General features: G+C 36.1%; 8 protein-coding genes across 23 annotated transcripts in view; 3 read left to right on the top strand and 5 right to left on the bottom strand.

Moving 5' to 3' along the window:
* The window catches only part of LOC115440528 (protein Jumonji), a 40,561-nt gene extending 14,450 nt beyond the window's left edge, over positions 1–26,111 (top strand). Inside the window, exons 1-14 of one of the 3 annotated variants that reach the window (XM_037443837.1) lie at positions 2,991–3,339; positions 13,317–13,489; positions 14,595–15,041; positions 15,942–15,983; positions 16,494–18,091; positions 18,166–18,402; positions 18,780–18,975; positions 19,366–19,595; positions 20,016–20,219; positions 20,590–20,756; positions 20,836–21,127; positions 21,311–21,499; positions 21,713–21,811; positions 22,918–26,111. In XM_037443837.1, the coding sequence (XP_037299734.1) occupies positions 3,137–3,339; positions 13,317–13,489; positions 14,595–15,041; positions 15,942–15,983; positions 16,494–18,091; positions 18,166–18,402; positions 18,780–18,975; positions 19,366–19,595; positions 20,016–20,219; positions 20,590–20,756; positions 20,836–21,127; positions 21,311–21,499; positions 21,713–21,811; positions 22,918–23,085 (4,245 nt within the window). In that variant the 5' untranslated portion in view covers positions 2,991–3,136 and the 3' untranslated portion in view covers positions 23,086–26,111. Of the gene's footprint in view, positions 1–2,990; positions 3,340–13,316; positions 13,490–14,594; positions 15,042–15,941; positions 15,984–16,493; positions 18,092–18,165; positions 18,403–18,779; positions 18,976–19,365; positions 19,596–20,015; positions 20,220–20,589; positions 20,757–20,835; positions 21,128–21,310; positions 21,500–21,712; positions 21,812–22,917 lie in introns of those variants that run through there. The other 2 variants (XM_037443838.1, XM_030164873.2) reach the window with 2 other exon arrangements.
* Positions 26,112–50,682: 24,571 nt separating this feature from the next.
* On the bottom strand, positions 50,683–61,067 carry LOC115440548 (zinc-type alcohol dehydrogenase-like protein C1773.06c). Of its 6 annotated transcripts, none has more exons than XM_030164908.2 (5): positions 60,878–61,067; positions 54,087–54,830; positions 53,729–53,876; positions 53,156–53,308; positions 50,683–50,926 (listed from the first exon to the last, which is right to left on the bottom strand). In XM_030164908.2, the coding sequence occupies exons 2-5, from the start codon at positions 54,812–54,814 to the stop codon at positions 50,810–50,812; spliced, it is 1,146 nt and encodes a 381-aa protein (XP_030020768.1). In that variant the 5' UTR covers positions 54,815–54,830; positions 60,878–61,067; the 3' UTR covers positions 50,683–50,809. The 6 variants fall into 6 exon arrangements, with proteins under 6 accessions (XP_030020768.1, XP_030020771.1, XP_030020769.1 ...); XM_030164911.2 differs by lacking the exon at positions 60,878–61,067 and adding an exon at positions 60,338–60,702; XM_030164909.2 differs by lacking the exon at positions 60,878–61,067 and adding an exon at positions 60,293–60,701.
* A 1,077-nt stretch (positions 61,068–62,144) lies between these two features.
* On the top strand, positions 62,145–101,222 carry LOC115440539 (protein bric-a-brac 2). Of its 9 annotated transcripts, XM_037443827.1 has the most exons (11): positions 62,145–62,351; positions 65,566–65,608; positions 66,813–66,996; positions 80,539–80,670; positions 81,372–81,550; positions 82,006–82,183; positions 84,004–84,073; positions 92,805–92,986; positions 93,466–93,686; positions 94,321–94,463; positions 94,959–101,222. In XM_037443827.1, the coding sequence occupies exons 3-10, from the start codon at positions 66,829–66,831 to the stop codon at positions 94,424–94,426; spliced, it is 1,236 nt and encodes a 411-aa protein (XP_037299724.1). In that variant the 5' UTR covers positions 62,145–62,351; positions 65,566–65,608; positions 66,813–66,828; the 3' UTR covers positions 94,427–94,463; positions 94,959–101,222. The 9 variants fall into 9 exon arrangements, with proteins under 9 accessions (XP_037299724.1, XP_030020753.2, XP_030020749.1 ...); XM_030164893.2 differs by having other exon boundaries at positions 94,321–101,222; XM_030164889.2 differs by lacking the exons at positions 92,805–92,986; positions 93,466–93,686; positions 94,321–94,463; positions 94,959–101,222 and adding an exon at positions 85,260–90,482.
* Positions 100,444–102,231, bottom strand: LOC115440527. Its single transcript, XM_037443829.1, has one exon. It carries the CDS (start codon positions 101,820–101,822, stop codon positions 101,349–101,351), a length of 474 nt encoding a protein of 157 aa, XP_037299726.1. The 5' UTR covers positions 101,823–102,231; the 3' UTR covers positions 100,444–101,348.
* A 2,750-nt stretch (positions 102,232–104,981) lies between these two features.
* On the bottom strand, positions 104,982–158,493 carry LOC115440538 (plexin domain-containing protein 2). The gene is made up of 12 exons (XM_030164888.2): positions 158,290–158,493; positions 141,670–141,921; positions 119,760–119,867; positions 117,221–117,291; positions 115,691–115,819; positions 114,665–114,857; positions 113,592–113,798; positions 112,993–113,144; positions 111,204–111,276; positions 109,945–110,082; positions 106,998–107,182; positions 104,982–106,555 (listed from the first exon to the last, which is right to left on the bottom strand). Exons 1-12 carry the CDS (start codon positions 158,372–158,374, stop codon positions 106,487–106,489), a joined length of 1,662 nt encoding a protein of 553 aa, XP_030020748.2. The 5' UTR covers positions 158,375–158,493; the 3' UTR covers positions 104,982–106,486.
* A 1,050-nt stretch (positions 158,494–159,543) lies between these two features.
* Positions 159,544–235,229, top strand: LOC115440537 (biogenesis of lysosome-related organelles complex 1 subunit 2). The gene is made up of 4 exons (XM_030164887.2): positions 159,544–159,801; positions 166,116–166,246; positions 193,566–193,677; positions 232,378–235,229. The coding sequence occupies exons 1-4, from the start codon at positions 159,753–159,755 to the stop codon at positions 232,515–232,517; spliced, it is 432 nt and encodes a 143-aa protein (XP_030020747.1). The 5' UTR covers positions 159,544–159,752; the 3' UTR covers positions 232,518–235,229.
* Positions 235,230–246,054: 10,825 nt separating this feature from the next.
* LOC115440568 (glucose transporter type 1) lies at positions 246,055–274,578 on the bottom strand. Its single transcript, XM_037444116.1, has 15 exons — positions 274,316–274,578; positions 265,903–265,999; positions 264,961–265,126; positions 261,992–262,129; positions 261,135–261,230; positions 260,616–260,776; positions 259,485–259,609; positions 258,512–258,682; positions 258,175–258,311; positions 257,816–257,974; positions 257,515–257,727; positions 256,203–256,427; positions 255,976–256,115; positions 255,701–255,816; positions 246,055–249,383 (listed from the first exon to the last, which is right to left on the bottom strand). Exons 1-15 carry the CDS (start codon positions 274,362–274,364, stop codon positions 249,295–249,297), a joined length of 2,082 nt encoding a protein of 693 aa, XP_037300013.1. The 5' UTR covers positions 274,365–274,578; the 3' UTR covers positions 246,055–249,294.
* A 3,254-nt stretch (positions 274,579–277,832) lies between these two features.
* LOC115446824 (insecticyanin-A-like) lies at positions 277,833–286,632 on the bottom strand. The gene is made up of 5 exons (XM_037444177.1): positions 286,228–286,632; positions 285,795–285,945; positions 282,874–283,087; positions 282,412–282,510; positions 277,833–279,403 (listed from the first exon to the last, which is right to left on the bottom strand). Exons 2-5 carry the CDS (start codon positions 285,900–285,902, stop codon positions 279,186–279,188), a joined length of 639 nt encoding a protein of 212 aa, XP_037300074.1. The 5' UTR covers positions 285,903–285,945; positions 286,228–286,632; the 3' UTR covers positions 277,833–279,185.
* Between the last annotated feature and the right edge of the window lie 1,726 nt (positions 286,633–288,358).

The raw sequence follows: 288,358 nt of genomic DNA on the forward strand, positions 1-288,358 counted from the left end.
TAAAATTTTTGTCTGTCTGTCTGTATAACCGTTATAGAAACAAAAACTACTCGACGGATTTTAACGAAACTTGGTACAATTATTTGTCATACTCCTGTGCTGGTTATAGTATACTTTTCATCACGCTACAATTAATAGGAGCAGAGTAGTGAAGGGAAATGTTGGGAAAACGGGAGAAGTTACTCCATTTTTTAATCTTCCATCGCGTGTGCAACCTTAATGGTTAAAGCTACACAGAAATCATGTATGACGGAAATGTTCTCCTTAAAATTATGTAAAAAATATCCCACGACAGCATATGTCTATCTTTTATGGTTGACTCACAATAAGATGTGTAACTCCCGATAGCTTAGCAGTTCGAAGCTTTCTCATTATATTTGTCTACTCTTACGTTTACAACACTCTCAGTCATCCCTAATTAAAAAAGTTAACATTAAATATTCCATAAAAAATAATCATAGAAATCGATATAGAAACACCAAAGTTATACATGAAATACGCTAATAATAAGCCATCATGCGTGAATACTGAATCATGCTATAAGGATTATTTTTGTATACATATAAGGTCGCGAACGCACAGGCAGGCGGCTTGCTTGGCACCTAGAGGCTAGCGAATCACCTAGCGAGTAGCTTCGTAAAACGAACATTCTCGAACGTTCGCGAACGGCTCCATTTTTGAAGTCCGAAATCCACGCGGGCGAAGCTGTGGGCGGAAGCTATTAAGTAATAAAACACTCTAAAATCACATCTAAACTGAGTCGGAGCAGCATCGAATTTCAGTGTAACAATCCAATCATATCAATATTATTACGTTTCGATTGTTTAGAGGGCGCTACTCTATATAACGTACTTGCGCGCTGTATCAAAGGGGATCAGACCAGACACATAGGGAGAGTAGGGGGTACGCGGGCTCTGAGCCTGGGGGCATGGGGACGGCGCGTGTGTGCGTGGCGTGATTTTCGGCTGTTATACGGTCATATAACTAGCTGAGTATCTATGTGACTGGATATTTACGTACAGGTAAAGTGTTTTGTATATTTATATTAGTGAGTTATTTATCATATAGCTAGTTGAGTATGATTTCATATTTAGTTATAGGTAAAGGTTCATTTTTCATTTAGTATAGTTTTATTTGTTGGGTAATTGTGTATTGTTATTAGTGTTGTTATAAGTTTCCACATCTGGTTTCGTTAAAGTGATTGTGGTGTGCGTTTTCGCAAATATTTTAATATATGTAAGCTTTTTGGAATTCCGTCGCGCTCACAATATATTAATGAATAACGAGCTGTATATTCTAACTGAAAAACAATGTTTTGTACTATCTTTCGTCCAAGAATACACGAATATCTAAACACCATTGAATTTTTTTAGGGTTCCATATCCTAAATGTAATCCTCGTAAAATCACTTGTTGCCTCTGTTTGCGTCTGTGAAGATCGTTTTTCTTAATAACCCGTGGAGGTATTAAGTTAATATTTATATCAAATTCTTGGGTCTTTTGTCTCTTTCAGTTCTTAAAATCTAACTTGTAAGTCAACGAAATGAAAAAATATGACCGATTTGATGATATCATGAGTGGTCTGAGAAGCTACTTCCTTCCTGTCGATCTTATTATCATGAAATGTGGCATAAAGCAATATCTTACAGCACATGAAAACCGTAAATATAACTTACTTTAATAGCAAAAAGCGAATGTACCATTACAAGCTTATTTGTGATTGCTACAATAACCGTGTCTAGAGATGGAATTGTAAAGTTAATTTCGTCAAATCTGAACTTAAATATACAAAAGTCATTTTAACATTGCGTTACTAAATGCAACCACATACTTATATTAGAAATAACAATTTACAATAAGTTTTTTGAGCTGTAGATGTGAAAAAAAATGGTTTCTAACAAAATCAATATTAATAAGAAGTAATTTTATTTTTTCTCATCCAAATGCCACTGCTACTACTACTCTTAGCGGATTCGTCGCAGTGACATCATACTTTCAGCCAGAAAAACACTCATGCACACGTCATATTCGCATTGAACTACAAAATGATCAAAAAATCAGAAAACTAAAACCAGGATTTTTTATGAAAATATTCGTTATTAATGGATGATTTTTTAGCACAATGTTAGCAAAGGTGAAGACGAGTATGTGGTTTCATTCAGTAACGCAATGTCAAAATGACCTGTATACTTAGTTACCTTGCCTACAAGTTTGTACGGAACCCTCGGAGCGCGAGTCCAAATCCCATTACGTTTTATTTATGTGACCTCCTGCTTTGTTGTGTCCGTCTGTTAGTCTAAATAGTCATAGTTAAGAATTTTAATAATAGATGATATAATAATTTACACCATTTTATTTCCCTTAACCGTGTTTAGAAGAGGTATAGTTATTTTTGAGTGATTTTTGTACATGGTGTTTTAAACAAAAATGTATACAAAAAACTTAAATTTTTCGTTTTAGTTTAATATAAAAATGCATTGATAAGATTATAAATTTACTGATAAAACCTAAATCAGTTGTGACGACCAAACCATTTGTATTGAAAGATCGTATGTCGACTTGAACGGGTTAGAGTTTTCTTGCCTTTTTCTCCGTGAAACGTTCATGACGTACATTTGCCGACTTGTTGCTGCCTTAGTTACTAGGCAACGATATTTTTGTTATTCATTATTCATACCCTTTGGAGTTTCCAAAGGACCTTACAAATCGTCCATTCAATTTCTTTAACTCGTTCATCTTAATTGTACTTCGTACTGTTATTGTGCAATAATACTACAATATTGCAACTACTTTTATTGTTAAAAAAAAAATTAAATTCACCGTGTAATAAATCACTCTGGCGGTTCGCAGTATTATGTAAATACATAAGTGATGACGTTCGATCGGTATATTTTTAGTTCAGTTCGATAGCGTACCTAGGAAATAAGTTCTGCGCAGCTCGGACGCACCCTCGGGCGGCGTGCACCGCGGGCGCGGGGCGCGCTCGTGCCACCCGCCACCAGTGCACTCCGAACGGCCGCGGTAGCCACACGCGAAACACATCACCGCCCTTACTACCATCATGGTCATAGTGTACATACTATTTTTGGCATAAAACGACTTTAAACATACTTACTAACGAATCACATATTGCACAAATGAAACTAGATGTACATTATGGCCACCGTATGGTAGGGAGGCGCGTCGCCGCTAAATCATGTTTGGTTCGGATTCGTAAGTGGTTGGACGGCTCTAGAAAAAAATCACGAAATGCTCTTCCCCTGTCTACCAACAAGAAGAAGGCGCAAGCAACTGCCGGTTCCAACGCTAGTATCCTAGGCAGCCCACCGAACTCAGGACGGTAAGTATTAGTGTTAAGGATTTTTTTCAACCCAGGGCTAACTGTGGCGATGGCGATTGTATTACCTTGGCTGTGTTGCGGCGGCTGCGAATTAATATTAAGATATTTTATTTTTTAAAACGTATGTACTGTATGAAAACAAAAGAAATGCTTGCTAATGTTAACCAACGAAACAAGCGGGTTTTAATAATACTGCGTTAATTCTCATGGAACGTAAAGACAATAATTATAAAAAAAATTATATCCATATTATAAATTAAGATATAAATATTATAAAAACTTATAGCAAAATATTGAGAAAAGGGTTCCTTTAAAAAACACATGATTTATTTTATTTAAAACTTTTAATGTGTTTAGCCATTCTGCCAAACGAATTGGAAACAAATAAAAATGTTCTTGAGCGGGTCGATTCGCGCCAACCACCGGTTGAGTGTGTTTAGTATGAATCATTTAGTTTGTGCCGCCCCGCGTATTCTGTGTGCGGGTGCTTACTTCGCGGGGCCAAAAAAGGTATCCAATAAGTAACTAAAATAAATATATACAAATAGATAAAGTAAAAATCTAATTACATAATTATTATATTATCTACATAAGTAAATCTTGCGACAAGCTTTTTTCTAAGTAGCATTAAAAAGAAATATTAAATTTAGAGGTTATTTTTTTCATTTTTGCGCCTTCATTTTCAACCGAATCAGAATAAATTTTGCATACACGTTTAGTTTGGATGACAAGGACGTCATTCAAAATCCAATATTGCGAACGACCTAAGATGTGGGACTGGAGTATCAAATTTAAGGATTTGCTGACAAAAGTATGAATAGTAAATTGTCGGGTGCGTTCAACCCTTCGAGGAGATGGTGTACTACTGCCTGGCTAAATGGTAGGACTTAGCGGGGTCGTTTCTTAATTAATTTCAACCCTATATCTTAGGAAAATCCTAGTGGTGGTGCAAAAAACGTCCATATCGTAGGAAACAAGATGCTCGCCGAAATAGTTGGGTGGTGATCAAACAATTGAAGGGACAAAAACGTAGTTGGTCTAATAGATCTGACATTTTTTATTTTGAAACTCGCGGATTATAATTTTGAGGTCGAATTGTTCGATTAAAATTTTGATGATTATAGTTTCGATTTTAAATTCAATGATTTTTATGCTCATTGCCCAAGTCTTAAAGTTTTAAAAACTTCGCTCACACCATTTCCACTATAAGTTTCCGAGAAAACGCTAAGAACTTTTATCTGATCTCCGTCGTAACAATAGTTATCAGATCACCTTTTAATTTTTCCCCATTACTGCGTAATATAGATGGGAACAGTCTGCTACCATGGTAACTAATCCCATATCGCCAGGCGCTCCCTATCTACCCAGACGGGTGATCGATACTATTTTAATTGACGCATGCACAGATTGTCTACCTGTCTGCCGCGAGGTGTAACATTGAGCTATGCATCTATGTCCCGAAACTCTTAGGATCGAACGCGATGCATTAGTATTCATTTGTTAGAAGTTGGCACGCGTGCCCTTTTCCGATGGGCAGTGGTGTTAAATTAATCTCAGATAACGCAGTCACCTTTCAGTCGACATTTTATTATTAATAAACAATTAAATTATATTAGTAGACCCTAGGTCCCCAACATCATTGTCAACATATCTTACAGGGGTAGCATAATCTCATATCAAGAACACTCCAAAGGGTCAAAGTAGTTATAAAGGCAAAAAAAATTACATATCAAAATCCTCACACTATGCCAGTGGCGAAATATGAGTACCTACTAATTTGCATAACTGTGGTCTGCAAATCGTAATGATAATTAGATTTTATATATAAGTTACAAAAGAGAAGCTGACAAGAATCAGGTTATGTGGATCCTTCGCCACTGCACTATACATACCGGTCTTGTGTAACTGCAAGATAATTTCTTCCCAATTATATTGTTTATATCATGGGGTTAAAACCTTTAAAAGGATAACCTACCCACAAAGATATTCTGAGGAAGTTTTATTCATACACACACATGCCTTTATAAAGATTTTTTTAAATGAGCCATCAGCTGTGACCCTGTGTCTCGAAAATTCCTTTTTTACCGATGCAAACCTTTGTCTAATTATGCGTGATTCGGAGCCGCGACGGATCTGTTTAGCGTTTACTATGTACAAACTTTTGCTGGCGTTTTCCTCCTTGTGAAAATTCTTTCGAGAGGAATGACAGTTCTACGTTTCAAGAAAAAATTTAGGATTTTGAGATAATATATATATTCGAGATAATATTGAATATATTACTTCTTGTCTAGTGTATTATGCGCCACAAAACATCTGTGACGGCTCAGTTGTTTTTGAATTTTTTATATCTTCAGATACTTATTTTGTATATGTACGTATATATCTTATATAAGTAGTAAGGTAACAATATAGCATTAAAATTCATTCAGAAACTCCCGTTTGATGTTGAGGAAAAATTTACGTAATAAAGTAATTCTAACAAAGCAGTAGCAGTAAGGCTACCATAAACAAGGATGTTATCGGATGGAGAGAGTTAGCGGGGTGAGAAATCTTGTTGATCAGATCATACTAGTAGTCTAATGATTGTGGTCGTCAATTAAAAAAGTTAATTTTTTCGCTATTATTTATTACTAGATGTTCCTTCCGGGTTTGTCTGCGAATCTTGTGGCGATCAACTGCGACATCTGGACGACGCCAGCACCATTTTTGATTTTACTCTGAATATTATTATTGAGGGATATGTGATCGTGCACACAGTTCCGGATGAAAAGTTTATGTCTGGTCGAACAAAAAGGCTTAACAAATAATACAGTCATTCATTTTCATTCATTAAAGGGAGCTCGTCTTTGTACTTTCGCACATGTGCTTTTTGTATGTAAAACAGTTCGATAATGCGGTTCGTTTTAATAAAATCTCGTTTGACCCGTTCGTGCTTACAGTCCGTATCTCGTACGAGCATGATTGCGTCATTTGATTGAAGGATTATCCGTCATCTCATGTGTCCGTCGCATCTCCGTGTTCATCAGACTGGCCGACCCTTATGTGTCTAGGTATATAGGCTTGTCAAAGGCTATTCGGATCGGAGGGGTGATTCACATAGGTCCAGATTCAATGTGCACTAATGGATGTGCTGTGTTGCCCAATAATCCCATAGGGTGGTTGGCGAGGGAGCGGAAACAAAGACTAAGGGGTAGACCGCGTAATGGGTGACAGTTTGAAATATATTTAAATTCGCATTCGGTGGACGTGTTCATTTCAGTGTGTTGAGATTAGTACTGAGAAATTATGTGGTTGAGCTTTTTTAAGTCTTGCAGTATTAAGACATTTTGAAACAGTCTAAAAAAGTCAATTCGCAATTCAAATTAATGTATGTATCTAAATTCTTTTGTCATGCTTATCACGAATTGAATTAAATAACAGTGGTCACATGAACTGAAGTCACATTGATTAGATTGTGGTAGATACCAATGGATATTTAATTTTGAAATTATTTCTTACAATAGATCATAAATCATCTCAGATGAAGAGGTGTGGTAAGGACGCGGTACTTCTTAATCTATCGATCGTCAAATGGTCCAGACGGAGCCAGGGCGCAATGACCCGAGGTTTCGGCTCGTCTCTAGACATACCGGCGACTGCCCGTCAGACAAGCCCCCTCCGCCCCCGAGCCCACCTGTATAGACTGTTTTTATTTCTAATTCCTTCTATGTGTCTCTTGAGAGTTTAATTTAAAATTTATCTTAAAACCATGTCTTCGTTATAAATTTTTTTTTAGTGGTTTTAAAATGCTTTAATATATTTTAGTATGTAGTTGTTTAAACGAGATTTTATTTGTTATTAGGACGGCACTAAGTTAGTTAGAATTTTACAATTTAAATCCACGCTGGGATTGAAGTTTATGACTATCATTTTTTACTCTTAATCAGTCACGCACTATTGCTTCCTACCCTACCCGTTCCTACCCGGTTCCTACGTGATTTTATGGTTCCTACATTGTTCTGTAATATTTACGTTGTGGTATGCATCGTCGCCTGCGTGTGACTTGCCTATAGCAAGACAATTGTTCCAGTGACAACGACAGTTGCTGGCTATTTATAATTTCGCTCATCTATCGTTTTGCGCAGTTATAATTTTAAGTATAATTCTAATAGAAAAATTTAGACGAAATTACCCTCGGCGTACAAAATATCATTTCGAGACCTAACTGACAATAGCTGTTGAACAGAAAATTAGCTAAATGCCGGCTGGAACATTACAGCCGTTTTTAAGACAGTTACACACAATTAAAGACAGTTATATTTTTTAGGGACTAGTAGATGACTACGGAGGGGTCAGATGTTTGGAACTTCAGGCCACCTATCAAAAAACAATCACACTGAGTATCTAGTTTTTGCATTCTCCATTCTATTCGCGTCTGTTGCATCAAGCTCCTTAAACTGTGTAAATATTGGAATGAACAGATATGACCATAGGCGCTGCAATCTTCCGCCGTCTAGCTGCTCATATTCCATATCATGAACGCGAATGCCGTATTGTTTGCGACAATGTTAACAACCATGCGATTTAATAACGTTCCGTGTGTTGTTTCCAATGTGTAGTCATGTATAAAAACCATTTATAATAAATATATTGGTAATTGTTTGCATTTTGGATTTGTGTTTAAAATTTCAATGTGCGTTACCAATCATAAGAAATGCGAATGGCTACTGTTTGATACGTTTATTTTGAGAAGTAGCCAATTTAAATGAGCCTTCGTCAGAATAAAAAACTATCTTACATGCTAGTCGCTGTCGTATTAGGATTCCGTTATGAAACAGTAAATCTTTATTAATATAATTCTGTACACCGCTAACGGGGTACAAGGACTACATCCAACATTTGCCCTGAGGGCTTGCTTAAAGTGTGTTTTGTGAAGAAAACACATTCACATGGTCAACTTAAGAGCTTAAAATGTATTTATTTTATACCGTTACTCGTACTGGCAGCAATAGTCTTCACAAAGAGCCGTATTTATTAACATCCCCAGTCTGGCAAACAGGAATCCAGACATAATAATAATTTGGCGACATCAAAGCAACCCTCTGAAATCAATCGGCGTATATTAATCCTACCGGCGCAGGGGGGATGTGCAACGGGGGGCGGAGGGGGGCTTTTACTGAGTAGTTATTCCAGTACACGTCAAAGAGTGGGTGGTTTGATATCTGATATTGACACTTCAATTAAAAGCTTTGCCCGGGCTGCAGCGAGCGGCGGGCGGCTGTGGGAGGCATCTTTAATACCTGCATTCGGGGGCAGCTCTGTGGCCGTACCGAATGCTCGTGGACATGCCTGCCACCGAGGGTGGTACACAACCCTTTGATATGTGGAATGGACAGTTCAATTAACTAGCTATGCCCGGGCCGCCGGGTGGTGGGTGGTTGGCGGTGGGAGGTAATACCGTGCAACGTTTGTGTACTGGATACCTGCCGTTTTCGACTAATAAATTACGTCTGTCAGTATTGCGTCAGGCTTCGGGGCTATTTGCAAACACTGATATTTATTCGAATAGCTATTCAGTGTCCAACAGCGATTTCATTATAACATAGTATGCCATGTTGCACTTTTAAGATTCATTCCTTCATACCGCCAGGCGTTAATGTTTGGATCGGTATTTTTCTTGGTGGTTAATAGGTGTGACTTCACTCCCCCTAACTAAATTTGTTGCCACAAAAAGGCACTTCCCATCGCCCGTAATGTAAAGCACCGGACATGATTTATTCATAAGAAAAAAGAAAATATTTCCATCTTCGATGATACCGAAGATTGCGTTATAAGTATTGGTATAGTATGAACTATTGAACTATTGATTACTTGACTTTTTATATTGGTACTGCAAGCATTGCATGTGAATATAAGTGGAGTGGGATACATATGTCGACTTCTAATACGTTTGTACTTTTTGTAACTCACGGCTTCGGTGTCGCAGCCTGCTCGGCGTCTCACAAGTCTGTATTCGTTTCAACCACCTATGTGGAATCGAAGTAACATGTGTGTATACGTGTTGCTTCGAGTTAGGTTAATCACACCACTCGTTTGAGGCAGTACTGTGTAGTTTGTAGGATCGCAGGGCGAGCAGGGAGGGACTGTCCTTTCATCGAGGCGAGGGCAACACGGGTATTTGGCTTCTCGTTATCCTAGACGTCAAGCGTGTTCCGGAATTCGGCAGCTCTTTTAGTCCCCCCGATTAGTGAGACGGGCCATAAGACGCATCCGCGCAGAAACACCTCCGCGTAGCTATCTTTGTGCAACAGCATACTCCGCGGCCGTCTTGAATGCGCCTCGAAAAGCCACCTCAGGTTTTGGTCGATATGTCGGCGTGTGTAGTGTTAAGGACTTGCCCAATTCTCGCTCGGACGATCCTATACTCCCGAGCGTAGACATTAAGTAGTAATAAGGCAATCTTAAGAAAAAGATATCTTATTAGGATTTTATAGTCAGGTTATAATTAATATTATTTTACGGTAAGTGCACCCGTAAAAAGAACATTTTCTATGTATGGTTAATATTTTTTTACCGTATTATGGTTTTCATGTTTGGCGTACTAATATACTCGTAGTTATTTCAGATACGAGGTGTTCATTTAAAATTGTACATCGAATTACATCCTCTTTACGTCAATTATTTTTTAAAAAGTTTACTACATTAAACCATTGTGATAAAAGGAGATCCACTAAAGTATTAACTACCATAGACCTAACCCATGTATACGATACACATGCACATGTATTGAATTTACTAAATCACGACGTATTACGACGACAATATCCTGTCTTAGAAAATGTATCAAAGATTTACTTTTTAATCTATCTTCTTCTATACTTATAATAAATCTGTACGGAGGTCAATTCTGTACATGAAATATATTTCCAAAATAACTATCAAGCCGTGATTAGGGATCGATACTGATGCCAAAAATGCAATTAGTAAAATTTTTGTCTGTCTGTCTGTCTGTCTGTAGAAACAAAAACTACTCGATGGATTTTAACGAAACTTGGTACAATTGTTTGTCATACTCCTGTGCTGGTTATAGTATACTTTTCATCACGCTACAATTAATAGGAGCAGAGCAGTGATGGTAAATGTTGGGAAGACGGGAGAAGTTACTCCATTTTTAGCTTCCGTCGCGTGTGCAACCTTAATGGTTAAAGCTACACAGAAATCATGTATGACGAAAATGTTCTCCTTAAAATTATGTAAAAAATATCCCACGACAGCATATGTCTATCTTTTATGGTTGACTTACAATAACACGTGTAACTCCCGATAGCTTAGCAGTTCGAAGCTTTCTCATTATATTTGTCTACTCTTAACATAATCATAGAAATTGGTATAGAAACACCAAAGTTATACATGAAATACGCTAATAATAAGCCATCACGCGTGAATACTGAGTCATGCTATAACGATTATTTTTGTATATATATAAGGTCGCGAACGCACAGGCAGGCGGCTTGCTTGGCACCTAGAGGCTAGCGAATCACCTAGCGAGGAGCTTCGTAAAACGAACATTCTCGAACGTTCGCGACCGGCTCCATTGTTGAAGTCCGAAATCCACGCTGGCGAAGCTGCGGGCGGAAGCTAGTTTACAATAATCCGACAAAGTATCATGTTACATATCTCTTGTGATGCGAAGCAAACAAATTACATATCCTATACGTTATTCAACGCAAATGAAAAGCTCCCGCGGCGCTTTTTTAACGTAAAATCCCCTTTGACAGGCGGACAGACTTCCCTTTGTGCGCTAGATAAGTACACTACGACAAAATGAATGTATAAAATTGAAAAGTCCACGCAATATGGCCTTTATAAAAAACCCTTTGACGGTACAACGTTGGGTATGTTTGTGATGAAACATATCGGTTTTCCGGTTACAGTCGCGAATTTAATTATCTCTGTCTGGATTGTTGGGCGGCAGTGAGGGCACTTCCCCCACCGTGTCTAGCCTATGGTTAATTTACATGTCTGCATTATTGTATATATATTATTTTAGGTATGAATCAACATGGGGTGGATATTCGAATTTCGAATATTGAGTTTGGATGTAATTAATTAAGCTTTGTCCGGGCTAGGACTGCACTAGGGGGCGGCGCGGCGGTGGATGGCGGTGGAGTTTCCGTGCGATACCTAAAGTGGCAAAACGACAGCCGAAACAAACCTTTTACTCGATATTAAACCTAATCGTACATATGTATTAAAATAATTTGATCTTTTTTGATTCAATTTTCATTGAAGGAAAAAAATCTTTCGTCAAATTTGAATATCGGTATATGAGTTTGCCTTTGTTGAATATTTCAATGTTTTGTATTTGCGTCGCACTTGAGCGCCGTTTTATAATTAGATGCGTTAACATAAACTATAGATATCATTTTAGCTATAATTTCTAAAATAATTTATCTAAATTATATAAATGGCATCACTATTTGAAAGCGTTTGTTTAGCAACGTAAAATTTTAAACTCTTAGTACAGCTTTTCTGTGCACTGCGCCGCGATGTCATCTTGTGACAATTGTAGTATACATGACACACAAGACTTATGACAATGATCCATACATTCGGCGCATACCTACATGCGACAATGCTTCCCCGGCTCGTATCGCGGGATGAGAAGTTTGCCCCGGCGGTGGGTGGCAGCGGTGCGATTTAGTTTCATGTGTGTTCATGTGTACGTAGAATACCAATTACTGGTTAATTACTGACTGATAGGTATTTTATTATATGCGTATTATCTGTTATGAGCAATTGCTTTGAGTTTATACATGGCGCGCTATGATCGGATATTGGAAATGTGAAAAATTTTGTTTTATGGCTACTATACTATGGTGTATAGTGTAACTGTGAACTGGTGACGGATATTATGTTCACGCGACATTTCGTCGGATTTATTGTTTGTCGTCGTCTATTCTAATGTTCTGATATGTCTATATTGTATATATAAAAATGAATCCCTATTTCCCTTGGTCACGCCGCGCCGTCATGCGTGAACGGCTGGACCGATTTCACTAATTTTTTTTGTTGTGTTTGTGATTGTCAGGAGAAGGTTCTTATGAAAGAAAAAAATCAAAAAATTGCGCGGAAAATTTTAGAAAACTTAACGAAAATATTAATTTTATATAACTATCAGTTGTTTAAAATAACTGTCAGCGATTGACAATGAGCGCTGCAAATTCATAATTAAGACGGGACAAAGTCTGTCGGGTCAACTAGTTATTAATAATACAAAGGTTCTAAAAGTATTTTTTTGTCATACAATGACGCACTAATGGGTAAATTATTATTATTTCATGAAATTTGGCACACAGACTGTTCTTTTTTCATTAGTACTGGCCAACCGCCGCGAGGGCGACTGGACGGTTACATCAATCCACAGTTAACTAGCTACACAGCACACTGCACAGTTAGTTAGCTCAGTTAACTAATAGGCAATTTTTACTAAATGCACAGTTTAACTTTCTCGAATCTTCACAAGCTGAATGGCAGCCAAAGTAAATATATACTAGGTAAAGTATATGTAAATAGTGCGAAGGCCACAATTCCATCTTTCGGTGCTATAGAACTTTAGTTTGGGGGCAGCGGACAAGGTTTCTTGACTTCATTTGACGGGGGGGGGGGGGGGGGTGCGATCCACAATCAGAAATAATTAGTCATTTGTCTGCAAGATACGGTTGCTAAGTCTTGGTGAGATAAGAACCGTAAAATCTCATAGACATACTAATACTTAAAATATATTCGTTATCTTTTGTCACCATAGCGTATTAACATCTAGAGCTCTGTGCACTGAGGTCAGGACTTTTATATCCTCATTTGACAGCGTTATGTTTGATAGGAATCTTAAAAAGCAAAATGTATACAACGCGTGTAAATAAATAATGCCCTGACCCCAGGTTGGAGTCGTATATTTCTCGGTTTACAGAAATACTTGAAACGACCGTTGTCCACAGCAAGGTGCAAGCTCAGCGCAAGTTCGCGCAGGGAGCCATCGTGCCGCACTCGAACAATGTGCCGGATCGCAGGCGTGACGTTACGCCCAGAGAAGACCAGGGCCATCGATTGGGTCAGAACACCATGGTCAAGATGCACGCCAAGAACCTTCTCGACGTGGTTGCGTTTAAAAGTAAGTCAGTGTGGACCTTTACACTTTTACTGGCCGCCATAAAATTACCACATCCGTCCTGTTTTCAATTAACGTGGCAAAGTGACTTCATTGCGCCTGGTGTAGGCGGCAAGTCTAAAAGTGTAATTTAAACACAAAGAAAATGCTGACCGGTAAGCAATGAAAACATCTCTTGACGGTTATTTTCAAGCTCCGGTTGAAGGGTTTACACTTCGCCTCTAAGCCTTTAAACTTTTGTACACATTTTATTTCAAGACATACTTTGTTATTGAAGTAATTACGTTATTTTCCAACTAAACGAGTATGTGTAGCCTGCAGTTGACAACGTCACCAGCACGGGGGCAAAACGCTCGTCATGCATTTCAGTACTTTTAAAAAACGGGCCTAAAATATTGAGGATAAGTTTAAAAACTGGTGTTCCTCGTCCCGCCCCGCCCCGCCCCTTTTTTTCCTCTCCATGTATCAGAAGAGCGATCGCGGACGCAAGTATTGACGAAGGCATCAACGCGAACAGACGTGTTCATTAATTTCGTACTACATCTAAGGTTAATGTTTAAAAAGTATGTTTGTTTAAATTCGTGATTTAAGTTTACTAGAGTTTTAAATATGTTTTCATCTTGCATCGGTTTGGGTATAATAATTTTCCATTGATATTCTTATTAGTGACTGGTTATATACATAATAATGTTAATTTTAAATTGGATTTTTTTGGCGCTTGGTTTTTGATTAAAGGGAAATACATTATTTGTAATTTATGGGATTTATTCTTTATAATTTTTTTATTGTGAATATTTCCTACAAAATTTTTGGAATTTTACAAAAAAATAAAAAGAAAATAAACTCCGAATAGGAGTGATTTGTAAAAACTGAAACGAAATGAGATCAAAGGTAGGCATACTTTTGTATTTATTTATTACAGCAATAGGGTATTTGACTTTTTACATACAAAAATATGAATAAAATCAAATGTAGGCAAATACCATATTACAATTATTAGGTATATTATCAATCTTATAGTAAATTGTCGACCTCTGTTAAATAAAAGTGCTTTTTAAATGCTACTATACACGAATTCAAGCACACATAACCAAAGCATTGTTTGCAGACATGCATAGTCACTTGCAACCGTTTGTACTACTAAAACGACTTCCCGAATCTTCCGTCGAGAACGGGAATCAGTCAGCCGAGAAGGAGAGGGGTCCAGAAAGCAGTAACAGCGCTACAATGACGCCCGGCTTGTACAAACGGCTTGCGCGGACCAAACAGTTGGCCAATATGAAAACTAAACAAATGCACACGATGAAACTAAGGTCACGCCAAGTACAACAGCCGAAGAATGTGATTAAGAACAACAAGAGGAAGCTAGAACCACCGCCGCCGACAAGGGCAAAGCGCCGGCGCGTCATGCAGCCCTCTATCTCGGAGTACAGCGTGGACGACTACAAGCCGCTCACGTACTTCACCACAAGACAGACACCGCCCGTGACGCGCTCTAAGCCGAGGCCGCCATTGCCTGGACGAGCTGGGGCCACTGTCAAGACTAAGGTTAAAGGTAATGTTTACGTTGTATCCCACTTTTGTCATGATACCAATTTATATTTCCAATAAATATTGTCCGTAGAAATATGAATTGTTCTAAGAGCCAAACCGGAATTTTAGGAGAGCTGAAAACTAAATTGGCATCCAAAAAGAGTTGTAACTATTAACACAGTTATGCTGTCCATTATCTGAGAGATTCCTCATGGAGCATGCTATAATATTTTCAAAGATAGCGTGATGCGACGTTATTTTTTTTTTTAATTGAATCCTGTTACTTTAACACGCTTTAATTAAATTATTATCAATAAAAGAAATTCGTTAACGTTATTCACAACACATACTGCAGGTCAACAAACAAAAAGTAAAATATATGTGACAAATGTAATAATATTTTGTGACTTAAGGCATAGTTTTCAAGTAAGTTATGTTATAAGTTTATAGCAGGACGTAAAAGCCGGTTTTCAAATCGTGCCCGCCTTAGAGTTGTTTGACGCCCACAGGATGTTAGAGTAGTCTAGTACTTTTAATTTACGGGCAAAATTACAAAATTTTCAAATTTGCAACTATAAGGGCATGGAAATAGTCTCTGTGGTATGCTCCTCCCCCCTTTCGAAACGAGTTATGACAATGCCGATGGTTAAGTGTCGCCTTAAAAACATTGAGTAAGTAAACTCAATGTTTTTAAGGCGACACTTAACTGAATGAATAAAAAAAATACGTTATTTTTGCTGTTACAGCAATTCATATTTCAACTGATGATGTGTTCATGATTCCGCAGCGGAGTCAGCAGTCACAAGTCTTGGCTGAAAAAGTAGCCTAGATTTACTTTCTTTGGCCAATAAACAATAAGTTGTTTCTATGCGGATTCTTATAAAGAATGAAGGCTGATGAGGCTCTGATATCTTGTTTGCAGATAACAGTAAGTCGAAGACGCCTGCTCCGGTACCTTCCACAGGTAAGTTATATTTTTTTTTTCGTAAGTTTTTTTTTATTACATTTTATTGGTGACACTATTGTACCGAATCCTATGATACTGGGTACTAGCGTTGCAAGTTGAACCTATAGTAAGAATTAATTTTATCATTAGTTTACAATTTTGGTGGATTCTACGTTCAACTTTGACTTTAAAGCTGTGTATCAACTTTGCTTAAATGAGTTGGCGTCGTTCAGATCCTTTCAAGAATGAAAAACATCTGGTTTGTGAATGAATTATATTAATCTGAACTGTAATGTATACAACATCTCAACTCGCCATTTTTATCAAGAAATTTTATTTATAGTTTTATAACCGAATTTTAAAATACTCAATTCGTAAATTTTTTTATTACTTTTCTATAGTAAATGAAAAATAATTTAAATCAGAACAACCCATTGTCTATGAAATGAATTAGTTTATATTTTAATTTTATTTATGTTAAATATATTTACAAAGTTAAATTAGTAATGTCAATATTATGCCATTTAGTAACGTCGTGCGATATGTCTCACTCGGAGGAGCTGCTAGCCAACATATCATTAGCGATGGACCGGCGCGTCATCTGCCACGCGGACCTCTTCAACTTCAGCAGTGGAATGCCGAGCGACCTCAACGAGAAGCTCATTGCTAACGGCCTGAAGCCAATAGACAGGGCACAGGCTTCACGCTTATTCGTTAAGCTGGACGGGCCGTACTATAGCAGCTCACAGATCGCGCGCTGGGTCGACACCTGCACCCAGACCGCGGCTCCTTCCGGCGACAGCTCCTCCGAAATATTCAAAACGCCGCTGCCCCCACCGCCGATGACGAGGCAGATCAGAGAGCCGAGCTTGGATATCATAACAAAATGCGAAGAAGACACCTTATCCACCGTCTCGCATTTCACCCATTCCACTTCTCTCACCCCCTGCCCCAAATCTCCCGTCCCTATTCCCGCTATATACGACTGCCCCTCCAATAAGTACATGACCGTGACAGACGTTCTGCGCGCTTCCCAAGCAGAGAAGGAATCTAGATGTAACGAGTGCACGGGGTGCAACAGAGTGGAGAAAGTGCACAAGATAGAGGCTCTCGTGACCTCGCCACTCGGTGGTAAAAACGAATTGATTGAAGATATATATGAATTCAAACCCTCTGACGATTTAGATTCCTCGGAAGTGCATTTGGGTCGGTACAGGGGGAGGCGATCGAACAGGGAAGGCGACGCGAAATCTTGTTTGCCTTCAACAAGTACTTCGACCGATGAACATTACAACCTTAATATTCTTCCCGAAAACAGCACCCATATTATTCAAATTATATGTGTGAAAGATAGTAAAACTATCTTACGCGCCAGCTTCGTTCCAAAGTCTCTAGCGAATTCCGCTAAAGAGCTATTGTTGATCGAAGACGAGAGCTTGCTCGACCAACTAGTAACAAATCTTACAGCTACCAAGCATAATGAAAAAATGGTGACAACGGATGGTGACAACGTGATGATAGCTGACGAATATACTGAAACAGAGCCAGTTACACTGGAGGCACCGGTTACCCAAGCTGACTTGGAGCCGAACACCAACTCTAGCCGAAAGAAGCCAACACCAAGAGCTGTTAGACTGGAGCAACGAAAAATACCAAAAAGAAGTTCAAGCGGTCCCGGCCCCTCAGTATCCAAGAATACACCAATTGGCCACACAGATGCACAGTCTAATTTAGTCGTCATGTCAGACGTCAGCATGCCATCGACAAACGGCACTACTATGCCACGACTACACGAAACCGATAACTATCGTCCTGAAAGTGTCATTTCTAATGCAACCGATACGCAGGCAGGAGAGAGTACATCGTTTCAGGAAGACTGTGTTACAGATCTTGACGCTCAATCTAGCCGCGCCTCAACTTCCAACAGACCATTCGCTAATAGTATCGAAAATGTTGTCTCTCTCCAATCAGAAGTGATACCTGATACACCAGAACCGCCTAAAGAACGGGAAACAAGAAGCTCCGAAGCGACAAAGACAAACAATAAAACCACATTTCCAAGGAGTTTGGAAGGCGCTAAGTGTGTGGACGCGCCTGTCTTTTATCCGACCGAAGAGGAATTCCAAGTAAGCATTGATTTGTAGTAATTATATCGTAACAAAGACGTGACCAAGTCCCTACAAACCTTTGCATTTTACAGGATCCGATAGCCTACTTCGATAAAATAATGCCGGCCGCTGCCAAATTTGGACTGTGCAAAATAGTCGCTCCAGCCGGGTTCAAACCCACATGCGTCAGCAACGACAACATCCGGTTCAATGTGATGAATCAATATGTGGCGCGGATGTACAGCCGCTGGGGGCCAGCACAGCGGGAGATGTCCGCCATTAAGGCTTACCTCGCGTCACAGAGCGTCCGCTTCATCAGGGCGCCGCTGGTCAGTATTGAAAGTTCACTTTGTTACAATGCCATGTCGAATGCGGTCAGGGTCTCCAAGCGACTTTAAAGTACACCTTTAATAGTTTTGAGAGAAGATGCTGCTTCCAGGGGTGCAGCTACCGTAGGTTTAGGCGGTGTAGTACACCGGGGCCTCCGAGGCCAGGCCCTCCGGACCCTGCTTAGTAAAACTTTCACTGAAATTACGCTAAAGGACTTTTTATGTCATTACCCCGTAAAAAAGTTTTTGCTTTCGCGCGGGTCTTCGAATCAATCGGTTCATGTCCATCAGTAGTGATTGCCTTCCCCCAATCTACTATTATTTAATAATCTTGGCCATTGTCACTTCACAATGTCCTAAACGCTCAAACCCAACAGCTGGACTGCATGGAGGTTGACCTGCCGAAGCTATACCACATGGTACAGCACAACGGCGGTCTGAAGAAGGTAATTGAGAAGAAGCGATGGGCGCGCGTCGCCAGCGAAATGCGCAATAGCAGGAACCTCTCGCCAGGCAAGAAGCTCGACTACATATATGTCAAGTATATCCTGCCGTACGGGACGCTCTCGCACGGTGAGTGGTCTCAACACACTTATGCTCCATATTTTGATATAGATCACTTATTCGTAAGAATAAGACGGAAAAAAACTCTTGTAAAAACGGTATTTAAATTGGTTGAAGGGTAGAATTTCAAATGTTTCAATGAGTATGTGTTGCAATGGTTTAGTGATAATGGTGTCTCGTACTTTTTCTCACAACTGCACCGTAACGTACAGTGATGTTAAATCTTGATAGTTGTATTTTTTCTCGATATGAAACGAGTATATTTTTTTTATTTTTGAATAATTTTTATTATTTAATTGTATTACTTTATGATGTTTCCCTTCATCAGCCCTTATCAATAGTGTGAAGGATGCGTAACATGCCTAATAATTATATTTTAATATTATGTGTTCATAACAGCGGAACGTCAAGACATGATGCGTAAAGTGGACCATTGCTGGTACAAAAAGAACCAAAAAATGCTCGACCGGGCATTGAACCCGTTGCACAGACAGAAGAAGATGCTCGGCGAATCGGACTCGTCAGCCGATGAGGAGGAGGATGATGACGAGGAAGTGAACTTCGCTCTGCTGGAGTCCGAGGACTGCGTCGTTCTCGGACGGAACATGAACCTCGCCATGTTCAAGAGGGTAAGTGTCATTACACTTGTTGATCCTCTCTTGATCACAAATGTATTCCATTTATGCATCAGAGATCTTACCTTCATAATAAAATGTTTACGCATACCGCACCTAACATTTGTGTGTGAATCCGTTTGGGAGTCAAGCTAATTATGAGCTGAATGGAATCTTGTGATACAACTAGTCTCTGGTGGTATAACTGTATAAGATTTTACAAATTATTTACTAATAATTCTTTCTCAGCGGTTACTTTTCTCAAAGATATGCAAAAACATTTCATATTCCAGCTGTTTGTAAAACTAATTTCGTTATATTAATAAAAAAAACTTTTATTCTTCTATGTTCTGCACTTTTTCTAAAGTACTGTAAAGTTGGAGCTAAACAAATAATATGGTACACAAGAGCTCGTTATATGTTGTATGGTGATAGACGGCAGCGAATGTGAAGATGGTGCAGTTCCCGCGTACACCGAAGCCCAAGGCCGGAGACATAGAGTCGAAGTATTGGAAGACCGTGCTGCTTGGCACCGACCACGTATGTGTGAACTCCGCCTCGATCGACACCGGCAACGAGGGCTACGGATTCACCAAAAACAAGAACGACCCCTATGGCAAGCACCCGTGGAATCTGAAGGTATAATTGTGCAACCACTGCACATCCTATAATTCCTTATTTTAACAACATGACAATATCTCTCGGTCTATCCGAAATGATCGGTATTAATTTATTTATTATGTTGAAATTTATTTTTAATTTGTGTGACCTGCTGCAAGCGGATTTTATATGCCTGCATTTTTATTTTAAGTCGTGCAATGCTCAAGCTATATCGTAAGCGAAATCATAATAGCGAATGCTATGCGAATTGAACGTACGCGAGTTCGGCATTGACTTCATGTTTGGCGTGTTTTGCAAATTTAGCTTTTTGTACTTTGTTTTGTTTGATAATATGTGTGGTCCTACCTTCATCAAAAATGTATGAAAACATAGCGTTCCTTTGGTGTAGATGGTGAGCCAGAACCCGGGCAATGTGTTGCGGTCGTTGGGACCGGTGATGGGTGTGACATCGCCTACGCTGCATCTCGGCATGTTATACTCCACCAGCTGCTGGCATAGAGACCCTCACGGACTGCCCTGGGTTGAATACATGCATACGGGACCCAGGAAGATATGGTAGCTATTACGATTCGAACCATAAGTCAAATAGATTTTGAATACATATTTGCCTAAAATACGTATTATTGCGTGCCAGGTACGGCATACCGGGCGAGCAAAGCGAGAACTTCCGCAGCGCGGTAGAGAAGTTGTGCCCCACATCGTGCCAGAACAAGTCGATATGGCTGCCCTCTGACATCACCATGATCCCGCCTAACTTACTTTGCGAACACAACGTGTCTCTGTCTCGGGTCACGCAGGAGCCCGGCACGTTCATCATAGTGTTCCCGAAGGCGTACTCCTGCTCGATAGCAACGGGATACACGCAGTCCGAGAGTGTGTACTTCGCCACTAGCTCCTGGTTGGATAGTGTTCATCATATATTCCAGGTTTGTACAATCGATTGTTCCTAAGTAACTACTGGATCGAACCTATTGGAATAGAGATGAATGTTCTTCACTTACAAAAAAATTACGATTTTTTTAACGATCGAGTTATAACAGATTAGAGTAATATTGAAGAGTGATTGGAATCGGTTATGATAACAAGATGGTACATCAATATGATGACAGGAGCTGCGACAGAGCTGCGAGCCGACGATGTTCTCGCTGGAGCAGCTGCTTATGAGCGTCGCCAAGGACTCGCGCGTTTCGCTCAGGATCCTGCAGAAGGTTCACTCGCATCTCAGCCCGATAGTGAATGAGGAGCTGGCCAACCGGCGCACTCTCGCCGAAAGGGGGGTCAAGTTCACCAACACTGAGGTAATTATACGTAGGACCAATAGTTGTTGAACATAAGCAAATTATGCAAATTCATTTGTAGACGTAAATAGGGCCTTTTTATGATTACATATTAACCAATTTAAATTTTAGTCCCAACTTACAAGAATTCCTTGGTTATGTCATACTGAATTTAACCTAGTGCAATTAATTTAGAAATGAAAATAACATATTTCATGATGGTTTTGGTAACAGAGCCGCAACCGCAAACCGAACACGTGCCGCCGCCCCAGGTGGAACTCTCGCGGGCAGGACGAGTGCGAAATTTGCCGCACCACGCTCTACTTCTCAATGGTAATGTAACTTTTTTGCTGTATTGACTCATCGGTGGCGTAGTTGTAGTGTGACACCAATCAGGTCCCGTGTTCGAATCCCGGGTCAGGCAAATTGGTATTGGGTTTTTCCGCTCAGTATCAGGCCGGAGTCTAAAATTTGTGTGCGATATGGCTCGCCCCTATTCCACCACATTATGTGACGGAAAGCAAGTGGCGAAATTGATGGCTCCTACGTAAACGTATCTAAAAATAGTTATTTTCACTTTTTAACGTTTTATTATCTATGTACTGTTTACTACCAAACCCATTATAAAAGTGTTCATTTATTAACTTTTTTTTGTGGGTTTAGAACTTAGTAAATAGAGAAAGCCGAAAGGTGCATATTACAGTACATATCTAACGAAATGCTATAAAGTGTAAATCGCATTCTTTTGGGATATGATAGTTTACTTAGGGGCCATCGTCTACGTACTTGCCGTCTGGAATATTTGCCCGATATGGCGATAGCCATGCCGCCTATCACGTCATGGGACTGAACACCTTTGTCTGTGGCGGTTTAATATTATATAACTCACGCGTGGGTCTGTCGACAATTCACAAGTATTGTCAAATAACACGCGCCATCGTATCGTGTTAACGGCACATTCAGGACTGAATAGCGTTCTACACAAAAGAAATTTATGTTACTTAAAATAAAAAATATTTATATTGTATCAGACTTGTGCGTAGTGTCGTCGCGGATTGTCTGAGTGATGCAGATGTGTGTGGTTAATGTGGTTTTTATATAGTGGAACTGTGCGTTTCATCATTTCTACCACGCCCATATTCAATCTGTAATGAACTTGCTCCCACGATGTTTAGTCGGCAATAAACACCGGCTTTCTTTAAACGGTACTAAAATTGTTTTTCTGGTTTGGCCGAGCCCCTGACTTTGCCGGCGTCTATAGGCGACGGTGGTCACCGTACATACCATTAGGTGGGACGTGAGTTCGTCTGTCTTTGGAGGCAAAATATATATCATGAAATCTCAATCAAATGCATTATAATATACAATCGACATTATGATAATTTGGGCAATATGACTAGGATTAAGTGACTAAAGACACTCCACCCCTTCCCACTCAGGTGACGAACACGGCCGGCAAGCGTATATGCTTGTGCCTGCAGCATGCCCTGCAGCTGATGGATGCGCCGAAACAAGACTCTACTACGGTGTACGAGGTGGTTACCGTCATCAGCGATGCCGAGCTGCAGACCACCCTCGCCAACGTGCAGAAGCGATTGTCGCTATAAACTGCAACAGGTGGAAGTAACGAACGTAATTCTAAATTTGTCGCCCTGAGATGCCGGCCGAGACAATAAAAAGACATTTTGAACAACACGATTGTAGAACGGCATCTTCTCAGCGGCTTTACTTTCTCATTAAGGTTTTTTACTTGGTATTGGTAAAATGTTGTCGGGGCTGGCCGTCGCGTATCTTGTTTTGTTGGATTTGCTGACTGTTTTGGATATGTGGATACAGCCCATTGGGCTGGTGTCTAGGTGACCCGATTGTGTCACATAGGGCTGTCACTAATCCCCCTAGGCACCGTAGAAAATGCCGCCCCATCACCAAATTTAACATTAGTTTTTTTTTTTTATTTATACGCCGAATTCCCCGCCTTAAAAAATTTGCTACCTTATACACTAGCCCCTAGTTCTTTTAGTATAATTTCAACGTTGATTTTTAAGTCAAACTGTGTTCTATTGAATTATAGTTTTAGGATCAGGATTGATTTGTAAAATGTTTGCTGGTCAAAGCCAGCCTTAGCTGCATAATATCCTTTATGTTTTGTGGGATTACTTGCCCATTTCATGGTATTTGACGGTTGATCAATCAGGCATCTTATAACTGATTGTATCTAGGTTTTTACTTGTTACTTAAACTTTTAGATCTTCATTATCATTTTTTTAACCATTAACAATGTTAATGGATAAAAAAAAATTAGAGAATTTATTTATTTTGACAATGGAGTAATTTCGTTTCTCTGGAATTTTGAACGAATTTGACAATCTCAGGGATATACGAGCTAAGTGCACTCTGTTGAAAGCAGCACTGATTTTCTTTAAGACTGCGATTAATTTCACCATTAAGGATTGTTAGTAGGTAAGAAAATACGTAACTATTTGATTATTAATTACCATAAAAGATATTAGTCTCTATTTTAAGTTCTAAACGAATTAATGTCAACATAATTTGAACTTAGTTTTCGCCCGTCTTAATCAAATGGGTGTGAAATTAAAAAATAATATTATCGCGATAATAAAGTCCGGCAAAGATGCATTTGTGATTATTGATTTTAATGCAGTATAATTATTAAGTCATCCGTAACTTAGGTCAGCAAGTTAAATAGCTTCCAGAAAATGAATAGCAATCTTAAATGGACAAGTATTATACTAGGTGGTAGGTCTTATATGCAAGGGGCCGCCTGGGTAGGTACCACCACAGTGTCTAATTCTATCGCTAAACAGCAGAGTGCAAGCAGTGTTGTGTTACGGTTTGAAGGGCACTGTAGCCAGATTAATTACTGGGCATTGTGAGACTTAACGTCTAATGTCTCAGTGACGTGTGATACTTCACGCGTGTACACCACAATCAAGTTTAAAGTATTCAGTGTGATTGCTATTCTTTTTGCGCAGGCGCCTTGTCGAACGTCGGATGACTAGCTCATCTTATCCCCATAGGGTTTTAAAATATACAACACTGTCAGGTCTACTACTAAATGAAAAAAATACATTTTAGGCATACAATGTTACTTCTGTAGGCATCCTGATATATGGAACCTTTCCCCTAAGAAGTCATACTTAATAATGTTTCCTTTTTAGTGACGTAGCTTACACACTTCTCCCAATATGTTTTTTAGCATTTTCTGAAAAAAATAATTGAAATACATTCCAACCAAATAATGGTAAATATATTTTAATCACCCCTGTCTGATTGTTGACGTTCTTTGACCAAATGGATGATAGTGACAGCACAAGGTTCTGAATTATCATAACAAAAATTGACATATCTGTCGAATAACTATATTATTTTTATTTAACCGTATGGCTTAATGGTTCTACCAACACCGACTCTCCAAGGTAAATATAGTCGTACTTCTCTATCTTAACTAGTCGATATACTAAAGTATTATAATATATACCTGAAATATAATTTCAATCTTTATCTTCACTAGCCGAGAAGAAAATTCGGCTCATGTCGAACACACGTTGTCTAAGTCCCTCAATTAATTCGCTCTCGATTCGCCGTTCCTGTGATTGTATGTAGAATACTTTACCAAAGCAGTATACCACTTATAAGAGGTCGCTGGGCACATATACATTTTTTTAACAAAGCCCCATTGTAAATGGCACTTTATATGAGATTACTCCAAATGGTATTGGTCTTCTTTCAAGATCTATAATTACTCATCAATTGCAGATTTAAATAAGTGTCATATCTAGATGTCATTCCAACAGTAACTACCAACATACATATCGATCTCTAACTAACTGTGATATAAAACACAAGCTTAACCGTTGTTAAACTCAGTGAAACATACATACCATTCCGATTGTTTTATAAAATGATTATAAAAACAATGAACAGCATGATAGTGACTTTTGAATGCATTTAAGGTGCCCAAAGACAGAATTAGATGAAAAATAAAATAGTTATAAATCGGTTTTAATTTAAACCCTTGTGAACTACACAACAATATTTAGGCTGTTCACAAGAAGAAACGAAATTACTTTACATAATCATAACATGAAAACATTGAAAAATTAATTGTTTTTGTTGTGAATTAAATTAATTTTAACATTGGACGCAAAATTACTACCGACCGGATTTGTTAAGGTACAAGGTATTCGGAATTATTAACATATGTAATCATAGAGGTAGTGGATATGCTCGCGGTCAAAACCTGCCTAACCCTCCAGTTTTCATTGTCTTGTAGTGTTATAATTACTTTATAGTAATTATGTACTTATGTACAGCCTATGTTGAAATTTAAATAATAATTTATTCCTGCCGATTTTTCTTATAATGTACCTAACTGCAATAACATAGGAAGCGTTGATGCCACGTACATTTCCCGTAAGTATTGATAGTATTATTTTTGATGCAGTACGTCCGTGCAGTTTCTGATCACGAGCATGCATTAGAGACTTAGCTAGTCCTCTACAATTGGACGGTTTTGATTTGCCACATTCCCTTGAGTTCTCTGCGTTCAGATTATCATTGAGTGTGTAAATATTTTACAATGGGGTAAACAGTTTAGATAAATGCTGTTTTCTACTCTTAACTGAGCCAAGGCAACAACGGGGACTCGCAAATCAAATCGGTTTTAGTTTTGCATTTAACACAAAAGACGGAATAAAATTGACTTAATTTACAAATTTTAGGTTTATGTTAGTTAGAAAAATTGAGTTTATATTTAAAAAATGGCCTCGACGCGATGTTGCGGCTAGGGAGGAGTCTTTTAGGGAACAACCTTACTTAACTTAACTGACCAATCACAATGTACTACACCGTATTGCCATCATGCATATCTCGAATAACATTGTAGCTACGGCCCTGTGTGACTTTTTATAAAATTTTTGTAAATATTTTGAGATCTCGTTTTTAGGATATAAGTAAAAAAAATACTCGTATTTTCCTGAGCACTTGTTCCATAGGTGCACGTAAGTTCCGAGTAGAAAAAAGCTTTATTTCATGCTGACCTCATGGAATGAGCCACCTCGAGTATTCACTAGTTTTAAGAATTACATTAATCTTACTTCATGTGTCTCATTGTATTACAATAAGATATGTAAAACAGTACGGTGCTCTATGTCGTATTAATGTCAATTAGTTACTAAGAAACAAAAAAATATGGTGTGAGAAAAATATATATGCGTAGTAACGAAAATGCATTTGGGGACGCGGTGTGACTGGGCCTTAGTTTAAGTATTTCAAAAATACTAAAAAAAATTACTTGGCCGTTTATGATAAAAATAAGTTTAGAAATGGATGCACTACGTTATTTAATGGTAATTTTTCCAACGAAAAAAGACAATAAGTATGTCTCAGGCGTTTTTCTGCATAATATTCTTTAAATGGGTAATCCTATTTACTGGTAGTTAGTAGATGATCTCCCGATAGAGATCTCTTATATTTGGGTAAGTGTGTGCGTGTGATTTTTTTTTTTACTATTTTTCTTTACGGCTTTACATCCTCTGGTGTAGATTTTCGATAATTCTTTTATAACGCCTTAATTCCTTGTATTTTTTATTTTTAATTAAAATTACTTATCTTTGTGACTTAGGTGAGTGGTGTGTAATTTCATTATAGGGTTTTGTTTATACCTCTTGAGTTTTTTTTTTACTTTTGTTCTACTTTAGGATAATGGGTGTCTGGTTACAATATGTTTGTTTATTATATTGTCACTTCAACGTCCCCAAGTGTACTAGACTACGCTTCAAAATGGCTGTTTCGGTAATGATTACATCTTGATAAGATATAGTTATAGGAAGCACCTCGCTGACCCTTTCAGAATGCTTATTGCTTAGGTTATTTTTTGTTACCATTTTGTCATAAAACATTGATACAAAAACTCAAATTACAAGTTATTTTACTTTTAAAGTTGTTTTAAAGCTGCGTGTATTAGTTTTTCCTTTAGAGCAAAAATGTATACTTTTCAAACAACATATCGTATATTTTGTAAGAATTTCCACTGTTTATTTAATCAGAGTTCTTTAAAGTTTCGTATCCATTGATACATTACACACGTTTATATCCCGGGTGGGTGAGAGAAACAACTGACGCTCGCGCCCACATCCAGAATTGAACTGGAATGTCTGGTGGTAGGGCTACTACATCTGCCCGACTGGCTAGCGACCACCCTTCTGCTGGAGTCCATTGCTGGCATTCTTGTGCTGCCGAGTTTTGACACCACTGCAGAAGAGCCAGTGTGTGAAGCTGCGATTGCTTCTACAGGCGGTGGGGGCTGGCGATGAAATTGATCACTAGTCAGTCCCCGCTTCCCCAGACTACTCTAAACTCACCGCTTTGCTTAGAGTAACTGTTGGTCTTAAATTTGTTTTGTGTTGTTAAATAAATCCTTTACTTTTTATTTTTAATACATAAGGATGCTAACACACTTCTAGCTGCTCTGCGCTACTACTCTAAGCGCAGAACTTAAGGTGTTACGGATTTCCTTTTTCTACTTAATCTTAATTTTTTTGATTGCCGCTATGCGGGCTATCGACCCGAAGTGGTGTGTCGACGAGACCTGCCTATGACTTCTATTGGAATGGGACGCTAATTGCGGTTGGTGGCCAGTGAAGAAGCGCCTGCGATGCGACTCTGCGTCGGCGCGGGTTGATGTGGCATATGTCAATCATCCCCGTTTGCCCCACTCTAAACTTGCGGCTGAGTGTAGAGTAGTATTTTTTGTTTTTCTATGTTTATTTGGTTAATATAGAAATGTTGTCATCCTAAATTGAACCTTACGTTATATATGTTTATTGCTCCATTATTTTTCCGTTAGAATAACCTGAACTCGTTACAGAGCTCGGGATGGTGGATTATTTTTTATTAATTTATTCGGTTCCGTAACTTTGCGTTACAAAGTTAACATGTATTTTGTATTAGTTATTTTAAATATTGATTTAAGCTCAGGGTTATTATGTTTATTTCTTGAGTTTGGAGTGTTTTTAGTTTACAATAGTCCTGGCGGTGTATATTTTTGAACACGTCGTCACGACTGTATTGAATCTTCTGAAAGGGTCGAAAGGTATTCAGTAATCTCCGCCAAAGAGAGGAATGGAAGATTCATTTGTATTTATTATATTATTGGCTTTTATAAATGTTTAAAGTGTACGATGGGTACATTACTGTGTTAGAAGTAAGTTAGGTTATTTACTTATAGGTGAACAAGAAGGTTGACCGACCGCAATTAATATAACGTTAGTAATGTGTTGCAAATGCAATGCGTAAACCGTATGATAAATATGTGTTGTAATACGAATAGCATAAGACATTTATTAGATTACATTTATATACCATAATACAATATGCTCTAGTAATGTAGTTAACGGCAAAAACGTGGACATTGAGCGAAAATCTTACATTTTAAATGACAGTTTGGAAATGTCATGTCCATTTTAATTTTAGAAATTTAGATATAGATGAGACCAAAAAACCCGTTTTAAACTATTGGCTATGAATGTGGACTGTCGAATAATTTTTAAGCTAAAGAATATTTGATATAATTAAGTAAACAGCTTAATTGATTCACGTTGTTTCCATAGCTGATGATATGATGACAAATTGGACCCGAAATGGTAATATGTTATTTTCTTCCTTATTTATGGAGGGGGGAAAGGGGAGACTTTTGTGATATTAAGGTATATTTGGATTTAGTGTCTGCTGATTTGAAACATAAACAGGGTTGACTTTCGAATTGGGGCAGGAGGTATCTCTATGAGGAAACCCAAATTTTTTAAAGGCATTAATATGTGCATTTAAACATTTTGATAAATATTTACAATGAGCATCCGGTTACTAAAGACTCTATGGTACCATTTTAGGTTGGAGCAGTTTTGAGATCACAAATTGCAAAAATAATTCACCTTATATTTTGTTGGAAATGTAAGTCCAACTCTCATTTAAACATAACAAATTTGTATTTAGGGTGAATTAATCTACAGAACTCGTTTGGAATGTATGGAGAAACTGGAAACACACACAAAATAATAATTATTGAATAATTCAAAAATTATATCCACGGGAAGTGACATTTTGGGACCCCCTTTATATATGGCTCAATGACGCCGCTTAAGCCAATAAGCCTTTCACCCGTCATAAGTGAATAAATAATTCAAATTCAAATGATTCCAATGCGGGGGTGCAATTGTTTTCTTAAATCATTAAAATTATAACGTCGTGTAATGTGTTTATTTATTAGTTCATACATTTAGACGACTTAGCAATTAGGAAGTAATAAATACAAGGCTTAGTGTCCACTTTGAGTATACTATAATCAGTAGGAAAACGCGCAAGATTATAATCGTTTGTATAGTACACGAGTGTGACCACTTAATTATAGTCAGTGAAAAAATATGATTAGTAATTTGTACATCTGAAACACAGCCGATTGTAATCAAATATTTAGCATTTGTAAAGAGCGTGTAGATTATTTCAATTTTAAATTTTTGATGATTTAGTATTTGCTTTTTTGGTTCAGAGTCTAAATTATTTTTTTGGATGTCGCATACGATATCCTTGTTTGGCATTGCGGCTCAAGACCATGTTAACGTGGTGAATGTTTTTTTTAATTTTCTTATTATAGTGTTATTTTTAAGCGTAAGGCCCAAAAATTCAAATCCTCACCATCGGTGTTTTCAACTCCCGACACAAACATAGGGACATTTAGACCATTTATCATTGATTTCAAAATGGTATATTAACACAATCATAATGTCTATAACTTACTAAAGGGCTCTTTCTTTTTTGTTATGTAATATTATTTCACACTAGTTTATTTTTTGAAAAAAAAATTGTAGATACCAGTTTTGGCGGAGTGGTCAGAACTGTACGATTTATTAAACATAATTCGTAATATTTGATACGTCACAATAATATATACTATTTGTAGAACATTAGTCGTAAGCGCCACGTGGCATTCCATCTGGCCTTATGTGTATTAAACACTAATAATGGAGTTATTAGTTATTCATAAGTCGTATTTAGTGTTATATGTAGGTAATAGCCAAATGGCATTCAGTCTGACCTTATTCTATATATAATTAGATATGGATATATAGGGACTATCCACGTCACTAAGATATTAATAATCTTATATTAATGTGGACAACTAAGGATAGGTAAAATGTTTGCAGAACATTATTTGTTTTTTTATTTCTATACATAGTCACGAGTAAAGACGACATTATTATATTATGCTTTAGGATAGCGATTAACATAACTATAGATAACATTTTTTTTTATCTCAAAGATAAAGAACAGAGATCGGTGTTTTCTGTCTGGTCTTATGATTAGGGATACTCGATGTTTACATTTGATTTCTCCAAAATATAATAAAAATACAATTTCAAATTACTTCATTTGCCACTTTAACGTGTAGCAAATAAAAAATAGACCCATATGTTAATCTGTTAAGGAATAAAAGTTTGATCCTACGGTTTGTGGGAAATTATTATGTTTTATTATCGTGGACGGACCTACCATAACGCCGACATTTTATTCAAGTCCAAGTACGCATCGCTTTAACAATATAGGATCGCGCAATGTGACCCGCTTAGCAAGAACCACCTGACGAAACATCAAGCCGCCCCTTAGTTGTCCATCACGGTACGTTTTAAATAATTAGTATACGCTTGTATTTCTCATTAATCTGCTATTAATCAACGTTGATTTAAGACTTTTGTTTGAAGGAATATACATTTGATTCTCGTTTTCTATTTATAAAGCATATATTTGTACCAGTTTAAACTTTTTAGTTATTTTATTCCACGCGGTTTCTTACTTTTGTATTTTTAATGTTATAATTATTTTCGATAATATATTACGTAAATTGAAACACTATTTCCTCATTCATTTCGATTTTGTTTACTGGAATCTTCTATTTAGACAATTAGGTAATGTAAATATTTAATGAAAAAAAAAAGTATTGGCAAGTTTTGCAACAATTTTATTTAGTGACAAATTTTACAATAGATTTCATTATCATTTTATTTATTCATGTAAAAAATATTCGTCTAAAAATTCAAGTAGCACATTATATTAGTTTTAATAATTTCGTAATAAATTTGTCTAAGTGGTAGAGCCATGCTGTAGATTTTGTCTACAGCACGAATGGGCTCGCTCGACCGGGGTGGTACCACTGTCTCACAGAAGACCGACGTGAAGTGACTGCTGCCGCGTTTCGTTCGGTGAGTGAGATTGCCGGTGGCCCGATCCCTTTCCCTTCCCCAATTCCTGTATCCCCTCCGTAAAGATGGGCAATGCATACACGTTCCTGTGCCATGGTTATCACTTACCATCAGGTGACCCATCTGTTTTTTTGTGACTTAATTTCGCTTACGAAATTAAATTTTTGGTTAAACATTATTTTGTGTCATATGAATTATTATACAGAATTGACTTATTCAGGTTTAGACATGCCGTTATTGTTAATTTATTGTTCTCATTGTCTAGAAAAATAGTTGCTGAAATTGGTACGTTTTTTTTTCATAAAATATTATTGGTATAATCATTTAGAAATGTAAGAATATATACTCTAATTAATTTATGCTTTTTAGAGAAATGTTAGATTTTTTGCATTCCGTATTTACCGTAAACGATACATTTGTAGTTTATTCACAGATTTGTAGAAAGTAAGCGGATATGCATTCAATAGCCTTAGCGTTTATAAAGTGATTACGAGTGGTAATATTATAAAGAAAACATTGTAGGTTATTCTGGTACGACATAAGGACTGTTAAGATTATATAAGGAATTGTTTATTTGATATGTTTTCCGTATTTCTGACTAAAAAGTCGCTACCACGTAAGATAGTTATAATTAGAATACGACCCCGTTCAAATGAGAACCATTAACAACTACACGAAATTGTACATCTAATTTGCGTCAAGCACGTCGGCATCAACATTCCGATCCAACTGAGTTAACGTGCGTGTTACGTTTATCATTTGAACGCGGTCTAAGGGCTATTGAAATTATTTATACAGACTGTTGCAAAAGGGGCTTGAGTGTTGGTACGTCTGGTATGTTATAAGAATTTTATGGCGGATTATGAAATCCAGTTACTCGGAAAGCGTTATTATCAAGCTCCTTTGTCAGGCTTTGTCATAACCCCTTTTCACAACAGACTGTGTGAGACTGAAGATATTTTCGCAGAGTGTTGGACGTATTTTTGGATCAAAACTCGTATGGCTAATGTTTTCTTACCGTAAGTCACCAGTTTCCACGCACTTCCCACTATAGTTTTAAGTTATGTGTAATTCTCGCCTTCAAACTTGGTTCCTATTTCAACGATATGTGAACAACGATGTCTAGCAAAATTCACCACCGTCTAATTAGAGTTTAGTCTTACCAAATAGTATATCTACACGTAACAGAATACTAGAACCACGAAAACACGTTAGCTTTATTTTTTCCCTAAGTAATTAATTTTAATCATATTGATTTATTTAAGTTTTTTCTAACTTTACTAACAATTAGTAAAGAATCCATTCTCTTCCAATTGTAGATCAAAATTAAGCGTTTTGCGAAATAGCCAATATTTCTTGCAAATTAATTGGAAAGCCCTTAGTATTAGTTTTAGCATTAGTACACGTTAGCTGTAGAGTAACCAGTCTAAAATATACAGGATGAGGAAACTCGGTATTGTCCCGGGATCATTGGATCTAAAAACTGTTTAGTATCGCACAAATAGAAATAGTAAATTAGTCATTCAAGATCTGTAGCATTACACATTCCTTCAATATCTCAAGGTTCCTTTAAACTACCTCTTTATCAATACCAAATGGATTAATTTAATATATTGTACTCATATTAGTGGATTTAGTTTAAGCCTGCAAGGCTTATATTTAAGAAAAGTTTTTTTAGTTGGTTTGCACAAAGTCGGTCTGCATGCCAGCCTTAGTTTCTAAATTCTTAATATTTATTTAGAAATAGACTTAATATATTTCCTGACAAAATAAAATGAATATATGTTTGGAATCTAAATCTACAGTCCGCGCACGAGCTCCAAGGAATCTTATGGAATGTTGAGGTAATGATATAGTGCAGTGATTGTGACGATATCAAATTATCGATGCAATAAATTTGGATTTGACACTTTCACTGCATTAGATGATTACAACAAAGTTACATTCGATTCCTAGGAGCTGTCTCATGGACTATATCTGAACGCCCAGCGCCTGTCCGACGTACACACGCGGATTTTTCAATATTTCTGACCAATTTTTTTTGTTTCTTTTTTTTAACTATAATTTTAAAAATACAAAAATAGATTTAAAAGCGGCAAAGGTATTTTTATAGTTTGAGATAATTGGCCTTGAAATTAATTTAACCAAAATGAAAAGCTATAGGAAATACATAAATATATTCCTCCAAATTCTAAAGCTATGATAAAATTTCACTATGCTTTTTAAACTTAAATTTTTAAATCTAGGACTACTGTTGGTGAGAAGACAATGTTTTGTTGATAGAGTAATTACTATCATATTTAATGTGGCATATTATTAGATAGAGAGATAAACATAAAAAAAAACACTTCCTAGCGTTATTGGTAACAACGTTAATTGTAGTTTCGACCATGAATATAAAAAAATCCGTCTGTGTACGCCGGCGTCCTCACGCCTGTATAAGTTAGCACGACCTAGTAAACAAGCTTTACCGACTAGATATAGAATTCTGTAGATTAAGCTGGTGGGAAAATACGCTCAATAATTTTAGCTCTCTGTCATAATCAAATATATATATCCAAACATAATTGTGGATTTAACCAGCACGTTACCTTAATTGTTGAGTTTTAACCAATATGCAATAATTGTGTTCTGTCTCTAGTTCAGTGAAATTATTATTCCAAATTGTTGAGCTTATAATTTATATATGAAAACAATTAGTCACAGATTCAACTAAATTCTAAAATAATCGATGTTTGTAATTGATGTATGTCTGTAATGTCGATTTGGTCCCAGTCTAACCCGTGAAGTGACGGCATACTTGCTTTAATTTGCTCCCAAGAACCAACCCGAGCAAGCAACAACCGCTCTGTTGGAGGTAGTGGAGAATACTGGATAGCGACCATCGTTCATGACACATTGCGGATCAGCATATATCCAGTATATAAATTTTATATTCCGTTTTATTGTTGCTCAAAATAGGTATCGCGTTTTTATATCAGCTCCTCGATTTTTACTAAGACCCCGATACCATGACAAGAGTAAGACGCGCGTTTTCAACTACACGTATTTTGATCACAAATGACATGTAATTGTTAACGCGCTTTGCCAATAGGGTCCTAGATATAATCACGATGTTATCAATCATTCAGATTTTTACGTAAGACTTTTCGATTAATTCCAAAATGAAAGACGTCTGAGACTGGAATTGAATCGATAGTGTAGATTATATGTGTCTAAAGAATATTAATTATAAGAAAATGCACCACTTGTGTTCAGCGTACCTAGATAGGTATATTCGGCCTGAACATAGACTGTTAGGTTTACAATGTTTAGGATTTTAGATGTTAACATTTACACGTAACATGAGACATAAGTGAAGGGAAGGAGACAATCTACCGATGCTGTTCCTTCAAGTGACAGTTAATTTAATACCTAAAGGCGCCCACCTCAATGCGTTCTCTCTGGCTCTTCTGATGTGTGACGGTCTTTTTGGACCCCTGATATAGGAGACGGTAGGTGGGAATTGATCCGAAAATCGGAATTTTGAAAAAAAAAATTGAAATATTTTATTAATACAGTAATGAGATTCATAAAGAATTAAATCTTTTACTATTATATCAAGCTGAAGAGTTTGTTTGTAGACGCTAATCATAAATATTTGCCAATAAAAAATAAACAATATTATAAGAATTTGTTTATTGACATGGATTTTTCAAAATTAATTACGTTTGTGGAATGAACTGCAATCTTATCTAAGAATAATCTAGAAGATTGTTCTAGAAGTGGCAGTATTTTTCATTTTCTCTTCTATAATTTTTTATTATTGTCGTTTAAAAATTTAAGTCCTTCGCCTGCCTTTTGTCTCATGACTACGGTTATATCATATAAAATTACTATATAAGGTAGGATAACTGGCATATTGTTTAAAACTTACAAGCCGTGTGTGATGATTACATTGACAATTGCTTATATAATATACATGTATTATATTTAGCCGTGGCATTCCACATGGGACGGCGATGGGTTCCTGAAGTAGAGTGTTGCACAGTGTAACAAAACACTGACTGAGTTTCTTGATGCTTCTTCTCAGAACAGTGGGCATTCCGAAGCATCGGTAGAGTCGCTTCATACTTCACTATAAAGAAATGTATTAAGCGCCACTAGTGGCCAGTGTAATTTGTAATATTTATATTCCCATAAGTCCTGTATATTGCCGGTACGGTGTGCAACACGCTGCTCTCGGGTGCCCGGCGGCAACATCTGGTACGTGTGGTCTGACACTAGAGTGACAGCTTGACCGCGTGACTGCGTGCGTGGGCGAGCTAATTGTTTAACTAGATAATAGTGGTCCGTTCTAGTAGACCTGGGCTGCTGCAGCCACGCCCGTGTATTTGTATGCACACACAGGCGTCGGTCATACACTGATGGATATGTTTAAAACCATTCTTTACCATCCCTATCGCTCTGATGCGTCCACTACCAACTGAGGCAGAAGATACACCAGTGGTTCTAGAAGAGCTGTCATATTGTAATGAATTGTATATATTCAGCCCATGTAGGGCGCAGGCCACTTGTAATCTGTGTAATGTGTAAGCAGTATCTACAGCGTATAGTAGTTTTTAAATGTAAATGCTTCTTCCGTTCCTCTCTAAAACTATTTGAAAAATATTGGCCAAAGAAAACATTGGAGACTGAAATGTAGTTTAAGGTTATTTATCACTCTTGTGTGTGTTATCTTCGAGCCGGTATTAGTAATTAATCATTATTTTTTTGTAGTTTTTAGAGAACAGTGCCAGGTTTATAAGCTAACCAATTGTGAATTTTCGTGTATATTTCAGTTCAGTTGCATAATTCACTTCCTAATGTTGAGTTGTATCAGGTATATGTAATTTATTGTTTACAGCGATTAAAGTAAATGTCCGACTGTTAAGCCAAACCTCCCCAAATAATGCAACGGGGACAGTTTGGACCACGACCAACCACATAGGTCCAATGCGAGATATTTCCAATTAATGGAAATATTCATACATGCTACGCAGTTCGCGATTTGCGACCAGGTATGAAAATTTACCTTAGCTATCCTAGCTAAGCTTATTTTACTTAGCTACCTGTTAGTCTACAACCGGCCTTAAACTGATTAAAATTCATTTTATGTTGTGGTTAAAAACAAAATACTTTTGTTATAATTTCAAATATACGTAGCTTTATTTAATATTAAGGATACTTTAGTGCACTCACCAAAAAGAGTGCATTGAAAATTTGAGGCTTTAATATTATAGTCCTTATTTTCCTAAAAAATAATCAAAAAAGGGTACAATTAACGGTACGTACAATTTCTTATTCCGGGTACAGTGTTTGGACTCGTCTAACGTTTATTTTCTAAGTGTCTATATATCTGTGATTTGTAACGATATATTATAAATGTCGTAGAGGATCTCAAGGGCGGCGACTAGCGCAAGCCCGCGGTGGAACGATTCTCGCGTCTTCGACATTACGAGTTGAAAGGAGATTACAAAATTCGCTCGCAAATTACTTATTGAATAAATCGGGTTAAGTCTAAAAGACACCGACCATTAAATGATTTGGCCATTTGGCTTCATATTAATGTCGAATATGCTACAATCGCGAAGCTAGGCCGATTTCAAATCGACGTTAGGTTAAGTCTTCTTATCATTGTTATTAAGGTGCATTTTTGCTAAGCGCCTTAGGCGCTCGACATTGTCGCCGCTTGCTTGACCCGAGGTGGTCGTAGGTTAAGTAAAATGTTGTGTGCTTAAAAGTCACTTAAAGGTAAGTAATGTACTGAATGGTTACTTTCCGCTCATTGTATCTTGGGGCGAGACCTTTCTCAAATATCTTACCGCCTAATATACTATTTCTATTTCTCAGTATTTTGTGTGTATGTATACGAATACATATTAGAATAAGGTGCGTTTTTTTTATTTTCCTTCCATCCTTATCCATTTGCCTAATGAATTCTAACAGGAATCATTTACTACTACCATATTAGATTCAGACACCTAAATGGTAACACCAGAATATTCTCTTTGTTGAAATTACATAAAAATATATCTACTTTCTCAACAAATATCCTCATACAGTCTTAAAAATTCCTAAGCGACATTTTTTTTACATTAATTTCGAGGAAGCGTAGCCGCAAGCCATATTTAACTTGCTAAGTATAACGTCTACTTCGTTGTTTACGTTTTACAGAATACATCTTAGAACTCTTGCAGACTACACCACACGCGCCACAAGTGCTGGTAAAGGCTACATTTTCTAAACTTAATGATTCCAAAACGTTGCGTAACACTTTTCACTGAGTCTTCTTTTTCATTCTATATATTGTTGGTGTGAAAACCAATATATTAATAGCGTTTTGGATGCGCCCTAATTTACTATGTCTAACTTTCGAGCGACTAACAGCTAGCATTTTGGGAAATCTTGAATCCATGCACCCGCTATCGGACTATTTGTCTAATGTACGTGCTGCCGCTACTATTAAATTGATAGTATATAGGGTCCCCTGTTATGCATCTCGAATAATATTTATTTAAAAAACATTTTCTGCAACAGTCTTTGTTTTTATGCACCTACTGGTTACATAAAGGAGTTGTAAGTAAATATAAAGAAATAAAGGTCTCATTCGGACGTGTTTAGCAACCAACTTATTGCATTTTACTGTCGAAAAAAGTTATTATCTATTATTAAGTAATATTTAATTGTTTATCATTTTTTCCTTTTGTAAATAAATAAAACAAACATATAGGTGATTATGCTAATAGTATTTAAAAACCAGACACGTATATGCTTTTGGCGCCTGTCATATCACTAACAGTGAAACGACCCAAAGGAAAACCAGCGCTGACTTTATTGACAGCTTTATAAGCCGAATGCTTTTGTAGCAAACATAGTTTTAAGTATAATAATTTTAGCCCTGTATTATATACTGTCCCACTGTAGGGCACGGTCCTCCTCTACTACTAAGAGGGGTTAGGCCTTAGTCCGCCACGCTGGCCTAGGGCGGATTGGTAGACTTCACACACCCTCGAAATTCCTATAGGGAACTTCTCAGGTATGCAGGTTTCCTCACGATGTTTTCCTTCACCGTTAAAGCAAGCTGTAATTCACAAGTAAAACACACATAATTTTTTTAGAATAAATCAGACGTGTGTGCCCTTGTGATACCTATGAACCAGCGGACATTCGTCTCTTCAGTCCGTTCCACTACCAACTGGGCTATCGCCGAATTTTAAGTACATTTAATTTTTGTTTTTATTTCGTTTTACATATATTACATACATTGTGTTTGATTGATACAAATATATGATTTCGTACGCTTTTTCTTTTTCATTTCCTCTATGGAATGTAGAAAAATATGTTTAGCGTAACTCCTCCATAACATGAATTATAATACTATAAAATAAGGTGGGTAATTCCGATAACTTCAAACTACAAACAATGAATTTAAGTGAGATATTTCTACGTTGTTGAGGTAATTTTCATTTCCTGGCAAGCCCTTTTAATTTTGAATAATTTACTCTGATTTTATTATTGGTCGCGATATTCTAAAAACACATTCCTCGCTAGAAAGAATTTTGGGGTCACAAGGGCCATTACAAATTTGTAATGTCATGGAGACATTACCATCTGTATCCTTATTTTCCTACCTAATATAAAACCCTCAGAACAATGACAAGCAGACAGATCTAACGAGGATCTAAAATTAACTATGAATTTGCAGCGCGCATTCTGTCAATCGCTGTCAGTTATTTCAAACCTGACAGCTGTGTAAAATAATATTTACGTTCAATTTTCTAATGTTCCGCTCAACTTTCTTAATTTTTGTTTCATAAGAAGCCTTTGACAATAATCAACAACAAAAACAGAATTAGCGATGTGCAAGCACACAACAGGGGTGAGGGTGATCGGCGCCCGAGGAGACAGCGATCGGGACCGACAGCGGTATTGACTGGCAAACTCGTGTCGCAGGCTTACATTTATTAATTATACATTGTAAATCAACCAAATACATCTATTATATTCTAACAAAAGAGTAACGTTTTAATCTACCGCTCATACAGGTGGTCCTTCGAGCCGGATTGTTTCATCCGTTCACGCGTGATGCGATGACCAAGGGAAATAGAGATAATTATTTATATATATATATAGATAGGTACTGGCTATCGGATATAGCCACCAGATTAGGTGGTCCCTTTAAATCACGTCTGGGTCAGTACTTTAGGAAGTGCTATGTATTAATACATTTATTGATTGACTTGATTAGTCAGCAGGATTAGTTAGGCAATTTGCGGCTTTCTAAATGTTAGGCTTTCTGTTACTCTCTGTCTTGCAGTTTCAGTTTTTGGTTTTAATATTTATTGCTTGTTTTATCCTTACCGCATGCAAGAAAAAATATTATTTCGTATGAATTTGAACGGTTTCACCGGTGTATCGAATTCATAAATATAAAATCAGATATACAAAACATGTCAAAAGTATTACGCTTCGAGTTGTGACTTGTGAAGCTTTGGGAAGGACGCCATGACCGCATACGTTATTGATTGTATAATGTACGCATGCGCGATTTATGGTTGTGCACCTAACAAAATGGCGTTTTCCTAGATAGGTACCTGCAAGAGAAACTTAATATTATTTTATGAAATTGTGCTGGTTACACTGAAGTAACGCAATTCATAAATCTAAAAAAGGAAAACGAAACAAGTTAACGCCGACGCCTAATAGGGCTTCGAGTTGCGACACTTTTGAAGGACGCCACAAGTTGTGACCAAACAAGTTTTTTTTCCTTCATGGCTTCGCACGTCTTGTGCTTTTACCCAAAGGCAAATTAATATGAGTTTTCAAAACTGACTTGGTTGAGATTGCATTGTTATATAAAGTATACTTTAGGTTGATTGTTCTTGTAGCGGACAAAGGTAGAGAAACAATTTGAGTAATATTAAGATTGATACGGAAATTTAAAAAAGGCCTATCATTAGGGTTTAAGAAAAAAGAGAAACATTATTTTAACAAATCTCAATATATAAGCAGACATACACAAAAAGGGCAAATATAATTTACACAGGACATAGCAATAATGATGGTTGAGAATGAAGTATCTACAATTTTACATCGTCCGTAATGAAAAATGATGCAATTCATTTATACACAAAAACAAAATATTCATTTATTTAGGCATAAAGACGGTCCAGATGATACACAAGGAATACCCAAGTCTAGAATAGGGAGAATCGAAGATGTACGATCAAGTTGAGAGCAAGAAAACAATATTATAATGATTTCTTATGATTACGTGAATGTTAGACGTACATTCGAACGTTAATTATCTTATTTAGAGAGTAGCAGGAAAAATATTGTTATATTTAAAAGGAACTTTAAAGATAGCTCGAAGCGAACTTAGTGAATCAGCAAGATAACAGTTTTTTTTTAATTTAAGTACCACCACTGGTGGTAGGTCTCTCATATATGGGAGTCCGCATGGGTAGGTACAACTGAAATGTCTATTTCTGCGGCCAAGCAACAGTTTGTGGTCACTGTTGTGTTCCGGATTGAAGAACATTGTAGCCAATGTAACTACTGGACATGATAAGACTTAACACCTCACATCTCCGGATGAGCGCAGTGGAATAACAAATAATATAATAATAATTGGATGGTGTTTCTACTGTTTATGTGCGGTCGTATCGCTTACCATCAGGCGAACGGCAAGCTCGTCTCGTCATTCAAAGAAATAAAATAATAATAATATTCTAACCCTTGAGTATACCAAAACATTAGTCAGTAAAAATGAATGATTCCAGAAGTAGCAAAAATTTTCGTTCAATCTTGTATTATGAGTGTACACTGTACAGGTGTTGTACATCAGTTGTACAGGTGTTGAAAGCCCTTAATATGTGCATCAATAAACGCGTTTGATGCATATTTTGCGAGCAAATTAATGAGTTGTACTGTCGAAGAGTGGAAATTTATTAAAACGGTAAGTGGGGACAGGGATGGGAATTTTTTTCTGATAATTTGTAATTACCTACGCATGGAAGATTGTGAGAACGGGGATCAGGTAAAGTGGGATAGTATTAAGACAGAGCTTCAAGTAACGGAGAAAGAGGTAGGACGAAAATTGTAAAAATTTTAACAAATATTTATCGGCAAGAAACTGCCTTCATCGACGTAGTGAAGGTGCACAACTCCTGCACTCCACGGCACTTGCATTGCATTAATATGACTCGATATCATTGCTCCTGTAATTATGTGTAAGGATTTAGCTCAAAGGTTATCTATTTTTTTAAAGAATTAGTCGTGCCTGGTTACAGCATTAAAATGCTTCTAATCATAGTATTGTAAATAAGTTTTAAAGACTAGGGGTGAACACGCCACCACACACTAGATAATTATTTAAGCAGTTCATTTTTTTTAATAGCATATAGGCTTGCTTGCGTTTGACCACTATCTCGCCTGATAGTAAGTGATGATGTGGTCTATGTTGGAGCATGCTTGCCGTAGACATTATTGTTATCTCTACATATACGAATCACTTCGTACTTATATGTAGAGATCAAAATTCTAAAACTGTTGTGGTCATTCGAAACGTAAACTATTATTCATATTTGAGTAAAAAAATTTCGACTGTAGACCCAATAGTTTTGCTTTACAAGGTTTAATGGTAAAGTCGACTTTCACTAAAAAAATATACAAATCTAAACAACTTCTAACTACGCAGTTTTGGGCAAAATAATTGAGGATTAATACGACGCATACTCAGAATAAGAACAAGCAGACGCATATTTGAAATGAGACATAAAACGATCTTAAATATAAATTAATATAAAACCACTTAATACTAGTATATGTCATTTCATCCATGAAGAGGCGGCCTCCACTTTTTGAGCGGGGGTGTAGCGGAGCGTCGCGGGGTAAGGGGACTGATCGATGCACACGAGTTGCATGATCCACGTTGCGCATACCTTTTGAAACGTTATGAAAGTTACTCTATTACTACATTTTTTTTATTATTTATTATAATTTTTAAACGACTTCAAATAGTAGGGCTTTCTAAGTTCTATGATCAGCTATTTGTATGAAGAAATCAGTACCATTTTAACTCCATGACTATGGGATCTTGAATTCTAAAGTATAGAATAATGATGATTTTTTGAAAAGGAAAAAATAAATCTTTTCGAATAAAACAGAAAAACGCTTTATAAACCACCAAATACAAAAAAAAAATCGTATTACATTTGTAGCGAAGCTACTTTTATTCAGCGAGATTAAAATTACAATAGAAAATCTTAGTCTAAATTTTTTCGGAACTTATATCTAAATTTATCTTAACTTATAAATAAATTATATCTAGTCTTATACTAAATTGATAATTAAAAATCATATGTACAAACCTTAATATTTAATAACAATAATCATAGTGAAATAATATTTGTAATCTCGCATTTTACAATTATAAAATGCACAATTCAAACGAATAAGTTGAGGTAGAGCATCTCTCCAACCGTATTATTACGCTCTCTCGTGATTTGCCTATCATCGCGGAAAGTGCAAAACAGCCTAAGTGACGAAAATGTCACAATTAAAATTGATACTTATGCTACACTTTTAATTGATAATCCTATATTCTTTATCCTGAAACTTAAGCGGTATTGCACTTTCCCTGACGCTCTTCTCTACTCTCTCTCTGTATGCGTGTGCACTCATAGTCCCTACGCATATTGTGTGCGACTAGGGAAAGTAGTGGGGCGCGCCTCGATGAAATTATCTATATTTCCAGAGGTGCCCAAACTAGGCACAGCCTGTATCTTAGGCCATCATGGACAGAGTAAGTTTTAACTGAATGTCAGGAAGAAAGTAAGAAAATAAAGGTTACAGAATGCCAAAACTTATCCTTTATACTTCATAGGTACAATTGGCGGGTATTTACCAGAGAGACTACTACGTAAGTGGTGCAAGCTCTTAAGTGGGGCGGGCCACGTCTAAGGGACGGCAGAACCATCTAAAATAAACAGCAAGTAATGACAAAGTTTCTCTGAATAGTATTAAAGACCTATTTGAGTGTGTCTAATGCTGCACTGACGTCACTGATAACGTATTATCTGCCTTTCACGGATCAGTGGGTTGGTGCCTCGCAAGGTCGGAGCTAGGACACAATAACATTATGTAAATATTTGTGTAACCACCCAGTAGGTCTACGTCATATATTTGTGCAATTAATAAAATTGCAGACATTTCAAATAAGTCTTTAGGGATCTTATTCTCTGACAGTGTAAACTGTAACCGTGTTCCCGTATTTTGTGAAATTAGCATAGAATGTTATTCTGTATGCCAATTTCTATTGTCTTGGTGTGATGCGGAGTGTTACGTGATTGTTAGATACTTACAAAATAACGGGGACGGAGAATAAGGCTTCAGAGTTCGGATGAAATCAACGTTAGGTTAATGGTAAAAGATAACAAAGTAGAATCAAAACCCAAAATTAAATTTCTTTACACTTTTGGCAACCAATCAATTGCGGCACGGCAGCAGTAACCCAGCCCTGAGGCATTTAGCACTTTAGGTATATGGTCTTCGATGGGAAAAGACTGGGAAAAGTTATTAGTCATACTTCTTATTCGACTTTTACTTTAGCGATATGTTTATAGTCTGTTTAGAACGAGAACTGTCGTAGGATATGAGGTCGCTACTGTGCTTAATTACCTCTTGTTCAGTTTCGGTATGTTTCTATACAAAAATCCCTAAAAACAACACGCAAGATCATTTATAGCAAAGCAATACATGACATTTACCATTTAACAAATAGCGGGGAAAGGTTGCTATGTAAAAATCGTAAAGTTCAATTCGAATGTTAGTTCATTTTGCGGCCACGACGGTTCTCTTTCTGAACACACTATAACAATGGCGAAATAGAATAGCAGTCGTTACTAGTAGCGTTGGACCCCAGTATACGACAAACGACGTAATAAATACGAATCTCCTGATGTGATCTTCACTGCATCCATATAGGATTCCTTTGGTTTGTGGGTAAACAAGAAGTTATGCGAACGATGCGCTGCTTTAAAAGAAATGAACAGGAATTTTGTACAGCACGCATCTACAAAGAATAATAAGCTCTAAAAACAAATATCAACAAACATATCTCTTTATTTAAAATACATTAACAGTACTGTGATACATTTAGCAGACGTATATATATGTGACTAAATACTATTATTTGACTTGAACTTGACTAGACACCGATACGATTTCAAAATTAACCCGCGTTGTCGAACGTAGCGGAAGCGGATCGAGAGCGCGGTGATATGCAATGCGCGTGCGCAAACCAGCCGAGTTGATGATAGCGACGTTGGTCGTAGGCGCACAGGTTCTGTAATTTGAAATATTATGTCAGCTATAATGCTGACTTACTTAAGATGCAGCCAACCAGGATTTTTTCCATCTCATTTTTGGAAACTGGGAACTGTGATTATCTTGGTGTAACAGTCCAGAAAGGATCCCCACACCCTTGGCCATTGCAAGCTTCATTAAAGGGTACATATCGTTCCTCCAACAAGCCTAACCCGCCGCGCTCACTCCGCGTCCGCTTTATCGTAAACGTGGATTTATTGTTACACATAAGAACTACTGCAACTATAATATATAATTATTTATTTATTGTATAAAATGACAGATTTTAGTGACTTACCCCACGCGCAGCACAACATTAGTGCAGCCTTGTATGCGTTTGCGGTAAATTCGTACATTTTCGTATAAAGGCGAACATCTATGGCGTACGATGTCCCGTGCTCTATCTTATTTTATACTTTAACACTAAACTACTCTAATGCTGATTAAACGCTACTAAAAGGGTTATTCTTATAAACTACCTACTTAATCTTGTTTCATGTGTTTAATATATAGGTAATATTTAATATGTTTAGTAACACTGCGAAAATTGGCCACAGGTTCGAAATAAGGAATCCAAGAACGGATTAGTCCTGAACTAATATTTGACGATTTATTAACTTGGTTAGAACAATGTCGTGTGAAATCTGTTTCACATTACACTATTTGTAAAACAGTATGAAGTTCTACAAATAAAATTACAAAAACAATTACATAGTATCAAAATGAACTACTTTTTGGTCTTAAATAGGCAGTATCGTTATCCTCGGTCTAAATATTTGTCAGTCTACATAATATATCGTTTTAGGCCTAAATTCTGTAGGTATTCCATTCCACGTTGTTTCAAATAAGGAATCTCTAGTCAAAGACAGCCATGGTTGGTAGTTTGACGATTAACTAAATCAGTTAACAGTCAATATGCGGGTTTGTGCAATTGTGTCAATTAGAATTGAAGCCTAATTTCAAGGATGTTGATGTACACAAGGTTCAGATTTGCTTGATTATGCACTACAAGAGAGTCGAGACTAGCGAGTGCTCAGCAGTAACAGATCAACTTAAGAGATAATATGTATTTATATCCATTGTAATGAATTGGCATCTCTATTGCACTGGAATAGGAAATTTGTCTCAAGTCTCAACTCTCGTGAGAAAACGTGCGCAGTCATAGACAGTCGCCTTTACCAATTTATACATAATATTCATATACAGTGAAAATGGCATGTTGTGTAAAAATATTTAGGCGCACAACATTTATTTAAAGTTGAATATATTTTTCCAGCAATTTTGTGGGTGTTTGACAGAATAAAACAAGTATATTTTCTATAACAATACGGTTATATTCGATTGTTTAGTAACAAAACCTTTTTTCATTCTACGCGGGAATCAATTTTCCCGCAACTATACTATATCTCCACAACATTATAATCTCAATAATAATTGGTAACTAATGAGGTTCATAATTCTATCACTACAATATGTTTTCGTTATAAATCCACTGTACTCTACTCGTGTCAGAAGCTCGCACAATTTACTAGCACAAATAGATCATAACTAGTTTAAAATCATATATTTTCTTCATGTAACAATACTATTACAACGCTCGTGGGCATATATCTTGAAGTTAACATTAGCTGATTACAGCATACATTACGTAAGGCATAAGGTCATGAGACAGAGCAAATAGGTGCTCAATGCAACGTGACGTATGCAGCGACAAGGTACAGAATGGAATTGCAACCTATTCATGGATAAACAACTGAGGATGTCCCGAAGATTTGAACCGTTGCTTACAAAAAGAATATTAGCATTTTCCACCGAACTACTATGCTGGCAACGCGATGCTATTTCGATTGAAAATAATTGTGTTTTATCCTTTGTGAAATGATATTTTTAATAGTTGCACATCAGACAATAAACAGTAGTGCAAACAGACATTGCACCGTCAGAACTATGCCGGCCGGAGCTAACGTGCGGAACAGACGGCACCGAGCGCGGCCATACCGCGACATGTTTACAGCGCATTCAACGGTATCTTATTTAAACAAGGTTATTATTAGAATTGCTTTGCCAACCGACGCACGATAAAGATCATCATATATCGACAGCAGCTATGCGAAGCTATATAGTATAATATTTTTGTGGCACAAATTATAGATTCAATATAGTAACTTTATTGCGAAACTTTATTTTTTGTGATGCGGACAAGATAATCTATATTGAGAAAAAAAAAACCTTTACAAATGTATTAACTTGAAGCAACTTTCCTTGTAATAGCAAAATGAACTGAATTACAAGACAAGTATAACGAATTACTGACGTGTTGATTTACAATTGTGGCAAAACTTGGTCACAAAAAGACAGCTCCGCATTCGATAACAAAATAATAATCAGTGTTTAAATATGAATATTTTATCTTCGCTCGCGCAATAACTAGAAAGTGCAACGTCAATCAATCGCAACTGATAACTGATACGATATATAACTTACATAACAATCATATAACTAATAAACTGACAGTTTGAAAGACCTTTAACAATTCAAGTATTGTCATCACAAACTCTAACAAGGCCTAAAGCAAAAGTATAAGTTTTTACAAAACATAATTTCCTCGAGTATTTTTTTTCATTTTTACTTTAATGAAGTGTTTTGGGGTACAATTACTATTTAATGTCTAATTAAGTGACTGATTATCTTGTATAACAAATCTAAACAATGTGTCATGCGTATTTAACTGTTTATTATTTTTATAATTTTTTCATGTTGCTATAATAATATTATAGCATTGTATGGGCAATGGAAGCGTAGATTTATTTGTGCGAGCTGTCTTCACATTACGTAAATCTGGATACTTACTAAAATTATATAAAAGACATACAAATATAAAATCCTTTAAAACGTGATTTACATATACATAATTAAAACTGATGGTGTTTGATACAAACCGATTATAAATGTAATAAGAGTGTTTAAAAGTACCTCAAAAGTATTTGTTTTTTATAAAAAAAACTATTTTATCAATACTAAATCTATCACTTATTAAATAAAATATATATTTTTTTTAATATGCGCGACACATAACAATAAGCCCCTAGTGAGGGGAGAATGGGGATCAAATTGACCCAATAAATAATCACCTTATATGTAACATCTGTTTTTGGACCATTAGGTACTTGTGGTATCATCAACGCATTTACGAACGATCGTGCCTTCGGACCAATAAAGTTTAACTTTTTCTTATGGTATATATAATAAGAGTATGAAATTCTCTGAAAAGCATTAATTTTATAAGGTAGATGATAATAACCAGCTATAAGATAAAACCAAAAAATAAGTCAAAAAGCCAAAAAATATGTTGAAAATATCACTATGTTGAAAAAAATTAACTTTCTCGAACGATTTCTTACATAAAATTGGCAAACATGTGTGCCAGTGCAAATAAAAAGAAAATAATACAGAAATCACAACGCGTTATATAAAAGAGAGAGCGTAAAACGCGTTTACCCTAATCTCCTTTTTAATAAAAAATATGCCGAATCAGGCAATGTGACGTAGCAACATTAACTTATACATAAAAAAACGTGATGTTTTTCTGGCAATAGTGCTGTGAGCACTAAACAGACGAAAAGTAAATATATTAGCAGATTTAATCTACGAAAGTATATAAACAAATTTCATCCTATCAGCTATTCTTACATAATATTTTATCACGAACGGACCAAGGCAACATTCAAAAATAATTACAAAAAATACGCGATACCTAAAATTTAAAAAATCTTGAAGCGGTACATTTTATTCAATATTTATCGGCAGTTCTCGCCATAGTTACAATAATTTCGTTAACATTAATTTTAGTTGCTTTATGACCATTTTGTGACATTAAAACCTGTACATGCGCCAAATACCAAAAGTTCTTGAAAGTTAAAAAAGTGTAACAAAGTAAATCAGCACACACTTAACATAGACGGCAAATAAAGATATATCACATAAAATACTCAAAATCTTTTGGTACAATGGCTTACAGGTGAGTATATTGTGCACTTCGTAATATTCGGCTCTTCTAGAAGTCAGCTCAGACTCATCGCTTCGAGCGAATGGCGCTAAAAAAATAAATAACGTACAAAAATTACATTGTTAAAACGAAATTAGGATTTTTGAATCAGTACGTCATTACTATACAGTATAAAATGTAGTGCACGCATAGCTTTATTCTGTTAAATAGGTACTGCATTTTAGGACGATAAGTTTGCGCCAACACCTATTCCTAAATTTATATTGCATAAAGAAATAGACATTCGGGTGACTAACAACTAACAAAATAATACAAGATATTAAAATAATACTACTTTTAAAAATAGAAGCTAACTGCTTTCCTTTCTCGGCGACCCAAAATAACAATTCAATCATAAATTCTTTTTAAATGAAACTACATATATATAATTTACTAACGTAAACAAATACATTGGTATTATAATATAAAAGGCCAATGGAAATTACTTTGTGTATGTCCGCTTTTCCCTTATCCTCCCTTTAATTACATGCGAAATATCCACTTAAATTCTGAACAAATTATTCCGTTGTACGTTAAAAAATCCGAAAGCCTTCATTAGACACTTGAGAAACTCATACGACTCGTTTTTTATGACACCAGCCAAGTTACTCCGACATGACCCATTAGAAGAACATCTACTTCATGAGAATTCTTCCTTTCATCCTGTGATATCCCATTTCTAACTTCACACAAATAATAAATAAATAAATAATAATATTTTTTATTGTAAATAACCGAATTTGTTTACAATTTCAATATTATAATTTGTTTGCTAGGTGAGCACTAACAGTAAATAAAATTAAATAAATAACAAAATTGAGTGAGGTAAGAACTTCTTTAAAACATAATAAGGTAAAAAGGTAGCAAAATAATAATAATTTATAATTTATTTATGATGTTACATAACAATAATTCTATTTCTTCATAATTCAAATTAAATAGCTAGCTAACAATTGTATTTTTTATTTTAATAGGGCAATCGTTCTTGATGTTACAGTGTTTTGAGACATTGTTATAGATAAACGAATGTGAGTAATTATAACACAATAAGATAGAGACTTAACAAATGTGTGTAATATTACACACTGTAATCAATCCTTAGTCAGTGCCAGGCTACTGATAATGTGAACTATTCGACTTGTCAAGGTAATGTAAAACGATATCTCGTTATAAATGGCAGCAGGGGGCTTAGCTCTTAGGGCATTCACATTTATTATTTAGGTCATATACAGGCTTTGGTTTTTGAAATTACAAGCTCTTTGTGAGATTTGTCTGTTTTGACAAAATACATTTTTGTCATCAGTTTTTAATATTTTTACTTATTATTACAGCCTATTAATACTCATAAAACTTTAGGCAATAAAAAATAAATAAAAACTCATATACCGCCAGCACAGCCATAACGAACAGTATCCTCAATACTTATTTTCGTATCTACAATTTAGACTAACATAATACTAGAAGCCAATAAAAACTATAATACAATTTCCGTTAAAAACGAACAATTCAAATAAAGCTATCCCATTTGTCGTAGTCACCCGAACGTTACCGAAGTAATTCGAACTCACCAATCGTAAGCCGCGAAAATGGTCGAAGATTGCCGAAGCGCACCGAGTAATTTATTTAATCGATATTTTGAAATTTGAGTATGGCGCGACCTTTGATTTCGGAATTGCACAGTTTTCTCACCACTTCTTGTGCTTCTTCTGCTGGGAATACTGAGTGAGGAGGCGGCTCGATCTGAAAAAATAAATGTGTATAATAAAAACCTACTGCTTGGAACGTAAGGCAGACTAATTATCCTAACGAAATTTCATTTAATTTCCTTATAGTACTTGATAATTGATACCCATAATATGTGACTACCAAGACGTAATAACGTAGGAAAATGTGCTAATTCCAAATTATATGTATAAAAATGTCATTATGTTAGTATTACGTCCTAACAACTGGGCTCGTAAGAAATTTATTTATATTAGTAATACCAATGACTTTAAGTACCAGCCATGAAAAATTTGCAGAACAAATATTTATTTCGTTCTATTTGAGGAATCACACTTCCTGATTCACACTTCCGCGTCGGCTAAGGCCAAAAACATTCTTCCATAATTCCTAAGGCCGCGTATTAAATATAGATGTCATAGTTGTAGGTATTGTTATACCCACGTGCCGAGTTAGCGGAGGTAGGACGGAGCACCAACAGTGATAAATAAGCCGTTTAGAGAAAAAAAATGCAAACAAATATATGATAATGTAGTACTCCTGTTCATCTGTCATCAAATCTAATACCATAAAGATAACTGGATATCGTTTCATTACTTTTATTTCAGCATAAGTCAACTATTTGTGAAGTGTAATCAAAGATGATTTTTCTATCACCTTGCAATCGAAGATATTTACTTATTTAAATAAATACATAATATATTTAACAATCTAATACACCTTATTTAGACTTAATAATTGGTGTAATTAAAATTATATAATTAAATATATACACAAATTAAGAAAAATATATACTATTGAACTAAATTAATTCAATGTATTTGTCAACAAACGGAACGTATACCCCGCCCCGTTCCCCCGCACATCCCTCGAGGATCCCCTATAACACATGTCGCTAAAAACATAATAATTAGTATCCTCACACGTTCGCATCACGTCTACAGCGCAATTGTATCAATTGGTCTGTTGTCGCGTGATAGATATAACTGATACTGATTGATAGCACTTTGATTTTTATCGTTCTTTATCTAGTGGTGATTGTTTCAGTGGTGTGTTTTTATTGACGTCAATATACAGAGTAGATGTTTGCGATGGAACAGTATGTCAACGAATTTTCTATTCGTATATGTCGGTGTTATTGTGTTTGTTGGTTGGGTTCATGACGTAACCACGATTCAAATACCAATTAAATACGGTTTTGTTACTAGTCTGGAATTTGTGCTCGATATAGCGATAGGCTCGCGCCCTATCACATCATGGAACGGAACACACTTGGCGAAAAGTGGGTGCCCTGGTTGCGCCTCTGCATGCCCTTTCGGGGATAAATGCTTGATGTGTGTTCTTCTTTGTTTTTCATAATATTACATTATCTTACATACAACAAAATTTGTATTTTAATAATTGATAAAAAACGAATTATTTGTGCCTTTTGCGACGGTACCGACAATGGCATGATTTTAGAATTAAATAGGTATATGAATATAAAATAAATACATTTTTATATCATTTTACGCCCACGTGTACATAGTTTTTTGTTGTTCTGGTACAGTAAACTGACATACATTTGACCTTATCTGACCTTAAATAAGTAATACCTATAATACTTATGCGTAAGTAAGTAGTCAGAACAAAACTAATCAGTATAAGATACGTCCCTCGCCACTTTCTGGAAGCATGGTGGCCTTTTCTTTTTTTTTTGGTTTCGCGGAGAAAGTCCCTTATTACTACCGCCCAGCCTTCGTGGGGGGCGACTGAGCGGTTATGCTGGGGTAACCGTTCCTTACGGCCCGGCGTTGAGCCGCCCGGATTTGATGACGACCTTCGGGCGACCGCCGGGCCGAGTCCCTAACCCGAGTACAACTAACCTATGCACGGCCTACCAGCTAAAACTCCGCGGTGGCCCTCTTCGGCGCATTAGGGACGACTGCGGGCTTCCTCTGACGGAAGTGTCTAAGTATTCGTCCGCAACCGCCCCTGCGCGGTGCCGCCTTGCGGCCCGTCTCCTATGGGGGAAGCATGGTGGCCTGCGAGGCCTTTTTTGGATGTAGGATGAGTCGAAAATTCATTGAAACGAGCGACTACTGCAGGCTATAATTGCATGTGTACGCTGTCCAAAGGGTGTCAGGATGACGAGCGCAGTGTAATCCCACGCAGTACTTTATAATTCAAAGTTCTGTATGGTGCCGCTACTGCTTATTGGCGATCGGCATTCAACTGCAAAACAAGTAGTCAATAGTAAATTCTCACCTCCCCGCGCGCCACCAGTCCCACCAGCTCCTTGAGCTGCTCGATGGAACCGTTGGGCACCACCACCACGTTCACGTTCATCTGCTCCGCCTTCTTCGAGAACTTCGGCAGAAGCTTCTCGCCCACGTCCTCTGTCACAAGAGCCACACCACCCTGCCGAAGATAATTAATGTTAGGCTTTAAGAATCAAACACTAAAATATACGCCTACAACATTATCAAAGTTTCAACAGAAATATTAAGGTGCGCTGAAATATGACAAAAGCAATGCGTATGCGCATATTTTTATCAGTAAGTCTCATTATGTAAAGTAACCTTACGTGTTGATGTTCAAGAAGTAAACTAAATAGATTGTATAGAAGCTGCATCAGCCTTATCCAAGCCATCACGTAAAGAAGTGTGCTAAAGTGAAATAGGAGCACGTAAGCGAGGCGCGTGGGGCTTTCGCCTTGTTATTTAGATGCACCCTTAGAATATATTACAGTCCTCCGAACTGTCCAGCCAATGAACACCGGTCCTTAATTTTTAGGGTCTAAGGGCAGATGATTTGTATTAAGATTGTAAGGTGACCGACCGTAGCGAGACACTGCAGCGAGCGGTGCAGCGAGCGCGAGGTGGTGCCGAAGTTGAGCACCACGTCGACGGGCCCGCCACACGCGTCCGTCGTGCGCTCGATCAACTGCTTCTCGTACAGGTCCTCCGTCCACTGCACCACGTTCACCCTGGACACCGGGAGTGAGCTTAGAGCTAGTCATTTAAGGCATCAGTATATTCTTAAAATTAAAACATTATAGGGGTCTGGCATACCATACCAATAAATAAAATATGATACTATTAAGTATAATAGATCATCCGAGCGAAACTTGGACACCCAGATATTTAGTATAAATGTTCTTTCTTATGTTCACAGTAAAAGGGAAAACAATACTCACTCCTCGCACTCCCTGGCGAGCACGAAGCCTTCATCCTTGAGCGTTGCCACGGATATACTGATCCGCTCGTGGTACTTGCCGTGCTTGAAGTAGTGCGTGGCGATGCGAAGCGCCCACAGTGCCAGCCCGCCCGTGCCCACGATCAACACCTTCGCCTTGTCCTTGTGGTCGGGACCCTCTAGGACTCTCTTAAGGCACTCGCTGGCGGTATACACTGTGTTCATGGCAAGCAGCGCGCCAGTTGGCAGCATGGCGGCGACGCTCAGCGGCAGCTCGTCCGGTACTCTCACCAAGCATTTGAAGTCCGGTACCACGATGTACTCTGCATAACCGTGTGGAACACCCTCGTACGGGTACAGCACGATCCTCGTACCCTCCTTGATATCATCTGTACGTTCCGCGGCCTTTCCCACGGCATCCACCACTCCAGCAACCTCGTATCCTGGAAACAGCGCGCCGTCTCGGATGCCGATGTGTGCAGGTGTGGAGGAATGTATGCCGAAGGTCTCTAGCTCGCCGGTGATGCTGCCGATGCTGCCCACGGAGGAGGTGCTGCATACGGAGGCCGAGCGGGTCCGATTGGCGCGGTAGCAAGCGCCCGCGTACACCACGCGAATACGCGCGCCGTACATGGGCACGTCCGGCACAGGCACATCAAAGCTAAACACGCACTCCTTCAGGGTCGGCCCGGGCGACTCGATCGACACTTGTCTGCACAGCTTACTCATCTTGCCGACTTCTCAACTGTTAGACAAGAGATCGATTATTTAACAAGAAAGTTGTCATCCAGAATGTAGATTTACAAATCCCTGTATAACAATTCGCTGAGCATGACAGCGTAAAATATCAATATTAAGTCAATTTTTATGCATAATTGCCGACTGCACGCAGGGTGACTCTGGAGTATAGTTATTAATATTTTACCACAGGCTGAAGATAGTCACTAACGACGAGTAAGCTTCAGTCTGATAAAAAAATATTATGCGTACATGAACCCAGAGTGACAACGATCATAATTTATAACTACATCGTGTCAATTAGCGCATGGTGGCGGCAGTCTGCTCTCATTCAGAGATACACCTTCAAAACGCTCAGCAACATTTATTTCGAACATTTAGGATTACATAGATTCGTCAATCAACAGAGTTTAAAATAGACAAGGACAGCCGCAAGCGATATTGTACCGTAACACCGAGCGCTTAGCAACTATTATCTATTGAAGGGCAAACAATCATCAAAAACGACCTTCGATCCTCCTCTCACGTCACAACCGTCGAAGGTCGTATTCCTCTGGAATCATGGCATTTCATTTCCTACGTTTTGTCACAAAAAGGATAAAAACGTTGCACGATTCACTATAGTACAATACCAAAATAAATATTGTACTTAAAGCCACTTAAATTCAAGGAATTTTCCTCAACAGTGCACAGTAAAGAAGAAAAAATATTAAGTGCAGCGCTATGCCTTGAGATTCTAGAATTAACTACGAAACATCGCAAAGCGTTTGTGGAAAGTAAAGTAGACGTCAATTTGTTTAATTACATAAAATATGTACAACGTTTATTTTACATTAATGATTTACTTGGGTATGTTTACATTTCGAAATACACATACGATTTAAAGTAAATCAAATTAAATAGAAATGCATAAAGCAGGAATTTAATGTATGAGATACAAGGTTTGTATCAAAGATTGCGTCTTGAGTGATAGATTTGTTTACATATTCAGTCTTACTTATAAACTTTCTTTAACGTTAAGAGGTAGTTAAAGACTAACTTAAATAGCTGTCAAAAACATCACCGGTTTAAACCTAATTAAGAGGCAAGATGGCGGATTTGACTAACAGCTGATCGAGTAAATTTGTGTTTTAACTAAGCATAGCTTTGCGAATTTTTTATAAGTGAGACTGTATAAGTCTACTAAAATTTTACGTGTTATTAATATGTTAGTTGTTCCATCATCATTAAATTTAATCATAATGATGAATACATCAAAGAATCACTATTTGTATTCATTTAGAGACAATAACATAGTTATAACAAGCGCTGTAAACAGTAGCAGTGATCTGATAAGTTAATTATAGCGTTGTCACTTATCAGTGTTATCACATGCTCTTCAAACATTAAATGTTAGGTAATATTAAACGGAGGCCGACCTGTGGAACGTATATTTATATGTAAATACTACATAATTCTTTATACACGAATAAAACATGGGAACAAAAGTTTGCTTAACACATTTCGCCTTTTTGAAATAATGTAAAGATTTAAACCAATTATAGTATTTCTCCTTGATTATCAAACTAGGAAAATAGTTTTGGGATTGTTTTAAAAGCTTGCGAACACAAACACAATCATAGATTTTTGAAAATATAATGTTATCATTCGGAACTTAATCCCAGCTTTCCCAAATGGAAATCTCTTCGTTACGTTTGAAGCGTTACAGAAATCTATTTACTTTTTTTATCAGACTTACATCCAGCCTCACTTCACCACTCTCTTCCTTATGGCCGCGGGATGCGCATGCGCACGAAACTTCCGTCGAACGGCAGAGCTAATGGCGGTCTGAATGATATGAACAAGAGACGCACGCACAAGTACCAATCAATTATCACCAGTTCACTTGAGAATGTCGGTGACTTAAATTAATATTTGCACGGAACGCAACGTACATTATATCAATCGTGCGCTTCATTATATTTTGCAAAAAACACAATTTCGTGAAAACGACAGTGCGATTGTACCGACAAAAATGTTAATGTCAATATTTGCTTTGAGGCATTGTAAGGCTGCGACAACAAGTCAAGTGTCAAATCAGTGCAAGTCATAAGATTATATCAACAGGTTTCCTGCTAAAATGCCTTTGACTGCTGACACCATAAAAAGGGATGTCGTCCATCGAGTGATGGTAAAAAAAACCAAACGGCAAACCTACTACACTGTCAAGGGCAGCATAATGTTTAATCGATGGCATCTCCCTGGCTGAAACAGCTTACCCATGCTGATGATAAAACTATCAACAAATCTGCTCGCACAAAGATTACTTAATATTTTACGCCCCTGAGCCAAACCCCAACGATGTCCTATCCCACATTTGCATACTTATTAGGTCTTCCAAAAACGGGCCAGCGCATTCCATACACGTCCCCAATTAATCAAGCCTCTACCTTCTTATAGCAACCATCGTGGACACCCGGCCAAATGACGAAGACAATACGTCTCGCGCGAATTGTTTGAACACAGATGTTTTTTTTACACAGCACCATACCCGACGAGCGATTTATTTCCGTCGATGATCACAAATGGCCAGCCGGCGCCGCGCCGTGAGCTTCGCCCACTGACAAGCGATTTACGATTGCGAACAATTTAGGTTATTACTGTGACACATTACTATCAGATTTTTTTTATATATGCGTCCCGTTTATTTGTAAATATTGATAGAAATAGTTTGTAGTCCATTTACAACTATTTCTGCTGCTAGCTTGCTAACATTATTGGGTTCCAGTTTGACGGCCAATATAATCACTGAATCAGTGTAATATTAAATTCTGATATTCCAGAGTAAGAACAGCGCAACGCTAAATACACTAGCCTGTGTCCTATGAACCGGCTTGTTCTCTTATTTATTGTTTAAAAACAAAAGAATCTTCGTATAATAGTCAAGGTAATTACGAACGTTCAGAAGAGTAATATTCAAAATTAATTCATATTTTATCAGAGGACGCTGTGACATCTTGACACACGGACATTTCAAATACGACAGCGACTTATATCCAATTGGTAATAACTTTTGGAGCACAAATTTGGTTCTGATGTCTAGTCTATAACTAATAATACTGTTTAATGTTTTTGTATTTTCTAAATATTACCGAACCGTGTAAACGCACGCATCAAGCTTCCTGTGCCAATAACAAAACATGTTTATAAACAATTAGCCAATCGCTCCAATTTAACCGTTCCGAGAAGCCAATTATAATAAATGAGTTAGGAAAATGAATATCAAATCACATGAAGCATTCGTGACCAACGAACTACAACCGAAAAGTGGCGAAGCAAACACACCTTTAGAACGAAATGACCTATCTCAAAATTTATGTATGTATTTCTGGTTTTGCTTTACCCAAATTAGTATTGTTAGATAATTTGTTCATCATCGTCATCAACTGTAGAATACTTACACTGAAGTGAAGTGTAAAAGTCAGTCAAAGACTAATAAACCCACAAAGTTTTCCACAAATAGATATTTTATGAATTAGGTATCTTAGTTCTGATGAACATTTTGTGCGATTGCTCGATGCGCTCCGGTGGACAGGCAGCCTCGACACCGCTCCCTTCTATTGGCCTAAGGTTTAAAATGGCCGCAAGAGACTAGCTCCTTTGCTGTTGGTAGGATACATTTTACATCCACCCGGATAGTGACAACCGTCTAAAAGGTGTTAAAACCCGCCATGGTGGTCCCCAAAATGTGTCGCGTTCCGGGATCAGCCTGTGTATTCGGTTTCAACATGCCGGCATAATTGTTTCGAGTGCCGAGGGGTAATCATCTCTCGTCACTCAACATTCTATTGGAGCCCACTACATTTACTATATAAGGTGCTGTGGGATCAGTCTGCCATGCGCGTAAAAAAATAATCGAGCGTATCAGCAACTGTATGTAATAATTTCATTGTTATTTATGCAAATTACCGGACTTATGTTCCAGCAGCCGACAATGTTTTTTATGGTAACTTAATGTCTACAAGACTTGTATTGTATGATTGTGCGCATATTGTGGCGACTTATTGACATCAGAACACCGTAATAGAATTGACCGGGGCCGAGACGGAATATTGGCAGCGAAAGTTACGTTGGAATAGTACAACTTAAACACTTGAAGATAAACATAGATTGTAAAAATTAAAACAAATTGGTATTGGACATACCAATTTGCGAGAATATTAATGACGTCACGTGCAGTTAGACCGAGAATCGAAAGCCTCTAACACGCAATATTCACCTAGAACCTAACGCTATGACATCAAGACAACCTTCAGAATATCCAGTCATTGTATTTTAATGGGCTTGTGCATTAATAATTTTATGTAGTCAAGTTGTTATCGATGTTTCGAGTTCAATGACCTCAACAATTATAGTACAACTCTTGGCTGTTATTTCGCGACATCTAAATATATTTCTTGTTATAAAGCTTAAAATTGTTTACGAAATATTTCGCATATTTTACAAACGAAATTTTTTAAAGAGAAATTAAATTTTATATTGTTTACAAAATCAACTTTGCCATTATTTGGAAGCACTGGTGATTCATTATGAGAATGCAAACAAATCATTTAATTACAATTATACAGCCTTGCAAATGGTATTATGAAATCTTGTAGTTATTTACATATCATCAAGTAATTAATACAATATGTTTATAATTTATAATCTGAGATAAAAAAAACATTATCTATACTGCACATTACTTATACTTTTATGTTGTTACTTACCTCTAGTTACCAATGTAAAAAAAATAATCCTTTCCAATTCAAATAAAAAATAAAAATAAAAATATTTAACAAGCTGTAAATATTTATACAAATTCATTTAGTTCTTAGATAAATATTTTTATGATTTTAATTAGAAACAATAAATACTATAATCATTGTTATATCCACCTTCTTTTACAAAAAAGTAAAAAAATATTGATATAATAACACGACATTTTGTCCACAATATTTTAATACCTAATGTACTTCTAAGTTTGTTGTATCTAGGTCAAACATTATAATACACAGCTGGCACAACTTTAATGTTTCCAGTCATTTACATAAAGTTGTTTTACCCTTGCAAATATAATCAACTCAATTTATCTTAGTAGGAAAATTATACTTAAATTGAATCAAATAATAAAACATAATACTGGCTACACAACTGATTCATTATTTAAATATTTTTTTGTCATCATTCATATTATATTTATTACAAAATTTATTAATTGTTAATAAATTTATATTTTAATATAAGTAATATTATATTGCAAAACTATTATTTTATTCTCACTGAATATTTTACCTAATTTTTTACAATTAAATTAAAAATAATAAAATTATATATGTACTTAATAAATTCTGCAAAAACCACAACACAATTTATATCCTCTGATCAACACGACACGCGAATGAGGGCGACACAAAACACGAGAACACACAAATAAACAAAGACACCTACCTCCAACACAAAGAACAAAGAGTGCCCTAAAAAACAGCTACCCACCAACTGTTCCAATGTTTTGAACTGAAAAATCACGCGTGTCCAACATGCGCCCGCATTCGTACTAAAGTCCAGTTTCAATTTCTATACATCTATAAATAGTTCACGAGCAGCATAGTGTGATAACGCATAAAACATCGTGTTTTCAACGTCGCCGTAAACATCTCCGAGGATGCACGCAGCGGTCGCGGCTCCCCCTCGGCCGCCGACCATACGCGCCGTTTCTACCACCGACACCCGGACCCAGTCTAACGCGCATCCATCGCATTATTTTATTATATAAACGACCTCACTACAATGACCTTCCTTTGCCGCGAAGGTCATCCAAAAAAATAAAAAACAATCCCCGCAAAGGACCACCGAACGGGGACAGCAGACAGGTAAGGCGCACTAAAAATACGCAAACCGCAACTGCGGTGTTAAATTGAAAATCTTATCGTGAGCACAATTACATAAAAGATGCTCTATATCTTACGAATGTTTACATTTTCTGGCGCAATGGCTTAACAACGGTTTCAAAAGTAATAGAACTAAATTACCTACCTGTTTTTAATTTAATTCCCTGGAGATCTCTCAGCGTTCGCTCTCTCCGCGATAAATTTTCAAATTCACGTTTTTATTTACAAGGAAAAGACAGACCAATGACGTCACTGACGTTTCTTATAACGTTCCGTACGCATAAAAAATCACTTTGTTTGCATCTTGTTTAACGCGTCGTAGTACAAAGAAGTCTGACGCACGTATTATTAAATCTTTACGCACAAAAATGCGTAGAATGGAATACTAGCAAAATTATGAATCCTGGCAACACTAATGTTTTAATGATACCATTTACCATTCTGAGATTTACCATGACTTGAAAATACACTATAGGCACAACAAAGTAATGTTATTAGCATTACGATCCTTTATAAATGATTTGGATATTGATTATTATATTTGACTTATTTTGACTAAAACGCAGTTACAGAATCCAATATAATTATCATAGTGAAACAATAATATTCACCTACTACCTATAACACAATAAACTAAAATAGATGTGATGGTTTGTTTTGGTGCCGACTATCATTCAAACCGTTAAGTGCTGCATTTTATTTTAAGTATAAACTAACTTTTATCCATGGTTATAGCTTGTATGATGGAAGACACACATTCTGAATAATAGTGCCTCTTTCGCTATTTCTGTTATTGTTCTGAGGACAAAATACAAAAATCACACTCCAATCTACGGTCCCAAATAAATGATAATCACATGAATAGGTAATATCTACATTAAGTATCAATGAAATAAAATGTAATTGAAACTGTGAAATATTAATTTACATACTTATTATTAAAATTGTACTTAAGACATATTTATGTATTTTGTTCTATGCTGATAAATAAATAATAATATTTACACGCGAACCACACAAACATATTTCTACCTAACAACTATTGTGTACAGACAACCATAAGAAGGAAATAAGAAGGGCAATCTATGGTGTAGGTAGATAATATAAGATTCAATAAAATATGCAATATAAGTTTATATATTTTACAACATGCTCAGCTATACATCCAAGAACACACATACATACAAATATATATTCAATATTCATAGTCGCAAGGCTCGGGGCAATAAAATTGATTACTACTCTCATTTTTAAAATGTTTAGTAAAATAATACTTAGCACTGGGGTAAAAGCTAAAAATATTTTCATGATGTAAATATAAAGATCTTTTATATTACAATATCCCAGCTAGTTTTAAAAAATAATTAATTAATGTTATTTTAGGCAGTTAGCATTACCATTGAACTCGAACACAAAATCCAGGCATTCTTAGTCGTGTTGGATGCACGATTCACGATTGCGCGAGCCGCGAGTATTATTTCCGCTGGCAACCCAGGTCGGCGTGGGTCTCGGTGCATAATAGTTAGCGTGGGTCGAATGTTTTATTTTAAGTATTTACATGAATCTTCATCGAAAATTATTGTAAGAGAGGTGTCACAAAATAAGTAATCGCAGTATGGGTGAGTATTTTCAGTGTTATAACGGTGTCGTAGCGCATCGCGCACAAGTCTATTGTTATTGATTGATGTCATCTCGGCAGCGGGGTGGTTCCATCCGCCGTCCCTGCGTATATTTCTTTATTTGTGCAGGTGATATAAATTCAAGTGTTGTGATCGCGATGCGAGGTTTATCGAGCTCAATGAACTAATTAGTGAATTAGAATTTGTGGTTAATTGCGTACCGAGCGCCGCGCGTGTTGTGCAAGTAAATTGCATTGGGTTGCATTGTTTGAAGCGGCGCCGGAGGGACGGTGCGAGCGAGTCCGCGCCCGTAATGGCTGTCCTATAGTACTGTACCCTTTTATAATATTATCAACGCACGTAGCACGATTACAGGTTTAGATATAGTTTTCGCGATGTTTACACGGACGCGAGTAATTCGCGATCGTGCAGTTTGGCGGGGTGTCGCGGGGTGCGGGGTTAATCAATAACATCAAATAGCGTACAAGATGGATGTCAAAGGTACACCGTTTATTGTGCACCGGGGCGGGGGATAAAGGGGGTGTCCGTGGGGGAGGTAGAGGGCCCCCTGCCCACAATGGTCTGGGGAGGGCTGGTCAGAACTTTTCCAAGTCCATAGGAAGTTGTGTTCAAGTGGCTGATGATCAGTTTCAACTAAAATAGTCAATATTAACAAGTCAGATGAATATTTTAGCACAAAATAACATTGTATATATTTTTGGTTATATTTTTTGTGCATAAACAATACCTATTATATTTGAAACACAAAACTTTAATTTGAATAAGTTTGATATTTTGATTTTATGTTTGTAATATAAGATAATTTATTATTAGTAACTCATAGTCATATCTTAATAATTTCACTTATTCGGTATTTTTAAAAACACAATTTTTTTTTTTTTTTCTTTAGGGCTTTGCACGATTTTATTTTTCATTTTTATATATAAATTAATAAATTGCAAATGCCACTATATTATCTGCCACGGAGTCAACAAGGAGTTCAGACTGAAAAAAGAAACATAGAAAAAATTACATTTACATATTATAACTTTTTAGATGGGTAATTCAGACATAATTCTTAGAAAAATTCAATTCACTACTTTTAAGCCCTAAAAAGTACTAAGAAATCATCAAATTTCTTCCAAACAGTACAGTTGTTTTGTTTTTAACATTAACTCATATAAAAATAAGTACATATATCCACACTTGTTTATTTGTATTGCTTATATGTTATAATTTTAACACAAAATACATATTATGAACTTGGCATTAATCATATTTTCAAAAATATATTAAAAATGACATTATAATATGGTACTGTCTTCGCCTGTTTGTGAGAGCTAATAATGTAAAAAAGAGCAATGTCTAAACAATGCTGTTTTTATTATTATTGTAGGGTTAAAATCTATCTGAGAGTAATTCTGTAATTTTATCCTTTGAGACAGTCAAAATATCATAATTATGCCCAAGAAAATTTTTTTTTAAAAAAAAAAAAGACTTTATTTTAAGATAAATTGAGTAAAATACCATAACTCTTAACAAATCCACTTGTTTTAAATAAATTTTAGGGATAAAACCTACAATAATAGATTCTGTCTAGAGAATCAACCCTAAGTTAATAAAAAATTTACCAAATTAGTAAATTACCAATAATAATATCAAATAAACATTGCAATTTAGATCAGTATACATTAACAAGTATGAACTGAAATATTATTTTCTAAATGCAAATTTGTCCTACCATGTTGATGTTACCGCAAGCCATCTTACATGTATAAAAGAGCTGAATGCAAAAGCGAATGTACCAAATAAATGTCAAGTCAAGTATTGTTATATTGTTGGTATCATTTTAAAGCCCTGAGATAGGTTACCCAATTAATATATATATTTTTTTATTTGTGAACATGGTTTCTTAGATTGTGTTTGTACAATTCTGTACCAAGCTTTCCATTGTTATGAGATGGAACTATTGCTTACGAACTGTGGTTGTATTAGTCTCTGCCTACCTCATTAATAGAAATGTTACAATGTGATGAATACTAAATGGTGATGGTACTGAGCTTTATTTCCTATTGATTTGCAGTATACTTTTATCTTATGGATATGAATCACAGGTTCGATTCCTGTGTATTGGTTGGTTCATTTGGTTAGACTTTCTTTACTTACAGTTTAAGAACCAGCAGGATTACTTTATATTATTTTATACAACTTATAAATACTTATATTTTTTATTATTAAGTAACTTAATATGAAAATCTTTTATCATTTGATATTATTCTCAATACTATTTCCCCATAAAATATATATCTTTTATATTAAGATTATTTGTATGTAACTTTCTATGCCAAATAAGCAACTTAATATTTGACCACTGAATCAACTATTTATTAAGTTATGAATTATATAACTGGTCATTATGCTGGCTAAAAAACAAATATGCCATGAAATAAAATTTAGTATCACTTAATTCAATCTCCAGTTTGTATTTGTGCTGTATATTTTACTTGAGCTTTGCATGCAAAAAAATGTATTCCTACTTTGTTAGGAGATTCTAGCCCTAAAGGTTTACTATAACTTATTACTAAGCGAATTAAAAATTATTGCCTATCGCACCTGCTTGCTTTTTTTGTTATAATACCTTCAGTTACACAGGAATGTTTTGAGAAACTTGGTATATATTTTTAAATGTTCATCAATTGAACTATAAGTAATCAAATTGATACAGATATGATACAGATATTACCCATAAACTAATTAATTGATTTTTTTTAAATATGTTAATACTTTCAAACCATTCCACAATTGTAGGCTTTTGAGTTCTTAAATATGTTGTGTGGACCCTGTTGGTTTGCTTGCCATATCTCATTCTCAATTACCTTTGTCTATTTGTATGCTGTCACTTTTTAAGTATTAAAATACCTGTTGCATATGTGATGTCACAGGTCATCAGGTTCATAGATTATTAATTTTCCCATAAACATTATAGGAAACAATGTAATGTCAAAATTACAGTGACAAGTAGTTTTAGCTAAGCGAATGCATCATTTTTGTGACCACCAAAATTATTTTAAATTTATAAAGTATGTAAAAGTTAGTCTCCTGTTGTTAATTCTTAACAGCCAAAGCGGTGTTTGATAAAGGCTGCTTATAGCGAAATATGATAATAATTGACTAAGAATGAAAACTCTACATAAAAACTCTTATGTTGTTTCAGTAAGCGGTTGGTCTAGGCGGCTGTATTCAGTTTAAACGTACGGGTGAGTTTTACTACATTATGCATTACAACTCATAAATAATACTGTAATACAATGTATTCATAGCACACCATAATATCTTGGTTGTAATATTTACGTGTATGTCCATTTACATGGGGCGATAATGGTCATTTCATAATCAATCAATATTTTATTGGGATGCTACTTCACTTACTATAAGTACAGTAGAGTCACATTGCCATGACAAAAATGCTCACCAAACCTTATTGCTGATGGAGGCAATAATGCAATTGTTGAGTAATGCAATCTGCTAATTAATTTTGACCTGTGAAATAAATCAAATTAATTTATGAGAAGTATATAAGCACAAACTAGTCTGAGAATCATTTGTTCTAACAGGATTAATATTTTTTTAAGACCAAACGCGATGTTATGTTTGTATTTAAATTTCGATTGAGTTAGGCTAATCAAATATTTATAAATTGTAAGTTTTCATAAAAAGTCATAATTTGCAAATATATAATATTATATGTATTTTTTTTTACTTTTGCCCAGACATTCTATTATAAATTTATTTTAATAATTATTTATACGATATACAAAGTATAGTTAGAAAAAATAAGTGTAAGTTTGTTTTTTAAAACTAGTCACAGGAAAGTTTGGTGTAACTCAAAACTGTTTTTGGTTGTGCCTCTGACTTTACATGATTGCTTTCTGCGTCATAAAAGGAACATTATTAAATACGCCAGCCTCTCGGGGTAGTGGGATTTTAATGCATTATGCATTGTTTTGTATAAAAATCTATTGAAATGAGTCAAAATGCATCGCATGTTCAGTCCAAATCATGTTCACGCGCAGGTACGACGAATGTGCTATTAGTAATAAACGCTACACACGACGGCGCTAGATCCGCCGGTGGCTCCGTGCGTCATTTTATATGAACAATGACTGACAACTCGCAAATCGAAGCACAATTTATATTCCTCGTCTCTAATAGAGTAATTTCGGGGAGGGTTAAAGGCTCAGTGTTCTTGGAGACCTGCTGGGCTGCATAGGTCTGTTTTATACAATATCTCACTGCCGGTCTTAGCTTGCGGGATCAGTGGTGGGACTGAAACCCTTCGACTCTGTAATGTTCATATGAAATGTTTGCACGATTATTAAATGTTCTTGCCAGTGCACAAACACTATAACAGTATCTAAAACAAGCTTTCATTTAAGACTAATAAAGTTCTGTATCCCACAGCATACACACTTTGAAAATGTCGCAGCAGTACAGTTTGCGCTGGAACAATCACCAGCCGAACTTTATATCGATGTTCACGACTCTGCTAAACACCCAGACCCTGGTAGACGTGACCCTCGCTGCGGAAGGAAAGCATCTTCAAGCCCACAAAGTTGTCCTGTCAGCTTGCAGCACATATTTTCAGGTGAGTATTCTTAAAACATTTAGACTGTCGCACATCCTTTAAAAACTAGTTATAACACACAGTCAAAAAGTATAGGGTTTTTCTGTATATATCACCAGCAATGTGTATAGTTTAGACATTCTACACAATAGCTAAGCAATGTATAAAATGCCTGGTGTGTCTAACTTGTGTACCAAAATATAACGAATATTATTGTCCATTACATTCTTTACCCAGACAATGCATACAATACACAGAGACTGAATACAATACCTGTTAGTTCACCAGCAATGTGTAAAGTAACTAGATTTTGACCTGAATTTATTAATTTTATGTAAGTTTGTACTTATCTTTAAAATGGCAAACAATTAATTATAATTATAATAGTTTCACAATGTAATTGGCTGACTCTTGTTAGAGAAATCCACAAGCTCGGTTAGGCTAGAACAGTATAAATAAATATTTAAGCATAAAATTGCTTCTCACACATTTATTTATTGCATATTTGGTATTATATAAAATGCCTTAGCAAAGTAGAAAATAAATATTTTTTATCCATCACTTGAATGATTCTGGGATATGCTGTCTAGGCAATGTAATAGAATATCGGACTAAACAGATTACTGGTAACATTTAGAAACACAGTCATAATTGCTTAGGTTTTCATTTGAATTTGCTATATTTTATTCAGGAATCTCAGCCTTTTTTGTTTTTAGAGGATGTGCAATTTTCAGGGAAATTGTTTCTTTTATAAAACAACAAGAACCAATAACCATAGTAACATAGTCCTAAGTCCATGTTATAAGTCGTGTGCCGTGGATGTCTGGTGCTACGAGGAACTTCAGTCCCACAAAGGTTTCTGGAACAAATAATAAGCATACAAATATTTGGCTCAGTGTGGAGATTATCCCGCTGCCTCTTTCTAGTGATGCTCGTAAAAGGCACTATATAATCTCCTCTTGACAAGACACATTTATTTATTATTTACTTCAAAAAAGATGTTTCACTCTGAGCTATCGTGCTCTTAACAAACTATTGAAAAATAAATAATTTTGAGGATAAATGTTATTTGGTTGTACCAAAAAAATCTGTCAGATAAGAAACGAAGAAAAGACGAACTTTGGTTTTAACTCTACTATCAAATTACTTCGGATCCGTCACCGTTATGCCGTTATGTAGCTTAACTTACTGGTAGGATCAATTGCCCGTATTTTTGTTTTCGGAGAAAGTAGTAGAACTTTATCCTCTTAGATGGTTTTAAAAAAGGATGACGGAACCATATATGTTCTTACAAATTCCATGTCTACAATATTGCGATGAACAGATCGAATCCGTCATCGGATCCGTAACATTTCGTAGTAACAAAACATGCGATTCGTCCTCCGAAACTACGGATTTTGTTTTTCGAAGTAGACTCTCTGTTATGACCATATGGCCATTCGAAGATCAGCAGTTGTTATCCAAAGATTTATCAGTATCTTTACTTATCATTTCAGTATGTATAATTTAATTATCATTGCACTCAAATTATGTTCAAGCTAATTCATCATAGTTTGAATTTTGGTGTTTATGAAGAATTTCAGTTTGCCTAAGAAAATTAGGTTTTAGACGAGGCTATTGCGTTCGATACGGGGGGAGGGAAGGAGGTTGAAGGAGAGGGGATGCCCCAAGGCCTGTGTCGCCTCTGATGCATAGTAAATGTGAAATTCGCTTGCTTGCCACCGAGGAGGTATAAATATTTAATATCGTATGGAATAAGGGTAAAAAGCAACATGGTGCATGAGAAATTTATTGTTATCGATCAACGATTTTCGCAGTAACCATAGAAGTTGCTATGGACTATCGCTTTGTTTCTTGTAACTCGGTACTTACGTCCACGATTTAATTATTATAGTGTTACGTTAGTTACAAGCGGAGTCGTATTCAACGGTAGGACGTCTACGAATTGTTATGAATTAAATATAGCGCCATCTGTTGTTAATAATTTGAAACTTGTATTACATATAAAATGCGGTTGACTTTAAGACTATTGCATAGGTTAAAAGAAAAAAAACTTCAAATATTATTTTCATAATATATTATAGAAAGAAAATACGATCTATAATTTATTTTTAAAAATAAGGCATAAAAACTAACGTTGCCTAAAATCTATATCGAAAAGAATTTTATGAATTTAGTCAAAAATAGACCAAGTTATACGCATTTATAATCTTCTGTAATGGCCAATATACAAATAACACGGGGTACGTCACAAAGGTAGCAAGATAATCCTATAACTCACTATTCTAACTCATCAAAATATTTAAAATTCAACACATTACGATCATGCAAGGTATTAATTATTTTCTAATTCGTGATGGAAGGTGCTTTTCATAACATTAACTTTTACTTATAAAATTATTAATTAAAAAAGAACTCTATCCATATCCAAGTTGCTGTCGATTTGTTCCCAAGTACGAGATTATCTTTTCGGAAAAGACTTATTGCTTGTCGTATATAACGTAGATGCGTATGGCGAATATTATATCACAATATGGAATGGAAATAAGCTTTGTCAAAAGTCGCGCCGTTACGGTAATAGCATTATGGGTGGAAGTCAGCCAGCGATTACTTGACGATGCGATACTGTGGTCATGCCAATGGCGTTTCTCCCTATTTTTTTTATGCCGGCATTGCAAAGTGATCTCATTGCACCTTATTGTTAGTGGAGTGGCGTTCAATAGAACGTCAATTGACGAGAGATGATTACCCCTCGACAGTCGACACATTTATGCCGGCCTGTTGGTACCGCCTCGGTGGCGTAGTTGTGTTGTAAATATGGTATATGTTCTTAGTAATTAAATAAAGTTAGTAAAAAGATGTTATTGACATGAGTGTTTATTTCGGACTAAAGAGAAGTAACTATGGCAAACAAAATACAATTAGTTCTAAAAATAGAACATATAAAAAATAATAAGTCACGACGAAGGTTACAATCTCCAACAGCCGCCCTTAATCGCAGTTGTGACAGAAACAAAACAAATAAAATAATTAAGTTTCTAAACCTAAGTTAACTACACATCGTTTGTGTGCTAGAGGTCCGAGGGCCTTCGTTAGTACATCAGCAGGCATATCGTTACTTTTTATATATTCTAACTTAACAATATTATTAGATACCTTTTCCCTAATAAAGTGAAACCTAGTATCTATATGCTTCGTCCTGCTGTGGTGTACAGGATTTCGAACAAGATTAATGGCACTTTGGCTGTCAGAAGCTAAGTTAACTGAACAAAGTATACCTGTTATCTCGTATATAAACCGACGTAAGTAACACGCTTCCTTCGTGGCAGACGCTAATGCCATATATTCTGACTCGGCCGAACTTAACGCAACAGTAGGTTGCTTCTTGGATTCCCATGATACTGGACCTCCACTTAACTTGTAAACATAACCGGTGTATGACCTTCTGTCGATTGGACAGTTTGCCCAGTCTGCGTCACTAAAAATCCTTTAAATGGTTCTTCATTCTTATGACTTGACCATCCGTTCTTCTTGCCATATTATTTTAAACTAATGGAGTATCCACGGTCTTACACTCCTTCATATTAAACTTTTCTAATATAGAAAGAATATAATTCAGAGATCTTTTAATGAAAAATATCTCGACAAATCTTCTCAAAAATTCAAATTCTTGACAGTGTCAAATGTCAAATTAGATTTAAAGAAGACTATTATGTCATCAACAAAATTCCCATTATCATAAGTTCTTTACCATAGAGTTTGGTAGTTTAATTTTGTAAATCCATTTACATGGCATAACCTTTTTTTTTTAGGCTTATTTACTAAATTCCATGTATGGAGTTTCATTAAAGAACTATACTCACCAGCCATATTATGGTGCCACTTATCAGCATCATCGGCATGAGTAGCTTCGTAATATGTCGTAGGTTCATTAGAATCTACCATTGACGTATTGTAAGCTTTATAAAAATTTGTTGTTTTTCTGTCTCTGGAAGGGTATCTGCGCTCAGGGTGCGATTCCTGTTCCAAATTCGCTGTCACTTCTTCCACACTAGACAGCTTTAAGTCACTGAGAGACTCTCGCTCTTCCAGAGTCACTGACTCTTTTGCACTTTCTAGATTTACTGGTAAAGTTGCTTCAGCCGCCGGGCTGATATTCTCATCACAGTCATAGAATTGACAGTCATGATCAAACTCAGACTCAATCTCTTTTGCTCATCAAATAACAATATAGATTCTGACTGTGCGACAGATTGCTTCTGCTTTAGCGCTGTAAAGCAATTTTCAAAAAGGTTGCATCTCTGGATATAATAACTTTTCGTGGGTTAGCAGGATCCCTAAAAATATAAGTGCCTGGATTTTCAGAATAACCGACGAAAATTGCTTCCTGTGCCTTGACATCTAATTTCTTCCTGTGACAAGAAGGTATATGGACTAGAGCTCTACAACCAAATACTTTTAGATGGCTAAGATCACCTTTTCGTCCATACCATTTGTCATAAGGAATTTGTCCACCTAAGGCTCGATGAGGAGACCTATTCTTAAGGTAAATGGCAACTTGGAATGCATCTTCCCAGAATGCTTTCGGTAGTGAACTTTCAGCTAGCAACGTTCTTGCCTTTTCAGTAACCGAACGATGGGTGCGTTCCGCTACTCCAACTTGCTGAGGACTATAAGGCGTCGTTGTTTGATGTTCAATACCTTTTGAAGCAAGATAATCAACAAACTCTTTATTCACGAACTCCTTACCTCCATCAGTCCTAATTGCTTTAATTGTTTTATCTAACTGCTTTTCAACAAAACATTGAAACACACAAAATATATCTTTGACTTCTGTTTTAGAAGAAATAAAATAAGCAAACACTTTTCGCGTATAATCGTCTACTATTGTCAACATATATCTATTTCCTTGAAAAGAAGTTGTAGACACCGGTCCCATCAAATCCATATGGATCAGTTCCAAGGGGGAAGTAGCCCTATTAAACGCTAACCTTTTGAAAGGTTTTCTTGCTTGTTTACCTTCTACGCACGCGATACAACTAGTTTTATCTACTCCTGTATACTTTATACCTACCTTGTGATTTTTCAGTTGGTTCATGCCTATACGACACAAATGTCCTAACCTCTTATGCCAAATTTGATAACTATCCTGACAACCAGAGTGCACATCTTGTGTCAAAAATTATCCGCCACATTCTCGGAAACATTTACAGTACCATCTAAAACGTACAGTCCACCACAGGGCGACGCATGAGCAACAGATTCACCTGTAAAATTAAAAGTATCAGATTTATAAAAGTTACATCCATTTTTATCAAAAACACAAATAAAACCCTTTTCAACAATTTTATATACAGATAACAAACTAGCTTTCAAATCTGGTATATAAGCAACATCACTAATATTGTTGACCACGTTCTCGGGCGTGTTTATTGAAATATTTCCAATTCCGCAGCACTTAATCTGTTCTCCATTTGCGACAGTAACAGAACCTTGATTCTGTATCGAGATATTCTGAAACCAGTCCCGTCTAGAAGTCATGTGTCTAGTACAACCTGAATCTACATAAAATATGTCCTCTCTTGGGTTTCCAGAAGTATTAAGAGTTGTAAATATCGTATCATTGGTATTTACCGCATTGCCTTTCTCCTTCTTGTTTCTCTGTGGACAGTCTGGTCTCTTATGTCCAGGTGTCTTGCACTCATAACAAACTATATTCTTCTTCATTGACTTAGGCTTCTTCTTCGCATGAAAAACAGAGTCTAATGACGTAGCCACATCTTTGGACATTTCATTAAGCAGTTTTGTTTTCACCAACTCTGTAGTCACGTCTACATTGCAATTTTCTAAAGCCATAATGAGAGGTTCATACCTTGGAGTTAGACCTCCCAAAAGTATTGCAGCAATAGACTTGTCCTCTATGACTACATCAATATCCGCAAGATCCTGTGCGGTTGACATAACTGCGTTAATATATAGTTCAATATTTTTGAACTCTGATAGACTCAACCTGTACAGTCTACGCTCCAAAAATAATCTTCGTCCTATTCCCTTATCTTCAAAGGCTTTTTGCAAACAAGTCCATGCCTCAGATGCAGTTTTCGCACATCTTATATGGGTTATCGCTGCACCTTCTACTGATAAGCATATCTTTGCTAATGCCTTTGCGTCTTTGCGTACCTTTGTAGAGGCAGGGGTTGTGTCTCCATCTCGGTATCCACTAATTGTTTCCCATAAATCCTCATGGATAAGGTAATTTCGCATCTTGAACTTCCAAGTCGGATATCCATCTTTTATCCTCAAACAAGGAAATGGAAAAGATGTGATCGACGCAGGGGAATTTTTCATACTCAAAACATCTCCAGATTCATGTGACATTTTCAGACTATTACTATTTCCTAGTCACACAAAGAATATATTCAACTTTATTTTACTAAATAACGTGAAAAAAAAATAAGAACTAAGCGTTCGTGCTGATAACGTGTTGTAAATATGGTATATGTTCTTAGTAATTAAATAAAGTTAGTAAAAAGATGTTATTGACATGAGTGTTTATTTCGGACTAAAGAGAAGTAACTATGGCAAACAAAATACAATTAGTTCTAAAAATAGAACATATAAAAAATAATAAGTCACGACGAAGGTTACAATCTCCAACAAGTTGTATTGCATGTCCGGTACAATAGCGCTCTGAGGTCCTGGGTTCGAATACCGGGTCGGGCAAAGTGATATTTAGGTTTTTCTGCTCAGTATCAGCCCGGAGTCTGGAATTTGTGCCCGATATGGCGATAGGCTCGCCCCCTGTCACATCATAGGACGGAACATACTTGGCGAAAAGTGGGTGCCTTAGTTGCACCTCTGCATACCCCTTCGGGGATAAATGCGTGATGTTATGTATGTTATGTATGTTGGTACCGGATATACGGAGGGTGATCCTGGAACGTGACACACTTATGTACGTGGGTAACTATGGCCGGTTTTAATACCTTGTGTACGGTAGTCGCTATCCAGGCGGATATATAATTTATATCCTACCACCAGCAAATCATTTATGAACATAAAGGATTTGAGCTGTGTGGTTGCGCATTTCAAGTCAGATAGTAATTAATCTGAAATTTAATTGTGATTATCTTTGATAGAATTAAATTCTTTGAACCACGGGGCTTAAAAATATGCCTTCGTTAATAGAAAATATAAAAATAATAGAAAAAAAACATTTTAAAAAACTAGTTTTTAAATTGACTTAATCTTTGTTTTATACTATGTAGGGATAAAGGCTTGTTGCGAGATTCACTTTTGTCAAGATTAAGTTATATAAGTATTATATTATTTTGCATCTACATAAGGAACACTGCGACAAGCTTATATCAATACACAGTTAAATACAACTATTGATTCAATTGAAACTTGCATTTAAATATAAGTTTTTATTTATTCCTATTATTTGTTTTCAGCAAATTCTTTAATTAGATACTCATATTATATAGCAATGTAAAAAATAATTAGTTCGACATATTGAATTTTATTTGAAATCATTTCATTTTTTGGATTTTTTTCAGTAAACCCTTCAGTTTTTTACCCACGTCATGGGCATGCACAAATAATAATTAGTCCACCATATTGGGTCGTCCGCCATATTGAATTTAGAATGAGGTCATTTAGCTAACCATGCATTGTCGTCCTCACTAAGCGTGTGTAAAATTTCATCTTATCAAAAACATACATCGAATATTACGAATAGGAATACAATATCCTATCGCTAAATTTATCGTTATTTCTTATTAGCATTAACGACTGTAATTCCATCTTGTCTGAAGCCTAACTTGCGTACATCCCTTGTTAGGAAACTTTAGCGCGAGTTCTTTTACCATCAGAATACCTCTGCGCTGCAAGTCAAAGCAATACGACAAACTTCGGAAACATAGACACTGACGTAGAGTGTGGTACGTGTAGAATAGCCAATAAATAAATTACTATTACTGTGATAAGACCACATGACATAACCATCTTTACTGCTTACTTCATTTTTGGGTCGGCACTGGGCTTATTTATACTCGGGAAAGTTTATTTTTAATCTGTCCTTAGAGGTGTTTGTGTAAGTTTGTAATTGTTAAAATGATCTATAGAGGTTTTGGAGCAAATCGGTCATAAAATTGTTTCTGCATTTTTAGAACCACATTTCTTGAGATAGTAATTTGACAGGTTACTTTTTATACACGCTTCCCAAGGACAGCATCCAAGTAATAGTTATTTTTATCTTCTTAAGATGGTAGCTCAAGGTCCATTTTCATACATTTTGTTTCGGCTTTAATCTGGGTAACTAAACAAGTATTGGCAAGTAAAGAATTTAAATTCACGTCTAGTTAGTGATTAGTTCTCGCAGTTGAAAGAAAAATGTAAAAATAATTAATAATCATGGATATTTCTGCCTTTAAAATTTCGTCATATTAAATTTTAAAGGCCAAAATATCCATGATTATTAATTATTTTTACATTTTTCTTCAACTGCGAGAACTAATCACTAACTAGACGTGAATTTAAATTCTTTACTTGCCAATACTTGTTTAGTTACCCAGATTAAAGCCGAAACAAAATGTATGAAAATGGACCTTGAGCTACCACCTTAATATTTTTTCTTACGACTCACTAAACGCAACTGGACGATGGCCTTAAAAACAAGATGTACACAATAACCCCCCTTATTCATAGACGTTATTTATCTAAAGACGGAGCATTGCTGTGATAACAAATCTATTTCTCAGCTTTGTTTATCTGACAGCTTGCGTTTTGTTTAGCTTTGTTTGTCTGACAGCCAACTAAATTCAAGTTGTATCTCAATATTAGCCAATCACCACGGCCCTATGTCTACGCACTGCGAAGGCTGCCATGCCGTCAGCACTGAAAAACAGACTTGTTATCACATCAAAGACACAGCTGAGATAAATAACGTCTATGAATAAGGGGGTAAGTAGATACAATATCTTAAATAAGCACTGTATAAGTTTATTGAAAATCGAACCCCAATGGTAGTTAAACCAAGTCTTGTAACACGGATTATTATGCATAATAAATGTGGCCGTTCTATACGATACTTAGCTCTGTATTTCTGTACTCCGCTGCTTCATATCGATTTTTCGCTAGTAGCTTCTCAGTGCTATCTACGATGCAGCGACGTTGAAGACTTATTCTGATGCCAATTATATGAAATCTATGTAACTCGATTCATCACATTATTCCTCTAGTGGCATTGGATTGAGATCAGAATAGTGTTGAGATCCTGGATTGTCTTCCCGAGTAGCTAAAAAAATGTTTTTTTTTTATTCGATAAATAATAAACATCTATACGTAGTACAGAATGTGGCGGGTGCTGGGACAGATTATTTGCCCTGTGTTATAATAATATGGTCATAAAATGGGCTTCAAACAGATTTATTAGTTTCACCTTTATCTATGTAGGGAGACTTTAGTTCTCTGGGCCAAAAACAAGGAGTGTGATGTTACAACCTGTTAATTTCATTTACAACGTTGAAGGTCTCTGGTGTACGAGGGTTAATGAGGGTAGCTGTTGAGGTACCTAGGCAATATTTGATTGTCTCCACGCACAAGTTTTTAAACGGTGCTGTCGTTAATAAAATTGCATTGTACTTGGTAGTAAGAACACTAGTTCAAATAATATTTCGATCCATTTTAGACTTGTTCCTCGATGTCGCAGCGTAAAACATAAACTCTAGGTGCCGGCGAAACGTCGTAGATTTTTGAAACATGTTCCCAGTTTAACATGAGGTGACCTTCTCAAAAAAAAAATAACTCATTGGGGTTCCTTTGTCTCGCGAATGTATGTTAAACGATTCGTAACACAGACGGGGTCCACTTTATTTGATAGTCAAATTGGTGAGCACATCTTCGCGCGGCGGCCGAGAACGCACGGGACGTCTGTCGCCTGACGTCAATCTCTCTTGAAATGTGGGCCACGACAATTATGGAAGTTATTGTGTAAGCACTTTCGCGGGATGTTGTGGACAGTGTGTAGGGGATATCTTTGTAGAGTTGGTTGCAATTTACCTTGTAATATTTCAGTTTGTAAATACTCAGATAATTCAGATCTGATGGTGACGATGGTTAATTGACATGCAATTTTGAGTCTTTGTTTTTTACAATGCATGCCTTCCTATGTTGGCATTGAAGGTAATGAAGTTGTCGATAACTTAGCTAGCTAAAGAGGCAATAAAAGTTTAATACGGAAGTTCATTATAAAATTAAGAAGTGTTGTTTCCAAATGTGTAAAGAATATTTTAATGAACGAAGTATAAGTATGTAGGTATATGGTACTCAACAATACAGCCTAGCGCCTTTAAATTGTCATGGATTGACAAAGCCAACTTGGAGAGACATGCCATCATAACACCTCCGCGACTTCGCTCCAGAGGGTCTACTTCGAAAAAGGAACGTGTAAACGTTAGTCCGAAACGAAGAAACGACAAACTTCGGATTTAACTTTACTACTAAATTACTTCGGATCCGTCACCGTTCTGTAGCTGACCTTAGTGGTAAGATCAATTTCCCGTAGTTTTTTTTAGAAAGCAGTGGAAATTTATCCTCTTAGATGGTTTTAAAAAAGGATGACGGAACCATATATGTTCTTACAAATTCCATGTCTACAATATTGCGATGAACAGATCGAATCCGTCATCGGATCCGTAACATTTCGTAGTAACAAAACATGCGATTCGTCATCCGAAACTACGGATTTTGTTTTTCGGGGTAGACCCTATTGTCTCCTACCGTTCAATAGATTTCAATGCGTAGACTCTGAATTGTACAGCAATAGTATTAAGGATGTATACCACATCATTATGCAGTGTCGCAGGAATGGGCCACAGAGACACGAATTGTCGATGACTCATAGCAAAATTTTGTGTCAGGATTGTAACAGTGTTAATATAACAGAAAATAATATTTCGGAAATCGCCAGGACACTGTACAAACTTGTAAATTTATATTGTTTGACAATCAACAGTTGGCCCATTAGTATGTCTGACATTGCCTTTCTTATCTTAGCGCTGAGATTTCTTTGTTATATACTTTTTGTTTCATGAATTTCTTCATAATCTTTATGTATGGGTAAAACTTATATCTATGCAACTGCATCATAGGTACCTGGAGGAGTTATACAACGTAGATAATTCGTCCTCTACATAGGAACTCTGGCCGGGTACATCTCAACTGCGCAGACGTGCCATCGATCGCGGTCGACGCGTGCCGTACGCATGTGCAACGGCCCAGCTAACAGATTCATCTCAATAGCTGGCAATCGCAATACCGCTCACTAACAGCTCGTGCATAAATTTTGCACAATTTATTGCAGTCCCCCAGAAGTGTTTTAATACAGTCTAATATTCAATTATACGTGGTGTATTGTTGTGGCCGATTGTCTGCGTGTGTGGAGTTGGGGGATACGTTCGGGTGAGTGTTTTCGAATAATTTTGTGAATAAATTGCGCGGCCTCCTTTGTCGCGGTCTGACGGTGGTAGATACGGGCAGGTATGTGTATAGCTTTTGCCGGCGCACATTTTAAGCCCTATACTTTATTGTTGTATTACCGAGGCCTGCGTTTGTTTCAAAAAGTGCTTAAGCGAAAATTGTAATTTTGTAGAAAATATATTGATTGATTCACGTATGGTGTTTTATTTCGACTTTTAGAGTATAACTTTGATTTATTGACCCTTAATTATAGTGGATTGTGATAATTATTGTCAGAAGGTGTATTTCGTGTTCAATAAAATTGAAATTTGACGGTGCATACCTGGTTGAAGAGGTCGTCATAAAAGGTATACCCGTGTCGCTATAACCGATGTGATCGACTTGTCGGCCTGGAACTAGGTCATAGCTATATTTTGTAATGGCGTACATGGATTTTAGGGATGTTTTAAATTGTGTAACGCTGATTTAGCTGACGTGTAACTGTGCTATAGTTGATCTATAATGTTACAGCTGGTATGTTTCAGTGTTTAGCTAGTACATATCTGCATAAAAGCTGATGTATCTTCGCGTTATAGGTGTGTAACAGTATTGCAACAGATAAATGACGTTGTTACAGCTCGGTCCGAATGACGTCATAACTGGTGTCTTGCAATATTATAGTTGGGGAATAATGACGTCACAGCTCATTATCACAAAGACATAACTGTGCATAAGAACGTTATAGCTAGTGGCTGACAGTGCTTTAGCTGGTTTAAAATATTATAGTTCTTTTAACAATAATCTCACGGCTGGTACATAAAATGTTATAGCTGGTTTCTACCAATGCTACAGTTGGTTCATAACAATGTTACAGTTTGTTCATAATAATGTTACAGTTGGATCATAACAATGTTACAGTTGGATCATAACAATGTTACAGTTAGTTCACACAATGTTATAGTTGGTTCACACAATATTACAGTGGTTCGTAACAATGTTACAGTGGGTTTCCACAATATTACATTGGTTCGTAACAATGTTACAGTTAGGTGGTAACAATGTTACAGTTGGTTCACACAATGTTACAGCTGGTTCGTAGAAATGTTACAGTTGGTTCGTAACAATGTGACAGTTGGTTCACACAATATTACAGTGGTTCGTAACAATGCTACAGTTGGTTCTTAACATTGTTACAGTTGGTTCACAACAATGGACCAGTTGGTTCATAACTATCTTACAGTTGTTTCGTAACAAAAGGACAGTTAATTCATAACAGTGTTACTGCTATTTCACAACAATGTTACAGTTGGTTCACATAAATGTTACAGATCGTTCATAACAATGTTACAATCGGTTCGTAACAATGTTACAGTTGGTTCGTAACACTTTTACACTTAGTTCATAACCATGTTACAGAAGTTTTGTAACAATCTTACAGTTGGTTCATAACAATGTTATAGTTGGTTCATAACAATCTTACAGCTCGTTCATAACAATGTTATAATTGGTGCATTGAATAGTTAAAGCTGGATCTAAACAATATTTTTGTTAGTGCAAAACAATTTTATGGCTAGTTCATGACAGTATTATTCCTCGTGTACAGCGTTTTAATTTAAACCTAATGAAAAATCTATTTTATACCACGTGCATAACGTTATAACTGGTTTAAAATGATGCAGTAAATTGATATATTCCATATTATGGAATATAAAACTTTTTCGAAAATAAGTTGACTAAAAAACTTATTTATTAAATTACATATACAGATTACTGTTGTGTGCGAATGATATATCTATAAAGGATATTTTAATAAGAATAAAATACATTGGTACTTTGTGTTAAAACTCTTATAACACAAAGTACTGGACTTTGTGTTAAAACTCTTATAATTTTCATTTACTGATAGGTCGATTCAATCGTTTGTTTTACTTGCAACCAGTTATTGAGATTTGAAAATATTTATCTTGTATGCCTGAATCTCTAACACGTCAACTAAGATATCCACGATCTCACTATCCCTTTATAAGGGCGTTTATAATTTATCCAATCAACACTATCACTATCTAAAGAAGAGTTTAACTGACGTTTCCTTTCATTTTTCAGTCACTGTTCGTGGAGAATCCGTCGCGCCATCCGATCGTGATCCTCAAAGATGTTACCTTCGCCGACCTGCGTACTATGGTAGATTTTATGTACTATGGTGAAGTCAATGTAACTGAGGAACAGTTGCCACAGGTTGGTTGACAAGTTTTTTTTATTCCGGTCTTTTTTATTTAGATACATTAGCAAACAGTGTAATCAGTTTTTATTATACGGGAAAACTATGATAATAGTCTACAAATTACAACGTTTCATTTAAATTCAAAATGTATTTTTTTTATATTTCTAACAGTATGTGCGTACGGGATAACTTAAATATTCAGACGTAAAGTTAGTTATTTCATTCCTTTGAATTGGACTACCTGATATTATTAACTTAAATATTATACAGGAGATTGTTTCTTGTTTATTCCCAATATTTGTTCTAAGTAGAGGTACGGATTTAGGACCGCTTATTTATCCACTGAATTATCAATTCTAACTTGCTAACAAAAAGAATTATATTGCGGTGGACGGGGCAGTCATTAGACGGGGCGTTATAACACGCTGAACTGATTAGTTCATCACACAATCAAATATTCTGTTGACTTGAGCAAATACACACCCGTTCAAACCAAATGTCTGCTCAACATCCGCGCCTCAGACTATGTAGCTCTAAGAGTTAACGGACTCCAACAAATCATGTAGTATAGAACGTACAAGACGGCTATAATAATAATAAAGAACATGTGCTGTGTTTTATTTACCCTTTCGTAACAACTCGAAACCATTAAAAGAGCGAGTAAACCCCAGCAAAAGTTTCAGCTAGTCTTTTATGAAGTTGTTGCATTTTCTAGGTGCTGGACACCGCGAAGCTGCTTAAAATTAAGGGTCTGACTGAGATGCCAGATTCGACATCGCTGACAAGATCACAGGGTACATCTGCTGATTTCCAGTCGCCAGGAGAGTCCGTCGATTCGCAGAGGCACTCCGCCTCTCCCACCACATCGCCGTCTAATAAAAGGAAACGTTTCGTGTAAGGGATATCTGGAGGGAATGGTTTTAAAAATATATAAATCGCAGGCTTGTTGTCCCACTGACGACACGAGCCTCGGATGAGATGTCGTTTTGTAAAGTACCTTGATTCGAGCAACTGAATTTATGCTCTTCAAGTATGAATTAATAGACCTATTTTTGACCAGTAAGGACTTAAAATAATATCATTTGAGAATAAGTAATTATGATAAATATAAACAAAAATATAATTTTGATTACATTAAACAATGCCACCATTGCAGACCGAGTCGTGTTTTTGCCCAGTCTTATTATACAAAAAAGGGAGTCGGTTTATATAAAGTTCCAATGCTCGCAACTCATCTGTTATGTATAGTGGCTGAAATAAATTAAATTTACTTGATCTTATAATCAGACACGTATTCACAGTACTCAATACTTTACGTGCCGTTTTAATTTCCAATGATACAATTGCAGGCGCAGGAAGAGTTCGACCGGCTCCACGTCGCTCAACATGGTGATCGGCGAGGACGCGCGGCCCGAGGACGTGCACAACTTGGAGATGATGCGCGCCGGCGAGAGCATCACGCTCAGCAGCGTGCCGCAACAGCGCCGCCGCGACTTCGACGACAGGCCGCTAGATGGCGGACAACCGGTATACAAACTATATACTTTAGCCTCATAAATTTAGCTCTCAAAGTACGCTAGAGATTTTGGCTGCTACTCGAATTATATATTGATACCTCTAGCTGGTAGTCAAAGTGCTCAATAAGGCAAACGCACTTTTCAGTTGATAGGTAAAGTACGCACGCAATATTAACATTTGCAGCTGCTATAAATGATATTCACAGCTTTGAGTTTACTGTTACAAAAGTACACGATAAAATAGTTGCACTGCTCTTAGATGATAGCCAAAGTACGTAACGGCTACGAATCACTTTAACTGCAAGCCGAAGTATACAATTTAACAGATTCAATTCACTTTAGCAGCTATGTCTCAGTTGTAGATCTATAATAAAAATTATAGACTGTCTTATATAAATTACAATAACAGAATCGCTAGAATTGCTCCTGCATCGGTAGAGACGATACAACTACCCTGATATCAGTAATTTAGTAGAGTGATGGTGCCTGTGCAAAAATGCAGATGGCATAAAATTTGTGAAACTTAAGGAGCACCTAGATTTAGAATTAGATTTGTAACAAAGGGACATAACATAGCTGCTGGAAGGGAATGAGATGCTTCAAAATCAAAATCCAAACGATACATTTGGAGTAAATTTGAACAAACTGAATCGAATCAGCTATTTAGTGCTAGAGATTTGAGTTAGCTCACGGCCTGGTCATGGAATTCGGTGATAGCTCAGAACAAAAAATACACATGTCGTCGGGGACCGTGTGAGTGACAAACAAAAAGTTTAGTACGGTAAGGAGACGGCGATATTCATCTGCAGATATCACCGAAATTCATGGGTGGGTCAAATTACACCAATGATAAATATTTGTCCGTGTGATGTGTTGTTAACTGAATGCTGTATAGTTTATGATGAAGTTTGTGTGAAAGAACGATGTGCCAGAGCGAGAAAGGAGATTGCCCATACGTCATAATTGTAACCTGTGTCTTTATTGATTTCAACATTTGAGATTATACCAGAGGCACGGCTCAGAGATGCGTGAGCCGCAGCGCCCCGGGTTCGACCGCCGCCGGGGGCACACGAGTGTCGTGATAGTTTCTGAACGTATTTAAAGTTATTGATGTGAACATTATTATCAATAAAGATTTTAGTTTATTTTTAGTTTAAAGTTTTAGCATACTGTATGTAAAGTTTTACCATCCTGGCAAGACTAAGGAAATGAGGTTGGAGTTCCGAGTAGGAAGAGACACTGGCAGACGACCGACGGCCCTCGGGAGGCGGCTGACTGCTGCACGTGGTGTCCTCGACGTTGACTGTGCCTTTATCTGTTACATAATGTCTAATCGATGTTCAATGTAGTAGTATGTAACAATAATACACATGAAAACAACCTGTTTGTGTCTCACTTCTTTTAAGAATGTTACAGTTTTGTAAGCGTACTAATAGGCCGATTTATGATTACATTTCGATTAAGTTACCAAGTGCCGTGGGCATTCTCCTTTGTCACAGTGTTGCGTTTTGTTGTTGGCAAAACTCGCGTCACGCAGAGAAATGTTTGCACCGAACCTTATTAGTGTTAACAAGCAATGTGTGAGTTTACTCGTCGACATAATGCAGTGTTCACACGAACAGCACCTATGAAGGGCTTTACTCACAGCGGCACAGGTTTGTGTGATAATGTATGAACGTACTGCCACACGCAGCGGGATTGCATGACGCGTCAAGAGTATGAAGAAATTGCACTGATATGAAAGGAAGAAGTGATGCTAATCGATCCGTTCGAATAAGGCGAATGTATGGAACATGTGTGCGGTCTAACGTATGGTACGTTTTTCGACAGAATGCCGAAGCTCAGAACTTGAACGTGGAACCGGTGGGAATGGAACCGAATGCGTCCGGTATGCCCCAAGGTAGGCCTCGCACCACGTCTATCACCAACCTATATTGTCCATATGGTGTAGTTGTTTCAAGACCCCGCCCCCGTCCACTCCAACCCTCTTCCAGGTTCACGGGCCTAAAGCCTAACTCAAGATTGTAGAGTATTTGAAGAGTAGTCAGATATTGCTGTGTGTGTCGTAGAATAATTACAACGTGCCTTATCATTTTACGTGGACTCTTAATCACATTTTAATTGAATTCAGACACTGTATCGATAATTTAATTATTGGTGAGTTTGAAAGACATTTAGTTGAAGTAGTTACATCATGCTTAGTCCAGTCAAAATAATATTTAATAAATAAAAACAGAATAAGACATAACATGTGAACCATCCCTGAATGAACCCACTTTCCGCCATCCGTGTGTGGCGTGGTGCCGCGCCTCGCGCCCCACGCCCGCGCTTCACACGTTCGTGTACATGCCGGGCCCGCCCCGCCACGCACCGCGTTCGTAACGACTAACATCTCACTAAACAACGGGGGGTGATAGATGCTTACATTTATTTTTATTTTTTTTTATTAATTTTCATTTATATTTAGAAGCGCATCCATTTTGTTTTCATTCTGTGACGTTTTATTGATCTTCCCTCCGGCGGGGCTGTCCCGCCACTCCCTGGATATGCATTTAACGTAGACACCTAGATATATTCAATGTTATTATTTTACTGCTTCCTTTTGTTCTATGCCTAACAAATACGAATCCATCGCATGAGTTCATACCACTTTACGTTTATTTGTATGCATAGTACAATTTTATGTTGGACTTTGTATGATGTTTTTGTATTTTATTTTTTTATTTGAATGGGATATTTGTTTACACACAAATATATTTTGTTATCCGAAATGCGCACCCACCCGCGGAGTGTCGCCGAACGAGTTCGCGTATCGCGTCGTCGCGTTTTCCGCTTTCCAGGGAAGGGAGATCAATGATACTAGATAAAGTCAATAAAAAAAGAAAGTAAATCTTGTTGCGTAGAGAATCTTATGACAAAACCATTTATCTCTCTTCCCAGGAGCACAGTGGAGTATGATGGAGCATGCTTATCCACGGTATACGAACGCGTGCATCGGCGGCGCGGGCCTGCAGCCTGATTCCGGCATGTACATGAACAACGTGATGGACCCAAATATGGACCCTGATATGAGCGATTACGGGCAGGGTATGGGCGTCGCCGGCCCCTCGCCGGGGCCCAGCTGCCTCGCGGAGAGCCAAGCGGCCCAGGAGCCGGCGCCGCCCGCGCAGACCAAGCGCCGCCGCGCCACCAACCCCCAATCCGAAGAGAATTTCCAGCGGGCACTCGAGGCTGTCCGCTTTGGTGGTATCGGGTTCTGCAAGGCTGCAAGAATGTTTGGCGTCAACAACCGTACTCTGTGGCTAGAGTACAAGAAGAAGGGGTACCCGAACAACAGGCCCAGTATCAAGAGCAGGATCAAGCGGGAGCATACTACCCCCCCACCGGAACAGAAAGAGGAGACGGCGCCGCCCGAGAGACAAATGGCTTTGATCTGTCCGCCACATTCCGTACCAGTAGGATTTATCGACAGTCGGCCTATCGACTTCCCTTTGCAAGGAGTCACCCATACTTCACCACTGAACATTTTGGGTGTGAATTTCAACGCGATACAATAGAACACGGCTTGCGCACCGTCAGCAGTCAGCGACACATATTCCTTGTGACCCGACTGGTCCGGCGCGCAGATGCCCATGCCAATGGCCGTGGTGCCGGTGCCGCTGCCGGTGCCGCTGTCGTTGGCGCCCTCGGGGCCGCCGACGCAGGCGGGCTCCCGCTGCGGGCCCGCGCCGGCGCCGCACACAGGCCAGAGTATCTATATGCACGGTTCGCTATGAACGTGGGCGGCTCCAACTGGTGCACCATGCGCTCGGCCCTGTTCACCGTCAGGAACAACGTCCTCGTGCAGCTCAAGTAAGCGGTGCGCGTGCAAGTGCGAATCGTCTCTTTGACTTTTGACTTCTCTTCATGTATCGACTTGTATGGACAGTGTCGTAGTTTTTGATCGTGGTAGTGGCCGCTCCCCGCGCCCTCTGCACGGGGCTGCGAAGTTGGATGTTTAGCCGTTAAGGTGTATGAAGCAATACGCTGTTGGTGCGATTTTTATTAATTTCGTAATTATTAAGATTTACTGTACGGCAGGCGTCGTTAGGCGACGTACATACTACTGCGAAGAGTTGCTCCGCATTTCGCTCACGTTAAGGCATTGTAAGCACGGGCGATTTGGTTAAGCGTGCTTGTTGAAGGCTGATTGACGGCAATCGTGGAACTTAAGGTTCCAAAGACTTGCTGATCAGTAAGTATGTATCAAATCTACTAGCACTAGTGTAAGCGCGCTGGTTCGGATGCGCCTGCGACGCGAGCGTCGGGCAATGCGTCACAATGCCATGAGTTAATTAAAATATTGTATTTTTGTAGATCTCAATAGAACGGTTAAGTTATCGAACGATATGTATTCGGTTATTATTCGCTTTAAAATGTGCACAATTTTTTTACCGTGAGTTGGAGAGTGCGATTCTCTAGACTATTCCCCAAATGCAATTTTGTTTTTCCAACGATTACTCTTTAATTAAGAGGTAAAAAGGTCTTTCTTATAATTTGCTTTATCTTCTAATTGACAACGGACAGTATTAGATGTTACCATAGCAAAAATATTTTTATAGGGTTACCTATTTTTTATCGACGCATATTACTATCTCACTATACCGTACATTTCGTTTATTTTTTCCTTAATTTACTTTTATTAAGGTTGAAATCGCGGTTCAAATTTTAAATAAAATCGTGACAGCTAGCGCGCTTTACTAACATACAAGCGATATGTTTGTAGCAATGATGATGAAGAATGAAGTGGATTTGTGCCCACAAAATCTTTCATATGTGGACATATGCTTCATGTTGCATAGGGAGTGCTATGGGCCGCACGCACCGTGGCAATACACTCGTACGATATCACGTGTTTGGAGAATAGTTCGGTGTCGCTTCGACATCTCACGGGGAATCGCAAGTGATACTATTGACATACAAATTGTATGTTACTGATTTTTGCAATGGATTAGTTTTAAGTGCCGCGTCTCTACTGCCAAGTTTAGTACAACCCCAATAATTTTTTACAAAAAATAATGAGAAAGAAGGCCCTAAGTATGATTTTATGCATATTTGCATGTCCGGTTTTTTTATATTTTTAAATATATTTTTTTTCGTACTTAGCGTACGTACCTAGCTCTGCCTATTCGAGTTTAGGTCTAAGAACACACACATTTGGTATTCTGAGTGTAAACTTGGCAGTGGAGACGGTAACTCTGCGTCAGGGCCTCCACGCGGCCTCACGTACCGATGGCAGGTTACAAACAGCTACCTCTATTTGTAAGTATTCAAATCTACATTATTTCCTTTTATAAAATGTTTTACGCGTTTTTTTTTGCCACCAAAAATGAATGAAGTATTATTTTTTACTTATACACATATCCAGTAGGTAGTTGTGACGTTTTGAGGTCTGTGTCTTGGGGGTGTATGATTTTAAATATATTTTTTTATATGCGTTTTAAGAATATTCTTACGTATATAATAGTTATTATGGATTGACAAAAAAAATTTTTTTGACGTTCTTTGTAAAAAGATATTTTGAATTATTATGATTAAAGATGTCTTTTTAACACGTGGATGTAATAAATATTATTTCGGTTCATACGCCTCTTTGATGCAGATTTTATTCATGCGAGATATATACTGGAGATTTAGTGTACTCGTTCGATTTTCTCCTCAACAGATTAGAAAACGGGGTGTGCACACAATACCTTAGACACAACAGCTCAAGTTTGATATTAGGTAATAAACCAGACAAGTCCAAGTTGGACTCGCGCACCGAGGGCTCCTTACAAACTAACTATTTTTTGTTATTTAAGTACATATTAGATTTTTTCTTTACATGTAAGACATTGCTTCTTGCCAAATTTCATGATTCTAGGTCAATTAGAAGTAACCTAGCGGTTTTGGTTCACTCGTGAAATCATAAATTATGCAACATAAACGTTGATTTACTAGTTTAATTTTTTTTTACAACTGAAAGAGAACCCACAGCCGAGATTTTGATATAATTTTTAACATGATATCTTTATTCGTTTCTTGGATAAGGGTCATGATCCTATAAAAGTTCCTTTTGATTTACGGAACTCCAAAAACATATCGCTTTTTAAAGGGTTTTTATTTCATGAAAATTAACTTGGGAAGTTGTCCCAGTATGTCAATTGTATAGACTGAAATTGTGCATTTGTACGTTTCTTAATCTGTGCGGGAAAACGAACGCCAATCATTGCTATTTCAAATGGCGGTGTACGAGCATGGCCGTAAGATACAGTATACATAATTATTATTGGATAAATAAATCATGGATTATATTATTGGTTGAAAAGTATGAAATTTTAATCATGGTTTGTCAATATATTGTGTTTTTATACATACTTATGTACGTGCGTGAAAACATTTGTGAATATAGTGCGCTTTGTACAGCATTCAGCATGTACGCCGCCATGAGACACTTCTCGTTTCTTCACTTAACATATTTTATCATATTGAAATAATTGCATTTATTAATTATATACGGGAATCGCCTAATGAGATATATTTAATCCAATAGCTTTAAAATATAAACATGCTCGTTCGCTTAAAACCGTGTACTTACTGTTTACGTTCGGTTATAATCACAATTTACTTTAACATCGTAATTCGTATACGTTTATTTTTTACAATTACTTTTTTTTTATACTATTTTACATTTCGTTGTAAAGAATTAAATTAAGTTGGTATAAGTTACCTACGAATCACATCACAAGCCCAGTGAGTTATGTTTGGTATGTATGTAATTGGTTGCTCTAGGTTCGTTGCGTAGGTTTGGCGGCCGGCGTCGGTCGGTCGCTCTAAGTCGGTAAAAATAATTTTCAATATATCATTAAAATATAATAGATCTCGTCTATGTATAGAATGTAGTTGCTAAGGCATTAATTGGTAATTATATGATGCATTTATAGTGTAGGCGATAAGGCCGTGTGTGCACAGGCGCGACTTAGGGGATCACAGAACGCCCTCCTCCCCCCCAGATTTTTCCGGCAGGATACTTAAATTTATAATTGGTTTTGTTGCTATATTACATTTTTTTATTTATCTTTATTCATTAAATCGTATTTGGTTTTGCTCTAAATCTGGGTCATTAAAAGAGTTTAATTAATTTTATTATCGTAATATTTCTTAAAATTACTATACAACATTTTCCATTCTCATAATATATATATAATTTAATTACATTGTAGACATAATAATGTATTCATCACAAGGCAATGTTTTAACATCACTATTAATTATGGATCTCTTCGGTCCCGCGGTGGAGTCCCGCGACGCCCCGCCGTCGGTGTGCACGCGGCCCTGTGTAACATAACATTACGGTGCCAGTATTGGTATTCTTATCCTAGCGTAAGTGTTACTTGGTCCGTGCGCGAGCGACAATCTTCTTTAGTGCGTCATATCTTCCACTCTCGTTGAAGCCCCTTGTATTCGGGCGTAAGTAGATATATCTATCAAAGAGACGATTGTTCATTAAATTGATGTGCCGAGGCGGCCCATTCTATTTTCTCTGTCGGGCCGCCGAGGTGCAGTGTCTGTACACATTTCATTCTCGGGGGGGGGGGGGGGTGTGGTTTTGGAAAGGTTTGTTTCGGGTGTGCACCGCGTCGGCTCTGTAGGGCGCCACTAGCGCCGCTGTCTCGCTCGCGCCGGACTGCCTTGTGATTGATAGACCCTGTCTGTAACAATGTATAAGTATTAATTTTCGTTTTATTCATTCGTCTAACGTAAGGAGTATTATATTTTTCTATTCGTCTAGAGTTTTACAACGATAAGTTTTTTCGTGTACGATCTCTGTATGTTTTTTTTGTCGACTGATTTTTTCCCCCCATGTATACTTAAAATTTTAACTGTAGTGTTAGTGTTAGACGCTGCGAAGCATGTTTTATGTAAATAAATGTATGTATATACACAGTAGGAGATCACTCTAGTACGCCGGGGCCGCGGCGCCCGCAGCGTGCGCGGCCTCCGTTCGCTATTATATCCAATGTCAGTGGTTCGATGTGCCATTACTCAATATCGTATGTGTTTTCTCTCATAATGTAAACTCGATCGGAACATGTTACCATGCAAAGTATTTCCGTGTCGTATAATCAATTGTGAAACATAGTGATGTGTATTCGATGTCGCGTACGCCGTTGTAATAGAACGCAATATTAATATTTTGGTATGATCCGCTCTGTAACTGGATGTAGACGTGCGTAGCACTACAATGTTCTATACCAAAATAATTTCAATAAATACTTCATTATTTTGTAGTTGTTTTGTTTCATTAACCCGTTTTGTTTGGAGTTAGTTTACACACGGTTCAGTTGACTGAAACCAAACTAACCTCTAGTAGTTTTTATTAGTATTTACATTTTTTGGTTGTAATTCACGTTGTGGGGCGCAACGTAGTTCGATAAAGACAATAGATAGAAATACCTTAGAAGCTGCTTACACCATCGACAAAGCATTCACAAATGTTCGCTTTAAATTTCATTCACAATAAACCATTGAAGTTAGTAGTCGCCTAAATAGCTAGTGCCGTACAAGACGTCTTTACACAATCGTTAACGCAAATTGAAAACAGAATCTATGAATTTATGATGACAACGGAGTCAGGCCCATTCATAACGTTAACGTTAACGATTATATAAGGGCATCTTGGTTACGGCAGTTGAGACCTAAATGTATACATGAAGTAAATACATTTGTACCTTAATTAAACCTGTGCAAATGAAATGAAAATGTTACTAATGTTTTTATTCATAAGATTCAATTTCAAAGGATTTATAGTTCACGAATCTTATTTTTACTAACATGAAATGTGTTACTAATGAATTGGACCTAATGTCAAAATGTTCCAAACCCACAAAGTACCCTAAATAAGTTAGTAATATCACGCAATTATTCCCAATGTGATATTATACTGTTCAGTAATACACGCCTTTCTATTTATATCTGACACAAAACGTATGTGTTAATCAAGTCATACATATCATAAATCTTTTTTATTTAGAAAAATTCAGCTGTAATAGATGCACAAAGGTTTAAAAGTAGTTTGTATTTGGCATAGCTCGGTCCAATCGCAGTATCGTAAGTAAATTAAACAAAAAACATCAAGTCTGTTTCAACCACATATCTTCGCAAACCAAATGTTTACCAAACAATGTTTATTTTCAAGTTGGTATACTCAACTTGTGTAGACATATCAAAATTCATTTCCAATAAAATTGACTAAAAACATCAAAATATGTATAGTTCACATTTTACTCACAACTAGCGCCATTGTCGTTATGAGACATTACCTCAACTACAACTGTACACTGACAACGCGCAAAATCATAAATTGTATCATTCATTTTATAGATGAGGGAAAAGCCTTAACGCCTACAAATATAATGATGCTCTAGATTCTGATCGGTTGGTTTTACTAGCCAGGGCACGTTGTGCATTCGTGAATATCTATAAAATATCTACGAAAAGGGCAGAGAAATTAAATAGGTACTATGTGTAATTATCGACATTCAAAAGTACCCAGACAGTAGAACTTATTATATACCTCTAAAGGAATCAGTTCATCTTGAGAAATAATTGATTTTATGTAAATCATTAGAGCCCCTTTGCAACATTGTAATACCAATACCTAGTACAAAAATATAGAAATCTGGGAAAGTTGCTTAATATTTCACTACATAAATAACTAATAATTAAAGTTAAACGGTTTATACACATAATAAAAATGTTTATTCTATAATGCATCTCTTGGGATCATGTCGAGGTAATTCTCTATAAAACCTGTGATACACAAGCCTAATAGTTGTATACAAGACTGAAAAGTCGGCCAGCCAATTACTGGCACATGTCATCTCTAATCACATAATGCCTCTTAAAAATTTGGATAGTAAGCAATAAACTTTAATGTTAGTAATAGAAATATTAAGAGAGCTATTTGCTTGCATTTGCTAGTTGCTAACACACTAACTGTAGGCATGTGTATCATGGGTTTGTACCAATTTTTCATTCAATTTAAATATTTATTATTATGTGACCTAAGGTGGAAAGTGGGTGATATCAATTTTGGAATATTTATTTCTATATATATTTTTTCATTAATAATACTTTCTGAGAGTTCATTTTGATTGGACAATAATTGTTTGTTTTGTCATACACACTCATCCAAATTTGCATGCGGTTATATTGCTATTTGTTATTGTGGGATTGTAACATGTATTTATTATCTCCTTACTTATGTAACCTAAAGCCTGGTTTACTCACATAAGAGGCGCGGGTAGAGAATATGGTGAAAAAACAATTATACGTCACTTATAACTATACAAGTTTAAGCGAAATTCCGAACAAGTTCCAATTAGTTATTTTCGCTTGTGCTACGTGAGAATGTAATGTAAGCCAGGCTTGGTTACTTCAAAAAACACCTGTTACCGATTAAAATACGTAAAATATTCGTTAATACAAAAATTATAATCTTGCACCCCGGAGCCAAACATTTACAAATACGTCCTTTATTGGGCGTCGAAGCTCCACCTCCCAGCTTTTTCACCTCCTGATCAGCAAGGTTTATTTATCCATTCCGATAGTGTCAGCAGAGTGCGGCGCGCCGTCTGGCCTGAAGATTCGGCGGTCGAAACACTTCAAGCGTCAGAACCGCGTGCCGGACGAGCGCGAGGTGCGCAAGCAGTGCTCCGAGCCGTCCGCGCCGCACGCGCCGCCGCCCACGCTGCAGAAACACGAGTCCTACCCGCAGTACGCCGCTGCCAAGGTACCGCACAATTTATACTAGGGACTTTCCTGCCCTCACATCCATCACTACAACTCCTGTAAGCCAGGATCAGCAGTGGCACGCATTATCACCGAGCGGTGAAGCTCTGCGAGTCTCAGGGAAAACATACGTCATTATCATGAAACGAAATCAATCAAATAGAAAGATAGGGAGGAGTTGGAAATGTTAATTGTCCACTTCCCACCATAGCCAAGCGGGTGACAAAATAATGAATTAAGGAGGCGTTTTAACCTCAAGGATAGGGACGTTTACAACTAGATAAGCTAGTTATAAAGCACCACGGATAGTATTAAAAGAAAGGGACCTACCACATGAGCTGTTATATTTGATCACTATAGGCATGTCAGAAACGCCGGAAAGCACGAAAATTCCGTCTAGTGTACAATTTATACTAGCTGTACAACGGTCATTAGCTGCATAAATGTACAAATCCAGAGTTATCATAGTGTCGTTTACAGAGTCGCCGACCGAAGCTCCCTGACCGGGAAGTGGGTTCGTTGTTGATCCGCGCGGTGACTGTGATCGACCGGCAGGCGTCGGCCGCGTCGACGGCGTCGTTCGACAGCGACACGACGGCGACACAGCGCGCGAGCCACACGCCCGCCGTGCGCTCCGGCCCGCCACTCAGCTGCAACTTCTGCTGGAACACGGTTGATGAGTGCGGCAGGATATTGCGCAGGTGACTCAATGTTCGCTTATTTTGTACCTATTCATATCTTAAAATTACTTTAATAATAATTGTACATTTTATAGTATTGTAGCCAGTGTGATTAATGGACATAATGAGACTTAACATCTCATGTCTCAGGATGGAATACTAAACAATACTTTGTAATCCAAGGTGTTGGATGGTGTTTCTACAGTTTATTTATGGTCAGTCGTATCGCTTACCATCAGGCGACCGGCAAGCTCGTCTCGTCATTTAAAGCGATAAAAAATAACTTATGGCCGAATTCAATAAATAATTTCAATCTAAATCTTCGAAAATAAATTATAATATTGTATAAGCGTGTCAATTTTATTCTGATTGGTGTATTTTTTGACTGATCGAAAACAGCATTTAAAATTGTTTATTGAAACCTTTCTTCTAAAAGTAGAAGGGTTGATACATAATATTGTAAATTAACAAAATTACTGAACACATATATGACGAGACATAGTTTTATTGAACGAATGAATAAATTCTTCATACTTGGTTCTATTTTATCTAATCGCATGCGTTTTGGTACTGTTACACCAATATCACCCGTCAGCTAAACATAATAAGATTGTCTTTTATTCACCTTTGGGTGTAATCCCATATTTCTCCACAGGAAGACCCAGTACCACTGCCCGGAGTGCCGCACGAATCTGTGCATCGTGCCATGCTTCCACGAGTACCACGAGGGCCCCGAGGACGCCGCCGCCAACGCGAGGTGAACCGCACGCCAGGGACCATGTGTTAGTTAAATAGCAGGTTAGTTGCGTTCCACTGTTCGTGTCTGCATAGACGGAATAAGATGACGATTCGGGATGTTTGGGTGATATATATTATGTCTTGGAATTATAAGTGATTGGAGGTTGATTAGGTAATTTATCTATATTGTAGAGTTTTCTAGCAACCAAATAAATTTACATTGACGCGTTTGTGATTCTGAGATGGGTTAACACGAGAAAGGCTTTATCGATTTCATTTTGAAGGGATAAACTCCTGTTAATTTGTTTTTGTGTGAACTTGCGATATGCTGATAGTGTTAAAATTGTTTTGAAGATAAATAATAAAAATATATATGGTTTTGGTTATTATTGTTGCTTAATTGCGCCTTAAAGTAAAAGTAAGATTATATAAATGTGTATTGTATTTTGTGATATTTTTTATCATATTGACCAGGAAGCGTATATACCTTATATTATACCTTATATTAGAAAGCGAATTTATATCCAGACGTATAATTACATTAATATGTTGCAGTGAAATGTCGATGCACGTGTAATCGGGTTGAGTAGCCGAGGCGCGTGGAATATCTTTAGTTTTATGTGAAAGCCAACATCTCCGTTATCGCCCGCTATGTCCGCACGGATGGGACTGAACGCAGCTAACTGCACGTTTATTTATCGTGATATCAAATTTATATTAAGGTTTCCGTGGCCATGGATGTTTATTAAAATTGTTTTATCTCTCGTGTCAAAGCCTAGGGGCGTTCTTGCATTTCATGTGGTGCGAACGACATTATGTCGAAATATCATATCGAATGACGATAGTAGCTTGAGCAATATTGTCGAAGTTTAACGTGTTTGTACACGTTTTTTTATTATTAATATACTATCTAATTGTCTGTGTGTTGTAAATAATATGTAAATAGTTGTCTCGAACTTCAATGAAATTGATGTTCGGCTTGGTCCATGATTTTGTATAGAGATATATTTTTGTATATTTAAGCTAATGATCTATTATAATGTCTACGCATTTCTGGCGCAATTGGTGTTTTTTGACAACGTCCATTTACGTTTCTCAGTGGACGTCATAACACGTCACAGGAGTAAAAAGTATCGTGAACATTTTTTTTATTTTGTTTAATTATATAAAAAGAAGTTATGTTGTGGCGTTTTTAATTTTATTTATAAGTGTTGACATAATCATTTGATTTAGATTCTGTGTTGAAATTTATTCAGAAGTTATTTTTTTTTAACATGAATGGACATGTCATGATAATTTAAAGATATGTATAGCCGCGATTGTCTATTTTAAAACAAAACGTCTACTATATATTACTAATATCAATCTATTATCCTACTTATACATATGTAGTTACCTATGTGAGTGATAACATGACTTCGAGATAGGGTTGCCATCAGAGAGAAAATGTATATAATAATACAAAATGTACACTTGTAGTATTTTAAGACTGTTCGAATTTAGGACGTATTTACTACAGAGTTGGGGAGAAGGAGACACATTGGTACACATAACATATATATTTAAAAATCATAAAAAATGTCCGCTCTATATTTTTTCTCTTATAGCTGACCCGACAGACGTTGTCCTGTCTCAACTATGTATGCATGCGCGCATTCTGCCGATCACTGACAGTTCTTTCAAACCACTGACAGTTATGTAAAATTAATATTGTCGTTAAGTTTTCTTAAATTTTCTAATTTTCCGCATAATTTTTTTAAATTTTTTCTTTCATAAGAACCTTCTCCTGACAAACACAACAAAAAAAATTTTGTAAAACGGTCCAGCTGTTCACGCGTGATGGCGTGACTAAGGGAAATAGGGATTCATATTTATATATATAGATTCACATATGCCACATGTTTATGAATGATTTTTATTAATAATCCAATGTGCCCCCATCTCCCTTATATTATTCTTAAATTCGGCCATGCGTTGACTGTTTCTCTAATGTTAATTATAGACATGGATTATCAATCGTCCGGTACTATCGGTTAAATGATAATTGATCATTTGCCCCTCATTGGTACGCTACTGTTTCACTGATATAACAAATCTGGAATATACATGCTGCTAATAATCAAGCTTATGTACTTATTAATAAAATACATTTTCATTGGCAATTTCTACCGAGCCTTGTCGAATTTAAAAGCTAAAGTGATTCAAACGAACTGTGGAGCATAGGCTATTTATGGATTAAAAGTTTATTAGCGAGAAATAAAACGTGCATTTAAATTAATTGAGACATCTTAAAGTAAGAATTTGAACATTAAACTAAACGATTTTTTTTCTGTTTAGCAACATCGCGATCATCTCCTCCCTCAGGGATTAAAACCTTGGCAAACAAAAATATATATTTGATCATTTAGGATTTTATAAAAAAATAATTATATGTTATTAGAAAAATAGCCTTGTGTCCTATGTCACAAAATTATTTTAAAAAGTAGATTCTTGTGCTTGGTAGCATGTGTTTCCAGACATTATATATACTTTTGATGACAGTCGTTATATTTCAATAGTTTAATTACCAAAATTAGTCCAATCAGTCCAAAAATGTGTTTATAAGTAATTGAAAGCAATCAAATAAGTATTTTTATGGAAACCATTTACTATAGTTTTTCACGATTTTCTACTCGCTTCATTAGAATCACTCCGGGTCAAACCCATAAGGCACGTTCTACAGCTTTATCTAAAAGAGCGAGTCTGTGTGCCTTTCGCTCAACTGTATAGATCTATATATATGCAAGTTTTTACTGGCCGTTAACGGCTTTGTTACCTATAGTGCCCTTTAGATATCCTTAGTGTCCCTCGATTGGGACCATTCCCCTAATAAGGAGCTATTTAATCCATTATATTATGTAAGATATAATATGGATGGAAATTTTAATGATGAAACAAGAAAAGGGACGTTTTCCATAAAAGCGTCAACTTTAATCGTTGAAATATATTTTACATGTTATAGTGTTAACGAAATTATGAATTTCTTGATTGAAATGTACTTTTAAAGTACCCAGGATTGTCCTCATGAAATTATAAAAAATTATCCATCTTTGAAATTTAACAATTATTAAAAGTTTCATATTCTATTAGGGAATGGGTATGTGAGATTAAATTGGCCATACCTAAAACAAACCTTGGGTTTAAAATATTGTTGATCAAAATTATACAGGGTGTTAATTATTTTTGTACATTAAAAATCTATATATGGTACAATCAATATTTAAAAATCATAGTTTTCAAAAGTCTATCTACTTCCTAAAATATAATAGATTATACTTTCTGAAAAACATTAGGCCATAAGATTCAAGATACTGTTACTATGATGATAAAAGTTTAAATTCCTATTTGTACCAGGCTGTGCCAATTTGATTCTTATATCCGTTGTAAGCGAAATAATATATCAGATTTGTCTTTGTTATATAGATATTACATTTCTACATAAATGAGTGTAAGCAATAGGTTCAACTAGGTTTATTTAAACTGTTTTCTCAGTGACTAATTCTGATGCAGTCGCTGGGAAATGAGCTTACGTTAAAATATAAAGGGTACCTATAGCGAATTATTGACTATCGGGAATAAAAATGTTATAACAATTATACCTTTGGCTAATGCACATATATATAATGTTGACATATCATATACATGGTTACATTTAAATGTATTTACATTTTTTACTTGTGGGTAGAGTCGTAGCTTCGGGTATTCTATTATAGTCCAGTGAAATAGGATTTACCCTCGGAATGAAGACTGATGGGGGGAAAAGCGTTGACTCCGTCGATAATATAACAAAATATTGCTCAAAAAATAAATTAGAAATTTTTATGCTCAATTTCATAGTAATTAATCTTTTTGATGCATAAGCAAGATTTTGGTCAAGTTAAGGGCCCTTTGGACATTATTCCGTCGAGTGACTTTTGACCCGATGCTCGGGCCAAAAAGATCTACGCTAATTACCCTGTTGTTGTTCATTTCGAGTCTTGTTTTCAACCTTATTTCACTGTTATTAAATATTATTATATTATTAAATTGTAGTGATTTTAAAGTCACGTCTCGTCTATCAGATAGTCGACTTATTGTGCTATCGAACTTTGTACATAGGCCTTTTGGACTCAGTCAGTCAATATTGAAGATTTTATATATAATTAGTAGGTTGTTGTGTTAGCTTTTCGCGATTTGCCACAACTTGCTGTCTGCCACAATCTTCGTATTCAGTTAAATAGAATGTGTATATTTGTGACCGAAAGGCTAGAATTCGTGGCTGTACCACTTTTTATAGTTTTCTTTAGTAGATTAGACGAGGACAAATGTAGATAATGCCATCTTTAGAGATTTTCATATAATGTCATAGTTAAGATCTCTGTATAAATAAACGGTGTTTTAAGAAACTGTGTCGAAGAATCGATAAATGAGAGATATGTGTATGAATATTTTATAAAGTTGACGGTGATGCAGCTAAGCGTAAGGCGCAATGGGCAGGGAATTTGCTGTGGTCGTTAAGGACTATATTCACTAGACATCGCTGAACGCCTAAGAAAATTTGATAACCATGATTGTAAGGTTTGATGCCCATTTTATGTTGGATCATGTTTTACAGTTTAAATTTCTGTAGCTTCAATTCATCCATTAAATTCAGATACTTTAGAATTCTCAAACAATCCCTTATATTTCAGGGCCCGTTGCGCCTTCGTTTCTTCTCTAGCCGCGGTGCTGATTATTGTACAGTTTTCTAGTGGGATTTTTCAGTGGAGAAGCTCAGATATTAGTAGTTTATATCGACGTGATATTTAGTAACGTAGTATGGTTCTAGGACGTGCAATAACGTTCAAATATATAGTTAAGTGAAGAATTTTCTGACTATATGTAATTTGTGTAAACGATTCAAAGTTATTGTCGTTTCTGTGTTAATAGTTTATGAATTCTCTTTATAGCTTAACCATGTGTTGTAAAAATTACTTGAATATGGACTCAATGAAATATACTATAAAGAAATACATCCATTAGTCGACGCCTAGGTACGTCTTGTGTCGTGGGTATCACGTTCCCACTACGTCTAAATGCCAACCTAATAATATATTCATGTGAACCAATATTTTATTTGGCTATGAGGAACGAATTCGCAGTATATTTCATACAAACGATTTGTGTTTTTGTAACGTTTAAGCCATGTGCCAACAAGCGATGTAATTTTCATTTTGTTTCGCTTTTCCGCACTGCACTCGCGTAATGTAATCAATAGGTACAGTCAGTGTAACATGTTATTTCTTCAAATTGTGTCATTACGCTTAAGAAGCAGTGGTATACCATTATAATGCAGTAGATATTGTATAATAAAACACTTATAGATGTTGTAAGACTTAATGGACGTGGAAAAATGTTTACGTTTTGAGACTGCAGATGAAGTGACGAATAGGATCTTAAAAAGGCCCTTATTTGTGAAAATTTTACTATAATTTTTATCAGAAAAGAAATTTTCTTTAATTTCTGTCTACGTCCAAACAATGCATATTAATATATTAACGGAAGCACCTTTTTTAAAAAAAAACAATAGTGCCTATGACGTATTATAATATATTGACGCCGTGATACATATGCGCTCACCTTGGTTTACAATAGGTGCATAAAAGATGAACGTAAACGTTGTACTTCATTATAGCGGAAGACTGGTTTATATATCTCGCGTTAGAAAAAAATCGTCAATGTGCATGCACCCTTATATAAACTAAACATTTTTTGGCAACGCTCAGTTATTAGTGATGTCATCGTCACTGACTGTAAGAGGTTACTGTCTTATGTACTATTTTTATGAGACCAATAATGACGCTGGTTAGTAAGGCAAGCCACTAACATTTTTGTATGCAATTAAATAAGATGATTGGTGCAAATGGCTTTACCAAGCACCACTTATCAGTCATTTTATTCAAATGGGCTTCATGACACCGCACTCCTCTAGTCGCCGCGAGATGTTAGTTGTGGATATCAAAATGAACAGAAAAATACAGTGGAATTTACCAAAACATTTATGTGGCTGCTTACTTAGCCAAACACACTTGAACATACAAAAACATGTCAGACTATCATCTAAGGCTCCATTTTAACAATGTTTGAGTAAACGCTTATCGTCATGGATAATATAGTGCGCCTAAATACAAAAGTCGAACTCCCAAATCAATGGTGAACAAAATAGTATATGCATTAATTGTCGGATAAAACTTACTAGAACATATAAAACAGTCTCTTAGACAAATAGTAAAGTTTTCCAAGAAACATCATAAAATGGTATATTGTCAATCAATTCTTTCAATTTTTTTTATATTGGCATTGTGTAAATGGTTCTCAATTTAAGGTGGGTATTACATTTGTAAATTTTTCTCACAAAAGTCGCGAAAATTGAACGTTTTTCGCTTATATGGTTGGGAAGTTTTAGTAAATATATATTTTTTCGTAACTTACACTTCTAAAACTAATAAATGTAATGCCCGCCAAAGTGAAAGCTATAGCTCTGTATTCATATGAACAGCAAGCGTGAGAATCTGTCTCACCCGAGGCTGCTCAATCGGTCGCATGGCAAGTCGTATTGGTCGTTTACCTTAAGCCGAGGCTCGCCTGGATATAAAGCTTGTGTTGGTGCTGAGGCTGCTCCTCTGAATACTAGCGACGCTGGCTGTGTTGTGGTCGCTCTTTGTAGTTTATACGGGATACTCGAAGTGATAGATTTGAAAGGAAATTGAAGTTATCGATATGGAAACATTTTTATCGTTTAAATAAATCTCTCATTTTGTATGCAATTGTTTTATTTTTTTCACATGAATTTGGTTAATAAAAGTATAAAAGCTTGTATTCTCACATATTGATCGTTTAAGCTGTGTACACTAACATAGATATCAAATAGTATTCCACACCTCGGAGCTAAAATCCCTTATTATGGTTCACCGCCCTAAGATCTTTGAACAGATAGAGCGAGGTCAGATTTTTTGTTTCCTCAGTATCTAGCGGCTGTCTGGTGACCTTCATCTTCATGCCAGGTCTCTTCTCTCCCCAAATATCAATTATAGACCTTATCTCCTGATTGGTGTCGGCGTGTAAAACTATCAAAACTGTTTGTGAGCCTATCCCGCCGTCCCTGATGGTGGCGCTCGCTCCACAAGACCTGGTCGCCAGGTTGTCCACGTGAATGTATCTGATGATGTACCCTGGAAAGTAATTTTCGTAGACGTAGACCTGGCCTTCGCTGATGGAGACAGGCGTGTTCTCTACGACGGCGGAGTCCATGTGTCTGAGATTGCTTTTCCACATGCCGACTTCGAGAGGCATTTTGTTCACTTCGCAGAATATTCTGGATTCAACCGCCAGTATCGAAGCGAGGAGGACTATCAACATCATGTTGCTGGTGAGACTAAACCACTAATGCGAATGAATTGTGCAACAACGCACCTGCGGCCATTGTGCAAACACAATACAAAGATAAGTACGTCGCTTGTAATCGGAATGAGGGACATGGAATTATGATCTTTTTTTAAATGGCACTTCAGTCGTTATGGTGCATTAACGTGATTTTCTACTAGTTCAATATATCGAGCGTGTTCAATGTATCAGACGTAGTTAGCAGAAGAAAATATTGCCAGTAGAGCACTTACCGGGTAGGGGCCTTGTGAGTAACCAGGGCCAAGTAGAACTAAAAGTATTCTATTATATTTTTATAAGTATGCTCTTTGATTTTATTAAACACTAGCTTTTGCCCGCGGCTCCGCCCGCGTGTTAAAGTTTTTCGGGCTAAAGTTTTCCGTTATAAAAGTCACGCTATATATTTTCCCGGGAGCCTATGTTCTTCCCAGGGTCTCAAACTGTCTCCATACCAAATTTTATCCTAATACGTTGGGTAGTTTTTGAGTTTAACACGTTCGGGCAGACCGATGCAGCGGGGGACTTTGTTTTATGATATATTTTTGTAGAACTTTTTAAGAGGAACAATCCCGTCATACATTATTGTTGCATAACTTTAACTGTTTACTCAGCGCACGCAACAGAAGCTCCCAAAACTAATAAATTACTAATAAATTGTCCCCGTTTTTGCATCATTTTTTGTTTCATTATTGCTCCGCTCCTATTGGTCATAGCGTGACGATATATAACCTATAGCACTCCAGGAACAAAGGGCTATCCAACACAAAAATATTTTTTCAGTTTGAACCGGTAGTTCCTGAGATTAGCCATTACTGCTCTGCTCCTATTGGTCATAGCGTGATGATATATAGCCTATAGCACTTCACAAACAAAGGGCTATCCAATACAAAATGATTTTTTTAGTTGAACCGGTAGTTCCTGAGATTAGCCATTATTGCTCTGCTCCTATTGGGTATAGCGTGATGATATATAGCCTATAGCACTCCACGAACAAAAGGCTATCCAACGCAAAAAGAATTTTTCAGTTTGGACCGGTAGTTCCTGAGATTAGCCATTACTGCTCCGCTCCTGTTGGGTATAGCGTGATGATATATAGCCTATAGCACTCCACGAACAAAGGGCTATCCAACGCAAAAATAATTTTTCAGTTTGGACCGGTAGTTCCTGAGATTAGCGCGTTCAAACAAACAAACAAACAAACTCTTCAGCTTTATATAATAGTATAGAAGTATAGATTACTATAATGTTATTTACGAAAATCAAACTGCAATAGAAGCCCAACATAGCCCTGGTAAACACATCATAAAGAAAGAAATAAAAACATAATATAATTTCATATATTTATACAATGAATATCACTAACATTAAACCTAGTGTAGGACCGCGGCGGCGCTCGCGAGCGTGCACTCATACGTTAGAGTTCCGCAAGACCTTATAATTTACACAATTTAAAAACATCCTAAAACGAAACAAATTTAAACATTTCGCCGTATTATATAATCAAGCACCTTTTAGTTAATTTAACGCCAATTGTTAACAATTAAGTCGCACGTCACCACAGTATGTCAATAGACGAGTCGTAAAGTTCATTAGAAAAGATATGTAAAATTGTTTGTTTCTTATTTTACTAAAAGTTACGTACAAACCGACACAAGTGTACAAATTTAATACAAAAGTGCTGTAAATATTAAATTGAAGTGTTTCGTACATCGAAATTGGACAATATCAACTTGTGAGATCCGCGAAGAGATTCAATATTTGACAAGTGTAATAAAACAGTGTATGAAAATTGGTAAGCTCGAGTAATTTGAAAGATACGTATATAATAGAAGACTCACGATTACACTCCAGAACAGCAACTCGTATAGGAATTAGATGCCGCATGGATCTGAACACATGGTCATGAGAGAACGCGAGGACAATAACGGCCTAACAGACTGTTACTCATGTCTACATCGGAAGAATATCACACTGCAAAAATGACCTTAATTCATTTTGTATAAAGACGATAATCAAATAAATAAAACGCAATGTGAAATGTAACCTATTGCCAATAAATTTGCAGAAAATATCCATTAAATATAACTGATTAAATAAATTTTATAGGTAAGCCGTTCTTGCTATCGCGTTGCTCACATTAAATACCTACAGAAATTTGATCGATTCTGCTGCAGCTCCATCTAGCAGCAATAAAATATATTAAGATATAACAAAAAAAAATACATAGTATAATTATGAAAATAACAATTCGTTAATCTAACTATATCCAAAAGAAATATCTTAATATTCTAATATTTTTTAATCAGACATTGTAATTATATATATTCAATACAAATGTAAAATGGAGTCACATGTAAGGGGACACCTCAACACTTTTAATGTGTTACTAAACTCAGAGACAATAAATATACATGGCTAATATTTAATACAGAGATAATAAAAATTGATCAGTGAAAATTATTATTGTGTGCATGCCTTTGTAAGGTCCACAGCATACGCGTACTTTTTTTTAGCCCGAGCGTTTTACTCGCTTTTCGGAGGCTCGATATTTAACGCCATTTGAGGCTGTCCAACAATGGCAGTCGGTAACCGGCGCGGTCACTTATACTGTAGACGTGATGCCGACTGACAAAGAACTGTCAGCGCCGCCTCACCGAATAGATGATTCCAAATTGTTTTGTCTCATCCACTCCTAGGCATGTTAGTAATAAGATACATTAAGTATGATTCGTTATTTTACACAATATAGAAGGTCATTTTGACATTGCGTTACTAAATCAAACCACATACTCGTCTTGACCTTTGTTGAGATTGTGCCAAAAATCATCCATTAATAACAAATATTTTCACCAAAAATCCTGGTTTTAGTTTTCAGATTTTTTGTTGTTTAATGCGAATATGACGTGTGCCTAGGTGTATTTCTGACTGTAAGTATGATGTTGTCGCTGCAACGAATTCTCTTAGAGTAGTATTAGTGGTTTTAGGGCGCGTAAAATTAAAATTACTCTATTAATATTTATTTTGATCGAAACTTACACTTTGTTATTTTACATCAAGCGATGTCAAAATGACCATTATTAAATTAATAATTATTCACTACAGAATATAGATTAGAACTTGCAGATTGACAAACACATGTGGTGATTAATGGTGTTAATGCAATACGTATTCAAAGACAATTAATAGAAAACTTAGATTATTATAATAGCAGATATTTGAACCAATATATAAAACTTAAAGACGTATAAATTACGTATAGTGTTTGATGCGAGACGTTAAAGAGTTTATATAAAACACACAACCCAATATACAAATTCGTTTTTTTTCCGTAGGGCGAAGACAAAACAATCGACAATCTTATAAAGTAAGATACGGTGCTCGCAAACGGCAATAACAATGTTATATAACACGATAACACTAGACATGTTTACACTGCTAACTTGACACCGGGATTTTAGTATTTAAGTCTTCCATAAGCCGAACCTCAACATATTATTGTCTAATATATTTATACTAGTGTTTATATAAGGTATAATATACAATTTCATTAAGATAACAACCTCCGAGATGTCAAGTTAGTTGCGTCCGCCATTTTTATCTTCAATATGTTGTCATTTGTAAATATTATAAAACATGTTATCCGGTGTGGAAGCACCTTTAGAAGCTAGGGTGGCGATTCATGGGACGGATACGACACTTACGGAACTCTGAAGGCACTCGTTACCAGTGATATGGCCCCGACCGAGCGACTGTCTCGCACTACTGTTCTCGCTTCTCCTCTACAAATTGTCTTCAATAGACACCGTAGTAAAATGGCCAATAAAATTGTAGATTCTATGGCCTTACTTGCAATCAAAGACAAGGTTTTAACAATAGTTTAAATACGTTTTACTAGTCCAATAGAAAAATATGTTTTAACATTGCATTATTTTAGAACAACGCGGTGTGATACTCACAAGTTCAGCTATGTATTTAAATAACAGCAAAACGGTATCTATTGAAGGCAACTTATGACGTACACTCTGAACAACGACGCAACATGGATAGTGTTCCGGAGTAGGCAGGGAGGGATGGTGCTTGGGAAGAGGGCTGAGCGTTTACATTTACTATGCATACAATAGGTACATTCAAAAAGGACCTCTCTCGCCTATAACACGTCATAAGGGAATTATCCCAAGTCCTGTGACACGGCGAGGAAGACGCCCTCCCACCACTAATTCTAAACTACAAATGTTAGTCTGATGCAGTCTAGATATAATATCGACACCTCGGATGCAAAGTGTGGTAAGTCTAAAACTGTCAACAATATTATATTAATAATATGCATATTTACCCTTAAATAGTCTCTTAACATTATAACATTACTTCTACAACATCAATAGATATTAAAAATACATAGAAAATATCTAGACTTGAGTAAAGAGTTGGTGTACAGTAAATACATATAAAACTTGTTAATATTTGTGGTTAACACTTTGCAGCACAAGTATCGATATTTAGTAGTCGACAACACCATCGATATGCGGGGGGTCACTGCCCCCCGGTCACGCCCTGTATCGGGAGCACGTTGCACTGTCCGCCGCACAGACTAGCCGCTCAGCGGTGTTGCAGCGCGCGCGTTGTGTTGCGCGTTGCACGATGCTTTACATGTGGATGGTGGCGGCGGTGTAGCGCGCCTCGCCGCGTCGCCAGTTCCATTGAGATGGTCGGTACTGTATACAGAAGCACATATATCAATATACAATCTGACACGGTCCCTATTGAATATTCACATTTTGTACTTGCATACTTTTATTTTATATAATATAACAAACCGCTAGTGACATGATTCTTGACTTTAATTATTTTTTATTAGATCAGATTACTTTCCTTACACTTTAAATGACAGTTAACTGAATCCGGCACGTTAGTCATACGGGTACAATTTTAGATAGTTCATTACAAAAAACATTTTATCATAATTAATTGTAATAATACATGATGCAAACAAAACATTACGCCAAATTTTTTTTACTTTGTTAAAATGCTTTATATTGCGTAGTCATGACAACTGACGTATGTTTATTCATTGACAACACGCGCAACTTTTGAACGTTGTACGCGCCAGCTTTAGATAATCTATGAATCAAACATGGACTTGTAATTTCCCCATACCTTGATAAGCAACTGTCCACTGCGCGTGTGCGGGTTCTTGAACGCGTACAGTACCCACGCGGCGAGGCTGCACACGAGCGCGACCGCTACGAAGGCCGCCACAGCGCCGCCGACTGGCGACCGTTGCTGCGCCGTCGCCTCCAGCGACGGACTCGCCGTGGCAGCTCCCAGTGTGGTGTTTACATCTGCACAATATGTCATCAGTTGAATATTACGTACAGGTAGTGGAGGCCTTAACCCGAGCTAGGCTCTAGGTCAGCCATACTCAACCTTTTTTTTAAAGGGGCCACAAAAACGTTTCAGTCTTGATACGAAGGCCGCAAATTTTTTTTAGTTGTTAATAAAAAACATAATTCAAAATTGGAGTTATTGAAAAAAGAAAAACTGGTCACAATAAAGCCAGCTATACAATACATGATTTTCTGATGGGTGCGAAATTTATAAACTTTGCCTGTAACTCAAGATGGGCCAATCACAAAGGTCCGGCGGGCCGCAGATTGAGTATAGCTGCTCTAGGTTCCTTATTATATAAAAAGGTTCCCAAAATCCACAATTTATAGGTAAGGTGTAATGCTGTCGGTCGAAGAAAAATGTTTCAGATGGAGCAACGCCCGAAGTCCTCACGTAACTGGTCCCTTTTTTCAGTACGCTCCCACCCCCCAAGACCGCTATTGGTTATAGGCTCACCCTGGTCGCAATAGGTTTGACAATGTTTTTAATTAATTGCAATTCTATCGCTTCATCGACGCAATTAATGCTTGATGCCTAACGCCCGAAATTAATAACCAATCCTAATCCAATGTATGCTATCTAAGACTGATAATTCATTCGTTTCTATGGATAAAGCATGCCAATAACCAATCCATAGATTGAGTAAGCTATCTCTAACAATAATCAATCTTTGAGAGGACGGATTACAGTTCATAGATTACCCTCTGTTTGAAAATGACAGTTTACGCTTGCCAATACTCTATCTACCCGTTTTGACATTTGATTTGATTGTTGTAAACAATCACATTTTCCAATCGGACCAATTCCTCAGTTTACTCCATATGTTTTGAATATCGCTTACACTGATTTTAAGGGAAACGAAAAGGCAATGGAAATATCCATATTCTCTAGTGACAGTGACGACAGTGATTTGGAGGGACTAGCGATACTGATAGCGAAACTGAAAGTCGCGCTTCATCACGGGTAATGAAAAGAGTTAACTACATGCAGACCCTGGATCAGTTTCATTTCACGTTTAGATTAGGCTTTCGAAATCTGCTTGCCAATCATTGTTAATTAAACTGACGCCGTGTTACTTCTATGTACAAGGTAAATAATTTTTGACATTATTTAGAAAAAATATTGTACCTACCGAACTATTAGATAGGTACTAACTAACAAGGGGCAATTGCATCGTTTTTTCAGGAACTATGGTGTTTCTCCATTCCATCAACTTTTGCTGAGGAATAGGAAATATTTATATTATCTTTTTCAGGACATTTGGTACATGGAAGCGTCGCTTCCCTGTGATTGCATTGACATTGCGTTTATCTTTACCTAAAGTTCAAGCAATAATAATTTCAACTGCAGTTTTGCACAATATTTGTCGGAATCACAGGTTTGAGGAAATTCCAACCGAAGTGGAGTTATCAACTGCTGATATTATTAATTATGAGAACAATATAGAGAATCAAGATGTTGGAGAAAGAACAGCATTAATAAATAACTTCTTTACTTAGTAAAATAAAATACCTTTGTAATCACTGCTATTTAGTTTTATTGATTATCTACATTTGTAATTAAAAGTAACAATTATTACAAATTAACATAGTTTTATTAGTTAAAAGTTAATATCATAGAAACAGGCAACATTTCTATACATTATTTATACTATAATTATATAAAGCTGAAGAGTATGTTTGTTTATTTGTTTGTGTGAACGCGCTGATCTCAGGAACTTCCGGTTTGAATTGAAAAATTCTTTTAGTGTTGGATAGCCCATTTATTGAGGATGGCTATTATATATCATCACACCATGACCAATGGGACCAAAAACGGGTAAAATTGATTACTTTTGAGAGCTTCCGTTTCGTGCGCTGCATAAACGGTTAAAGTTATGCAACAATTATGTATAACGGAATTGTAATTTGTTCCATAACACTGGATAATGTGTACAGAGTCCAATTATTATTATATGGCACCGAGTTTACTGCGTACTTCATACTTAAAATCTAAATCCTTTAAAGATTTATTAATATATTATGAACAATGTTATTAAACTTCAGTGTCAAAATATGTCAGCAACCACATTACTCACGTTCCATTTCAACTCATTAAATAGTTTGTACCTTAAATATGACATGTACTAATTATTAATTATTTCTTTTGAGGGCTAAAATGCATAAAATATTTTTTTATTACTTCAAGTCTTATTTTTAGCAATTGGGAAAATATTTAAACGAATAGTTTGTATGGAAAATACAAAAAGTATTTTTTTACGAATGGAATATTCTGCATAAAATGGAATGGTCAGGAGGGAACGCATCTGGAAAGGATTGCCGGCGATCTATCGTTGAAGGTAAGCAAGGATAGGCGAGTTAAGATATTGGCATGCCGGTAGGAGAGCAATCGAAAGATAGTCGGCAATCTAAGATAGGTTTCAGTCTTGGATAGCAGATACATTATTAATTTCGGGCGTAAGTCAATAGAGTTGGTATATTGAGAGGTTTCTCCACAAATAACAGATCACGTTTTGAATACCCCTTTTATATTTTAAGCAGTTTATATCAACTGTGATGAAATCAAAAAAGAGCGTAAATGACTAGCGCTCTAAAATCCGCTAGTAAATATCTAGTAGGCCAGCAAAATTTCAGCGACCAACGACCAAGCCATATATCATTAGTTGATTGTTAAGTGGAGACCTAGAATATTTATATTTTGTAGTTGATTGTAGTACCTTTGCTGTGTCCCGCGTCGGGCTTGGCGTCGTCGGTGGTGTACACGGTGGTGTCGGAGAGCGTGCGCGTGCCGCCCGCGTCCACGCCCGTCACCGGCGGGCACGCGCTCGCCTCCGTCACCGACGTCTCCGGACACTCTGTACAATAAAATTATATATTCAAATCGAGTTTTAGCAGACTTAATAGTAAAATAACGCTGTATGAAAATATATTGATACATATATAATAAGCGGCGATAGCCTAGTTGGGTGTGGAACGGACTGCCAAGACGAATGTCCGCAGGTTCAAATCCCAAGGGCACACACCTCTGACTTTTCTAAAAAAAATCATGTGTGTATTCTTTGTGAATTTATCGTTCGATTTAACGGTGAAGGAAAACATCGTGAGTCTCTCTCAACAAAAATCTGCACATCTGTGAAGTTCTCTATAGGAATTTCGTAGGTGTGTGAAGTCTACCAATCCGCACTAGGCCAGCGTAGTGGACTAAGGCCTAATCCCTTTCAGTAGTAGAGGAGGCCCGTGCTCAGCAGTGGGCACTTGCCCACTGCTGAGCACGGGCTCATACAGGGCTGATATTATTATTATTATATATAATAAGCCAGTTTGCCTACCGATATATTTAAATAGAGTTCTAACACACTTCATAGTAAAAATGACGTTGTATATCGATGCATATACGACAAGCTAGTTTTCTTACCATTTATTAGAGGTTAACTTAACCAATCTACGGTGTATTCACGAACACATTCTTGACATCTAAATGTCATTTTACATATCAAAATTGTACATTCATACGTAGACGTTTTACTCGTTTTCATATCAAAGGTAGTCAACTATTCCCCTATAATATGAAGCCAGTTTAGTACATTCACTGAGCACAATTCCATGAATAACTTAGCATCACACAATATCACCTTCACCTTCAGTTATCAACTCCCAACCAGGTATCAAACCTGAGACATCCATACGACAGTCGAACAAAATACAACTCCACATTCACCATCATATAGTTGTCGTATCTACTATACTTGACTTTATAGAAAGTTTTAAGCAACTCTCCGTAGAAACCTTAATGACAAACCTTTGTAGCCTTAGACAACTCTTACTCTTCTCTTAGCTCTGTATTATATACTGTCCCATTGTTGGGCATGGGCCTCATCTACTACTGAGAGAGATTAGGCCTTACTCCACCACGCGGACCTAGTTCAGTGGGGGAAAACCTTACATCACAAAAGAAAATAAGCAGTATACAACTCACGTCTAAGTTTCCAGTTCTGTTTGTTTATGTCAGTGCCGCTGGAACATTTGTTCGCTTGGGGACACCACGTACACTGCAACAAAATAAACCATATTATATTAGTATTTGAGGTGATAGCGTTCAGACAGGCAGACAAATGCGATGGGTTTGATAATAAAATATTTTTTTGAAAATTTTAAATAAACAATTCCGCCATATTATTTTGTTGCGTAACTTTAACCGGTTATTCGACGCATGCAACGAAGTTTTCAAAGGGAATTTTTCATGGCTTTACAACATTTTTCATTGATGCTTCTCTCTCATTGGTCCTAGCATGATGTTATATAGCCTTCCTCGATAAATGGGCTGTTCACAAAAATAATTTTTCAATTGGAACCAGTAGTTCCTGAGATTAGCGCGTTGAAACAAACTTTTCAGCTTTATATTATAATACAAATATATACTTGCATGTTTAACCCCCTAAGGAGAGCTATGGCCAGTATTTTACCATACAGTGGTATATAAAACAAAGACCTCTCTCGTCTGTCTGTCTGAACGCGACAAACTCAAAAACTACCGAACGGATTTCGATAAGTATCGTATAGAGTAAATTTGAGATCCTGGCCAAAACATAGGCTACTTTTATCCAGGGAAAATATGTACGGGGACTTTTATCCCGGCAAATTCTTGCACGTGGTCGAAGCCGCGAGCAAACCTATTATAACTGAAACGTCTTTACTCCGCGTATGAATATCCTTAGAGTGTAGCTTGAGTTAAAAAAAAGACAATGCCATGAGTTTAGTTTTAGTCTCTGATAAACTATTGAGTATTGTAGAGTTATTGTTTACGCCTCGGCGGATGTTATCTGTTTGTTTTATTTAATCCTGTTTATCAGAGCAGTGGAATGTACTTTCATTGTAATATCAAAAGAGGCATTGAGCCTGTTTCACAATTTCCGTCTTAATGCTATTCGTCACTTATTTATAAGCGATCCAATATAAAAGTCACACTCCGCTCAAGACTCCTAAACAATTAGTAATAAATGAGTATTACATTACCTGTTTTATATTATAAAAGTTAAATAAAATTCATTTTAAACTTCTAAAAGGCCCTTAAATTTAATTTAACTTAAAGCAAAGACATACAACTATATAGTTAGTTATAGAATAGACATCAAGGCCAAATTTTTCCACCAAAAGATTACCAATTGGTAATAAGTCGTTGTGTTATTTGAAATGTTCGTATGACAAGATGTCGGCGTCCTTGGATATTAATACAAAAATAATATATTTACAGAAAATATGCTAATAATATTCACATTAAAAAAGTGCAAATCATGATATGGAGAAAATATGCAGTATTTTACATTGAAGTTTTGCTGTTTCACAGTAGATTAACCATCACATAAGCGCAATTTTTCTGTATGACAATCTTCCCAATGTCCGCTCTATATAATCTTAGAACCTAAGATGTTTTTACTACATAGATACGTTGTCCGAGCTCAATACTGGCAAGACGAAGTAAGGTAATTGCCCAACTCGACGGCCAATGAGCGTGCGGCACTAACGTTGTTACGTAACTATCGATGTATATATATCCTTGTCTAACGAATGTATGCTGCATCTTTTTATTCCTTCTTCGAGCCAATTTGTAATTATATGGACAGGTACGTGACTATAGCAAATAATGCGCCGTTTTTATGTGCCATTTTTTTATGACGCGTCTATTTGTAAAACGTCATTGCTTAGAACTCTTTGATTTCAAATATCACGGTTGATGGTGGTCACCGCTGTCACTCGGTTATACTCACGTTAAAGCCAGTGTTGTGGTTGAGGCAGGAGTCGCACGCGTTGTACTGTATGCAGGTAGGCAGCGCGGTCAGTCGCAGTATCGTGTTGTTCGCAATCGCGTGGTTCTTGAACGACACGCGGTGATACTCGTATATCGTTTTACTTCTCAGGTCTGAAAGAACAGAATCAAATACAATCAGAAGATAGTTTAGAATAGAGAATATTATATTTAATATTATTAGGTACCGCACCAAAATATAAAAAAACAATCAAGGTATAACATTTTTCACGCCTGTTGCCGAAATCAAATTTAAAAAGTCCACATCTTAGAAAATATAAATCTTGCAATCAACAGGAGATAATTGATAATTAACATGTTATGCAGAGGTGCAACCACAGCACCCACTTTTCGTCAAGTGTGTTCCGTCCCATGATGTGATAGGGGGCGAGCCTATCGCCATATCGGGCACAAATTCCAGACTCCGGGCTAAAAACACAAATATCACTGCCCGACCTAGAGTTCGAACCCAGGACCTGAGAGCGCTGACGTATCGCGCATGGAGTACAACTACGCCACCGAAGCAATTCGTACTATAAATATATAAACCCGTATACTCACTGAACAAGTTCTTCTCGCCGACGTACGCGTCGCTGATGCCCACCTTCACCGGATGGTTCTGATCGTTGATGGCCTGCACCTCCATCGGCATAGATTTGTACGCGAACACTATGTCCCCGTTCTTGTACAGGGTGCTCGCGAATGTGAACTTCTTCGTCTGATCCTCGCGCAGTGTCACATTCTCCCAGAACACGGTGAATTTCTCACCTGGTGGATGATATGAGGTTATTTTGTTGGTGGTAGGATATATTTTATATCAGCCTGGATAGCGACGAACATACACAAAGTGTTAAAACCTGCCATAGTGGCCCACAAGTTTTTCGCGTTTTGGGATCAGCCTGTGTATAACCGGTTTCAACAGGCCGGCATAATGGAGTCGACTGCTAAGGGTTCATCATCTCTCGTCAGTTGCAACATGCCAGACTAGGCCACGCATTGCGTCATATATATACACTGGTACCGGAGTACCAGTGTATATATATTCTGTACTACGGTAGTTCACTCATATGTGAGAGTTCACTTGTGTAGGTTCCACCGTAGCGGTAGCAAGCAGTAGTATGTAGTCACTGTTATGTTCCAGTTTGAAGAACATTGTAGCCAGTTTAACTACTGGACATGATAAGACTTAACATCTCATGTCTCAGGATGATGAGCGCAGTGGAATACCAAACAATACTTTGTAATTTAACGTGTTGGATGGTGTTTCTATTGTTTATAGGCGGTCGTATCGCTTACCAGGCGTACAGCAAGCTAGTCTGTCATTCAAAGCAATAAAAATAAATCAAACAGGCCGGTATAATCGTGTCGACTGGTGACCTAACCTGTTCCACTTATCATCAGGGCCCTTATTCTGTATGATAGTGTAAACGCGTAACGCGGCCGTGTCATGTTATCTTCGAGAAATGTGCGTGGAATGGTATTCTGTAAGCCAAATTTCTATAGTCCTAAACATGATGCGTTGTGTTACGTGCTTGTTACGCACTGTCAAAATAACGTGCGGGATAGAAAATAAGGCCCCAGGTGCAGTGGAGCCACGTCGACGTAGTAGTATAATAGAAAATGTGTATCCATACCGTCATCGTACAGTTTGACGTAGCTGTCGTTGTCCAGCGACGTGTCGAAGTTGCCCATCAGCGGCGCGATGTACTGCGTGGCCGCGATCCAGTTGTGCACGTGCTCGCCGATGAACATGAAACCGCCGGTGGCGAGCGTCACGGTGCGGATGAAGTGTCCGTAGTACGGGAACGGGAACGACAGCTGGATAGTCTGCAACATACATACATATATTTAGAGGCGTGAAGGTAGACACCGTTGTAGAGGAACAGATGGTTACGTTCCTCTATGGAAGGGGAAGACTCCCAATCAGGCAGATGCTTGTGCCCGGCCGCGGCCCCACCGACGGTTCCTATTCGGAGGTGGTATATATGCTGCGCGTAGGGCAAATTGTGCTATTGCAAGCCAGTATCGTCTATCGCCACTATGGGTGTGTCAATTCATCGACCATAACCAATAACCAAGGGCCAAGGCAATTGGTGTTTACCATCAGGGGAACCAGGCAGCACCTGAATCCCGGTCCATTCGCCTTCGCAAGTTGACGTCTATAACTCAATGAAGCTCTAGCTGGCAGTGCTCTTTTTCTACATGCTGATTACAAGTTGAAAATCCGACAACTCTAGCAACAAATAGAGATCATAAACCATTTGATTGCCCTTGACTACTCTCACGTTGACGCAAACAATTCTTTGCCTTCCTTCCTCTCATCGCACTCTGGGAAGCTTCGCACTATACCCGTCCCACCAGTGGCAACCTTAGTGGGCGCAAGGCCCGAGGCGAAATCAAAAATACAACGCGATGCCCCGGACGCCGCAAGAAAACTCTCCGGTTTTAACAGTTTGCTTGGTAAGATAGTTAAAGAAGTCCTCCAAGGCACCGCGCGCGAGGCCCCTGTCGGCGCGAGGCCCTGGGCGGTTGCCCGGTGCGCCCCCTAAAGCCCCTGCGTCCCACTTTGGTTTGTTGCCGTTTTGCTAAACCGAGGGCAACTAGTATCACTGAGTCTTGTGACAACGGTCTGCTGTACGATAACGCTCGATGGCACTCACGTTCGCGCGTCTGTACGAGTTGCTCAGCAACTGATGGATCTGCGGCTCCGGCTTGGAAATGTTCGCCCAGTACTCGTTGAAGTACGTCACGTTGCCGATGAACGAGCTGTTGTAGAAGTCGTGGTTGTCCTGGAACCAAATGTTAACGTTAATAATAATAAACAAAATTCTGTCTCCGTATTGCTGCTCTTAGAAACCAGTATGTAACATTTTGTCGGTGATCTGCTTATATCCTGACCAGCAACCTCAACACTATGTGGTCAAATAGGAATCTAAATTCTTGTACTGATAACGTTAATTACCAAACGTTTACTGGTGGTAGGTTTCTCATATGGGAGAAGCCGCCTGGATAGGTACAATCGCAATTTCTATTTCTGCCGCCAAGCAGCAGTGTGTAGTCACTGTTGTGTTCAGGTTTGAAGGACATTGTAGCCAGTGTAACTACTGGACATAATAAGACTTAACATCTCATGTCTCAAGGATGGCGAGCGCATTGGAATACCAAACAATACTTTGTTATTCAAGGTGTTGGATAGTGTTTCTACTGTTTATGGGCGGTCGTATCGCTTACCATCAGGCGAACGGCGAGATCGTATCATGAAAATAAAAAAAAAACGTGGCGACCCTAAAGCGGGTGTTTTATTTTCCTGGTCAAGCTGTAACACTTTTATTACACGACGCGTAGGTACTCTGTCGATGATAATAAATGTCGCCCCCTAAAATCCAATACACTATACGACATTCCAAAATGCTGTTTTCGGCGAAAACTTTAATTTCACTTAGTTTGTGTGCTATGACATGACTAACTATATGTTTGCAGCGAGAGAACTCGAATGACTGCAGTATTATTTTCCTAAAAAATGGTGTACGGAAGTCTAAGATTCTGTACAGACGTCACATACTTTGTCATCAAAAACACATAATAGATGATGGCAAAATGATTACGGGGGTCAGACTTTCTCGTCCTCACACTCCCCACTACCACTCCTGTAAGCCAGGATCATTGGCTAATAATGATAAATTCCGTGATAAATGCTAATACTAATGTTAACGCGGCCTATTATGAATGTAGGAGTGATCGAGAAAAAAGGCCGCGAGATATGCGTCGCGCGGAGTGACTCATTGAATTGTTTATATTTTTAGAAAATTACCGAATATTACACCGGATAATACTGCTCACAATAATATCTTATATCTCACACAATAATTTGCGAAATATAATTCGCAAATTCAAAATCATTCAATTTTAATTCATGCGTCATATTAGCAAATTAATATTAGCAAGGTTATTTAGCATGCTGAGACATGAAAATCAGCATGCTAATGAAATTAATTCGAAATATCATTAATTGCCGTCACTACTGTCAAGACAATGAAAATGGAGGTCAGTTACAGTTACATAAACAACTAGCATATCAAATAATTCGTAGTTGTGTCGCCAGTCTTCTAAGGCTGTAATTTGAAAGGAGGACGTGTCTAAGGCGACGGCCGTTTTACAATCCTTGCTACATAAAAAACAATAGTACTTACGTATGTTAAATTAGTCAGATTGTGTTCAGATTTGATAGTATCCGGTGTTTCTTTGAAAACGTCAGGGAAACCTGAAATCATAATATTAATATGTTAAAGTTAATTTTTTTTCAACTATCAATAACTGTAAAGGGAGTGGCAATTGCAGTTGATTTGCAGGAAGGAAAAAAAGCAGAATTCAAGTAGCCAAATCCTTTCCTTCTTCCTGCCTCTTTGATGCAGACGAGCAAGCTGCTAGCCGAGAAAACGCGAGCATAAACAGTAACAGTCTAACTTTGATTTTTTATTGCACGGCCTTCGGCGCCCTGAGATGTTCGGTGATGCTTTATATACCATGGCCGGGAATGAATCTTCATATCCATTAGGTTGTATAAGGTCCAGATATTCAAATTTACATAAGGTAATATTCTTGTTTATTTTAAGTCATTACAGAACGAATTCTGCTCAAAAAACATTTATCTTTAGTCTATAATGAGTACATTAGAAACTTTTCTCATATAAACCTATTTACATGCACCTACTTAAAGTTTAAACAAACTATATTAGAATTTATTTTATTTAAATGTTACTTTTTGTTGTATTTTTATACTAGTTCTGTTTTCAATTTTATATTACGGTATTTTTTTTATATTTATCAATGAAAACTTTACTCATTTACTAGTTTCACTATCATTATGTTAAAGTATAATTATACTTTTGTTTTCCAAATATAATAAAATAAAACGATAATGGCCCCCGATCTCATCATGACACGGAAGACGGATAGTGTCAGTCGGTGCATTTGTTACACCTCTGCCTACACCTTCTGGGAATAGACGTGAGTGTATGTGCGTGTCAAAATTTATAGATGCAGTTCTAAGAACAAGAACAAGCATAGAAGGAATCTAAATTACCCTCATATACTTCCTTTTTTTTTCAAATAGGCCAAAACCGTTGAAAAGAACGAGACAAATATTATGTTGCTAAGGTCGGCTTGCGTACACTTTAAAATTACCAAATGGTTACCTTTGGTCATCTTTACGATGCCGAATTAAAAAGCAAATAAAATGTCAAATGTTCGAACTTGCCAACCTTAAAACAATGTCACAAACGCGCCCACACAATTTAGTTACGTTATACTTCAGCGCGTGCTTTTCAAAAGTGGCTACATGTTTTGTAATATTTTTGTTGTTAATTTGAATAAATACACAGTGCTGTTTAAGTATAATATAGCCCTACGAAAAAGCAATGGCCTGCGTTATTGTGAGGTGTAATTCTCATTTTTCTCGTAAAGAAAATGAAACTGAAATCATCAGCTTCCATCGGTGAGTAAACAAAAACCCTAATATATTTGCTTAAACCCTGTACATAAGTGCAAAAAATATTATTAATTAATCTTTATTATGCTGTAATCATATTATAATCTGCTGTTGGCCATTCGATACAGTAATTATGAAGTATTTTTCATTTTTCCCATTTTACGTAGTCGTGTTCAATAGTGTTGTGCTGCATATTCTGTCGATAACATATTGTAGTTTACTATTTTGAATAAATTGCCTTTTACTTTCAATATACGGTGGTGTAGTGGTAAAAGCCACTTGGAAACCGTGCGCGAAGGCTGGGGGTTGAGGAAACTATCTGATTTTCATAGTGTGTCTCATACAATGTGTTTCATTGCAGATTCCCCACAGATGATGCTATGAGGCAAAAATGGATCGTTGCCATAGGTCATCCCAATTGGCATTGGAAAAAACAGCACCGTGTTTGCTCTAAGCATTTCGACAAAGTTTTATTAACATTGAAATAAGTTATCAAACATATGTGACATGAATAAAATACCGCTGTGTTTTATTTTACTGTCCCATTTTAGTAGCTTCTGTCAAATGACACCTCTTGGGTATCTTTTAATCCCTAAGAAAGTCAGAAAAGAACAGAAGGCGTACTGGCTTCCTCCTAAACGAAATTCCGGCCGATTTCTTGTTTGTTACTAACAGCGGTTTCCATTCCTTCCGAAATTTCTAACATTTTCTTAATTTAATAATCTAAATGCTTGACCATTTTTGTTTGAATGACGTTTCGGAAGGCATGGAAACTGCTGTAAATAGCAAATGAAAATTGAACAAAATTTAGCTCGAAGGAAGCCGGTAGTTCTATAGTTTATTGTAATTTAACAGCTTCATAACGAGTGCTTTTATATACCCAGACTTTTTTTGGTACTTGAATACCAAATCAGGATTTTGATATGTTTTTTTAGCCTTTATCTAAAACAGCAATTTGCAACGGTTTGTAGTTGACTGACTGAAAAGTGTTTATTTTAGCAGGTCTGTGAATTTACCATAGCTGATAGACAAAGCATCTATCGATATCGATAAGATATCAGAAGGCATCGCAACACAATTAAATTTCTTGATGTCTAAGACAGAGTACACTCAAATGTCATAGTGTTACTTCTATGCTTGCCATTGTTCTGAGATGCAGTTGCAGTAACTGAGGTTGGTCATGGAACTTTGGAGTTACGACTTAATTCACTTTAAAATTAAGTTCAATATGGTGTACTCACTGTCGTCGGGGCTGATGGGGTCGCTCACCACGTCCTTTCGGATGCCGGAGCCGTTAACGCCGAGCTGGTGTTGCGTCACCGTCGGCGCGCTCGAGTTGGACGCGGCCTCTGCAAGAGTAACCACAATAGTTTGGACTCCTTTTGCTATTATTTTTATTAACAACAAATTTAAAACAATTTAGGTAAAAAAAAATTACATTAGACGAAAAAAATTGAAAAAAAAACACAGGTTTTTGTACAAATGATGATACAGTACAAATGAGCAACGCCCGTAACATAATATAAATTTACATTCAACATAATGTTATGAAGCCTACTGTATGGGTGCGTAGGAGAAATCAATTATGAACCGCACAGCCGAGTCGCTAAACCACTTAGTACTCTGAATTGCAAAGCTGAAAACGCTGTATCATTGCGCTAAGCGTTCTGAGACACGAGATGTTGACTTAGGCATTTAGTAATAACATTAGTTGTAATATCGCGTACACTGCTGCTTGGCGAAAAAAACAGACACACGCAATAAGACATCAAATCGCAACATCGCAGCTAGCGCTTTGCACTTGGGTATGATATAACATCGCTTGCTGTGCACCAGCTGATAATACCTTTAGCCGAAACATTAGTTATGTGCTCACAATAAACAGTGATCATAGATCAATAATAATTATTATAGATAATTTCATCGACAAAGGCGCGCCTCACTACTTTCCGCAATCGCTTACAGTGCGCGTGAGCAGCATATTTGCGTACGGACATTAAGATGTGTGCTTTCGGGAAAGTGCCTCGATCAATTCTCCCCTACCACGCTACACTCCGCAACACCCCAGTTCAAAAGGTGGAGGGGCGCGTCTTCGGGCATGATTAGACCTATAGACGTAGAAGTCCAATATTTGAATTTGGAACACAATTATTATCTTTCAGTTTGAACATTATTGACATTCTCTACACTCTTCTATATTAACTTTAATCATGTCAAATCTCGCACTCATGCGCGCAATATGCTTAAAAGATAACGTAATTTCTTCACGTATTAATATATAGATTAATAATGGCAAGGCTGCTAAAAAGTGGGGATATGCGATGGTTAGGGGAAACAGATAATGCGAATGAGCCACGCAAAGGATATCGCAAAGCGTATTAATATTACAATGTTATACATTTTGCAAGCACGCTTAATATTATAATAGCACTTGTACTGTATATTCACTATATATTTAATTTAATTTACTTTATTATACTATATTGAGATAAAATAATATGCGGACAGTTATTGATAGCAGCCAATATCTCCATTTATTCCGTCCTTTCCTCCATTAATTGGAATCCAAAGGACAAATGCTATAACGTTCCAAAATTAAATGTGATTAGGTAAATTAATTAATGTATATCGGTTGCAGCATTCATAAAAACACTGATCAAAAACCCGGACTCGACTTATACTTCGAAACACATACATTAACCACATTCCTTCGCAAAGCGCGCAAGCATGCTGACATTGGCATGTCGTTAGTTGCAAACAAATAAAAAATGGTAATCAAATTATCAATATTTCGTATAACCTTGTCACAAACGGACACATAATTCGCCATAGCGTTCGCGAGCGTTTCTAAATACGGCTGAGCTTTGACACGCGACTCTAAGCCGCAGCGGGCAGTCAAATCGTAATGGCGCTGTGACATGCGATTTAACACAAACTATAACATTTATTATTGTATTATAATAAAATATAATATATCAGCCTTGTATTATACACTGTCCCACTGCTGGGCAAGGGCCTCCTCTACTTCTGAGATGGATTAAGTCATAGTTCAACAAGCTGGCCTAGTGCAGGTTGGTAGACTTCACACATCCTTAAAATTCCTATAGAGAATTTCTCAGGTATGCAGGTTTCCTCACGATGGTTTCCTACACCATTAGAGCAAGCGATAATTCACAAATAATATACACATAATTTAGAAAAATTCTTGGGATTTGAACTTGCGGACATTCGTCTCGGCAGTTCGTTCGCGTGAGCTAGTCTGTTAACAGTTACTTCATAATATTTAAAGTATGCTGAAGGAAATTAGTGTTGGCAAACGTCACAATTTTAACAAAAGTAACAGTAACTAACTGTAATATTGACAGTATTATTGTCAATGCAGAACTGGCCGTAAATCATAAACAAGACGAGAGATGATTTAAAAGAAAAATTTATATTATGTACATTGCTTTATATGGAATAGCAAATTCAAGAGTATTTCAATAAAAGCATCAATGAAATACAATTGAGTGAGACAAACAAGTCGTTCGCCGACGACTGTCCAGAGACAATGGCAACTCCATCACTAAATACAAAGCACTTGTCCGTCAATAGGATACGTCAGATAAAGGCGGGACGGCACTTAGAGGGATCCATGTACTACGCTCTACCATTGCATACCTCAAATAATTTTAAAACTATACTAATATTGTAAACAAGAAAGTTATTAGGTTTAGGCTAATCTTTGGAACTACTAATTTTGTAAATTGTTTCTCTAATAGCAATCTTCATTACTCCTACTACATACTGCTTTTTATCCAGGGAAAATGTTGGAAAAACTTTTTTACGCAGCTAGATCGGCGGGAAAAACCTGGTAAACAATAATCGACAGTGTCGCACGAACACTTACGGCCGACGCCAATAAACAATTCCAACCGGTAACTGCGCGTTATTGGTAAAAACAAACATCTTCTGTTTTGACGTTGAAAATATATATTGTGGCTCATGCTGTGACTGCTTGTAACTAGAGTTACAATTACATTAGAAACCCTTACTATATTATACATCTGTAGTTTAAATTAAATTGTAAACTCCGCTAGCAGTCAATAATAAATAAATAAATAATACAATTTTTTTCTATAACCATACCAAACATAATGTATTCCGAATGTCCGGTTCGGACCATGCTCCGGTCCAGTTTTCGTATGGACTTGACTGACTGACTGACTTGACTTTCTTATCTAAAGGTGCCTTGGGATTCTTAAAACAACCATTAAAGAGTCCCGAGGCACCTTTAGATACGTAACAGTAAAAATTGACCCTACGTAAACTATATTTTTTAGATGTTTCCAACTTCCAAGCATAAGTTTATTTAAATATAATGGTACATTAACTTGAATGTGTAATTGTTTTGTTACAATAATTATTAGAAGGTATTTTGTTATGCGTAGTTTTCATCGTCCGTGATGTACGAATTTGATAGTTATATAATAAGTTTTAGTAATAGTGTTGTTTTCACGTTTTAGTTTAAATGTTTATTATTTGATAACATGGGATTGAGGGCGGCCCAGAACCGGTCCCTGTGGCGCTCATTGGGGGAGGCCCATGTCCAGCAGTGGACGATTCCCGGCTGAAATGTTGCTGATGATTTGATAACATTACACAATCATGATATTAGTCGTCTCATCGGTCGGTTGATGAGTATCGAACTGAAAACTGTATGGTTTCGGGTGCGAAGACCAGGTCCAGCAACAAATCATGCCAGTTTTAAATGTAAAAATTACTTGGTTTATCAGAGGTTAAAATATGTGCCCAGACGTACAAAACCAATCGGATGACTTTTTTGATTGATGATTTTGTTGGTAGGATATATTGTATATCCGCCCAGATAGCGACAACCGCACACAAGCTGTTAAAACTCGCCATACCGGCCCACGTGAGTGTGTCGCGGGACCAGCCTTTGTAGATGCGGTTGCAACAGGCCGGCATAATTGTGACGACTGCCAAGGGGTCATCATTTCTCGTCACTCGACATTCTATCCCACTCCACTTACCATCAGGTGCAGTGGGTTCAATTTTCAGTGTTAAAAAATAATAATAACTAACTACAGATGCACGAGCTACACCCATTTCACAATAAATGGCGTGAACTTGTGTACAAATAAATGAATACAGTCATATTGTACTTGTGTAGAAAGGGTAATTGGCAACAGCGTGTGTTTGCGATGCAAGCGTGTGATGCCGAGTGTGCGGTCAACAAAGCCATTAACCTTGGCTGACACCTTACTAACGGCCAGTGTCCACCGCGCGAGTAATCTCGCCAGTCTCACGACACACAGCGAGGGGTATCTGAGTATCTAGACACTTGAGTATAGTGTCGCGTACAATTCTTTATTCGCACTGGTCTTTTTTTGCTGTCAATCCTAAGACAGTGGTTCGTTTTCAGATTGATTGAAAAATCATCATGACGCTTGTTATATAAGGAGATATGTAGAGGTGTTACTCAGTTTACCAACAAGAATTATGGTTTATGTCTTTATAAAATTCACAATGCCTAACAAACTGTATATGAAATAGAATATTGGTAATAAATTGGATGGTAAAGGAAAACATCGTGAGTAAGCCTGTATACCTTAGTTCTCTATAAAATTTTTAAGGGAATGTAAATTATCCCAATCTGCACTAGGCCCGCATGGTGTGCTAAAGCCTAATCCTTCTCAGTAGTAGAAGAACCTCATGCCCAATAATGGGACGATATATAATACAGGGCTGATATTATGTTTTATTATAAAATAATTCTGCTATAATTTTTTGCGGCGTAATAGACTTCCCCACCCTACATTACTCTGTCCCACTACTAGTAATGGACAGGTATAATTTGACCCCGCTGGCCTAGTGCGGGTAGGCCAATCATCATTTTACTTTCGGATGAAAAGTCATTTATGTGAATAAATTTCCTGCTTTCTATGACACAATCATCCGCGAAAGCGTACACTTCGAATTATATATAATTATATATTTTTACCATTCGAGTAATTATAAAAAGAAAATGAGATGGTATTTAATGACCGGTATGGTGAAATAGTTGGTTTCTACGAGTATCATAAATAATATAGACAAACTATCACTAGTGAGATCTCCTTATGCTTCAGGAATTTATGCGAAGTGATATAATTATCTATATAACGTACCTATTGTTTATAAGTAAAACAACGAATGCCATACATTTTGTCTGTAGCTCTAACTTGAAGTCTAACAAATTCATAATACAATAAGTGGTACGAACACTGAGTTTTAGCAAAGTCATACACATTATAAAACAAAGTCTCCACCGCGTCTGTTTGAACGTGATAAACTCAAAAATTATTGAACGGATTTCGATAAAATATGGTGTAAAGATAGTTTCAGAGCCTGGGAAGAACATAGGCTATTTTTTATCTCGATATAACTCTTTCACGCAGGCGAAGGTGCGAGCATAAGGTAGTTACAATTATAATATAATTTTCAAGCAACTTGTTGGCGCCGTCATGCACACCATAAGAAGTGTTATTAATATTCATAGTAAGAATGTAATTATCATAAAGAAATATCTACTAAATATCGATACACACTGGCAGAAATCATGAATAACTGACTCTACAAGAATAAGGTTTTAACCGAAGTTTCATATAATGTAAATGCAGCTTTAAGAATGACTTTTTGCTTATTCATCCGTAAAAATACTACCGATTGGAAATCCCAGCAGGCGTGTGTCGATTCTAATTATGAATTCGTACATTAGGTGCCATTTTCGGTCCTTCGAACCTCCATCGGTCCAAAATGGCGGCCTAAAATCGGGCGTACCAATCACGTACTCAGGACTTAATACAGGCGCGGATAGATTTATTAATTAGGTCATTGTTTATAGCGTAGCGCGTCCCCACTCTCCTCGTATTGATACGCCCGGGTGGTCAGTACCCCCGTCCGAGGGTGGGCTGGGGTGTTCGAAATGTTAATTTACAGAGTATGTAATTGATTTTATCGGAAAATAGCTCACCATTAGTGATTCAGTTTCGTTATGCAGAAAATCCATTAACGTCTATATTATTTTGGTGGTTTAATTTAAAGTTCGCGGGACTCGAATATTACTAAATAAGTATAGGGTGGGATAGTTTAGCGGTAGTGGAACTGACTGCATACACCAAGATTCCGGGTTCGATCCTAACTTAGGTGTTCGCGTCACGGCCATCGTCGTTATTTCTGTATTCAATATATATTATTGCGCATGTATTGTGTAAATAGATTTAACATTATGTAATGAGTAACAAGGCCACGTACTGCATGTAGAGATGTCGGAGACATGTTTATACTTCAGTGGTTCATTAAGACTTTATTATCACTGTATAAATAAATCTATCGAGATGTATCTGTAGCTATGTTGTATAGCATTCTTGATATTAATACGTAATAATAAAATATCGTACTGCAGAACAATTAAATTGTCTTTATAATCCACAACATTTGAAAAGTACCAAACTACCGAATGCAATATAGACTTTGGTGTAATTATCGAAAATCAACGTTGCATTCTATAGATTATATTGTTCTATAGTTTTTTGTATTACGTGGTTATATTTTCAAATGATACTCTATTCGGCGTAGTTGTACCTACTGTGTGTCCGGTATGACCACTGCTCTGATGTCCCGGGTTCAAATGTTAGGTCGGATAAGGTGATATGCGGGTTTTTCTGCCCAGTACCTATCTAGAGTCTGGAATTTCTGCTCGATATGAAGATAAGCCCGCCCTCTATCATATTACAGAACGAAACACACTTGGCGAAAAGCGGGTACCCTGGCACCGTATACGTATGTATATACATATTTTATTGTTTTTAATGACTAGACGAGCTTGCCGTTCGCCTGATAGTAAGCGATACGGCCGCCCGTAAACAGTAGAAACACCATCCAATACATTAAATTACAAAGTATTGTTTGGTATTCCACTGCGCTCACCATCCAGGGGCCTTATTCTCTATCCCGCACGTTATTTTGACAGTGCGTAACAAGCACGTAACACAACGCATCATGTTTAGGACTATAGAAATTTGGCTTACAGAATACCATTCCACGCATATTTCTCGAAGATAACATGACACGGCCGCGTTACGCGTTTACACTATCATACAGAATAAGGGCCCTGAAATGATATTAAGCCTTATTATGTCCAGCAGTTACACTGGCTGCAATGTTCTTCAAAACGGAACACAACAGTGACGATACATTCTGCTGCCTGGCGGCAGAAATAGACATTGCGGTAGTATCTAACCAGGCGGACTCTCACATGTGAGAGTCCTATTACTAGTGCGACCAATTATAAAGCATACCAAAATTCATAAAGTCTTGATGTATGTATAATACTTTATTCAAAAGTGTTTTCACTCAATAGAACATATACGTTTAGGTAAACAAACTCATACAACATACAGCCAATATAAACCACTTCAAGCACATTAAAAAGTTTTGTCGCTCATTACTAGGAAATCACATTTGGCTCAACGCGGTATGTAGCTAAATATTCGTATCACTTGTAAAGATTTTAAAACACTATATTGACGCCGTGGGTCGCCACCTGCAGATCGTATTATAGGCGTTTTAAGGCCGTCATCTGTTCGTCTTTTATCCTTATACGAACAACTGGCAGGCCAACGGGTTTCTGAATCGATTCATACAGTTATTTTATTGTGAGGCCTTCATAAAAACTCACACCTTTCATATAAGAACTAGCAGAGGCGAACTTAACGTATCTGGTTTATTTTCGGTATTTTTATATCTGAAATTATATTTTGCGTAGAATTTGAATCATACCACCCAAGTGTATTGGCGATATTTCTGCGAGTGTATGCTTTTTGCAGCCTATGGCGGTGGTTATTTTAATATATTATAAGCCCTGTATTATATACTGTCCCACTGCTGGGTACGGGCCTCCTCTGCTACAGAGAGGGATTAGGCCTTAGTCCACCACGCTGGCCTAGTGCGGATTGGTAGACTTCACACACCTTCGAAATTCCTATAGAGAACTTCTCAGATGTGCAGGTTTCCTCACGATGTTTTCCTTCACCGTTAAGGTGGTTACTTAAGCATTGGATAATATACGTAAGTATTTTTCGCTCGCTGCTACACCTGTGTGTCAATTTTTCTAGGATAAAACTACAATATAATAACTACAATATGCTGAAGTATGTTATCACTCAAATAGTTCGGTAAAATTATATTACGCGTTGTTTTAAAAGGAATCACATTCGCTCGTAACCGTAATGCACTCGCCGTGTGAACGTCAACACAATGGGGTGTCTAGCAATGTTGAAATAACATTTATCATAACAGCTCCGACGCGGCAGTGGGACAGACTAGCTGATCAGCCAAAATACAGGAATTTGGGTTAAAAGTGGTAGTGTTTTTATTCAAAGAATTCAATCAACATCATAATTATCATTAGCCACATGAAACCCACCGCTAAATATAGGCCACTCCTACAAATTTCGAAAGGAACCTATCAAAAGTGGCCTGTAACGTATTACCAAAAACCCTAATGATGGAAAAGAATACAATATTTTTAAATATAGTAAAGATTTACCACAAGATGTAATTAATATACTTCTTGTATAAAATGAAGAACAATTTTATTATTCATCTTATCACAACCTTCAAGACCACATTAGGTAATCTCTGTTAAGACAAAACTCTGTACACTTATGTATTTGTTTTGTCACAGTTAGGTTAAGTTACCTAGGTTAGAGTATAGGGCTGGAGTAAACCGGAAGATAAGTTACAGTCCAAAACTCTTTAGCGACGTGATTGAGTTACCAGAGGCCTTATTCCGCTGTCTCCTTTAAGACAATAGAAATTCCACGCTAATTTCACGAAGATAATGTAACGTTAAGAGTTTACACTGTCATAGAGAGTAAGGACCCAGGCTGAATTCCGTCGCTCTCCGCTATTTTTGCCACACCTAATTGAACTCTAGTGTAACACACAATAGCCCGCGTGTAATTTTATTCACCGCGCTTCACAGCTGGTCTCTCAATTTGTAATGGTCTACATATCTGATGTGAGGTTAATTACCTCTACATCATTATTGCGTGTCGCGGTTTGCTATGCCTATGTGACCTGCTTCGATTTGTATATTTACTGTATCTATTGGCTGTTTATATGAGTATAGAGTTCCTGATTGGCAGAGGGGTCTTAGGTTCTATTTTAACTCAACAGTCAGTCAGTCAGTCAGCGGTCTGCTATTGCTTCATTGATGAGATTCGATTCGATCCTCAGGAAGGAAATTGAAGTCAGGCGGAAGGGCGGAAAACACAAAACCAAATCGACTCGACAACTAATATTGGAAAGTTGGGCGAAGATTTCCACCGGCACCAGAGATATTTAATTCTTCGCCCCCCCCCCCCCCCCGACAGAAAAAAAGGTTATTTATTTTAATAATTTCAATCATATGATCTTTTCACTGTCGAATAACAATGTTAGGTAATTTATAATCATTCGCGCTAAACGGACATTTACACGTACGGAATACGGAAGTGACACATGCCTAAACTACTGGTATGATTGATAAAATATAATATAGTGGTATTATTTGTACAAGATAACTGACCAAAGCGTGGGAGTTATTTTTTTTTAATAAACCACCTTTGGTTTTGGAATAAATATAATAGGAAGCGCTACGCGTGCGCATAAACAGAAGCAACACTACTACTTAGAATTACGGTGGACTGCACAGCGCTCACTATTCATGTCTTTCAACTACAAAGGACTGCAAAGCTATCCCTTCCACGTTAGAATGCCCAGCGAATGCATCGACAGTGCAAAATGCTTGCCAGCAGAAAACGGTGGTACATACCCACACTTACGCTTTACCTAATAAAATTATGCAAAATCTACCATGCGTAATAGGGCGAAGAGAAAATAACTTCTGGCAACATTATCTAAGCTGACCGGCGACTGTTCGCGAATAATAAACATAGTAATATTCTAGATATCACTCTTTATGCTGCTCATGAGGGTCCTAGCCTGTTTAGTGATCGACACGCGTGGACTGGACCTGAGCGATGCTGTGCTGTAGAAAATGAACTTTATTTTGGTGTGTTAAGGAAAGGATTTTGTTCGAACGATTCGCAAAATGATTTGCTATCCTATTGGTAATATAAATGTTCGTGAACACGTTAGTTAAGCATGTTGAGATGTTACCGCATAAACTTTTAAACTGATTTGGTTTTACCTTGGCATACGAACTGCAGAATTAACACAGAAGATATGTTTTTTTGTTCGCGACACGTACACCGTGGACTTTTTCCCGGGAAAAGACATAAAACACGGATGAAGCTTCGATCAAATCCTAGTATTTATTTGAATTGTTTAAACAATATTATAATATGTATGAGGCAGTCGATAGATGACAACAAAAAGGCGTGGAACTAAATTGTCCAAGAACCCAGATCCAGGTGGATCTAAAGTACTTTCCTACCTTGGATCTTGTACATTATTTTATATGTATGTAACAGAAAGTAATACGAAAAAGAAATTCTTCTGGGAAATCAGCATCAATATTGGTTGAAATATAGATATATGTTATGAACAAGTGGGCCGTAGTGGGGTTATCGATCTATCTCTCTCTCAGGCGCGCAGCGTTATGGCCGATGGTACTCGGTGACGTCACACTTTGCTTTTACTATTACTTGACAGCTGCCTCATCCCGCGAATTTCAAAACTTGATAACTTATTTATTGCGTGCAATTGAAAAATATTTTATATGTGTATAATGCCATACATTTTTGATATTTCAAAAAGTAATCAAATACTTTTTGTTTGATTGTTAGTCTCAACACGCAGTTTAAAAATTCGGCTTTTTATAGGTCGCTTGCCTTACTTCATGGAATTCATATTATTAAATTCTCCCCATCTTATAATATTTGGTTCTTTAGGGAACGTAGGACCTAAATCAACACGGCGATAACCTTTAGCCAAACTCTTCCATACAAGATTCCTATAATTTCCACCAACAAAGCAGCATAACTAACACGCTACCCAATCCGTAGCCCGTCCTTGAGGCCGAGTCATAGCGTGCCGCAGGCGTCATACATTAACTAATCACACGAAACACAATTCGCGCATACTAATGCTCAGCTCCTTTGTGTTGTGCGTGATATTCTTGAGCATGAAATGCGGCTACTTGCGCAAACCTAATTACAGTTCGAAGTTAGAACAATAGCGTAATGATTTCAATGATCTCGTGATGCATGCGTTGTGGGGTGAGGAACCCTGGGTTCAATTTGAAAGTCGGGAAACACTCTATACTATTTTATTTTTAACGCACTTCAAAAAAAGAGAAGGTTCTTAATTCGATTGTATTTTTTTATGTTATTCATTTATTTTATATGGAGAAAAGAAAAATGTAACAACGGTATTAAACAAGTAATAATCCATCATTAAAGTCCGGGATGCCATACCACGTATATCGGGTTAGATAAACCCACACTAGAATTCGAACCTGGTAGCTCACAATGCAGTCACTCTACCATTAGACGAAAAAAGCGTTTTTGTATTGAGCTATAAACTAAATGCCCCTGATAGGTTTATCCGAGCTCTATAAGACAATTGTGTCAAAGCTAACAATATAATCTATTTACACCGTGTTTACATTCGGTTTTACCCATCTCGTATCACGGCGTACATTTAACATCTTCAATGACACGAGTGGGTTATACAGTCATACAGTCAATACGATAGCAAATCACGAATAAAGGGGATAAACACTCATGATAAATGAGTGAAAACCCATAATAGAGGGGTGAAAACTCATGATAAAAAGGGGTGAAAAATACATGGTTATGAATACGAATAAAACCACTGTCGAATAGAAACATTTTCAGTTACAAAGTATTGCACAAGAGTTGCAATTGCAATTATTGCATTTGTATGAATCATATTAACTTCGATGTATAACATATTGATTGTTTAACCGACCCCGTTAGGATTTATTTGTTATAAATATTTCCGTGAATGCGCCACAAAGGAAATTATGAAATAATTAGTTTATTGACTATAATACCAACTCGACTTCCTCGATAGCTCTTACACATGGAATCGTCTCAAAACAGAGACTCTAATCTACTTTCAAAAGCCCCGATCGCCGCCAAACCTTAGCTCGATGACTTCTTCGAACCGAAATGTACAATCAACTTCCAAGACCTGAATGTACAAATCATTAAGTAATTATGTAGAACGTATACATTTATGCGTCAAGCCATACCTTACGCATCAAAAAATCAAAGGTCACAAACTAATAACCATCCATAACGATTGCACTTTGTAACCGACTCATTAATACGTTTTAACATGTCGCTGAACAGATAAGGGATGATATTGCATGGCAAAACAGTATACCGAACCGACCCGATAACGGGTGACTCCACTGAAAACGGCGCGTGGGACGCGGGATAAACCGACTGACAATCACAGATAAGTTTAAAACAGATTTTTCCCTATTAACAGCGCGTACAGTCGATATTATTTAATTTTTTATAAAACATGTTGGGACATGTTCATGTCAACTAGTGTCTTATCTGGTGTATATACTTTTATATTACTTTGAATGACGAGACGAGCTTGCAGGTCGCCGGATGGTAAGCGATACGACCGACCATAAATAGTAGAAACACCAACCAACACCTTGAATTGCAAAGTATTGTTTGGTATTCCACTGAGCTCGCCATTTTGAGACATGAGATGTTTAATCTGCTCATGTCTATTAGTTACACTGGCTACAATATTTTCCAAACCGGAACACAACAGTGACTGCATACTGCTTGGCGACACAAATAGACATGGCGATGGTACCTACCCAAGCGGAGTCTCACATGAGAAACCTACCATCAGTAAATGATCTCCATCTCCCGTACCCGATCATCCACAATATTAGTTGTAGTTCAACATAGATAAAACATAGTTATATTGTTTTAAAGCGTCATCCCGCGAGTGAGATTTCGCCCTTCAATAGATTTATGGAACGCAATCACTTTTACATTAGTATCAGAATTGAACCCGAGGCTTGTTATTCGCCATTACTACAATTCATACTTGCTGATATTGCAATTTATTTTTTATATACAATTGCTTAATAACCTCTCCATCAAAATAACATCGACAGTTAAAAATAAACGTCCATGGACACCACAAAACCACACAAAGAAATGTGTTTATTGAAACAATACCAATTATATATCTATATATAAAACAAAGCCTTCTTCTCTGTCTGTCTGTATGTTATCGATTTTCTGAAAACCTACTGAACGGATTTTTATGAAATTTGGTATGGAGATAGTTTAAGACTCTGGAAAGGTTATAGGCTACTTTTTATCTCGGGAAAATATATAGCGGGACCCGAAAAACTTCATGAGGGCGAAACCGCGAGCAAAAACAAAGTACGCAATAAATACAACATAAATAAAGATGAAAACACGGAGGAAGAACACAGTGACCCCATCACACGTGCAGGTAGAACGCGCGTGAGCATAATAATAAACCACACGTTACTTTGTTACTGAGAACTTGAGTTCAAATGCAGATTCGCTAACTCGCCGGTGGAGACGTTCGCAGACAGCGTACAGACGATGCAGGTACAGTCACCGACATAATACGTCAAACAAATTCCAAACTACAAAGCACCTATACATTTACGTGTTCTTACCAATTTTTTTTCTAATTATAGATAAAATAAAAAGGACTTTAGTTAACTTTATACAAATTCTAGCTGACCCGGCCAACTTAGTACCGCCTAACAGTCGACATATTGACATTAATATTTATACGATACCAACGTCACTCAATTGTTTTGTCTTCCCGGAACCCCTCCACTAACACTTAAACTTTATGGTATGGTATTAAAGTTCAAATTGTCTTTTAAGTATTATTACGAATCTTTTGTATAGGAATATACATAAGTGTTGTTTTTAGACTTTTTCAGGCAATCATTTAAATTTTTCTCTCCGTAAGAACCATCCTCGTACTTCAAGGAATATTATAAAAAATAATTAGCGAAATCGGTTCAGCTGCTCTCGAGATGTGCGTATAGCAACGATTCAGCGATTCATTTTTATATCATATATTTTCAATGAGACCTGACGTGTATGGAGATTTGGAGTTTCGAATAGTTGTGTTCGTATGTGTATAGTGGCGAAGGATCCTTTTAACGCGATTCCTGCCGGCTTTCCTTTCGTAATTTATGTAAAATGTACTTATCGTTACAACGATTTCCAGACCGCAGTGATACATATTATTAGAACCCTTTAATTGCGTCGGCTTCTTTTTCTGAAAATTTCATCCGCTGCTATATTAAATAATAAAAATATGTAGATAATCTACTATGACTATAGTATTAATTCTTATAAAGAGAAAAACGTAGTATTTGTGGGAGACCTTCGAGGAACGAACCTATTGCTACAAAATTGTTATTTTTCAATTTCGTTAATCTTCGAGTTAAATATTATTATGATCTTATTCTAGAAAAATACCTCGGCGCAATTTCTTAATAATCTGTTTTATTTTTTTCTTTCAACAACTCCTACACAGGGCTTTATTAACAGCTTCATCCCTCATTAATTTTAAAAGTATTACGTGGAATGCGTTGGCATCACGTTAAAGCTACATAAACATGGATTAAAAAAACCTAACACAAAAATAAAACAACATTAAATCCATTAAATCATTTTTACACCACAATTTCTATATAAAATTTCAGTAAAATGTACTCTAGAAGCTCTTAATGTATGAGGGCGTTTATAATCGAAATACGCGCGATATTTCCCGACGGCTCGGCCGCGGCGCATCCGAAGAAATCTAGTTTCGAGCACAATAAAGCGAGGACAGATTGCGCACTTCCGCGCCGCTCTGGTATATGACTATTTCGCAAAGTAAAGATACGTTACAAAATTGTTTTTACGATATATTATGATTTTACCTGTCTCATCAGCTTTATTATTCATCTTAAAACATACATTCATATATTTTTGATAGAATATATTCAGACAAACGAAACGGTAAACTTTTTAACATTTCGTAAACACTATTAATCTTACTTATAAACTCGTCCCATGTCATCAATTGCTTTGCCACCAATAAACAAAAAAAAAAAAACTTATAATCTTGTCTTAGCGTTAAGAGGTGGTTAAGCATTGTTTAAATAGCTGTCAAAATTAAACATCGCCGGTGATATAAAGTTTAAGAGCAGAATAGCCAAGCCGTAAATGAGCATAGCTTTGCGATTTTTTATAATAAGAGTGTTTTTCTTATTTAAATAAATAGTAATATTCGTATAAATATCTAGGTATTTGATATTGTGTGTCCAATACTCAAGACTGTAAGGGGTATGGCATATTTTTCACACGAGTGAACGAGATAAGCTTGCTCGTTGTATAACTCGTCCAACTGTCAGTACTGTCTACAACATGGATGTAACTCGGAACATTACATTTACACAGTGTGCCAACTACAATACATTACCTATTTATACAGGTGAGCAGAGGAAGTTATCAGTAATCATAAAATAACATCAAAATTCATAACATGAGCGAACAAAATAGGAAAAATAACCAAACAATAATGTGAATTTTATTTTTCACAAAGAACATTCAATTCAACGTAACAAAATAACATATTCATGGTTAATTTTTTTTTATTATAATCTATATATTAATACGTTAACACGAAACTTTGTACTCCTTTTTAGGAATATTATGCGCACGGAGTGGGATTTAGTATGATTGAAATTAATATAGAGGAGCGCGGAATAAATTATGCATAACTAGCTAGCTTTTGCTTGCGACTTCGCCCGCGTGAAGGAGTTTTCCGGAATAAATATGTTTTCCGACTTACTTGCTTGTATCGTTATATTATGACCAAATTACACAAAATCATTATAAATTGTAGCCTATGTGTTATTCTGATGTATAACCAATATTACTTTAAAGTTTCATCCAAATCCGTTCAGTAGTTTTTTGGTGAAAGAGGAACAAACATACATACATACATACATCCATCCTCACAAACGTTCGCATTTATAATATTAGTAGGATACGTGTTAAACATATATTAAATTTGACGGTTGAATTTCGAACAAATTAAAACAAACGTGATTTAATGTAATAAGAATTGTTATAATTTTATAATACCTAACAGTTATCACATATGATTTTGTACCCTAACACAACAGGCATGCGAATCATAAATAAACGCGAACACCACAGAACACAGTAACCCAATGATTACGCTGAAATTAATTACAGAATATACGTGTTCCCTCGTTCGTACAACTTGGGGTCCTTCAAGCGGAGCGTGAAAAACAATTAAGCAGGCCGGCATAATTGGGTTGCTGTCCGGGGATGTTTATCTCTTGACGGTCATATTTTTGGGCATCATCACTTACCATCACATGCTAAAATGGCACTATGCCGTGCCCACGATAAAAAAAAAAAACATAACCGCAAACGCCAATTAATTTTGTCTAATCATAATTATGCCACAATTTTTCGTATGTTATTTATTGGACCGGTTATAATGACCTTGAAACAACGTTTTTTCAAGATGTTTGATGCTTGTTTTGAGCCTTAATAGTTTGGACTGTGCCTACCCTTAAGGTATGGATTAAGTATTTCACAGGTACCATACAGGCTAACGAGGGGAGCAGGGAAGGGTTATTGTTAAATGATTTAGGTGAATTGTCATTACTTTTGTATGATTAATTTCATTTTCAAATAATCCAGATTTCAAATGATAATTCGGTAGAAACCTTTGGGTTATAATCACAAGACCAATCTAATATTTGATCACCCTGTATTATCGATATTAAGTCGTAATCTATTGTGCTGTTTAAAACAACTGACGCTGTATAAAGAAAATTCATTTTGAAATCCATGCGACTCGATTGGCAGTAAGGTCCACAGTCGAAAGCTTTAACGCATCGTTTGAATGAGGTTCAATTTCCTGCTAGTGACTGGTCGCGATAGCATTAGCGCATGCAGGGAAAACCCGACAAACCGACTTAATGCTTTATAATAAATGCGGACGCGTCATTTATATTAGACTAGGTTTTGCTCGCGGCTTTGCTTTGACAGTTTTCCCAGGGTCTTGTGTTTCCCAGAGTCCAAACTGTCTACATATCAAATTTCATTGACATCCGATTGGTAGCTTTTTGATTGTCGTGGTCAGACAGAAAGACGCGACGATTGACTTTGTTTTATAATATATACATTAATTAAATTATGTATTAATATTATATCCTAACGCTTCAATGCCCCGTGGACTTGAGTCTAGACAAAGATGTAGTATTTATAGTTCATAGAGATAATTGTCACATTGTTTTGCTTTACACAAACCTTTGTAGAATCTAAATTGTGGCAAAATATTAACAATCCCTAGTAAGTCATGATATTCTAGTAATGAGATATACAGTGCAGATTTTCAAGGTTATTAAAAGAGCCAAACAAAGCTCGCGTTTCTTTAAAAATGATGTAGAGTTTTATGCAATTTCTATTCTTAAAAGCTCTCAAAATTCAGTCTCTTGACCATTATAAGCAACAGGGTCGATAAGAGTAAAAGAAAACGATTGTGCATAAATTACCCATTTTCTTGTAGATATAATCTATGAATACAGATCCTAATGCCTTCAGATATTACGGAAAATCCCTTAAAAAGGTTTCTTGCAGCTTCGTTAGCGTAAGGTCTGTACTTACTACCCTATCTCAAAAGTCCGCTCAGTATTTCATCGATGGACTCTACATTAGTGGTGAAGGGTGAAATTTTCCTAAACACAACATATACTAATAATACGCAATACGGTCTGCAGATCTTTCTAATGAAAATTATATTTTATATAAATTACTTAAGGGATAGCCTAGATATATAGCGCTATAGCCTAGTTGGGTGTGGAACGGACTGACAAGACGAATGTCCGCAGGTTCAAATGCCAAGGGCACACACCTCTGACTTTTCTAAAATCATGTGTGTATTCTTTGTGAATTTATCGTTCGCTTTAACGGTGAAGGAAAACATCGTGAGGAAACCTGCACATCTGAGAAGTTCTCTATAGGAATTTCAAAGGTGTGTGAAGTCTACCAATCCGCACTAGGCCAGCGTGGTGGACTAAGGCCTAATCCCTCTCAGTAGTAGCGGAGGCCCGTGCTCAGCAGTGGGCAAGTATATAATACAGGGCTGATATTATTATTACTTATTATTACTTAAGGGTGGCCGGTAGGAATCCGGTTATATGGACCGTTCGCCACTGCTCTATCTACGTTAACATTTCGACTGCTTTATATTTATTACGTTCAAGTGGAATGTCTCTTGCGTTATTTTAGTAGAGTAGAGTTGTAGAGCAGTGTAAGTATATACACCAGTATACTACAATGCTCGATATATAGCTATAGATAGAAAATAGTACATCAGCGATAAATCTTCATACTATATCTATAGCTATGTTAAACGATTATCTCTTTCTACTGTTGAGTACTATACACAGTATTTAATAACATATTGTATGCAGCAGTATCTAACTGTAAATATTAAGTATAAACAAAAATAATCGCAATTATCTCTCTATCAGTGAACGTCAAACGACCAAGGTCTCGACTTCTTGCATATTTTGTACTAGCTTTTGCTTGCAACTTCGCTCGCATGAAAGAATAACATAGAAAGCATGATAGAAAGTTGCATATGCCCTTTCCAGGCTCTTAAACTATCTCCATACCAAGTTTCCGTTGTTTTTCAGTTAGGCAGACAGTTGCGGCGGGGGACTTTGTTTTATAATATATTTTTTTGAACCGTTTAAGAGGAACAATTCCGTCATACATGTTTGTTGCGTAACTTTAACCGTTTACGCAGCGCACGCAACGAAAATTCACAAAGGAATATAATTACATGGAACATTATGATTGAGCTGTATAGCTAAGTTATAAACTAGCAACATATTGCGCTTGGACTTCCAGATGCGTTTCACTAGCGGTAGAGATTCAATAGTTATATACACATGAGCCAAAGCCCTGCAATCATCAAAATATGCTCAAGTCATTACGCCCTAATTGTGGACACAGTAAAAGTCGCTTGCGGAAGTTGATCCAAATTTTCTTGCTAATCCAAATACGGCTTTTACATTTCATGAAGGAATTGGTTAGTCATAAATTACACAGTCAGTGGAATTATTTATACCCCAAGTTGTTTTGATAGAACGTTACAATAACGTAACGCACCGCGTCGCGTTTAAGACTAGAATTTGACATACAGAATACCATTCTATATTAATCTCACGAAGACAACGTAATACGGCTGCGTTGTGGGTTTAAACTGTCATAGAATAGCAAGATGATACTTTGTCCTACTATAAGGTGACTCGCCTATTCGCACTATTATATACCATTTAATGTGTCATACCAATGTAATCAGCATTTAGAGCACACACATGGGATCAGTGGCGGAATAAATACATCTGTGTAATCACGGTGTCAATTAACACGTGCTGTCGCGTAGTTAAACGTGACACGGCTCCGATGTCGATCGGTAACGACATATCGTGTAGGCGTCGGGAGTCTAAAGCGAAGCTATACTTATGAATAGCAACAATAAATATTTAATTAACTGTTATTTGAATAACATCATTCAGTATATAAAGAGTCGTATGTGAGTCCGCCTGTGTAGGTACCACTGCAATGTCTATTTCTGCCGCCCAGCAGCAGTGTGTAGTCACTGTTTTGTTCCGGTTTGAACGACGTTGTAACCAGTGTAATTACATAATAAGACTTAACACCTCATGTCTCAGGATGTCGAGCGCAGTGGAATACCAAACAATACTTTTTAATTTAAGGTGTTTTATAGTGTTTCTACTGTTTTTGGGCGGTCGTGTCGCTCACCATCAGCCGAACGGCAAGCCCGTCTCGTCATTCAAGGCAATAAAAAAAAATGTAACAGTAACGCCTCTTCAGAAAACGTGGGTAGTTTAAAATCGCTGATACCAACTTGGTCCCACGAAACTGCACGAGTCAACAGTTCAGGTTACGTTCCCACACCTCATTCGCAACATGTTATATCACATGGGACGATTCGTATTATCCTGTATAGTAAAAACATATTATGTTTCACCTACCAGGGACACATATCGTGAAGGAAAGCTCGTCTACATTTTTCTAATTATTTTTACGTCGCAGCAAGTAGGTAATGTGAAATATACATAAACGTATTTTTAAATGGTATGTGTTCTGAAAAAAAGGGAGAAAAACTTATGAATGGTAACTCACGTTGTGAATTTTAGAAAAAAAGTATTATATATAATAAAACATTACATAACCATAATATAATGGGTAGTAAAGATTTTTTTTTAATGCCAGGTCCCAATCTATAACTGTACCCAAAAGCATCATACTATTATGACGCTACGAGATTTATAGACCAATTTACCTACATTAGAGTGTTATTACAGCACTGCTCTGTGTGCGCGTGCGCATGTAACAAATAACAGGTGACAAACGAGGGCTCGCGCACAGCGTATAATAGCATATATCGTATTATCAAAAAAAGTAAACAAGACATAATCTAGAAAGTCTAGAACCTTCACCGTCCACATTTGATACATGTCAATTTCTCACAATTTTACGTTGCAGTTAAATAAAAAAAAAACGTGGCTCCCGTTACAGTATTATAACGCATTTCAATTGCCCTTTGCTATAAAATATTGAAGGCCGCGCATGTTTACGCGAAAGTGGCTGACAGGCTGGCGGTTGGCAATAACCCACCACGAAGGAGGAAATGTGGGGTGGTCGCACCATATGAAGGGAACTTTATTATTCACAAAGCATTATCGGCACGCGATGAAAAGTCCAAGGCAGTGACGTCATAGTTGCAATTAACTCTAACCTTATAAAAATAACATTTTTAATGGTGTTTATAAACGCATACGTATCACAAGTTTAATCCTAAAGGGGTTGACTGGAGCGTGACCTGTGGATTCGCGGTAAACTGACCTTGTATCAGAGTCAGGGGTTGTGTGACAGAGAAAGTGTAATTCGAAATATCTCATACACATTTAAGTTTTTTGAAAATGTGATAATGGATAACATAAGTGGATTCATATTGCAAAGTGCTTTCTGTTACATTAGCAAACAGTAAAATGGGCCAGGCTGTGGTAATCATCCACCGCTGCGATTAATAAAACAATTTAATGGATACGTACGCAAATTGATTTAATTTCGTCATTATTTAGTTTGAAGTTACTTTATGAGACATTATTGTTTTGTTTCTTGTTAAAGCACCTTTATAAGTGATACAGTAATTTAAACTAAACTGCGCAATATGCATCGACTTTGTTAAAGTTTTCCATAATTTGATGTGCGTTATTTATGGGGTTTACCATAATTTGTAATTGACCTTATAGATACTTGATTTAATGCCACATAATAAAAAAGTAATGATTTTCATCAACATATTAATTGAAGCTCACGTCCCGTGAAAAGCATTCCAGCTACAAATTTCCTTAAATTATCTTCCTCCAATTATCTTTTTAACGACATGGTCTATCTGTGAGTCAAATTTCGTCTAAATCCGTTTAAATTTCCTGCATTTAATTCTAATAAATATCCAAACATTTTCACAATTTTATGCATATAATATTTTAAGAAAAGTAAGTCCATACGCAATCGTCGGACACGATACTGCAGTATGAAGTCTACACTGATGGATCAGATTTAACTATTTATTTATTGATGTGTACGTGATGTGTAATTTCACATCGGTTTGATGGTTAAACGTGTTTATCTAAATAATAAAAAAATTGATACAATTTAATGATAATTATACGTAAAAGAACAAAAGACCGATTTTTGCACATTCGCACGTGTAGTGTAAACCAAACTGATCAAAATATTTATACACCCGCTCTTATTATTTATATCTATGGATTGCGTAATTCTTAACTAGGCGTATGGTTCCATGGTTAAAGTTCATCGCAAGCATGTTTAAAATACCTTACAGATACAGTTGTTCAAAGTAGAAGAATTAACATACACCTTCGTATAAGAGACACATTTAAATATATGAGTACATATTCTTTGTGCAGCTGGCTGTTGAATAAAAATTTACAAATAATGTACTCACTTTCAGTGGTATTAGCGGTGTTGTTCGCTTCAGCGTTTCCGGGCGGGCTGACTGCGAGAGTGGGAGGCGCGGGCGTGGATGCAACCGCTGGGTCCTTGGAAACGGCAGCGGCAGGCACTGCGGGGGTAACGTTGGCCGCGGGGGCCGCGGGGGCAGGGGCGGGGACGTCGCGCCGCTCCCTGTCCAGCGTTACGATATCATGCCGGTGGAAGTTCAGGCTCCTGCCTTGCACCAGATACTCTTCATTCCATGCTGCAACCAAATTAAATGATTATTATTATTGACGGCTGTAAAGAGCAGATTCGGGCGAGGTTGTTTGCGCACGTGTGTGGTTTATGACAACCTTCAGGTTTCTTCGAAAAGTGATGCATAAGCTACGTGCCATGTCATTAAATATGTTCAAACAAAACTGCATAATATGACAGACGTACATTATAAGCTTACTTATAAACTTCTTTTAGCGTTAAGAGGTGGTTGAGAATTGCTTAAATAACTGTCAAAAACATCACCGGTCTCCTAGTTTAAACCTTATAAAGAGGCACGATGGCGGGTTTTGACTTACAGCTGATAGAGAAAATTTGTGTCTTAACTAAATATACCTTTGCCAACTTTTTTGAAGTAAGATTGTAAGCACAAGAGCGTTGACTATAATCAGAGTCACTACACCTCAAACGGGGATTCGATTAGAAAGAAATCTTGTAGAAGTCGATTTTCGAAAGCATTTTTTATAGTTTAAACAATCACGAAAAAACGGACTTCAGCAAATTTTTTATTTGCAAGACTTGCGGCAAGTCGCGCGAATATACAATCTATTCAAATATTGCCGCTAGTCATGCATCCAGAAGTTCTTGACGATAGGTATATTGTTGCAAGAACTTGCTATTATAAACTTATCATTGTAATTTTGTATGCTCAGCGATACAACCTACAAGATATAAACAATTGTCATACAAACATAATTTGTAGTTTGAAATAAATATCAAACATATAAAAATATTTGACTGTTATCAAACTACGAGAACTCGTTATTTTTAAACAGTATTATAGTTGTTTAATGAATTTATTTTATGTTTTACTTCGTATCCTAATCAAACATTAAACAAGTTCTGATGAATCCACTTAATGTTTTGAATTGTAAATAGTTGAATTTTAATACAAATTTATATATTACAATTTTAAAAAGTTAAATCCTTCTGAATAAGACGTTGTCTATTTATAATTATCACTGGCGTTAATATATACTAATAATATTCCGTAACTACCGTTCAAAAACAATTCATATGTGATTCAAATAAAAGTATAAAATATTTACTATAGCACTTAAAAAACATCTTAAAATATTCATAACCAATGACGTCACGCGGCACGGCGCCTCACATTATTGGTAAACAAACAAGCATCACGTGACACGTTTCCTACAATCCTTCACGCTCGTTGCACGCTGCTGTGGAGCGACAGAGAACTATACACAACTATGTACTGCCTTATGCGCCGTTGCAACTAATTGAGTAAGAATTCTTTTTCGGCTCGAATATTTACGCTGAGCATCAGTTTGCTAACACTGCTATATAATATAGTCATCTACTAACTAATTTAGATAGGAATATATACATTATAAAACCAGTCAAACAGAATTACTCTTCACACATATACGTTGGCCTTGTGTCGCGCGTGTTAATTAATTTTAACTAGGAACTTCGGGTCTTACTGTACCTACTTGAGTCTAATGTTTATGGATCACAACTGTATGGGTGCGAGAAAAGACCTCTCGTCTACTCTTTGCGCTACAAAGGCTTGCACATGAAATAGTCTAGTCATGCTTTGCATCGTCATTCGAGTTTTATATTTTTTTTAAACGGGTCGCTCAACATTCATTAAAACAGATGTACATTGTGACAACATTGGACCAAGGTTCCTTGTTTTTGTTTCATTCGCCTCTCACCAACACCGGCGACCTTCGACTGTGGTTTTCACCAATCGATTTCACTCCAGAACATTCTAGTAGATTAATTGATATTGCGCTTTTCCTCACCTATCTTACATTGTTTAAGCATTTTAATTTTACCTAATCTGCAATATATTTTGCACTTGTGCATGACTATGTATAGGTACGGAATTACAATGCCTTCGTCAGTCATGAGGCATTAGATTTTAAGTCTCACAATGCATAGTCAGTCCTCCATATGCCCGTATGTTGTAACGTCGTTTAAGCCATAACGTGTGAAGAAATAAACAATAGGTATTACGTACCCAGTTCAAATGCATGCCCCATGCATACACCACAAGACAGACATCTAGGTGCCATCCTGATTTTCCTATTTAAGTAAAACGACACATCCGCTTGCTCGATACACGTCATCTGAACAATTGCAACAATTGGCAAACGGGATGTGTTCTTTCCGTTTATTTATTTCTGTTATACTAAATTACGTAGGTTAAAAAACTCGACCGTACCGAATAGATGAAATTGTGGCGATGGCTTACTGGGGACTGAAACGGATTGCCGAAACGCGAGGTAGCGGGTTCCCAAAGTTCGATCACCGACTGACTTTTACGTATCCATTGAGTATGTAATGTTAACGAGGTAATTTATACATTATAAGGATAAGTCATACACGGGGCGTGTGGTCAAATACCATTAGCTAATGAATTGTTTTGTTTGACAAACAATTTCCAATACAGAATTCCCCTTAACTGACGCAACAGCGCAATACTCGTGAAATTCGCAACAACGGCGTCAATTCGTCACACCTTATTATCAGTAAAAGCGTGATGGCATGTCGACTTGCAGTTCGTATGTCCGTGACTTATTGCTCGACGTGGATGTCGGAGTTTTATAAGCAAAATAGAGCGGAAGCCGCGGAAAAAGCTACACACATTGTAACGTGTAGAGGCATGTGAACTACTTCTTTGGATTTAAAAATAAACACTATTATCGGGACATTTCTTTATGACAAGCTATGTAGATTTCTTGATTTTGTTAAATACTCTACGGTATTTCATTTCATCTCTACACAATTTAATCTACGCAAAATGTTCTAAGTGACTTGGTAAATTATAATGTAATCGCGATAAAATCCAAAAACTAGTTTTATTTCGATGTCTAAAATTCGCGTAAACATAAAAAATATTTTTACAATTATGTTTTTTTTAGTTACGTTACACTGTCCAACAATTTACGGATTAGGCCTCAGTTTAATAACATATATCTAACCAAATAAGATTGATTTGTACATATATTCCATAGGCTCTACACGGTCGAAGACCCAACACGACATCGTACATAATCGTCGGAAGCAATTGCAGCCGCGCAACGTAGCGCGAACATTATCATCGCGGATGACCGCAGCTCAGTGGGCAATGCCTTTTGTCAGCTAATATAGACACGAATGAGATGCAGCGGCGCGGCGGCCGGGTCAGCAGTGGCCGGACACAAACGGCCCGTTGTTCAGTGACAATAAGTCGACCCGTGGGTGTTTACACACATCCTCTGCATGCGAGATCATCTTGAGCGTCTCGTTCTTGCTTCGAGAATATTCTATTGGCTTTTTATGCGAATATTTTAATTTCTGTTGAATTTGGAACATCAAAGAACATTACTTACTGACTAAAAGATTTAAAGATGGAGACAAGCAACGTTTCTCAGACAAGTATACAAAAAAATTTAAACGTTCGCGTCTAAAACATTATCTATTTGTATGTATTATGTATGCATGTTTAACTAACACGAAAAGTGACAGGTCAGTGACCAGGTAAAATCTCAACAATAATAAAAACATGTAAAAATACAGACCAAATAAGCAGTCAATGTAACATACAAAGTATCCACAAAGAAATATAGTTTTAGTAAGAAATAATGTTAATTCTAATTTACGTAAATACACTCTTTCTTTGCTAAGATAGTGATACAAGTTTCTCTATAGATTCTGCGAGTGCGCAGCGATGGATTAGAGTAACGATACCGACTGCCGTAATTGAAAAGGCGGGTGCGATCCCATCCGCAGGTCACGCACCTCCAACTTCCAACTTACGCATATTCATTCTTAATTATCGTTGGTATAAACGATGATTGAAACCATGCGCTACTGCAATTTAGGACAGTATGATGAACCGAATCTGGTGAGATTTTATAGTATTTGGCTCAACCGGCTTCGAAATATTTTGAATTAATAAGTATGGGTTCATTCGATTCTAAATGCGCTTTTAACAATTACAATGACAGAGGAATTATTGAGCGCGTAACTTACTTTAAAAAAATAGTATTTTCTTCATATTTTAGTTACTAACAACAAAGTGATTAATGCTCATTTTATGATGCGTCTACACTAATATTTAATGGCGTTTATTATCGCATTAATCAAGCGAAGTCGTAGCCACGAATTTCACTTTTGATAGCTTTATTATTTAGCATTATCCATTCATAAATGACTAGTGTTGGCTGCTTAGCTCGCGCGAGGTCTTTCTCGCTACAAAAGCACCAAATTACCGTCGCCATCTGTCTAACTAATGGGATTAATTGCCGGGTAAAAAAGTATTTATATGGTAATCCAAATCATGGTGAATCTGTCAGCAAAATTTCATGCAAATCCGTTCATAGTTTACTGCGTTTATTTCTAATGAACAGCCGAAAATATTGACAAACATTCGCATTTTTAATGGATCTATCGCAATATTTCATTGCGACATTGATTTGACATTGACCTCAGTAGACCCCATGAGGCAGTAGTAAAGGAGAATACTATTCGGCACTCACAAACAATTTACACCCACCGTACTCAACTTTTCTTCGTACTGGTTACAATACGACGACGCGGTGCTTCAGGCCACAAAGCATCAATGATCTAGTTATGTGTAAACTGTTAATAAAATTTATTTTTTTATTTACTTTAATAAAAAGTGTTGATTATTAACTGAATAATTTTATTCTTCTTGAGTTAATATACACTTCAGGCGATCTTAGGAAAAGTGTCGTAGAATTTTTATTATTTTGAAGTGAGGTGGGCCAATTGCAATGTCTTCGTGGGTTGCAGGGTGGTTGTCTACAACGTGCCTCTTTCACTCAAATAGGCCATTAATTGTATTTCTAGAAGGCCCGCATAATCTCTTGATCAGCCCATATCCCTCAAGTAGGCGTTGTGCCGACAATATACCGTCAAATGGAGCGCGTTAACGCATTATTGGTTTTAATTGAAACATCAGGATGGGGCAATTTACTTACATAATATAACCGTTTAACAATTAACGCGAGAGGGTGACGAACTTGCCGACAGTCACCGTGACGTCAATACGGTTTTTTTAACAAGTCCGGACGCGGCAATCTGAGAAATCGCTCAACTAATCATCATTACGCATTTTGTAATTAAGTTATTTGTATTTAGATCGAATTAACGGCTATGATTATTACTAAATATAGGAAAAATATGACAAAAAAGATGGCTTTTGTAAACAAAACATCTGACCTTTTGGAGGAATAATAAAATAAAATAAGGGTAATGATTAATAAGGTTACGTGTCTGATTGCTCAATGTGACTACCACGTCGGTCGGTGACTCTGCTACCGATAAAACATAGTAACGTCACCCAAACTTTGGAGTAGAACACTGACATTGAACTGCATTTGACACTCGTGCATTAGATATTACTTGCAGATGCTACGATGTTCAAACGGAAACAACTTTGCAAATTGGTGTCTAATGGCAAAAATTTATAAAGCAATATCTAACCCAGACCAGAACCTAACCGTTTGTCTTGTCTCATTTCACCCTTACCGAAGCAGGGTGTGCGGTGGCCACACTCCGCGAGCTTGCCTCAAAGCCGCTCCTTCAGGCTATTTATTATTACTATTATTTATCTAATCAACAGATTGTAGTACGCATGTCAAGTCTTAGGCCATCTAGTGCGGCAGCTATTACAACTGTATAAATACTAAACCACATTCAAGCCAATAGTTATAATGTAAACAAATAATGGTATCTGTCCAAACAATAAGTTTTATGATCTCATGACCTATCCAATACAACAAAACAACGTATCCATTGTCAATAGTGACGCTGGCGATCAGGCGAGCCGCTTACTCATTCCGTCATTCGATTGTGTTAAAAAAATATAACGACATAAAACAATGATATAAACCATTATCACCGACTAATAATAACTTTGTGATTTAGTCTAAACAACTTAGCAAGATAACCTCTCTATTTGTGTTCGTATTTGACCCATAATTTTAACATGCATTTAAGATAAAGATATATAATAAAAATAATATTTAGATCTCATAAATTTGTAATTATGTTTTTTGTACTATTACGTAGAATCTGATTCAACAATTACCCGACTCATTTTATCATATCGAACACAAGTGACAATGAAATACAAACTGTAAGCATTTATAAATAAGATTTAAAACAATTTAACATAATATTAATGACGTATTGTCATGGTCCGTAACTGCAAAGAGCATCGACGTAAGAAACAACAGGAAAAGCGAGAAATAAACTTGATTGTATGAAATCACAGGCTAGGAGATTCTGTTGTCTCGAAAAAAAACATATATATTAACTTATGTATATCGAAGTGTTGGTGTTCATTAAGAGCCTATACAATTAAGTTCCTGTGCCAAACCGTTTTAAAAACATTTTAGTGACGGCTTGGAAAATCTATTTCTTGGACTCATGTTTCTTATTATAATATTAAGTACGATGATTCCTAGCGTAGGCTGCAATGGATTACTTATCTTGTTACATTTGAAATATAGTCCTTACATTTACGCATGCCTTTCAAATGTCATGAGTCGTAAATAATGAACATTATTATTAATTAATAAGTGGAGGAGGATGAACATTTCCAGAAGAGACACAAAAATGTTTTCTATTATTTTTGAGACTATTTGAAAATGTAGGAAAACTATTTGTTCTTGTAGCCCACGACAAACTTATAATGATAAAGTAATTAACGTTGCGATAAGACGCGACGAATGATAAAAAACAACGTAAAACCTGTTTGTACTTAACATATATAATTTCCTGGTTTAAAATTTACCTGCGACTAAAATGTTTTTCGTACACCTGTCATATTATATAACATTTGTAAAAAAGAAAAAAATTATAGACGCAAATATATTACCTATGTTATTGTTGTACCTAACGGACCGACAATTCCTAATATCTATTAAAACTTTCTATAGTCTAACCCCCTTATTCATAAACGTTTTTTATCTAACGATCGAGTAAGGCTGTGATAACAAGTCTGTTTCTCAGTGCTGACGGCATGGCAGTCGTCGCAGTGCGTAGACGTAGGGCCATTGTGATTGGCTAATATTGAAATACAACAATAATGACTAATCATAACGGCCCTATGTCTATTTCTCAGTGCCGTTGGGCACTGAGAAACAGGCTTGTTATCACAGCTTTACTCCGTCCTTAGATAAAAAACGTTTATGAATAAGGGGGTAAGTCACAAGCTACACAGTAAATGGTAATCGTCACAAAAATTATAAACCGACCAAATACAATAGTCACTCACTAATCTATGCTCCCAAATAAATGGGAGTAAAATGAGCACTTTCTACACTAGCTAATTATTACGATAATCTTCAAATAAAATTACTTGAACCTTGTAAAACTGTCTCTTAATGTCACAGGCTTTCTCTACCAGTGCAACTTCGGGAGATAGAAATGATAAGTTTCCAGGGACCAAGATCCTACCCACGTGCTAATTTGACACTTGCAATAAACACACGTGTCAATTGACACTGATTGACATCTGATAGAGTTTGTTGTGTTTAATGTACGCAATTGACGATAAATTCTACATTGATCGAACACAATTCAAGTGGTACAGCACATTGATTCAGCCTCGGAGACGTCCCGGAGGTTATAGGTTTTACGCTGATTAATTTAGACATTATTGCTGTTATCACACTACTGTAATGGTAGCTTGTGGAGGTGTTTTAGAGCGAAACGAATAGAATTTAACGATATTCCGCACATTGATAAAGTGTTGAATTTAAAGGGTAGTTTTTATCGCGAAAAATGAAAAGTATGGTTTTCATTTCAGTTACGGAAAAGCATAGACCCGTTGACCGGATTTGTATAAAATTTGGCACACGGATACATCACGTCGTGGATTACCATATAGGCTAATTTCTAATCTGACTTTTTAAGCAGAATGGCGCTGATATGGGTGGTATTGTTATAGTATACTTCGCTTATTCGCTGGTGGTAGGATATTGTATATTCGCCCGGATAACGATCATCGTACACGGGGTGTTAAAACATGCGATAGTGTCCCAAAATGTGTCGCGTTCCGGGATCAGTCTGTGTATATCCGGTTCCAACAGGCTGGCGTAATTGTGTTGACTATCGAGAAGTACTTATCTTATCATCAGGTGCAGGACGGTCGCTTTGCTGGGCCCGTATTAAAAACAACTGACTGTTTTAGGACCATTATAGTCATTTGGGGATTTGTATAGCGGGAAAGGTTTTTACTCTAGAAAAGCCGCGATCAACATTTAGTATGATTATAATTATATAGGCGGCTATGAACAAATTATTTATCAGAGTTTTTAATATTCGCGAGGAACCGACATCGTTGAACGCCCTTAACGCACGCTACTATTCATCACAGAGTTCAAACGTCTTATTTTACGTATCATTTAGGAGGTAAAATTTGTATGTATTTGCTAAACCAACAATGAGTCAGAGTTTCGGAATGTTACGATAGATAAACCAAGAACGTCTACTTTTACTATTTTTCGGATTTCATCGCGTTTTTAATATTTTAGTTTTCTCCCGACGTTTCGAAGACTTTGCAGCCTTCATGGCCACGGGGCGGATTGAGGTGTTGGTCATCCGCAAAGTCAAAGTTACAATGCCTACCTACATTTTACAATTATACAACTTTTTATCATTAAATTTTAATTTTAATTTTAGCTGTTGGTGGTCCGATCCACGCAAAATGACCTCACAGTGTCTTGAAGCCTGGCAGCCGGTCTTTTGGGTTCCGATATAATTAAATGTAGAACTGGCTCCCAGGCCCGTGCAAGTTTAATTTGTCTAATATAATATAACATAAGAAATCATTAACGTCTTCTTTTTTTAAATTGTTAATGCACGAATAAGTCCATAAACTTATTTGTAGTCACTCAAAGATGACATAGATGGCTTTAGTCATCAATTTATTTTAAAAACTATAAGTCATTTTAATAATCTGTTGTCATTGCGGGTCATGTTTCGTTGTTATCAGTGTATCATCCAGTGTCCATACGATTGTATAACAGTAGGCTACACATTGTATGCGGTCGTAAAGGTTACATTACCTTGCTGTTTTCCTCATACGAGGTGGGTAAGGTAAGATACGTATTTACGAAGGAAAACTCGAAACCAAGCTTTAGACCGGCTCTGTTTATTGCAGTAAGTGTGATAAAATATTAATAGTTAATTATATTTTTAGGAGCATGAGCAGATGATGTAGCTATGGTGCAACGGATCACGGTCCAAACACGTATCACTGTCAGAATATTTGAGTTATCGAATAAAGACTGTAAAGATGGAAGGTATCAATTCACTCCTGGGAATCTGTTAATTTCATCGATATATATATACGTACTAGATCTGGCATTTCGAACATTCACTGTGTCCAACTAATTTGAACTGCAATCCATTTAAACTGACTTTAGTATGTCAATATTGACAGCTTGCGGTTGTGTACGGAGTGACGCTAATGATATAAGAAGTCGAGTCTAAGTGCAAACCTGGATTTGAATAAAACATTAGTCAAATAAGTAAAATTATTTGTTGTTCAAGTGAATAAATAGGTTATAACAGTGATGTTTTGGTTGCCATTTTAGTTCAGATTTTGAACAAATAATTTATATGGATGTTCGTGTCTATAGAATATACGTCAATGGTTACTTTACTTTTGTCTAAGATAAATAAAATTCAATAAGAGTGCAGTAATCGAGCTTCAAGTAACAGTTCAATGTGCCCATGATAATCGTTATACCCATTCGCCCCGTTTGACAGTTACTTAGTACTACAAAGTCCTGGGTGATTATTGTGGCTATTGTTTTTACTTTGCTGTACCATCATACGAACTTTGTCATTTGCAAGAGTTTAATAACAACCTATCCGCAAGTCACACAGCCGGTTTATTTATCAACATACGTAGCGAGGCTTAAAAGGCAATCGTATCTAAGCGACAAACATACCAAAAATGAATTTTATAATATTTTGAATCGCTATTTGCTTTCTGCGTCATTTGATCTAGGATTTGTAGGTTTAGGACAATTTTAATAACATTAGACTATATCTTTATAAAAGCATTAGACTATATCTAAAAAACGGCCTAGTTGGGTGTGGGACGGACTGCCAAGACGAATGTCCGCAGGTTCAAATCCCAAGGGCACACACCTCTGACTTTTCTAAAAAATCACGTGTGTAATCTTTGTGAATTTATCGTTCGCTTTAACGGTGAAGGCAAACATCGTGAGGAAACCTGTACATCTGAGAAGTTCTCTATAGGAAATTCGAAGGTGTGTGAAGTCTACCAATCCGCACTAGGCCAGCGTGGTGGACTAAGGCCTAATCCCTCTCAGTAGTAGAGGAGGCGCGTGCTCAGCAGTGGGACAGTATATAATACAGGGCTAATATTATTATTGTTTATTATTATTATATATCTTTATAAAATAAAAAGTTGAATTGTCATATTTAAATTAAACCTTTAAAGCACTCTTCTAAAAAATTTACTGATTGTCGCTCAAATGTGATTGCTTTTCAAGCGTCGGTATACTGTCAAGCTCGCCATGAGTTTAATTACTAGTTGTTGGTGAAAAAGTGTTGTCCAGTTGTCGGGTTCGGACATAACACTGTTAATATTCACGTTCTGGGCGGTATTGGCAGCGAATGTCAATACATTTGCTCCAGATTTGGATGGTCCGGGACGAAAATCGGCAACAATGTAATAAAAGTCAGAGTAGCCAGCGTTAATATTCATGGCCTGGGCGTTACTGGCCGCCAATGTAATTCCCTTTGCTCTAGAGCTTTAAGGGTGAAAATCAGCAACAATGTAATGAGATCCATACAATTATAAAGTAGCCATCGTTATTATTCATGGCCTGGGCGCTATTGGCCGATAAATAATGCATTGCTTTGTAATGGTATAGCGTATTTATATATGTAATGTCACAGCACAATATTATTAATTTACCAATAGTTTTCTTTAGATTTACCCGCCTATTACAAACAATGTTAAGTGATAAAGAACGTAGTTGCCTTGTGGAGATTTGTAAAAATTCAAGTTCTGCAAATTCTTAAAGTATCCATAGTTTAAATATTTAACTTAATATAGTTCGCTGTTTCTGGTCTTCCTGCAAATATTAATATATTCTACCGGAACATTAATGGTTTGGTTTTTCAGCTTCTTCTCTATCATACCGTTATTATACCTCAGAACAACCGGATAAAATGCAACATCAACATACCTTGTATAAATATGGCACCGATGATATAACATTTAATGTCGTCTTCTTGGTTGTTTTTATTTAAGTTCAAATTTACGGCACAACACTTATAGTTGTTCACGCGCTATACAAAATGACCGATTTCGGGGAGTTGGCTGTAAAAATTGTGCCGATCCGTTACGCGTGGAGTTAGCTGGTTATTGAATGGCGATATATTCCAAAAGTAGGAATTAAATGGAGTTGTTGTTTTTTTTAAAACATCCGTTTGCCATATAAGGCAAAGACTGCATTAAAACTGTATTTTACATAAAAAGTGGAGTTAGCTGGTTTGCGGATTAAGGTATCGAAATGATTGTTTCCTTGAATAAAAAAAAAATATCTGTGTCTCGAATATGGAATCAAAAATAAATAACTGAACTTAGCGACTGGAAGCAACGTTATTAAACAATAGGCGAGAGGTTATCATTTTGTGATATGTGGTACATAATACTTGTTATGCCTTATTATTTATTTATTACCTATAAACGGATATTAAAATGCAATAATAAATTCGCACCCCCACTTTTCACATCTGGCCTCTTCACGCCAATAAGGATAACGCATTTTAAATTTAATGGCAATTCTGTCCTTACTATGCTCTGTGTATATCCGAACTTCAATATTTTATCGGGTTAAAGAATTTTATTCCCAAAAAGACAAAAAAGTCACTTACATGAGAATAATATAAGAAAACAGAAGTAGTAATTGAAATAGAGTGGTCGCCCGTGCACTCACTCAACAAAAATGTTGTATTTATTATTGTTCGAAAGAGCAGTTTTATTATTTTTATTAACCGACTTTAAAAAAAGGAGGAGGTTATCAATTCGACGTGAATGCTTTTTTTTATTTTTACAAATAATACTTGACTTCTCCCAAATTAAGACAACGAGTAACTGATTTTCAATGATGTAACTTTTTAACCGAGACTTGCAAATGTTAGGTGAGCTTACATTTTTGATGTTTTATGGTATACTTACTATTGTAAAAATTGCATCGTTTATGTCTACCATATGTCAAAGAAAATTTTCAAGCACGGTCTGTCGTATACAAATATAATATGGGCATAACCAATGATATATAGTGGGCATAACACAATATATAAAACGTGTCTCCAAATTCTTGGCGTATTTAGAGTTATTTACCGTAGAGCTATCATACAATAAAAACGCTTCTATATAAATTTATAAGCTTTTATAATTAATTGATTTTAATAAATTATCCAAAGTGTAAATTACTGTAGACAGTACTATTATAGAAAATAATTTATTTTTCAGTTTTTTTTTTAATCACGCGCCTCTGTATCCTGGCGTGGCCGTCACACCAATTATTGGTAGGCGCTGCGCAATCCCCTCAAGCTACACCCGCGCTTCCAACTACGTTCCACCATATTGCTTAGATTATTTTCTTAGACCTGCCATTACACCAATGTGATATCATTTTATTCATTTATTTTTATTTGGACAACCAACAAAACATACTTATTTATTTGTTACATGTAACAGTAAGTAATTGGTGCAGTGCTGTTTTACTTACAGGCTGTCACCGCAAGAACATATTATTACATAATAATAAACAATTGACTGCAACGTAAGTGCTGTATAATATTCTAAATATAAGACTGAATATAAAACTACATGTAGGTTTCAACAAGCGAGTTCAATATTTTCTTTTTGAAGATAGGGAGCGTGTCATTAAATGTGTCAATACAATCAGATTTTTTTATAATTCACTTTTATAATCTGGATAGGCAAGGAACAGGCGAGCGACTACCAAGGTAAGTTTTTAAATTGAAATTTTACATTTTCAAGTTTGATGGCCATACTGGTTGTATAGTATAAATTTAGCGTACGTAATTAGCAACAGCGACATAGTAACCTGATTGACTGCATTACGGATGGACAATTTATACGGACGTGAGAAACCATGGCTTAACCGTCATTATGGTAATAATACCATTTTGTATGTATGCTAATATTACCAAGTTGTTTTGTTTGTTTCTTTCAACGTAGTAATGTATGGAACTGCTTTTCTGGCTCTGGGAATTCTTTCACAGTTTATGTCTCATTGTATAGACCTCGATTGGAGACGCGAGCAATAGCTAACATCAAATTGGACTTTAGTTAAGACTGAAATTTTTCAGGTATAATAACTCAAATGTAGGTTTTTCTGTTTGTAAAACAAAACGGAATTTTCCGCAATTTAAATTTTTGCCAGATAGGAAGAGAAGCTAACTTACATCATGGGGCGGAAATCAGATCAGATAGGATAATGATAGGGTTTTGGTAAGCATTCAGTTCTCTAACCCTTTAGTTATGAATGCTATCATTATTCGCGATGTTTCATAAAATGCGTGCTATCGATTTTGATTTACAAGAGTTGCAATGACGAGTGCAAATCTCGTGACAATACAGTGTAGCATATTACATAAATAAAAAAAAAATATGAAGCGCACATTGGGCATTGTACCCCCTTCCAGTACCTTGTAATGGCAATATTTTCGATATTTTCTTTATTGCCTTTTGGAGGCACTGCATGTCCCCACATAAAAAGCCTTGGTTATATGTATATAGAGGTAAAGTATGTCACTTTATGTTTAAATGTATAGCGAAACTTCTGATAAATCAGTCAGGCAGGTCTAAAATTATGTTTATGTATGCTGCATAGGAGAGACTTCATTGTAAATATTTATTTTTATACATTGACATACATATATTCTATAAACAGAACATCCATATAAACTATTTGCTCAAAGCTGAACCAAGATGATATGTACTACACACTAAATTTGGCATTCCGAACATTCACTGTGTTCAACTGAAATGAACTGTTATCCTTTCAAACTGATTTTAGTATGGTGTCAATATTGATGCTTGTGGCTGTGTACGGAGTGCTCTCATAATATTTTTATATAAAAACGCTACTCTCCCTGCAAACTTGGATGTGAATAAAAAATATTAGTGAAATAAATAAAATTATTTGTTATTTAAGTGAATGACAAAACAACTCTTGCGTCAGATGGTCATTGAATGGTATGGTCTGAAAAAGTTCCAAGAACTTTTCATAATGTAAGATACAATAGTAGGATCAAACTGCACTAAACAATGAACACGACAGTGGTCGCACTCTGGTGCTACAAGATGGATTTAAGCAATGAAGGTTTGCAGATGGGCTTTTACAAACCAGTTACTTGGTGCAGAAAATCTATTTATAAAGGGTTGTTTCTACAAAATGACTGTGAAATGTTTTTAACAATTTAAAATACGAAATTTTCCAGGACATATTAGTCATCTTAGAACACCCAACATTTTAATAAACATTTTGGGTGTGACTTAAAATATACTATTATCAAAAATAAACCATTATGAATTAGTGGTAAAATGTAGTAGGAAATTTTGAAATTTATATCTGCAGTTTCATATCTACTTGCATAAAGATTATCAAGGAGACTGTAGCTCAGCAAACTTTCATTTTATACATTAAAAATTTAATGAATGTTTTAAACATGAATTGTTCCAGATGATTACATATATGATGCCCAATGACGCAAATATTTAAGGACGGCTATAAATGTTTTGCACATAGATAAATTAAGTTCTGGGACAACTTAATGGCTAGCTTCTATGAAGATGCATGGTAGGTTGTGTATGTAGAAAGAACTCCAAGTAAGTCGTTATTAACATTGGAATGATGAAGTGAGTATTGATTTACTACAGTTTTAATTACTTTTATGCCAGTAATACTAATATAGAGGTATACATAATTTTATAAGACCTCGTTGCCCTGGGACATCAAGTCTCGTAATATCTAGTAATAACACTGGCTGCATCAAATTAATGTCTCTATTGCTTGTATTTTATAATCAATAACCCTAGATTTGTTGCAGAAAATGTAAGCTGTACTAGTAACATATTTTGTTTCAGCTATAGTTGAACAGTAATATATTGTAAATTGAGGATTTTCCACATTGTGTACATATTTAATTTTTTATTGATTTAATGAGGGACATATTATGATTTATTAAATTATATTGCTCACATATAATACTTAAATTTTGTGAACAATAATCATCTGCTAGGAAATTTAATATCTTTTTATATCTTTGTTAAAATAAATATTATATTTAGATATATTTTCATATATAGATTGAATCTGATAGACTATGTAATGACCATAGGAGTTAGCACTTATGATAGTGAAAGAACATGTGATGTGTTCTTTGAATAGGATATATTATCCACAATATAGAAGGCTGTGGGATTTTGGTTTAACTTTTTCATAAATAATCTGTAAGTAATTCTGTTATATGCTAGTTAAATAAATTACCCAAGACTTTTGCTTTATGAATGCTATGAATCTCATTGCTTTTTGTTATGAATAAACAAGTCACATTTTTGTCTTGATAAAGCAAGACATTGTGCATGAATTGTTTTTAAAACAACAATGTTGTGCACATTATTGCAACTAGACATAATGAATATCTAGCATGTTTACATTCACAATCTACAGTTACTTAATTGTGTATACTGATAGTGCCAGAGATTTGCACTAAATACTTGGAAGAGTAAATAATTTTATCTATACATTACTAGAGTAATTACCTCTTTCGTGTAAATAGGTAATTAAAAAAAACACTGGCACAAACCAGTTGCTTTTTTTTAATACTAATGTTACATTTTTAGACTGCAGGCAAAGTTGCGCATAAACAGCCAGTGAAAGTGTTAACAAATGACAACGTCTCACGGGCGCTCAGCCGTGATTAAAGCTTAAACAAACATGTAAATAATTCAATTTATATGATGAAACAGACGCCGAATAATCTTCATAATTACACAAAAAGAAAACACAACGAACACAGAGTCGATACATTAGTCACGAGCTACCGAGTACATACGACATAACAGTAAAAAAACACGTTTGCTAACAACCATGACTTTTTCACTTTACGTCAAGAAAATAAAAGCCTGACCTAGAAAAATCTTTTGTGCACCAACAGGCCGTTCGAGTTAAGGAGCCTTCGAGAAACTATCCGCCGAAGCAGTTCACGGTATAGTACGTCATCCGCTTGCACATCTTTGGCTAAATGCATAAAATTCTTGAAAAATTACTAAGACAACGGCACTCACCTTCGCTGCACTGGCTCACGAAAAGCAATACCAGGAATATATTTGTTAGTGATTTAAACCTCACAACAACACGAATGCGATCCATTTTTTGTCACGATACAAAAATAATTAATGGGCGATTATTTCCCAATTGCCACAAACGAACGTCATTTAGTTAGGTGACGGACGAAACAAGTGATAATTTTAAGTTTTTCCACGCTGGTAGCTGACTTGCCTCTGGTAAAAAATATTTATATTTTATATTGGCAATCCCATTGAAACTGTCACTGTCAAAGATTTACTGATATATTCTCTGAGATACCTACAGGTGTCAAAAAAAATAGTGTCAAGCGGAGGTCTAGAGATAGAGCACCTTGGGGTATCCGAATCACCCCCATGTATGTTCCGCGATTTTTATAGTTTTCGAGCTATGAATATTTTCTGAATTTTTTGAGGATTTTCGATCTGAACAATTAAAAGTTTATTTTTAAAAAGTAGAAGACTTCTTCGTGTTTTTTTTGTTGCAACAAAACTTTCATTAGTTGTACTTTTTTGCTAAAAACAATTTGTTTCGTAACTTTAATGAAAGTTATGAAAATATTGGTATAAAGTGACAACTTACGTTCTATGAATTATGACTTAATTTTTTTACTTTTAACTAACCCAAAATTACTGCAAGAAAGCTATGAGTTAAACATTTGGCATATTCTTGTCTTTAAAGTTCAATTGATTTTGCATGACTTTTTCTTGCGGTTGAAAACTCGGGTTGTAAACGTGAGTGCAACTCCATTACCTGCAATTGCAATGCAAGTGCAATTACAATGGGCCGAAAATGAAAAATAAAATTTTCATTTCATTATTTAATTATATTTGAACTTATTGGTCATTATGAACCGTATAAGAAATCGACTTAATAATATCATCTAAAGTGATTGGCGAATTTTGGTATACTGCGTATGCGTTGGCTATCGTGGCGGCGCGGTGCCTTTGACGCATTTTAAATTACGGCTTTGGATATTACTCCCTTGAGCCGTTCTTTAGACTATGAAGAACAATGACGTTTCTAAAGACACGAACATCCATGTAAACTATTTGAACTTAAATGGCAACCGAAACGTTACTGTTATAACTTATTTATTCACTTGAACGACAATACAATCAGTATTTTTGATACTCAATTACATGATAATATTTGAAAAGTCAGGACAAGAATAGGGGATTCTAAAAAAAAAGTATAGTGAGTTTTATGCCACATCTCAGACCATATTTTCGGGAGTTGGTAACACTGGTACTGATAGCACTTAGCAAAGTCAAATAAACTAGGCTACATAATACAGACTGCAATTTGCAATTTCGTTTTTTCCCTGTGGATGTTGGATCGTCATCATTTTTTGCCGGGATCTTGAAATCTGCTGAATCAATTATCGCCGCGAGTGCAGACGGATTTATTGAATTATTTGCTGTGAATATTTATACCGTGCTATATGTCTGAAGACGAAGTTGAAAAGTGGACCAGAGAGGGACGATGCAAAGGTAAGTTTGTATACAAAATAAAAACATTATCAAAATCTTGATGTTCTACGTACCTCTAACGATTGTTATTTGTTGGAGGAAGCTGGTAAAGAAAGCTAATAATGACATTCTGCAGTTTTACATCAGTTTATTGTGCTTTATTAAATTATTTTTCTAGCAATTTTGGTTATATACAAACTTTGGTAGGTACAGACTACATGGATGCCTTTTTATACATTTTATGTGATTTATTGTGACTAAACAATGACTAAACTTTAAAAATATTCTAGAAGTGTTTTTTCCTGCATAATTCAAGTTTGATTTTTAACATGACTGACTATTGAGTGTAGTATATTGTATTAAATGTAACATAGACAAGCATGAAACCTAAATCTTATTAAACAGCCAGCCACTCCATAGCAAAAGAACTCAATTTCTCAAAACAAGCAATTCTATGAAGTATTTCAGAAAGTTTATGGTGGTAGATATCTTAATCAATTGAAAAGAAATTATTTGTTATCTATCAATATAATCAAAGATTTTGATTTGGATTAGGTGGAAAAAACTAAACTTATAGAAAATTGATAAAAATATTACTGTACCCACTGAATGTGGACGTGGGAATAAGTGAGTCATACTATAGAAAGTATAGCACTGATAAGAGTGGATAAAAAGAGGTTTTATTAGATTCTAATCATAAAAGCTCATATCAGTAGAAATTTATCTTTGTGTAACTTTAAAACACGAATATTGTTATTTGTGAAATATTCAATTCCTGAATATTGACGGTTGCAAGGCTAATTGAATTAAGCAATTTTTTTAGACAATGTTTCATACATATTCAAAATCAGCACTTTATTCTATGTTTTTTTAACATAGTTAAATTTTTTCGAAAGAATAAGTTTGCTTGAGTCGATTAGCCTTTCAAGCGTCAATATGTTTCTATTGGTGTTTATAGATTAGTCAACCTGGAATACAAAGATTTTTTATGAAAGCGGCATTTCCTTCAAAATGTATGAAGAATGTGTTTTGAAATTTCAGACCTTAAAAGTATTCAAACCTTTAAGGGTCCCATAGTTGTTTCAAAGATCCACCTTCTATAAATTTGTAAATTATAAATAGTATACATTGTTTTGTTGAAAAAATTGCTGCCGCTGGTTTATTCTAACAATTATTTTTTCAACAAAAATATGTTTTTACTGTCCAATCTTAGTTATTAGCCTTTGCAGTTTAATAACTGTTAACCTGTCCCGAAGCAAGGTTTTTGGTAGATATTCTACTGTTATGGTCAGCATCTTCGAAGTAAAGTAATAATTGTATGTAAATGACGTCCTGGTACTGTTACACTACCCAACACAAGTGGAAAGTTTTAAACTGAGTTGATAAAGGATCATGGGTCCTCAAAAGCACACAGCTTTGAGATGAAGAAGTCATTTGAATCAGTTAAGAGAGTGTCAGTTCAATTATAATTACGGTTACAAATTCCAATAAAATGTTTACACCTCATGTGAAGTTAAAATTGAAAAAGCCACATAAGAAATATCTTTTTGTTCTTATTTCCAGCATATATTTACCAATGAAAAGTAATTAAAATTGTAGTGGTATGAATGTTATGGGTGTTCCACCAGATCAAAACAAAAAAACAAGAACAAACATCAATTAAATATTGTAGTCTGGCCAAAGGAAACATTCACCACGGAGTATAGTTGACAGATTTTTTAAGTTTATGAAATCTATTTGCAATTTTGAGCTGGTAATAATCGACTTTTTATGTAACTCATTATTAGTAGTGAGGAATTAAATTTGAAGTCACCTAATGGCCAGGTGTAAAAAAAAATGTGCAGTAAAAATAATGAAAATTTAGTTATATCAAAAATATTTCGCCCCTAAAAATCGTTCCATTCTACCCCTAGATTTTTTTATGTTTAGTGAAGTTGGACCCCTTGGGTTTGATATGTACCACACTGCTAAATCTCTGTTAAGAGTTTCACTAGATGGCGCTGTCTGACATTTGCGCGCAATTTTAGTTTGCACCTCGCCTTCGTTTTATTTTGAACACATATAGACACACACACATTCGATAGAGTTTACTTGAAGTTAAAGCGGCATTTCCTTCAAAATGTATGAAGAATGTGTTTTGAAATTTCAGACCTTAAAAGTATTCAAACCTTTAAGGGTCCCATAGTTGTTTCAAAGATCCACCTTCTATAAATTTGTAAATTATAAATAGTATACATTGTTTTGTTGAAAAAATTGCTGCCGCTGGTTTATTCTAACAATTATTTTTTCAACAAAATATGTTTTTACTGTCCAATCTTAGTTATTAGCCTTTGCAGTTTAATAACTGTTAACCTGTCCCGAAGCAAGGTTTTTGGTAGATATTCTACTGTTATGGTCAGCATCTTCGAAGTAAAGTAATAATTGTATGTAAATGACGTCCTGGTACTGTTACACTACCCAACACAAGTGGAAAGTTTTTAAACTGAGTTGATAAAGGATCATGGGTCCTCAAAAGCACACAGCTTTGAGATGAAGAAGTCATTTGAATCAGTTAAGAGAGTGTCAGTTCAATTATAATTACGGTTACAAATTCCAATAAAATGTTTACACCTCATGTGAAGTTAAAATTGAAAAAGCCACATAAGAAATATCTTTTGTTCTTATTTCCAGCATATATTTACCAATGAAAAGTAATTAAAATTGTAGTGGTATGAATGTTATGGGTGTTCCACCAGATCAAAACAAAAACAAGAACAAACATCAATTAAATATTGTAGTCTGGCCAAAGGAAACATTCACCACGGAGTATAGTTGACAGATTTTTTAAGTTTATGAAATCTATTTGCAATTTTGAGCTGGTAATAATCGACTTTTTATGTAACTCATTATTAGTAGTGAGGAATTAAATTTGAAGTCACCTAATGGCCAGGGTGTAAAAAAAAAATGTGCAGTAAAAATAATGAAAATTTAGTTATATCAAAATATTTCGCCCCTAAAAATCGTTCCATTCTACCCCTAGATTTTTTATGTTTAGTGAAGTTGGACCCCTTGGGTTTGATATGTACCACACTGCTAAATCTCTGTTAAGAGTTTCACTAGATGGCGCTGTCTGACATTTGCGCGCAATTTTAGTTTGCACCTCGCCTTCGTTTTATTTTGAACACATATAGACACACACACATTCGATAGAGTTTTTCACTAAAGTAAAACTTTACAAAAGTCGATTGAAAACAGTTTAGAAGTGATACAAATTACGTGAAAGAGTGTGTTATATGCTGCATTGTATATTAATTGGTAAGTCTTGTAACCATTAATAATACGCGCAATAGTTACCAATTGAGAATTTTTTGCCCTGGACCCGAAGCTCATGCAAATCTTAAAGCATTACCTACTTGTTCTCGAAGTTGGGGTGTGTATGTATTCACCTTAGTCTATTAAATGTGCGAGAAGTGAGAGTATCTCGACGCAGGAACAGGCACTGACCTGACAGTACCTATAGGAGATGGGCTGGACTAGACGGCACCACGCAGGGCGGCTGCGGACGAGGACTTGAACACTTCCGCCGGAGGAAGCCCACAGCCGTCCCTAATGCGCCGAAAAAAGCCACAGCAAAGTTTTAGTTGGTGTGCCGTGCGTTGTATATAGAGTTAGGGCCTCGGTCCGGCGGTCGCCTGAAGGTCAACGTCAAATAGGGGCGGCTTAACGCCGGGTCGTAAGGCATGGTGACCCAAACATAACCTCTCAGTCGTCCCCCACGATGACTAGGCGGTAAGGTACTTTTTCAGGGAAATCAAAAAAAGATCTGACCGTACAGGTTCCGATACTCGCTATAGAAGTGGGCGTTCCATATCTTAGTTTTTAATCGACTTCATAAAAGGGGAGAAGGTTCTCAATTGGACTGTATTTTTTTTTCAAATACCGGGATCAGTACAATAGCGGCTTTCGTGATTGAAAACTGACTTTGATAACTATCTGAAGACGAATAACGCGAGACCACAGAATAGACACACTGCTATTTCTACAATAAACGATCCGAATCGCTCTTTTCGATCTATCTCCCAAATGGACCAATCAGAACAAAGTTTTTTGTGACATGCTCACAAATGAGTTATTTTCGTCAGCTCATTCCTGGAATCGTATAAAAGATTAACATAAGGATCGTTTATTGAAAATGGCTGATAGTGAGCTAAGCTAATAAGGGCTTGAAAACTTCGTTTCTACTCTATTAAATATCTCGAAACTCATTTGTAGCCAGTCCTACGCCTGGACTTAAATATAAAGAAAAGGACTCTAATATAAAAAAAATATATAATAAATAGCTATAAACAACAGTCATAAATATTAGTTGGAACATGAATATCAGCTAAAGGGACCTAGAATGATAGATTATGATAGAATATGTAGACTTAAATATATCGGGTTCCAGCAACCGCCTTTGATAATTATATCACATAACGACCCACCTCTACTCGCTAATGACCCATATAAGTGTAAAAACATTAACTATTTGCTCCAATTACACACTTATCTTAACATATCCCATTAAAATAAAGATACAGGTAACAAAACTCTTTGGTAACAAACAAACACTGCAAGTTAAATAAAAGCTTGTAAAAAAGAAAAATGTTCTAGAATCTAATAAAGCACATTTAGTGGAACTAAACAAGTTGTAAACATTTTATTAATTAGCGAGGATAATTACAAAGTAAAATAAAAAAAGTCTTGTGAGAAGTTTAGCCACACTGTGTTGTAGATCTCTGAGTACAAAATCAATGAGTAAATGTCATTTCCATTAAAATAAATATTAAACACCCTCAATTGAGGTGCTATCTAATAGAGACCACAATTGGTTAAGCCTCTCCTGAGAAAAATAAAAAATGGCAAAAAGTTTACGAAGTATAAAAAAATCTAAAACAATTATGTGAATCTTAGAATTATTTTGCAGGATGTTTCACCAACTTCAAATTATTTTTTTAATGGAGGCACTACAGTCTGTCTCGCTGTATTGTCGATCTCAGTAGTGGTAAAAAAGTATTGGTTTGCTAATGTCCTTATACCCCCATAATACCAATAGGTCTATTGGTGAATTTAAGAGACAAGTTTAGGTTTTCCTTTCCTAACAGAATTTCCGTTAACGCGGCCAATCTCAACGGAGATCAGCCAAGTACGCAGGATATATTATAGTGCATAAGTGTGTACGCAGCACACAAGCGCAATTTCTGTTCCTTTTCTCTCATAGTCCGGTGAGACGGCAATCCGACACGACTGGAGAGAGATCAGGCGCAGAACCTGCAGCTTTACATGCTTACCGAAGCAAGAGGGTATCACACGGCGGCCTTCCTAATTCCCGAGCTGCGACTGAGTTCATTTTTAATATAAAAAAATTTGGTCACATATTTTTGCCCGACCCGGGATTCATACCCGGGACCTCAGCGCGGTTGTCGTACTCGTATCGTGTACAATTATAACTACGCCAACGAGGAAGTCAAGTTTAGTCATAAGTTTAACTTTATCGACCTTTCTGGGTGGATAAAGTTAAATTTGTCCCAATTAGTCTATCATAATATTAATAATAAACCAGGGAGCTAGTAGAGCTAGAGCTGGAAATCTGTAAGCACTTTATCAAATATATTACTAGGAATTTCACGGGCTTAGTGTTTAGACTGACGTTTTATTGACGGATAATTTGTAGTATTTCAATTTACTTTGAATTGTAAGTTTGGTATAATTTCGATTTAATTTCTTTTGCTACTTATGACACGAATTTACAATCTAATTTCTTAATATGATAAATTACTATTAGTAGAGTTATTAGTTGTTAGTGGAGCTCATGGGTTACCATATTCTCGTCAAATATGTTCTCCCCGTGTAATAAAAACCTTGTCATCGCCACATGTTCAAAGATTTGTTTTTGTTATTTTCTTTATGGTGACTAAACAATTAGATCATAAGAATAGTAATTTCATTGAAAGGATTTTTCATTTACATAACATCAATTTTATGTCACCAAAAAATCCAACATGTTTTCTCAATGGGATGTGTTTGGAAAAATGACTGTTTTCGATAAAAAGAAAACAGGTATTAAGTGGTATTCATTGTGTATATTTGCCTGACATCTATTCCTGGGGCATGTTATGTTTTAACCATGCGGAATAAATTACACAGTGGTGGCAGCCTTCAAAATGAAATCACTTACTTTTTTTACATAGACAAATCCATTTACGGCCGAACTGCATTTTCTGACGGATTTACCGGCCTAAATCGTTATACCGAATAAAATCCGCGCACTCTCTCACTTCGAAAAATATCCCTGAAATATTTTTGTTTTGTATCAGATTTGCACATGTCTCCGAGTTGCTCCAGTTTCGAGGTGCTGGACCCTCATGACCCGGTGATCAGCCGGCTCGCCACGCAGCTGTTTAAGAAGACCAATGATTACCTGCAGGGCGAGATGGCTGCTGGCCAGGTAGGTGATGCTCTAGTAGATTTACATATTGCGTAGCTCTTTCAGTTCATTTAAGCCCCTTTATACACCGAAAGGCATAGACCGATCTCTTGATCATCTTGGCTCCAAAATAAATTGTAGTCAATAGAAAAAAAAATATGAAAGGAATCAGTCAGCCACGGCTTCGCCTTTCATGTACAGGATAACAGTAAGATTCCCTGTGTAGATAACTTTGTTTTTTTGAAACGTATCACAATTTTAAAAACAAAAATGAAAGTACACTATCAAATAAGTTGACTAAAGTGCTTTTATAATTAAGTACCGTTTGTGCAGTCATGCGGGAACTTTACCTTGATTCATTTTTAAAGTTAAAAGCACTTTTAAACAGCTTTTAGTAATAATATAACATGCATATTTGTTTAATTAAAATTAAGTGATGTATTTTTAAGTTTAAAATACTCTTTTTTCGGTCTATCGTTTATATATCTTTTAACTTGCTGAATAAACTCTAACTACGGTTGAGAATGTACCGGCGTGGACCAGTGGCGAAAAGTGTTTTTTTTCGAGGGGGAACCCAATATAACATATAGGTAGTGATATGCATGATCGCTGTTTGCAGGTCGTTCTAATGATAATTAGATTACACACAAATTCCACATAACGAGCGTTTACTGCGAAAACGCGCTAAACTAAATTTTTAACAAAAATGACTTAAGCACATATGCTTGTTTTCAATTGTCATAGCAATTCTTATATTTTTTAGCTTAAATCGGCTAAGTACTACGCTCAATATTATTCGAGATATGATATAGTAAAAACAGTTAAGTACAATATATTGCTTTATACTTAATTGCTAAAATATCATAATAAATAAATAAATAAATAAGCCTTTATTTCTACTACTTACATACATTTCATAGGACATAATATAATTTACATTACTTATGACACCTTCACGTAGTAGTCGTCCCCTCGGCGTAGGCCTCCCCCAACGACTTCCACAGCTTCCTATCTCTTGCTTTCGTCATTCAGTCTGGTCCTAAATAAAATATCATAAACGACGTTATAAATCATTTCCACAGGAAATGTTGCATTTAAAAAAAATGTTCATAACCTCTTTTTCCTTTTAAAAGGGCGAACAATTTTTTTTATACATCTTCAGGCAATAAAATCTGAAAGAATTTATTGACTGAAAATCATGTTTAGTAGAATTCTGATTATATCGATATAATTTTTTTATAGCCCATTTTTAATATATAAATCGTTTTAACATTAACAATCGCACATAAAGCGCATTTTAGCAATATATCTAGATGTAAAAGCGACTAACTGTCTGACCTTATTCATAAATTTCCTAATTTTTACATTTCTATCACATATTGAGTAATATGTCATAAAAAAAAATATTTATTATATAACCCAACTGTGACTACTAAAGTTATTGAGGCCTTCCATAATTATAGCATTATTATTAGGTTAAAAGTTTTAAAACTTAATAACTCATTTAACTTTATTGCATTTAGTAGGTTTTCGCAGTGAACACTTGATAAAGGGAAGCCAGCGAGAATCCGGTTGTATAAACCCTTCACCACTGGTGAGGAGTTACTGGTCTGTCAGCGAGTGTATCACGAATTTTATAGATTTTTAATCAAATCTTGAATTGAGGGGGTATTGGGAACAGCTTTTTTTTCTCTGGGAATATCGCTACCATCGCCTGGAGGGGGGGTCGGCCACGTTGGTTTCATCGGTCTTACGGCCCAATGTCGACATTCGGGAGTATAGCATCACCCGAACGAACATGGGACCGAGTCCCTAACCCCTAACCGCAGGGGTCTTCTTCGGCGCATATGGGATTATCCCGGGGACCAGAAACGGTCTGCACAAACATTAACAAGGGGGATTCTATCCTTTCTTACTCATTAGCAAGGGCGCCGGGGACGAATCCCGGAATACAGACTGGTTTCGTGTGCAGACAGATTGTCACGGAACAGACTGTGATGATAGCCTAGTTGGGTGTGGAACGGACTGCCAAGATGAATGTCCGCAGGTTTAAATCCCAAGGGCACACACCTCTGACTTTTCTAAAATCATGTGCTTATTCTCTGTGAATTTATCGTTCGCTTTAACAGTGAAGGAAAACATCGTGAGGAAACCTGCACATCTGAGAAGTTCTCTATAGGAATTTCGAAGGTGTGTGAAGTCTACTAATCCGCACTAGGCCAGCGTGGTGGTGTAAGGCCTAATCCCTCTCAGTAGTGGAGGAGTGCTCAGCAGTGGGCAAGTATACAGGGCTGATATTATTATTATTATAGACTGTGAGGAAACTTGTTCATCCTAGGTCGGCCCTGGTCTCGTATCCTGAGTTGTACTATGGTCATGTCTCGCGGTATCTCTAGGGATTGAGGGTTTTAATTGCCTGTATGGCGAGGAAAGAATTTCTATAAAAAGTAATCCCGATACAGATGCGGCCGCGCACCGTGTGAGGATGCATAGTCGATGGGTACTCCTATGTTCAGTAAAACTGCGGCATACAAAACTGATAAGTATTTATCGAGGATTCTGGCCAGGATTACTGCCATTACTTGGAGACCCAAAGAAAAACACGGCAATGTCGACTTCACGTTTTAATTGCGAGGGAGTGGGAAAAGATGCGTTATTGACAACGTCAAACCTGTGTTGCCAGAGGGCACAATCACAAAAACGAAATTCTAAAATTTCGTAACATCGGACTTTAGGAACATGTTGATCCATTAATCGATATAATTTGAAATTCAGGGTCTTATACATTTTATGTATACATAAATACTTATCGAAAACTTTCTAATAATTTTGCTAATCTACTTACATTACACGTAGCATTAAGTTTTTCTTAATACCAGTGCCGAAAGGTCGAATTTTCCGAAAGAGGCCCCGACCAGCATATAGGTACTAGTATGCATGAATGCTGTCTGCAAATCGTTCCGACGGTAATTGAATGTTACATTAATTCGACATAAAGGGAAACCGACAGGAATCGGATTATACCGTCCCTTCGCCACTGCATTATACAGTCGTAAAATAACATAACAGGCACAAAATGATATTTGGGAACAAACAGATTAATTAGGAACTCTACAGTTATAATTAACTAGTTGGCCCGGCAGACGATGTCCTGTCTTAACTATGTATGCACGCGCGCATTCTGTCGATCGCTGACAGTTATTTCAAACCACTGACAGTTATGTAAAATTAATGTTATCGTTAAGTTTTCTTAATTTTTTTTTTCTTACAAAAGAACTTTGTCCTGAAAATAACAAACACAAAAAAAAAATAATGAATCGGTCCAGCCGTTCACGCGTGATGGCGTGACCAAGGGAAATAGGGATTAATTTTTATATTATATATACCTTTGACATATCATTAGAGATTAAATTACGTTTTCAAATCTTGAATAATACCTTGTGACTTTTTGTTAGTGTATTCGAATCTTGAGTACACTTCCTCGCTTTACTTGCTTCTACACAAGACGTGAAATCTTACTAAATTTTTATTTGCGAAAGTTTGTAAAAGTGGTTCGATGTTTGTTAGAAGTTAACGCAAAAACGGCTTCTGGATCAACAAACAGGTTACTTTTTATCCCGGTAAGGTAAACAATATAACGATTATTTAAACAGAATTTAAAATAGATAGTGCTACGGTGCTGTCTATCTTATCTGTATATATAAAAATGAATCCCTATTTCCCTTGGTCACGCTATCACGCGTGAACGGCTGGACCGATTTCACAATTTTTTTGTTGTGTCTGTTATTGTCAGGAGAAGGTTTCTATGAAAGAAAAAAAGAAAAAAATTGCCTGGAAAATTAGAAAATTTAGGAAAACTTAACGAAAATATTAATTTTATGTAACAGTCAATTGTTTGAAATAACTGTCAGCGATTAACAGAATGCGCGCTGCAAATTCATAGTTAAGACGGGACAACGTCTGTCAGGTCAGCTAGTATTCAATAATAATACTGTAATTGCATATTATAAATTGGTTTTAAACTTTTGTCACTGGAAAGGACATAATGGTATTGTAATACCGGGAAAGGTGTCCCGCGAGACGAAAATCGCGAGCGTCATCTAATATATTTATATTATGTTTTATTAAGTTTAACATTTTTACAGTAAATACGAAAACATGGGCGTTATGAAGAAAAATAACTTCCATTTTTGTTTCATTCAGGATTTTCGATAATATTTAGCGTCAGGTACATCTTTTTAATATCCATTGGAAAGTCAAAGGCCATGTCGAAATAGTTTAGTGCATCATGTTATATATGCAAAGGAATCAAACAGTACTTATAGTTAGTTATAGACCGGGCATCAGAACCAAATTTGTGCTATAAAAGTTATTACCAATTGCTACTAAGTCGCTGTCTTCTTTGAAATATGCGTGTGACAAGATGTAACAGTGTCCTTAGGTATTAATACAAAAAACAAGGCTTTTTTTTTGTATCGCTATTATTACTCGACATTGGCAAAATCACCGATAAATAAACGGAGGCAGCCATAATATAAACGAAGAAGAAAAATAACATGTTTACAAAAATATTCTAATATGCGCATTAAAACGCGTATATCGCGATATGGCAAAAACATGAAGTATTTTACATTGGTGTTTGCTATTTGACGGTCGATTGAGTAAACATCGCATTAGCGTAAACATGTTGTAATATGATCTTCCCAATGTCAACTTTATGTACTCCCACAAGTCTTTGATAATGACATGCTAAAAATTTAGTTGCGTCTAAATTTGTTGTATTGACTACATTAATCGTTGTCTCGAACTACGATTTTGGCTAACAATAACTTGAGCGCAAAGATAACAAACGCTATCAATATGGTCTATTACTCCGGGCATCTTATTACCATGTATAGAAATAGCACTTACGAAAAAATAAGATTTAATTTCAAAAAATTAACGTTAATGCCTAGAATAACAAACATGGGTGAGATTAATTCGCTTAACAAACATAGTCGATTTTAACGAAAACTAAGAGCTATTTAGAGTTGTCTAGTCGCCGGCAAATCGGTCGTCGGTGACTGCCTTCTATAAATTAATATAGGTGTCCGCCTGGGTAGGTATCACTGCAAAGTCTATGTATACGTACTTAGTTGCCGATCGCCCGGCCGAGTCGACCTTGTTTTGGTTGCCGAGCGGCAGAGTCGCTGGCAAACAGTTGACGGTGCGTAATTGCTCTAAGGGTGATATAACAAAATTATGTATTGTGTATAATGTATATAAAGAATAATTAGTAGTGTTTCAATAAATAACTTGATTCATAACAAAATAAATGTCGACCTGTGTTATGTACTTGTTTTTATACTGAACTAGCTGACCCTGCGAACTTCGTACCACCTAACAGTCGATTCTTTAATTATTTTTTTTAATACTTATTCTGCTATTTGGACACCGGGTCAGCTAGTAAGATAAAAAAAGAAAAAAAGAAAGTTAATAAGTAAGATAACAATTACGTTATTAGTCCATTGAAATGTTACATTTTTTAGGCCTTACCTTGCGTTTTTTAGAGGACGCAATTTTATTTTTTTGAAGTGTAGGGGGGGTCAGTCTAAAGCTAAAACCAAGTTTGTGGGGTTGCCACCCTTGTCCCACGGCCACCATCTTGAAAATAGGGGTTGAAATGGTTTTACGATGTATCTCTTAAACTATTTATCTGACAAAAATGTATAAACATTTTTGTTGCAAATTAAATTCTCTACAACTTTGGTCTAGTAAATTTTGTCGTAGAACTATAAATAAAAAAGTTATAAGCGAAAATGTTAAGAAATTCAATGTTAAGCAATGTCCATTGCAACGTCATCAGAATGTGTGTTTATAAGGTTCATAATACTTTTTTTTGTACTCTCATTAATATCCAAATACCCAAGGGACAATTAGGGAACAAAAGAACATCTGCCTGCTATTATTATTATTATTTCTAACCTCTCTTATTGTAAGAATAGCTGATAATATTGTGTTGAAGTTGTCGTTCAACTTATATCTTTTAGTTGTGCAACATATTTCTGTATGTGCGGATGTATTTTATTCTGTTTTTAATTGTGAAGACGATTTCGAATGATTTTAGACACGATTTTAACTTTAGTGAAAACGACTTTTTTTTATTAGCATTTTGACTTTTAAAAGACTTTTAAAAGTCAAAATGCTAATAAATAACTTACTACGACAACTTCAACACAATATTATCAGCTATTCTTACAATAAGAGAGGTTAGAAATAATAATAATAATAGCAGGCAGATGTTCTTTTGTTCCCTAATGGTCCCTTGGGTATTTGGATATTAATGAGAGTACAAAAAAAGTATTATGAACCTTATAAACACACGTTCTGATGACGTTGCAATGGACATTGCTTAACATTGAATTTCTTAACATTTTCGCTTATAACTTTTTTATTTATAGTTCTACGACAAAAGTTACTAGACCAAAGTTGTAGAGAATTTAATTTGCAACAAAAATGTTTATACATTTTTTGTCAGATAAATAGTTTAAGAGATACATCGTAAAACCATTTCAACCCCTATTTTCAAGATGGCGGCCGTGGGACAAGGGTGGCAACCCCACAAACTTGGTTTTAGCTTTAGACTGACCCCCCCTACACTTCAAAAAAATAAAATTGCGTCCTCTAAAAAACGCAACCCCAAATGTAACTTTTCAATGGACTATATGTCATAAAATAAAAATTATAAAACACTTAAAATTCTTTCCATCGTTCCATCTAACGTCACTCAATTGTTTTGCCTTCCCGGAACCCCTCCACTAACACTTAAACTTTATGGTATAGTATTAAAGTTCAGATTGACTTGAAATTAAGTATAATTATGAATCTTTTGTATGGGAGTATAGAAAAGTGTTGTTTTTAGACTTTTTCAAGCAATTTTTTAAATTTTTCCCTCCGTAAGAACCATCCTCGTTCTTTAAGGAATATTATAAAAAAAGAATTAGCGAAATCGGTTCAGCTGCTCTCGAGATTTGCGCTTAGTAAGACATTCAGCGATTTATTTTTATATTATAAGATAGAAATTAAAATAAAACAATTTATCTCACTATCACTAAAATCTTATTCAAGAACCACTTGCTTTGAACAACTTGCGTCGCTTTACGCTTACCAACCGAAAAAAAAACTTATTTAATTTCCAAAAAAGGTCACATTTTCCCCTCAGATTATGCAAACTTATCCGAATTACCCTTTGCTGTTGAACAATGTATCATATGTTTTCGGTTCACCCACACTGATACAAAATCATTTGTCTAGATCGCTAACGTAAATACGTTATGATCGGATTCTGAGAGAATTATTGGAATATGTTAGTCTATTAATAATCCAGCGGTTACCTGAGATATAAATGTATTGGTTCGAAGTGCGAAGGGCATTATGGGGATATAGTTTTGCCTCAGTTATGCGATCGCAGCGTGCGCCGTGGCACAAATTTAGTACAAATTTAGCACAGGATAGTCTGTCAAAATGACTTCAATAATCCTATAGTTTTTGTATTTTGAGATACTTCTTTGTTGTGTTGTGAATTGCAAAAATAATGAAACAATAATACTCGGTGTATATTAAATGAGTGTTTACAGCATTATATAACCCTACATTACAATGCTAATAAATCAATTTTTTTTTATCTTAATTTATATTTTATTGTTGATTGGTTACCATGGTTCTTAAAAGCTCAAAATACAATTTGTAGTGAAAATTTTATTGGAGGCGAAAATCAATATGCGCTAGCAAGTTCTAGTTATGTTCTCACGATATTTTTATACCTGTTTGGTTTTCATTTTAATTAATTTTTTCACTGGTGATAGTTCAATCTCATATGTGAGAGTCCGCCTGGGTAGGTACCACTGCAAAGTCAGTGCAGTGATCCGGTTCGAAGAACATTGTAGTCAGTGTAACTACATGATAAGTGTCTCAGGATGGCGAGCGCAGTGGAATACCAAACAATACTTTGTAATTCAATGTGTTAGGATTGTGTTTCTACTGTTTATGGGTGGACGTATCGCTTACCATCAGGCGAACGGCAAGCACGTCTCGTTATTCAAGAAATAAATAAATAATTACAGTTCTTTACGGACAGCAAAATACTAATTAATTATGTGTGCTTCATTACTTTTACGAGTATTTCCGTTTATACTTGTTTTATTTTGTATTAATATGATGTTTAATTAATGATGTGGGCTTGTAATAAGTAAGAGTTGCGTTAATTGCAACTATTGAAATTTGTTGGATACTTTATTTTTAAGTTAAAAAATCATCATTAACAAAATATAAAAGATTGGTCGTGTGATCTTAAAAAATACTTTATCATTCAATATACTCTTAAACTAAAGTCGAATGTTCAAAACGTAAATATTTAAAAAAATGTTTTCAGTATACGTACGCATCGAATGGTTGAGTATATAATTTAGTTTTATAAAATTTCGAATTTTATGTTGACTGCCTCGGTGGCGTAGTTGGATTTCATGCGCGGTGCAACAGCGCCCTGAGGTCCTGGGTTCGAATCCTGGGTCAGGCAAAGTGATATTTGGGTTGGGCAAAGTGATATTTTTCTGCATAGTATCAGCCCAGAGTCTGGAATTTGTACCCGATATGGCGATAGACTCGCCTGTATCACATCATGGGACGGAACACACTTGGCGAAAAGTGGGTGCCTTTGTTACGCTTCTGCATACTCCTTCGGGGATATCGAACCCAGGACCTCAGAGCGCTGTTGTACCGGGCATGCAATACAACTACGCCGCCGAGGCAGTCATATCGTTTTACACTAGTTATAATTACAGATAGTCCATTGAAAAGTTACATTTGGGGTTGCGTTTTTTAGAGGACGCAATTTTATTTTTTTGAAGTGTAGGGGGGGTCAGTCTAAAGCTAAAACCAAGTTTGTGGGGTCGCCACCCTTGTCCCACGGCCGCCATCTTGAAAATAGGGGTTGAAATGGTTTTACGATGTATCTCTTAAACTATTTATCTGACAAAAAATGTATAAACATTTTTTGTTGCAAATTAAATTCTCTACAACTTTGATTTAGTAACTTTTGTCGTAAAACCATAAATAAAAAAGTTATAAGCGAAAATGTTAAGAAATTCAATGTTAAGCAATGTCCATTGCAACGTTATCAGAACGTGTGTTTATAAGGTTCATAATACTTTTTTTTGTACTCATTAATACCCAAATACCCAAGGGACCATTAGGGAACAAAAGAACATCTGCCTGCTAGTATTATTATTATTTCTAACCTCTCTTATTGTAAGAATAGCTGATAATATTGTGTTGAAGTTGTCCTAAGTAAGTTTTCATTAGCATTTTGACTTTTAAAAGTCTTTTAAAAGTCAAAATGCTAATAAAAAAAAAGTAGTTTTCACTAAAGTTAAAATCGTGTCTAAAATCATTCGAAATCGTCTGCAGAATTAAAAACAGAATAAAATACATTCGCACGTACAGAAATATGTAGCACAATTAAAAGATATAAGTTGAACGACAACTTCAACACAATATTATCAGCTATTCTTACAATAAGAGAGGTTAGAAATAATAATAATAATAGCAGGCAGATGTTCTTTTGTTCCCTAATTGTCCCTTGGGTATTTGGGTATTAATGAGTACAAAAAAAGTATTATGAACCTTATAAACACACGTTCTGATGACGTTGCAATGGACATTGCTTAACATTGAATTTCTTAACATTTTCGCTTATAACTTTTTATTTATAGTTCTACGACAAAAGTTACTAAACCAAAGTTGTAGAGAATTTAATTTGCAACAAAAAGTGTTTATTCATTTTTTTTGTCAGATAAATAGTTTAAGAGATACATCGTAAAAACCATTTCAACCCCTATTTTCAAGATGGCGGCCGTGGGACAAGGGTGGCGACCCCACAAACTTGGTTTTAGCTTTAGACTGACCCCCCCTACACTTCAAAAAAATAAAATTGCGTCCTCTAAAAAACGCAAGGTAAGGCCTAAAAAATGTAACATTTCAATGGACTAAGAACCAGTGTTTCAATCAGACAATAATCACTTTCTAAGTGACAAATCTGTCAAAAGAAATAGCTCAAAGTCATAAGTACAATTCGGTTTGGTAGATTGTTATGTGGAACGGTGATACCTACGTAGTTGTTTACGATTCAACTTGTAAAAATATTTCCACATGATATTATTTATAAGCTAGAGTAAGTAAGTAAGTTATTCAGTTTTCTGAGCCTAAACTAAATATTAAAGACACAAAATAAATATAGAACTCCTTCGAAATTCAAATAACATGCAAAATTTGAAGTCAGAATAAAAAGATACAAATAACTACGCAGTACTGCTACGCAATGGCTTACACGGAGTTATGAGAAATGCTTGTTGGCTATTTATAGCGTTCTTTGAATTGATTTCTCGAATGCTCGAATCTTTTTTTTTCCGTTTCGACTTAAGCCATATTTCTCAAGAATTCCCGCCTTGGCAATTTTCGTGCAGAAACTCTCCTGTAAAAGAACGTTATAAAAACATTAACAATAATTATTCATAATATCTTTTAGGGCACAAATCAATTGTGAATAATACGATAAATTTGACATTAAGATTTAAATAAAAAATGTCTGCACTAGCTCGCCATGGAGGATATTTAGAAAACGTTACTCTGTTGTATCACTCTTAGAACCGGGAGTTTACTTTGAAATAGGTATTTGTTAATGATATGCCATTACGAGTATAAGGAACAATTATAAGTCACTTTGTTTTATAACGGTCAAGTGACCTCACTGTATCTGATGGTAAGTGGAGCGGGGTCCAATAAAATGTCGTCTGACGAGAGATGATTACTCGGCAGTCGACACAATTGTGCCGGCCCGTTGGAACCGGATATACACAGGCTGATCCCGGAAAACGACACATTTACGCGCGCCACTATGGCGGGTTTTAACACCTTGTGTGCGATGGTCGCTATCCGGGCGTATAAATAATCTATCCTATCACCAGCAATTTGTTTTTTTTATATGCGGCCACGTTAAAGTACTCCACTGCTCTGACGGTAGGCAGAATGCACGAATAAAGTATTGCTCCAAGTTATTCGTATCGAGTAAGTGAACTAAAAAATTCTCTACATTCGTTAGACGATACTACACGTCAAAGAGATTCGTGCAATTTGATACGCGCTCTTCTTTTCCTACACGATTTACTATACGATGTTTACACGCGCGTAATGTTCATGTATTTTATTCCAAACTAGCTTTTGCTCGCGGCTCCGCCCGCGTTATAAAGTTTTTCAGGCTAAAGTTTTCCATTATAAAAGTAGTAGTTTCCCGGGAGCCTATGTTCTTCCCAGGGTTTCAGACTGTCTCCATACCAAATTTTATCTTAATACGTTGGGTAGTTTTTGAGTTTAAGACGTTCAGGCAAACAGATGCAGCGGGGGACTTTGTTTTATAATATATTTTTTTAGAACTTTTTAAGAGGAATAATCCCGACATACATCATTGTTGCATAACTTTAACCGTTTACGCAGCGCACGCAACGGAAGCTCTCAAAACGAATAAATTGTCCCCGTATTTGTAACATGTTTCATTACTGCTCCGCTCCTATTGGTCATAGCGTGATGATATACAGCCTATAGCACCCCACAAATAAAGGGCTATCCAACACAAAACGATTTTTTCACTTCAAACTGGTAGTTCCTAAGATTAGCCATTACTGCTCCGCTCCTATTGGTCATAGCGTGATGATATATAACTTAGAACACTCCACGAACAAAGGGCTATCCAACGCAAAAAGAATTTTTCAGTTTGGACCGGTAGTTCCAGAGATTAGCCATTGCTGCTCCGCTCCTATTAGGTATAGCGTGATGATATATAGCCTATAGCAATCCACAAATAAAGGGCTATCCAACGCAAAAAGAATTTTTCAGTTTGGACCGATAGTTCCTAAGATTAGTAAACAAATATAATGAGAAAGCTTCGAACTGCTAAGCTATCGGGAGTTACACGTGTCATTGTGAGTCAACCATAAAAGATAGACATATGCTGTCGTGGGATATATTTTACATAATTTTAAGGAGAACATTTCCGTCATACATGATATCTGCGTAGCTTTAACCATTAAGGTTGCACACGCGACGGAAGCTTAAAAAAAAAAGTATACTATAACCAGCGCAGGAGTATGACAAATAATTGTACCAAGTTTCGTTAAAATCCGTCGAGTAGTTTTTGTTTCTATAACGGTTATACAGACAGACAGACAGACAGACAGACAGACAGACAGACAGACAAAAATTTTACTAATTGCATTTTTGGCATCAGTATCGATCCCTAATCACCCCCTGATAGTTATTTTGGAAATATATTTCATGTACAGAATTGACCTCTCTACAGATTTATTATAAGTATAGATATGCTCATGGCGGTGCTAAAATTTCCATACAATTTACTCAATTGAAACTGTTACTTTAAATATACTATAAGGTAAATATTCGGGCTTGGGGTACTCATAGAGTGTCGACTGACGAGAAATGACTATCTTCGTCAGTCACACAAACGTGTACTGTGGCCGCTATCCGGGCGGATACAAAATATCATATTACTATAATGATTTCTTATGTTTACGCGAATGTTAGACATTGAAATTAAGAACTATTTAAGGGTCAGTCAGACAGACAGTTTCAGTCCCCCCCGTGACCACGAAGGCTGCAAAGTCTTCGAAACGTCGGGAAAAAATAATAATATAAAAAACCGCGATAAAATCCGTTAAATAGTTTTTATTTCAATCATATTACTAGCATAAATTTGTATGAAACCCTAACTAATTATATAATTTCTACGTATTCGGTGATTTAACATATATTCGGAGTCATATTAATCGGTTAAAGCTCATTAATGTATTTCTAAAATTATGGGCTTAGGGCTACAAAGTAAATATGGGTTAGGAAAAAATAAGAGGTATTAAGGTTTTCAGATAACTCATTTACCATACGCCAAGCTGCCCCTTTCTATATGTTTCTTGCGGGAGAACCACGGTCAAGCTGGCATATTCATGCTGTTGAGTTGGTTCCTAAGGCAGTTGTAACATCGCGGCGTAATTACTTAATATGTCTTAGGCCTGAAACCGACGTGAATTCGTCCCCAGTTAGGTGTCATTATGAACTTATATTTAAACTTTACAAACAATAAGCGGTTGACGCCATCTTCATGGTCAGGCGACCTTATAAAGGTCACGGATCAAGGTCAAGGGTGTCGATCGATGCATCCGTTTCTATGACACATAGGAACATCGTCCTTTTTTGAAATCGATTATAAAAGACCGGCATTCGTAGACCGCTGTTGGTTTCAACGCTCGACATCCAACTGTGAAATAAACCAATTTCAACTTTAAAATGGTTAAATCTAGGAACTCGGAATTGAAGCATCGAAACAGAAAATCGACACGTCATGCGTCAGGTGAAGCGTGTTACATTGGTAGTCGCAGATCGGTTGTTATGGAAATAAAACAATTTTTCGTTTTTTTTTATTATAATTTTTTCCGACGTTTCGAAGACTGCAGCCTTCATGGTCACGGAGGGGAAGGGGTGGGGGGTACTGAGGTGTTGCCGAAAAATAAATGTTACAATATCTATCTACATTTGACAATTATACATTTTTTTTTATCTGTTTGCGTTCTGATCGCCGCAAAATGAGCTAACAATGTCTTGAAATCTGGCAGCCGGTCTTTTGATTTCCGGTTGGGTTAAATAGATATATTTCAATTATAATAATAATTAGGAGGAGATTCGTCACTTTGAATCCCTAACCGCCGATGGCTTGGGTCTTTAGTTTAGTCGTGAGACGGTGATTATTTTTTTATATTTTTATCTATTGTTTTTTATTAAAATATGTATAAAAATGTAAAAAAAAATGAATAAATATTTGCAATAGTAATACAGTTTTGTTATAAAACCCGCCTCCGTGAAAGGCGACAGTTGTTTGCCATAATGTAAAATGTATAATGTCTAATATTCGCGTAAACATAAGTTTCAGTTATGTCAACAGAAATCTTTTCTGAACATCCATACATCTATACTAATATTATAATTAGGCAGTCTGTCAGTTTGTTAGTAGGATTGTAGGGGATTATCTTTGGAAATATTGAACCCTTTCAAAAAAATACTTTCACTAATACGAAGCTACATTACTCATGAGTGCTATAGGCTACTTTTATCCTAAAACTCTTTTGTTATGTATATATGTTAATACATAATATATTTTGACTTCGACCAACGTGCGGACTTCTCGATCCTGTGTGGTTTTTGAACATACATACAAATAAATTAATTAATTAACTCACCCCAATTTTCTTTATAATATTTGTCCTTTTAATATTTGCTCCCAGGAGCCCTTTTCTTGTAACCGATTGCGTAATCCGTTGCCTCATGAGTGACAATCGGTTTCGTTTTTATGTACATATATTGACAATTTTTCTTCTTTTATCAACCTACCGCAGAGTATTACAATATTCGAATACATATAATATATTTATCTGTGTTTTGTGTTGTGTTATGTGTAAACGTTAACGTAAATTAATTTAACCGAGTCCGTCCGCGCTTCCAATAATGAATAATATATAGTAAAACTAAACATCTTTCATGCGGCAAAAGTTCGTATTAAATTATATAATTATGTTTTTATTATTGCTAAGTTAGATAATTAGAACCCGTAATGCAGCGTTCCATTTAGGTATGGATGATAATATCTGTTGTTTTATATTAAAAAATATATATTGTGGCTCATGCTGTGACTGTTTGTAACTAGAGTTACAATTACATTAGAAACCCTTACTATAATATATATGTGTAGTTTAAATTAAATTGAAAACTCCGTTAGCAGTCCATTAATAATAAGTAAATAAATCAATATATAATAAATATTGTATATTTTAGAGATTTACTATTAATTAAAGAACTAGCTTTTGTGCGGCTTCGCCCGCGTGAAGTTTTCCGGGTTTAATGTTTTTCCGACTTACTTGGTATGTATCGTTATATTATGACCAAATTACACAAAATCATTATAAATTGTAGCCTATATGTTATTCTGATGTATAACCAATATTACTGTAAAGTTTCATTGAAATCCGTTCGGTAGTTTTTTCGTGAAAGAGGAACAAGCGTACATACATCTATACATCCATCCTCACAAACTTACGCATTTATAATATTAGTAGGATAACATAAGTTTTGGGATTATACTATACTATATTATATAGGTATTATACTCGGTGGTCCCTCTGATGTAAGGATCCGTCTAGACAGGCGCCATTTCAGTGTTTATTTTTAACGCTAAGCAACATAGTGCTTGCACGATGATATTAGGTTGCAACATTGTAGCTAGTGCGATTGTGTGACATCTAATATCACATATTAAGGAAGTGGGTTTCCAGCGCTCAGAGTATACTACATTCGTATGTAAAAATAAAGTTTCCGACAGCGTCGTGTCATTTCTGACACGTTTAAATCAGAGCGCAAAAGGTTAGTCTCCAGCAGCAAGGTGAAAAAATATTATTTGCTGGTAAAGCTGTCAGTCTTTTCATTTTATAAATTGATTTTTTTACTTGCAGCATAGCGCCGTAGGGTGTATCACTCGATGTGCCCGGAGGAAAATGCCGCCGCATTTCCGTTATTTGATATTCGATGTTATTTTTCAAGTCTTTTTATAGCTTACGAACGATCCGTCCCGCCTCGCACGGGTAGCAGAGCATATATGTATACGTTTTTTTCTCTCGTAGTGTCTCGTTGCGCACTTTTCCACTCGGTTTATATAGAATCAGTGGGCGATATCGGGCGGCGCACGTCGCTTTGAGACCGTTTTAATTTATCGCGCCATAGTTTTTTTTTTAATAAATACTAAGATATTTGTTTAAATTATATGGTGTAAAAGACAATTATACTCTGCTTAAGGTGACTAATGTGTTTAATTACGACTAATATTGTATTCTTCTAAATAACTTTCCCATTGCTACAAACTACGTGACATTTTTTGACATTAGAAGAGGTATATCCTTAAGATAGAGATACTATCGCGGACTATTCTGTAGACATATAAAAGAAGACCTATTCCACCATATATTTTGTACTGTTTTGTTATATTTGAATAAAAATTACCTTTGTATATTGTTTCCATATGTTACCGTTCATGTATTCATCTAGCTTAGTTGGCAATGTTATTAGTCACGGACTCCAAACTGAATATGCCAGTATATGCCTGTTATGTTAAATTTAATTTTAGTTTTAGCGGTTTTTGAAGGCAGTTTGAATTTTGTTAAAAGCTTTTTATTATATACTTTGCGTTTACTTGGGCGACATACTCATTCCAGTTATTTCGGTTTAAAAACCAAACTACTCTACTGACTTTAAAATAATATTTATGATACTAATCTGGAAGTATACACCTTCAAAAATAAAAGAATTCGTCACATCAATTATAAATGACTGCAATCTAACGTAACAAATACACGTCGAATTGAGTACCTCCTCCTTTTCTGAAGTCGGTTATAAATAGATAGAAGTAGATAATGGTAACGTTTGATTCATTACCTAAGTAGTAAAGCTCGTGCAAAACTACATCCAATGTATCGTACAAATGTTTTAATTCGGTCGGTTGACTTTTTCATTAAACTAACAGTACCACGCGGTTTTTCGAAATTTACTCGTACACGAGTTCACACTCGACGTAGGGCGGAAGTGGCCAACGTCGTTACAAAACAATAACGTGCAAGTGACAACTTTGAAACCCGCGCGCATACTCTGTTACAGTGCCATTTCAGTTTGGTCAACAAACATTTTTTAATTAACTGCACAAGGAATCACTAACGCAGCCAATGTTAACTTGTTTCGTTAGCTGTTGAAGTTTTTCTCGCTATTTCGGTCTTAGTATTAGTTTACTAGCTTTCGACATATTTGCTATTGGGAAAGCACATACCAGTCTCATGATACGTGACGCAGCTACTCTCTATTTCTTCCGCAAGTGGTAGAACTCATTCATATTATAGACATATTTGTCTACAGTATGAATGAGTTTCCTACCACTACCTATAATGCTACTGTCTCACCGTATTTTAACGTAAAGTGAAAGTTTGCTGTCATGTTTTGTATGATGATAATTTGTACCATCTATGAGTGTAAAGTATGGATATATTATAAATATTTTTTTTATTTTTATTGCTTTGAATGACGAGATGAGCTTGCCGTTCGCCTGATGGTAGGCGATACGATCGCCCATAAACAGTATAAACATGATCGAACACCTTGAATTACAAAGTATTGTTTGGTATTCCACTGCGCTCGCCATCCTGAGAGTTGAGATGTTAAGTCTTATTATGCCCAGTAGTTACACTGGCTACAATGTTCTCCAACTGGAACACAATCACTATAGTGAGTGAGTGACTATTGGAGTCACTACTCCACACTGCTGCTAGGCGGCAGAAATATCGGCATTGGGATGGTACCTACCCAGGCGGACTCTCACGTATGAGAGACCTACCACTAGTATACAAATGAGGTCAGTCTTTATACATTACATTACAACTGTAATTAAAAGTAAAGTAAATATACGTAGTAAGAGAAGTCCGGGATGCAAGGTAAAGAGAATTCTATCAGCAAAAATGAAATGTGTTACTCGGAAACTTGTGGTAAACACAAAATGTTTGCATCACAAACATTTCAGTTGGAAGCACACACTTTAATGTTACACATTATTATGAAAGTTTTTAATAAATTTCGTAGATATAAAACGTCGAATTTGGACTTGGATCCGGTACTGACCGTTAAAAAATTAGATCTATTTGATTTGATTTTCTTAAGAGGGTAATATTTGGCAAATAATATGTAGAATCCATACCCATAGTCTTATAATAATAATACTACTTCTATAATCCGTGGATAATGGCGTGGATTGTACCTTTCCTTAAACATTATGTAAAATACTATGTAACCAATTTATAATGTACAGTTGATTCTTTTAAAAAATAAAATAAATAAATAAGTTGAAACGAAAACCCAATACGGAGTAACACGAACTTGACTATCGGCTTTATAAGTTTCTCACGATTTTGAGAATGTTATGAGTATGAAGACTTACACCGATATTTCCCTTCGCCGTTCTCTATAATAAATCTAGCGATTTTTAAAAATGTATACCCAACTTCTCGAAGTTACAACGTGTCTTCGTGCCATGGTAGAGTAGGGCAGACGTAGCGATATTATTGGTGAATATATATATTATTAAATATCTAGGGATGATCGAGCTTTAATGAAGCACGCACTTGACTACCGAATGAATTTTCTGCATAATATTTTATATGCAATTTTTATAGGTTTAAAACTGTCTTTATGTTGCATACCTTCATGAGGTTGCTGGTCTATTGGCCTATTTTCTTTACATGGATTATCTGCCTATAAAAATGATAAAGTGCATTACAATATTGATGAATGATTACTGGGTCGATCTTGCAGTCCTCGTCAATCTTGATAAAAATATCTGGACCGCGAGTTACGGCGTCAAATTTAAGATTTTAGAGTGAAAACAACTAAATGCATATTTTGTAGTCCCGCCAATAAATAAATTCATTTTAGTTAGTAATTTTTTTTTTTCTTACTCGAATTAACTTGTAATTGGACGTAGAGACGCAAAAAGGATCCAGCCCACAAAATGACACATTTGAAATAGTGAAGATTGAAGTTTAAATCATATTGTTGCTCATTGATAATCTATTTTATATTTAGTTTATAAAAAGTTAAAATTAACATATTTTGACTAAGATGTTTTTACTAATGGAAAATATAGACCTTATAGACTAGAACAAATTTGGCAAACTCGGTTAATTTTCGACCATACTGTGGGTTGGAAACTTTTTGCGTATTTATGTCCAATTTAGACATAGCTATGTATTGTATGTATACCTGTAATTTGGCATGTATATCAGCCACGGATGATTAAAATGTCTCTTATCTTTTCATCTTCGTCTTTTTCAAGAGCGTCTTCATTGTTGAAGGTATGCTGTCAGCTTCTTTTATTGGCTAGGCGGAACAGCTATTCAACGCAGGTCGTACCCTTCTTTCCTGCATGTTTCTCAGCCACGATATTTCCTCCACCCAGCGCGTCTTTATTATGGTACCATAGAAGTAAATAAATAAATCCATGGTTTCGGATCCAGGGTGTGAAATGACACATACTCTCTAAATTTAACCTCAAAGAAGTAAATAGAGGCGTAGCTAGTGTTCCCACTTTTCTTCGTGAGTATTCCATCCCATATGATACGGGAGGGGTATTGACAAAAAATCCAGCATCACTACCCGACTCGGGCATCGAACATGAAACCTAAGAACTGCAGTCGTACCGTAAAACATGCCCGAAGCAGTCTAATAATAGAATGTAAGGTAAGTATAGACAGACAAAATCTATCTTTTGTTAGCATGTTAAACAAGCTTTGTGCTGGTTGGTTTGTTTCGTTGTTTTTCGGAATGTAGCGGATAGGATTCTCTATTGAAATGGACTCTGAATGAAACTTTAGTTGGTTTCGTAACAAGTTGTAAATGTACCTGCATCGTATTTCGCTATTAAACTAAAATATGAAATTAATTTGTGCGGGGTTTGTATTCGGAAATGCAGAGTCGCAGTTAATAATATTTTCTAACGCTTTCCGCGGAGCAGTGTTTTTGCCCGAGTACTTTGCATCTCGGCTAATGATTGAGGCAAATTACAACGTGAATGTTATGAATGTTAGTTAATGTTAAATCGCGTTGTCTTACTATTAAAAATACATGAAGCATGATAGTGTTTATACAATTTAATAATGTTAATATTGATTCATAAATAACTGGTAAAATAATAATAATATTAGCCCTGTATTACTGTCCCACTGCTGGCCACGGGCCTCCTCTACTACTGAGAGGGATTAGGCCTTAGTCCACCACGCTGGCCCAGTGTCTAAGTTTGACGGTATTTGTATTTATGTAAGTAGTGTTTCTAGAATTCACAAACTATTACTAACGATTGAATCTAAAAAAATTATAAAAATATGTGCGGCGGAGTCGTGTTTGGGGTGAAATGCTTTATGAGACGACATGGCGCTAGTAGCACATTACATAGTTCTTTATTCTTTCCGCCAGCGTTCGCTTAATTTAATACTAGTCTTTAGCCTCGGTTTCGCCCGTGTTAACTCATACCTGGAATAAAAAGTAGCCAATAGCATTCAGGCGTAAGTAAGCTTCTTGTTAGTAATTGTTGTTTTATTAACAGTAAAGTTTATTAGTAACAGTTCATTCATTACAAACAATCAAATAATTGTCTTTATAATATTGGTTATGAAATAGTCTAGGGGTTTGCCAAAGTATTTTTTGCCACGCTACCTTACAGCTAAAAATAGAAATGCCCACGGCCCCTCCACCGCGATCAAAGGAAGAGAAAGCCATAAAAAATGTTTTTTTTGTTACGGTTTCACGACTCTATTTCTCAACCGATCATGACAAAATTTGTATATACCTACGTTGGCAGGGTATATACCTACTTACAGAAAAGAATACAGGGTAAATTTCTACTTTGAAAAGCAGTGGTCTAGATCATTCTGCGCGTCAACACCAATTTTCTGGGTGGTTTATTTTGGGTGTATTTCAACGGTTTAGAAGTTTGAGTAAACTAGTTGTAATTTTTTTAACCAACTTCAAACGTAGGAAAATGTTTCCAATTCGACTGTATTTTTTTTCATTTGTCATTTGCCCGTATGTCGCAGATAAAATATAAAGAAATCAGCACATCGTTAAACGGCGGTGCACAGTAAAGCAATGAGTGAATGTGTTTGGGGTTCCTCCACTAAAAGAGCTTAGGTCTTAGACTACCACCACCGGCAGCTAGCTTCGTGTGGGTTGGGAGACTTCACATATCTTCATAATTCTGATGGGGAATTGTCACGTATCCCGGTTTCGTCATGATTGTTTTCCTTCACCATCTTCAACGACTTCAACCTATAATAATAAATAAATCTTGTACCTAGTCTATCGCCATATAATTTACGAATTCTATTCACCGAAAATTTCTGCTGTGTTCCAAATCGAAAAAAAATTGGTTGTGCGATGTTAGGAAGCGAACCCAGAAACTCACAGTTTACAGCCCGCGAATGCTGGCTCTATATCAGTAACATACCGGTAAGATTTTTTTTATTGCTTTGAATGACGAGACGAGCTTGCCGTTCGCCTGATGGTGAGCGATACAACCGCCCACAAACAGTAGAAACACCAGTCGACATCTTGAATTACACAGTATTGTTTGGTACTCCACTGCGCTCGCCATCGTGAGACGTGAGATGTTAAGTCTTATTATGTCCAGTAGTTACACTGGCTACAATGTCCTTTAAACCCGGATACAACAGTGACTACACACTGCTGATTGGCGGCAGAAATAGTCATTGTGGCGGTACTTACTCAAGCGGACTCTCACATATGAGAGACCTACCACAGTTTTTAATTATCGATTTGCATTAATCCTTATTGCGTGCAAGACTAAGGTTCTGAATTGTTAATCACTTTGTTCGTGATACTTCTCAAAAGAGATTGGTAAATGGCTAAGTTACTTTGTTATGCCATCACAGTGCATTAGTAATTCATGCAAGAGACGTCATACGGTACATTTATGAGCTATTGGAGTACAATATTGCCAATATTTTCCACGTCATTGGCATTGGTTTGCGACAAGTATCTTTAACATATTTTCTTATAGAATATATCAATATTTATCTCGAATGAAAACAACATTATTAAAAAATATTTATCATAATCATTATTATCTAATGTCCTTTACTTGTTACCAATAGCACTTTCCTTTAGGAAGGCAATTTTCTGGAAAATCGGCCAATTAGATGCCCCAGACAGGCATTCCTCAATTTATAAAGGGTAACTGTATGTGCAATGAAATTAAATAATGTGGCTCATCTGCGCGGCGTGAAGTACTTGGGGTCGGCTAACTGTCATGCGAATTGTCTAAGTAAGCTAGCTTACGTATTTTTTTTTTTAAATGCGTAGTCCAATATATTTTAAAACGTATTGACAACATACCATCCATTAGTAACGAGAGTACTTACTGGAACTTTCCACGTCTGTATAGATTCTGCTTGAATAAATCTATCAGGCTTGTTCACTATCAAATGTAGACCTTCCTAGGCGATATCGCCAACTATACCGGTGCTGAACAGCTCACAACCCCCCCCCCCATATTCCAAGCTCTGCTTAATCCGAGCTGAACCATCGGGTCGTTATTATTTATAAAATTAATTAATATATTTCGAACGGTATTTTATAGTATAGAAAAGCTTTAAAAGGAAAACCATTTTTCACATTTAATAAAAATGTTTACAGTTATTTTTTCATGATATTCGAGTGAAAATAAATAAATGCTTAAAATTTCTGTATGCACGTCAGAAATATTAAAATACGTATTCTGGATATTTTGTTTTCAAAAACGTGAAAGTAAAATTTTAAAAATTCGAAGTAAGCTCCGTTCGTATACGTTGTTAATTGGAAATTCCGATCAGCTACTTATATTTCACAATTATATAGGGTATATACAAGTAGACAAGAGACGGTAATAATAATAATAATTATTACCGTCTCTTGTCTACTTGTATATACCCTTGTATAATATATACAAGTAGACAAGAGACGGTAATACATTCTAGATAATACACGTGGTAAGAGAGCAAGCAGATCATTTGCTGGTAAGTGGTTATCAACTGTACTAGTCAAGTTATCGATGCTATGCCGGCCTTAAAAACAGGAATAAGTTATGAAGTTTTGATATAAGACGTAAAAACACATCCTTATACCTAAAACTGATAACACATTTGTACTCGCTTACAAATGGGCAAGGCACTCGCGCAACTGGTGTCTTCTCTAATGTTATCGGTATTTTTATCTTGCGTTACCAATGTGTTTCAATGTTTGTTCTTAGTATAAAAAACATAATTTAAAAATCACTTTTTTTTTTCTCAAATGAGTACAATAAAGATGCTTATAATTAGTCACACAGTTTACAAAGTAAGTTTCTCTTGTGGTTCCTAATAGGACGTCGAGGGCGGGAGGGGCGAAGTCCGCTATTTGATACGCAGTGCCTCAAAATCACTTTATTAAAAAAAAACTAGCTTTTGCTTGCGGTTTCTATCAGGTGAAAAAGTTTTTCCGGGATAAAAGTCCCGCTCTATATTTTCCCGGTATAATTTCTTTAAGTTAGACCTTTAGTCAATGCTTCGGCGAATCCTGCATTCTATGGTGAAGTTTTTGCGTGATGTGTGTACATACAACATATAGGTAGATAGACAAACAAAAATTGTATAAACTATTGTTTGTGCTTCTGTTGCTCAAATAAAGAACTCCCATATACATTTTTCTATATCTAATATCTATGGGTAATGTACAGACATCGGCATGTTACAGTTTTATTATAATTATGTAAAGATGTCTGATTCTATGTTTCAAAGTTTATTTCATGTTAAGATTTATTATGTTTGACACTAACTGTATTTATTAAAGGTTTATTTAGAATTAATAAAATTGTTCAAATAACGCTGGGCAGTTTCAAAGGATTATAACTATTATTATAAGTTTTAGGAAACGCTACTGTATTTATATTGCAATCAAACATACACATTTTCTTCTCCGCATAAAATAGCTTGTTTGTTTCACGTAACAACGTTATTAAAAACACCAACAGAAGGCAGAGATTTTGTTGACCTCAGTCACATATCCCCATTAAACTCATTATGATCTATTAGTGTTAAATAATGTTAACCAGTGTGACCTGTCCTGCGCAAAGGGAGTGCCTTTCAAGTTGATTTTCCCAATTGCGTCCGACAAGATCCGGATTAGTCGTGGCATATAAATTGAATTTGCAAATGGACGTTGTGATGCGTGGATCGAAGGCATATCCAATTACAAAGTTCAGGTGGACTGTTGTGCGGGGCTTGTCCAGCGCCCGACACCGGAAAAAGCGATATAGCCTTACGCTGGGTACTTTGAAGTACACGTACCGTGATTGCATCGTTTATGCGTTTTCCGTTGGCGCAGCTCGACGGTGCCCGGGCCGCCTCATGCTATATATAGACGCTCTTTGACATTACAATCCCGTGACCTAATATTGTTGGTACGACCTACTTACGTAGGACTTGTTAATGCAATGTGAGTACATAAGCCTTGTATTGAGTGTTGTATGGGATATTAATTGATTGTTTAGCATTGAATTTGTATTGAAATAGCGTACCGCCCCGGCTTACCTCGATAGCAGAATATAATATGTATTTTTTTCTGTCGCAGTTTCCGTCTTAGATCGCTTCATCGCTCGGCTTATAGTTAGAGTAGGCATCCGGGGACAGAGCGCGTAGTTCTGAGCCCGTTTGAATTTATTTATTGCGCCATAGTTTTTATTATGCGATAATCCCTAAGATATTAATTTGAAATGTATAGTATTAAGGGCGATTATAATGTGCATGTAATGATTAAGGTGACTAACGTTTTTAATTTGGTAAGGATTAAAACTGTATCCGTCTAAATAGCTTCTCAATTACCACATTATATGTGACTATTTTTTTTAACAGTAAGATGGGTGTAGTAAGTAACATGTAACAGATACACATGCTATCGCGGACTTTTCTCTATAAATAAAAGACGAACAATTCTACCATACATTGTTTTGATATATTTCATAGGGATTAAGTAGCGTTTTCAATGAAAACTCCCCGTTGACTTGATTTTTTCCAACATTTTCAATAATCATTGTCATATTTCTACCAATCACACAAAACTTTAATTAATTATACACATAAACCTGTTTGTGAATCATTTTCGGCTTGTGGTGAAAACCGTATGAAAATGTTCCGGCTGTTCGTTATTCCCTTCAGACACACAGACGCGGCGAGGGACATAATTTTATAATAAGTAATACTTATCAGTGGCGAAGAGTGCATATATCCGCATTCCTCCCGGCTTCCTTTATGTAGAATTTACGTAGAATATAGCAGTGGCGAAGCGTCCATACAAGCCGATTCCTACCGGGTTACCTTTTGCAAATTAGTTAAAATAATAAAATACCAACACAACAATATAACTAGAATAATAATAGAACATTCAAACAAATCGTCTTATACTTATTCAATTAAATCAATACATCAACTAGTTATCGTTATCGGTAGTTCTTATAAATTCGTTAAATCGTAACTCGCGCGCAGTGCTCGCGCCTTATAGTGTTCGAAGTGAACCCGGCGGCGCATAGCTTCCCTCGCGATATTGTTGTCTCTTTCACACGCAGCGCGGTGTCTTTGTCTAATCTTTTGGAAGTGACGTAAAGATACATGTGTGCGTGCGTGTCTGTGTACTTCAGGGTAACCCGAGAATTTGCGGCTTCGTATTGAGCTATTGGCGCGAAATATTTTTTATAATTTAGAATGTATAATTAGTGTTTGTGCGTTATTAATTCTTTTTGGACTCTTTTAGGTACCGTTATTCAAATTATGTGATTATTTTGTAAATTTAGAGACTAGACTTATACTTAATGTTTATGTTAGAAGGAAAATATTAAGTATTATATTTTACTGATTTTAATTTATTGTGAACAGCGGATTATATGTTAAATGTAGGTAAAAATATTTCCTCGGGTTCCCTTTTGAAAATTTTCACCCTTCGCCACTGGAATATAGTCATCATAGGAACGATTTGCAGATCGTAATTATTGCATTTCAGTACCTATATGTTGTGTCGGGTTTCCGGGAAATTTCTCCTTTCGCACTAATAAGTATGACTCGAACATTTGTTTTACTTGCGATTAAGCGTTTTGAGGTGAACTAATGACTGTCGGAGCTACGGCATAGGCGGCAGGCGGCAAGCCGTCTGAGGTCGGACGTCGCGTGTTCCTCTCATGCACAACGTTTGCGGGATAAATCTCGCCAAGTAGACATTTATGTCTCATAGAGATATGTCGAAATTAAATGTCGTGCGTGATAACTGTTTTTTTATGTGGTTCCGCACGTCGTATGATACATTTGCCTTTACGAATGTATGATAATAATTCCTTTGCTTACGCGAATGTTAAACATTAAAATAAAACTATTTTACGGATTTTATTGCGGTTTTTTTATATAATAACTAGTTGACCCGACAGACGTTGTCCTGTCTTAACTATGTATGCACGCGCGCATTCTGTCGATCGCTGACAGTTATTTCGAACCACTGACAGTTATGTAAAATTAATATTGTCGTTAAGTTTTCCTAAATTTTCTAATTTTCAGCGCAATTTTTGATTTTTTTCTTTCATAAGCATCTTCTGACAATAACAAACATAACAAAAAAAAATTGGTCCAACCGTTCACGCGTGACGTGACTAAGGGAAATAGGGATTATTTTTTATATATATAGATTTTCTACCGACGTTTCCTTCGAAGTTTTCATTTTACAGCCTCTGTGTTCACGGGGCGGACTCCACCACCATCGCACGAAGGATGTAAAGTCTTCGAAACGTTGGGAGAAAATTATAATACAAAAAAAAAACAAAAAAGAAATCGTAAAATAGTTTTATTAGAATGTATGACATACGACGCAATCGGTGGCGCGCGACTATCATTATTATAATTACGTGTCTGAATGCTGGCATTCATATATTTACTCATCTAATATATTTAAGGCAATAAGGGCCTGCTTCACAGGTTACAAATAAACTTTATTTAACGGTTATGTTATTAAACATCTAGTACAGATAGTTTTTATTTTATTACTAAAAATGAGGAGCGTAGATTAAATTGACTTTTGTTTGGTCGGCTTATACATGTATGTGACGAGTAACGTTTACGTTACGTAATAGACTTGAAAGTAAGTGTAAGTAATTATGCTATAAATTCCTGAATCTGTCATCATGTATTGTATAAAGAGCGTAGTAGGACTAAATATTTTTTTTTATTTCCGTACGACGCAATAATTTTATCTTAATACTGAATCATGAACAAATATGACATGTTATATGCACACACAATAATGAAGTTTGTTACAAGCTTCATTAATTGTGTGTGCGACCAAAAAAAATTATCTTTCATCCATTTAGTTGAGTAAAGCCTTCGAACAGTTACGAACGTAATTGAAATGCATCCATCCGAGTGGTAAAAGGATTTTGTAATGCAATATTGAAATAAGAGTATGGACAAAAAATATTCATACTGCATCCAAGTACCATTCCATTTGAATGTGTATTATTAATACTGTGAAAATATATTCGGTGTTCACGTATTGATACGTCTAACGCTACTTCTTTGAGCTAACGATGTTCTCCTTTCAGGATCACTACAACCTGCTCGAGGAGATTAACAGGCTGACGATCACCAAATACGCGGACTTAAGGAACCTCGCCGTCAATTTGAACAAGACGCTGAACGAGTACAACGAAATGTGTAAGTAGTATAGCTATACACATATAGGCCCGCGAAATGCAGTTTTTGATGTACATTTGTAAAGATTGTGCGTTTGTTTTAAGTGTTTGCCTTGTTTTAGAGTGCAAAGTTGCTTGATTTAAATAATAATATATTTTTTAAACCTTATTTGTACACCTTATTTGATCATCTATTTTATCGTTACAGCATTCGTTTTAAATAGTTTTGAAATTTTACTACAATATTCAAACTTCATTTTTGTTTATGTACAACACTTGACAATTTTATATATATATAGGTATACTTATTATAAGGTAGACTTATTTATCACGTTAAGTTTACTGAAATTAACTTAACAGTCGTCGATCGTCACAAATCTTCAAATATACTTAAAGATTTAAGAACTCCTTTACATACTATAATACAATAACAAGGGTCCAGAAATAATATTTATAAAATTTTGTGCCTCAAATGTAAAAAAGAAAAACATAAGAGAGGCGTCACTGGAACGTTTTTATTTCTAGTTCCTATTTAAACATTGACGCTGAACGGTTTTGGTATTCGGATAAACCGTATATAAACAAATACTCTATTCTTATCACGGTAATTTGTTCTCATGGGAAATAAATGTATTTAATATAATTTTCTACGTCGATAACGAAATGGATCGGCATTGTCATTAAGCGATTTTTGTAGCGGAAGAAGCTATCCACACGGACTAGTTTGTAATATATCTGTGTCGCCGTAATACGTCCCCTCAAGCACCCGTCAAAGACTCGGTATAAACATTGTACCGTGGCGTTGTAAAACCTCTGCGTTCAACAGGTTATCGTTAAATCCGTATATGAATGAACGCGAGGAAACATTCCCGTCCGGGCACAAATTCCCGTGGGATTGTCTTGGCGAGCACTTTGTTACTACGTACGAGAGGCGGGGGTCCCGTTTCAGATTATCGTGCTGTTTGTATTCTTAACTTTGTTGGCAGTTTAGTTATCAAAGTCATTTACGCGTGTTTTCGGTTATTATGCTTTATACTGTAGATTAAATAGAGATTGCTGAGATAATAATGGAACTGTATTAAGTAGAAATGTTTACTAGAACAACTCCCTTGTATTACAAAGCAAAAATTGTAGATAGGATTTAATTGCAACCAATATTAGGTTTGTAGTAAATATCATAATATGTAATTTGGATTAATTATTTTTATTTATAATGCAAAACTAAACCAGGTAGGGAAAGTCAGGTATTCATTTAACTCCATCCGACAACAATTTATTTGCCAGTATGTTCCAAACTTAATCGTCAAAGGAGTTCTTTGTAATCTTTTTTTTTTCAAGAGAATACTCAGTGCACCTGTGGCGTAGTGTCCATAGAACCCGATTCCTACCGGCTTCATTTTAGGTTTATTTACGTCTTTCTTAGTTTTTGATTTCTGTTAAAATGGCAGCGATATGTTAACTAAGCTTTCGCTTTTTTGCATCGGGTTACCTTTTGAAAAATTTCACCCTTCGCGACTGCAGTGCACAATATATTTTTTGCTAAATTACAGTGGTAATTTTTACTTGTAACTCACTAGTGGGGTGACGGAGCGGGGCGAGGTCCCCTATTGGGTCGTAGGCTCCCCCCTCCGGATCGTCAAAGCGTTAGCCGAACGGAAAAACATTCGAAAACAGAAATCAATTTTCATCGAAAATTTTACATTCAAACATAACAAAAAGTTTCTGGGCAAAGCTTCGTATTCAGTTATCAGCCTATGGATGAACGTGTGTATTCAGAGAGTAAATTCATTTCTCGGAACGTGTGCTACAGTGCCATGAAGTTCCTAGAATTGCGTGGAGTTATTACTGTATGCTTTGATACGTATCTTATAGATATGTCTACGTAGATTGATTACACTTTTTTTTTATTCCCTCCGAAGGCAGACTAGCGGTAGGCCCGCTTGATGGTATGTAGTTACCGTCGCCCGTGGACGTTAGCAGTTCCAGCAGCTAAACCGCTGCGTTTAAATGTCTCTAAATCTCATTTGAAAAATAATAAGTCAGAGCGCTGAGGAAACACCGTCGAGGAAGTTCATTCAAGAATGACATACGTGGTAAAAAATTATGTCTGAAACGCACAATGCTAGCTGTGAATGTTACCAGGTGGAGTGACGAACTTTTCTCCGAGAACGAGTCCGGTCGTAAAACCAAGATGACATGACGGTGTCATGTGGAACAGTTCCTCAGAACACTCCGTGGCAGAGCCGCGCGTACCCGATATTTAGTAGATAAGTGAAAGAGCTACGCCTTGCCGTAGTGTCTACGGCGTAGGCTCTACGATGCATCGTAGCACTTTATTACTGCTCTACGGAAGAGATGTATGCATTACTGATGCATATGTGAGACTTTTGGAGACTTAAGCAACCTATTTTTTGTTCCTTTAGGCAGCTCCTGCCAGCGTAACTCAATTTTCCTGGGTGTGCTTGATCTTAGATCAATATCAAGTGACCAATATTTAATGGCCCGTTGTTCAGCCTGTGTTATATAAAAAAAACTCAACTACCTTTGCCTCAGGGTGGCATGCATTAGAATACAGCGCCTTAAGTAAACTCGCGTATTATTTCAATTCGAAATGCAGAGGATTACCCGAGGCAGCGTCCATTTACCTAATTAGCATAATCGACTATTAACTCTTTCATCTTGAATTCGATAAAAAAACGTAGCTTATTATTACTACAGCGTGAGTATCAGATCATTACATATTTATATATTACGTTTTAAAGCAATTTTCAAACCGTAATAGCATTATAGTCGATAGCCTAGTTGGGTGTAGAACGGATTGTCGAGACGAATGTCCGCAGGTTCAAAATGACCTATGACTTGTCTAAAATGATGTAAATATTCTTTGTGAATTATCGCTTGCTTTAAAGGTGAAGGAAAACATCGTGAGGAAACCTGCATATCTTAGAAGTCCACTATAGGAATTTTAACGGTCTGTGAAGTCTACCATTCTGTACTAGGCCAGCGTGGTGGACTAAGGCCTAATCCCTCTCAGCAGTAGTGGAGGCCCATGCCCAGCAGTGGTACAGTATTTAATATAGGGCTGATATTATTATATACTTAATAGCATTATATATTACATTGTGACGTGAGGTTTGGAGTTTGGAGCCCCAGCCGAGTTAACTAGCGGGGTCGTTTGAATCGATGGAATTATTCTCGATAAGGCGATAAGCTTGCTTGTTTGCCGGTTTGTACAACAGAAATGAGCTCAGCGAATCATGTTTACATTAATTGCATTTCTGCTCTATTTCTTGCAGAATTTCCTTATTTATTTTGCTGTTTATCTTGCTCTTGCGAATACTTTTACAAAATCATGTGTGACTTTCTTCTATTTTATGTATTTTCCTACAGTCTTTGAATGCGTTGATGATGATTTTAAGGTTAATTCAGTTGAGAAATGTAAAGAATGTATTTATAGCCAAATGCCAAATGCACTAGTGAAGGCGTAAATTTATGCTTCGTAATCCCGTAATGAATGATTATAATATGAAATCTAGTCGATAGACACGGCATGTAAATAAATCCAATACATAAGCTTTATGTCCGAAAATGCAAATTCGCGTTTGCCGAAGGCGAAATCTTTTAAATTTGCAGGCCGGAGCGATGGTCATTGGTTGTTAGGCCGCTTGCGGGGAACAAACTCACGCTGCACAAGCTATTAGAAAATTACAAAACCAAAAAATTATATCAGGTTAAATCATATGAGTGGAAAGTGATTTTAATAAATTATATTTGTATATTCATAATGGAGCGTTCTAAACGAAGGTTTATGTAGTCACATATGATTATTTTTTATGGATTATGTTAGAGAGCGTAAACTCTTTAGAAAAATTCAATTTTATTTGTGATGCTTTTATGAAGGTACCAGAGCGTTTGCTACAAATTTCTAGCGTATAATATAATATAATTGTAATAAGTACAGTAAACTTTTGTTTCTAACAATGCTTATTTAAAATATATAAGTATATATATTTATTCCATCTCAAATAACCAACTTGAGGGCAACCCTTTATCCTTGTTCTTCTCTTATATTAATTTTTGTCGCCTATGTTTACAACATAAGCGCCTCTTAGCATTCGCAACTATATTGGGTAATATAGGTAAATATTTGTACATAAAAATGAATAACATAATAAAAACCAGTTTCAAAGCTGTTAATCACGAGATACGTTTTCAGCTCCAAATTATAATATAAGGCCACAAAATAGTCTTATCACGTAACGTAAGGGATGTGGAGGAGTTACGTAGTAATTCGGAGTTTACAACATTCTTCTTTTGATATATTTTAGGGAATATCAAAGGAACATAATTCGGACTTTATTGCGCGTCATGATATTTGCCTACAATAAAATGTTCAATATAACTTGAACGTGAGGTTTCGGTGGCCTCGGCGACCAACACAAAAAAATAAAAAATATAATTACTGCGTTATGTCACTTTTTTTCAGCCTCTACTACTTTTAACTAAAGTCCAAAGCCTTATAGGAAAAAATATAGAATTTACCTCGAATATCTGAGCCGTTATTTTTACTGTTCATAACGCAACAACAACTACGACCCATTTCAAAACACAAACAAATTTTAGGAAATTTTAAAGTAATCTTGATGGACTATCTATTGTTGCAAATTTCAGCCACCGCATGCACTGCAATTGCTTACAATACCTCTAACGGCGCTTAGCGCATAGCAAACAGACAAAAGTTCCAAAAACTAAAAAAAATTGTCGGAAAAAAAAATCACCCAGCAAAGTGGGCGCTTATGGGCTAAAACCTGGTAAAAACCCAATAAACCGAGTTTTAATTCACTCGGGAAGAAAGGGTGTTAACTATTACATACCCGTCTCTATCCCGCCCTCGCGGCGGTGGTCGGGTCGTAGTCGCAGCCGAGCCGCCGCGGTGCACGGAGTTGCATCCTGCGCTGCCTCCGCGATCGATATAGCGTACCGAATGCTCGGCGAACGGACAAGTGAGAACTTTTTGAAGTGCGCGCGTATGTCCCCGGACCTCGGGGTCTGGGGATACGTTCCAGCTTCGAGCGCAGTGCCACGGATGGTGAGATTTTTTTATTACCTTTATTATATTGCGTTAATTTATTTTTTTATTTGGTTTTGTATCTGATTACTTTAATTTATTTATAGTTAATTATTTTTTTATTATAGTTTTTTTTTTTAAATTGCGTTGTATTTTTTGTGTAGTCTATATTTATTCTATTTATAAAATGAACTGATATATTTATAATTTTATTTCTTGTTGATAAGAAATTAATGACTGTTGTACAGTTTTTCTGGTAAATTAATATTAAGTTTTTCCGCTGTTGATTTTTAACTTCGAGGAAATTCCAAGGCCTATTTTTTTCCGATGTTGCTATTGTGAAATTAGCACATTAGTATTAAAAAGTTTGGTCCGGCAGGCTTCAACGGCGCGCGGGTTTCAACCCGAGATCTCTAGTTTCTAAGCCGACGGAATCATGAACCGTTCGTTATATTTCGTCCGACGAGCAATGTTGCTAGCTAAAAACATGATTTTAAATAGATTAAATAGTGCTAGTTGGATCAATTTCATATTATTTCTGTTATACTTTAAGTTTGTATGACAGGATCGTATAAAATTTCATTCATCCTAGTGCAAAAAATATAATCAGGCAAAATTTCGATATACTTTTATATTAAATTATATTATTAATTAATTTCCATTATATATTAATTTTTATTTTTATTAATTATTTATTTTACATATTTTTTTCTTTGTATACAACGATAATGGTAAATCTTCTTTTCAAGTCTAACAAGCGACGCGCTGTGTCTATATTTTTTCATGAACATACAAAGCAAACATTTTATAAAACTAAACACCCATCTTCTATTTTACGCGGAAATATTTTTATAAAAGGAAATAATATCACGGCTATGAGAACGGAGAATAAATTAAATTAGCTGGAAATGTAGTATTCTTTTAACAAAACAGTAAAGAATGTTGCGTGTTTTCAACTAAAAAGCATTACGTTTTATTAAAACTAGACAGGTGGATTATTAGATGACAATTAAAAAGAGGTATAAATTTTGTAGGGCCCTATGGCTTTGTCTATTTGCTCGGTGAAACATTTAGGCGATTATAACTATTTGAAAAGCTTTTAGTCAGTGTAATAATCATGCGTAATGAGACTTAATATTCCGCTTACATTACATATAATCCCTGCCAACATTCGAAATCTATGAATACTCTCAATAATAATCTCTACATACATCCCAAAGTAAACCAATCCATATATGCTACTAATTTAGTTTCAACACATTTAATACATGGAATTATTTTCTGTGGCAACTCGGCTGAGAAGGAAGTCTTTAATCCCCAAAAACGTTGCATTTGAACTATGTTTACGCTCAAGTGAACCGATAGTTGCTTTATTATTTTTCAATATAAAATATTGACTTTGCCTTGTCTGTGAAACAACATTCGTGCGTAAATTTAATAAGAAACAGAACGAGCAGAACGCTCATATATTAAAATGTAAACTAAAAATTACACGCGGAAAAGAAAACATACTTCACTATATTAGAATTTATGAAAGATACAATTATATACAGTAGAATCCCGAATAACCGGATCAAATAAAACCGTTCCAATGAATGCGTAAATTGCGATATCAAAGTCAAATCAAACAATATAACATTTTTTCATTATGTATGGCGTTTTACTTACTTCGTTTAGACTACATGATATAAAAAAATGAATTCCTTTTAAAATACATTTAAAATTTTGATATAATGCTATCAAAGAAAATGAAACAAAAAGGAACACTCGCACGGGCGAATGAGTGCGGGAGTGCAAGTCGGAGACGGGAATAATTTTGTAGTGACATGTCTGTTTGCGCCATTAAAACACTTTTAAATCGGCAAGTAGGGGCGTGACGGATCTAACCTCCTAAGTGATGGCAGCGACAACGCGTTTTTTGCGTTTTAAAAATCAGATATATATTTCCCGCGAAAAAAAGGGGCGTGGCGATTAAGGTCGGATAATCGGATATTCGGATAATCGAGATTCTACTCTAGTTAACCTGTAATGGTTGATTTGTAGGTACAGCTGGATATCTTTGATATAAATAATTTATCCTATTACTAGCGACCCGCCCCGGCTTCGCACGGGTGCAATGCTGATACTAAATACACTACCGAAAAACAGTGAACGTTGTATATAAAAACATAGCGGCCCGCTCTGGCTTCGCACGGGTATAATATAACAAAATAACAGTATTTCTCCACTATTTAATGGATGTTATTATACATATAAACCTTCCTCTTGAATCACTCTATTTATTAAAAAAAAACCGCGTCAAAATTCGTTGCGAAGTTTTAAAGATTTAAGCATACAAAGGGACATAGGGACAGAGAAAGCGACTTTGTTTTATACTATGTATTGATTATTATAGGACATTCAATTTGAATTTACATAGGTGATTTATGTTTATTTGACATTATATTAATAAAAAACTAACTTAAAATGATACTTAATTTTTTTTGACACTAATTAGTTTATCAGCTTACTTTAAATAGTAATATTGCATAAATAAATTGTGTTTAGTTACTAATCATAATACGTACGCCACACAGGCTTAATATGATTGATCATTTTAAATTAATACATGACCAACTTGAATATTTTGTATGTATACGAGTGGCAAAAAATGAATTTTTCGAAAGGATACCCGTCGCAACATATAGGTACTAATATGTATTAATGCGCACTGTAAATCGTTCTAATGATAATTAGATTCTACATAAAGGAAAGTCGGCAGGAATCGGCTTATACGGACCCTTCGCCACAGATGTATACTCATATTTCACAAATAAACAAATTTCAATTTAAGTGGTATCCGAACTTTGTGATTAAACTTGATTCTGATTCGTCTATCTCCGCGATAGATTCACAATAGTCGATCAAGACTTTTACTCACGGATTTTGCATCTTCTTCCCCTAAGTAGGTCAAGTGTGTGAAGACAACTTAAAGAATGTAATTTTTAAACTATCGGTATTTTTTAAATTCATCCTCTAAAATAGGAGATAACAGATTTAAATATTAAAACAAAACTATAATAATCATTCTCATGCTATTTATTCTTGAGGAGTTCTCCTCTGCATTTTACAATTCTAAGGTCTGATAATAATTAAATTAAGTTAGTACCAATTGGAAGCTACACGAAATCAAAGACAAAAAGTGTATTCAAAAGTGGTCTATAGATGACTAAGAAAGTCTTTTAAAAGTATTCCGATTAGTAAGTGGCGATTTCCATCCAAAATAACACATTTTAAATTGTTCGATATTTTTGCTATTCTTTTGAATTATCTCCTATTTTTTTCTATTAACTACCCTTAATTTATAGCGGAACAAAATAAAACAATATATCAACGAATCAGTCCAGGTGATCTAAGTTTCAGCAAGACTAACAAATAATTCATTTTTATTGATACACACACTCCACCCTCGACGCCGTTGTGACATATTTTACATTAACTAGGTGTATTAATTGCGTCCCACGTCGCGTCGCTCTTCCGCGCCGGCCGCTGTTTGTCGAAACCATAACTGTCAGTCCACATTCTCCGGATTAAGGGGTCTTAGTCCGAAGAACTCAATAGTGCTTTTAGTTCGAAAAGTACATAAAAAAAGCTTGTGTCATCGATATATATGTACCACGTACTAGATTTGGCGCTCCGAACATTCACTGTGTTCAACTGAATTGAACTGCTATCCATTCAAAATGATTTTAGTATGGTGTCAGTATTGATGCCTGTGGCTGTGTACGGAGTGCGCTCATAATATAAAACCGCTAGTCTATATGCAAACTTGGATGTGAATAAAAATATTAGTGAAATAAGTCAAATTATTTGTTTTAAGTGAATAAATAGATTATGATAGACATTTTGGTTGCCAGTTTAGTTTAGATTTTGAACAAATAGTTTATATGGACTTTCGTCTCTATATAATATACGTCAGAAGCTTAAGTCTAAAATGTTTTCAAGTTAAAAAAAAAACTAGCAATATTAAATTGTTGAAAAAATTCATTCGTTACACGAGCTTATAGATTTTCGAGCTTTGTAAAGGATACGGATTACAAAGTGAAGAGCTGTCTCGGCTTCAAAGCTTATTGCACATATGATAGAGGTACACTAGAATACGCGTAGTGCGGTCTGCGTGCGTGTATAGGTATTGGAAACATCAAAATTGCGCTTCAGTCACGGAACCGCCGCGTACTGAATTTTCCGACAAGAATATAGTCCGTAGATGCTTCTCCGGTATGAAAGTAGTTTATAATAAATGTTAATCCGGAGCGTGGTCAGTGGTGCTTATTTTAACCGACTCGAAATCGCGGGAGGTTCTATGTTTGACCGTACGATTTTGTATTTAAAGCCGTTCAGCTATATGCGATTACTTTTTACCCAAACATACGCATTTACTAAATGAAGTAATGTAAATGTATCGATGGTCGCTTACCTGCCCATATTAATGTGCGTTCCAATATTATCGGCTACGTGATTCAGTCTCTCTAAAACCAATATTTGCGATTTCCACAAACAGTTTTCACGGTCCGTGGGTCAAAACGCGGACTTTTATTCTGTCGCATCCACGCGTCCGATGTCAAACAGAAATATATTAACAAATACATATCACTACATTCGTTGTTATGACTCTGGGTTACCAATAATGATATCTACCGTATGCTTGATTTACATACAGATTCGTTATTGATAAATTATCACAGTTAACTAACTTTAAATTATTTTACGATCTAAAGGGGTATTTCAATGGAGCTTGTGTATATTATAAGTCACTTAGAGAAATGGTATATCACAGTGAACTTAGATAGATCCCAGTATTTAAATATATACAATTGTATATCTAAGTACTGGGTGGTGTTCTGTTTATATGTGTTAATTAATATGAGCTGCTTGTCTCATTATTAGGAGCAAAAAAACCTACCAAAGCATATGTATACCAAAGGATGCAAAGCGCTTCTTCATTTGCAATGCTTTTTCATGCATCCTGATTTCTTATTGTATTCTATCAACCCTGTCTTATATACAGTTCCGGTTCTGGGAACGGGTTTTCTCTCTACTACTGAGAGGGATTAGATCTTAGTCCACCACGCTGGCCTAGCGCGGGTTGGCACACTTTAGACACAAAACTTTTTGTTTTATTCAATAGAAAAATGTTATTTTTATTATTGTCACACTTCCACCCCAGACTCTTATAATTAGTTCGCAATGACGTAAATATAGGATGGCCATTATTTTGTGTTACTTCTATATATTATGATGCTTCACTGAGTATCATATTTGGTTTGTAATACAAATATACGGACACAAGCCTCATTGCTAATAATTAACACAATCTTCTCGTTGTTATTGTCAAACGAAATACTTATCTTATATTTCATGTTTATGCAACATTGGAACGATATTTGTAAATCAATATTCATAAATGTGTTTAAGTTTAAGCTTTCGTCTTTAAGTCCAATTAATGAGTCAGAAATAAAATGTAGCTTTGTCTTAAAACGATGTTTGGATTTCGTGGCGTTGCTCAATTTCGCAATCGCAATATATTGTCTAATATATTAAAAAAATAATTAATTCGCTTTTTATTCAGGTAATTTGCTCATTTGAGAAATATTTGAATATTTATACTGATTATGGAAGTAGATGGAACTGGCGTTGTACAAATGGCCCTAATGATCGTTACTATAGATATTTGTAACGGCAAAGGCTTTTTACGCGGGTGAAGCCGCTGGAAACACCTAGTATATTATAATTCAAAACCAAACTTTAGATTTCGCAGGAGTGGATTTAAAATCATTTGTTGTGCACAAAATTTTGTATTTCGCATTTATATTTATTTATTTGTCTCATAGTGGCGAAAGATGAAATTACCCAAAAAGGAAGCCGACGCAACATATATACATACTAACATCAATGAGGTCTGCAAATCGTTCTAATGATTATAATTAGATTCTAAATGAAGGGAAGCCGATGGGAATTAATGACATCTGGAATTCGTCAAATATTATTATAAAAATGGTTTTATTCACGAATATACTTTATATCGGAACAGAATAGTGCATAGTCACTATTTGACTGTAGTAACAGTCTTTGCGTCGAAACTTAGCGAACAACTTTGTGACACCATTGTCTCATAGTTGAGCATAATATAAGAACCTGATTCAATTATTGTGATGATATTACCAAATTGAGCATATCAATTTTGTAAAAGAAATTAGTTAACAATTATTATAAAAGCTGCCTAATGATAATTTATTTTTATTAGTAATGATTGTTATTAGTTTTATTGCATTATTTTTTTATTATAATTTATAAGTTTTAACGGTCGAGTATCAATATGCGCAGGAACTTTGAAAACGTTACTTCTCAAAGAAAAGTATTATTTAGATAGATATCAATAATAGGTAAATTAAAATTTAAATAAATTTCGTTTTTAATTGTAAAAATGTTAGGCCAACCGCGTGTACATAATTTATGGAACTTAATTAAAGTAGGGGTACAGTGACGATAATTATAATCGTTGTTCACAATGCGTGTATGGTGTTTACAAACTAATCTATCTTCTATCTATATATAGAAAAATGAATCCCTATTTTCCTTGGTCATGCCATCACGCGTGAACGGCTGCACCGATTTCACTATTTTTTGTTGTTGTGTTTGTTATTGTCAGGTTCTTATAAAAGAAAAATATAAAAAAATTGCGAGGAAAATTTGAAAATTTAAGAAAACTTAACGAAAATATTAATTTTATATAACTGTCAATTGTTTGAAATAACTGCCAGCGATTGACAGATTGCGCGCTGCAAATTCATAGTTAACATGGGACAACGTCTGTCGGGTCAGCTAATATTTTATAAAGTTGTTGGCAAAACGCGACGAAATCGATTTTCCATTAGAAAGAAATTTTCGTTCGAATAAATTATAACCTGTGTCTAAATGTGGAACTATTGAACTATTTCATTCACACAGTGGACATTATCAATATGATGATTCCCATACCATTTCATTTTGAGTAGTAATCTGCGGCACCTTCGACGTTTACCTCTATTGAACGCAAAATAAAAATAATCAACAAAATCCTATTTGATTTTGAGGAGTTCCCTTCTGCATACTTTGAAGTCGCTTAAAAATAAGTAGCTTTACCCTCAATTCAATTAAAATATTTTTCATCTTGTATCTATAATTTCTGCGAAAAGCAGTTGAATAATTATTTCTTCGTAACGAAATAGCCTCACTTATTTATTTCTAAGAACTCGTCTCGAAGGGTCCTTTACAAACGGGCGAAAGGTTTTTTGTTTTGCTTTACGTCACAGCTTTCATTCTACTTTATACGAGCGATACAGTATGAGTATTTTAATATGCAGCCGTGGTCTCGGCTCTCGCGATTTCAATAAAAATTCATTTTAAAGGTTTTCACATGAAAGTTGTTGCATCAAAGTCCCGTAAATGAACTCTTCCGCGAATTTCATGTATCAAAGCATTCGTTTAGAAAGACATTACTATGTTTTGAATATTTATAGTCAATGCAGTCGTGCGTATAATTCAATCGTAATCTATACTTATAATCTCAAATAATTAACAGTAATTAATCATTTACAAGTATCCATATTTTAACATTCTGCTAAATATAAACACAGCGATCAAGGATTAGATCTGCAGAGTGAGATCTGTTCGAGAAAAATCTGGATTATTAACAAAATGTCGTAACAAAAGATAGAAATATATCTATGGGTGAAAGGTTAATTGTCATAAGCGACATTCAGTTTCATACATATTTAAAATCAGTCCTCTTTTTATTAACTTAATTAAATTGTTTCGAAATTAAATGTTGCTTAAGTCAAGCCGTCTTTCAACCATTGATATGATGAGTTTATTTCTTTTTATTTCATTGCGTTTAACCTCCAGCAGACTATATCCAATAATACTCAAAATGACTGGGTTACATATGAGGATAGTATCCATATAGTTTCTTTTTTTTTAGTGCTTTGAAGGACGAGACGAGCTTGCTGTTTGCGTGATGGTAAGCGATACGACCGCCCATAAGCAGTAGGAACACCACACCTTGAATTACGAAGTATTGTTTGGTATTCCACTGCGCTCGCCATCCTGAGACGTGAGATGTTAAGTCTCATTATGTCCAGTAGTTACACTGGCTACAATGTTCTTCAAATCGGAACACAAAAATACCTACATACTGCTACTTGGCGGCAGAAATAGACATTGCGGTGTACCTACCGAGGCGGCCTTTTACATATGAGAAATCTATAACCAGTAGTTTTTTTATAGTGGTATCAAAGAAAAGCTTTTTGTAGTTTTTCCATAACACCCGTGCACGACGTTATTTGTGGATTATATGGTTAAGTCAAAGTAATATTGGAATTTAATTTGAAAAGAACATACCATTCCGACATAAAACAATTGAGCAAGGATTTTGGAAGTTTATCATCCAAAGGGCTGAAACATCACCAGGTTATTTCTATAATATTCTTTGCATATCATTTTTATATCTGCAAACATTCCGTTAAGATATTCCTTTGTAATAGTAAATGTGTTTTATTCTCTGCTTTCTGCGTAACCTAATATTACTCATTTGCGAGCATTCTTCTTGCATGCAGCGGTATTTTGCTTCGTTTTCTATTTCACCTCGGCTTTACCTAAATATAGATAAGAAATTCTTTTTATATTTCTTAGATATTTTTAGCTTAAACCTACGCTCATCTATCCCTCTTTTTGATCTCTCTGCTTCGTCGCATTAACTTGTTTACCTTTAAATTCCTTAATTTATAATTTTAAAATTATGTATCATATTTCAATTACTAATTTTACCAATTCTTCTTGTAGTGCCTCCTCAACTAGTGAAGATTGGCAGACAGGTCAACATATCTTCTTTTGTCTTTTGCAAGGCGAAATAATATATTTAACTTTACCACTACCGTTACGTATTTATTTTATAATGGTGTTAAAGTTTTTATATCAACTTTACTTTATGTACCATATCGTTAATTGTAATTACATACATACATAGTATCACGCCTATATCCCATAGGGGTAGGCAGAGACTATGGATTGCCAGTTTGCACGATTATGGCATACTTCTTGCGCTTCCTCCTCCTTTATTAATCTTTTCATGTATTCTCACCGGTTCCGGTACTTTTGACCTGGCCTTTCCTGAGAACTTTAGATATCTGACATTCGAAGGTTCGGTGCGGTTACTCCTACCGGCTCTTCCGTCCACATTCACCTTATGAACCCTCATTGTCAGTCTCATTATCATCCATCCTAAATAATTATAATGAATCATCGTTAATCTCGATTCAGTTCTGTTATCCGTCAAATATTTGATCTTAATGTATTCAATGTTTCAATTCGGCGCGGCGTTCCTGATTCAACCGGGCGGGCGTCGCGTTGGGTCTCTTGCATAATATACTTTTCAATGTCATTGGCAATTTGTTTGAAATTAGGTCACTTGATTCGGTTTATCTTGGTTTTATTGTAGACGATTTTTGTTTCTTACAACGAATTATCGGATTAGATACCCAAATATGTAAGAAAAAATGATGAGTGTAGAAAACTAATAATTGTCTTCAATACGTATTATTAATATTTTCTTATATTTAAATCGATTAAGTGTCTGATTTACTATTGGTGGCTTCTAAACGTTCTTACACTTCCAAATACACGAGAAAGATACAATATTATTTATCATTAGAAGTCTTGCATATTTCCCATGCTTGATCTAAGAATTATTTTGCTTGACCGATGAAGGTGATTCTAATGAGTATTTAAGAAGCATAGCAATGGATTGAATGAGTTTGTAGTTGATCTTTTTATTGTTTTTATTTAGTAATAAACAATGGTTGTGGGATAACCTTTTAAATTCATCTAACAATGTTTTTCCTTTGTTATCAGTATATTTTTAAAATCTACAAAATATAGCCCAAAATATACATCTTTAGATAACACTTCCTTTTTCACATTACAGTTCGATTTTGCTTACGTACGGCATTGATGTAAGTATTTCATACGTTTATAAGATAGTCGATTACCTTGAATGCATATTCCGTGGCATTAGTTTATTGATTTCAGGCTATTTTCACTTTGGCCGTGGGGTTGTCAAAGTTGTAATATTTATTCCGCTATTAGTAGAATGAGTTTAACGGCTAGTAAGACATTTATCTTAAATTATCTACAGGGTCATTTTGACATTGCGTTACTAAATAAAACCACATACTCGTTATCACCTTTGCTCACGCTGTGCCAAAAATCCTCCATTAATACCGAATAATAATAATAATATCAGCCCTGTATTATATACTTGCCCACTGCTGAGCACGGGCCTCCTCTACTACTGAGAGGGATTAGGCCTTAGTCCACCACGCTGGCCTAGTGCGGATTGGTAAACTTCACACACCTTCGAAATTTCTATAGAGAACTTCTCAGATGTGCAGGTTTCCTCACGATGTTTTCCTTCACCGTTAAAGCGAACGATAAATTCACAAAGAATACACACATGATTTTTTAGAAAACTCAGAGGTGTGTGCCCTTGGGATTTGAACCTGCGGACATTCGTCTCGGCAGTCCGTTCCACACCCAACTAGGCTATCGCCGCTTACCGAACTTAAGCTTAATACCGAATATTTCCACCAAACAATCTGGTTTTAGTTTTCTGATTTTTTTATCAATTTGTAGTTTATTGCGAATATGACGTGTGCCTGTGTATTTCTGACTAAAAGTTCATACTTTCGTTTTTCAAGAGAATTCGTCGCAGCGACATCATTGTCGCTGCGACGAATTCTCTTTGAGTTGAGTAGTAGTAGAGGCATTAGGGCGAGTAAGATTAAAATTACTTTTTATTAATATTTATTTTATTCGAAACTTACATTTTATTATTTTTACATCTATTGCTCAAGTAACATATTGTAAAGTGTTATTTCCAAGTAGATAAGTATGTGATTTCGTAACGCAATTTCAAATTGACCCGTATATATTGAAATAAAAGATTTTTACGGACTTTATTTTGGTTTTTATACAACACTTTTCTCCCGACTTCTAAGACTGCAGCCTTTGTGGTCACGGAGCGGACTGGCACATTAAAATATAACTATTTTACGATTAGTCTTCGAAACGTCGAGAGAAAATTATAATATAAGAACCGAGATAAAATGCGCTAAATAGTTTCATTATAATTATCTATGCAGTTTTAGTAATGTGCAGCTTTATGCATGTAATTTATGTAGGTGTATAAAACTTATAGAAAAATAATATTTTATTTTCATCGTTGCCACAGCAATAAGACATCTAATGATGCAATATTTATTGCGTGGGACGACGTCTAACGATAGCGAATCCTCTTACGAGCTTCATCGATATTTCACATTAAGATTATTCAGTATAAAATATATTTTTTAAAAAACGAATATGTTTTTTCCATTGAAGAAGATAGATTTATTATTTGAGTTATAGAAAGTTATATGACTAGGACCAATTGACATTTATCTTGAAATGTTATCCATCAGACCTATGAGGAGTAATCATTTGTTACTTTCTTCTATATACCGTATAATAGTTTCGTATTAAAACGACTATTGTGAAGGCGTTTGCTGATTTGTAAATATTACATTTATGTTGTGAGGAATCCACGCCACATTTATAAGCCGATTCATATTTCAATAAAATTATACTCGCGGCATAGCTTGCGTGTCCATATGTCCAAATCGGCACTTTTCCTAAATAAAAACTACTCCATATAGGGTCAGCACTTGTATATTTACATCCCAACCAATTCAGTTATTTCCATCGATATAATATGTACAACGTACTAGATCTGGCGTTCCGAACATTCGGTGTGATTTGAACTGATATCCATTCAAATTTAGTATGGTCTATTTTTACAGCTTGTGGTTTTGTTAGGAGTGGCGCTCATGATATAAGAACTTGAGTCTAAGCGTTAACTTAGATTTGAATAAAAAAATAAGTAAAATTATTTGTTGGTCAGGTGAATAAATAGGTTATTACAGTGACGTTCTGGTGACCATTTTAGTTCAATTTTGAACAAATAATTTATATGGACGTTCGTGTCTATAAAATATACGTCAATGGTTATTTCTATGACTTCGAACAAACATCTTCAAAAATCGCTTTTATTGCTAGTAGGATAAGTACAGAAAAGTAAGAAACTATTGCTTGCCGGTGAAGTGGCATGTAAATATCTACAAACGTCGGCGAAGAAGTTATCATAAATATAATTTACGCGACGGAAACTAGTTACAGTAATATTAACTTGTTTACACACGGAACAGTTAACGGGGGCGCAAGAGATGCGATAATAGGGTAACTTCATACTTGACTCGCTGAAAAATAACGTAACGGTCTGTTAAACTGATTTACGCGGGCAAGGTGTTCAAATAGAAAATATTAACTCGACAAAACTGCAACTTGGAACTATACTTTGTGTATAGTTTTACATCAGCTCTATCTCCCGAGCGCCGCGTTATCTTTTACTATGTGTATTTAAATGTAAAAAATTTTAGCTATGCAATTTTGCAGAGATGACATGATAGGATGCACTAGTCTCTCACGGTGCTACGTCGTAGCGCTTATTTCGTGCATTACTACGCCGCGCCCGCTACGAGCCGAGGCCGCTACGAGCCGCGCTATGTTCTTTTGTACTTCGTTCGTTTTTACCAGCGACCATATAACCACTAGATTTCTAATATCCAATATTTCTATTCAAATTCATTCTGTCAACTACCTGAGATTATTTTACATTGTCTTTATTTACCAGGGATCATTATGTTACTAAAAGTGCTCATTTGTGTTTTAGTAATTGTGGTTACACTATTTACGTAGATCGGCCCCCCTCCCACCCGTTGTACAGACGTGCGGGTTATAGTATAGTTACAAATACCTGATAAAAATCCAATAAACTATTAACGTATTATACAGGATGTCCCAGAAAGTAGTGTCAAGCGAAGGTCCAGAGATAGAACACCCCTTGGGGTATCCGAATCACCCCAATGTATGTTCTGCGATTTTTCATCGTTTTCGAGTTATGAATATTTTCTTGATTTTTTTTAAAAGTACAAGACGTATTCCAGATTTTTTTGTTGCAACTAAATTATAATTAGTTGTACATTTATTGCTAACAATAATCAGCTTCGTAACTTTAATGAAAATTATGAAAATATTGGTGTAAAGTGAAAAACTTACGGTTTAAGGATTATGACTTAAATTTTATACTTTAAATTAATAAACTAAACAAGTGACAACGTGGTTCTAAGGTAGGTCAAAAACCTCTCCAGACTCTCAACTTACATATTCATTAAAAAAACATAGCCCTTCATGGGGGTTATTTTTGCTAAAATCAGCTATAAAAAATAGCAAGGCGGAAAATTCTTAAAATTGCAATTAGATTACAATTTTTTTTTTGACGTCTCATCATTCCTAATGTGAATTAGTATGTTAACTAACCGAAAATGACTGCAAGAAAGCTATGAGTTAAACACTTGGCATACTTTTATGTTTAAGTTCAATTCATTTTGCATGATTTGTTCTCGCGGTTTAAGGGTTGTAACCGTGGGTGCAACTCTTTTAACTGCAATTACAATGTGCCGAGGGTATAAGAGACTAATTTATTGCTATCTCTCTCACTTTTGTTAACAAGAAGGGCAGCGTGCAACCGACGTTTTACCTGAATCGTAGTTAATCAGGTATAATGAATCCCTGAGAAATTAAATCTTACTAAATAAAGTATTTTCGCGTACTTTATTGCTCGCATAACATATAAAAAATAAGTAACCGAAATAAGGTACAATACTTTATCATAAAGTACGAGTGGCAACCCTGACCATTAGAGTAGGTAATAGATACCTAAAAACTAAAAATATACCTCTCGAATAAGTCTTTGTGCAGGCGGATTCTAGGTAATAGTATAAATGCAGAGAATAATACTATTTAATACCCTTTCAACGGGTTACGTATAAAAAAGCACGGAAACTTTGCTCTACCGGGAGCTTCGTAATATTATTGCCGGGCTTTTCCAATACTTATTTTCATTTCGTTTGATTCTTCATGACAGTTGATTGGATAATAATTAGCCGGCTAACCGTGTCCGGCCCGAGATTCCAAATTGAGTTTGACTGCTAATTGTAGTTTTATCTGCGTCGTATGGAGTGTTAATACGAGTGGAGAGGAATCTGTATGCGTATTTATTAAATTAATGTGATTCTGAATTTTATAATGCATAGTTTTCGTAATGGCTTTAAAAGTGAACTCGAGAGATGGAATTTGAATATGAAACATTTCTTATTTATTTCATTATGTATAGTTACTTATTCTTTATTGCTGAAGGTCGTGTCAGTCTTGATACCTTTTGACAGTATCGTTGATGAGCTTTATCCAAGCCTTCCTGTCTTCGCCTTTCTTCAAGGCAGTAGTAATAGGAAGTCTTGTCATACTTTTTATTTGATCAGATGAACGGGTGCTCATCTTCAGGTCTTTTACCGTCTAATTTCCCTACAACCAGTAGTTTGTCAAAGTTTTCCGGCTGTCTTCGGGCAATATCGCTAAAGTAACTTAGGATTCGTTGGCAGCGTATTTTCTGTATGTACTTATAGTAATTAAGAGGAATATAGTAAGTAAATTAAAATAAACATGTTTTACATAATACTGATTTTAGCCTAAATGGCAATCAATTATCAACCATAAACTAGAGTATTAGGTTTGTTTAAATTATTTAAGGGTACACCTGATCAAAATGGAGTATTGATTACCGGTTAAAGCTGCACGTTGTTAGTAATTCTGTTTCAGTTTTTTTTAATATTTTTTTTAATAAATATTACATATTCAACATAGTAGTATTATTAATGGGATAGTTTTAAGCACAAAGAACGTTTGTCAGCTCAAAAAGCTTTTATCTATTTCATATATATATAGACGTGCAGATACGTATAAATTCCTTTTGTAGTGGCTAATGCGTTATCGAACAAAATTTTGTCCTATTTGATGGTTATATTTATTTATTTACACTTGATACGTAGTGTTTTGGCGGAATTAATGTTTTATATGCATTCTCTGCCAGGCAACCTAATGTTTTGCAGAGATAACCAGAAGGCAGGCGCGGAAAATCCACAGCAAAGTCAACAAATAATATATTATCTATAACATATTATAAATCTAATTATGTATAAATAATTGAGTTTGTATATGTATGAATAATTGAATTGAATTTGGTCTGATTTACTTTCAACCGTATTTCTTGAACTAATTTAAAAATAATCCTGGGTCTAAATTCAACAGTTCGTAGATTAATACTTATTAATCAAAATTGAGTTTTATACATATTTCAAATCACTACATTTTTCTCCGTATTTTGAACTTAGTCTTAATTTTTCTAAAACTTGTAGCTAAGTCAGTTAGCTTTCCAACAGTCGATTTAAACTGTAATGGATACACTATATAGCAAAATATAAATACATATTATATATACGTTTAGGCCAGTTATCGTCGCGTGGATAAAGAATTGTGCACACACTTTTCGCTTATTACAATCCAATGGTATTATAAAGGAGGTGCTTATAAAAAACAGTTCACGAATCGGAAACACGTCAAACATAGTTTTAACGAAATTCCTTGTAAATGTTTAAAGCCTCCGATAGTCAACGAAATGTAGATATTCAGCGAGACCATACTATTATTTAACAGTTGTATTGTAGTACGGAACGTTTGTACTTCCGAAACCCACTACAAACAATAGCGGTTGTAGCGCGAACCATGAGGAGCGGCAGTTGTTAGCCGTGTCTACGCCGGGCTCATTCAAGGCTTCATAACAACAGTTTCGCTATTCAACAGGTGCTGGCGGTTTCGACTTTACTGTCTGGATACATGGCCTCTGCCGATAAGCAATGTGCAGTCACTGTTCCGGCTCTTAGTAGTTATCGAGAGTGCACTGGGCATAAGGACCTGAGATTCAATGTTTCTTCACGATATCAGTGCTGCACAGTGATTTGTAATATTATCATTAAATGATACTTCCTTTAGGCCCTACTGGGCCTAACTAAGTTGGAACTCCTAAAGGAGAACACTTAAAGTCATTCGGTTGTTCAACGTGGCAACCCGACGGCCATGTGTTGACAAATGAAGAATAATACCAGCGTGTGCAGCATATTTGCCGTACTTTCTTATCGCTCGTTGTTTATTGCCTCGTAGGCCGAGTTAAGGCAAGCGCCAGCGTAGGTACAACTCATTTTGCGTAGCCTTTCACAACTCCCAGTCGCTCGCGGTCTCATCTCTTTTATACATTATAAAAACTGTCAGCGTAGAATGTGTTGGTAGCATCACAAATATCGACTTATAGGGAACGCAATGTTTTTTTTAAATTTGTCTAACGTCTAGACGCTAAAACTCGTTTCGTATATATTTGTTTATGCTCGCGTTAGCTTAAGCTCAACCAAATGTATAGCCGGCATAAAAAGTATCGTTGCGTATTACGTAAAATCAATAAAACATCAGTTTATATATCAAAACGGCATATTACAAAATAAACAAATGAAGCTGTTCGCAAACCATCCGTAAAGCAAACACGGCCTTTTATCGGATTCCGTATTGCTAATACTACTCATAACTGTCAATAAATCGAATACCGTGTCATGCAATAACATCACGGCCCGAGCGGTACACTGATAGTGCGGTAAACCATAACTAGACAGGCTCATGGAAACGGTATTTGTAGTGTTTATGAATCCGTATAATGGTTGTGTACTCCCAAAGTGTAATTTCAAATATTTCTGATATAAAACGTGTTCACGTCTAACTTTCTTTGCTTCTTATAAAGGGCGTATGCGCAAATTCTCCACATGCTGTTTATTTCTGCCCTATACGGGTAAGTTGGAACAAAAAATTAAAAATAGTTATTATTTCTTTGTTTGTTAACTCAGGTATCAACAAAGCCAAGAAGCCGTGTACTTTGGGTTTTGTATATCAACATAAAATTTATGCGGACGGAGTTGTAATACCTGTACTCTGTCCCACCATTTATTTAAATTTTGACGTATGCGCGCTTACGAAATTCTATAATTATTGACAAGGAATCGAAACAAAATAATTGACTTCTTTATGGACGCCATTTTTTTTTCCATAGTGAAGCGACTTGCTCTTCAGCTCCGATATTAATAATTATAGATCGATATTCGCTAAGGCTACTGATTGTGTAACAAAGATATTTGAAATCTTTTTCATTAATTAAATCGATTGTTACAAGAAATCGATGCGGTCGGAACTGTCTAAACTTAAATACATTTTTTGGCGGAGTATAGTTAAGCAATAACAAAATCATGTACCTTGAAATGAAATATAATTTCATATGATATTTTGCATAAATACATATATTATCTTTCACATCGCGTCGTTATTTAATATTGTGTTAACAATAGAGACTCATCACAAAGCGGCGCCATTTTATTTTTCCATTTAAATCCATTCAATACCCGGAATTTCCAATGAGAGCGATGTTTACGAAAAACAATTTTAATGCGTGTAAGTGTTTTTAATATCGAGATTTCAGAGAATTCGAAATATGAAAATAGCTTTTAATATGTACTCTCGGATTATCATGTTTTCGTTTCACTGACTACTTATTTTAATTCAATACAACCAAAGTATATTTTGGAACATACGATTCATACATAATGTGGGAGTTAGTAAAGGTACATAAAAGCTTTGCTCGTCTATGCTATAGAAGCTCGATTTAATTACACTATCAGTCGTTATTATCTAACACGACCGTAACCATACCGCAAGTATCAAGTTTACGCTGGATTCACTCACATAGGTACGTCATTACTCATTACTAAATATTTTTAATCATTTTCGTAATTTGACAAATCGAATCACTGGACTTACCGGCGTTCATTATATGAATCTGTATTCTATACGAATATAATAAAGCAGGAATTTGTTTGATTTGAAAACGCTTATCTCTAGAACTATTAAAATTAAACTATTTTTCGGATTTTATCGCGGTTTTAATTTTCTTAATACATTTCGAAGACTTTGCAGGCTTTGTGGTCTCGGGGGAGAGGGGGGGGAGGGTGTTTGTCATCCGCAAAGTCAAAGTTACAATATTAACATACATTATACAATTATACTTTTTTAATTTTAGGTATTGGTGGTTCGATCTACGCAGAATGAGCTCACAATGTCTTGAAGTCTTACAGCCGGTCTTTTGTGTGCTTTGTGCCTGTTTATGGGGTTTCTGATTAGAATGGGAGAACGTACTATTTTTGGCCTGACGGTAAACGGTAACTTTCGGGCGCTTGAACCCCTTTTAAAGCACAGTGTGGAACAAAAAGATATAACATTACATGAATCCCACTAACTCATTTCTTCAAGCTGTGGTACTCCTCCAGCCGAGTCGCTCCACTATGAAGACTTAAGTATCGACCAGTGGCGAGGGCTGAACTTTTTCGAAAGAGAACCCGACACTGCATAATATGTCTATGACAGGCCTATCATGAGACAAACAGATGACAAGATGGTGTTTCTTCTGTTTATCGGCAGTTGTATCGCTTACCATCAGGAGAATGACAAGCTCGTCTCGTCATTCAAAGCAATAAAAAATAAAGTTAGGATATGGCGATAGGCTCGTCCTTATCTCATCATGGGACGGAACACATACGGTGAAAAGCGGGGGTCTTGGTTGCACCTCTACTTATCCTTTCAAGGTAAAAGGCGTGATATGTATTTATTTTAGAGTAGGTTTAAATCTGCGTTCGATATCGTGAAGTAATTAGTTAGTCTGTTATTAGTATTAAAGTCTATTTATAGAGTTATCTAAAATATATTTAATGGGTTTTACTTCGCCCATGCGAAAATGGGGTGGGGATGGTAGTTCTAATGCAGTTTTCCTGGATGAAAGTAGCTTATCAAGGATTTAGCTATTTGTGCATCAAATTTGAGCGTAATGTATTCAGAAATTTATAAGTAAGTAACATCCGAACATTTTCACAAACTTTCACTTTTATAAGTAGGATTTTAGTTTAATGTTGTATTCAGTTTCTCGTAATTGTTTCAAGTTGTTTAAGTAAAGCATATAACTTGTTTATTTGTAACTCGTAACTTTAGACAATAATTGACGTGGAGACTGTAGTTGAAATACGAACTTTCTGATGCTATTATTTATGAGCGGAGTATTAAGTCCAGATATTATTAAAACTATTGTATAGTGCAAAACTTAATTGCGATATGGACTACAGTTAATTTGTTTCTAGCAGCCCCACTTTTTACTTTGATTTGGATTGGAAATGTGAAAATGCTGTAAATTTTTGATTATCACAAAACTGCATACATTGGCTTTAAAAGAGTACTTCGGTTGAAATTGACCGTTTTCTTGGTGACCGCGAGAGTCTTTATATCTCTTGAAATATCTTAAAAAATCAGGACAGACTTAGAAAATTTTCCTGCACAATGGTTGAGTCGTCTATACAATGTTACTGCGTATACTCAATAATCACTTATATTTAGTTACAGTATTGCATATAATCCTTTTGAAAGACTATATCAATGAACACATTGCTATCGTTTATACTAACATTGTTAGTGTTTGTTATCCATAGTTATCCCTTTCTAGCACAGGACTAATTAATGTCACGACTGATTCACGTTGGATTAGCGACTTGAAATGTCTGTTCGACTGCTTTAATTTGATTGTGTCTATCACATCGCAATCCATCTAGATAGATTGTGTATATAATGTTTGATGGAGGATTTATGGAACTTAATTATTTACTACAACAGACAGTATTATCGGTACTTAAAAGGCATTATTAAACAGTATAGATACCGGCTCAATCTTTCACTAGTGTCACAAATGCGGACATTTTGATAAATAATATGAAAACGAAACGTGTTGCGATATGAACAGGATGCCTGACCCTACCTTACATTCGGTTTGAAAGCGTGAATGAACCAATAAGAATCAAGTCTGACGTAATAAGACTTAACGTCTCATGTCTTAGAATGGCGAGCGCAGTGGAATACCAAACAATGTTATTTAAAGTTTTGGTGTTTCTACTCTTTATGGGCGGTCGTATCGCTTACCATCAGGCGAAAGACAAGCTCGTTTCGTCATTCCAAGTAATAAAAAAATATATACCTATAGATAGGTGATTTATGGCTTAATATAATAATAGATACATATTCAGGATTGGAAACCAGCCATATTGTTAACTGACGAATAACCTTTACTCCGACGTCATGAAAGAGGGCCCTCGCTAAGTTTTACGTCACAGTTTATATAAAACTTTACGCGCAGTTTGTATTTTCGCAATTAGTTCACAGTTTACGTGGCTAATTTTGATTGAGGGCTGTTAGTAGAATTTCTCATATTTCCATGATATTTTTGCTATGAAATGTTATTGAATATTGGTTGAAATATAACGCTTTCAATTTGCTATTCGATTTTTCAAACGCGAGTTATCGGGATTTGGGAAAGATATTTTGAATCTGTTACGGTTTTTTAGGTTTCGTATATATAGCGTTTATTTTTTATTGAAATTCTGTTTAATATTTTTATTTTATAAGTGGAAATGTTTTTGCTATAAAATTTTGTCTAACTTTTTTAAATTCTTCATATCTGGGATGGAAAATTTATCGTAGCGAAGTTTTAGAAAAATGTTGGTTAGTAACTAAAACAAATAACTCTAATAGTAGTTGAATACAACTCCGTTTCTTCATACAATGCTACATTAATACTCGTCTTGTAGGGGATCATTTGGACAATACGTTAATAAATTAAACTACATACACGTTTTTACCTCTGTTAACATTGTGTCAAAAATCATACATGAATAATGACGATCATCCAAAATAGCAGTTTTACTTATTTGATTTTGTGATACCATTGTAGTTTAGACCGAATTTGGTGTGTGCGTGAGTGTATTTGATGAATTCTCTTAGAGTAATAGTAGTGGCAAAAAGATGCGTATAAATAAAATTATTTTTTATTGATATTTATGCCTTTTACTTTTATTAGTCCTATAATTCTTCTTACCGAATTGTAACAGTGGGTTCTTTGGTTTATCCATAAAAGTGAAGTTTCACTTTCTCATTATTATATTACTAGATGGTGCTCGCGGTTAGTAAGATTAGATAATTATAGATATTGTACTATAGGTTGTAGGTTTCTCTACGATGTTTTCGGTTCCATTAATGCGACCTAATAATTCAATTCAATACAATTTATACATTGTGACCTAATAATTGATTAGACTAAACACATAGCTTTGAAAAGTCGGAGATGTATCTTGGTTTTATAACTATTGAACTGAACTTTGGTTTCGGCAGTTCGTTCCATTCTCAACTCTGCCGCCTTCGGTATAGCTTCGATATTTTTTTTCGTTGTGGCGACTGATGCGAGTCTAATTTGCTCTACCGATAATTAGACATGGGCGCTACATGGAAAAATGCCGCAGGCGGCGTCCTGATAATTTTCGGTCGGCTGCAACGTAGCGCCAGCGGCGTAGAATTTTTAACGGCAATTGAGAGCATATTTGCGACGCATTAGAAAAATGTATAATCACAGACAACATATAGATTACTCAGTCAAATGTACGTAGGGTGTTCGGAGCTCTAGGCATTTGGGCCGTAGCACAGGTACTCTGATCCTATCGTCAAAGATGACTGCGCATACGGGGTTGTATTATTGTCATCGCTCTTGCCACTTACGGTGATGGTGAGCATCGTGCGATTGGCCGCTAGGCAGAGGCCTTTAGCTTAATTAAACTACCACAGCATACTGTATGTATTTCATAGTAATTTGTTGGCTCTCTTCATTGCGTTAGTGACATCATGTTCCCCTGATAAAGTGCGTCTAATCAATTCAGCCGCAAGTATCATTCCAATGGATGGTCGTCCGTATTCCTCGACCACCTCTTTTCGTAAGTGGTCCATTTTCGTACTCGTAGGCCATCGTATATTAAGATCTCCAGCTGTGACCGTGGTAAAGTCTTTCCGGAAAAATCTACTCACAGGAGCATTTCTGTTAGTTGAAACTGTAACTATCGCTGTGTTGCCTCTTTGCCAATGACTCCATTGGTAAAGTCCGGGTGCACTACTAAAATATGGAACACCGCGGGTAGGGTCACACTACCCTGAGACGCTATCATTCTGGCAGCTCTGCGGACAGACAGATTGGCTTCCACTTATTTGGAAGCGGAACACTGCTCGCTTCCAACAGCTTCTCAAGCCAGTGGAACGTGGTCTATAGTGCTTTTGGGTCCAGATCCCGCGACACGTAAGGTCACATCTTACAAAACTATTAGTACGTCCTTATCATCCGTTGTGGAGTTTATTGCGTACTCTACGGAGGGCATTGCAGAAGGATTCGGAGGTGCAAGGTTTAGGCCTAAACGGAACTGCTTTAAATGTTCATGGATCACAAAATTCCGTTTAATAAATTCCGGTTAGTGGTGTCCCTTGGGGTTAGACTTTACTGAGTGTCCGCTGCTGCGAATGGGCGCGTATGCACAGGTGTGGCAAACAGAATGTTTGGAAGCCGAAATTTGTACAGCGGTTTCTCTATGCCGCCCTCTTCTCTTTGCGAAATATGCTGGCATGCATATATTATTAATTTATTTCGATAAGGCGCCATGCAGGGTACTATCAAATATAGAATGAAAGAAAAACCATACATACGTTCTCAGATACTCACCCACTGTGGATGGTATATGTACCAACACAACAGTGCCAATAGGATCTCGATCAGTCATATATGCTGAATTATTTATTTTGCTTTTCCTATTGCCTCAAATAAAGTCCTGGCTATGTTTATTGCAAACAAGTTGTTTTACAGGTGTTTATTTTACATATAAGACGTTTTTATGTTCTAAACGTTAAAGAATCCAAGTCAACCGACAACTTAATTATGAAATTTCACAAGAAAAGTGAAAAAAAAAGTCTTAAAATCCACGTCTAAGTAAATGGTGGCGGCGCGCGCGTCGGACGCGGCGTCGTAAAGCCGAAAAAGAGCTTCAAATCGATTTTGTGCAAACCAAAATATAAAAATGTATATTAAAATATCAACCTACATTTACAAATAAATAATTTGATTTGATTCGAAATGTACGATCAAATGTGGTTAAACGGTTTATTAATATTATATTAATTACGTAAATGGATCGACCAATGTCGTCTAAAGCTTCATTAATGCTGAATTTAACAGAAATTTGTGTGTCAATCGGATATAGGATGATTAATAAATTAAATTAATCGTGAGTAATTAGTTCAAGATCGTTATTGTCTCTAGTCAAATCATCGTTACTACTGACCACAGATGACGTAATCAATAGCTGTCTATGTTTAGATGTATAGATGTTTCGGCATTTACTAACAACATTCTGTCGTATTTCGAACCAGTGCTATTCGAAATCGCATTGAGTCAATAGCATAATTGACATAAAGATTAATGGGATGTTGAACATCTATATAAATCGTAAACGTGTAAATTTAAAAAAATTGTTCATCAAATCTACCGCTTTGGTAATAGTCCATTGAAAAGTTATATTTGGGGTTGCGTTTTTTAGAGGACGCAATTTATCAGCTACACACACACTACACAATATTAACAGCTATTCTTACAATAAGAGAGGTTAGAAATAATAATAATAATAGCAGGCAGATGTTCTTTTGTTCCCTAATTGTCCCTTGGGTATTTGGGTATTAATGAGTACAAAAAAGAGTATTATGAACCTTATAAACACACGTTCTGATGACGTTGCAATGGACATTGCTTAACATTGAATTTCTTAACATTTTCGCTTATAACTTTTTTATTTATAGTTCTACGACAAAAGTTACTAAACCAAAGTGGTAGAGAATTTAATTTGCAACAAAAAGTGTTTATACATTTTTTTTGTCAGATAAATAGTTTAAGAGATACATCGTAAAAACCATTTCAACCCCTATTTTCAAGATGGCGGCCGTGGGACAAGGGTGGCGACCCCACAAACTTGGTTTTAGCTTTAGACTGACCCCCCCTACACTTCAAAAAAATAAAATTGCGTCCTCTAAAAAACGCAAGGTAAGGCCTAAAAAATGTAACATTTCAATGGACTATAAGGAAAGGGGAAAATTTATATATATAAAAATTAATCTCTATTTCCCTTGGTCATTGCATCACGCGTGAAACGGATGGAACAATTTCGCTTATTCTTTATATTGTGTTAATTATTGTCACGAGAAGTTTCTTATGAAGTAAAAAAATAAGGAAGTTGAGCGGAACATTCAAAATGTAAGACTATAAACAATATTCATTTTACGTACCTGTCAGTTGTTTGACATAATTGTCAGCGATTGACAGAATGCGTGTGTCATAGAGCATCACAATAATAAACTCGTATGTTGAATACTATTTTGTTTGTATTAATTGTACCAATTCCATTTCAATATTCAAAGTTAAGACAGGAAAAAGTCTGTTGGGTCACGTAGTCTATAAAAAAAACGTTGTATGTATAAGTTCACGCGTTACTCTGGGGTAAAGCAGAAGCGTAACCGGTCCACCCATACTTCGGCGAATTTTGTACCCTGCCCAAAGTGAAACGGACAAACCCCCAATCTATACTTAAAATCTTATGGAATAAAGACGACTATGTCAGTCACGTAATTGAGTTGCATACGCGGAACGAGTGCCGTACTACATTTTGAGGCCTTGGTTGATCCCCAGTTAGAAATTGGGTTCGTTAGTATTCAACTGCATATTCCTTGAGACCTTTTTTTGGCGGAGAAAGGGTCTTATCACTACCGCCCAGCCTTCGCGGGGGACCACTGGCGGTTATGTTGGGGACACCGTGTCTGAACTGGTCACCCGAAGTTTAGCTATAAGGATTTGATGTTATCTGGCGACCGACGAGCCGAGTCCCTAATATATGTACAACTCTACGCTCGGCATACCACCTAAAACTTTGCGATGGCCCTCTTCGGGACATTAGAGTCTGCAGCCGCCTCCGACTGAAGTGTCTAAGTTGCCGTCCGCAGCCGCCTAGTGCGACTCGTCTCCGGAGGGGTGGGGGGTGGGGGGGAGTCAGAAGACGCTTTCAGCGTCAACGGTATATGAGGCCTACCTTCCACGTTGCCGTCCATCCCGTGGGTCAAAAAATGTGCTCGACACGCACAACGTTCACTAACGCCAGAGGACCCCCTGCCGCTCACCCGCGACCGCCGAAGGCCCCTATTAGTCGCTTCTTACGACAGGCAGCGGATACTATGTCGGTGTACACCTTGGCCTGCGGTTGAAAAGGGAAAAATGTTTAATTGTATTATCTCGGATAACATAACATACGTATTTATTTATAAAAACCGGATAAGTGCGATTTGGACTCGGGTTCTGAGAGTTCTCTGAATATATGTTAAACCTTGACAAACTTAACTTTTTTCTGTAAAATTCCTAGACACGACTATGGCACTAACCGCAAATAATATGTGTGTAATAGTCAATTCGCTTTTATTTGTTAATAAAGTATATTTTTACTATTTTCAGATTATCCTTTACATGTGCTGTAAGTCACTGCTTCTTGCGTAATTTTATGATTCTAGATCTAGTACCCTTAAGGTTTAGATTCCCTTGTAAAATGGCAAAATATGCGTTTCGGTAATGTCCACTGAATTTTTTTTCAGTACAGTACGTGATATTAAATTTCTCTTTAACAAACAAATGGATAACAAAGTAATTCCGTAAGGGTTCCTTTTGGAGTTCGGAACCTAAAAAGACGGAAAAATTCGTTATTCCTGAGAGCTTGTTACTTTTTTCTACCAATTGGCTAGAGGCTTATACGACGAACTGCTAGCAAAAGCGAACAATCTGTTAATATTATTGTAAAACAATCAATTTTCCTGCACAGCGTTTCCAACTAATTGAATTCAATGTAAGGATTGAAACTTTCTCATATTGATTGTACTGTGACGTCGGTATTCGGCTCGTACAAGCGCATCGGCTATTAGCTGATTGCATCGGCATTTGAGAACGAACGCTCATTTGTATTGAAATATAATATTAATTTATTGGATACGTGAAACGGCATTACATTGTGGTTTAGGCAATTTGTTGATTATTTTTTCGTTTTACGCGATTTTGTCTGCGTTGGTTTATCGTCAGTACATTATGGTACTCGGAAACAAACCTTATTAATTAGCAGATTAGTGATAAATTAGTGCTGTTTACACTGATTGCTGTACTACAGAAACATAAATCGCTCGTAGTGAGGTGCTACTTGGAATTTGATTTTATATTTTGTGAACTTTATAACGACTTTTTCTGTACGCTTTAAAACAGTTCATATTTTGGAATTTTTTATTTCTTGATGTGTGAAAATGCCTGTATCAAATAGTGAAGTAGGGTGAATTGGGTGCGGAGGTGAATTTAGATAAAACGGGTCTAATTACGTAATGCTTTATGTATTTGTGTTGTTAAATCAAAATAATTTTCATTAAATTTATTTAAATTTATATATTGTAATATAGCGGCCATAGAATAGTTGGTTGTGGAACGGACTGCCGAAAGGAATGTCCGCAGGTTCAAATCCCAAGGGCACACATCTCTGACTTCACTAAAAAATTATGTGTGTATTCTTCGTGAATTATCGACTCGCTTTAACGGTGAAGGAAAACATCTTGAGGAAACCTGCATACCTGATAATTTCTCTACAGGAATTTTTCGAGGGTGTGTGAAGTCTACCAACACGCACTAGGGCAGCGTGGTGGACTAAGGCCTTAATTCCTTTCAGTAGAGCGCTCAACATTGGGACTGTATATAATACAGGGCTGATATTATTATTATTATATTATATATTGTAATAATTTTTGAGTTGTGTAATATTGGGGAACTTGAGCTTTTGATATTGAAAATACTAAAACTTTTTATCGCTCTGTTGACTGTAGCTATATACCCCGTATTAACATTTAGTTATTATGTCAGCGAGTCGGAATACTTGATAAAATTCATTTGACATTAATTAGTTCGCTTGAGTTATTTATAGGTCATCTTTTCCAATTAGGATAAAATAAATAACGTTACTTTGCAGAAGCTCGGTGAACTGTGAATAAGCTTTAACGAATAAAGTTGCAATTCTGTTTATTTATTGGATTTCCGAGAATAAATACAATTGCGCATATTCAAATTAAAGTCACGCGGCGCAGAAATTATTTGTTTATAATAAATACACTAGCGGCTGCGACAGACGTTGTCCTGTCTTAAAAAGGAGATAAAGATTTCGAAGTTCGCAGACATACACAAATTCAGATAATATATATGAATCCAAAAATAAAAAAAGGACACCCGTCTGCTATATTCACATATTTTATAAAACGCGCGTGTGTAGCATAGCCGTTAAGTTTCGCGAAATTTTCAATTTCTCTGCGAAATCAAAAAAAAAAAAAACTGTTTTAGGAACCTTCTATAAAGCAGGTATAAGAGAACTTAAAAAAAATAATAAAATCGTTTACGATGTTTTTAAGTTATGGCGTGACAAAAGAAATAGACTCATTTATAAATACATATACATAGATATGAAGTTTAAAGTAATCCCATTTTTTAAATTACGAACGTTTTTGTTCATTTATTTCTTAAAGGCATTGATTGTTTTAACTTATCGATGATTTATTATTTCATTGACGTGAAAAAATACAAAGCTTATTAATTAATGTTAAGCCTATAGTCTACTAACAATCGGGAGACTTGCAAACAGGTGACATGCGTTCACGAGTGTGACACACGTAGTTATCGGATCTGTCAAGTGTCGACCATGTTGGAGACGAATGACTAATCCGGCTTACGATTCCGATACGCAAACATATGTATAATAACTATATGATTGTATAAAGCCAGCGTAGGGACGAGCTAGCATACTCGTTCTCAACTTTTTTTATTAAAAACATCTTAGTTTTTGTGCCTCGGGTCGCTATGACTACTTTGTGTACTTAAAGTGTCTACATTAAAATTAATGTTTTACTTATTTTTATAAGTTTACAAAATTAAATAAGTGTAGTAGTTTCTTTAATTTTTTTTTCTACTTGTACGGATAATTGACCCCTGTCATTGGATGGTAAGTTTTGCTTGTTATGATTCGTTTACACGCTTGGCAAGTCCCGAAAATTGTCCACAAACATAAGCGTGTGAACGGGTGTTTGACATCGCTTGCGTGAGCTTGTCGCCGATCCGTGCTAGTCTCGGTTTTTAACATAGTTCAATAGAAGCTTGCGGCAAGCGTTTGCGTTGGTGTGTGTAGTGTCCAAACGCAATAGCCGACGTAACTACAACGTTTACAACTGCCATGTTTGTCTGCACATTTTGCCTGTCCGGAACACACTAACACACTCTAAAGCGTGTAAATGGCATCCAAGCGTTTGTAAAGGCGTGGTGCTTGTGGACATTTGCCAAGTCTCAGCACGCGTGTAAACGTAGCATAAGATTTTTGAAGCCTGTCGGCCTACCTTCATCAGCTCGGCGGGCCGCAGGTGGAGTAGCTGAGTGAGAATAAAAATTTTATTAGGGACACTGGTCATTACTCGCTAGAATCCCCTCCGAGGCAATTCTTGTGCGCTTGGTCTCCACACCAAATACACGCCCATGCACGGGGACACATTTGCCGCGACTCTAAGCACACAGCTCAGTGCGTATACCTCATGGTTGTTAAATACACTCTCACTCTCCCTTCCAACCATCCTAAGAAAGCTCCTTCTCCTTCCTTTTATTTTCCTCCTCTCGGTCCCCTCAATTCTTCCTCCCGGCCCCTGTGACCGGATAGCCGTGGGTCGCCAGCGTACCGTCCGCTGGCAACCTCGGCGATAACGGTAGGACCCACCAAAATCCTCAAAGGGACTGCCGTGGTTGCTAAGCCGGGAGATCGCTTGTACGCCGTTAGCAGGGTACCTCCGGTTATAACCACGGCAGATCTCACAAAAAAAATACTCTCTCGAAAGATGCTATACTCCGGTGTTACCTGCATCACTGTTTCACTAATACCTTCAGTGATAGTAGTAGCTATAAAGCGTCATTCGCCGATAAAAAAAAAAAACAAATATCTCATCCATGTACTACCAATCTCATTGGGCCTAGTTGGCATTTGTTAGATTGAAATTAAAAATTAATTCGATGCCCCCACCTTCCGGTGTAGGTGGCGATAGCTAAGACTCGAATAGGGTGGCTTAAAACGGAGGTCCGCAAGTTCAAAAGGGCATAAGGCATACCCCGCTGAATTTTCTGGAGATACATGTGTCTTCTTTATTTTTAGAAAGTCGATCGTTTTATATCGTGTTACAGACCGAAAATTAAGCAAATTTAGTTTATCTCGCATATCTGAAATATTTTTTGTACTTCTGTGTAGACTGCGAACTATTTAAACGAATCCATGTTATTAAGTAATGTTTGCGGCTTCGCCTGCATGAATAGGTTTTTACGGGATGCAATTTTCTGGGATAAAAGTCCTGTTACGTATATAGGGAGACAAAGGGTTTTGCTATCCTTAGAAAATACATATATTCCTGGGGTAGAAAGTAGCCTATGTCCTACTCAGGGTCTCAAACTATCTCCATACCAAATTTCATCGATATCCGTTGGGTAGTTTTGAGTTTATCGCGTTAAGATGGACAGACAGGCGCGGCGCGAGACTTTATTTTATAATATATTTTTTAGAAGTTTTTAACAGGAACCATATGTCACTGTCATATGTGATTGTTGCGTAACTTTACCCGTTTATGCAGCCCACGCAACAGAAACTCTCAATAGGAATTAATTAACCCTGTTTTTGCAACATATTTCATTCATGCTCCGATCCTGTTGGTCACAGCGTGATGTTATATAGCCTAAAGCCGCCCACGATAAATGGGCTATCCAACACTAAAAGCATTTTTCAATTCGAACGAGTAGTTCCAGAGATTAGCGCGTTCAAACAAACAAACAAACTCTTCAGGTTTATATAATAGTATAGATGTGTAGTTTTCTGAACTAAGCGAGCTTACTAAACAAAGAGTTTAGTTTTCAGTTTGCAATCCGCATTAACCAATGATGTTAAAAATAAAAAGGTTCAGATTCGTTATATACACTGTGCAAGTGGCACGCTAAATTCATGCTAATTAGGACAATTGGCTTCAGTACAACTTCCGCATTAGTCTAAGTTTGTCGTCTAATGAAGGTTCGAGAACACATCTTGTCTAATAATTATAATTCACTATAATTAACATACACCGAGCTAGTTTCACACTTTGTTAGTTTGCTATAACAATATTAAGTTGTCAGTGTGTGCGGGAATGCGCCGTTTTTGAAAGCCGATTACAGTGTAGGTAGAGATTTACACCTTTTTACCACAATATTGGCATCGAGGATAGGTGAAGGAAATTATCGTTAAGTATAACTTATATGAAGATAACTTACGTGGATTATGACATAATTTAATTGAATTGAGTATTTTGTTTGTTTTAATAAATTTATATTTGATGTAATGTATTTTTAATATTAGATTTAATTTCATTTTAATGAAGTATAATAATGCTTTGTTATAATTTGAATTGTCTTTTGTATCTATAATTATATAAGTAACATTTGAACAAAAAAACTGTTGTAAACATGCTGTTGTGGAAGTAAATAGTGTTATTTAGTTGATGCAACTTTAATAAATAAATAATTGCGTCTAAGAATTCTTACAACTAATTTTAAAATGTGCCAACACAGGCTAGGCCAGCGTACAACCTAAACCCCTGTATTAGAAGAGGAGGCCAGCTGAGTTGCGTCTTCGGTACGCAACTCAACTGCAAATTTATTATTTCGCTTTTTATATTTTAGTTCGTTCTTTGGTACATTTTGTCTTTTAGTGTTTCGAAATGAAAATAATAATTGTAAAAATCACATCTAATAATAATTTATATATCGCACTGCTATTACAAGACTATCAACTCAAATAAAGATGACATACAACGCAATTTGTAGGACAATGTGAGACAATACAAGCAAACCAATAAAAAAAAAAATTTGCTGGTTAGTAATTATTTTTCATGACCTTGTTTATGATAGATGTTGGAGAGAGGGGACTCCCTAACCAAACCTTATATTTTGTAGGACAAATATTATTTCACATTATTTAGATAATTAACAAAGAAAAATTCGGTTAGTAATATTTTTTTAAAATTCGTCAAATCAACATATTTTATCCTTGCTACCCCTATTAAGCTACCATTTACCAACATTACTGTAAGGAAAAACTTGGGCGTCTAGTCAAAAGGAAGCTACTTACGAAAAATCAGCTTGATAGTAATAAACGATAAAAAGTGTACCAGGGACCCTGTACTATATGTACTTTCTTACGGAAAGTAAATTTAAGAAAATTAGAAAATTTCCATAGTTTTGACGACTATTTTTATTTCGCGCCTTTGATAGTTCGCGGGTTTGATGAATATAAACTTAGCCTTTTTAACTTTTTTTTTTTTTAATATTTGATAATTATTCTGTGTGTGTGTATATCTGTAACTCCTAAATTGTTGGACCGATTTTGAACATGTTTTTATATGCGTTCTTGTGGGTCGTTGGATGATTTAGATTCACATTAGGAACTGGAAGGTAGAGCATTACTCGAGTCCTAGGATTTTATCTCCTTGTAAGACAACATCTGTCGAGGCCGTGAGTTGTACAACATTTCCTGCCAACCCGAGATGACTTCTTTGTTTACTTTGTAGTCTTACATTTATTTTATGTTCAATATAAATGTCTTTAATTATAAACTAAATAATCAAAATTTCACGTACCTTTACTTCTCATAAGCGCAATTATGTTCGCCTACGTGATGAATAAAACATTTTATTTTATTCGTAACAGTAAGATGACCATACTCCTAATACTAATTATTGTATAGTTGTGTAATACCTAATGTAAGTTTTTCTTTGATCTGCTAGATTCTATTATGTTTTTTTTTTATTTGTGACAGTGTACAATTTCATTCCGGGCTACGTGAAAATTTTGTGAGTTGCGACACGCGAATTGTTTTTTTATAATTTGTCTGGCATTAGCATTCGTATCCGGTTACCTATAGGCGTGCAAATGACAGTATGTGTGATGGTAAGCTAACTGCTTACCCTGACTAGAGTAAAGGCGTGAGCTTATATTCAATACGTATATGTTAACTAGTGGCCGTCCTGTAGTAGAAATTCGATCGTCGGATTTAATATACATATTTGAAACACAAACAAAATTTACTGAACTTCTCTATTAGTTGTTTGCGAAGTACACGGTGGAAGGGTAGAGTAAAGCGATCGCAGCGCCGCCGTGCCAAAAATTTGCAACTTAGACTATCCTGTGTTGTATACGGAGACAAATATGAAAGTTGCTTTTAGAAAATAAAAAACTAAAAAAACTACTCTTTTATTAAATCCAAATTAAAAAATAAATTTAAATTGAGAATAGTATAAAAATAATTGGCATTAGTATTTAATATAACGTTGTAAATTGTCTAGGTATTGTATTATCAGGATTCTGTATAATCATAACGGTAGAAACTATTGCTATATATAAACAAAATCTTATTAATGAATAGTGTGAATAAGAAAAATGTATTGCAATGTAAAAAAGCGTGGAGTGCTTTTTCAGTGTTCTCTTGACAACAAGTACCACACGTTTTTTTACATTGCAGTATATTTTTTCAATACAATTAATAATAATATCAGCCCTGTATTATATACTTGCCCACTGCTGAGCACGGGCCTCCTCTACTACTGAGAGGGATTAGGCCTTAGTCCACCACGCTGGCCTAGTGCGGATTGGTAGACTTCACACACCTTCGAAATTCCTATAGAGGAACTTCTCAGATGTGCAGGTTTCCTCACGATGTTTTCCTTCACCGTTAAAGCGAACGATAAATTCACAAAGAATACACACATGATTTTTTAGAAAAGTCAGAGGTGTGTGCCCTTGGGATTTGAACCTGCGGACATTCGTCTCGGCAGTCCGTTCCACAACTAACTAGGCTATCGCCGCTATAGTAGGTGAAGTACTTTAATTAAAATTAATTAATTATAGACCTATGATCCTGAAACGTCGGGAGAAAAATAAAAAACAAAAAACCGCGATAGAATCCGGAAAAATAGTTTAATTTCAATGTCTAACATTCGCGTAAACATAAGAAATCATCATACCCTTTATGTGTAATAGAAACTTTGTGATATTAAACAACTTTACAGCATCATTAGCGAATTCCAATGAAGTGTGTTAACATAAGCCCATACCATATATTATATAATAATATATATAGAAAAAAATAAATATAAAATTTGTGCAATATGATATTTTTTCATTGATTGTTTCAAATTTATTGTAAAGTGGATATCGTTTCCACTAAATACCACTAAAACTGTTGATTCCGTGCATCTCCTCATATATTTCATATCGTTTTAATTTGCAACCAATACTATTAGATAGACAATTTAACATAGTATATTTAAGTAGTTTAAAATTTTCACAGAGTTATATTTGATATAAATCTTAAAAAAAAACATTGCATATTCCCGCTGATAAGTCACGCGCCGAAAAATATAGAACAAATTGATCAAAGTTGTTTTTTGGGAGGGGTCTTAAGCAAGTAACTCACCCCGCCGCCTCGTTTTTTCCAGATAACCAGCAGACTAAGCCGCTCCTCGAGCAGATAGACAAGATCGAAGCTCAGGTGTCCAAGTTCGAGGTGAACGCGTATCGCCTGGACAGCTACACCAAGCAGTTGAAAGCACGTTTCAAGGAATTGGAGGACAAGTAAGCGAAATTATTTTGACTAGTTATAAGGCAATGTATCCTTTTTATAATACAGTTTATTGTGACGAAGTTTAGTGACAGACAAATTGATCAAACAGACGTAATTGTTGTGACTTTTTGACATGGATCAGTTTCGACATTGACACAAGTTTGACGCGTGAATTCGTTAATCGTACTTTATTAGTATATTCTTGTAGTTTACTGTAATGTCACTCACTGTAAGGGTTGCCAGGCCTTATGGATAAATGCCATGTATTTATACCCTAACAACCTTGTACCTTGTAATCTACAGCTATAGGCGCGACTGGCTTCCCCAGAGAGGGTTGTTGTTTTGAAGGCGGCCGGTTTTAAGAATGCCAGTTTTTGCAATTGTAAATTCGCGCCCGCTGACATCAAATTAGCGAGTTATTATGTCAGATGGGAGAAGCCGAATAATTAAACATAGTTTTGTCACAAAATTAAATCGATTAATTAGGAACTAATCCTACCAAATATCATTTTGTACGTATGTAATATTTTTCACCAAATCGGCACTTTAGAAATCAAACAAAACCGGCTACGCTAGACACGTGAACATTTAACCGTTTACGATCGTAAAAAGTAAGACATAAGCACCTGGCAACCCAAATCACACAACAATGTTTTACAGTAGTGATTTTAGTGGCTTGTTAGTACGCTTGGTTGTTGCGATCGTACTCCACTCGGATATTTGTGCAAATATTTGCGTTTTTTGGCCAATGCAAAATAGGCTTTGGTTTGTTTATTTACAGAATAAATGCGATATTTGTTCAAATACGCCAAGTGAAGTGCAACTAGTAGGCACACGTGAGCATAGTTTTATCGCTATTTGTGTACAAGTTCATTCGCGCGGGAGATGAATTAAAATATTTTTTGAATTTATCTATAAACGAATTTACTGGTGGTAGGTCTCTCATATGTGAGAGTCCGCCTGGGTAGGTACCACCGCAATGTCTATTTCTGCCGCCAAGCAGCACTTGTGTTCCGGTTTGAAGGACATTGTAGCCAGTGTAACTACTGGACATAATAAGACTTAACATCTCATGTCTCAGAATGGCGAACTCAGTGGAATATAAAACAATACTTTGTAATTCAAGGTGTTTCTACTGTTTATGGAGAATCGTATCGCTTACCATCAGGCGAACACCTTGTCTCGTCATTTAAAGCAATAGAGAAAACGATCCCAATTCCTGACTGCAGATCAATGGTAACAATAAACCAATCGAAATAAGGCATTTTTGAATATGTCAAATAAACTTTATTTTGATTGGTCCATTTCGCCATCGATCCGTGGATAGTTAGGTTATTGAAATATGACAGTATACAAATCCTAAATGAATGTCGAGAGTCAGATTCAAAAGTCTGGCTTGCAACATGACTTAGATATATTTACGAAGTATTGTGCACTTGCCTTAATCACTCCAGTGTGGATGATCTTTTTAGTGTATTCTATTGATGTTAAATAGTGTACATTAGTTACAAATTGATGTTGTATTGTAGTTAAATACAAGTCTCTAGTACATTACGGTATCAAAGAAATTTGTGTGCATACCAATTTTTGGAACAAGATGTTATTTTTCGAGGTTGAAATTTATGCCAAACGTCACACATTATTGCAGTGGTCTTAAAAAATTATTTTATTTGTGGTCAGTATGTTGTATTACACATTAATTGTATCTTGGTTGGTAATGTGCGGTCGATCGCAAACGTTATCATGTCCGTCAACTATTCATGTGCCTGAAATTGGTATACACGTGTGAAGACATAATTTTCACTACTTTATAACCTACAAAACAAACTACAATCTATTTATCCGTTCTTTCGTATTATGCGATGGTTATACAAATCTATTTAGACAATTTATGTATAATGCGTTCGCATTTGATTGATTCTGAGGGTCAGTTCACATTGAAGAGCAAATTCGCGCGGAATTGCTACGCAAAATATGCGCAGTACAACGCGTACTGTTAATACCATATCATGCACGACTATTGCGTCGGAAAATTCGCACTCGAATTTCTCACCAGTGTGAACTTACCCTTATGTAGTATATGTTTAGTTCACATTGTGACTTGTAATAGGATTAAGGCGAGGGTCGTATAATAATATACGAGATAAAGACTCCGAATATATTTGGTGCTAACATTAGAAGCTCATCACCGCTTGTCATTCTCCTCTGGTGGACCAGCACTCCTGCGCACACCACCTCACAATAAGGTGAGCAAGATTTTCCATTTTAGTTGACCCACGTATTATCCTCTATTACAAGTCTACAGGTGGATTTGTGTCCATCTGTAAATAAATGTTATCCCCTACAAGTAGATTGTTTTATTTTCGCTTTCAAAGAGAATATTATTTTTCGTTGTATTTATTTTATTTTCGTATGTTGTCATCATTATTCTGTATTGTTAAACGGCGAGAGCAACGAAGATGTTTTGGACGATAAAGTGGTTCAAATTGCCATTTACTAAACTTATACCTCTTTGTTGATAAATAATGACAATGTTTTTGTTGCTCTGAATTGAGTTCGTGGGATTGTCATGTCTGTCACTGTCATATGTCAAATGAGTGTGACAGCATGATTTCTTACGGTATGAACTCACCTTAGTTCTGTCATTGCAATAAATGTGGCTTAAGCTTAAAAAACAGTGTACTGTCAATGTGTGTAATGTATTGAATATATTTTTTTCTTTTATTAGTTTTGTATTTTTTTTCCCCATGAAGTTCCTTTTTAACATTGTTTTTCCTATTATTACATTAAAATGTAATAATGTTTTAAAACATTTGTTTTCTGTGGACATGCAAGAAGCATTTTGTTTGAACTATGGCTTAATCCTTTCCCATTTTTTAAATGATATTTGTTCATTTTTGTTGTTTATATTTTTTTATAGCCTTTTTGTTGTATAATATTAAAATTTTATACAGGGTGTTATAAACTGACAAAAATTAAATATAATGGTAGGGGAGATGATCTTAATGGCTAGCAGCTTTTTAATCAGAAGACATGGTACGCACGCACAAACCCAGATTTCAAACTACAACAGTCGGAAAATTACGGTGATGTAAACACAACTTTTTAACTATTGTAGGTGGCGGTTGTAATTTTATTGGTAGGCGGGAAGGGTAATCGATAACTTATTATGGAGGAATGACTTTTCATGTCCCACAGAATAATACTTAGCTAACATCATGCTATCTCGTACGGTCGAACCGGAGACTCATGATATAAAAAAAAGTCATGAATAATAAATATAAAATTTATCACCATACTAGCAATTTAATTTCACGAATAGCCTAAGATGATGGTTGAAACTTCACATCTTGCGCAGTGCGGTGTCATTTGTAGTTCAGATTTTGTGTGCAATTGTTTAGGCTGGTGCTGCGCTGCGTTTACCGTCGAGCTAGCTGTATACCACATACATATGGCCTGCTCGGCTCGTTATGTTAAAAACAGTTTCACTAATTTTTCATAATGAGCATGATTAAATTCGTCGGATAAAGGCATTAAAAGATAAATAAAGCATTGAATGCTCATACAGTAAAATAAATACATATAAATATATATAAAGAGAAACAAGTAGTTTTGAAACATGAGATTCCGGCTTAATATGTGGCTGCATGAAAAATTCGCGAATATTTTATATAAATACCATTTCGACACATTAAACAGGGGGTTGATAAACAGTTTTCGTGAGATTATTTTGGTTTCAAATTAACATTTATTTTTATTATGATTTTTGATTCTCACTGTACTTGGCATTTAACAATTCTAGTTTTGTGCATGATTCGCATGACTGCATTTTTTGCAAAGCTTTTGCATGTGAATGTAATACTTGACCATATTTTACTTACCTTATAATGTTAACTTCTGTTCCATTATGTATTAATAAAAAATTTAAAACCAATTAATTTTAATGAATTACACAGGTTGATCTTAAATGAACGCAATACAGGTTGATCTATATTGCATTAATTAAAGAGCAACTTGTATTAATTAGATTTCGGCACTAACTTGACTAATATTTACTATAACGTTTACTAATATATGGATAATCGAATGTTTATAAGCAGCGATCAATACAAATAGAAATATAGATGTCGCACTTAGCAGAGTGGTCAATTTTGTGAGTATATAACCTAAATTATTTTCTATGTTCGTATTAAATAAATGGTACTTGTTATTAAAAATCCATGAATGTGTCACTTCAATTGTGAATGTGTTCCTTTAGGGACGAACTATTTACAAAAAAAGTTTGAAATAGATTATGTATGTAATACCTTAGTAATATGGATTATTTTCGCGTGAAACATTGCTTAATATTTTACTATTAGCTTTCATAACCAAAAAATGTTTAATGCATGTGGATTTTAATTCGAGTCATCCTACACTGTATTTATATTTCATAATTAATATTATATATTTATATATCATAATATCGATTGAACATTAATATATAACGAAGTAAAAAAAAAATATTTAAAAAAATTAAAATCTCGCTTTTTACTTAACCATAAATATATTTTTGTTTGATTAACTAGTAATATTTTTTTGTTATTTCTTTTTCAAGATGAATGCTGTGATTCGGAGGGATGCTATGGGCACTGAACCTGTTGGGGCGCGGATGCAGTCAACGGACTACGTGCGTCGCTAGTTTATGTAAAGTATAAGAAATGTATGTTTTTTTCTTATACAGGGTGTCACATAAATGGCGCGACAAACTTAAGAGGAAGATGGTTTGGGCTGTTACTGCACGTTACATAACAAACTTCATTGTTAAGCGATTTTGGTCACAATTTTATATTTCTATAAAAAATGGTCACAATTTTATTTTTCTATAAAAAACAAGATATCTATTTGTGCTGAAAGCGCTGATGCACTCTTGAAACGGATTCTCGTATTGAAATTAAAACCTCCTGTTTTAACTATAGAAAATTATAACATTTTTGATTATTACTTGAGCTTAATTTAGTGTTAGTAACTAATAAGTTTTTGAAGGGGTATTATAAATTGTTCTGGCTTTTTTGCATAACCGGCTATTGGCTATGTGTGTAGTGTACGGTGCACCCCCACGATACACTTCGCTTAGAAAAGCGAATTTACATCTTAGATTATCCTTTGTTGTAAATAGGGTCAAATATCCAAATTTTTGGTAATCCATTTTCACTTGTTATTGTATCATTTTCCAAATGGCTAGTCTAAAGAGTGCATTTGCGTACTTCTTTTTTGTTTTTACATAATAGTATGATAATTAAGCGGCGATAGCAGGTGGTTGTGGAACGGACTGTCGAGACGAATGTCCGCAGGTTCAAAACCCAAGGGTACACACCTATGACTTGTCTAAAATGATATGTATATTCTTTGTGAATTATCGCTTTCTTTAACGGTGAAGGAAAACATTGTGAGGAAGTCTGCATACCTGAGAAGTTATCTATAGGAATTTTGAGGGCGTGTGAAGTCTGCTAATCCGTACTAGGCCAGCGTGGTGGAATTAGACCTAATCCCTTTCAGTACTAGAGGAGGCCCGTGCCCAAAAGTGGGACATTATATTATACACGGTCATATGTTCTCCCACGCAAATCATTATCGTACGTCATTTTCGTTTTATTTCTCTCTAAAAATTTGCAGTTAATGTTCTATGTACAGTAGTAACTTTTGGTACCCTACATCGTACGTTTGAGACAGATGTTAATGGCTCTTATCAATTTTTTCCCAGTTTCAAAATATCTCATACGTGCATACATGAATAAAAGATTTCAAGCAATCTTCCCCTTAAGTTTTTCTTAACATTTATCGGACACGCTGTATATAATCTATAAGTAAAAGGAAAGGGAGGCAGTGGAGTAAGTATATAATTCGCATACTCCATACATCTTACGTGGCTTTTATGACCAGGCAAGCGGCTTGCTCGTTTCGTCAGTCATTTGATTATATATTCAATTAATGTTGTATTTAATGCATCGCTAGTGCTTTTACGACGTTTGATGATACGTTCAGCGATAGTGCGCGGGTCAGGATGAACAATCTCTTCTTTACTAGAAATTCCTCTGCATCCCGTTCCTTTTAAGACGACTCTCTCAAATTGATTTCCAAGTATGGATTTATATTAAGGAATTATTTGTATTTGTTAACTTCTAGCGCAATTGAACTATGATACAGATTATATGCTGACAGATTATATACATGCATTTGGCAATTTTTTTTTAAAACCACTTATAAATTATTTAAGACGTATAAAAATTTTTCTAGTCAAGCAATTTTTTTTATCGGTAAACCAACAATAGATTCTTTCTTTTCATAAACTTTATGTGACTGTTTTAAAATTTATTTTATTGCAAGAAGATAGATAGCAGGCTGATGTATGTTATACCGTTACTAGGCATGCGCAATACGATAGTATTCGAACGGAAGACGGCAATAGTGCACTATGTGACATATTTTTCTAACACGAATAATTGTATCTATGCCAAATAGCGTTTTTGCTCATTCTTCATAATGGGTACCTGACTGGTCACGTTTTTTTGTTATAGTATCAAGGTTCGTCGGCCAAAGTACTAGAAATGTAGATCATTTTATTCATGAAGACGTTCCAGTGACTTTGAGTGGGGGTGTCGTGGGTAATAGGCTTTAACCAAGTCTTAGTGGCAAGCCGTCAGCGGTTTGATACCAGCGAGTAGTGTGATCCTTAAATCGAAATTCTTTGGACGCGTCATGAAAGTTGCTCTATTATTCTTGGGTATTATTTATTGTCACTTTTAACGACTGAAAAAGGTTCTTTATCTGGCTGAGTGTAGGTTTTTTTGGACCGATTTTGAAGTCTGCCTTAGATTTTGTTTAGCTTCAATTGATACTATTTTTATTTTATTGGTATGGGAATTTGAAGTTCGAAGGTTAGGAAGAGAACTTCACAAAACCAAATAGGATTAGAATTATTATTTTTGTTTTGGGTTTAATATATTTTGAACGTGCTTCAATGTTAAAGATATTGTTGTTGGATCTTGGACTTTGAAGATGCAGATAGGATTTTGATGAATTTTTTGGTGTTGGTTATGTTGTCTTCATTTCTTACTAAGAAAGAAAGCAAGACTCCAGAATTGGTAACCAGTATATAGATAAATTATCTATTAATTAATTATTTTTATTTTTTTTTGTTTTTTAGTGGTTTTTAAAGGCGGTACAATTTTTTGTTATGTGTTGGAGCATCCAGATATAGTACAATACATTATTAGTGAATTCATTATTCTTTTTCACTTCTTTTAATTGAAATATTTGACGATTATGTCGAGTATTGAAAACTTAAAAGTTTCAAAATGCGCCACTCGATGGCAGTGCGTTCATCGCGCACATTCTCTATAAAACTGACACTCATATTAATGTTTGGTTTCCTATATATCATATTATATTAGTGTCGTTTCGTTTTTTTTTTATATGCGGTTATTAATGCTATTTTTGGTATTAAAACAAAATAATAAGATTTTATTTGAAAGGCTTCGAGTTACAGCAATTAAAATAATTTTATTGAAATTTTCTTGTAAGGTCTTAGGAAGCTATTTGGATGAATGTTAGAAAAAATGTCACAAAGTGTATAAAACCAAAGAATACTATTATCATAGAATTATTGTTAAAATATATTATTCGTCAGTCACATATGGTTTCGCATTTACACTACTGTATTCACAAACAATACAATAAGAACATACATGGGTGATTGCACTCTAAGGAATAGCCGTGACAAAAATCTAACTAATAAAAATGCAAATTTATTGAAATGTTTGGATGTTTGTTAGAAGTAAATTCCGAAACATCTAAACGGACTTGAAATATGAAATACTTACCTTTCTTATTGGCCGACTACTTAAAAATAAGCCCATTACATAACTAATATAGTTTATAACAGGAAGGGATATACCTGGTGTATTGACAATATATTGTCGGTCGAAGTTCTATTCGACCTCATTCCACTTACCATCAGGTGGAGTGGAGCGACTTTGCCATGCGTATAAAACATTTATGACAACGTTGATAAATGCTGTCATACTACTCTTTCGCGTAAGACGTATGTATCTTAATTTTATATCAACCACAAAATTTTAAAGAGAGTTGATCATGTTGATCTAGGTGTAACAATGGACAGAGAGCTGAACTTCAATGTTCACATAGACAATAATTACGCGAAGTCCTATAATTTCAGGATTCTTATTAAGATATAGTAAACAGTTCCGTAAATCTGATACTAAGATACTTCCCTATAATTGCCTGGTAAGCAGCGCTCTTGAATATTGCTCGCAAGTTCGGTGTCCTTTCTATGAGGTACACAATAATAGAAAATGAACGATTAAAAAAATATTTGTATATCTTCAAATACATACAGAAAATGACATCACCAAACAAACGTAAAATAATCAGTATATTTATACAAATTTTCTAAATAATGGAATTGATTTTCCTCAACTATTGTACAATATAGGTATATCAATGACCAGAAGTTACCCGCGTCTCGATGTCGATAAACTGTTTAAGAGCCGTATGTGCAACTTAGGGGCAGTTTCAACAATAATACGAATGATGCATACAAATATCTGTCACAGTCACTATTTTCACGAAAAACTATATGCATTTAAGAACAAAATTAAATCTCATTTTATATTATAGTAATGGAGACGAATGTAAGAAAGGGACCACCTTTCTTTGCATATTTATTATTGAATTTCAATCCTATTTAATAAAGTTATAAAACGTTTTCCTATGAAATATTGATTATGTGATCACATGTTATGTGCTTTGCTTGAAAATGTATGTGTATGTACATATATGTGTATTTATGCTTATGTGTGTCGATGTGTCTGTGTTTATATATGCATGTTGACTGCCTCGGTGCCATAGATGTAATTGTACATGGTACAATTACCGCGCTGAGGTCCTGGGTTCGAATCCCGGGCTAAAGTTATAGTGACTGGGTTTTTTCCATCTTAAAAATTACTCAGTTGCAGCTCACAAAGTTGGCGGTGTGATACCCTCGTGCCTCGGAAACCATGTAAAGCCTTTGGTCCTGCGCCTGATCTCTCTAAGGTCATGTTGGATTGCCGTCTCATCTGACTATGACAGTGAAGGAACAGAGAGTGCACTTGTGTATTGCACACACTTGTGTACTATAATATCTCCTGCGTACTTGATATCTGCGGAGATTGGCCGCCCTGGCCGAAATCGGCTAGGAATCAATCATGCATGTTCAAACCAACACGTGGTTAATGTTTCTCGTTGCTATGTATGTTACATTTATAAAGTTTGTTACCATAGAGTGATGTAAGCTAGTACATGTAAGCTGTGATTTCTATTTTAACAGCACAGAATTTAGATTATTTTGTATGTTGTCTTTATTTGTTTGTATTGTTGCTGTGCATCGTTTACTACTAATCCTAAATAATAAATGAATAAAAACGGTTTGAACATATCCTGGATTTACACATGCGCTACTTTTTATCCCAGTAATTTGCTGCCATGGAAAAACTTAGAATACTTGTACAGATGGCGCTGGCTTTGGTGGTTATATTGCTAATGTTATAAGGACTTGTGGCGGGAAAGGCTTCTTACGGGTGAAGCCGCGAGCAAAGCTTAGTTAGGAAACTGCCAATTTATCCCGCCATAAGCGTTGAAGTAGTATAAATAAAAAAAATATATCCGGTTAGGGTACGAGATAAGTTCCAACATGGCAATACTTTTTTATTTAATGACTGAAGTTTTAACGCATTTCTAAATCATGTGTGGATATTGGATGTATTTAAAATAATTACAGAATGCTATGCACTAATTAGATTATATATTTCATAGCTAATAATTATCTGAATTTGATAAGTTCGAAAACAATTGGTACTTAAGTATTTATGTATTCTTCCCCTTTTTATTAGCTTATGTAATTTTTATGCATGGGTAAAGACTCAAAGTTAAAGCAAGTACTAGTGGCGAAGGGTGAAATTTTCCAAAAGGGAACCTAACACAACATATACTAATATACAAACATGCGGTCTGCAAAATATTCCAATGATAATAAGTTTTTATATAAATTATGAAAGGGAAGCCGGCAGGAATCGGTTTATATGGACCCTTCGCCACTGGCAGGTGTACTTCAATTGGATTAACATCTACCAATTGCGTTGTTTCGAACATAAAATGAGTATTAATTTGTCCTATCTAACGAAGTGATGTTTGGTGAAACAAGTGTATTATATCTATTATTTATTATATATTATATATTATGTACATCTATTCAACAAATAAGCGCTGCGATGTGTAGATATATTTATAATATTTCTACTGTATTTATATAAACCATTTGACAAACACTTAATCTTAACTTTTATTCTAAACCTGTTTTTTTATAAAGTATCATGGATAGTTAGGTGGTGGTTCTATTCGAGTTATTGCATTATATTTATATTTAAATACCACCGACCGCCGTCAATTAACAGCGCGAAGGTTTTCTTGTTATGTCTTTTACAGCCGTTTTCGATAAACAATCTCAATCTTCAATCCGATTTCGAGAATGGACAAATCACAATAACTCATTTGTTAGTATGTCAAAAAACACTTATTCAGATTGGTCAATTTTTGAGATAGATCGAAAAAAGCGATTGGGATTATTAATTGCAAATGGTGGTTATTGGAATTTCGTGTTCAGTCTAGCTGATAGTTAAAATATCTATTTCTGTCGTTAACCAACTTCGTGCTCTGTTGAACAGTTATTTGAAATTCGGGTTATTGTTTATGAACCGGCATCGTTTTTCATCTTACCTTTGAATAAAGAATATGATTTTCATATTGCAACCGATACATTTCGCGGGCAATCTGGACTTAGTGCAATCAGTGACCTTGCCTTAAGGTTTTATGATATGGGTGAGTTGGGCTTGCATTACGGCTTGCGTTCTGTCCAAGATTATTGTTAAATTACAATTTAAATAAAAATACAATGGTATATTACAGATCAGGCTGTGAGATCTGCATTCGGAAATATTGTTTTCTTTACCGCCATTTTTAATAATCAATCATAATCGCGTTTTTCGATCTGTCAAAAATGAACCAATCAGAACAAAGTATTTTTGACATGTTTTCAAAAGATTTAATTTGATTGGTTCATTTTCGGAATCTGATTGAAAGTTGAGATTGGGATTGTTTTTTGAAAACGGCTGTTAGTAAACTTGAAACAATCGGATTACCCCGTTGTCCGGCATTACCCCGACAGATGTGATCCGATTTGTCGATCCATACATTATGATAGAATCTGATTACAATGATACCAATGTTTCTGATTTAAACTAATTCTTGATGTATCGCAGTGCCTTGATTATGAATAGAATACACTTAACTATCCTTCGTATTTATAAATAAACAACTTTATAAATATTTTGTTAATGACCAATCTTTTTTTAGTAACTGAGAGTCTCCCAGTTCCCAGATTTGCTGAAACTCGGATTTATTACATTGAGTTCCTGAAGCTGCAGTGGTGCACAAATAAAATGACTATCCTGTATCCTTTAAAATGTTGTTTGAAATTTTGTCCTACATTTATGACAGACAATTGACATGACTTATTCCTTTACTTTCTATTTTCCAAAAAATGCTCAGTTACTGTGGGCAAGTAGTGAATTTTACCTACTAGCTGACAAAATTCGAACGAGTAGGTACAACCGCAAGGTGTCCGTCCGACATACTGCTAATTTTCTAGTTGCTTATTTCGGTAACGCACTCTAGTATGAATTTTCACTACTGTATATTGAAGTAGTGATACAATTGAATTCTTAATTTTGTAATAGATGGCGTTGTTGCCTGATTAGACGAGTGAGGGTCACATTTTCTTAAGGAATTATATTAAATTTCTCAAGATAAGTCAGCTGGTAAGTAGTAAAAAATTCCCGGAATTATCATGTATGTCAATATCTTCATACAGAAATCGTTACATTATGATGTATTATAATTTTCCTACAAAAATGTTTTCATTGGTTTTTATCTAATCACATTATATTTTTGTATGTATTTGCAGTTAACTTCACCTGTCAAAAGATGACGCTATATACAATTTTGTATAATATTTAATTTATCAATCCTGTCGTACGCTGGTTAAGATACCGGGAGAGTGGTAAAATTCCCAATAAATTACCGAATTTATCGCTTTTTCCCGTAATATGTTATTTTTGTAACAGCTAGAAGTGTACCATATTGTTGTCTATTGTATTAAGTGGATTTGTCTGTGTCATCTAAGTATCGTTTGTTTTCGTTTTTTGAGTCATTTGATTTAGCGAACTGATTTAGACACAAATTCACTACTAATTATCTCGTATTATTAACTTACCACAGGCGCCTCTTATGGCGACCATTTACTAGATGTTTCCAACTATCGAAAAATAACACTGGCCCCTTAACAAAATTCAGTACACCCAAAACTATTACAATCCCAGTGATTAATATATTTTTCGGTATTTTATAGGAGACAGAGCACGTGGCGCGCTGCGTAGTAAGAGATTACGAATCATCTGTAGTCCAGAGGCGCGGAGACCTCGGTCGAGGTTGTCAACACTTGTATACAGCAGATTCGTGGCTCCCTAGGAGTCAGTCTAGGTATGTTGATACTTGTTCATTGATATGTGAATAAATATATAACACGTGCTCTCAGACATTATTTTATTTGAACGGCATGCGCTTGATTGTTTAAAAATATTTCCATGGAATATGGAAGACAACGTGTTTACCTTCTATATACACGACGAAAGACCTAAGGGAAGTTATGGGTCTTCGGATCCTGGGTACTGTTTTAGTTGGAGATGTAAAATTTAATGTAGACGTGAATGCCAAAAAGCGGCTCGTAGTCGAAGGGTTTCAAATCGAATCGCACTATAATAATTTAATAAGTGTTTGGAATCCCTTATACAGCAAGCATTCTTAATAAATTGAAAAACTAGAGCGATCGTTTTCTCGTCATCTCGCTATTACATAACCCAAGATCGCATACAGCTGCCCTTATGAACATCGTATGGCCCATTTCGAAATGGACAGATTATATTTTTGTCGAAAGTTTCTGGACGTCTCGTTTCTGTACAAGTTAGAATAAATTTACATGCAATCAATTTCTCGAAAATATCTGTATGGCAGTTCCAATAAACCTAGAGGCACACTAGTTTTTTAAAGGCCCTTCTTACAGAATTAACTTGGGTCTAAATGCTCAAATAAGTACTGTATAGTGTATAGTCACCGTATGAGCATATATTCTACTGAATGTGTGCTCTGTGTAATAAAGTTGGCAGTAAAGTGTAATATAAAGCATATCGATATACCTTTTTAAAATATAAATACGTAACCGATTAGAATAAAATCGCAATAGTCATTAGTTAATATGGCAATACTACGGATTTTTCTGTTACATATTTAGGGCATAGGGTTAGGTTTAAGACAAGAAGGATTTCGGGTTCAGGTCGACACTTTTGAAAACACAAAAAGAAACACATCATATATGTATTTTTTTACTGTTTTTATAACAATTAGTTTCAATAAAATTTTACAAGTCCTTTGTACAAGAACGGAGTATCCTCCGCGCAATGAAACATAATCATCTCGATAGTGGCTTAATATGGAGTGTGCATAGAAGGAAACAGGGCATGAGACTAGCGTTTGGGACCCGGCGGTGCCCGGTTAATCTGTCCGTCCGTGTATCATGTGTGCACGTGACCGATGTGACGCGAACAGTGCGGGCCCGTCACGGCGTTGGTTCCTTCAAATACTATATATCACTGATCACGTCCCCCTGTTTGAGTTCGATGGATCACTGAGAAAAGGATATCACTAGAAATATTCAAAGGAACCAAGTCTACTCAATAAAAGTGCAAATTGCGTTTCGCAGTTATATTTTTATTCACGTTTCATTTCGTACACAGCACAGTCCGTGACGGGCCCACGGACGCCGTCGACCTAATGCAATACATATTTCAATTTAATTTTAATGCTTATTTGTACTTTTTCTATATTTAATAACACAGATTTAATTTAATATTTAAAGATGTTTCAATTAAAATACACACTATTTATAGAACGTGTGAAATAACAACGAATAATAACTTTAATATAAACATTTTACATGACCAAGAAAGCACCATGTTATAGGGGTGTAGTGGACAGCGGCGCACGGTGGTTGAACACAAAATATCAGTAAACGTGCGCCCCGCTGCGCACGCGGTGGACGCACTCGCAAACTATTACAAAGATGGCCGTGCGCCGCGGACCACTACGGCCTTATCGTTTGATATCCGAGTACGGCAGCGTCTCTGCCCGTACCCAGGTGAACAGCCAACAACTAACATTGCTGTTAATGGTGCATACAGCTTATCCAGTAAACCCAACCTATTCACACAATCAACAATTGGCAAGTTTTTAAAACGAAAACAAGAAGCTAAACATTAACCTCATTAGTATTGCTCACAAGCCTTAAAATTCCCTTAAACATACGTTCTGAGACTATTGCATTAGCTCGACACATTTGGACCGTATGAAATAACCTATAAATTATATTTACATTGTCCACCGAAACAAACACACATTAAATAAACGCTTAACCGCTAAAAGTCTTACAACATTTAGTACTAATATTTAATCATCTAATTCATCCATAGATGGCAGTGATGTGCACAATTAAATTGATCAACATGTTCATAATATCAATACGAGATACATTGTTTTATGATTATTCGAAATTTAAAAAATATGTTAATCCGCCATTTTCATAGATGACGCCACTTTCGCGTCGATTTCTAGTTCCCGCTAATGCGTAAATCTATCCGTTGTGCGTAGCCGTTGAGCGGCAATGTGTTCACATAATATTTATAATATAAGTTCGTATTAAAAATGTTTAATTAAACATTTCCTTTTCAGGCTGTTGTTAAAGGTGAATAATATTAACAAATACGCTAAATAGAACATTGATTATAAACTACGGTTTACGAGTGTTCATTGTAAAAGTTGGCTTATTAAATACTCTGCGACGGTGTTGTCTGCATGATTTACCCTTTTTGGTGTAGTTATATTCACTTAGGTATATAATTTAATATAATATTGTAATCAACTATATGTATTTGTATTTTTGATACAGTGTATTGCCATTTTATAATGGTTTTGTTTAGTCATAAGGTAATAAATATGTGTATCTATAAAATATGTCCCAAAGTATGTTGGTTTGTGTGTCATTGTATATTTATGTATCATATACGTATTTAATGTATTTATGGAAGACTGTGAAAATTAACGATTTTTGCTAGTGATATACAATTATATAACAGTGTATTTGTATTTTCGTTTATAGGTATGAGAGTAGGATAATTTAGACACATTGTAATAAAAGACGAGTGAAAAAGATATAATGTAATACCATTATAGTATGTAACAGTCTAGCAACACCGCCGAGCGAGTTCCAAATTAAAATGTTCCTATTTATTTGCACAATAACATTACATCCAATTACAAACAATACGCACAGTAACGCAATGAATCGGTCGTTGGCGGGAGCAGGCCGGCGCCGCTCCCTTGAGCATCGCACAGGAGTCAGTTCTGGTATTTAGGCCGTGTTCCCTGCACCAATCACGAACGCTACGAAACACTTATTGTTAACTTTGAGCAGTGTTGGAACACACGGACGAACAAATTGACTACAACCCTGTTGTAACTACTGAACCCTAATTTTTTTTTTTTCTCTTTCTCTAGGGGCGTATAAGTTAAAAGCTTTACATTATTAAAAGTCTCCACAAAATTGTATAACTTACCATAATGCTATGTTATTCATCAATTAAAAAGATAATATGTTTATTTATTATCACTTATATGCTACAAATAATAACGTTTCTCGATCCGAACGAACGCGAACTGAACGTACCTGCGACGGCACTGCCTTCCTAATCGTTATCTCGACAACGAACAGACGAAAGTAAATATCATTAGCGGGTAGTCGGGTAATCAATTCCGAGGAGCGACGAGGGCTAACCTAACTCGTTCATTATAACTAACATATAACATCGGTCATTCAAAGATATGACTTTAATTATCAATATGTATACAACAATAAAAAGTTAAAAAACATACGTCTTATTGTAAAATAATAAATATAATATGGTAAAAAATCAACAATACGATAAAGTCATAGCTTGTATTTACAGTTTGTGCGCGGCGTCGCGGCGCCTCGCGCTCGTGCCGTGCGATAGCACATACCACGTAGTACCCATTTTATATTTATTTATATTATGTTACTTTATTTTAAATTTTCTCTACATAGAATTAGTTGGCATTCGTCCGTGATGTCGGAGCCGCTCCCGGCGCCCGATGCGCGGCCCCACCCGTCTCTACCGGGTGCTCACTGCTCGATACCGCTGCTCGCTCTCTCACACCGTTTACCCGTCGGAGCGTAAGCTGCGCCATGCGGCGGCTCTACGCAGCGATCCAATAAAACATCACCAACACATCCAAAATGGGTACATGGAAATCAACGGCACTTTACATGGTACCTATGCGTTTCGTAAATTACGTCATAAAATGACAGACTAGACGACTATATTAACATTACGCCGTGACTTAAACACTATTTTCGTTTTATTAACCTAATCACATCGATTTAGAACATTTGTTGTGTGGTAGTGATAGGGGCGCGGCCTCCGGCTTGACGCTTGAGTCCATGAAACAAGAAGTTGGCGGCGGCCTTGATTGGCGCGACTAGGGGCGCACGCGCAGCGGTCTCCCATTGTCAGACGTTGCCGGTGGCAGGGAACCGCGGCGGAGGCAGGGGCGGCGGTGGTCGGCCCGCTTCGCCCCCACCCGACGACTGCTCGGATACTGGAAACGTTTTACAAACATCTTGTATCATTCTTGTATCGATATTATTATATTCGACAGTCCATTCTCTATTGCATACGGCAAGGCAAACATCAATCATTTGGTCAATAGATCAATTACTTAGATCTGGCGCTCAGATAAGAGTAAAAGGAAACAGAGCAGTATAATATATGTATGTACCAAATTGTTTGAATTCTTATTTTAATATATAAGTATTTATATTTAATTGATATAGTTATGGTTGTACATAATTAGTCAAATGGAAATTTAATGGTGATTCGAGCATAAATAGGGGCAGAAGGCCGAGCGTGGAGACAGACCGTTACTTGACTTAAGGCTTTTGTATGTAGCAAAAAATCTTGGATCAAGTAATGGTCTTGCGCTCTGGTGTATCTTCGTCGCAGCTCGAAGCGCTTCATTACAGTATAAATAAAATGCAAACTAAATTTATTAAAATAAGATTGTCGCTCCACCTTGGCCTGTCGGTGAGCTTTGGACTGATTATGAAATGAGCTTAAAACGTTGCAAATTTTAGACTATAATTCATTTTATTTATACGCGACTAGCTGTTATGATAGTGATAAATATTGTGATAATCATTGTGTGTAATTTCTGGTGACAGGGTACAAAACAAAAATCTGTAACTATGTAATCCAGAACCCCATCCAGATCCTCATGTCCACCTTTTTGAGACTTTTTTTAGTAATAGTGTGTATATGACTATAGATCAGGGGCTATCCATAAATTACGTCATCGGAATTTATTGATTTTTTCCCTACCCCACATCCGTGTCCCAGATGGTCACATCTCAGGAACTCCACCCTTAGTGTGATGTCACACGTTTTGCAGTATTACATATAGACTAAATAAATTAAAACAGCAGTTTCACAATTAGGATTTTTTAAAATGAAATTAACATACATTGTGGATGGCCGAATTTGGCTCAAATACGACTGATGCTCGAGTCTATGATTAGATTAAATTAGTAGGAGGAACTTAAGAGGGGTGTGGCAAGCAAAAGGTGCTTGATCTACGATCGATTGGATCGGTCGATACGCCGTCGCCCTGCGTGCGCTTCAACGCGACGTCTACAACGGTGGGTCAAATTGTTTGAGAGCATCTGTATAGGTCGATTATTAAATACTGGCGTGCAACATTCACATGTTGCGCTTTTGTACTGTGTGAATAAACATGCGTCAGTCGTCATGACAATGCAATGCTTAGCCATGAACAATGATGAAAAATATAGTATGGTGTTTGTTCGCATCTATGTATCTGTTCCTTTTATATAATAATAAAGAAACAGTATTTTAACATACTGTGTTTTGGCTTGGGTCTCAAAATTGGGTGTGAATACTGTGATCGTGCCAGTTTTAGTTAATCGATCTATACAGCGCGCCGCTCGCTGCGAGCGAGAATTGGACTATAAAACGAAATAAAGAACTTACAGGCAGAGAAATTTTTATGTTTTTAATTTACAGTGAGGGTCAATTCATACTAGCGCAGAGTTGAAGTGCAGCGAAGTGAAAATCTAAAATTTAATATAGCCAATTTATCTCCACAAAGTAATAAAAAAAATGCGTGCTTTTGACATAATTCTCGCGTCTAAACGCGACTAACGCTGATCGGGGCGCGTACGTGCTTTCGCGTTCGCACCAACCCGAGCGCATACTGCACGAAATATTGCGCTGTCGTTCGTTAGTTGAAATCGGCAGCTGAATATTAATGTCTCTAGTTTATACGAGTTTCAACTACGAGAATCAACTTTTAATTGGTATACATCACAATTAAATTTAATAGCGTGCGAATGCGCATACTTTATGCCCGTATGAATTGACCCATAATGTTTGCTGTTTCAATATTTCTAGTTTGACATGTGACGTCACTAAACATACATATGAAGTGACTAAGCTCTTGTGACAAGTCTTATTTATTTGATCCCTCTTCCCTTTGTAATGTGTGACGTAATTTATGAATGACCCCTTCACCCCTATACTTCATGGGGTGATATTACTAGATACCATTTCCTTTTACATATAGGCTTTGGAGGAGATAATTTCTCATAAAGTTAGGTTTGAATTTATTCTTAATACTGGCTATGTTCATCCCCTATCACATAATAACCATGGTGTGGTAATTTCACATTTATCTAGGCTTTTGAGAATAATCCTATGCAATAGCTCGGTACTATATAGTTGAATGTCTGCTCGGTACTTAACATCCCATTCGTTTGAGTTTGACGCAGGGAAAGATTTACCCCTAACCACGCTATGATGTGAAAAATTACTGATTCCATGTACTGTCACCCGCTTCAAATAATGCTCGCTACTAGAATGTTCTCTCCTATCAAATGATGGTATAGAAATGACAGGGTACACCAGTTACACTTTTACCATTCCGACATTATTAATCCCCAAAACCTCGTTCAAAGAAAAAATCATACTTAAGAAATGCCTCAGATTGCGTCTCATCTTAATACTCTGCATAATTTAAAAGAGATCTCATTGTGTTGGATTTGGGTTTGTGCTCGATACGGGTGCAGAGCCCCCAGGAGCTTACGTGATGAACATTACAGTAAATGCATTAGTAAAGTTCTTCCTACCATCTCAGCCCGTTGGCTATAGACTTGTGCCCCATATGATAGGTTATATATAGGTATTGGATAGGTTCTCCCCCTATAAGGTGTAAATTTACTTGGTTTCTCTAGTGACCTATTTTACCCCCACGTCTAGTTACAAGTAGGAGGATACTAAATCAAATACATCTTAAATAATTACATTTCTTTACACGTTTTATTACATAAATATATTTAACAGTCTGAAGATTTCACATCAATATTTATTTACATTAGTAATACAATATTAACGGTAAATAAAAATAGAATAAACGCTTGTCTACCACAATTTGTAACAATATCAGTCGTGTTTTTGATTGTACCTTTGCTACAATCAGACATTCTCTACCTGATAAGGACAACACATTTCCCTCCGTTAGGCTAATCAGGGTAATAGTATAATTGCCACTTAGCTAGATCTCAATGGAATAACTATCTTTGCCTGTCGGTTATCTACCATCCGCATATTAGTGTATTTTTTACAGTATCTGTTGATTACCTGTTGGTGCGTTGGTCTTTGAGGAAAAGGGATGGGAAGTCTCGGTTGTGCATTTAGAACTTATGTATCCACAAACGTGTGTAGACACCAATATGATGTCAAATATAACTAAGAATACAGTGCCATAAAATTAGTGTCTCCTTTACGGTTACTTATAGTGCAACTACCTTCTAAGGTACAAATAGCATAGAGATGTATTGATACATAACGAGTTTTGAAGCTGTAAGAGGCATGTTTCAGAGCCAAAACTCAAATCATAAAATTTCACTTGTTCAATAGTAACATTTTAGGGCGCCTTCAAATTAGCCGCGCGGCTGCAGCGCGAGAGTTGAGCGGCGAGGTAGATCCATATAAAAAAATAATGCGCGATTGCCACGTTGAGGTCGCGCTGCAGCTGCGCGGCATTTTGTAGTAAATTGATGGAGTTCTGAGGTCTTTTACTTTAGCGTCGTTTATTTTGCGGCAATTCTTATGGATTTTACATTGCTGCTCGACCACAGCGCTGCTGTCGCGCGGCAAAGTCTAGTGTACTCTAAACTTTCCTTTGTATATAGATTTATCTAGAAGTGAGACACCAGTTGTATAAAGAAGAGTAAGAGAAGTTGGGTCCAGCAGACCCTAGAAAAGAGCTATAGATTCAGAAGAGAGTTAGGTCTCGGTGAATTGTTTGGCACGTCGATTCCATCGCCCCTGCTGTTGTAGTCGCAGACAGGAGCTAACCAGCTTTACTTTTAAGTTTAATCGATGACTCCGCCCACGAAGTACCAAGTGTAGATCTTTAGGCAGCACCAGAATTTACTTTCGTTTAGGTACATATTTACGTCATCCGCTAAGATTGTTTAGTCTATGAAAATAGTCTCGCTGTGCTCTCAAAGAATTGTTGACGAAACGGTCTCCGTAGGACGATCCATAACAATATATTATATATCCCTTGTGATAAGAAGCAGTGGTTATAGATAGTCACGTCTCAAAGCTGTCAGCGAGATTTGACTTTTAGACAGTGCACGTGGTAAGCCAGGCAAGTGCAAATGAAATTATCGTCATATCGTAAAGAGTCGAAGGCGGTCGGACTCGTAGAAACATGGTTTGCGAAAACATTGCCTCAGATATCAAAGCTGCGTGTAGCATGTACATATGTAATATGATATTCTCTAGCTATAAACGCTGCATCCGTTCATGTCTTGAATGGTATAGGTATCTTTAGAATCCATACTATCCGTTCAACATGGCCTGCTTGTGCTAGGTTCTAGATCGGTTGAAATATTTAAGTCAGGAAGAGCTCTTTGGCTCTCACTTACGTCTGGCGATTCAGGAGAATGCTTTTAATAAAAGCCAGTGCTTAGATGATTTCTACAATGTACTGATGAGAAGGTGTTCCCTTTTTATTCGTCACGACACCACCTAGTCAAAGGTCATGGTAGCAATACTAAGTATTGCTACAATATAACATATGTTTACCAAAAATATTTCAAAATGATGTTAACAGCGCCTCTGTAGTCAAGCGTTTATTTAGGTCAAAGTAGTCACATATCTATAATTTCTATATCTACATTATAGTCTAGGTATGGGAAATATAAATAATCAAAAACTAAGATCAAATTCTACATTTTTAATTTATTTTACAACGGAATGTTGACAGCAAATCGCTGGCCTGTTAAAGCGGGCGCTTCAAACAATAGCAACGCCATTAAGAACTTGAGTGTCCACAAACGTGTCTAGAAACCAACGTGAAGTGAATACAATGTCACATATCTAGATCCGGACATTTTTGTGAACGTTACAATTTAGTTTATATCCTTCTACTAGCAGTAATGCGAAAAATATGTAAGCCGTGTGCTATAGGAAAAGCATTTTACTGATATCAATTTACACAAGTTTCTTCCTCTGCTTTTCTTCTAGCAAGATTATTAACTAAGTATTTTTTTTTCTAGGTTCACCATCAGTCCGGCGCGTAGAAATGAAGTTGGTGATGCGTCGCCGTCGGTCTGCTACTTCTCCAGGGGATCAGGTATGCTAATGTTACTATTTTTATTGTATACTATTTATTATTATGTTTAAACTTTGCCACATGCTTTAGTGAATGGAATATCCTGTTTATTGAAAAAGGATATTTTATGATTATTGAATTACATTTTAAATCTAGTCGTATTATACAGACATAAAGATGTTTCGTTTTATAACTATTACTTACCCTGAAGTCTAAACGTATCTTACCCATAAAATCTCTTACATCTTAATACAATATTTTTGGGTAAGGAACGTTGTTTCTCCTGATGAAATCTCTAATAGTAGGCCCGTTGAGCTGTTTCTACACTAGAGTTGTAGAGCTAGGACATTTCATGTCTTCGATTGTTTAAGGTTCTACAATCTACATCTATACTTTCAGAGTTTGTGTACATCGAATCTACAAGTTTTATATCTTTGGATGTTGAGATAAAACTACGAATTATTAGCTAATTTATCTCTATCTCTGCTAGATTACTTTTATTAGTAGTATAGACAGAAGAATAGTGCTATGAAGTTTTGTTTTTTTTCTTTGAATATCATCCACATTTTTAGCATTGTTAGGAGTGAAGCCTTAATGTATGCATGATTCCTAGAATCAACTAAGGGATGTAATTTTTTTCTTTGCAGTCTAATTTCTCTTCACTACTTTAAAAATAGATATCTAATTTTGTTTTAAACACTAAAACTACAATCAGTATTTCTCTAATAAATATTATGTGTCATTAAATTTGTAAATCTGATAGTGTCTGAACAACCATTTTTTGAATTTAGTCCATTGAGTTTAAGTAAAATCATATTTTACAAACTATCGGTGCAATACAGGATAACGTGAACATAGATAATTATATTCAAAATTAACATATTATCATTGATGCCTACGATTTGCAAATTTTGATTTAAATTCATCCATCCAATGTGTAGGCATCAGAATGCTTAAGTTGTCAGAGCGGATCCGGGGAAGAATAGCGAAGACCTGGTCTTCTACGTCAACAATAGCTTATTTGCTATAAATTTTTTGTAATAATATGCCCGAGCAACTGATGTGCACCATCGGCTCAGTGGTTTGCGCATCGCGCTGCGAGCCTTGAATCGATTTCATTTCGTGGGTTTCGGTGAAGCGTCGGAGAGCCGGGATCCGCCCTCGGTCGTGGGATGAGAATGAAGGCGGTGTCTGGCAAGCTGCCGTGAGGGACTTACAGGAGTCGTGCTTCTCGTCGTGGGGCGCGGGGGGCGGCGGAGGCGGGAGCTGCTGCTCCAGCGCGTTCACGCAGTTCATCATGCTGCCGTAGAGACGACTGTCGCGGAAACTGTCCCTGCACACACTCACGCGTCATGCCCACTGACCACTTACGCGTGCTAATGATCATGATTGTCCAGTGCCTTATATTGATTGTGTAAAGTGATAAAACATGGGCCATCATGGAAACGTTCACGGAATGTGCTCTTTAAAAATGTATATACATTGTGCTTACCTTCCGTTCGAATTCCGGAACAATGCCAATATCTCTTCGAAGGTCTTGTTTTTCGTTTCAGGAACTTTTTTATACGTAAATATCCAAAAAATTGCAAGGAATACACTAAAAGGCAGGAATGTATAATTTTCCAGTAGTGCCTGAAAGTAAACGAATTGTTTTAGTATACTATAATCCGAACGAGAATTAATGTAATGCTTATAGACTGTCAGGAGAAGAGGCATCACCTTCATGCTAGGAAAGCCGATGCCGACGACAAAGTTGGCCATCCAGTTGACGAGTACGGCGATCGCCATCGCGCTGGGTCGCGGTCCCTGCGAGAACAACTCGGCCGTGATGAGCCACGGGATGGAGCCGGGGCCCACCGCGAAGAACACCACGAAGCTGAGCGTCGACACCACCGACAGATAGCTCATCCAGTCAATCATCTCCTGCACATAGCCGAAAAACTCCTATCAGCGGATAGAAATGGTGTCCTTTCCTGTTACCGACCGGAGGAGAAATAAATCGCAAACAAATGCACATCACACACACATGTCCGACTGTGTGCGGCCGCGGGCCGTCGCCGGTGCCGCGGCGGGTGTGGCCCGGGCCGCGTGTAGTGCTCATAGCAAGTGTGTACGTCTATCGCATGTATTGCGTATGCTATAGTAGTGAAAAGTGCCATCTGCTTTTGAGCAGTTTTTGTGTGAACAATCTCGCTTCGTTTGTACGCGTGCGCTAGAGCTCCTCGTGAATCTGTCCCCCGCGCCCCCCTCACATGTTAGTGGTGAACAAACGTGTCCAGTGCTATGTGAGTGATGTACCTATATTTGAATTTATTCCTTCATATTTACATACATTTCCTACCGAGAGACCGGTACTGGAAACAGGAAAGTCGTCGTCAGGGAGGGCTTCTAGCGAAGCGACGAATGCGTTTGTTGCCAACTGCTTTCGATTCCCAGAAACGCCTTTGGAAACATCGAAGTAGCATTGAAAACAACAGCATCCGTAGAAGCGAATGAGATGGTGATGTGGGAGGATTAAACGGTGCATGCATCAGCGGACATGAAGAGAAGCGGAATATGATCAGAGATAATAGAAGGGTCTAGAGGTACGGGTGATGTATGGAGCGCTCACAGGACTCTGAGAATATAAATAGTGAATAAAGCGATGTGTAGCGTGCGTAAGCAATATAAATCTATGTATCAGTCGACATGATGATGACCGAAATAAAATTAAATAATTCTTAACCAATTTATTATGATTCATAGGCGAAATGGGTTAAAAAACACGAATTATTGAATAACATGATGTCGACTGAGAAACGATTTGGACCAGCGTTTCAATAATGTTTTAGCACAACTAACGAAGAATGTGACTAATTACAAATCTTATGATGAAAGCCAATATATAAAAGGAATGTGAAACACTGGTCCAATAACTTAAACTAAATTATAATAAGAAATACCATATTCAATATATCTTCGCATTGCCTACTTAAACCCTCGCCAAGTAATATCAGATAAGGAGATGTCCCCAACAATATATAAGACACACCTTTATCAGGAACGATATCGTGATGAAGATGGAGAATATGAACATTCCGCCAAGCCCGTAGAGGTGAAGCGTGCGGCGGCCGGTCCTATCCATCAGTGGCAGCGAGACCAGCGTCATGCCCACCATGATGGCGCCGATCCCCATGGTCGCAAACTTGGCTGATTCGTCCGTGAGGCCGGATGATGTGAACAGAGATGTCGAGTAGTAAAACACCTGGAACGTATTACCAGAGAGATCAGACAGGAATATATATGTAGAAACAAATCTTGTAATTGAAGATGAACTTATTGCGAAACCATACCGCATTGATCCCGCTGAGCTGCTGTGAGAGTTGCATGACGACGCCTATAAGTAGGGGAGCGCGTAGGGTTGGTGAGCAAAGCAGTTCCCGCATGGAGATGGAAGCTTCCGCTTGTTGTGCTCGTTCTTCGGCTCGCATTTCCTCGATGTCTTCTTCTACCTGGAACCATTGAATTTGAGTCTTATAGCGAGAAATTAATGTTTTATCTAGTTTATATTTGAGTGTCCATTTATTCTTCAATATCTTGAATATTATTAGTAAAACTAGACTCTCATCGAAGTTTTGGTTACTAATTTACCTTGGTCAAATATTGGATCAAAAGTTGGCAGATATAATAGAAAATATATTGGCACCCATACCTGGTTGCTAGCTCGTAGTCGTCGTAGTGCGCGTCGTGCCTCTTCCTCCCATTGGCGAGTGATGAGCAGGTACCGCGGGGACTCAGGGCAGGCCGGTAGTAACAGTAGTTGTAGGATAGCCGGACATATCGCCAATCCTGAAGCGTAAACATTCCAATACAAAGTACCGTACAATATTAACATTGTACAACAACATCGTTGTCATCGTTCCAAGTTTCTGATTTTTTTTAAATCTTTTAATTCAACATTAAGACTAAAGTTCATATCTTTATTATTTAACATTGATACATAAAGTTTATACCTATCGTAATATAGTATTTTCTAAATTGAAACTTACCGAGCAGTATCGGCCAACCCTCGTCGGTGCCAAGGATCTGTTCGATGCCTAGGACCTGCGACAGCAGCAGGCCCACCGTCACCGCCAGTTGGTTGACGGTGCCTAACCCGCCGCGGAGGTTCAGCGGCGCTATCTCCGATATGTACATTGGCACTAGCGAGGTGTTCAGGCCTGAGAATATTTATCGTTAAATATTTTTGGGTATCACTCTATTATTTTATGTGCTCTTGGGTAATGTGGTGAGGGTTCATCGCTATAGTTTAAAGTGCCGATTTTGTAGCAGAATGGTAAATTATTTAGGTTTTTTGTAAGTCTATTTTTAGATCGCATACTTGCTATGACCATATCTAAAAACTAATTAAAAAAATCTAATGTGGTATATGAGATTGGGCGGTGAGGGAGCGATGGATTCGGATGTCAATATTTTCCCGTATTGTCCCGCGTTCACTCTTTCAAAGCTTCATACCGTGGTAACTTAACAGTAACTAGAAGTGATGTACGAACAATTTTAATGTCTTCAAACCTGGATATTATATCCAAAATACGTTGATGAAAGATATTACGCTATTTCAATATAAAGTCTCAGCTAGGTATACTACAAAAATCGAATCGTGTCCGAAAACAATTTGTTGAACACGCGATAAAATAAAAAAGTGTTTAATGTTAAGTTCGTGTCGTATACCAATGTATTAACTCAATGTCAATGGTATATGGTAAAAATAACTCTTGTAGTAGAGATCTACGCAAACGAACATAACTATGAGAAATGATCGACTCATGACGAGCCCTCACCATCCTCTAGTAGTATTTTTACTATTCATCACACACCTACTTCGGAACTTATCCTGCGTAAAATGCCTATAGTATTATATGGTCTATCTATATCCAATTTTATCAAAATTCGTATAACGGAATCTGCATTTATTTTCAATAAACACAAAACCTTCACAATTTTATTTACAAAGCTGCTTACCACAATTCACTCCGATGATGAACCTGCCGAATATGAGGAGTTCGTAGCAGTGCGATATCTTCGTAAAGCCCATGAGACTAGCGCCGCTTATGCCTAGGATGTTGTTGAGAAGCAGTCCTCCTTTCCTGTAGACAGAGTTGTGCTGCAGCTAAGATTGTCTACAGTATAAACTGCTCCAGTTTCAGCATCTTGTCTCACTTTATCGTGATTTGGCAACATCTTAGCATAGGAACGTTTTTGGAGTTCTTATATAACCTAAGTCTATTTGGTATCACGGTTCTCTGGTATTATGAGTGTTCACTATAATAATTTATTGATCGTTAGTTTTGCAGTTGTTATATTGCCTATTTAGTTCAGTAATTGTACTCGTAAGTTAGTAACACGTTAGGTGTTATATTCCAATCAATTAAGACGTTTAAAGACAATCGATTTAATCAGACATGAAAATAAGTAGCCATTAAATTTATCTAAATAAAAACAAAAAGATAAATACATTTTTAAAGTGAAATAATTAAAATGTTTCTAAGAAGCTGTAAAAAAACCTTCTGCTAGATAAATTCTAGGAATTAATTAGCTAAATCGAAGTTAATTCGTTAAGCCTTCCATTTTTTTTTAATCTTGTACATAACATTTTTATTTTTGTTTGTTTCAAAGAACCCATTAGCGCCATTGATTAGTATAAGATATTTTTGTGAGTTTTATTCTGTTATTGATCAGTATTTTTTGGTGCATATTTTGATTAATTACTTGCTTTACAAACTTCCATGTATTTCAAAAGGTCTGTCGACTTAAATACGTACTATATTATTGTGATAAATAGTAGAAAATACGTTACCAAAGTAATATTAATCAATGAAAAATATTTTTACATTTCCTTTGAGTTTTTCTGTGACGCTTTATGAAAAGAGCTGAACGAATTTTATTATTAGTGTTGCTGTAATACTCCAATACTTTGACCGTTATAACGAAGCGATGGTAGCGTGGATTAATTCCTTTCAGCGCAGAAGCTTACACATGTAATATAAATATCATAATACGTATCGCAGTTTGAGTGACGCCATGTTAATTTACTATGATTATTTAAAACCAAAAACAAAATTGAATTCATTTTGAAATAATGTTGGTACTTACCTTCCAAATCGGTTGGCGATCATTCCCCCGGAGAAGCCGCCCAGCATCCCGCCAATAGCAAAGATGCTTACCGCGATGGAGTAAAGACGGTTAACCGTGTCGTCGTGGAGGTCCAGGCCGTATCTATTCTTATACACGTCCTTCATGAAGTTGGCGATGTTCTGTGGACATAGATATTGCTTTAGATACAAATGGTTAAAAGTATTTTGATAACGGAAATTTCATCGGGTTCGGCGATTTGAATATCTCAATTGGCACTCTTACTGGGCGGTCAAACAGCCAGAGTGACGTTCAAATCCTTATAATTATAAGTGTAATTATCAATAACTCGTGAAATCAATCAACTAGAATTATCATTAATCAAAAATACACTTAACATAGGGCTGTCATAAAGATTTTTCTCATATCTAGAAATATTAGAAGTGGAAAGAAAACCGCCTTCTTTAAGGTTGACCTTGACACTTGGTAGTAGAATATGGAAGTGGATATAAATCTGCCTAATTCTGTTAGTCCGCTTACCTTGCCGGGGGCGTTAATGACACCGGTGTTGTAGCCGAACTGCAGCATGCCTAACACCGCAGCGAGGATGGCATAAGACAGGAAGAATGTAAGACCCTAGAAACAAGCCAACAATCAGTCCGAATCCAAACAATTTCTACACAACAGGAATCGGATATTTATTAAACAAATAAGTTCGTTTGTGAATCTAATTTTCTTCAACAAGTTGTCCGTGTATTCCGAAGAACCGACTATTTGTCCTAGATAAAATATAGAAAAAAAACACATTTATCGCGTCGTGAATTGAGAGTCTAACACCAAATATTTGTGTGACCCGATCTCATTTTGATAGTTGCACGAATGTGTATTAGATAATTCTAGTATCAGAGCGGAATCCGACAAGCTCTTTGACCTTGGTTAGGTCACGTAGCGTCTATTATACACCAGTCAATATCAATCCTACGCTTTTCCTTGTTTGTGTTTATTCAGTAAATGTAAATTTGCTAGTTTCAAACATTTACGTGTTTCTACTGAAACCAGGTGGAGTTTGAAAACGCATTGTTTATTGTGTTCCAATTATGTTAGTGCTTTGAAATAGGGTCTATTGTTTTTGGCCTCAGTTTTCATGAACCTTGAGAACAAAGTTATGAAGGTCTAACTGTAATTTAGTATTTAAAATACTATTTAAACAGATAGCATTGTTTCAGAAAACTAGGTCAGGGAAATAGCTTATAGATCACATATTTGATTTCCTTGGTATCATGAAGGATATTTTTAACTTCATACGTTTAGTATAAAGAACAAAGAAAGAGCAATTACCAAAATGTATCTTAAAGATATTCTCGACCCTATGCTGTTAGTAATAACATTGAACGCACCTGTTCAAGGAGCCTCAGTTTCCTCCGTTGCGAGTGCTCCTCGAGCCGGTCGACGTACTCCCGCAGTTCCTCGATCTCCTCCTTTACCTGCTGTACGGTGTCCAGCTCTTGTTTGATGGCCACCATGTCGCGTTTCACCTGTAATATTTATGTATTTTTTGCGTAGGGTCAAGTTGGTGACCTGATTAATGGTGTCCACCTCCCATGTATAATATGGGAAGATCCGGGAATGCGTTGTCGGCCAAGAAATTCATACATTAGGGTAGTAGGTTGCGTGGCTCTGATTCCTTATTCTACACATAATTTATCCGTTCATAAGAACGTACGTAACAAGCACGTAACACAACGCGTCATGTTTAGGACTATAGAAATTTGTCTTACAGAATACCATTCCACGCACATTTCTCGCAGATAACATGACACGGCCGCGTTACGCGTTTACACTATCATACAGAATAAGGGCCCTGATAATGCTTCTTTTACGCAGTTAACGTAACACGGCCACGTTGTGAGTTTATATTGTTATTGGGAGTAAGGCATGTCATTGTGACTATTTTTAATTTCAATAATGATAAATCAATAAAATATCAAATAGTACACCTTTATACGTTACAAGTTAACGAACTTATGTCGTTGTTCATTTAAATATGCAGGGGCCTTATTCTCTATCCCGCACGTTATTTTAACAGTGCGTAACAAGCACGTAACACAACGCGTCATGTTTAGGACTATAGAAATTTGTCTTACAGAATACCATTCCACGCACATTTCTCGCAGATAACATGACACGGCCGCGTTACGCGTTTACACTATCATACAGAATAAGGGCCCTGATAATGCTTCTTTTACGCAGTTAACGTAACACGGCCACGTTGTGAGTTTATATTGTTATTGGGAGTAAGGCATGTCATTGTGACTATTTTTAATTTCAATAATGATAAATCAATAAAATATCAAATAGTACACCTTTATACGTTACAAGTTAACGAACTTATGTCGTTGTTCATTTAAATATGCAGGGGCCTTATTCTCTATCCCGCACGTTATTTTAACAGTGCGTAACAAGCACGTAACACAACGCGTCATGTTTAGGACTATAGAAATTTGTCTTACAGAATACCATTCCACGCACATTTCTCGGAGATAACATGACACGGCCGCGTTACGCGTTTACACTATCATACAGAATAAGGGCCCAGTAAAATGATCTGTTTTAATGATGTTAAAGCTAAATAAACAGAAAATAGCGTTCGTTTTAATGAAAGCATCATTCCGTGAAATATATTTTAATCCCGATCATCCAATGAAAATATTAGCGATGAATATCACACATATTTTATGAGGGCTGTTTACCACCTTTTGTTTATTTATGAATATCCAGTAATATCATATCATTTACAATATTTTTCATTATTGATACTTTTTACGCTCGGTATATATTTTGTAATTAGCGAAATATTTCGACATTTAAACTGAACACACACATGCCTTAATCCCAGAAGGGGTAGGCAGAGGTACAGTCAGGAAAACTTATTGCCTGAATGTTCCGCCACATGATGTGATAGGGAAAGAGCTTATAGCGTTACGGGGCACAAATTTCAGACTGTGGGCTAATATTGAGAAGTAAAACCCAATATCACTTTGCTCAATCTGAGAATCGAACTTGCTACCTCAGAGCGGTGTCGTACCGCACAAGCAATACAACTACAACCGAAGCAGTCCGAAACTGAAATATAAATATTTAAACTTGAAATTGACCAACAGTTCAACTGATGAAAAGTATAGACCTGTATATATATTATCTCTACTGACATTATGATATTAAGGTTATAGCTTAAGGTCCATTTTTCATACATTTTGTTTCACCTTTAATCTGGGTAACTAAACAAGTATTGACAAGTAAAGAATTTAAATTCACGTCTAGTTAGTGATTAGTTCTCGCAGTTGAAAGAAAAACGTAAAAATCATTAATATGCATGGATATTTCGGCCTTTAAAATTTCGTCGTATTAAATTCTTTACTTGTCAATACTTGTTTAGTTACCCAGATTAAAGGTGAAACAAAATGTATGAAAAATGGACCTTAAGCTATAACCTTAAAGTCATAAAAAATAATACGATACGTTTTAACGTAATATTCTGATATTCAAACACTAAGAAAACATGAACAGGTCTTCAAAAACAGTAAACATTTGTTTCCATAAACAGAAGTTTCAAGTATGTAAGTAGTACGGGGCACTTTTAGTTATTGTTCTAAGGGGGCACTACATAATAACCCTGTAGTTAGGTTCGAATACTTCCTTTGTCAATATATGTCACCACATACATTTTTGACGCGAATAAAAAATCTACAAACATGTTTTCCTTATTTAAAACGGCCGAGTGATTTTATATCGAATATTCCCAGCGTCACCGTCCGTCTGTTTACACGGTATTAATGTTGGCATGTGGAAGTGACGCCGATGCTATTTGCATAGTTCCATTTGTAATGCAAACATAAATTTGGTATTTACTCTCGACGCATTTCGATTATGCATGTCAATTTAATTTATATTCACTGATTGATTAATGCAATATTATAAATTGATGAAGTTTATGGGCTGTGGTGATTTGATGATGTGTGGTGTGACTCATTTACTCACTGAAGCAGGTCGGCGAGGGCCTTTTATCAGTCTTTTGTTTGACTGCACTTACCATCAGGTGAACTTTGCCATAACATGGCACGTATCAGCCCTGGGCCCTTATTCTATATGATAGTGTAAACGCGTAACGCAGCCGTGTCATGTTATCTTCGAGAAATGTGCGTGGAATGGTATTCTGTAAGCCAAATTTCTATAGTCCTAAACATGATGCGTTGTGTTACGTGCTTGTTACGCACTGTCAAAATAACGTGCGGGATAGAGAATAAGGCCCCTGGTTGGACACGGTGTTTTGTTAATTATATAACGTTTATAGAAAAAGTATATTTACCTCTGAGACTTCACTCTGGCATGATTCGACGCTCTTGGTAAGCTCTTGGAGCTGCGTCCTGATCTCGCAGAGAGCGACCGTCGTCTCGAGCTGTCGGTCGCCTCGTTGTAGCTCGTCCAGCTTGGCGGACAGATTCATGCTCATCACGCTCACCTGTCTTTGAAGGCTGAACCACAAAATTACATCATTATCAGTCTGCCCTTCAACTCATCACGCGGTTTGAACTTGAATCACGCTCCTATAGCGTCACAAACGCGTACCGTCATTTTTTAAATTTGGAATAATTTGTAATTTATAAAATTTCTTTTTTAAATTTGGAAAAAAACGTTTCGTCCAATTGGTTTATATCTGCGTTCACTACGTAACCTACGCGTGATTGTTCTATCAATTGATAAAAAATCTACACACACAGCTATAAGTCAAGTGAGTCTTTCTGTAAGTGAATGCGGTGATCCATCGTCTAAGGCGTGATGATGCGTTGCCTCAACGCTAGAACGCAGCGAAGCATGTGCCCTTGACACCTCGTACACACAGTAATGACACAAAATAAACACCGAAGAACACACATACACTACGATAGAACACGCCACGAATCACACACATGCAGTCTCCTAACGCCCTAACGAAGGTGCTAGCGAGTGTCAAGCGAGACTTGAGGGATGATATCTGATAGCATAGAGATCGTCATGGCCATTGACGCTAGGCACGTAACACTTTGTGCTGTGGTCCGATGTCATGGAAGGGAACAGTGAGATGAATAGCCACCGTTACCGGTCACGCGTCGGGCGCACCCTTATATCTGCAATACAAGATACTTGGGATGCCAAGCCAAGGTGAAAATATGTAATAGACACAATAACACACAGAATCCTTATGAATCGACAATGCAAAATGAAGCCAGTAATAAAGGCGGAAAGCTAGTCCTGTCACTAAATCACGTACCTAAGTAGAAGCTCCCTGAGAGTTGCTTCGTCCTCCTCCGTCGTCGCATATCGTGTCAGCTTGCCTCCGCCCCCACGGGCCACATGATCAGGTACCACTGTGTGAAAACTCCTTATTTATTTTTTTCGATAAGGTGCCGCCGGGACGGCCTATTTACATCGTTCTTGCCACTCGTCATGACCGTGTGAGTTAGGCCGATCGATCGGGAGCTCAGTTTGAGCCTCGCCTTGTAAATTTTGATGTGCGTGGCTCTCATTCACGGTAGGCGTACCTACACAACGCCGAACCAATGTTAAGCACCGTAAAGCCAATAAGCTTCAATGGCCACGACATAACGGTCCCTAATCAATTTAGATGTTACAGCGGTATCAATACGGGTGTTGGAACAAATTAAATGTAATCAAAAGCTTTAATCGACCGGTCGAAAAAAATCGGGGCTAACTTCTACTGAACTTTACGATGACAGATTAAGTCACATTGATTCGGAGGCATGCTCCAAGAATCAGTGTGGCTTGTACAATAATTTAGAAAAAGTACTTTATTCATTAAAACAAATGAAAGCCAATTACGCGATACAGTGGCATGCTCACGTCGACCTCATTAACTACATGCTGGTTTGCGCAAAAGAAACATATCGGCGGTGCAAAAAGTTCTAGCTTCTACTCATACACATGGCATGCGCGTCGCGGTGCGTGTGGCGTGACGTCAATCTTCGCGCCGGGCGATCTTCCCCATTAATTGTTTAACGCCATCTATTATTAAGAACGGCGACTTTGCAATCTGTTCCCAATTTAAAATTCATTGGGTAACCCTGTCATGGAATGTTTGGGTCGTGATTGGTTTTTTGTTGTCATAACAGGTTTATGTTGTGTTTTTACATTGAGTTGTATATTCGCGAATTGGAGGCATACTATTTTTTTATGTTATACTTATAACATAATCATAGTATAAAATATATATTTTCAACAAACATGCAATGCTAATGAGGTCCAAAATTTATCCCAATATAAAAAAGGCAACTTATTTATCTCTTAATCTTGATACTTCATTGCATGGACTCTACAACTAAGACGCGTATAAGTATGAATGCAGTTTTACAAAAGGGACCTAAACGTTAATAAAACGTAAACAAGTTATAATTTCCACCGTAATTGTTATATTTTTAACTTTGTCTTGGAGTTTCGCGTATACCTAAAACTAAACTAACATATGGACGTGCGTCTTCTTATTATGAAGTATTATTTATTTATTTAAAAAAGTCTTCGATATTAATTTTGATGAAAAAAAAACACGATACTGTCGCCGCTCGCGTAATTAAGGTCGCCTGCTCCAGTTGTACCTTTTTTTAAAAATTACATTTCGACTGTATAGTTTTTAAGTCACGAATCGACTTTCGAATTAATAAATTTTTTTTAAAGAATATTTTCATGAATAAAATATTGATGATCATTTATATCCAATTCTAGTTTATTAGCATATATCTACCTCATTATAGTACTTATACCATACATAGCTTTTACCGTCTTTGTTACAAAGGCAAAGTTAATAAATATTAAAGAGTATTTCTCAAAGAGTGGTTTAATATTACCGACTGGCACGTTACATTTTACTATACTTTAAATATATTAGGGTTGTTTGTCATACTTCCTAATTTCTTCACTCGAATCTGCTATAAAAAGGTTACTTTAAGAATATTTTATGTAATATCCATACGGTTTACTTTATTACTAAATCGAAAAATTCGCAATCGAATTCTCTTTAAAGCTATACCATCATAAAATCTTTTGAATAAAAATCACAAACTATTTTTAAGTAAGTGGATCAGGACTCGAGCCGCGCCGGATTGGACTATTGATAAAACGGCTCGAAACGCACCGGTATTGGCCGGATGCGAGAATTCTTCGGAATACCCGGCGAATATAGGTTTGTCGGCAACATTTCATGTTCGATATTGAAATTCTATATTTAAACCTTCTTTTACGTTTATAATTTTATATCTTCAATAATTCGAGATATTAAATTTTATTGTGTTATTATTTTACGCCTAGGCGCGGATCGAGTTAATCCCCTTAAATTGAGACTTACCAGCCTATCTTTAGACAGATCGGCTTATCGCCTACTGAGCCTGTTAAGTGCGGTAGCTCAAGGTCCATTTTCATACATTTTGTTTCGGCTTTAATCTGGGTAACTAAACAAGTACAAGTAAAAATTTAAATTCACGTCTAGTTAGTGATTAGTTCTCGCAGTTGAAGAAAAATGTAAAAATAATTAATAATCATGGATATTTCTGCCTTTAAAATTTCGTCATATTAAATTTTAAAGGCCGAAATATCCATGATTATTAATTATTTTACATTTTTCTTTCAACTGCGAGAACTAATCACTAACTAGACGTGAATTTAAATTCTTTACTTGCCAATACTTGTTTAGTTACCCAGATTAAAGCCGAAACAAAATGTATGAAAATGGACCTTGAGCTACCACCTTAAGCTGTTTATATTAGTGACCTTTGTAATACCTAGCTGTGCGTAGGTATATATATATATATATATAAGTGGAATCGAATAAAATTAACTTCGTAGTTCCTATATTCCGTACGATTGGCGAGCCGAGATAGAGAGTTGGGTTAACTACTGACTGGATCATTCGTTTATTAACCTCTGAGCTGAGATTGCGTAAGGTTTAAGCCAGGTTAACGTCGTATAACATGAAATATGACATGGCTACTACGTTTATTAGCCTGACGTCCATGAGCATATACAAATACACCGAACATGAGAAGGAGCGCTTCAGGCACCCGTAACCCTATGAATTAAGTGATCATGCTGAGAGCAATCCACTAATGGATTACGAACCTTGGCTCAGGACGGTCACTAGGAGAATGGAGACATCAGCGATTGAGGAATATTCGAAAACATGGCGAGGTCCTCGACGGCGAGGATGCGGACTTGTGGAGTAGTGGCTAGCGTAATGTAATCATGATACAGGGATACCTCTCAGCAATGGCGCAGGGTGAAGTTCTCCGAAAGCTGACACAAAATATAGGTATTAATTATAATTTGATTTTAGCTCACTATGATATAAATATTATTTATTAAAAATAATTTTATAATTTATTTTAATAGTTAACATATATCACAAGAAGGAAGCCGGCAAGTATCGTGTAATACGAACGTTTCGCCAAACATCTCGGCTTCGATAAGATTGGAAAATTTTGTATGTTTGTATAATATTATAACTTGTGAAGTACTTCTACCTATCCATGAAAACAAGACTAGTTTTGATACAATGTATTTATAATATCACGCATGGAATACGCCCTGACATCGTCTGGCAGTAAGTGTTCGCGGAATGCACATATTTACAAGTTAATACGGCTTTATTATATATTGGATTTCTCATTTTAAAAATTGGAATATTGCAATTGGTTTTGCCGAGAACAAGCACCGCCTACCTGGGCGGCTATCGAGTGTATTTCGATGAAAATTTGTTTTTTGGTATTGAACGTTATTTTTTTGTTTTAACGTTGAAGTGTAGCCTTTATATACGCTTTTTGTTTACGTTCTGTAGTTATATTTTGTTAATATGATGTTCGGGTTTTATCTTTTATACGTAAATAATTTAATTATTAATGTTTTTATTTATTATCAGCATAACTTACCGAATATCTATTATAATTATAAAGAAATAAATTGATATCTAATGTTTCCAACTTATTGGTCTAGGCGGCGTACTTAAAAGAGAATGAAACGTGAAGTTGTAAGTTCGGTCATTGGTTTGTTTCACATATAGAAATCCATTTGATTTGTTTACTATACGTACCGTATTAACATTTATTAGCAAGGCACCAAAGGTCATTCTAGTAATGCTTTATCTGTTATAAAACATTGTTTTATCTGAGTTTAAATGTTATTCAACATAACAAGATAAAACCTGTTATTATACACTGATGTATTATATATACTGTTTCTTTAAAGCGTTATACCTTAACTTCATATTCAATAATAATGGTAATTGCGATAAAACATGTCACTATTGTTATGTTGTGCAACAATGTGGCACATGTTGCGCGTATTTCCCAGGAGTGTAGGGTTCATTTAAATTTAAATATCTCGGAAAATTTGATTTGTTGCACAGAATGCAATCTAGAATTAGCATAAAGTCCCGAAGTCGGGGGGAAGGTATTACATTGTAGGTGGCGTTAGAGTTGATACAAACTAACAAGTTATAATCATTACTAGTAAAATGTTGTATCTATTGCGTTATTAGTATTAAAAAACCTTGAATTAATAAAACACTAATTATTAAATGATTTGAACAAGGAAACATCAATCGTAGTTGAATATGAAAATATTTTTAAATGTGAAGTTCAAAATATCTGTTTATGATTTATAATTATGGATGCTATAAAGTATTTTGTTTCTTTCATGCTGCAGTTCCTGAGTTCAGGATCTCTCCGTGTCGAGCCGCGACAGATGTGGTAAGTGCACTTATTCAGATTTTTGTACTTGAAATTTTTAATTCATGCACTTGTATATGAGCTAAGATTTTCAGGTTTCATTGCGTAAATAATATACATTATCGGATTATATTAAAATAGTTTAGAGGTAAACTTTATCGCAGCATAATGCAAACGCGAAATTAAAACCTAGATAAAAAAATGCAATCATTTAAATCCGAAGCGAAACATATTAAGCATTACTAGATCTAATAAATTTACTAATATACTTAATGAAAAACAGGTATAAAAAATTTTCACGGTTTCTGTCCTTTGACGTCACAAAAACTGCAATTATTAATTAACCAATTCCATTACCCAAATGAGTCCGTATTTATCAATAATATACCAACAAATCCAATTTATAAGTGGCAACGGTACGCTTTGAAAGCACTTTCAACCGCAACTGAGTGGCCGGTCCGTTCATTAACTTATTATCGAAATATTACGTAAAGCTGCCGAACTGGCAGTTTGGTTTACTGCATATTTCATTACTATGGCTTTTACTCGCCACTTCATCCGCGTATGTCCGTTACAGGGGTAAAAGTAGACTAGGAAATATTATTTTTTGTAGATGGCGTTAATGAGTATTCTTTCTCGTTTTTTGACGATACGTGAATTAATAAGTAATAAGCATCCATGATATCAGAGGAACTATTGACTATATTACTTGAAGGTCCAATGAAATTATTTTTAGCTTATTGTGGTTTTATCATCCACACGAAGTCCACTATTGGACATAAGCCTTCCATAAATCGGGACCGACATGTTGGAAAGCGGAGGCATCTAGCGTGTTTTAATGCGGTTTCACAAGAGTGAAATTTAGAATCTGACTAATTCTCTTGATTAGACCGGAGTTTTATGCAATATATGTCTTCAGCTTTATCAGGTGGTATAAAATTGATATTGAAGACCACCTTTTTAACTTCAATAGACTTTAGCAAGGCTTCTGTAGATTCTTTATGCGGATGGGATGTTATCTCTTAGAGGTGAATTTTTAAAAGAAACTTGTAAGTAATCGCTTACATTATTTATGATATTCCTGTGCAATGTTTAAGCCCCCTAAAGCCCTTGGCACAGGCTGTCAGTTCTCACAAAATATATTAAACTATTAATTGTATCAGCCCTGTCTTATATACTGTCCCACTGCTGGACGCGGGCCTCCTCTACCACTGATTAGGCCTTAGCCGCACAGGCAATTACTATATTTTTATGAGGGCGGTAAGTATAGAGTTATTATCGCTATGAATTTTTGTTTAAGCTTAGAAGTTTGGGAGTCATAGGTAATCAAAAAAAATCATAATCTGAGATATAATATAGTCATGTAAAAAGATCATCTTGGCCTTATATTTCAAATGTCAATAGTGCTCATTTTCAAGGCGCTATTGCGCCGTCCCAAATCTGATATTAACTGATTGCCGAGCGTCAAGTTATCGTGAGTAACTGCGTCCTTGCATCGTGGGCCGGTGGGCGACGTCCATTTGTACCTTTAACGGCACGGCTCGCGTTGCCGCATCAATCCCTCTCCTGTGAACGTGCCATTGAATCTTACATGTGAGGGTCACCACTTGACGGGTTTGTAGGCATATGAAATTGGTAGTATGTGCACGCAGATGCAGTAATTATGGATGCATAGCCTGTTTTGAAAAATGGGTGTTATTCTGTTAACTATGAAGTTGAAAAAGAGACTTTATGCCTTTGATTACTTGTTTCGCTTTGAACTGATTAGATATCAACGATTGGTCACGCTAAGCTGTATAGAAACAACTGATTTTAGATTTAGTTATGTTAAGTTATATCGGAATCTTTGGCAAAGTAAATTATTAGGAAATGTAGCACACGCACAAATTCACGCCTTGTATCCCCGCAAGCGTAGGCAGAGAGCGCAACAGGTGCATCCACTCCGCCGCGCGTATTCCGTTCCACGATGTGAAAGATGGCGCGCTTCGATAGCCGGGAATCTGGATTTTGTGGCGATATGACGATTCATACCGAATGCAAATACCAAATTACCGGTTGATAATGACTAACTCAGTATCGCTTTTCCCTTGGGTTCGAACCCGCGACCTCAACTCGACCGTGCTCGACCGGCTACGTCAACGAGGCAGGCGAGGTCAAAATCTCTTAAGGACTGCAAATACAAAGTAGTAATAACTACCGGACCCAAGCTCCGCTTGCCTTTGCTAAAGTCGTGTAGACCTCGTAGGGTCCCCCTCTGCCCTAGATTGACGTCACCCCGTTCCGTTCACATCTGGCCGAAGACACGTCGCGTAATATATACTTATTTCCCTTAGTAATTTATCGCTCGCTTCATGTTGAATCTTAACGGTTATTCGCTTTTGACGAATTAACTTTCACGGAACAATAGGATCATTCGTGAATTTATTAAAATAATGCGACGTTGAATTTAAATTAGTCCTTATATTCAAGTATCTAAGATCGAAGGTTCGCGATATGGATTTATCTTCCGTGGGAAAATAGCCAGTTATGCAGTCAAGCCTTTTTACAATCGCTAACGTTAATTGAAACAAAATAATGTATAATAATGACATTTCCTAGCGATACGTCTATCGATAAGATAGGTAAATTCTGATACATAAGGCTAGCGTTAACGATTATAATAGAAATGCATCTTGTATTCGATCCCTGTTAAATTGCTACTTGCAAACTCTACATTGAGTAGAATGTTATAGCAAAATAAGTATTTTATTCAACTGAGTAATAGGAGCAAGTTATTCCGCTGAAAGCACCCTGATACAAAAACTGGATCTATGCAGTTTCTTTCATTGTGTTCAAGTATTGTGATTATTTTGCTGTATAGCTTTTACTTTTTTAATGTTTCTTGCTTTTTATCTTCCATACATTCATGCCTTGTCTCAAAGAGGTAGGCAGAGGCGCAACAGGTGCGCTCTTTTTCCGCCATGTGCTTTCGGTTCTATATGCGATAAAGGACGAATATCGCCATATCAGGCATCAGCACCAACAAATTCGAGCTGATACTGACCAGAAAAACCCGACATTTTGCCCAACCCGAGGGTCGAACCCGAGACCTCCCTGTTTACTGCAACACAACTACGCAATGGAGGCAGTCGTGGCAGTGTTTGTTTACCTTTGGAAAACATTATACAGTCCCAATACATTTCAAGAGCATTTCAACTGCCCTATACTTAATATCTGTGATAATTATTGAACATTAGAAGCATTTAACTGTAATTTACAATACTCATAGTACATTAAAATTTCATAAAGCATGGCCAATTTAATGAAATTATGTTTGTTTTGCGAAGTAGTTAGTTCGCTGTGACCTAGTTATCGTATATTTTTAACCTGTCCAATTATTAGCTCATTTGAATTATAATAAATGTACGACGTAGAGTTATAGATATAGTTGTAAAATGACTGTTACAAGCGGGGCAAACCTTCGCGGTTATCGACATTAATTCTATTTAGTGCTTCCATTGTTTTATATCTTTCAAAGTCTTCTAAATTAAAGGACATAAGAATCGTGAGTTATTGTTCATTAAATATAGGTTTTGTGCAAAAGTACCTTTAAGCAAGATAGCATATCGATATTTAAATTCGCAGTTTAAAATTAGTAGACATGTGAAGGTATGAAACTGAATATTACCAAAATTTGCGTTTGCATGAATGCAACAGGTTAACTGCTTAATTTTCAATTGTAAATTATGTAAAGTATATTTTTATATCGGACCATTGAATTATTAGGATTTAATCAAATTCTTAACATTGGTTGGCAACGCACAGCTTCAACTAGTGGCTCTGGATGTACTGGAATTTTTACATGATATCCATATCATAATACACAATATGCTTTAAACAATTGCAAGATTTCAATAAAAATTTAAATACCATCGCGGCTGTAATGAATAGACTACAAAACTATTAACTACTCACCACAATAGTTGTGTGAATTCCAAGAGATATCGTCCGATATATTAGACATGGCACTGACTATAAATTAATTTCACAAAAAAATAATTAATTACTATTTTTACACATTTCTCCTTACGTCAGAAAGTGTTGGACACAAATTAATATTTCCTATTTAAAAAGCAGAGTACCGATTAGTTAATAGTTGAAAAAAGGAAGCGGCGACAGCGCTTTAAAAGTTTACGACAAGAACCGTTAGCATTTAAATTGTTTGTGTTGTAAATCCGTTCGAGCGCTCCCATTAACAACGTGTGACTGGGGGTGTTTGCGGACGAGGCAGCGCGCGGGGCTCTGAGGGCGCGGGGCGGGAGGAGGCCGTCCCTCTCCGCACTTCAGCTCGATATCCACACCGAAGCCTTTGCGTTCGTTTTTCCGCGGGTGAACCGAAACACCACAGTCATATGAAGACGAAATTTTTATTTCGTTCTGTTTACTTTTCAATGTTTTATCAATTCTGAACGAAAAAATATCGGTGTATGTTTTTTTTTTAATTTGAAATACGTTAGTGATCAATATAGAGACTCTATGTAGAGGCTTAGCTTCTTTAAAACGGGAAATAAATATGTCATGATAATCTTTTTGGTTATTTGTCTGAGAATTATCAAAAAGTAGGAAGATATTCCTTTGATGTGATTATTCACATTTATAAGGTGATCTCGGTAATATCACTGCAAGCCTTACTTTTCAATTTATTCTATTGATCTTTTTTTAATACTTTGCGTCATCAATGTCAGAAAACTTTTTGAAAGACAATGTATTTATGGATAAATCGCACCAAATTTAAACTCTATGTTAGTAGATATGTGCAAAAATATGCTCTGCAGCTGCCTGCATAAGTTTTATAACAAGAGGCACTCTACATTTTTAATTAATAACCATTACAAAGAACAAAACTACACTCGTCCCTTTACATTTGTCACAATTCTGAACAATTACAATACACTAAATGCACAACTCTCAAACGATGTAGTTCATGACAATATGTCTTTGACAAACTTTTTTACTCCGGCAACTTTGTTTAGTAACAAACATACGAAACATTTTAACAAACAAGTTTATGTCGTGTTCAAATGGTAGAGATGCAATTACAGATTTTTTTTAATGTTAACAAACAAGTAGATTCTGCGTTTTCTCCTCGAATGCACACAGTTTTATTAATTTTTTATTGAAATAATACGTAAAAGCTCAACGCTTGACCTTATAGTCGGATCAATCCCTTGTTATAAGTACGCTGCCGCTAAACCAATTAGTCAAATAGATTCTTTAATATCATATAAAATTAAAATAATAATAATGGAGGTCAGTGGGCCTTATTCCCTCTACGAGGACATCTCGGTTTTTTTGCAATTACGGACATTCTAATCGAAGGACAGCTTTAATGGCAGTATAGGTATAGAGGATTTTTTTACCTTTAAGGCTATCACAACTGTCCTTTGAACAGAATGGTATTAATTACAAAATATCGAATATCGAACTATAGACGGAATAGTGTACCTTGATCTTACTTCATTTTCTCTAATATTCAGTGTCAGTTTTATTATTAAAAAGTTGTTCGAATATTTTTAATAACACTCACTTTTCACATTACATATTTATAATGATTCTATACCGGTCAACAAAATATTTATACTTCGATATTCAATTCGACAGAGCGAAGTTTCACAGATTGTTTTGGGTTTTAATTTTAATAAATCCGTTTAATTTAGAAGTCCAATCGTACCGATATTACTGAAAAACTTGAGTAATGATTGAAGACAATGAAGTCCTTTGTACATCTTCTATCTATCTGTATAAATATATGAATCCCTATTTCCTTGGTCACGCATCACGCGTGAACGGCTGGACCGATTTTACAGATTTTTTTTTGTTGTGTTTGTTATTGTCAGGATAAGGTTCTTATGAAAGAAAAAATTAAGGAAGTTGAGCGGAACGTTAGAAAATTTAAGAAAAGTTAATTTCAGCTATTGACAAAAGAGCAACACTAATTTCTTGTCCGGTTTTTCTGGTGGAAACTGCGTTCCGAACTGATCGTAGAGTAATTACAAAAACTAAATAATGTTTCACATTTTATTGAATAGAAATAAATTATTTCATTTCAGTAGGTACAGAAGCTTTTATACTGCTGTTTGGTGGCAGAGATTGAATGCAGTAAAGTATTTCATTAGATCAGTGGTTCTCAAACTTTTAAATGACGGAACCCTTTTGGGAAGCAAAATACTTGATGGAACCCTACAATAAAACAATTGTTTTATAAGTGTATTTTTATTAATCAGCATAATAAAAGTACAATGTAACAGTTACTAATTATTATTGAGAGAGGTGTTTTGATTTTTTCTAAATTCTTGCGGAACCCCGACAGAGGTATCACGGAACCCTAGGGTTCCGCGGAACACACTTAGAGTATAGCTGCATTAGATGAAACCTTTACGTATACCACTTAGGCAGTAAGATGCGTTTAGAGGAATGATCCTAACTCGTCTTGTCACTTATTGCAGTCCGATTTCTAAGCGTCGCGGCTTTGTAACAATGCCATCTAGCGGCGTATATTGAAACGATTTACAGCTAACCGGGGTTAAAGACGAACCACAGTTAACGTTTTACTTTGTTAAGTATCAGCTACATTTTCTCGGCAGATGACGGTTAATAATGTTTTATTTAGTCTATTCTAAACTCAGACTGAAACCCTGAAAACATAATTCAGTTATTGTTTTCAGGTTTCTTCAATTATTTTAAACTGACGGTAGTTTATCCAAGGCTATATAATATTTTAAGTGTCAAAATTTTTGTACACCAATGTGGGCTTAACTGATTGTATTAACATCAATATAAAAATGGTTTATTTTAAATTTTCCAATAATTATGTTACTTTATCTTGTAAATTGTAAGAATTTCTCATGTCTTTTAAGACGTCTAAACCAGCAAACGACCTTGAATAATTCATTCCATAGTTGATGGCGCACTAGTTACGGGGCGGTGTATTAGCAAAGATTTACGAATAAACTCAGTAAATAAAATTAATTAAAAAATTTTAAACCTCTTAAATAATCCTTATTAAATTGTCTATTTATTAAAGTTGGTTACAAATTAAAATAATGTGTAATGTAGGAGATGCATGGATCGAAAATTTTAGTGCTTTTTTCATCATTAAATTAAAGAAAGATCGTACATATCTTAAAAAAAATTTAACAACCAAACTGAAGATAACATATTGCAGACAAATGATGTTTAATTAATATTTTTTATTTATTATAAATTTCGAATAGAATGCTTCTAAAAAACACGGTTATCGCGCTAACCGTTAAGGTATTAGCGATGATTCATAAACCGTTTCATTGGGAAGATACTCGACATACAGAGATATCAACTCGTAAATTAACATATAGAAATTAGGAATTTTCAATCATAGAAAAAGCAGATTGAGACTTTCACCAAGAAAGGAATTTCACAAGTCGAAGTTAGTGAACAATAAAAAAACAGCTTATTAATATATTATAATAAACGTTTAAATTTAGTTTCATTTAAATTAATCAGCATACAATTTGTTTCAATTAAAAGAGGTAGAATAATTACTATGAAATAAAACAATTTACGGATTTTATTCTGGCTCTTTATATTATTATTTTCTCCCGACGTTTCGAAGACTGCAGTCTTCAGGTCACAGGTAGGAGGACTCACGAAGGCTGCAAAGCCTTCGAAACTTCGGCAGATAATAATAACATAAATTTACCGGAATAAAATTAAATAGTTTTATTACAATGTTTAACATTCACGTAAACATAAGAAATCATTAACTACAGTATATTACATCACATAATGTGATGGATATTAAATAAATTCTCAATACAGTTCAAGCGAACCCGCTTACTTTTAGTTACCACATTAAAGATGAATCTCATAGTCTCATCTATTGAAAGAGTTTCAGGACTTCTAAACTGATGAGGTGGTTTAGGTAACAAAGTAAATATATTTGTAATGGCGTTTTTATATTAGATCATTTTTAATTTTAGCATTATTCAGGGCTCAAGTTTACACATAGACTTGGGAATGGACTGAGTAAAAGCGACAAAAAATATACTACTCATTAGAAAAAGTGATTATAATATCAGCCCTGTATTATATACTTTCCCACTAATGGGCACGGGTTTTTAATATCTACAATACTATACCATTCTTCAAGTCTATGAATTAATATCATAAATAACACCTCAAACGCTATAATTGTAACGCTTCCATTGGCCTCAACATAAATAATCTAATAACTACAATGTACTTAGCAATAATAATACTCCATAGCCTCAACAAACAGACAAAAATTAATTTACTTTCAATTCCTAAATTCGGCAACAACCAAAGCTACATTATATTCGATAGATACTATAAACGAGATATCAGCAATAAAGTTCAAAATACTCTAAATTTTAACAGCTGATTTTGGCTTAAAAATATTTCACAGCTTATGTCATATCCAAAAATATTAAGAGCCTGTTTCACAAGTTCAAGTAAATTTAATTTGACAGTTATTGTATTAAATAGGTAATGCAGATAGTACTAATTTTACTTCTAATTTATTTGGTAGCATAGATCAGAGTGTAACTTATGTATTTGGTCGGCTTATATATTTATGTAAAGTATGATTTACTCAGAAGTTGCGAAACAGGCCCTTACTATATCAAAACAATTGTATAATGTTAAACATTCATCTCAAGAATTAACGTATTCAAAACAAATTTAATCTAACTCTAATTTAACAGTTTAATTTTGGTATAAATACTCTTGGGAAGCGTTCCATAATGTATTAATAAACAAACAAGATTAGCCTCTTTAAATCGATCTTCTAATACATCCTTCTCAGTAACGCGATGGCGGCAGCGGAAGCCATGATTAACGCAGAGGAATCTAGCTGACTGCTTCCATTAATTCTGCATGTGTCTTCTGTGTTATTAAACGTGATGAACGGCGTGTCTTGGAGAGTGTAGTTTGCTATAGCCTGGTCAAGCTTCGTTGCATCCAGGTCTTTCAGATGAGGAGACCTCGTCAGCTTCCATATTTCATCTGGAAATATAGAGAATTTGTTTATTGGCTGAAATCAGAGTGGGTAAGCTCCTGTTTTAGTTAGCTCAATGTAGGCACAGCAAAGACCACACTGACCTTGATTGTAAGGTTAGTAGGATCCAGATAGAATGTCGGTGGTGAGAGATGATTACCCCACACCAGTCGCAACAATTATGCCGGCCTATTCCTTTTCTTGTTTAACTCAACCCAGAGAGATAGAAAACATTTTTTTATAAGGAAACATTTAACATTCGTTCCACCAAAATTCAATCGAATTACAAAGGGATCATCGTAACTCGATGAAAAAACACAATTATCCTACAAAAATAAGAGGAAAAACTAATCAAAACAAATTGATACAAAGCAAAATCACGCGGTTTTCCGTACGAATGCCCTCGACCTCCATTCAACCAATAAATTACTACCTCACTACCGCTACTGCCCACTGCACAATGGTCACATTAAATATAAAGCGACAAAAAATAGGAACTAGTCAAAATAGATCATGCTGTCTTTTTCTCGCATGATTGGCTTTGGCTTCGACAGGAACGTATGTCTTAGCCCTAAACATGAAACATATTTGGAATGTGCTCTAACTTTTTTATTTGTTGCTTGTTTCTTTTTGTTATATATCCTTATTATTTTATTTTGGACTTTCTTCCATTAAAAATATCATTAACATGACATATTCCTTATTCTCACAAACATACAAAAGAGAATATTAGGATGAGATCTGTTATTTTACAATCAGAACCCAAATTATCATAGTGTGTGTTAACCTACTTATATTTTCGTCTATGTAACGATATGGTTCTCATATAAAAAATCGACATGATAATGAAGTTTTATTAGAAACTAGCATTTGGTCGCGGCATTGCCATGGTGAAGGTTTTTCCAGGATAAAAGTCCTGCTCTGTTTCCTAAGATGAAATTGAACCTATATTTAAAGGTAGTTCTCTAGCAAAACATGTGTGAAAACTGCATTCAATTCCATTCAATTGTTTTTGCGTGAGTCGTACACAAACATACACACAGACAAAAAATTAAAAAAACTGTTGTTTTGGCTTCTGTTGCTCTAGTAAAGATCGCCCATATTAGTTTTGCTTCAATATCTATAATGTACTGTCACAATTTATGTATATCTAATATCAATAGATTTCAAAGTTTTTTACAGATTACTAAACAAAATTTTATTTTCTACTAAGATCGTGACTGCTCATGAAAAAATTAACGGAAAAAAAATCAATATATTTGTGTCATTCGCGTGGATGGTATTTTTCCAGAAATCATTACTTGCTGCGGCGTAGTCGGGTAAAATGTCTCCAATATACACATCTGCCATGCCCTTTAGTCCACAGAGGTCACCTTATAAAGAACTAATCAACATATTTATTCCAATAGAAATAAGTGGATCAACGCCCATACGCCGACCAAAATGATAAAAGAGCAACGCGTGGTTGAAATAACGATACTTATGAATCTGTAAATTTACGAATGAATGTATAAAAAACGAGGAATATTTACGAAAAAATAAATAAGGTAGGGTCGTAACCTCTGGAAACCTATTAACCTACTATTTTTTTGTAAATGAGTTGTTCGTCTCTTTTAGTTCCATAATATAGTACTTAGTACTAATATTATAAATGCAAATGTTTGGGTGTTTGTTAGAAGTAAACGCTAAAACAACTGAATGGATTTGGATGAAATATGGCATACGGGTATGCCATGTTTTGCGTTAAAACATAGGCTACTTTTCATCTCGCTCATTTGTCATTTGCGTGGTACACTGTTTAGCGACTTTTTTTTAGCAAGAAAGGCTTTATATGCGGGTAATGCCACAAGCGATGGCTTTTAATGAATAAATCTAACTAAATATTAAAATAGTAGAGGCACTCTATAGATATATTCGAATCTACTGCTTCACAGAAATCCGTCAATGTCATTAGTTGCTGTTGATCCAAAAGCCCAATACACTAACCGAACAGGGGCCTTATTCTCTATCCCGCACGTTATTTAAACAGTGTGTAACAAGCACGTAACACAACGCATCATGTTTAGGACTATAGAAATTTGGCTTACAGAATACCATTCCACGCACATTTCTCGAAGATAACATGACACGGCCGCGTTACGCGTTTACACTATCATACAGAATAAGGGCCCAGGGCTGCAACCATGCTTCTTTTGAAATTTATAGAAGACTAGATTTTGCCTGCGACTCCACCCGCCTGATAAAGTTTTCAGGATAAATAGTAGCCTATAGCACTCAGGGTAATATAGCTTCTATAAGTGGAAAAATCCAAACTAGTTAAGTAGTTCCTTAGATAACGCGGTCAAACAAACAAACAAACTCTTCAGCTTTATATATTAGTATAGATTTTATTTTTACTTAACATCAGATTCTTTTGTTCACTTGACTGTTTTAAATAAAGATTTGGATCACAATTTTATCCTATTACGTTACTTTCTATTTAAAATTGACCCAGCCAAAGACATTTTTCAATCCAAGAAGAACAAGAATGTGTGTCTTCTGCTTATCAAACTTTGACATTAGCAGAATTATCACAAAAACGATGATTATATCACAACCAATTCGAATTGGTCTTTAAAAAAATGGTATGGTAAATACTTACAAAAAAAAAATAATAAAAATAAATTAAAAAGCAGCGATAGCCTTGTTGGGTGTGGAACGGACTGCCGAGACGAATGTCCGCAGGTTCAAATCCCCAAGGGCACACACCTCTGACTTTTCTAAAAATCATGTGTGTATTCTTTGTGAATTTATCGTTCGCTTTAACGGTGAAGGAAAACATCGTGAGGAAACCTGCACATCTGAGAAGTTCTCTATAGGAATTTCGAAGGTGTGTGAAGTCTACCAATCCGCACTAGGCCAGCGTGGTGGACTAAGGCCTAATCCCTCTCAGTAGTAGAGGAGGCCCGTGCTCAGCAGTGGGCAAGTACATAATACAGGGCTGATATTATTATTATTATTATTATTAAATACTTACAAGTGCTGCTATTCCCATCATTATTGTCGTAGCAGGCGAAGATAACAGCATAGTGCTCATAGCTTATGTCCAGGAAAGAGTACGTTTCCGTTCTGTTGTCTGAAACATCAATTAACTGATAATGATACGATCAGGTGATAAGATTACAATAGTGCTAAGGTTAGAATTTGGAATGAATGATTAACTGGATGAATTATAAAATCTTAGTAAGAATTATTAATGAAATATACCCGTGATCACGAAGGCTGCAAAGACAGTTTCTTTTTTTTTATGGAATCCACTTTTGCTAGGTTTTTGAAGAAATATGACTAACAAAACATACTTATTCGATAAAGCAAAGATACAATATCAAAGTAATAATTAAACTGTCATATTCATTAAGTTCGTAGACTAAATCAAAGGTAGAGACTTGAACAAGCAAAACAAAGAACAAAAGCTAAATACAGAAATTATTCATCGCACCATTATAAGTAACCATCAGCAAGTCGCCGCCAGTACTATTACTATTCGGGTCAGGAGTCAAAGCAACAGATCCATTGTAGTAGGACACAGTGTTGTTTGAGATCCATCGGATGGATACACCCAGGGTGTCTTGATGGTCGAAGATGATCATCGCGCAGTCGCCCTGGACGTCCAGGTCCGTTGCAATAGCTGATATGTACCAGGTTCCGTCCATCTGAGGAATAAAAAGGAAAGAATTTTGAAAATAATACTTTGAATTCTATTTTTAGGTCAGGGATTGTTTTCGGCGCAAAAAATAAAAATGTATTGAATCATGTCTTTCTAATTTAACGTCTAATAAGCGGATTTTAAAGAAGGAATCAAAGAGGCCAGCTGGGCCAAAAGGTGAAACTTTTCAAAAAGGAACCCGACACAACATATAGGTACTAATATTCATAAATGCGGTCTGCAAATCATTCTAAAGATAATTAGATTTTACTACATACAGGGAAGCCGGCAGGAATCGGGTTGATCGCTGAGGCCAGACTAATTATGCGGACAGCTAAGAGTTGTAACCATCTTCGCTCGTGGATATATTTTTAACCGTTGCTGCATTTAACATCAGCCATACATTTTTTAAACATTGCCAATTAAATGACAAGACCAGCATGTGATTGTTCTGATAGTATACTATAAATTAACTGCCAGAAGCGGACCCACTTTGCCAAACATTAAAATGAAAATAGTAAAAAAGATTTCACTAATAAGAGACTACAATACCAACACGCTGTTAGGAACTTATCTAAAGCGGATAAAGCCACGAGAAGAAGCTATTTAGATAAAGAATCATCCAATTAATCACACAATGAATAATCAAAAAAAAATAACCATCGATCGTATTAATTACGATGACAAACAAAATACATTATTAGCTACAGACCATTCCTAGCATGATTTGAAGAAATCAGGAAGTAATTCAGTAAAATAGATTTTAGCAATCCACTGGTCTACATCAAAATTTTATTTCTTCTATGGATCTTTTCGTTTCAGAATTGATCACGTCAAAGAACATCGAGCTCTGATATAGGAAAACATGAGCGCCGAAGTATGCAGCTTGTTTATCGTAAGGCGGTCTGAATCTTTTTAGAAGCCTATGTTTATTATAGTGATAGACATTCTGTAGCGGATAATAATGATGATGATACATTTTATATTTCAATCAGAACATTACTTTGTAAATGTAAATATTTTACAATAGATGGCATAATTAAATTGGGTTCATTAAAACATAAGCCTAAGCATAACATTGAATTTTAACATTTAAGCATAACATTTTACTTTTAAAAAAGTTTACAAGTCTAAAGTTTTGAATTAAATAAGAAATCATTAGTCCATAAACTAAGCCTAAATCTAATATTTGTAGGCATTTTATAAGTCCAAGCATTATTATTTAATACAAACAGTTTTATTTGATTATTGATAACTTATGTAAGCGATTTTGTCAATGGTAGTTTATTCTTCTCATCGTAATCCTTGATTTGTTGAGACCTGTAATATTTTACGGAAGTTTTGGATAACAATGATAACTTATATCAAAATTCGTAGTTAATTTTAGGTGTTGCTCGAAGAAATAACACACCTCATTGTTTTATTTATTTAAAAAATATATGCGAGGGTAATGTAACACAAGGCATAAACGTAATGTAAAATATGAAGCCACAATTAACTGTAATGTGTTATGCAATAATTCTGATAAATTTTCTATTTGGAAAATAAATATTTTGATTTGTGAAGTTACAAATTGGTTTTCTGTGTACCATTTCATGGACAAAACATTTTTTACGTTTGTTTAAGACTACATCATTCTTAATGTCTATTTAAATCGCAATACGTATTTTGGTGTGTGTATTCAGAATTTGTACTTTTTCACCCATTCATCAACTATTGTATCACGTAAGTTAAATGAAAATAATTTGAAAAATTCGAAACAATGAGCGATGGGATCGCGAGATCTATTTATGCATCTAGACGATGCTACAATTTCGGGATTTCGTAGATCCTAATATCTGTTTACACACAAACCTTTCTGTAAAATTCACAAAATCAATTACACATCAATTCTAAACTATTGCCTTCGGTACAAAAAGTGAACCTTGTAACAAACGCAATCATTGTTATTCGTGAAATTATTGATTAATCGACCTTGAATACAAAGTTTTGTTATATAAATGGATTCGCATTTCTTACAAAATGTACGGAGAAGAAGATTTTTACAATATCTGACGTTAAAATTACTCGAACTTTGTAGCTTTATAAGCAATTGGGTCGAATGACAACAACAGTTTTTGCATAAAATGACCATTATCTTGTTGATTGTACATATTTTTTAAAACCACTGAATGTAAATATCAATATCTTCAAAAATGATGAATAGTTTCTAAAGTCAATCTTCTTGTAGCTACAATAATTAAGTTGACCTTATGACCAGTGCCCTGCCTCAAAAATCCATTGTACGCAAGTATTATTGGAAAGTTACAGTGCTTATACCACACTAATATCTGGAATTATGTCCCGATTGAAATCTTTGGCTAACAGAAAACTACATTATCTCCGATTGCTTTGAACTTTTTCTCAGAAATAAACTTATATGCGACCGGATCCACGACATTTAGCTCACGCCAATAAATCAAGGTATGGAATATTTAATCATAATAACAATATTTATAGATAATAATAAGATTATTGTAATTCAATATGTAAATCTTCATTTTAATTAGGAATCAGGTTTCAGCACTAACTACTAATATTCTTGAAAATTTTCCGGTTTCGAATCTAACGAAGTTTCAGTTTCCGGAATTTCTATCGTATATCACGAATTCCAAGGTGACATTGAATCATTCGCTTACTGAGAACCCTCTTCTAAAAATAAAATAAAGACTCACTTCTTTCCAATCGAGTTCCCTCGGTGCGACCACCGGACATGTTTCGTTCCTCACAACCGACTCCACTTTAGCAAACACAAGTCCCAGCACAATACTAAGGATGAACATTATGGAACCTTGTCACACAGACGCTACGGCGGATGACCAACGACTGAGAACAAATAAAAATGCAACCATTTATATAATGATTGTTTTTTGTACAGCATCTTTTGTGAATGAGGCTATTGAAATGCCATAGATGGTGGCGATGGGTCTAATAAACCCCGAAATGGTGGGAACGCGCTGAGATTACATTATCGAATATTATGAGGAGTTGAACTCTTCATCAATATTTTCAGGTATCTTCAGCATCACCCCTCAATTAGTACACTAAAACAAAGACACAACTAGTGACTAACATAGAGAAAGAACTCAAAATTGGTTAATTTCTCACAATTAAATATTGTTGCTCAATAAGCTATTTAGTTAGATTAACGTGGTCGCACTCCATCATAATGGTGTGGTGAACCACAGCACAGCTTTGTTTTGATGTCCATTATCCATTAATTTATTATTCGTAATATCAAATGCAGTTTTTTGGACCGATTTCTTCTTCTTTTGTATTTTGGTGACCGATTTTTGACGGAGTCTGACAATTCCTTTTAACTCACAAAACGCTACGTTATCACTAAGTTTTTTGCCTATAGGCACCTTTTTATCTTTGGATAGGACTTTTATAGGGGTGACGTCACAAGCAGAATCTATAATATCGGTAATGTCTTATCGCCATCTACATAAACGTTGGATATATTAATTACTTTCTCAACATCTACAATGGCTGCAGCAACTAAAGACATTGCTCTGAGCCTATGGACAAAACGAAACGGCTTTAAATGTTTTAAATTTTACGGTGTTTATAATAAGGTATTGTTTAGTCTAAACGTTTTTTCCGACGCCGAATTTGAACTCGCGTTTCTTAGTTTCTAGATCAACAATACGCTTTCCTTCTTTAATGACCAACCATAACCAAAATATTTGTAGGTAACTATTCTTGCGAGAAAGTTCCAGAATACAATTTTTGATTATAACTTTTCACATCCCATATCACCCAATTGAAATGTTTCCAGGTATTGAAACTTATAAAACACCTTCCAAATATTATTGTAAGATTACTCCAAGAATTTCGTGAGAGACCGTGTGTGAGGGATAATTAGTTTCTTTGCGTTGATCAGTCCAATCGTTTTTTTTTTTTTTGTGTTAGAAAATTTCCAGACACCCTGAGGTTTTTTCCTGACAACCTGTTTGTCCATAATGAATCTCACAACACCATACTTCGCATTTCAAACGTTTAGTGTGAACAATGTCTTAGCTCAATTCACTTGCACAAGTTCATTTCAATTTTACCAATGGAATACAAACTCTATAACATCCAAACAAGATTTAAAATCGCTTGAATGATAAATATCTCTCAATCCACTCTGCTGGAGAATGACGGCCACTGAAATGTTGTATGCATAGTTAATAGGATTATAAAATATGTCTTACGATCGTCCCCTAAATGATAATATGCTTTTTGTTATATACCTGCAAATCCTAGAATTAAATCAGCGCAATCCGTTTTTCTAGGATCAATTTTAGAAATACTTCATTTGCATAAAACATAGAATATAAATGACACCATGATATACATAACCAGTTAGGCTTGGGGCACATTAATGATCACAATAAAGGAATTAACATGGCGTTAATTCCTTTATTGTGATTTAAAAAAGTTGTATAATTGTAAAATGTAGGTAGATATTGTAACTTTGACTTTACGGATGAACAACACCTCAGTCCCCCCCGTGACCATGAAGGCTGCAAAGTCTTCGAAACGTCGGGAGAAAATAAAATACTAGCACCGCGATAGAATCCGAAAATTAGTTTAATTTCAATGTCTAACATTCGCGTAAACATAAGAAATCATTATGGCGTTAAATGCATTAAATTAAATCATGTAAAATGAAATGTCAAATCGACTGATACAGTAATAATAATATTTGATATTAATGTACCATCAATATTACACTAGACCAGGTCTAAAGAGAAAATTGGCTGGCTCTACTATTTACCTAAAAACTAAAATGATTCCTTTCTAGTCGAATTTCGGCCACGGCGGCCAATCTCAATGGGGATCAGTCAGGTACGCGGGATATATGCACTAGTTCCTTTCCTCTATTCCTAGTGAGACGGAAATCCGTCATGACTGGAGTTATATCAGGCTCAGGACCGACAGCTTTATTTGCTTTCCGATGCATGGGGGTATCATAACAAAACAAAACGGCCCAGCGGAAGATCAGCGCTGGTTTTATCAGCATATGCTGAGCTGGGTTCGCTTTAGTGACGAGCAAATAGATTTAAGTGTATTAAATTTGTAATTACTTATATTATGTAAATTTGCTTGTTACAAATAAATATTTTCTTTCTTTCTTCTTCTTCTTTCTTTCTTTATACCGTCAACTTCCTGACTCCGAGCTACGACTGAATCATTTTAAGATGAAAAAACCCAATCGCAATTATGTTTTGGCTAGACCAGGGATTCGAAC

This window comes from Manduca sexta, chromosome 27, assembly GCF_014839805.1.
Source record: "Manduca sexta isolate Smith_Timp_Sample1 chromosome 27, JHU_Msex_v1.0, whole genome shotgun sequence".
Classification (NCBI taxonomy): Eukaryota; Metazoa; Arthropoda; class Insecta; order Lepidoptera; family Sphingidae; genus Manduca; species Manduca sexta.

Coding starts and splice junctions, on each gene's coding strand:
- LOC115440548 (XM_030164908.2), bottom strand. CDS start 54,814: ATGAGTAAGCTGTGCAGACAAGTGTCGATCGAGTCGCCCGGGCCGACC. Junction 53,877..54,086: donor CTCGCCAGGGAGTGCGAGGA/GTGAGTATTGTT, acceptor CCCGGTGTCCAG/GGTGAACGTGGTGCAGTGGA. Junction 53,309..53,728: donor CGCTGCAGTGTCTCGCTACG/GTCGGTCACCTT, acceptor TATCTTCGGCAG/GGTGGTGTGGCTCTTGTGAC.
- LOC115440539 (XM_030164889.2), top strand. CDS start 66,829: ATGTCGCAGCAGTACAGTTTGCGCTGGAACAATCACCAGCCGAACTTT. Junction 80,671..81,371: donor CTGAGGAACAGTTGCCACAG/GTTGGTTGACAA, acceptor TGCATTTTCTAG/GTGCTGGACACCGCGAAGCT. Junction 82,184..84,003: donor CGCTAGATGGCGGACAACCG/GTATACAAACTA, acceptor GTTTTTCGACAG/AATGCCGAAGCTCAGAACTT.
- LOC115440527 (XM_037443829.1), bottom strand. CDS start 101,822: ATGATGTTGATAGTCCTCCTCGCTTCGATACTGGCGGTTGAATCCAGA.
- LOC115440538 (XM_030164888.2), bottom strand. CDS start 158,374: ATGGATCGCATTCGTGTTGTTGTGAGGTTTAAATCACTAACAAATATA. Junction 141,922..158,289: donor CGTGAGCCAGTGCAGCGAAG/GTGAGTGCCGTT, acceptor ATTTGGTTGCAG/CATGGAATGAAGAGTATCTG. Junction 106,556..106,997: donor GTGGACAGTTGCTTATCAAG/GTATGGGGAAAT, acceptor TTCTGTATACAG/TACCGACCATCTCAATGGAA.
- LOC115440537 (XM_030164887.2), top strand. CDS start 159,753: ATGTCTGAAGACGAAGTTGAAAAGTGGACCAGAGAGGGACGATGCAAA. Junction 166,247..193,565: donor GCGAGATGGCTGCTGGCCAG/GTAGGTGATGCT, acceptor TTCTCCTTTCAG/GATCACTACAACCTGCTCGA. Junction 193,678..232,377: donor GAACGAGTACAACGAAATGT/GTAAGTAGTATA, acceptor CGTTTTTTCCAG/ATAACCAGCAGACTAAGCCG.
- LOC115440568 (XM_037444116.1), bottom strand. CDS start 274,364: ATGTCTAATATATCGGACGATATCTCTTGGAATTCACACAACTATTGT. Junction 261,231..261,991: donor AACTGAGGCTCCTTGAACAG/GTGCGTTCAATG, acceptor GCTTGTTTCTAG/GGTCTTACATTCTTCCTGTC. Junction 256,428..257,514: donor CGATATCGTTCCTGATAAAG/GTGTGTCTTATA, acceptor ATCCGCTGATAG/GAGTTTTTCGGCTATGTGCA.
- LOC115446824 (XM_037444177.1), bottom strand. CDS start 285,902: ATGTTCATCCTTAGTATTGTGCTGGGACTTGTGTTTGCTAAAGTGGAG. Junction 282,511..282,873: donor GCTGATGGTTACTTATAATG/GTGCGATGAATA, acceptor TTGATGTTTCAG/ACAACAGAACGGAAACGTAC. Junction 279,404..282,411: donor TGATGGGAATAGCAGCACTT/GTAAGTATTTAA, acceptor CTATATTTCCAG/ATGAAATATGGAAGCTGACG.